The sequence below is a fragment of the Somniosus microcephalus genome, chromosome 4, assembly GCF_052327205.1.
Source record: "Somniosus microcephalus isolate GS21.2 chromosome 4, FLI_Smic_1.0, whole genome shotgun sequence".
Taxonomy (NCBI): Eukaryota; Metazoa; Chordata; class Chondrichthyes; order Squaliformes; family Somniosidae; genus Somniosus; species Somniosus microcephalus.
Window position 1 is genome coordinate 61,351,319 of NC_140990.1, and position 287,444 is coordinate 61,638,762.

General features: G+C 51.4%; 2 protein-coding genes and 2 pseudogenes across 2 annotated transcripts; 2 read left to right on the top strand and 2 right to left on the bottom strand.

The window, feature by feature from the left end:
* Nucleotides 1–5,470: 5,470 nt before the first annotated feature.
* Nucleotides 5,471–75,615, bottom strand: LOC147119027 (uncharacterized). Its single transcript, XM_085984014.1, has 4 exons — nucleotides 75,568–75,615; nucleotides 70,468–70,694; nucleotides 50,987–51,350; nucleotides 5,471–5,521 (listed from the first exon to the last, which is right to left on the bottom strand). The coding sequence occupies exons 1-4, from the start codon at nucleotides 75,613–75,615 to the stop codon at nucleotides 5,471–5,473; spliced, it is 690 nt and encodes a 229-aa protein (XP_085840140.1).
* A 19,601-nt stretch (nucleotides 75,616–95,216) lies between these two features.
* LOC147119028 (uncharacterized) lies at nucleotides 95,217–216,165 on the bottom strand (annotated as a pseudogene).
* Nucleotides 103,453–105,283, top strand: LOC147119029 (uncharacterized; annotated as a pseudogene).
* Nucleotides 148,960–150,000, top strand: LOC147119030 (uncharacterized). Its single transcript, XM_085984755.1, has 2 exons — nucleotides 148,960–149,060; nucleotides 149,206–150,000. Exon 2 carries the CDS (start codon nucleotides 149,326–149,328, stop codon nucleotides 149,998–150,000), a length of 675 nt encoding a protein of 224 aa, XP_085840881.1. The 5' UTR covers nucleotides 148,960–149,060; nucleotides 149,206–149,325.
* Nucleotides 216,166–287,444: the final 71,279 nt, after the last annotated feature.

Sequence of the window (287,444 nt, forward strand, 5' to 3'; positions counted from 1 at the left end):
GTCCAGATAACCGTCCCGAAAACATTCCAGGAATTCCTCCTCCTCAGAATTTTTACTAATTTGGGTAGTCCAATCAATATGTAAATTAAAGTCACCCATGATGACAGCTGTGCTCTTATCGCACGCTTCTCTAATTTCCCTTTTTATGCCTTCCCTCACCTCCATATTACTATTTGGAGGCCTATATATCACACCCACTAACGTTTTCCTCCCCTTGCTATTTCTCATTTCTACCCATACAGATTCCGTTTCATCCGAGTTAATATCCTTCCTTTCCATTGCATTAATCCCCTCCTTTACCAGCAATGCTACCCCACCTCCCCTACCTTTTTGCCGATCCTTCCTAAATATTGTATATCCCTGGATGTTAAGTTCCCAGCCTTGCCCACCCTGCAGCCACGTTTCTGTAATCCCAATCAAATCATACTTGTTTACCTCTATTTCCACAACTAATTCATCCACCTTGTTCCTAATGCTTCTAGCATTAAGATACAAAGCCTTCAGGCTTGCTTTTTTCACACTCTCATTATGAATTAGTTTGGCCCTTTGTGTTTCTCTCCTTTGCTTATTGCTTCTCACCTTTCTACCATCTATTTCTGACTTCATATGACTTCCCTCTTTTCCACTACCTAGGTTCCCATCCCCCTGCCAAATTAGTTTAAATCCTCCCGAACCACCCTAGAAAATATTACCCCGAGGACATCGGCTCCCTCACAGTTCAGGTGTAGACCGTCCCCTTGGTACAGGTCACTCCTCCCCAAGAACTGGTTCCAATGCTTCAAGAATTTAAATCCCTCTCCCTTGCACCACTGCTCAAGCCACGTATTTAGCTTACCTATCTTACTCTCTCTAAACTTATTAGCTCGTGGCACTGGTAGCAATCCAGAGATTACTACCTTAGATACTGTATACATCACCAGCCATGAATTCTGGGCTCCCTCGTGGTTGTGTTTTACTTTCACTTTCTCATCATGTCACATGACATAAATCAACAATAAGGAGGTAAGTAGTAAAACCGCTAGGGGGAGACAAAACACAATACTAAAAGTCTCATAGGGGACATAACAGTATCCACTCTATCAAAAAAATTTCATAATTTTAAGGACCTCTATTATGTCACCCCTCAGCCTTTTTTCAAGAGAAAAGAGACCCAGCCTATTCATCCTTTCCTGATATGTATACCCTTGCATTTCTGGTATCATCCTTCTCAATCTTCTCTGCACCCTCTCCAGTGCCTCTATATCCTATTTATAATATGGCGACCAGAACTGGACACAGTACTCTAAGGGCTGAATTTTGCCAGTGCTCAGAGTGCGGGTTTGGCGGCGAGTCCGCTGTCAAAACTACAAAAACTGACAGCGGGTCGGTATCCTGCTCTGAACCGCCCTCTTGTGAGTTTCCTAAGTGTCGGGTCTGTCATCCCTGAACAGACCCGACACCAAGCGGCCGATCAGCCAATTTAGATACTTAAAAACTTGATAAAAGGTAGTTAAGCACCATTTTCCCATGTACTTACCATTTTCCCAGGTTTTTAACGAGGTTCCCGGAGAGCGGCTATCAGGTCAGGTAAGTGTGTCGGGTTCTCATGACTTTGGATTGCTGTGAATAGGTGAAAGCTGCAGAAGTGGTCTAAAACCTACCATTTCACAGCTGTTCACTTCCCAATCTTAGAAGCTGGAGCATTAATGATTTGGAACCCACTTTTGAGCTTTATGCAAACATGATTTCATAAAACCATGTTGACTCTGCCTAATCATATAATCATTTTCTAAGTGCCCTGTTCCACTTCCTTAATAATGGATTCCAGCATTTTCCCGATGATTGATGTCAGGCTAACTGGCCTGTGGATCCCTGTTTTCTCTCTCCCTCCTTTCTTGAATAGTGGGGTTACATTTGCGACCTTCCAATCCATGAGGACATTTCCAGAATCTAGGGAATTTTGGAAGATCACGACCAATGCATCCACTATCTGCGCAGCCACCTCTTTTAGAACCCTAGGATGTAGGCCGTCAGGTCCAGGGGATTTGTCGGCTTTTAGTCCCGTTAGTTTCTCAAGTACTTTTTCTGGACTGATATGAATTACTTTAAGTTCCTCACTCTCATTAGCCCCTTGGTTCCCCACTATTTCTGGAATCTCAACCTTCTCCAGTGTAGCTCACGCGGCTCCAGCTCATGTAGCCTAAGCCCGGGCTGTCCGCAGTGCGGCCGCAACATGCCCATAGACTTGCACGAGTGGTCGGGACCTCTCGCCCTGACCGAGGTGGATGAGAAGCCTGCGCAGCCCCTCCATGTCAAGTATGACAACGTGGACATAGATGTGCTGGGTAAAGTGCTGAGCCCGGCCCAGGTACTGACTGCAGCTGAGAGCTGAACAGACAGGAACCGCTCCAGTGCCTGGAGCCAGCAATAAGAGGCAACAAAAGCAAGGAAGGCACAGAGTACAAAAGCAAGGAAGTTATGATGAATCTTTGTAAAACACTGGCTCGGCCTCAACTGGAGTATTGTGTCCAATTCTGGGCACCGCACTTTAGGAAGGATGTGAAGGCCTTAGAGATGGTGCAGAAAAGATTTACAAGAATGATTGCAGGGATGAGGGCCTTCAGTTACGTGGATAGACTGGAGAAGCTGGGTGGTTCTCCTTAGAGCAGAGAAGGTTGAGAGATCTGATGGCGGTGTTCAAAATCACGAGGGGTCTAGACAGAGTAGATAGAGAGAAACTGTTCCCATTGGCGGAAGGGTCGAGAACCAGAGGACACAGATGTAAGGTGATTGGCGGAGGAACCAAAGGCGACATGAGGAAAATCTTTTTTACACAGCGAGTAGTTAGGATCTGGAATGCACTGCCTGATAGGATGGTGGAGGAAGATTCAATCACGGCTTTCAAAAGGGAATTGGATAAGTACCTGAAAGAAAAACATTTGAAGGGTTACAGGGAAAGGGCGGGGGAGTGGGACTCGCTTAAGTGGTCTTGCAGAGAGCCGGCATGGGCTCGACAGGCTGAATGGCCTCCTTCTGTGCTGGAACCATTCTATGATTCTAAGCTTATATTGTGGTTAATAACAGACAAACTGTTCTTTCCCCTGATCTGATTACAGATTCCAACCAGTCGATTCAGTGAATGGAATGTCTTATCAGTGTTGCCATGGCGACCTGTCTGCAGTGAAATGCCTGTTTGAGTTTCTAACTCAGACTAAACTTCTCTTTCCCATAATACACATTATATCAGACATTTGATGTCAATGTATTTCAGCCATGTTATGTTAATATCTTTAAAATCTACAGGGAGATCAGACACACAAATCTGTAAAAGTTGGAGGACAAGTTTATAAAGTGGTTTAAAAATGTTACCCGAGGTTTTTTATAAATGGGGCGTAGAAAACAAAATCATCGGTTCGGCTGCAGTTAGAATAAGTTTTGGGCATCTTACACTAGGAAGGATGTCGGGGCCACAGAGAGGCTGCAGAATAAATTCACTGAGGTTATACCACGGATGAGAGGCTTTAGTTATCAGAGAATCAGAGAATGAAACAGCACAAAAGGCGGCCATTCGGCCCATCATGCTTGTGCCAGCTCTTTGGGAGAGCTATCCAATTAGTCCTGCTCCCTTGCTCTTTCCCCATATCCCGGTAAATGTTTTCCCTTCAAATATTTATCCAATTCCCTTTTGAAAGTTACTCTTGAATCTGCTTCCTCCACCCTTTCAGGCAGTGCATTTCAGATCATAATAACTCACTGGGTAAAGAAATGTTTCCTCATGATGGCCTGCCTGCAGTGAAGCGCCTGTTTGAGTTTCTAACTGAGGCGAACTTCTCTTTCCCAGGAGGAGAGATGAGAGAAACTGGGGCACTTCTCATTAGAACAAAGCAGGGTGAGAGGAGATGTGAGCGAGATGTTTAAACTTGATCAACGACACTGACCGAAATATCAGAGACACTCCCTGTCCTTCAGGACCTTTGTCCAGGGGAGAAGCTGATGGGTTTATCAGATCATCTTTGTGTTAAATGTTGTGCTCATGGACCTGAGCCCCTAGTGTCAGCATCACACACTCTCCAGTCGGTTACAGCACGGGTTAGATACAGAGTAAACCCATCAGCCGCTGCCCGACACAGATACCGAGGGACAGGGAGTGTCCGGGACAATGACATTTCTCACTCAATAAGGTATAAATTGATCCTGTACTGCTCCCCATTAATCCTGGGCTCCACACGGGGCGAATCCTGCTTCTGTTTCCCTTCCTGTAACAGCACTGAGCTAAACCCAGCCCATAATGAGCAGGGCTCAGGGAGGCTGGTTGCTAGGCACTGCAGTGATGTCATAAAGCAGGGCCATTCAGCCCAGCTGGTCGTCTCCTTGTCCCTTTAAAGGTGGAGAGCCGGGACACCCTGTCTCCAAACACATCCCACCTGTTCATACTGAGAATCCCCGGGGAAGGCCCAAGGCCCAGAGTGTGGAACACAACCAAGGGGGAAAGAGGAGGAGAGAAGGGGAGGTAAATCAAGGAGTCAGGACTGAGGGGCACCAAGCTTCAGTTTTAGAGCCTGTAGACTTCAGGAGGGGAAGAGTGAGTTCAGTAGTTTTAGGATCCCGGGAGAGAACAAGGAGCAGATGGGGAGACTGGTGTGGATTCCAGCACAGTGAGGATGTAGGGGGAGGGAGATTGTGTCGGGCCGTGTATTAGGGGTGTAGGAGGGACAAGAGAGGAAAGGTCAGAGGAGCAATTACTGCAGCAGTGCCCATAAATAGTGAGAGAGAGAGAAGGTGGGGGTTTGAGTGGACCAGGGACAGTCTGTTAAACTCACTGTTTGCTGTGAGCAGTTTTCCTTCAGTTAAAAATGGCCTCCTGTAGCCCAGTGACACAAACAGCCCATTAAACTCCACCAATGGCCTTTGGTCTGGTGAGGTCTCCCTTTGTGAAACATCGGCTGTTGTTAAAGCTTTTCATTCTGAGACGCTCACACTGAGAAATGAGCTGCAGAACTGCCGACACTGTCAGCTTTAAGGAGACGTTTTCCTTTGGAGATCGGATTGCCCATTGAGTTTGATTAAATGGATGTTAAAGTAACAAGGCTGCTTTGCCCCGTGACAATAACAGATTATCAGAATATTTCCCATAGGTTAAAATCCAATATTACAAGGACTCACTGCCCTGGAGGGTTGAAGTGGACCCTGTGATATAATAGAATATTCTGTCCTGTCAGACTTGGACATCTTGTAGATCCATCTTTTAACAAGTTGTGGGAACTCAGTTCTCAGATGATTCCACTGAGTTTGTAACAAGTCCTCAATCAGTTCATGTTATTGTCGACACACTGCGTGTGTGAGAAACAAAGCTCATTTATTTGACACTGATACAGATTAAACTCCAGCCCAGTTATAGGGGTTACTAACATCAGCTGAAACAAACCCCAACTGTCAGAATGAACATGGTTCAGTCCTGGATGTGATTAACATCAGAATCCAACCCCTGCAGTCACATGTGCACGCGTTGGTGTGTCCACAAGTTGGATGAACGAGTGAATCCCTTCCCACACACGGAGCAGGTGAACGGCCTCTCCCTAGTGTGAATTCATTGGTGTGTCAGCAGGTTGGATGTATCAAGTGAATCCCTTACCACACATGAAGCAGGTGAATGGCCTCTCCCCTGTGTGAAGGCGTCGATGAATCTCCAGTTAACAGGGGTAATTGAATCCCTTCCCACAGTCTCCACATTTCCACGGTTTCTCCATGGTGCGGGTGTCCTTGTGTCTCTCCAGGTTGGATGATCAGTTGAAGCCTCGTCCACACACACACACACACACACACACACACAACACGTGTCCGGTTTCTCCCCGCTGTGAACGGTGCGATGTTTTTTCAGGCTGTGTAACTGGTTAAAGCTCTTTCCACAGTGAAATAAAGAATAGATTTGCCTTTCTAATCTCGGCTTTATTAACTTAAAAAACCCAGCAGCACATCTTCCAACACCAGTCTCCCACAATGACTGGAGAGAACTGAATTTAAGATGGCCACCACAAATCACCTGACATCCACTACCAATGAGTTTACAGCATACATCTCAAGGTAGAAACAGACAACCAATTACAATACTTCTTACTAATACAGAGAACAACCACCCCATTCACCAATCACAATACTTCTTATTAAACATAGGAAATAATCACCACATTCACCCCTCCTTTTAAAACATGCTCCAACCTAAATAACCTTTACAATTTATAATTAATTTATTTACAACTAAAATACAAATATAATATTTCAACAATTTTAAAACATTACTATCAATTTATAAGTCCATTTTCAATCGGTCGACCGGATATCTTATTCGTGTTGACCTTCTTAACCTTGGTGAAATTCCTTGCCCTCCCACACTCGGAGACATCGAAGTATCTTCTGCAGGAAGGCTATCCATATCCCGATTATCAACGGTTTCCGGATTGGAAATCCCATCAGGAAGTAAACTAGGATGGTCATGAACATCCATCAAAGGCTGACTAATAGAAGTATAATTATCTGCAATAGGATTGGAAGCATTCGTAGTATCTATAACAACATCCACATTATCTGAATCATGACTATTATTAGTATCCTCGGAAGAGGGCTGGCCACCACAAGGAGCCAAGTCTTTAATTGAAACAGTACTTTCTTTCCCATCTTGGAATCAAATATGAGCATATTGGGAATTTGCCTCCAACAGCTCCACCTCCTCCACTAAAGGATCATATTTTGACAATCTAACATGGCGTCGAAGCAACACAGGTCCCTGCATAGTAAGCCATGAAGGTACCGAATATCCCGTAGTAGATCTCCGTGGGTAATTAAAGAGCCTTTCATGGGGGGTCACATTAGTAGCCGTTGAAAGCAATGATCTAATGGAATGCAGGGCATCAGGCAGTACCATTTCCCACTGTGTATTCTTAAGATTCCGGGATGTCAAAGCCAACATAACTGCCTTCCAGATCACCCCATTGTATCGTTCGCACCGTCCATTACCCTGGGGGTTATACGGGGTAGTTCTACTAGTAGAAATTCCCCGACTCTGAAGGTATTCCTTCAACTGGGAAGACATAAAAGAACTTCCTTGATCCGAATGGATATACGCAGGCATCCCAAAGATGACAAAAAGTTGAGTCAGACATTTGATAACTGTAGCAGCTGATACATCTGCACAAGGAAAAGCAAAAGGAAACCTTGAAAACTCATCCACAACAGTAAATATGTATCGATTTTGAGTCGTTGAAGGAAGAGGCCCCTTAAAATCAATGCTCAAACGTTCAAAAGGAGAAGTAGCCTTTATAAGATGAGCTCGTTGAGGCTTAAAGAAATTCGGTTTACACCGAGCACAGATAGAACATGATGAAGTCATCCGCTTGACGTCTTCAACTGAAAAGGGCAAATTCTTACTGCGTACGAAGTGTATCATCCTCGTAACCCCAGGATGACATAAGGCATTGTGAAGATTAATAAGCGTATCTCCGTGAATCACAGAACAATAAGCCCTCGACAGTGCATCAGCAGCAACATTATCCTTCCCCGGACGATAAACTATATCAAAATGGTAACATGCCAACTCAATCCTCCACCTCATTATTTTATCATTTTTGATCTTTCCAAAATGTTTAACATCAAACATAAAGGACACAGATTTTTGATCGGTTACCAACGTGAAATGTCGCCCCGATAAATAATGTCTCCATTTACGCAGTGCTTCTACTATTGCATATGCCTCTTTCTCTATTGAAGAAAGCCTTTTTTCACTATTGTTCAAAGTACGGGAGAAAAAGGCCACAGGTCTTCCATTTTGGAAGAGAGTAGCCCCAATTGCAAAATCAGAAGCATCCGTCTCAATCACAAAGGGAACCTGCTCATCAATAGAATGCACAACTGCTCCTAGGATATCCTTTTAAAATTTATCAAAACATGTCCTGGCCTCCCATGATAGAGGATATGTCGTAACCCATATAAGGGGCCGGATCTTCTGTGAAAAGTTTGCAATCCAATTAGAATAGTAAGAAAACAGTCCAACAACTCGTTGCAAAGCCTTAGAATTTGTAGGATAAGGTAAATCGATCAATGGTCGCAGACGTTCTGGATCTGGTTTAATCTTATTTCCCGAGATAATATACCCCAGTAGATTTACCTCAGTAGTCGAAAAGATACACTTCTCTTTATTAAAAGTTAAACCAACTTTTTCCACAGCTTGAAGGAATCTTTCTAAATTAGAATCATGCTCCACCCTTGATTTACCACACACCGTGATATCATCTAAATATGAAAAGGTGTCAGAGAGAGAGTTATCACTTATAAAAGCATCCATTGCCCGTTGAAAACAAGCAACACCATTAGTAACACCAAATAGTATTCAGCAAAACTGATACAGCTTTCCACCAGCCTCAAAGGCTGTATATGGTTGATCCCTCTTAACAATAGGAATCTGATGATAAGCACTCTTTAAATCAGAAGTGCTAAAAAACTTATACTGAGATACTTTGTTGATAAGCTCATCAATCTTAGGCAAAGGGTACGCATCTAATTGAGTATACCTATTAATAGTTTGAGAGTAGTCTATCACCATTCGTTTCTTATGCCTCTTGTTAGTGGTGACAACTACCTGAGCCCGCCAAGGCGAACAACTAGGTTCAGTGATTCCTTCCAATAAAAGACATTGGACTTCAGAATTAATAAATTCTCTATCCTGACTGCTATACCTTCTTGACTTGGTAGCAATTGGCTTACAATCCAGCATCAAATTGGAAAAAAGTGATAATGGAGAAATGGATAAAGAAGTTAATCCACAAATGGATAAGGGTGGCTTAGTCCCTCCAAACGAAAGACTGAGAGACTCGTGTAATTTAAGCACATCATGACCAATCAAAATATCCGCACAAAGATTAGGCAAAACAGTTAGGCGTATATCAGTATACGTATTACCTAGAAGAATCAATTTCACAAGGCAACAACCAGCTACTTGTGAAGTAAGGGTCGTCTGAGCCATACACACCTGATAAGTAACAGGCAAGATTTTCAAACACTTTTCCTTCGCAAACTGAAGACTTATAAAACTCTCGGTACTGCCCGTATCTATGAGAGCCTTCACTTCTAACCCATTAACTTGGGCCATAACTATAGCTTTGTTTAGGCCATGAGCAAATGCAGCAGAAATTGATGCAATAAACGCCCTCTCTACAGGTTGAATAGTCGCAGAAGAGGAGGTAATTGAACCTAATGATTTACAAACACGTGCATAATGACCTCTCTTGCCGCATTTACTACATACAGCCTCCCGGGCAGGACACTTCAAACGAGGATGCCGGACGTTCCCACAAAAATAACACTTCTGAATCCTAGAGGCAACAGCCGCCGAAGTAGAAGGTGGAGCTGTTGGAGTAGAAACTATTTCAGAATCTAGTAAACCACTCCCATTAAGTCCACCTAATTCCTTTTCGTCCGGAACTGCCGAAACCACAGTCACAGGCCGATTAGAAAGAGCATAAGAATCCGAACTTCTCTGAGCCATATCCAATGTAGAAGCTTGCTCAAAAGCACTCTTGAGATCCAAAGTCTTATTTTCTAACAACCGCTGACGAATTGATCTAGACAGTAGTCCATTAATAAAAGCATCCCGTATCGATTCTTCCTTATATTCTTCGGCCGTCACGGCTTTATAATTACAGTTAGCACTAAGGTGCCGAAGTGCTTGTAAATAAGTATCCAAAGATTCTCCCACCTGCTGCCTACGGGCAGATAGAAGGTAACGTGCAAATACCTCATTCTTTGGTTTAACAAAAATCTTCTCCCATGTAGAAATAGCCAATTCGTAAGTTTTACAGTCCAAAATATACTTATACACATCCGGAGCAATGTAGTTGATCAGCATATTCAGCTTATTCAGAGACTCTTGTTCCAACACACGCAAAAAGTTTGTAAATGTACAATACCAATGTTTCTATTTATCATCCACTCCTGCAGAATTAGGGTCAGCATTGAATCATTCCGGTTGAAGATATCGCTCCATTCTGATAAAAAGTTAATAAATTGAAATAAAAAATAGATTTGCCTTTCTAATCTAGGCTTTATTAACTTTAAAAACCCAGCAGCACATCTTCCAACACCAGTCTCCCACAATGACTGGAGAGAACTGAATTTAAGATGGCCACCACAAATCACCTGACATCCACTACCAATGAGTTTACAGCATATATCTCAAGGTAGAAACAAACAACCAATTACAATACTTCTTACTAATACAGAGAACAACCACCCCATTCACCAATCACAATACTTCTTATTAAACATAGGAAATAATCACCACACACAGTCAGTGCACTGGAACACTATCACTCGGGTGTGTGTGTCTCGGTGCTTTTCCAGTCACACTGATGTTTGAAATCTTTCCCCTCAGACAGAACAGACAAACATTTCTCCTTCCACATTCAAAGGCCGATGATATTCAGGTCCTGATGAATCGAGTGTATCTGTCAGATCTTGACGTGATGTTTGGTTTGAGTTTCCCGTCTGTAAATCCTCCCCTTCTAATACCCTGTAAAAGGAGTTTAGAAAAGACAACATTCTAAGTAGAATAGAAATTCAGGACAGACAATTCTAGTTTCTATGGAACATTCTTTCCTCTCTTGTTCCCCAAAAGCTGTAAATTCCCGTCCCACACACTCTCCCTCCTCCCTGTGCTGAAATTCAAACCCATCGCACCATCGCCAACATTTTTCCGTTCGGTCGACTTTTCTCCCTCCCCTGGAGGTGCTGACTCTGGCTGGGTTCAGTTCTACACTCACTGGTTCCCCTCCCTCTCCTCCCCTGAGGGTGCTGACTCTGGCTGGGTTCAGTTCTACACTCACTGGTTCCCCTCCCTCTCCTCCCCTGAAGGTGCTGACTCTGGCTGGGTTCAGTTCTACACTCAATGGTTCCCCTCCCTCTCCTCCCCTGAAGGTGCTGACTCTGGCTGGGTTCAGTTCTACACTCACTGGTTCCCCTTCCTCTCCTTCCCTGAAGGTGCTGACTCTGGCTGGGTTCAGTTCTACGCTCACTGGTTCCCCTCCTTCTCCTCCCCTAAAGGTGCTGACTCTGGCTGGGTTCAGTTCTACGCTCACTGGTTCCCCTCCTTCTCCTCCCCTGAAGGTGCTGACTCTGGCTGGGTTCAGTTCTACGCTCACTGGTTCCCCTCTCTCTCTCCTCCGTGAAGGTGCTGACTCTGGCTGGGTTCTGTTCTACACTCACTGCTTCCCCTCCCTCTCCTCCCTGAAGGTGCTGACTCTGGCTGGGTTCTGTTCTACACTCACTGCTTCCCCTCCCTCTCCTCCCTGAAGGTGCTGACTCTGGCTGGGTTCAGTTCTACATTCACTGGTTCCCCTCCCTCTCCTCCCGTGAAGGTGCTGACTCTGGCTGGGTTCAGTTCTACACTCACTGGTTCCCCTCCCTCTCCTCCCCTGAAGGTGCTGACTCTGGCTGGGTTCAGTTCTACACTCACTGTTTCCCCTCCCTCTCCTCCCCTGAAGGTACTGACTCTGGCTGGGTTCAGTTCTACACTCACTGGTTCCTCTCCCTCTCCTCCCCTGAAGGTGCTGACTCTGGCTCTAACCTTCTTTCCAATACTCTGTCCTTCCTTATAAGCTTTTCTTCTGTAATATTTCACAATTTTGGTGAGGGGCACTCCTTGGCCTGTCACAATTTCTCCTCCATTTACAGACACCCCCTGACCAATCTCCCTTTCCCCTTCATTTACAGACGCGCCCTGACCAGTCACCATTTATCCTCCATTTGCAGACGCTCCCTGACCAGTCACCATTTATCCTCTATTTGCAGACGCTCCCTGACCAGTCACCATTTCTCCTCCATTTACAGACGCTCCCTGACCAGTCCCCATTTCTCATAGAGTTATACAGCACAGAAAGAGGCCCTTCGGCTCATCGTGTCCACGCCGGCCATCAAGCCCTGTCTATTCTAGTCCCATTTTCCAGCACTTCGTCCGTAGCCTTGTATGTTATGGCGTTTCAAGTGCTCATCTAAATGCTTCTTGAATGTTGTGAGGGTTCCTGTCTCTACCTCCCTTTCAGGCAGTGAGTTCCAGATTCCAACCACCCTCTGGGCGAAAAAGTTTTTCCTCAAATCCCCACTAAACCTCCTGCCCCTTACCTTGAAACTATGCCGCCTGGTTATTGACCCCTCTACTAAGGGGAAAAGTTCCTTTCTATCTACCCTATCTATGCCCCTCATAATTTTGTACACCTCAATCAGGTCCCCCCTCAGCCTTCTCTGCTCTAAGGAAAACAACCCCAGCCTGTCCAGTCTCTCTTCATAGCTGAAGCGCTCCAGCCCAGGTAACATCCTGATGAATCTCCTCTGCACCCTCTCCAAAGCAATCACATCCTTCCTACAGTGTGGGGACCAGAACTGCACACACTATTCCAGCTGTGGCCTAACCAGGGTTTTGTACAGCTCCATCATAACCTCCCTGCTCTTATATTCTATGCCTCGGCTAATGAAGACAAGTATCCCAAATGCCTTTTTAACCACCTTATCTACCTGTCCTGCTGGCTTCAGGGATCTATGTACATGCACACCAAGGTTCCACTGATCCTCTGTCCTTCCTAGGGTCTTACCATTCATTGTGTATTCCCTTGCCTTGTTGGTCCTCCCAAAATGCATCACCTTATACTTTTCAGGGTTAAATTCCATTTGCCACTGTTCTGCCCATCTAATCATCTAAACAACCTGTTGTGTATGTACCTTTAAGAGAATAACTGGTCTCAGACTGCAGTACCGGCATGACCTCCCCTGTATAAAAGGCGCTAGAGAGCCTCTGTTTGTTAGTTTTTCACTATTGACTTCCACCAGTAAAGACTTGTTTGTTTTCACTCCTGCTGGTCCGTGTCTCAATCATTCACGGACTTAACACTGGCGACGAGTAAGAAACGAACTTACCTGCAACTCGGCAGCACCTCAGACGACGTTGTTGAAGGTCGGAGCCAGAAGAAAGAAAAAAAAAAAAAATAGAGCCCAAAGAAACTCGAGAAACGGGCGTCAACCGTCAATCATCGGATTTAAAACTTGCAGGAGAGACTGTCCAGAGCCAGGCTGGGTTCCTCGGTCTGTGGTTTCCCAGCTAATCGGGCTGGTGGCAGGTAGTGCTCTGATCCTTCCTGGGCTGCGGCGGGCTGAAGCTCGATCGGGTGGCTTTTCAACGGGGCCGGGCAGCGAGTCGGGAAGCAAAGAGAGAGAGAGAGGGTGGAGCACACAGGGTGCGGCCGGTGCTTCGAAGCCGGGCAGCGTTCGGACCTATGAAGAGGGAGGGAAGTGTCCCAGAGGGTCCGCTCCACGATGGGAAAATAATAAAAGAAAAAGAATCAATATTTAACGTGCAAGAAACCGTGGAAAGCAGCGCTAACAACAGCGGGGAAGAAGGCAAAGCGCGGGAGGTGCCATTTTGTTAAATCGGGGAAGAAGGCAAAGCGCGGGAGGCACCATTTTAGATTTGCAAGATGCCGAAGACTGGCTGTATCACTGCTTTTGATAATACATTAGAGGACTGGATCACGTATGTGGAAAGAGTCGAGGTATATTTCGAGGCAAACGAAATAGCGGAGGGGAAAAAGGCATCGATATTGCTAAACTTAATGGGCGCTAGAACGTACGGCCTATTGCGGGACCTGATTACTCCAGCCAAACCGAAGGCGAAGAGTTTTAACGAAATTGTTGCTGTCCTACAGGAACACTTAAACCCTGCACCGCTGTTGATAGCAGAAAGATTTAAATTCCACAGGAGAACTCAGCACAAAGATGAGAGCAATGCTGAGTATCTTACGGAACTATGCAAGCTATCAAAGCACTGCCAGTTCGGAGCAGGACTGGCAGATACCCTACGGGACAAATTTGTCTGTGGACTCCTGAGTGAAGGAACACAGAAGAAGTTCTTCTCAGAAAAAGAGCTGACGCTAGATAAGGCTTTCAGCGTGGCAGTATCGTATGAAGCAGCAGCCAGGGGAGCTGCAGAAATTCAACAAAAACCACAGGAATACGGCACCCACGAAATGACACGGGGATTTGCAAAATGTTATTGCTGCGGCAGAACTAACCATGACCAGAAGGACTGCTGGTCCAAAGACAAAATATGCAGACAATGCGGGAAGATTGGACACATTGCACGAGTTTGCAGGTCTGGGAAGAAGACCAGCGACAACAAAAAGGCTACTAAGGAACCGTACAAGAAAGTACAAAAGATGACAGACAGTAGTTCCGAAGACCAGATGAGCGATAGTGAATCCGGAAACAGGAGACTAAGCTGTCTCAAACTTCACAATGTAATTGCAAAAGAGGATCACCGAACCATTTGGGTCACCCTCACGATAGCAGGGTCCCAAGTTAAAATGTAATTGGATACAGGATCAGCGCTAACCGTCATGAATCGACGAGACTACGAGCGGCTATTTTCACACATACCCTTGAGAGAGACATCCATCATCTTGACGACGTATACGGGGCAAAAAGTATACCCCAGAGGAAAAATAAGGGTGCCTGTCGAATACAATGGCAAGAAAATACAGAAATTGTATCTCTACATACTGCCAAATGGTGGACCACCGTTATTGGGACGGGAATGGATCAGGAAGATAAACTTAGATTGGCATTCCATTCATGCAATGACGGTGGATGGTAAAAAAGATGAAGACGTCACTCCTGGACGATTGTCAACAATCTTAGCTAACGCCAAAGAGGTATTTCAACAAGAACTGGGCACGCTTAAAGGCGTAACCGCCTCGATAAAAATAGAAGAGAATGCAGTTCCCAAGTTTTTCAAAGCAAGACTGGTACCATATGCAATTCGCCCAGCCGTCGAGGCAGAGCTGGAGAATCTGGAGAAGGCGGGCGTGTTGCCTAAGGTCGACTGGAGCGAGTGGGCGACACCCATCGTTCCTGTCATGAAGAAAACGTTAAGCAATAAGTCCGGAGAGCCAAGGAAGATTCGCATCTGTAGGGATTTCAAGGTGACGGTGAACCCTGTCCTTCACACAGTACAATATCCTCTTCCAAGGATAGAAGACATCTTTGCCTCACTGTCTGGAGGGAAGTGTTTTACAAAAATTGACCTAGCACAAGCATATTTGCAGATGGAGGTTGAAGAGTCCTCTAGGAAGTATCTCACGATAAACACTCACAAAGGTCTTTACCAGTATCATCGATTGGTATTCGGAGTAGCATCGGCTCCGGCGATATGGCAAAGAGCGATGGAACAAGTCCTGCAAGGGATTCCGGGGACTCAGTGTTACTTGGACGACATCCTTGTAACAGGTGAAGATGACAGTGAACACCTTAACAACCTAGAACAGGTGCTCACTAGACTACGGGAACATGGGCTGCGAGCCAACCGCCCCAAGTGTGAATTTTTAAAGAAACAGATATCGTATTGTGGCCACGTGATTGATGAAGAGGGGTTACATAAGTCCCCTGACAAAATTGAAGCGGTTGTTAAGGCCCCAGCACCTGAAAATGTGTCGCAACTGAGGTCATTCCTCGGGTTGGTGAATTACTATCATAAGTTTTTGCTGAATTTGTCGACAATTCTGCACCCACTGAACGCCCTGCTATGAACGGGGGTAGCATGGAAATGGAACGATGATTGTAAGCGTGCTTTTCAGAAGAGTAAGGACTTAATCACTTCAAGGGAAGTATTGGCTCACTACAACCCAGCACTGCCAATCAGGCTGGCGTGTGATGTGTCTCCCTACGGCATTGGGGCGGTTCTGTCACATAAATTCCTTGATGGTTTAGAGAGGCCGATAGCTTTTGCGTCACGCTCGTTAACTTCTGCCGAGTGTAACTACGCCCAGATTGACAGAGAGGCCCTCAGCCTAGTGTGGGGGGTGAAGAAGTTCAATCACTATCTGCACGGTCAAAAATTTACTCTACTAACCGATCATGAACCTCTTGTCTCCATTTTCAACCCTCAGAAGGGCGTACCGATAATGACGGCACAACGGCTGCAGAGATAGTCCCTTTTCTTAGGGGCACACCAATATGACATCGAGTACAAAGGAACTAAACAGCATGGAAATGCTGATGGATTGTCACGCCTACCGTTGCCGACGGTGGAAGAAGAAGACCTTGCAGTGGATCCAATGGAGTTATTCCACTCGACCATAGTCGAATGTCTCCCTGTGACGAATGCAAACATAGAAAAGGAAACACGGAATGACCCGACACTATCACGGGTCTATGATTTAACGGTGAAGGGATGGCCAGCACATGGCGAACCACTGCTGCCAGCATTCTTGCCGAGAAGAGAACAGCTGTCAGTGTGCAGAGGAACCTTGATATGTGGATCCAGAGTAATAATTCCACCTAAGTTGACGGATAGAGTACTCAATGAGCTTCATGAGGGTCATCTGGGTGGGGTAAAAATGAAGAACTTAGCCAGAGCATTTGTGTGGTGGCCGGGAATTGATAGAGAAATCGAAGAGATGACCAAGAGCTGTGCAGGATGCCAGAAGGTCCAAAACACCCCACCACAAGCTCCTCTGCATCCATGGGAGTGGCCCTCATCTCCATGGCAATGGGTGCACATTGATTTTGCTGGTCCCTTCATGGAGTCGATGTTTTTAATTGCAGTGGATGCACATTCAAAGTGGCCAGAGGTAATAAAAATGTCCTCAACCACCACGGAAAAAACTATCACAGTTTTGCGAACCATATTCGCCAGGAATGGGCTGCCTGAACAGATTTGCTCTGACAATGGACCACAGTTTGTGTCTGAAGAGTTCCGGAGGTTCTTAAAGAACAATGGCGTTAAGCATTACACATCTGCCCCATATCATCCAGCCACTAATGGATTGGCCGAGAGGTTTGTCCAAACATTCAAGAAGGCTATCAAGGCAATGTGTAATGAAGATATACCCCTACAACATAAGGTGGGCAACTTCTTGTTTGCCTACCGGAATGCGACACATGCGGTTACCAACCAAACTCCAGCCATGATGTTCTTCAATCGAAGACTACGATGCCGCTTGGATTTGGTTAAGCCAAACGTCCGAAGAGATGTGGAGAACAGGCAGTTTCAGAATATGAATGAAAGGCCAACCAGGAGTTTTAAGATAGGTCAACCAGTTTTGGCCCGGGACTACCGCACTGAGAAATGGCAGCCAGGAACGATTTGTACACGACAAGGACCTCTCATGTATACCATGGACGTTGGGGAGAGCATTGTAAGACGCCATGCTGACCAGATTCTAGAGTCACTGGAAAACGTCAACTCCACACCACGATCTGATACTCCTGGTAATGAAATTGACGTTCCAATTGCAGCTACCGCAGAACCGGTAATATTGGAAGCAGATGAACCAAACAAAGATATTGATCCCGACGCAACATTGCCAGAAGAACCTGATACCCCAAAGAGGCGTTATCCAGACAGAATCAGGAAGCCTCCTCAAAGACTGAACTTATAATTGCTTAAACTTAACCAATGTATCTAGCAACAGTAATTGTGATTGTAATTCGTTATCATTTAGTTGTTAAATGAATGTTATGTACTGTTTATCTAAAAGGGGAGGAATTCTTGTGTATGTACCTTTAAGAGAATAACTGGTCTCAGACTGCAGTACCGGCAGTGACCACCCCTGTATAAAAGGCGCTAGAGAGCCTCTGTTTGTTAGTTTTTCACTATTGACTTCCACCAGTAAAGACTTGTTTGTTTTCACTGCTGCTGGTCCATGTCTCAATCATTCACGGACTTAACACAACCCGTCTATATAGTCCTGTAGCCTGAGGCTTCCCTCCTCGCTATTTACCACTCCACCAATTTTTGTGTCATCTGCGAACTTACTGATCATACCTCCTACATTCATATCTAAATCATTAATATACACTACAAACAGCAAAGGACCCAGCACCGATCCCTGTGGTACACCACTGGACACAGGCTCCCAGTCACAAAAACAACCTTTGACAATCACCCTCTGCCTCCTGCCACTAAGCCAATTTTGGATCCAATGTGTCAAATTATCCTGGATCCCATGGGCTCTTACCTTCTTGACCAGTCTCCCATGCGGGACTTTGTCAAAAGCCTTACTGAAGTCCATGTAGACTACATCAACTGCACTACCCTCATCCACAATTTTAATTATAATCAAGGCCACTGATTACAGCTGCTATGCAAATCTGCACATGCTCATAGAATTTGAGCCCTATAATATTAACACTCCTATAATGGTGTATAATAAAATCACCATTTAACATTTTTCAATCACAGTAATCATTGACCCCCACCCCAGATTGTATTCACCCTGAGCAACGCCATGAGAGATACACTAGTTACCTGAAGATTACTCTCGATTGCATTGGGAAAATAATTTGACTTGCGAGAAGATTAAGATCCCTGTATAAACCTTCATATAAACTCAGATATATTTCACATATCCTGGACTATAGCAGTTGAAATACACGAGCATTCAGTCACCTGTTTGCCAATACAATAGTTTCAGTTGAATTTGCTGCCTGTCTGTGAGGTCATTGGCGGCAGCTTGGTGAAAGGAGCCCGTGGGCAGTTTCTGATTAGACCTTTCATTGGGTCCGATATAAATGTTGTGATCGTTTCTATAGCAACGAAGCCTGTGTGTGGACCTTGTGGGCAGACTGTGTTTCACTCAATGTAACTTCAGGTGCTGCTTCTGTCAGGAGATTTCTGTTTCTCTCTGCCCTGCTTGAGCAGTCTGAGGGAAGGGCCGATCAAGTAGAAGATCGGAATAGCAAAGATTTCACTATTTTACCATGAGCACTGGGCAGAGCCTGTCCACAGTGCGCTCCGACACTCACACTGCTTTCTCGGTGTAATAATTTAACCCGCTCCCTGAGCTCGGGGTGTGAGCGGCCCGCGTCCCCCCGGGGTTCATGAACCCGCTCCTTGAGCTCGGGGTGTGAGCGTCCCGCGTCCCCCCGGGGTTCATGAACCCGCTCCCTGAGCTCGGGGTGTGAGTGACCCGCGTCCCCCTGGGGTTCATGAACCCGCTCCCTGAGCTCGGGGTGTGAGTGACCCGCGTCCCCCTGGGGTTCATGAACCCGCTCCCTGAGCTCAGGGTGTGAGCGTCCCGCGTCCCCCTGGGGTTCATGAACCCGCTCCCTGAGCTCGGGGTGTGAGCGGCCCGCGTCCCCCCGGGGTTCATGAACCCGCTCCCTGAGCTCGGGGTGTGAGCGGCCCGCGTCCCCCCGGGGTTCATGAACCCGCTCCCTGAACTCGAGGTGTGAGCGGCTCGCGTCCCCCCGGGGTTCATGACCCCGCTCCCTGAACTCGAGGTGTGAGCGGCTCGCGTCCCCCCGGGGTTCATGACCCCGCTCCCCGAGCTCGGGGTGTGAGCGGCCCGTGTCCCCCCCCGGGGTTCATGAACCCGCTCCCTGAGCTCGGGGTGTGAGCGGCCCGCGTCCCCCCGGGGTTCATGAACCCGCTCCCCGAGCTCGGGGTGTGAGCGGCCCGCGTCCCCCCGGGGTTCATGAACCTGCTCCCTGCGCTCGGGGTGTGAGCGGCCCGCGTCCCCCCGGGGTTCATGAACCCGCTCCCTGCGCTCGGGGTGTGAGCAGCCCGCGTCCCCCCGGGGTTCATGAACCCGCTCCCCGAACTCGAGGTGTGAGCGGCTCGCGTCCCCCCGGGGTTCATGACCCCGCTCCCCGAGCTCGGGGTGTGAGCGGCCCGTGTCCCCCCCCGGGGTTCATGAACCCGCTCCCTGAGCTCGGGGTGTGAGCGGCCCGCGTCCCCCCGGGGTTCATGAACCCGCTCCCTGCGCTCGGGGTGTGAGCGGCCCGCGTCCCCCTGGGGTTCATGAACCCGCTCCCTGAGCTCGGGGTGTGAGCGGCCCGCGTCCCCCCGGGGTTCATGAACCCGCTCCCTGAGCTCGGGGTGTGAGCAGCCCGCGTCCCCCCGGGGTTCATGAACCCGCTCCCTGAGCTCGGGGTGTGAGCGGCCCGCGTCCCCCCGGGGTTCATGAACCCGCTCCCTGAGCTCGGGGTGTGAGCAGCCCGCGTCCCCCCGGGGTTCATGAACCCGCTACCTGAGCTCGGGGTGTGAGCGGCCCGCGTCCCCCCGGGGTTCATGAACCCGCTCCCTGAGCTCGGGGTGTGAGCGGCCCGCGTCCCCCCGGGGTTCATGAACCCGCTCCCTGAGCTCGGGGTGTGAGCGGCCCGCGTCCCCCCGGGGTTCATGAACCCGCTCCCTGAGCTCGGGGTGTGAGCGGCCCGCGTCCCCCCGGGGTTCATGAACCCGCTCCCTGAGCTCGGGGTGTGAGCGGCCCGCGTCCCCCCGGGGTTCATGAACCCGCTCCCTGAGCTCGGGGTGTGAGCAGCCCGCGTCCCCCCGGGGTTCATGAACCTGCTCCCTGCGCTCGGGGTGTGAGCGGCCCGCGGCCCCCCGGGGTTCATGAACCCGCTCCCTGAGCTCGGGGTGTGAGCAGCCCGCGTCCCCCCGGGGTTCATGAACCTGCTCCCTGCGCTCGGGGTGTGAGCGTCCCGCGTCCCCCCGGGGTTCATGAACCCGCTCCCTGAGCTCGGGCTGTGAGCGGCCCGCGTCCCCCCGGGGTTCATGAACCCGCTCCCTGAGCTCGGGGTGTGAGCAGCCCGCGTCCCCCCGGGGTTCATGAACCCGCTCCCTGAGCTCGGGGTGTGAGCGTCCCGCGTCCCCCCGGGGTTCATGAACCTGCTCCCTGCGCTCGGGGTGTGAGCGGCCCGCGGCCCCCCGGGGTTCATGAACCTGCTCCCTGCGCTCGGGGTGTGAGCGGCCCGCGTCCCCCCGGGGTTCATGAACCCGCTCCCTGAGCTCGGGCTGTGAGCGGCCCGCGTCCCCCCGGGGTTCATTAACCCGCTCCCTGAGCTCGGGGTGTGAGCGGCCCGCGTCCCCCCGGGGTTCATGAACCCGCTCCCTGAGCTCGGGGTGTGAGCGGCCCGCGGCCCCCCGGGGTTCATGAACCCGCTCCCTGAGCTCGGGGTGTGAGCGGCCCGCGGCCCCCCGGGATTCATGAACCCGCTCCCTGAGCTCGGGGTGTGAGCGGCCCGCGTCCCCCCGGGGTTCATGAACCCGCTCCCTGAGCTCGGGGTGTGAGCGGCCCGCGGCCCCCCGGGGTTCATGAACCCGCTCCCTGAGCTCGGGGTGTGAGCGGCCCGCGGCCCCCCGGGATTCATGAACCCGCTCCCTGAGCCCGGGGTGTGAGCGGCCCGCGTCCCCCCGGGATTCATGAACCCGCTCCCTGAGCTCGGGGTGTGAGCGGCCCGCGGCCCCCCGGGGTTCATGAACCCGCTCCCTGAGCTCGGGGTGTGAGCGGCCCGCGGCCCCCCGGGATTCATGAACCCGCTCCCTGAGCTCGGGGTGTGAGCGGCCCGCGGCCCCCCGGGGTTCATGAACCCGCTCCCTGAGCTCGGGGTGTGAGCGGCCCGCGTCCCCCCGGGGTTCAGGAACCCACTCCCTGAGCTCGGGGTGTGAGCATCCCGCGTCCCCCCGGGGTTCATGAACCCGCTCCCTGAGCTCGGGGTGTGAGCAGCCCGCGTCCCCCCCGGGGTTCATGAACCCGCTCCCTGAGCTCGGGGTGTGAGCAGCCCGCGTCCCCCCCGGGGTTCATGAACCCGCTCCCTGAGCTCGGGGTGTGAGCGGCCCGCGTCCCCCCGGGGTTCATGAACCTGCTCCCTGAGCTCAGGGTGTGAGCAGCCCGCGGCCCCCCGGGGTTCATGAACCTGCTCCCTGCGCTCGGGGTGTGAGCGGCCCGCGGCCCCCCGGGGTTCATGAACCCGCTCCCTGAGCTCGGGGTGTGAGCGTCCCGCGTCCCCCCGGGGTTCATGAACCCGCTCCCTGAGCTCGGGGTGTGAGCGGCCCGCGTCCCCCCGGGGTTCATGAACCCGCTCCCTGAGCTCGGGGTGTGAGCGGCCCCCGTCCCCCCGGGGTTCATGAACCCGCTCCCTGAGCTCTCTCACCTGATGTGTCAGCGGCTGCTGCTAATGCCCGCGCATGCTCAGCTCACACTGCCCAGGTGATTGACAGGAGCTCCCGACCAATAGGAAGAGCGGGGCGGGGCTGGAGGACCGAGCAAGCGGCGGGTCCTCCAACCAATTGGAGTGTGTGAGGGGCGGGGCTTGACCATTCAACCTGAACAATAGAAGGCGAGCTGAGCATGCGCGGCCCTTGCCAGCGGCCGCTGACACATCAGGTGAGAGAGCTCAGGGAGCGGGTCCATGAACCCCGGGGGGACGCGGGCTGCTCACACCCTGAGCTCAGGGAGCGGGTTCATGAACCCCGGGGGGGACGCGGGCCGCTCACACCCCGAGCTCAGGGAGCGGGTTCATGAACCCCGGGGGGACGCGGGCCGCTCACACCCCGAGCTCAGGGAGCGGGTTCATAAACCCTGGGGGGGACGCGGGCCGCTCACACCCCGAGCTCAGGGAGCGGGTTCATGAACCCCGGGGGGACGCGGGCCGCTCACACCCCGAGCTCAGGGAGCGGGTTCATAAACCCTGGGGGGACGGGGGCCGCTCACACCCCGAGCTCAGGGAGCGCGTTCATGAACCCCGGGGGGCCGCGGGCCGCTCACACCCCGAGCTCAGGGAGCGGGTTCATGAACCCCGGGGGGCCGCGGGCCGCTCACACCCCGAGCTCAGGGAGCAGGTTCATGAACCCCGGGGGGGACGCGGGACGCTCACACCCCGAGCTCAGGGAGCGGGTTCATGAACCCCGGGGGGACGCGGGCCGCTCACACCCCGAGCTCAGGGAGCGGGTTCATGAACCCCGGGGGGACGCGGGACGCTCACACCCCGAGCTCAGGGAGCGGGTTCATGAACCCCGGGTGGACGCGGGCTGCTCACACCCCGAGCTCAGGGAGCGGGTTCATGAACCCCGGGGGGGACGCGGGCTGCTCACACCCCGAGCTCAGGGAGCGGGTTCATGAACCCCGGGGGGACGCGGGACGCTCACACCCCGAGCTCAGGGAGCGGGTTCATGAACCCCGGGGGGACGCGGGCTGCTCACACCCCGAGCTCAGGGAGCGGGTTCATGAACCCCGGGGGGACGCGGGCTGCTCACACCATGAGCTCAGGGAGCGGGTTCATGAACCCCGGGGGGACGCGGGCTGCTCACACCCCGAGCTCAGGGAGCGGGTTCATGAACCCCGGGGGGACGCGGGCTGCTCACACCCCGAGCTCAGGGAGCGGGTTCATGAACCCCGGGGGGACGCGGGCTGCACACACCCTGAGTGCGCCCCCAGGCCCCATTATTAAAACACTCAACATTATCTGCTTCACACACACCCGGGGTGGGCCTGAGGCCCCGAACAAGAGCCTCCGGGCCGGGCATTTGCCCCGAGCGGGGCGGCAGCTGCAGGGCTTTCTCCCGGCGACAGGCCCGGGGGAACGGCCACCATCTTGAGAGGCTCAGGGGGCAGCAGGGCGCATGCGTGGCCCCCTTGGCCAGGAACCAGGAGGAGAGAATCTTGTCAATTTCTATCCTGGACTCACAGTGATGGCTTTTGTAAACTCCTTTTACAGGCTGTGAGAAGGGCAGCATTTACACACCGCTAACTCAGACCAAACATCACATCAAGATCTGAGAGAGTCATCAGGACCTGAATATCACCGGTCTTTGAATGTGGAAGGAGAAATGTTTGTCTGTTCTGTCTGTGGGAAAAGATTTCAAACATCAGTGTGACTGGAAAAGCACCGAGACACCCACACCCGAGTGAGAGTGTTCCAGTGCACTGACTGTGGAAAGAGCCTTAACCAGTTACACAGCCTGAAAAAACATTGCACCGTTCACAGTGGAGAGAAACCGTACACGTGTTCTGTGTGTGGACGAGGCTTCAACCGATTGTCCAACCTGAAGAGACACAAGGACACCTGCACCATGGAGAATCCATGGAAATGTGGGGACTGCGGGAAGGGATTCCATTACCCGTCCCAGCTGGAAACTCATCAATGCAGTCACACTGGGGAGAGGCCGTTCACCTGTTCTGTGTGTGAAAAGGGATTCACTCGCTTGTGCATTCTCCAGACACATCAGCGCGTTCACACTGACGAGAGACCATTCAGCTGCACTCACTGTGGGAAGAGGTTCAAGCAGTCATTCAACCTCATTCTGCACCAGCGAGTTCATACTGGGGAGAGGCGGTTCACCTGCTCCGTGTGTGGAAAGGGGTTCACTCGGTCATCCCACCTGCTAACACACCAACAAGTTCACACCGTGGAGAGGTCGTTCACCTGCTCAATGTGTGGGAAGGGATATAATCGTTCATTCAACCTGCTGACACACCAGCGAGTTCACATGTGACTGCAGGGATTAGATTCTGCTGTTAATCACATCCAGGACTGAACCATGTTCATTCTGACAGTTGGGGTTTGTTTCTGCTGATAGTAATAACCCCTATAACTGGGCTGGAGTTTAATATTATGGATATATAGCTGATTGAGTTGTCAGGGCTGCAGTTTTTATTTAAGAACCGCTGTCTGATCTTTCCCCTTAATTTCTGATGAGAGTCCCTGAGTTATTTTACAATAAATTTATGAACTTTTACTTCAATCCTAACTTGATGTTTGGTACAAAATCCACAATTCAGCATCTGAAAGGTTCCACTGATTAACATCTCCAATTAGAAAGTGCTGATTAATCCTCGCTGACGATTCTTACTGACTTGCACATTACACACAGTGGCACCTCCATTATCCACCAGAAAGAAGGGGAATGGGAATTGGTGGAGAATCGAGAGTCCCCAAATGTTGCCCCTCCCGTCTGGTACAGCAATCCCCTCGGCACGGGAATGGAGACAAGTCCAGTTATAGTAACAGGATGAGTTAAAGGTATTTACTCAGACGGGCGGAAGGTGGGAAGTGGTGTTCCATAGGGATCAGTGCTGGGACCACTGTTGTTCACCATTTACATGAATGATTTGGACTCGGGAATCAGAAGTACAATTTCAAAATTTGCAGATGACACTAAATTGGGGGATGTAGTTAATACTGAGGAAGACTGCGATAACATCCTTGTCGAATTATTCAGTTGTGTTCAGTAAATAGCAGTATCTTTTAATTTGCTTTGACTGATCACATCACTATATAGTTATGTGAAAAACAGAAATCATTAACAACTCCCAATTTCAGAATTATTAGATTCAAATTCAACTTCTTCCAAGTACAATCCAACATTTCAAAAATTGTTATGGATGTAGGTGAGATATTAGGACTGTTGTCTAACACAATCCAAACACAGTGACACACAGGCAGATGGGCAGGTGTAGCTTCACAGTGAATCCTTTCAAGCCTCACTAAAAAGTGGCAGACTGGCAATCCATTGTTCATTAATGGAGTTGTGATCTTTGTAAATTAAGAAAGGAAATGCATGGAAATGTGTCAAAGAGTTGATTAACAGAGTGGGGCATCATCTCCCTTTGATTTCTATTTCTGACACGAGGCAACAGAAAAAGGTCATTACAACACGACATAAACAGACTCTTCAGGTGTGAGACATCAGACTTCAGAACAACACGTCTGCCAGCTCTGGCCACAAACCTCAGTACAGTCAACCTTTCAGCAGCTGCAGCCCTGATTAAATAACTAGTAGTTCAACATGTCTAGTAGAGCTTTTGTATTTCTATTCAAAATAGAAGAAATGTATTTGTGACACACACAAAATTAATAATTAAATCACAATGTGATTGTGAGGATCGATTATTGCCTCTTGATACCTTCCGTGCCCACTGGTCGAGGATGGTATCAAGTGAACCGGTGGACACCGCCTGCTCCCTCTCCAGGGCCACCCGGGCAGGGACAAGACCATGGGAGAGAGGCAGGCAGCCAGAGTGACCCCCCATGGGCCCCAGCCATCCTGATTTCTGTTTTGTAGCCAGCTTTCCATCCATTCTGCTGCCTGGCCCTTCACTCCACACGGCCTGACCTGGGTCAACTTCTAGATCTTACAAACTGTTATGGATAGCAAGCTGGTTACAAAACAGAAAACAGAGAGTAGGGGTTAAGAGTGACAAAAGGTGGGAAGTGGTGTTCCACAGGGATCGATGCTGGGACCACTGTTGTTCACCATTGACAGAAACTATTTGGACTCGGGAATTGGAAGTACAATTTCAATAATTTGTCAATGACACCAAATTGGGAGGTAGAGTTAATACTGAGGAAGACTGCGACAACATGCAAGAAGACATTAATAAACTTACAGAATGGGAGGGTAATTAGCAAATGAATTTTAAGATAGGTGGTGCATTTTGGTAGGTAGAATAAGGAGGCCACAAACTACTTGGAAAATAGGAATCTAAATGGGGTAGAGGAGCAAAGGGACCTCGGGGTCCAGATACACAAATCACTAAAAATAGCGACGCAGGTTAATGAGGCCATAACAGGAGCAAACAATGGACTGGGGATCATTTCTAGAGGGATAGAATTAAAAAGCAGAAAAGTTATTTTAAACTTGTATCGAACCTTGGTTGGACCACACTTGGTGTACAGTGAACAGTTCTGGTCACCATATTATAAAAAGGATATAGAGACACTGGAGAAGGTGGAAAAAGGCTTTGCAAGGATGATCCTAGAACTGAGAGGATATACTTATCAGGAAAGGCTGAACAGGCTGGGGCTCTTTTCTCTAGAATAAAGAGAAGGCCGATGGGTGACCTGATCGAGGTCTTTAAGATTATGAAAACGTTATAGCGGGCGGACCTGGAGAAAATGTTTCCACTTGTGGGAGAGTCCAAAACTACAGGTCATAAATATAACTCAGTCTCTAATAAATCCAATGGGGAATTCAGGGGAAACTTCTTTACCCAAAGAGAGGTCAGAATGTGGAACGTGCTACCACAAGGAGTAGTTGAGGCGAATCGCACAGATACATTCATGGGGAAGGTAGATAAGCACATGAGGGAGAAAGGAATAGAAGGATATGCTAATAGGGTTAGATGAAGAGTGGTGGGAGGAGACTCGTGTGGAGCAGAAACACCGGCATTGACCAGTTGGGCCGAATGGCCTGTTCCTGTGCTGTAGACTCTGTAATTCTATGTAACTCTGTGTAACTATGTCTTCTGACTCCTGACATAGCTGGAAAAGCTTTTACTATTATTACCACAATTGTACACCGTCTTCCAATAGATCTCTGAGCTTCTCTAATGGCTGCTTTTGACTTCCTCAATTGTGGGTGATATTTGTCCCTATTCTCCTGTAAACTGAACTCACCTTGATCTGAACTGGGTTCAATGTAAGACAGTTCGGGGAGTCAGACATCATTCACCCCTAGACCTACGCTGGCCGGTAAAACCCCAGACGGTTCCTCAGTAAGGTTTCCTCTGGTTCCTCGCCATATATTTGTCAGGATACTGAAACCCAGCTTTCTTACCGTCCACTCCTGGAGGCCCCATTCCTGGCGGCCCCACTCCCTGAGCCTACAACCTTCAGCAGGGTCAGTGGTGGAGTTACACAGCGGGAGTGATCCCAGAGTAACTGTCAGGATCACACTCCCATGGATGTTCCGGATCGTGTATTTTTAGTTATCCTGATGTCTAACACACACACATCAATAAAACAGGGAATTCCTGGAAACACGCTGCTGGTCCTTCTTTATCTGGAGATCAAATGTCTGTTGTATAATTGTACCAGCAGTTAACAGGCTCCTGTGAACTCCTCCATCTGCTATTTTAATGCAGACTTTAACCAATTTATATTTTAACCTGCCTTACAATGGTAGATTCAGGACTGTCACACAAACACTTTAAATCTTCATAGAATAATTGCCAGTCATTTTTACACTGGAAACTTAAACCTGTTTCACTTTCAGTCAGGAACAGATCGCAGTTTTACACCTCTCCTTCTTAGGCAGTCCCTCGGAGCCGAGGATGACGCTTCCACTAACAATGAGTTCTCAGGTGACTGATTAGTCCAGTGTGGGACCTACAGTCTCTGTCACAGGTGGGGCAGATGGTGGTTGAAGGGGCGGGTGGGTGGGGTGCTTGGGTTGACGTGCGCTGCTTGCGCTTGGCTTCCGCTTGCTCCCAGCGAAGAAAGTCGAGGTGTTCGGCGCCTTCCCGGATGCTTCTCCACTTTGTGCAGTCTTGGGCCAGGGATTCCCAGGTGTCGGTGGGGATGTTGCACTTTTTCAAGGAGGCTTTGAGGGCGTCCTTGAAGCGTTTCCTCTGCCCACCTGGGACTCTCTTGCCGCTTTGGAGCTCAGAGTAGAGCACTTGTTTTGGGAGTCTCGTATTGGGCATGCAGACGATGTGACCCATCCATCGGAGCTGATCAAACGTGGTCAAAGCTTCAATGCTGGGGATGTTGGCCTGAGCAAGAACACCGATGTTGGTGTGCCTATCCTGCCAATGGATTTGCAGGATCTTGCGGAGGCAGTGTTGGTGGTACCTCTCCAGTGCTTTGAGGTGCCTGCTGTACATGGTCCATGTCTATGAGGCATACAGGAGGGCGGTTATTACTACTGCTCTGTAGATCATGAGCTTGGTGCCGGGTTTGAGGTCCTGGTCTTCAACAACTCTCTTCCTCAGGCGACCGAAGGCTGCACTGGCACACTGAAGGCGGTGTTGGACTTCATCATCAATGTCTGCGCTTGTTGACAGTAGGCTCCCGAGGTATGGAAAGTGGTCCACCTTGTCCAAGGTCTTGTCGTGGATTTTGATAATCAGGGGGAATGCGGCGGGAGTCTCGGAGCGGCGGCGGTAATCTCGGCGGCGGTGGCGAGTATTTAAAGAGGCGCCACAGACCAGGTAAGCCTCAGTGTGGCGGGAGTCTTGGAGCGGCAGCGGAAATCTCGGTGGCGGCGGCGAGTATTTAAAGAGGCGCCAGAGACCAGGTAGGCCTCAGTGCGGCGGGAGTCTCGGAGTGGCGAGGTTCAAAAGTGGCAGCGAGGCTCAGATAGGCCTCAGTGCGGTGGGAGTTTCAGAGCGGCAGCGAGGCTCAGGTAGGCCTCAGTGCGGCGGGAGTTTCAGAGCGCAGCGAGGCTCAGGTAGGTTTACTAATCTCCAATCTCAGAGAGAAGGAGAGAAGTAAAATGTAATCGAACTGTGACGTCACCAGAAAGCAGGTAAGTGATTGGTTGGTGAGTATTTCTCTCTTTTTAAACTTTAACCCTGTGGTTTATACATTCTAAAGTCTCTGTGGTGTAGCGGGGACTGTTTGTAAACCAGGGCCCTTAAATATACCATTTAACTGTAGTGTAATTGGTGGGACTAATTTGATTTAATTTAATTGCAATTAATTAAAGGGTAAGTCATGGCAGGACAGCCCGGTGCTGTGGTATGCTCCTCCTGCCCTATGTGGGAACTCAGGGACACTTCCTGTGTCCCTGAAAACTATGTGTGCAGGAAGTGTGTCCAGCTGCAGCTACTGGCAGACCGCATTGCGGCGCTGGAGCTGCGATTGGATACATACTGGACCATTCGCGAGGCTGATGAAGTCGTGAAGAGCACGTTTGATCACTTGGTCACACTGCAGGCAAAGGTTGGACAGGCAGAAAGGGAACGGGTGACCAACAGACAGAATACTAGGCACAGGCAAGTAGTGCAGGGGTCCCCTGTGGACATCCCCCTCTCAAACAGATACACCACTTTGAGTACTGTTGGGGGGGATGGCTTATCAGAGGAAGGCAGTAGCAGCCAACTTCCTGGCACCAGGGGTGGCTCTGCTGCACAGGATGGGAGGAAAAAGAGGGGTAGAGCTATAGTAATAGGAGATTCTATTGTAAGGGGAATAGATAGGCGTTTCCGCGGCCGCAAACAAGACTCCAGGATGGTCTGTTGCCTCCCTGGTGCAAGGGTCAAGGATGTCTCAGAGCGGCTGCAGAACATCTTGGAAGGGGAGGGTGAACAGCCAGTTGTTGTGGTGCATATAGGTACCAACGATATAGGTAAAAAATGGGATGAGGTCCTAATAGCTGAATATAGGGAGTTAGGAGGTAAATTTAAAAATAGGACCTCAAAGGTAGTAATCTCAGGATTGCTACCAGTGCCACGTGCTAGTCAGAGTAGAAATAGAAGGATATTTCAGATGAATACGTGGCTAGAGGAATGGTGCGAGGGGGAGGGATTCAAATTCCTGGGACATTGGAACTGGTTCTGGGGGAGGTGGGACCAATTCAAACCGGACGGTTTGCACCTGGGCAGGGCCGGGACCGATGTCCTAGGGGGAGTGTTTGCTAGTGCTCTGGGGGAGGGTTTAAACTAAAATGGCAGGGGGTTGGGAACCTGAGCACGGGGACAGAGGAAAGGGAAACAAGGATAAAAGCAAAAGATAGGAAGGAGAAAAACAAAAGTGGCAGTCAGAGAAATCAACGGTTTACATCAAACATGGCCACAGTAAATAATAATTCTAATAGGTCTAAGAGCGTTAAAAAAAGCAAGCCTGAAGGCTTTGTGTCTTAATGCGGGGAGCATTCGTACTAAGGTGGATGAATTAGCTGTGCAAATAGAGGTAAATGAATGTGATTTGTTTGAGATTACGGAAACATGGCTCCAGGGTGGCCAAGGCTGTGAACTCAACATCCAGGGGTATTCAATATTCAGGAAAGATAGGCAAAAAGGAAAGGGAGGTGGGGTAGCATTGCTGGTTAAAGAAGGGATTAACACAATTGTAAGGAAGGATATTAGCTCTGATGATGTGGAATCTGTATGGGTAGAACTGAGAAATACCAAGGGGCAGAAAACATTAGTGGGAGTGGTATATAGACCACCAAACACCACAAAAGATTATTGCTCAAGATAAAAAATCACGGGATTGGGGGTAATATTCTGGCATGGGTGGAGGATTGGTTATCTAACAGAAAGCAGAGAGTTGGGATAAATGGTTCATTCTTAGATTGGCAATCAGTAACTAGTGGTGTTCTGCAGGGGTCAGTGCTGGGTCCCCAACTCTTTACAATCTATATTAACGATTTGGAGGAGGGGACCGAGTGTAGCATATCAAAGTTTGCAGATGATACAAAGATGGGAGGGAAAGTAGTGAGTGAGAAGGACATAAAAAAACCTGCAAAGGGAGATAGACAGGCTAAGTAAGTGGGCAGAGATTTGGCAGATGGAATACAATACTGGAAAGTGTGAGGTTATGCACTTTGGCAGGAAAAATCAGAGCAAGTTATTATCTTAATGGCAAGAAACTGGAAAGCACTGCAGTACAAAGAGATCTGGGGGTCCTGGTGCACGAAACTCAAAAGGTTAGTATGCAGGTGCAGCAGGTGATCAAGAAGGCCAATGGAATGTTGGCTTTTATTGCTAGGGGGATAGAATATAAAAACAGGGAGGTATTGCTGCAGTTATACAAGGTATTCGTGAGACCGCACCTGGAATACTGCATACAGTTTTGGTGTCCATACTTAAGAAAAGACATACTTGCTCTCGAGGCAGTACAAAGAAGGTTCACTCGGTTAATCCCGGGGATGAGGGGGTGGACATATGAGGCGAGGTTGAGTAGATTGGGACTCTACTCATTGGAGTTCAGAAGAATGAGAGGTGATCTTATTGAAACATATAAGATTGTGAAGGGGCTTGATAGGGTGGATGCGGTGAGGATGTTCCCAATGATGGGTGAAACTAGAACTAGGGGGCATAATCTTAGATTAAGGGGCTGCTCTTTCAAAACTGAGATGAGGAGAAACTTCTTCACTCAGAGGGTATTGGTCTGTGGAACTTGCTGCCCCAGAAAGCTGTGGAAGCTACATCATTAAATACATTTAAAACAGAAATAGACAGTTTCCTAGAAGTAAAGGGAATTAGGGGTTACGGGGAGCGGGCAGGAAATTAGACATAAGTCTAGGTTCGGATTGGTCATGGCCCTGTGGTGGCGAAGCGGGCCCAGGGGCCGTGTAGCCTGCTCCTGCTCCTAATTCTTGTGTTCTAATTCTGTGTTAGATTTCAGGAGTTGGTTCTATTCACAGGGATTAATGGAGACCTCGGGAACAGGCTGCCAGCTAGGAGTGCTTCAAGAGTAAATTGGGCCTGTTCCTGGCTGGGGTGGAGATCACCTTTTACAGAAGGTAAGTACAGCAGAAAATACAGGGACAGAGTGATCTCCTGGACGAGTTTCGACCACCTAGATGGGTTGGAGAGGAATTTCCCAGATTTTTTCTCCCAAATTTACCATTGGGTTTTTTACCTGATTTTTCGCCTCTCCCGGGAGATCACATGGATTCGGGTGGGATGGAGAGTGGAAGTAGATTTGAGATTAGGATCAGATCAGCCATGATCTTATTGAATGGCGGAGCAGGCTCGAGGGGCCGATTGGCCTACTCCTGCTCCTATTTCTTAAGTTTTATGTTCAAACAATAATGCGGAGGTTGGGGATGGCATTAAAAGGGAAATTAGAGAAGCATGCAGTAAGGGCACAGCAGTCATCATGGGTGACTTTAATCTACATATAGATTGGGCTAACCAAATTAGTAACAATACTGTGGAGGAGGAATTCCTGGAGTGTTTACGGGATGGTTTCCTGGACCAATATGTCAAGGAACCAACCAGAGATCAGGCCATCTTAGACTGGGTATTATGTAATGAGAAAGGATTAATTAGCAATCTTGTTGTACGAGGCCCCTTGGGTCGGAGCGATCATAATATGATCGAATTCTTCATTAAGATGGAGAATGAAGTAGTTGACTCAGAGACTAGGGTCCTGAATTTAAATAAAGGAATCTACGATGGTCTGAGGTGCGAGTTGGGTAAGATTGATTGGGGAATGTCACTCAAAGGGTTGACGGTGGATAGGCAATGGCAAACATTCAAAGACCGCATGGATGAACTACAGAATTTGTTCATTCCAGTTTGGCATAAAAATAAAACAAAAAAGGTGACTCAACCATGGCTAACAAGGGAAATTAGGGATAGCATAAGATCCAAGGACAGGACATATAAATTGGCCAGAAAAAGCAGTAAACCTGAGGATTGGGAGCAGTTTAGGATTCAACAAAGGAGGACAAACGGATTAATTAAGAAAGGGAAAATAGAATATGAGAGTAAGCTTGTAGGGAACATAAAAACTGACTGTAAAAGCTTTTATAGATATGTGAAGAGATAAAGATTGGTGAAGTCAAGCGTAGGTCCCTTGCAGTCAGAATCAGGGGAATTTATAATGGGGAACAAAGAAATAGCAGACCTATTAAATACATATTTTGGTTCTGTCTTCACAAAGGAGGACACAAATAACCATTTAAATACTGTGGCTACAAGAGCAGGCCAGAGGCTGGGAATTCTGTGGCGAGTGTCTCGCCTCCTGACTCCCCAAAGCCTTTCCACCATCTACAAGGCACAAGTCAGGAGTGTGATGGAATACTCTCCACTTGCCTGGATGAGTGCAGTTCCAACAACACTCAAGAAGCTCGACACCATTCAGGATAAAGCAGCCCGCTTGATTGGCACTCCATCCACCACCTTCAACATTCACTACCTCCACCAGCGGCGCACTGCGGCTGCAGTGTGTACCATCTACAAGATGCACTGCAGCAACTCGCCAAAGCTCCTTCAACAGCACCTTCCAAACCCGTGACCTCTACCACTTAGAAGGACAAGGGCAGCAGACACATGGGAACATCACCACCTACAAGTTCCCCTCCAAGCCACACACCATCCTGACTTGGACCTGCATCGCCGTTCCTTCACTGTCACTGGGCCAAAATCCTGGAACTCCCTAACAGCATTGTGGGTGTACCTACACCATATGGACTGCAGCGGTTCAAGAAGGCGGCTCACCACCATCTTCTCAAGGGCAATTAGGGATGGGCACTAAATGCAGGCCTAGCCAGCCAGCGACGCCCACATCCCATCAATGAATAAAAAAAGAAACCTCCCAGAGATGTCGGGGAACATAGGGTCTGATGAAAGGGAGGAACTGAAAGAAATCAGTATTTGTAGGGAAATGGTGTTAGGGAAATTGATGGGATTGAAGGCCGATAAATCCCCAGGGCCTGATAACCTACATCCTAGGGTACTTAAGGCAGTGGCCCTAGAAATAGTTGATGCTTTGCTGATCATCTTCCAACATTCGATGGAATCTGGAACAGTACCCATGGATTGGAGGGTAGCTAATGTTAACGCACTATTCAAAAAAGGTGGTAGGGAGAAAATGGGGAATTACAGACCGGTAAGCCTGACATCGGTAGTGGGGAAAATGCTAGAATTCATTATAAAAGATGTAATAGCAGAGCACTTGGAAAACAGTGACAGGATCGGACAAAGTCAACATGGATTTACAAAAGGTAAATCGTGCTTGACTAATCTACTGGAAATTTTTGAGGATGTAACTAGTAAAATAGATAAGGGAGAACCAGTGGATGTGGTGTATTTGGACTTTCAGAAGGCTTTCGATAAGGTCCCACATAAGAGATTAGCGTGTAAAGTTAAGGCACATGGGATTGGGGGCAAGGTATTGACTTGGATAGAGAACTGGTTGGCAGACAGAAAGCAAAGAGTTGGAATAAACGGGTCTTTTTCCGAGTGGCAGGCAGTGACTAGTGGGGTACCGCAGGGATCGGTCCTTGGACCCCAGCTATTCACAATATATATTAATGATCTAGACATGGGAACTAGATGTAATATCTCCAAAATTGCAGACGACACAAAGCTGGGTGGGCATGTGTGCTGTGAGGAGGGTGCCGAGAAACTCCAGGATGATTTGGACAGGTTGGGTGATTGGGCAGAAGCATGGCAGATGCAATATAACGTGGATAAATGTGAGGTTATCCATTTTGGTGGCAAAAACAGGAAGGCAGATTATTATCTGAATGGCAATTGATTGGGAGAAGGGGAAGTGCAACGAGACCTGGGTGTCCTTGTACACCAGTCGCTGAAGGTAAGCATGCAGGTGCAGCAGGTGGTTAAGAAGGCAAATGGTATGTTGGCCTTCGTAGCGAGAGGGTTTGAGTACAGGAACAAGGATGTCTTGCTGCAGTTGTACAGGGCCTTGGTGAGACCACATCTTGAGTATTGTGTGCAGTTTTGGTAGCCTTATCTGAGGAAGGATGTTCTTGCCATGGAGGAAGTGCAGCGAAGATTCACCAGACTGATACCTGGGATGGCAGGAATGATGTATGAGGAGAGATTGGGTCGATTGGGCTTATACTCACTGGAGTTTAGAAGAATGAGAGGGGATCTCATTGAAATTTATAAAATTCTGACAGGACTGGACAGACTAGATGCAGGAAGGATGTTCCCGATGGTCGGAGAGTCCAGAACCAGGGGTCACAGTCTAAGGATAAGGGGTGTGCCATTTACGACAGAAATGAGGAGGAATTTCTTCACCCAGATAGTGGTGAACCTGTGGAATTCTCTACCACAGAAGGCAGTGGAGGCCAATACATTAAATATATTCAAGAAGGAGCTGGATCTCTTTCCTAAGGCTAAAGGGATCAAGGGGGATGGGGAGAAAGCAGGGAGCGGGTACTGAATTTGGATGATCAGCCATGATTGCATTGAATGGTGGAACAGGCTCGAGGGGCCGAATGGCCTACTCCTGCTCCAATCTTCTACGTTTCTATGTACTGTGTGGCGTGGGCAGGTTGGTAGAGGACCTTTGTCTTACGGCTGTTTAGTGTATGGCCCATGCCCTCATATGCTTCGGTGAAGGTGTTAACAATGGTTTGGAGTTCGACCTCCGAGTGTGCACAGACACAAGTGTTGTCTGCATACTGTAATTCAACAACAGAGGATGGGACGACCTTGGATCTGGACTGGAGGTGACGGAGGTTGAACAGTTTCCCGTTTGTTCTGTAAATTAGCTCCACTCCAGTGGGGAGCTTACTGAGGGTGAGATGGAGCATTGCCACAAGGAAGATTGAGAAGAACGTTGGTGCGATGACACAGCCTTGCTTGACCCCGGTCCATACATGAATTGGGTCTGTGGTGGAACCGTTGGTCAGGATCATGGCTTGCATGTCGTTGTGAAGCAGGCGGAGGATGGTGACAAACTTTAGAGGGCAGCCGAATTTGAGGAGGACACTCCATAATCCCTCATGCTTGACAGTGTCAAAGGTCTTTGTGAGGTCAAAGAAGGCCATGTGCAGTGGTTGGTGCTGTTCCCTGTATTTCCCTTGTAATTGGCGCGCGGTGAAGATCATGTCCATTGTGCCCCTTAGTGGGCGGAATCCGCATTCGACTGGGAGGAGCTGTTCAGCCACTGGGAGAAGGCGATTGAGGAGGATTCTTGCGATGACTTTCCCTGTGGCAGACAGCAGGGAAACCCTCTGTAATTACCGCAATCAGACTTGTCACCTTTCTTGAAGATGGTCACAATTACGGCATCTCTGAGATCCCCTGTCATGCTCTCCTCCTTCCACATAAGAGAAATGAGTTCATGAATTCACGCCAGTAGTGCTTCTCCACCATGCTTTAGTGCTTCGGCAGGGATTCCATCTGCTCCTGAGGTCTTGTCCTTCAGTTGTCGGATGGCCTTTTCAACCTCATGCTGGGCTGGGGTTGTGCTGAGATGGTGGCGGGTAGCATGCTGCGGGATGGAGTTGAAGACACTCTCATCGAAAACAGAGTCTCGATTAAGGATATCTTCAAAGTGCTCCTTCCAGTGGGCACTGACTGCGCACCCTGTCCTTGATGAGTACCCCTCCGTTCTTGGCCCGAAGTGGGGTAGGACCTTGGGTGCTTGGGTTGTAGGCGGTCTTGACTGCGCTAAAGAATCCACGCACGTCGTGGTTGTTGTCCAGCTGCTGGATCTCCTGCGCTTTCTCCACCAACCTGTTCTTTAGGTCGCGAGTTTTTTTATTGGACCACAGCCTTCAGGTGTCTGTAGAGCTGCTTTCTTACTCTCGAGTTGTGTTGCTGTTTCCAGATCAGGAATTCCTTGCACTTGCGGCTTATTAGCTCCTAGATCTCCTGGCCATTCTTGTCAAACCAGTATTGGTGTTGCCTGGTCGAGTGACCAAGCATCTCTTCACAGGTGCTGATTATGGAGGCCTTGAGTGCAGACCAGGCGCTGTGGGTACTCTGTGTCTCTGCATCACTGGGAGTCGTCAGGTTGGGTGTGAGGTGCAGGCTGAATGGGGCTTTCTTAGCAGGGCCTTTGAGTGCTCCAGCGTTGATTTTCCTGCGGCATTGTTTCTGTTGCCGCTGCTGTTTTGGGGCTACATTGATGGAGATGACAGAGCAGATTAGGTGGTGGTCTGTCCAGCAGTCGTCAGCTCCTGTCATGGTGCGGGTGATGCGGATGTCCTTGCGGTCCCTCGCTCGGATGATGACGTAGTCCAGCAGATGCCAGTGTGTGGAGCGAGGGTGCTGCCATGAAGCCTTGTACTTGTCTCTCTGCCAGAACAAGGTGTTGGTTATGACAAGGCCATGTTCTAAGCATTTCGTCAGGAGGAGGGTACCATTGGAGTTGGCTTTCCCTACCCCCTCTCTGCCGGTCACACCTCCCAGGAGGTCTGTGTACTTTCCAACTCTGACGTTAAAGTCGCCCAGGAGGATCAGCTTGTCGCCCGTTGGGACTCAGGATTGTTCGAGGCTGGAGTAGAATTCCTCTTTGGTCTCGTCTGTGGATTCCAGTGTTGGGGTGTACACACTGATGACCGTAGCACACTGGTTCCGGGCTAGGGTGTCAGTGTTGGGGTGTACGCACTGATGACCGAAGCACACTGGTTCTGGGCTAGGGTGTCAGTGTTGGGGTGTACACACTGATGACCGAAGCACACTGGTTCCGGGCTAGGGTGTCAGTGTTGGGGTGTACGCACTGATGACCGAAGCACACTGGTTCCGGGCTAGGGTGTCAGTGTTGGGGTGTACACACTGATGACTGTAGCACACTGGTTCCGGGCTAGGGTGTCAGTGTTGGGGTGTACACACTAATGACTGAAGCACACTGGTTCCGGGCTAGGGTGTCAGTGTTGGGGTGTACACACTAATGACTGAAGCACACTGGTTCCGGGCTAGGGTGTCAGTGTTGGGGTGTACACACTGATGACCAAAGCACACTGGTTCCGGGCTAGGGTGTCAGTGTTGGGGCGTACGCACTGATGACCGTAGCACACTGGTTCCGGGCTAGGGTGTCAGTGTTGGGGTGTACGCACTGATGACCGAAGCACACTGGTTCCGGGCTAGGGTGTCAGTGTTGGGGTGTACACACTGATGACCGAAGCACACTGGTTCCGGGCTAGGGTGTCAGTGTTGGGGTGTACGCACTGATGACCGAAGCACACTGGTTCTGGGCTAGGGTGTCAGTGTTGGGGTGTACACACTGATGACCGAAGCACACTGGTTCCGGGCTTGGGTGTCAGTGTTGGGGTGTACGCACTGATGACCGTAGCACACTGGTTCCGGGCTAGGGTGTCAGTGTTGGGGTGTACACACTAATGACTGAAGCACACTGGTTCCGGGCTAGGGTGTCAGTGTTGGGGTGTACACACTAATGACTGAAGCACACTGGTTCCGGGCTAGGGTGTCAGTGTTGGGGTGTACACACTGATGACCGAAGCACACTGGTTCCGGGCTAGGGTGTCAGTGTTGGGGCGTACGCACTGATGACCGTAGCACACTGGTTCTGGGCTAGGGTGTCAGTGTTGGGGTGTACGCACTGATGACCGAAGCACACTGGTTCCGGGCTAGGGTGTCAGTGTTGGGGTGTACACACTGATGACCGAAGCACACTGGTTCTGGGCTAGGGTGTCAGTGTTGGGGTGTATGCACTGATGACCGAAGCACACTCGTTCCGGGCTGTGGTGTCAATGTTGGGGTGTACACACTGATGACCAAAGCACACTGGTTCCGGGCTAGGGTGTCAGTGTTGGTGTGTACGCACTGATGACCGAAGCACACTGGTTCCGGGCTAGGGTGTCAGTGTTGGGGTGTACGCACTGATGACCGAAGCACACTGGTTCCGGGCTAGGGTGTCAGTGTTGGGGTGTACACACTGATGACCGTAGCACACTGGTTCCGGGCTAGGGTGTAAGTGTTGGGGTGTACGCACTGATGACCGTAGCACACTGGTTCTGGGCTAGGGTGTCAGTGTTGGGGTGTACACACTGATGACCGAAGCACACTGGTTCTGGGCTAGGGTGTCAGTGTTGGGGTGTACACACTGATGACCGAAGCACACTGGTTCTGGGCTAGGGTGTCAGTGTTGGGGCGTACGCACTGATGACCGTAGCACACTGGTTCCGGGCTAGGGTGTCAGTGTTGGGGTGTACACACTGATGACCGAAGCACACTGGTTCCGGGCTAGGGTGTCAGTGTTGGGGTGTGCGCACTGATGACCGAAGCACACTGGTCCCGGGCTAGGGTGTCAGTGTTGGGGTGTACACACTGATGACCGAAGCACACTGGTTCTGGGCTAGGGTGTCAGTGTTGGGGTGTACGCACTGATGACCGTAGCACACTGGTTCTGGGCTAGGGTGTCAGTGTTGGGGTGTACACACTGATGACCGAAGCACACTGGTTCTGGGCTAGGGTGTCAGTGTTGGGGTGTACGCACTGATGACCGTAGCACACTGGTTCCGGGCTAGGGTGCCAGTGTTGGGGTGTACGCACTGATGACCGAAGCACACTGGTTCCGGGCTAGGGTGTCAGTGTTGGGGTATACACACTGATGACCGTAGCACACTGGTTCCGGGCTAGGGTGTCAGTGTTGGGGTGTACGCACTGATGACCGAAGCACACTGGTTCCGGGCTAGGGTGTCAGTGTTGGGGTATACACACTGATGACCGTAGCACACTGGTTCTGGGCTAGGGTGTCAGTGTTGGGGTGTACGCACTGATGACCGAAGCACACTGGTTCCGGGCTAGGGTGTCAGTGTTGGGGTGTACGCACTGATGACCGAAGCACACTGGTTCCGGGCTAGGGTGTCAGTGTTGGGGTGTACACACTGATGACCGAAGCACACTGGTTCCGGGCTAGGGTGTCAGTGTTGGGGTGTACGCACTGATGACCGAAGCACACTGGTTCTGGGCTAGGGTGTCAGTGTTGGGGTGTACACACTGATGACCGAAGCACACTGGTTCCGGGCTAGGGTGTCAGTGTTGGGGTGTACGCACTGATGACCGTAGCACACTGGTTCCGGGCTAGGGTGTCAGTGTTGGGGTGTACACACTAATGACTGAAGCACACTGGTTCCGGGCTAGGGTGTCAGTGTTGGGGTGTACACACTAATGACTGAAGCACACTGGTTCCGGGCTAGGGTGTCAGTGTTGGGGTGTACACACTGATGACCGAAGCACACTGGTTCCGGGCTAGGGTGTCAGTGTTGGGGCGTACGCACTGATGACCGTAGCACACTGGTTCAGGGCTAGGGTGTCAGTGTTGGGGTGTACGCACTGATGACCGAAGCACACTGGTTCCGGGCTAGGGTGTCAGTGTTGGGGTGTACACACTGATGACCGAAGCACACTGGTTCTGGGCTAGGGTGTCAGTGTTGGGGTGTATGCACTGATGACCGAAGCACACTCGTTCCGGGCTGTGGTGTCAATGTTGGGGTGTACACACTGATGACCAAAGCACACTGGTTCCGGGCTAGGGTGTCAGTGTTGGTGTGTAGGCACTGATGACCGAAGCACACTGGTTCCGGGCTAGGGTGTCAGTGTTGGGGTGTACGCACTGATGACCGAAGCACACTGGTTCCGGGCTAGGGTGTCAGTGTTGGGGTGTACACACTGATGACCGTAGCACACTGGTTCTGGGCTAGGGTGTAAGTGTTGGGGTGTACGCACTGATGACCGTAGCACACTGGTTCTGGGCTAGGGTGTCAGTGTTGGGGTGTACACACTGATGACCGAAGCACACTGGTTCTGGGCTAGGGTGTCAGTGTTGGGGTGTACACACTGATGACCGAAGCACACTGGTTCTGGGCTAGGGTGTCAGTGTTGGGGCGTACGCACTGATGACCGTAGCACACTGGTTCCGGGCTAGGGTGTCAGTGTTGGGGTGTACACACTGATGACCGAAGCACACTGGTTCCGGGCTAGGGTGTCAGTGTTGGGGTGTGCGCACTGATGACCGAAGCACACTGGTCCCGGGCTAGGGTGTCAGTGTTGGGGTGTACACACTGATGACCGAAGCACACTGGTTCTGGGCTAGGGTGTCAGTGTTGGGGTGTACGCACTGATGACCGTAGCACACTGGTTCTGGGCTAGGGTGTCAGTGTTGGGGTGTACGCACTGATGACTGTAGCACACTGGTTCTGGGCTAGGGTGTCAGTGTTGGGGTGTACACACTGATGACCGTAGCACACTGGTTCTGGGCTACGGTGTCAGTGTTGGGGTGTACGCACTGATGACCGTAGCACACTGGTTCCGGGCTAGGGTGTCAGTGTTGGGGTGTACGCACTGATGACCGTAGCACACTGGTTCTGGGCTAGGGTGTCAGTGTTGGGGTGTACGCACTGATGACCGAAGCACACTGGTTCCGGGCTAGGGTGCCAGTGTTGGGGTGTACGCACTGATGACCGAAGCACACTGGTTCCGGGCTAGGGTGTCAGTGTTGGGGCGTACGCACTGATGACCGAAGCACACTGGTTCTGGGCTAGGGTGTTAGTGTTGGGGTGTACGCACTGATGACCGAAGCACACTGGTTCCGGGCTAGGGTGTCAGTGTTGGGGTGTACACACTGATGACCGTAGCACACTGGTTCTGGGCTAGGGTGTCAGTGTTGGGGTGTACGCACTGATGACCGAAGCACACTGGTTCTGGGCTAGGGTGTCAGTGTTGGGGTGTACGCACTGATGACCGAAGCACACTGGTTCCGGGCTAGGGTGTCAGTGTTGGGGTATACACACTGATGACCGTAGCACACTGGTTCTGGGCTAGGGTGTCAGTGTTGGGGTGTACGCACTGATGACCGAAGCACACTGGTTCCGGGCTAGGGTGTCAGTGTTGGGGTGTACGCACTGATGACCGTAGCACACTGGTTCCGGGCTAGGGTGTCAGTGTTGGGGTGTACACACTGATGACCGTAGCACACTGGTTCTGGGCTAGGGTGTCAGTGTTGGGGTGTACACACTGATGACCGAAGCACACTGGTTCCGGGCTGGGGTGTCAGTGTTGGGGTGTACGCACTGATGACCGTAGCACACTGGTTCCGGGCTAGGGTGTCAGTGTTGGGGTGTACGCACTGATGACCGAAGCACACTGGTTCCGGGCTGGGGTGTCAGTGTTGGGGTGTACGCACTGATGACCGTAGCACACTGGTTCCGGGCAAGGGTGTCAGTGTTGGGGTGTACGCACTGATGACCGAAGCACACTGGTTCCGGGCTGGGGTGTCAGTGTTGGGGTGTACGCACTGATGACCGTAGCACACTGGTTCCGGGCTAGGGTGTCAGTGTTGGGGTGTACGCACTGATGACCGTAGCACACTGGTTCCGGGCTAGGGTGTCAGTGTTGGGGCGTACGCACTGATGACCGAAGTACACTGGTTCTGGGCTAGGGTGTCAGTGTTGGGGTGTACGCACTGATGACCGAAGCACACTGGTTCTGGGCTAGGGTGTCAGTGTTGGGGCGTACACACTGATGACCGAAGCACACTGGTTCCGGGCTAGGGTGTCAGTGTTGGGGCGTACGCACTGATGACCGAAGCACACTGGTTCCGGGCTAGGGTGTCAGTGTTGGGGCGTACGCACTGATGACCGAAGCACACTGGTTCCGGGCTAGGGTGTCAGTGTTGGGGCGTACGCACTGATGACCGAAGCACACTGGTTCCGGGCTAGGGTGTCAGTGTTGGGGTGTACGCACTGATGACCGAAGCACACTGGTTCCGGGCTAGGGTGTCAGTGTTGGGGTGTACGCACTGATGACCGAAGCACACTGGTTCTGGGCTAGGGTGTCAGTGTTGGGGCGTACACACTGATGACCGAAGCACACTGGTTCCGGGCTAGGGTGTCAGTGTTGGGGTGTACGCACTGATGACCGAAGCACACTGGTTCCGGGCTAGGGTGTCAGTGTTGGGGCGTACGCACTGATGACCGAAGCACACTGGTTCCGGGCTAGGGTGTCAGTGTTGGGGTGTACGCACTGATGACCGAAGCACACTGGTTCCGGGCTAGGGTGTCAGTGTTGGGGTGTACACACTGATGACCGTAGCACACTGGTTCTGGGCTAGGGTGTCAGTGTTGGGGTGTACGCACTGATGACCGAAGCACACTGGTTCCGGGCTAGGGTGTCAGTGTTGGGGTGTACGCACTGATGACCGAAGCACACTGGTTCCGGGCTAGGGTGTCAGTGTTGGGGTGTACACACTGATGACCGAAGCACACTGGTTCTGGGCTAGGGTGTCAGTGTTGGGGTGTACACACTGATGACCGTAGCACACTGGTTCTGGGCTAGGGTGTCAGTGTTGGGGTGTACACACTGATGACTGTAGCACACTGGTTCTGGGCTAGGGTGTCAGTGTTGGGGCGTACGCACTGATGACCGAAGCACACTGGTTCTGGGCTAGGGTGTCAGTGTTGGGGTGTACGCACTGATGACCGTAGCACACTGGTTCCGGGCTAGGGTGTCAGTGTTGGGGCGTACGCACTGATGACCGAAGTACACTGGTTCTGGGCTAGGGTGTCAGTGTTGGGGTGTACGCACTGATGACCGAAGCACACTGGTTCCGGGCTAGGGTGTCAGTGTTGGGGTGTACACACTGATGACCGAAGCACACTGGTTCCGGGCTCGGGTGTCAGTGTTGGGGTGTACGCACTGATGACCGAAGCACACTGGTTCTGGGCTAGGGTGTCAGTGTTGGGGCGTACACACTGATGACCGAAGCACACTGGTTCTGGGCTAGGGTGTCAGTGTTGGGGTATACGCACTGATGACCGAAGCACACTGGTTCTGGGCTAGGGTGTCAGTGTTGGGGTGTACGCACTGATGACCGAAGCACACTGGTTCTGGGCTAGGGTGTCAGTGTTGGGGCGTACACACTGATGACCGAAGCACACTGGTTCTGGGCTAGGGTGTCAGTGTTGGGGTATACGCACTGATGACCGAAGCACACTGGTTCCGGGCTAGGGTGCCAGTGTTGGGGTGTACGCACTGATGACCGAAGCACACTGGTTCTGGGCTAGGGTGTCAGTGTTGGGGTGTACACACTGATGACCGAAGCACACTGGTTCCGGGCTAGGGTGTCAGTGTTGGGGTGTACACACTGATGACCGAAGCACACTGGTTCCGGGCTAGGGTGTCAGTGTTGGGGTATACGCACTGATGACCGAAGCACACTGGTTCCGGGCTAGGGTGTCAGTGTTGGGGCGTACACACTGATGACCGAAGCACACTGGTTCCGGGATAGGGTGTCAGTGTTGGGGTGTACACACTGATGACCGAAGCACACTGGTTCCGGGCTAGGGTGTCAGTGTTGGGGTGTACGCACTGATGACCGAAGCACACTGGTTCCGGGCTAGGGTGTCAGTGTTGGGGTATACGCACTGATGACCGAAGCACACTGGTTCCGGGCTAGGGTGTCAGTGTTGGGGCGTACACACTGATGACCGAAGCACACTGGTTCCGGGATAGGGTGTCAGTGTTGGGGTGTACACACTGATGACCGAAGTGCACTGGTTCCGGGCTAGGGTGTCAGTGTTGGGGTGTACGCACTGATGACCGAAGCACACTGGTTCCGGGCTAGGGTGTCAGTGTTGGGGTATACGCACTGATGACCGAAGCACACTGGTTCCGGGCTAGGGTGTCCGTGTTGGGGCGTACGCACTGATGACCGAAGCACACACTGGTTCTGGGCTAGGGTGTCAGTGTTGGGGTGTACGCACTGATGACCGAAGCACACTGGTTCCGGGCTAGGGTGTCAGTGTTGGGGTATACGCACTGATGACCGAAGCACACTGGTTCCGGGCTAGGGTGTCAGTGTTGGGGCGTACGCACTGATGACCGAAGCACACACTGGTTCCGGGCTAGGGTGTCAGTGTTGGGGTGTACGCACTGATGACCGAAGCACACTGGTTCTGGGCTAGGGTGTCAGTGTTGGGGTGTACGCACTGATGACCGAAGCACACTGGTTCCGGGATAGGGTGTCAGTGTTGGGGTGTACACACTGATGACCGAAGCACACTGGTTCCGGGCTAGGGTGTCAGTGTTGGGGTGTACGCACTGATGACCGAAGCACACTGGTTCCGGGCTAGGGTGTCAGTGTTGGGGTGTACGCACTGATGACCGAAGCACACTGGTTCCGGGCTAGGGTGTCAGTGTTGGGGTATACGCACTGATGACCGTAGCACACTGGTTCTGGGCTAGGGTGTCAGTGTTGGGGCGTACGCACTGATGACCGAAGCACACTGGTTCCGGGCTAGGGTGTCAGTGTTGGGGTGTACGCACTGATGACCGAAGCACACTGGTTCCGGGCTAGGGTGTCAGTGTTGGGGTGTACACACTGATGACCGAAGCACACTGGTTCCGGGCTACGGTGTCAGTGTTGGGGTGTACGCACTGATGACCGAAGCACACTGGTTCCGGGCTAGGGTGTCAGTGTTGGGGTATACGCACTGATGACCGAAGCACACTGGTTCCGGGCTAGGGTGTCAGTGTTGGGGTATACGCACTGATGACCGAAGCACACTGGTTCCGGGCTAGGGTGTCAGTGTTGGGGTGTACACACTGATGACCGAAGCACACTGGTTCCGGGCTACGGTGTCAGTGTTGGGGTGTACGCACTGATGACCGAAGCACACTGGTTCCGGGCTAGGGTGTCAGTGTTGGGGTGTACACACTGATGACCATAGCACACTGGTTCCGGGCTAGGGTGTCAGTGTTGGGGTGTACACACTGATGACCGTAGCACACTGGTTCCGGGCTAGGGTGTCAGTGTTGGGGTGTACGCACTGATGACCGAAGCACACTGGTTCCGGGCTACGGTGTCAGTGTTGGGGTGTACGCACTGATGACCGAAGCACACTGGTTCCGGGCTGGGGTGTCAGTGTTGGGGTGTACACACTGATGACCGAAGCACACTGGTTCCGGGCTAGGGTGTCAGTGTTGGGGTGTACGCACTGATGACCGAAGTACACTGGTTCCGGGCTAGGGTGTCAGTGTTGGGGTGTACGCACTGATGACCGAAGCACACTGGTTCCGGGCTAGGGTGTCAGTGTTGGGGTGTACGCACTGATGACCGAAGCACACTGGTTCTGGGCTAGGGTGTCAGTGTTGGGGTGTACGCACTGATGACCGAAGCACACTGGTTCCGGGCTAGGGTGTCAGTGTTGGGGTGTACGCACTGATGACTGTAGCACACTGGTTCCGGGCTAGGGTGTCAGTGTTGGGGTGTACGCACTGATGACTGTAGCACACTGGTTCCGGGCTAGGGTGTCAGTGTTGGGGTGTACGCACTGATGACCGAAGCACACTGGTTCTGGGCTAGGGTGTCAGTGTTGGGGCGTACACACTGATGACCGAAGCACACTGGTTCCGGGCTAGGGTGTCAGTGTTGGGGTGTATGCACTGATGACCGAAGCACACTGGTTCTGGGCTAGGGTGTCAGTGTTGGGGCGTACACACTGATGACCGAAGCACACTGGTTCCGGGCTAGGGTGTCAGTGTTGGGGTGTACACACTGATGACCGAAGTACACTGGTTCCGGGCTAGGGTGTCAGTGTTGGGGTGTACGCACTGATGACCGAAGCACACTGGTTCCGGGCTAGGGTGTCAGTGTTGGGGTGTACGCACTGATGACCGAAGCACACTGGTTCTGGGCTAGGGTGTCAGTGTTGGGGTGTACACACTGATGACCGAAGCACACTGGTTCCGGGCTAGGGTGTCAGTGTTGGGGTGTACGCACTGATGACCGAAGCACACTGGTTCTGGGCTAGGGTGTCAGTGTTGGGGTGTACACACTGATGACCGAAGCACACTGGTTCCGGGCTAGGGTGTCAGTGTTGGGGTGTACACACTGATGACCGTAGCACACTGGTTCCGGGCTAGGGTGTCAGTGTTGGGGTGTACACACTGATGACCGAAGCACACTGGTTCCGGGCTAGGGTGTCAGTGTTGGGGTGTACGCACTGATGACCGAAGCACACTGGTTCTGGGCTAGGGTGTCAGTGTTGGGGTGTACACACTGATGACCGAAGCACACTGGTTCCGGGCTAGGGTGTCAGTGTTGGGGTGTACACACTGATGACCGTAGCACACTGGTTCCGGGCTAGGGTGTCAGTGTTGGGGTGTACACACTGATGACCGAAGCACACTGGTTCCGGGCTAGGGTGTCAGTGTTGGGGTTTACGCACTGATGACCGAAGCACACTGGTTCTGGGCTAGGGTGCCAGTGTTGGGGTGTACACACTGATGACCGAAGCACACTGGTTCCGGGCTAGGGTGTCAGTGTTGGGGTGTACGCACTGATGACCGTAGCACACTGGTTCTGGGCTGGGGTGCCAGTGTTGGGGTGTACACACTGATGACCGAAGCACACTGGTTCTGGGCTAGGGTGCCAGTGTTGGGGTGTACACACTGATGACCGAAGCACACTGGTTCTGGGCTAGGGTGCCAGTGTTGGGGTGTACACACTGATGACCGAAGCACACTGGTTCTGGGCTAGGGTGCCAGTGTTGGGGTGTACACACTGATGACCGAAGCACACTGGTTCTGGGCTAGGGTGCCAGTGTTGGGGTGTACACACTGATGACCGAAGCACACTGGTTCTGGGCTAGGGTGCCACTGTTGGGGTGTACGCACTGATGACCGAAGCACACTGGTTCTGGGCTAGGGTGTCAGTGTTGGGGTGTACGCACTGATGAACGAAGCACACTGGTTCTGGGCTGGGGTGCCAGTGTTGGGGTGTACGCACTGATGACCGAAGCACACTGGTTCTGGGCTAGGGTGCCAGTGTTGGGGTGTACACACTGATGACCGAAGCACACTGGTTCTGGGCTAGGGTGTCAGTGTTGGGGTGTACGCACTGACGACCGAAGCACACTGGTTCCGGGCTAGGGTGTCAGTGTTGGGGTGTACGCACTGACGACCGTAGCACACTGGTTCTGGGCTAGGGTGTCAGTGTTGGGGTGTACACACTGATGACCATAGCACACTGGTTCCGGGCTAGGGTGTCAGTGTTGGGGTGTACGCACTGATGACCGAAGCACACTGGTTCCGGGCTAGGGTGTCAGTGTTGGGGTGTACGCACTGATGACCGAAGCACACTGGTTCCGGGCTAGGGTGTCAGTGTTGGGGTGTACGCACTGATGACCGAAGCCCACTGGTTCTGGGCTAGGGTGTCAGTGTTGGGGTGTACACACTGATGACCGAAGCACACTGGTTCTGGGCTAGGGTGTCAGTGTTGGGGTGTACGCACTGATGATCGAAGCACACTGGTTCCGGGCGAGGGTGTCAGTGTTGGGGTGTACGCACTGATGACCGTAGCACACTGGTTCCGGGCTAGGGTGTCAGTGTTGGGGCGTACGCACTGATGACCGAAGCACACTGGTTCCGGGCTAGAGTGTCAGTGTTGGGGTGTACACACTGATGACCGAAGCACACTGGTTCCGGGCTAGGGTGTCAGTGTTGGGGTGTACGCACTGATGACCGCACACTGGTTCCGGGCTAGAGTGTCAGTGTTGGGGTGTACACACTGATGACCGAAGCACACTGGTTCCGGGCTAGGGTGCCAATGTTGGGGTGTACGCACTGATGACCGTAGCACACTGGTTCCGGGCTAGGGTGTCAGTGTTGGGGTGTACGCACTGATGACCGTAGCACACTGGTTCCGGGCTAGGGTGTCAGTGTTGGGGTGTACACACTGATGACCGTAGCACACTGGTTCTGGGCTAGGGTGTCAGTGTTGGGGTGTACGCACTGATGACCGAAGCACACTGGTTCCGGGCTAGGGTGTCAGTGTTGGGGTGTACGCACTGATGACCGAAGCACACTGGTTCCGGGCTAGGGTGTCAGTGTTGGGGCGTACACACTGATGACCGAAGCACACTGGTTCTGGGCTAGGGTGTCAGTGTTGGGGTGTACACACTGATGACCGTAGCACACTGGTTCTGGGCTAGGGTGTCAGTGTTGGGGTGTACACACTGATGACCGAAGCACACTGGTTCCGGGCTAGGGTGCCAGTGTTGGGGTGTACGCACTGATGACCGAAGCACACTGGTTCCGGGCTAGGGTGTCAGTGTTGGGGTGTACGCACTGATGACCGAAGCACACTGGTTCCGGGCTAAGGTGTCAGTGTTGGGGTGTACGCACTGATGACCGTAGTACACTGGTTCCGGGCTAGAGTGTCAGTGTTGGGGTGTACACACTGATGACCGAAGCACACTGGTTCCGGGCTAGGGTGTCAGTGTTGGGGTGTACGCACTGATGACCGAAGCACACTGGTTCTGGGCTAGGGTGTCAGTGTTGGGGTGCACGCACTGATGACCGAAGCACACTGGTTCCGGGCTAGGGTGTCAGTGTTGGGGTGTACGCACTGATGACCGAAGCACACTGGTTCCGGGCTAGGGTGCCAATGTTGGGGTGTACGCACTGATGACCGTAGCACACTGGTTCTGGGCTAGGGTGTCAGTGTTGGGGCGTACGCACTGATGACCGAAGCACACTGGTTCCGGGCTAGGGTGTCAGTGTTGGGGTGTACGCACTGATGACCGTAGCACACTGGTTCCGGGCTAGGGTGTCAGTGTTGGGGTGTACACACTGATGACCGAAGCACACTGGTTCCGGGCTAGGGTGTCAGTGTTGGGGCGTACACACTGATGACCGAAGCACACTGGTTCTGGGCTAGGGTGTCAGTGTTGGGGTGTACACACTGATGACCGTAGCACACTGGTTCTGGGCTAGGGTGTCAGTGTTGGGGTGTACACACTGATGACCGAAGCACACTGGTTCCGGGCTAGGGTGTCAGTGTTGGGGTGTACGCACTGATGACCGAAGCACACTGGTTCCGGGCTAGTGTGTCAGTGTTGGGGTGTACGCACTGATGACCGAAGCACACTGGTTCCGGGCTAGGGTGTCAGTGTTGGGGTGTACACACTGATGACCGTAGCACACTGGTTCTGGGCTAGGGTGTCAGTGTTGGGGTGTACACACTGATGACCGAAGCACACTGGTTCCGGGCTAGGGTGTCAGTGTTGGGGTGTGCGCACTGATGACCGTAGCACACTGGTTCTGGGCTAGGGTGTCAGTGTTGGGGTGTACGCACTGATGACCGAAGCACACTGGTTCCGGGCTAGGGTGTCAGTGTTGGGGTGTACACACTGATGACCGAAGCACACTGGTTCCGGGCTAGGGTGAGCCGAAGAGGCATGAGGCGCTCATATGTTTCACTTTCAGTCAGGAACTGATTGCACTTTGACCCCAATCTCTGATTTGACAGCACAGTTCCAGCATTCGCCGTTCTTCCTGACTCTAAACACAGTTGTAAAGGAGCCTTCTGTTCCATGCCTAGGAGCTCTGAACCATGGTAGAGAGCGGCTGGGACACATTTCTCACAGGCCTCAAGATTAACCCACATGGAGCCTTTGCTGTCAGTGAAGAGAGATGAGAAAGACCAAAGTGCATTTGCCCCTCTCAGTGTGGCCCTGAAGGACTGTGCCCAGGCTGAAGTTCTGTTCCCGCCGCACGATCCTCCCCCAGATTGCCCTTTCTGAGCTCCAGCCAGGTGATGCTAAACACTCAGATGAGAAGACAAAAATTTACAAAAATGCTTTGAAAACAAAGCTGATTTATTTGACACATATCCAGAATATTAAACTCCAGCCCAGTTATAGGGGTCATTAACCTCATCAGAAATAAACCCCAACTGTCAGAATGAACATGGTTCAGTCCTGGATGTGATTAACAGCAGCAATAACAGCAGAATCCAACCCTGCAGACTTGTGAACTCACTGGTGTCTCAGCAGGTGCGATGAACGGGTGAATCCCTCCCCGCACACGGAGCAGGTGAACGGCCTCTCCCCAGTGTGAAGTCGCTGGTGTCTCAGCAGGGTGGATGACTGAGCGAATCTCTTCGCACACACGGAGCAGGTGAACGGCCAATCCCCAGTGTGAGTGCGTTCATATTGTATCAGTTTCCTTTTGCTTTTAAAGCTCTTCTCACAGTCAGAACATTTAAAAGGTCTCTTATCAGAGTGAACAAGTTGGTGTTTCAGCAGGTTGGATGACTGAGTGAATCTCTTCCTACACACGGAGCAGGTGAATGGCCTCTCCCCAGTGTGAGTGCACTGGTGTACAGTGAGTTCAGATGACCGCCTGAACCCAGTCCCGCAGTGAGAGCACCTGAACGGTCTCTCCCCAGTGTGAACACTTTGATGGCGCATCAGTTCCCCAGAACTGTTATAGCACTTCCCACAGTCAGAGCATTTAAAAGGTCTCGCGTCAGTGTGAACTCGCTGGTGTGTCAGCAGGTGGGATGAACGAGTGAATCCCTTCCCACACTCGGAACAGTTGAACGGCCTCTCCCCGGTGTGAGTGCTTTGGTGTCTCAGCAGAACACTTGCACTTTTAAAGCTCAGCTCACACTTAGGACATTTAAAGGTCGCTTATCAGAGTGAACAAGTTGGCGTTTCAGCAGGTTGAATGACTGAGTGAATCTCTTCCCACACACGGAGCAGGTGAACGGTCTCTCCCCAGTGTGAGCTCGCTGGTGTATCAGCAGTGTGGTTGAATGAGTGACTCTCTTCCCACACACGGAGCAGGAGAATGGTGTCTCTCCAGTGTGAACACGCTGGTGTCTGATAAGGTAGGATGAGTGAGTGAAGGCGGTTAAGGCAGCAAATGGTATGTTGGCCTTCGTAGCAAGAGGGTTCGCGTACAGGAACAAGGATGTCTTGCTACAGTTGTACAGGGCCTTGGTGAGACCGCACCTTGAGTATTGTGTGCAGTTTTGGTCACCTTACCTGAGGAAGGATGTTCTTTCCGTGGAGGGAGTGCAGCGAAGATTCACCAGGCTGATACCTGGGATGGCAGGAATGACGTATGAGGAGAGATTGTGTCGATTGGGCTTATACTCACTGGAGTTTAGAAGATTGAGAGGGGATCTCATCGAAACCTATAAAATTCTGTCAGGTCTGGACAGACTAGATGCAGGAGGGACGTTTTTGATGGCCAGGGAGTCCAGAACCAGGGGTCATAGTCTAAGGATAAGGGGTAAGCCATTTAGGACTGAAATGAGGAGGAATTTCTTCACCCAGAGAGTGGTGAACCTGTGCAATTCTCTGCCACAGAGGGCGGTGGAGGCCAGTTCATTTAATATATTCAAGAAAGAGTTAGATATATTTCTTGAGGCTAAAGGGATCAAGGGATATGGGGAGAAGGCAGGGACAGGGTACTGAATTTGAATGATCAGCCATGATCTCACTGAATGGCGGAGCAGGCTCGAAGGGCCGAATGGCCTACTCCTGCTCCTATCTTCTATGTTTCCCACACACGGAGCAGGTGAACGGCCTCTCCCCGGTGTGACTGCATCGATGAGTTTCCAGGTGGGACGGGCAACTGAGTCCCTTCCCACAGTCCCCACATTTCCACGGTTTCTTCGTGGTGCAGGTGTCCTTGTGTCTCTCCAGGTTGGACAATCAGTTGAAGCCTCATCCACACACAGAACACGTGTACGGTTTTTCCCCGCTGTGAATGGTGCGATGATTTTTCAGGCTGTGTAACTGGTTAAAGCTCTTTCCACAGTCAGTGCACTGGAACACTCTCACTCGGGTCTGTGTGCCTCAGTGCTTTACCAGTCACACTGATGTTTGAAATCTTTTCCCACAGACAGAACAGAGAAAAAGGCCGATGATATTCAGGTCCTGATGAATTGAGTGACTCTGTCAGATCTTGTTGTGATGTTTGGTTTGAGTTTCCCGTCTGTAAATCCTCCCCTTCTAATACCCTGTAAAAGGGGTTTACAAAAGTCACCACTGTAAATACAGGATAGAAATTCAAAACTAGTTTCTATGGAACATTCTTTCCTCTCTTGTTCCCCCAAAGCCATCCCACACACTCTCCCTCTTCCCTGTGCTGAAATCCAAACCCATCTCCAATATTTATTTCCTCCACTTCCAGTTTTCCCCCTCCCTGTACTCTGGCTGGGTTCAGTTCCACACCCGCTGTGTACAGAGTGAGAATAAAATCAATGAGTCAATGATTGTCTCTCCTGGTCACTGGGACCCTGAAGCCCCGCCCACACCCTGTTCCTGTACCAAGTTGGCCGCGCATGTGCCCTGCTGCACGTAGAACTGGTCTGTCTTTCCTCCACCAAGTTGGCGGCGCATAACCCGGGCCTGTCACCGAGAAAAAGCCTCACAGCTGCCGTCCGGCGGAACACAGACCGGGCCGCTGGATCTCATTCAGGCCTGAGGCCGTTCTCCAACTTTATAAACCCAGCGGCACGGCCTACCCGCAGTTTATTAATCTCCCGACCCCGCTCCCGCCGACCTGCAACTCCGCCCGGCGACCGCGCGAGGCTTTCTTTGTAGTCAGCGAGGGACACGTGACCCGGGCCCAGGGCCTGATTGATGGGAGCTTCCGACCAATAGGGAGTGAACGGGGCAGGGCTGGAGGAGCGAGCCAGCGGCAGGTCCTCCAACCAATCGGGGAGCCCGAGGGGCGGGACTAGCGCCGGCTAATTGTCTGATCCGCAGGGCAGCGAGTTTCTCCAGTCCCTTGTTCAGGGCCCGGGGCCAGGGGAGGCTGTGGGCCTTTATTCCTCTTATTGGACACAAGGCTCTTTGTCTCACAACACACTGGCTCAGGTGTTAATAGAGACTTTTTAAATTCATCAATAAAAGCAGATAAACCTCGTGCTTCTGAAGAATTAACTTTATAATATTTGGGAGTAAAAGTACAAGTTTTTTTCCCTCTGGGGAATTTGTTATTAGTTTCAGGAAACAACAATAACCACTTGTATTTATAAAGCGCCTTTAATGTAGTAAAACATCCCAAGGCTCTTCACAGGATCGTTATAAAACAAAAATTGACACCGAGCCACATAAGGAGATATTCGGGCAGATGACCAAAAGCTTGGTCAAAGAGGTAGGTTTTAAGGAGCATCTTAAAGAAGGAGAGAGAGGTAGAGAAATGGAGAGGTTTAGGGAAGGAATTCCAGAGCTCAGGGCCCAGGCAACTGAAGGCACAGCTGCCAATGGTGGAGCGATTAAAATCGGGGATGCTCAAGAGGCCGGAATTAGAGGAGTGCAGGTATCTCGGGGGGTTGTGTGGCTGGAGGAGATTACAGAGATAGGGAGGGGCGAGGCCACGGAGGAAATTGAAAACAAGGATGAGAATTTTAAGGATGAGACACTTGAGGGAAAGCAGGGAGTGGGGGAGGATGAAGCCCTTATGGGACAGGGTCATTAATTCTGTTCTGCGACAGTTACTGGGACAGACTGTATCTCCCCCTCTCCTCCACACAGGGATTTGTAGTAGTTAAAGGGACAGTGATTCTCCTTGTTTTGTGAGATTGTAATTAAAAGGACACTACTCTGAGATGGCTGCGAACTATTAGTGTCATCAGCCTTTCTAAAACATCTTCCTTTCTTTGAGGATCTGTGTGAACTCGCTGGTGACTCAGCAGGTTGGATGAACTCTGAAACCTCTTTACACAGTCAAAACATTTAAAGGGTCTCTCATTGGTTCTGGGGCAGGAGGGATCTGGTTAACAGTGATCACAATATCATTAGGTTTAAAGTAGTTAAGGAAAGGGACAAAGAAAAATCAATGGTGAAAATACCCAGCTGGAAGAGAGCCAATTTCAGTGATTTGAGAAGGGATCGAGCACAGGTGGACTGGAAACAAAGATTGTCCAGGAAAACAGTGAATGACCAATGGCAGGCCTTCAAGGCTGAGATAGTTTGGGTACAAACCAAGCATATTCCCATAAGGAGGAAAGATGGGGCATCCAAAGCTAGAGCTCCCGATGACAAAGGATATCGAGGTTAGAATAAAACAGAAAAAGGAGGTTTACAATAAATGTCAGGTACAGAATACAGTCAAAAACCAGGAGAATACAGAGAGTGCGGGGAAAATGTAACAGGATATAAGATGGGCCACGAGACATTATGAAAAAAGATTTGCGGGTAACATAAAAGAGAACCTAAAAATCTTCTATAAACATATCAAAAGTAAAAGGATAGTTAAAGGAATGGTGGGGCCGATTAGGGACCAAATAGGAGCCCATCATATGGAGGCAGAGGGCGTGGCTGAGGTACTGAATGAGTACTTAGCATCTGTCCTCACAAAAGAAGAGGATGAAGTTAATGTCGCAGTAGAGGAGGGGAGAGTAGAGAAATTGGATAAAAATAGATAGAAAGGAGGTGCTCAATAGGTTGTCATCACTCAAAGTTAACAAGTCACCCGGTCCAGATGGGATGCATCCTAGGTTGCTGAGGGAGGCTAGGGTGGAGATAGCAGAAGTTCTGAACACAATCTTACAATCTCCCTCAGATATATGGGAGTGGTGCCAGAGGACTGGAGGATTGCAGATGTTACACCCTGTTCAAAAAAGGGGAGAGGGATAAACCTGGCAACTATAGGCCAATCAGTCTAATGTCAGTGTGGGTGAACGACTAGAGACCACTGTCAAGGACAAAATTAATTCTCACTTGGAGAAGCATGGTTTAATAAGGTGCAGCCAGTATGGATTTGTTAAAGGTAAATCGTCTCTGACAAAACTGATTGGCCTAGAAATTCAGTTGGGCGCGCCAGCCGTTAGCGCCTTAGGAGGAGTAGATCTCGAGCGCTAGGCGCTTAGCGCCCGGGCACAGCGCGATCTGCGCCTCGCCCCAACTTCAGTACACATTTAGCGCCGGCGCAAAGTCTTAGCGCGTGCCCTGCTGCGCGCACAGATCATGATGTCATTTGCTAGTGCAACGCCCTTTGTGCGCCCCAAACCGGAACTTCACTCGCGCCGGCCCATTGTGCGCCGGGCGGCCCTAACGACTGTGAAGTGGAATGGTACACAGCCGAGCCGGTCCGCGGGGAGCACTAATTAAAGGGCACTTACCCTGCACTATAAAGGGCCGCCATTTTGCAGCATTCACTCTTGTGCAACGGTTTTTTGGACAGAGACCAAGGAGGAGAGCTTACTGGTTTGGACCAACACTAGGACAGGTATTTTTGGCTCAGGCCAGAGCTTAGCAATTATCTTTGCCTTCATTGAGAGCTCAGTGTTTGCCAGCATATAATGGGGGCTGCATTGGGTGGCAACGCTGACTTTCAGCCTTATGCTAGAAGGGCTTACAGACGCCGTGAGAGAGTGGCAGCCCTGGCTAGATGCAGAGGGGGCAACAGGCGTCGCCAACTGAGGCCTTACCCACCCAGGGTATACCGCCAGCAGACCTCCTATCTGACCATGTCTGCCGCGATGTGTGTTAGGAGGCTGCGATTCAGAAGGGAGGTGGTTGCAGATATCTGCCGGCTGCTTCAGAGAGATCTGCAGCCACAGCTGATGCACAGGACGTCTCTGTCGGTGGCAGTGAAGGTGACGGTGGCTCTCAACTTCTATGCCACCAGCTCCTTCCAATCCGCTACTGGGGACATCGCTAACATCTCCCAGTTCGCCGTGCATTGCTGCATCCGCCAGGTGACTGAAGCCCTTTTCACAAGGAGACATCAATTCATCTCCTTCCCCATGACCCTGAACAAGCAGCAGCAGCGTGCAGTGGGATTTGCAAGAATAGCGGGCTTCCCCATGGTGCAGGGCGTCATTGACTGCACGCATGTGGCTTTGCGGGCACCTCTTGAGCATGCCGAGGATTACCGCAACCGGAAGGGCTACCATTCCCTCAATGTACAGCTGGTGTGTGACCACAGGCAGTGCATCCTAGCTGCCAATGCCCGCTTTCCAGGCAGCAGCCACGATGCCTTTATCCTGCGACAGACAACTGTGGCTGACATGTTCCAGGCACAGCCTCTCCCAAGAGGATGGCTTATCGGGGACAAAGGCTATCCTTTGTGTACCTGGCTCATGACCCCGCTCCGCGCGCCCACGACCCCTGCTGAAGAGGCATACAACGAGAGCCATCAAGCGACTAGGAACATCATAGAACAAACAATCGGCGTCCTCAAGCAACGGTTCCGCTGTCTCGATCACTCCGGGGGAGCCCTCCAGTATTCGCAGGATCGAGTCTCCCAATTCGTCGTCGTTTGCTGCATGCTGCACAACCTGGCTATCCGCAGGACTCAGGCACTGCCACCTCACGTTGGACCACCACCTCAGGAGGAGGAGCAGGAGGAGCATGAGGAGGAGGAGTACGAGGAGTACCAGCCCAGGAGGGAGGCACAAGGTCCAAGGGCCGCCCGTCGGCGGCTTATTGAACGTCACTTCTAGGCCCCCTGTCAGGGAATGGCTTGTGCCAATGAAAGAACATGATTGCAGCCGCTCCGCAAGCCCTCAGCCGGTTAAGGCAACAAACACTTCAAAGATCAAACATGGACAATGTTAATAAATAAAATGCTTTATTGTTCAAACTCAGGTCCCTTCCCACATGAAAACCAAAAACAGACGAAACCCCCAAAAAACACTCAAACACATTACTCGCTCCCACAACCTGGAGAGGATTAACAAAATAGTGCAACTAAAATGGCCGTCATTCTCGGCCTTCGTAAAAAACAAACATCACATCATCAGCCTTCAAAAAACAAACATCCAATTCTCGGCCTCAAAAAACAAACACAACTGGCCACACATTCGACTATTTGGCCCGCTAGGGCGATGCCTTGGCCATCTTTGTGTGGCCTCTGCCCGCCCTGCTGCTCCTCCTCAAAGTAAGGCCATTGGCTGCTGCAAGGCTGGGGGCAGGCTGCTGAGGGGCACATGTCGTGACGGCAGATGCCCTTGGGGGTCGGCCTAGTCGAGGTCTGGCCGTCGAGCGGGCGGCTGTTGAATGCTGCAGCTGTGGCTGGCCAGCATCAGTCGCTGCAGCAGCTCCTGGCAGCTCCACTGGGGGAGTGGCAGTGGCGGCTGGAGGAATGGGGGCAAGCTGGTGGATGGCAGGCGCTCGCTGGTCGCCTGAGACACTGGCACTCGCCCGGGCCAGCACTGCAGCATGCGCACCAATCTGCCGAGGGACAGACCGCTGTGCTGCTGCAGCGCGCCGGGTGCCCTGCGATGCCTGGCTCACACAGCGAGTGTGGCAGCAGTGAGTGCCCGTGTTGACCTGTTCACTGACCGCATCAGAGCAGCCAGTGACTGGACGGCACCACTGATCACCTGGCCAGTCGCTGCCAGAGCTGCCCCGAATTCCGCCCGACTCGCTGCCTGATCTGCCCCGAATTCCACCTGACTCGCTGCCAGAGCTGCCCCGAATTCCGCCCGACTCGCTGCCTGATCTGCCCAGAATTCCGCCCGACTGGTGGCCTCTGAGGGTCCGAATTCGGTCACACTCCGAGAGAGGGACTCGATGGCCTCAGGCAACCGTGCCACTGCCGCCATGAGCTCCGTGTGCCGGCGCTCCGAGTCCGCGGACAAGTCCTCGAGGCGTTCCATCTCCTCGGCGAAGACCATCTCCGGACTGGAGGCCGGACTCTCCCTCTGGGGAGAAGGCCGCCGAGCTGGCCGACCCTTCCTGAGTTGCTGGACACCGCTGGGCCCAGCAATTGGACTCCCCTCCGACGCATCCCCCCTCTGGGGAGAAGGCCGCCGAGCTTCCACCCCCCTCCCACATTTCTGCAGGCCGCAGGTCCCATGAGCTCCCCTCCCCTTCGACACTTCCGCCACACTCCCCTCCAGGGAAGACGTGTCCCCTACATTGGCCTGGGTGGCCGCGGCTGAGGGTTCCCCTGATGGGCCGCCTTCCTCTTGCTCCTCCTCCTGCTCCTCTTCTGAGGGGCTGTCACTGGCAAGTTCAGGGACCTCCTCCTCACCATCTGAAAGCAGGAAGGCACAAGAGTAGCTTTAGAGTGAGGAGAGGGCGTCAGCGAGGGATGCATGAGTGGTGGCATTCAGCGCATTGGTCGGACAGTGGCAAAGGATGTAGATCTGATGCGCAAGTGGGACGAGAGAGGTCCAAACGTGGATGTCCTTACCATTGGTGCCCAGAACAGGGTCGGCATCTCCACATGCAACGGGGCCAATCACCCGGGCACCCATGATGCGCTCCACGTGATGTTGAAGCTCGGTGAGCGGCTGGATCTGGGGTCGGCCTCCCCCGGTCGCAGTCCGGCTCTTCCTATTATTAGCCAGCTTGGCCTGCAAGAGAAAGGACGGCCTCTAAGTACAGTGTGTCGCCCTGATCTTGTGTGCACTGCCTCCCATGGTGGAATAGCCTGACCAGTGTGTCGCCCTGATCTTGTGTGCACTGCCTCCCATGGTGGAATAGTTTGGCCAGTGTGTTAAGTGCAGAATGTGCAATTGATGTTCATGCCTGTCCCATCGCTGCTGGATGAGGGCTGGCCATTAGGACTTTCAGGTCCCTTTGCCCATAATGTGAGGTGCACATGCAAGGATGAGGAGGTCACTGGAAAGGGTAATCACCCTGACAATGCGAGTGAGGTCATTAAACTTTTTGCAGCATTGGACACCGCTCCTGGGGACCTCGCTGTTGGCTGACAGCTTGCTGGCGACATGCCTCCAGGCGCTCCTGTAGACGCGGAACGGCGCCTTCTTGCCATTGTCCGGGTACAAAACATGGTGCCTCTTCTCCACAGCACCAACCAGCACACTCAGATCACGCTCTGAGAAGCGCTGCGCACGTTCACGGGCCTTCTGCATGGCTTCAGGCGCTATTTGGGTCCAGCAGCAGTGTTCAGGCCTAGCTGGAGGGCTCCACTATCCAGGGCGTGGCAGCAGACACAGTCGACCCTTCCCCCTTAAGAGCTGGCTGGCGCCAGGGTGTCTGCTGTCAATCACGAGATGGCTGCACCTGCGCTGCGCCCGGCCTCGGCGCTATCGATCAGCACCTCCGGCTTAGCACCCAAAGAGAGGCGTCCAGCAGCAGTTTTAGCGCTCGACCGAACTCTTAGGGCGAAGCTAATGAATATCGGAGAAGTGGCCTCGATTTGGCGGTGGGCGCAAACTTTAGCGGCCACCCCACTTTACCGCCCCAAAAGTGGCTACAATGAATTTCTAGGCCATTGAGTTCTTTGATGAAGCAACAGAGGGTTGATGAAGGTAGTGCAGTAAACATAGAAACAGAGAACATAGAAGATAGGAGCAGGAGTAGGCCATTCGGCCCCTCGAGCCTGCTCCGCCATTCAATTTGATCATCCAAATTCAGTACCCGGTCCCTGCTTTCTCCCCATACCCCTTGATCCATTTAGCCTTAAGAAATATATCCAACTCCTTCTTGAATATATTTAATGAATTGGCCTCAACTGCCTTCTGTGGTAGAGAATTCCATAGGTTCACCACTCTCTGGGTGAAGAAATTCCTCCTCATTTCTGTCCTAAATGGCATACACTTTATCCTTAGACTGTGACCCCTGGTTCTGGACTCCCCGACCATTGGGAACATCCTTCCTGCATCTAGTCTGTCCAGTCCTGTCAGAATTTTATAAGTTTCAGCGAGATCCCCTCTCATTCTTCTAAACTCCAGCGAGTATAAGCCCAATTGACCCAATCTCTCCTCATACGTCATTCCTGCCATCCCAGGTATCAGCCTGGTGAATCTTTGCTGAACTCCTTCCATGGCAAGAACATCCTTCCTCAGTTAAGGCGACCAAAACTGCACACAATACTCAAGATGTGGTTTCACCAAGGCCCTGTACAACTGCAGCAAGACATCCTTGTTCCTGTACTCAAAGCCTCTTGCTACAAAGGCCAACATACCATTTGCCTTCTTAACCGCCTGCTGCACCTGCATGCTTACTTTCAGCGACAGGTGCACAAGGACACCCAGGTCTCGTTGCACTTCCCCTTCGCCCAATCTATTGCCATTCAGATAATAATCTGCCTTCCTGTTTTTGACACCAAAGTGGATAACCTCACATTTATCCATGTTATATTGCATCTGCCATGCTTCTGCCCAATCACACAACCTGTCCAAATCATCCTGGAGTTTCTCGGCATCCTCCTCACAGCACACATGCCCACCCAGCTTTGTGTCATCAGCAAATTTGGAGATATTACATTTAGTTCCCTTGTCTAGATCATTAATATATATTGTGAATAGCTGGAGTCCAAGGACTGATCCCTGCGGTACCCCATTCGTCACTGCCTGCCACTCGGAAAAAGACCCGTTTATTCCAAATCTTTGCTTTCTGTCTGCCAACCAGTTTTCTATCCAAGTCGATACCTTGCCCCCAATCCCATGTGCCTTAACTTTACACGCTAATCTCTTAAGCGGGACCTTATCAAAAGCCTTTTGAAAGTCCAAATATACCACATCCACTGGTTCTCCCTTATCTATTTTACCAGTTACATCCTCAAAAAATTCCAGATTAGTCAAGCACGATTTACCTTTTGTAAATCCATGTTGACTTTGTCCGATCCTGCACTGTTTTCCAAGTGCTCAGCTATTACATCCTTTATAATGGACTCTAGCATTTTCCCCACTACCGATGTCAGGCTTCTGTAATTCCCCGTTTTCTCCCTACCACCTTTTTTGAATAGTGGGGTAACGTTAGCTACCCTCCAATCCATGGGTACTGTTACAGATTCCATTGAGTTTTGGAAAATGATAAGCAATGCATCTATTTCTAGGGCCACTTCCTTAAGTACCCTAGGATGTAGATTATCAGGCCCTAGGGATTTAATCGGCCTTCAGTCCCATCAATTTCCTTAACACCATTTCCTTACAAATACTGATTTCTTTCAGTTCCTCCCCTTCATCAGACCCTATGTTCCCTGACATCTCTGGGAGGTTATTTGTGTCCTCCTTTGTGAAGACAGAACCAAAATATGTATTTAATTGGTCGGCCATTTCTTTGTTCCCTATTATAAATTCCCCTGATTCTGACTGCAAGGGACCTATGCTTGACTTCACCAATCTTTTTCTCTTCACATATCTATAAAAGCTTTTACAGTCCGTTTTTATGTTTCCCGCAAGCTTACTCTCATATTCTATTTTCCCCTTCTTAATTAATCCCTTTGTCCTCCTTTGTTGAATCCTAAACTGCTCCCAATCCTCAGGTTTACTGCTTTTTCTGGCCAATTTATATGTCCTCTCCTTGGATCTTATGCTATCCCTAATTTCCCTTGTTAGCCACGGTTGAGTCACCTTTTTTGTTTTATTTTTATGCCAAACTGGGATGAACAAATTCTGTAGTTCATCCATGCTGTCTTTGAATGTTTGTCATTGCCTATCCACCGTCAACCCTTTGAGTGACATTCCCCAATCAATCCTACCCAACTCGCGCCTCAGACCATCATAGTTTCCTTTATTTAAATTCAGGACCCTAGTCTCTGAGTCAACTACTTCATTCTCCATCTTAATGAAGAATTCAATCATGTTATGATCGCTCTGACCCAAGGGGCCTCGTACAACAAGATTGCTAATTAAATCTTTCTCATTACCTGTCGGTGCAGGCTCGATGGGCCGAAATGGCCTCTATCTGCACTGTGGGGTTTCTGTGATTCTGAATACCCAATCTAAGATGGCCTGATCTCTGGTTGGTTCCTCGACATATTGGTCCAGGAAACCATCCCATAAACACTGCAGGAATTCCTCCTCCACAGTATTGTTACTAATTTGGTTAGCCCAATCTATATGTAGATTAAAGTCACCCATGATGACTGCTGTGCCCTTATTGCACGCTTCTCTAATTTCCCTTTTAACGCCATCCCCAACCTCCACATTACTGTTTGGAGGTCTATATACCACTCCCACTAACGTTTTCTGCCCCTTGGTATTTCTCAGTTCTACCCATACAGATTCCACATCATCAGAGCTAATATCCTTCCTTACAATTGTGTTAATCCTTTCTTTAACCAGCAATGCTACCCCACCTCCCTTTCCTTTTTGCCTATCTTTCCTGAATATTGAATACCCCTGGATGTTGAGTTCCCAGCCTTGGCCACCCTGGAGCCATGTTTCCGTAATCCCAATCAAATCATATTCGTTTACCTCTACTTGTGCAGCTAATTCATCCAACTTATTCCAAATGCTCCTCGCATTAAGACACACAGGCCTAGAAATTCAGTATAGCCACTTTTGGGGCGGTAAAGTCCGGCGGGCGCTAAAGTTTGCGCCCGCCGGAAAGTGGAGGCCACTTCGCCGATATTCAGTAGCTTTGGCCAAGGAGTTTGCTCGAGCGCTAAAACTGGCGTTGCACCCCTATCTTTAGGCGCTAAGCCGGCGGTGCAGACTGATACCGCCGAGGCCGGGCGCAGCGCAGGTGCGGTCATGTTTTGATTGACAGCAGACACCCTGGCGCCGGCCAGCTCTTAAAGGGGGAAGGGTCAACTTGGTCTGCTGCCACGCCCTGGATACTGCAGCCCTCCAGCTAGGCCTAAACACTGCTGCTGGAGAGAAATAGCGCCAGCAACGATGCAAAGGGCCCGTGAGCGAGTGCAGCGCTTCTCTGCCCATGATTTGAAGGTGCTGCTTAGGGGTTTGGAGAAGAGAAGAGCTATCTTGTGCCCGGACAGTGGCAAGAAGGCTCCCAAGAGGCTGTACAGGAGAGCCTGGAGGGAAATCGCCCAAAGGGTCACAGCCAACAGCGATGTGCCCAGGACTGGTGACCAATGCCGGAAAAAGTTTAACGACCTCACTCGGTTGGTCAGGGTGAGTACCCTTTCCATTGTCCTCCTCATCCTTGCATGTGCACCTCACATTATGGGCAAAGGGACCTCAAAGGCCTAATGGCCAGACCTCCTCCAGCAGCTATGGCACTGGCATGATCATCAATAGCACTTTCTGCACTTTACACACTGGCCAAGCTATTCGACCATGGGAGGCAGTGCACACAACAACAGGGCACCACACTGGCCAAGCTATTCCACCATGGGAGGCAGTGCACACAACAACAGGGCACCACACTGTACTTAGAGGCCGTCCTTTCTTTTGCAGGCCAAGCTGGCCCAGAATCTGAAGAGCCGGACTGTCACCGGGGGAGGCCGTGCCCAGTTCCAGGAGCTCAGTGACCTGGAGGAGCGCATGGGTCGACTCATGGGTGCCCGGGTGATTGGCCCCGTTGCAATTGGAGATGCCGACCCTGTGCTGGGCCTCAATGGTAAGGACATGAGCGTTTGGACCTCTCTCGTTCCCCTTGCGCTTCAGATCTACATCCTTTGCCACTGTCCGACCAATGCGCATAATGCCACCACTCATGCCTCCCTCGCTGATGCCCTGTCCTCACTCTAAAGCTACTCTTGTGCCTTCCTGCTTTCAGCTGGTGAGGAGGAGGTCCCTGAGGCTGCGAGTGTCAGTCCCTCAGAAGAGGAGGACGACGAGGAGCAAGAGGAAGGCGGCACATCGGGGGAACCCTCATCCGCGCCAGGGGATGGCAATGGAGGGGACACGTCTTGCCTGGAGGAGAGCCAGGGGAAGTGCTGCAGGGGGGTGTAGCTCCTGTGCCCAGTGGCGTCCAGCCACGCGGGAAGGGTCGGGCAGCACGGCTGCCTTCTCCCCAGAGGGGGGAAGTGTTGCAGGGGAGTGTAGCTCCTGTGCCCAGTGGCATCCTGCCACGCGGGAAGGGTCGGGCAGCACGGCTGCCTTCTCCCCAGAGGGGGGAAGTGTTGCAGGGGAGTGTAGCTCCTGTGCCCAGTGGCATCCTGCCACGCGGGAAGGGTCGGCCAGCTCGGCGGCCTTCTCCCCAGAGGGGGGAAGTGTTGCAGGGGAGTGCAGTTGCTGGGCCCAGTGGCGTCCAGCCACGCGGGAAGGGTCGGGCAGCTCGGCGGCCTTCTCCCCAGAGGGAGAGTCCGGCCTCCAGTCCGGAGACGGTCCTCGCCCAGGAGGTGCGCCTCCTTGATCAAATGTCCGCGGACTCGGATCGTCGGCACACCGAGTTCATGGGGGTTGTGGGACGGTTGCCTGAGGCCATTGAGTCCCTGGCTCATAGTGTGGCCGATTTTGGGGCCTCACAGGCCAGGGGTTTAGAAGAACTTGTGGCAGCACAGGCCAGGGGTCACGAAAAATTTGGGGCAGCACAGGCCAGGGGTCACAAAGAATTCAGGGCATCACAGGACGCGAGTCGGGCCGATTTCAGGGCAGCACAGGCAGCGAGTGCAGAGTTGATGAGTGGTGCCGTGCAGTCACTGGCTGGTCTGATGCGGGCACAGACCAGGGCAGTACGGGCACTCACTGCTGCCACACTCGCTGTGTCATGCATGCATCGCCAGGGCACCCGCCGCGCTGCTGCAGCACAGTGGTCTGGCCTTCACCAGATTGCTGCGCTTGCTGCAGTGCCAGCCCGGCCGACTGCCAGTGTCTCTGGCGACCAGCGAGCGCCTGGCATCAGCCAGCTTGCCCCCATTGCTGCAGCCGCCACTGCCACTCCCCCAGCAAAGCTGCGACGAGCTGCTGGAGAGACTGATGCTGCCCAGCCACAGCTGCAGCAGTCAGCAGCCGGCCCCTCCAGGGCCGGAGCTCGCCTAGGCCGACCCCCAAGGGCATCTGCCGTCACGCATTGTGCCCCTCAGGAGCCTTCCCCCAGCCTTGCAACACCCACAGGGCCCAGGTTGAGGCGGAGCAGCAGGTCAGCCAGGGGCCGGAAAAGCCTGGACTAGGACTCGCCCTCTCGGCACACAAAGTAGAGTGTGTTGCCAAATGTTTTTTTATATGGGGGTGTTTGTGTTCTCTATGGGGGGGTTTATTTTGGTAAGGCCGAAGATGAAGGCAAATGTTTTTTTATATGGGGGTGTTTGTGTTCTGTATGGGGGGGTTTGTCTTGGTAAGGCCGAGGATGAAGGCCATTTGGATGGACAAGTTTTGTTATTCCTCCCCAGGTTGTGGGAGTGAGATATGTTTTTGACTGTTTTTTGGGGGTCTTGTCTGTTTTTGGGTTTCATGTGGGAAGGGCCCTGAGTTTGTTCAATAAAGCTTTTTATTTATTCAGCTTGTCCATGTGTGATGTTTCAAGTGGTTGTTGCGTTAACCGGCTGAGGGCTTGTGGAGCGGCTGCATTCAGGTGCGTTCATTGCCACAAGCCATTCCCTGACAGGGGGCCTAGAAGTGTCATTCAATAAGCCGCCGACGGACGGCCCTTGGACCTTGTGGCTCCCTCCTGGGCTGGTACTCCTCCTCCTCCTCCTCCTCCTCCTCATGGTCCTCCTGCTCGTCCTCCTGAGGTGGTGGTCCAACGTGAGGTGGCAGTGCCTGAGTCCTGCGGATAGCCAGGTTGTGCAGCATGCAGCAAACGACGACGAACTGGGAGACTGTATCCGGCGAATACTGTAGAGATCCGCCAGAACGATCCAGGCAGCGGAACCGTTGCTTGAGGACACCAATCGTTTGCTCTGTGATGTTCCTTGTGGCTTGATGGCTTTCGTTGTATGCCTCCTCAGCAGGGGTCCTGGGCGCGCTGAGCGGGGTCATGAGCCATGTACACAAAGGATAGCCTTTGTCCCCGATAAGCCATCCTCTTGGGGGAGGCTGTGCCTGGAACATGTCAGCCACAGTAGTCTGGCGCAGGATAAATGCATCGTGGCTGCTTCCTGGAAAGCGGGCATTGACAGCTAGGATGCGCTGCCTGTGGTCACACACCAGCTGTACATTGAGGGAATGGTAGCCCTTCCGGTTGCGGTAATCCTCGGCATTGTCGATAGGTGCCCGCATAGCCACATGCGTGCAGTCAATGGCGCCCTGCACCATGGGGAAGTCGGCGATCCTGGCAAATCCGACTGCACGCTGCTCCTGCCTCTCTAGGGTCATGGGGAAGGAGATGAATTGGTGTCTCCTTGCGAAAAGGGCATCGGTGACCTGCCGGATGCAGCGATGCACGGCGAACTGGGAAATGTTCGCTATGTCCCCAGCAGCGGCTTGGAAGGAGCCGCTTGCATAAAAGTTCAGAGCCACCGTGACCTTCACTTCCACCGACAGAGACATCCTGCACATCAGCTGTGGACGCAGATCTCTGTGAAGCAGCTGGCAGATCTCTGCAACCACCTCCCTTCTGAAGCGCAGCCTCTTAACACACTGCGCGGCAGTCATGGTGAGATAGGACACCTGCTGGCGGTATTCCCTGAGTGGGTAAGGCCTACGTTGCCGACGCCTGATGGCCCCTCTGCGTCTAGGCATGGCTGCCCCTCTCACACAGCGTCTGCGAGCCCTTCACACATAATGCTGGAACTGAGGGTTGGAACCCCATGCAGCCCCCATAATATACTTGCAAACAGTGAAATCATAATGAGACAAATTTGCAAGCTCTGGCCAGAAGCCAAAAATACCTCTCCTATGTTGGCCGAATTCAGTAAGGTCTCTTCCTTGGTCTCTGTCCAGAAATCCGTAGCACTAAAGTCATTGCAGCAAAATGGCTGGCCTTTATAGTTCAGTCTAAGTGCCCTTTAATTAGCGCTCCCCGAGGCCCGCAGGGCCTCTGCTGCATTCCACTTCACAGTTCTTAACAGCGCCATGCCCACATTGGGCGGGCGCCACTGAAGTTCCGGTTTGGGGCGCACAAACGGCGTTGCACGACGAAATGACGTCATAAGCTGCGCGCGCAGCTGAGCGCGCGCAAACACTTTGCGCCGGCGCTAAATGTCAACTGAAGTTGGGCATAGGCACAGATCGGTCTGCGCCCAGGCGCTAAGTGCCTAGCGCTCAAAATCTACCCCTCTTATGGCGCTAACGGCTGGCGAACGCAACTGAATTTCTAGGCCACAGTCTTCAGGCATTTTTTTTAACGCTCTTAGACCTATTAGAATTATTATTTAGTGTGGCCATGTTTGATTTGATTGAGTCAAGATGGCGGCCGTGACGGTCCGGTGCTGAGAGCGCTCTCCCTACTTCGGGCGGCCAGCTCTCGCCACTCGCTCCCGCAATCAGAGCGAGGTGCTTGGCGAGTCGGGCAGAGCCAGTGCAGCGCGGTGAGCAGCAGCAGCAGCCACGTCGACCCGCTGGAGCACGTCGGCCGGCAGCTCCATGGCGGGAAGCTCGCAGTCCGACTGGGAGGAGGGGAGCCGGGCATGGCGGCCAGAGGTCGGATCGTGAGTGGGAAAGCAGGTCACCACTTGGAGCCGGCAACAGTGAGAAAGTTGCAGTGATGAGGAGGATGGAGCGGCTGAGGGACATCATGCTCCCACTACCACGGGAAGCCATTGTATTGACTCTCTGAACGTGGCGCTGTATGAATAGCTGATGCGTCCCTACGGGGAGTAAGCATTCCATTGTAATTGTACTTGTACTGGATATATATGGCAAATAAAATTGAATTGAAAATTGAATTGATTTAAACCGTTGATTTCTCTGACTGCCACTTTTGTTTTTCTTCTTCCTATCTTTTGCTTTGTAGATGTTGTATACATGGACTTTCAAAAGGCATTTGATAAAGTACCACATAAGAAACTTACTCGGAAAATAGAAGCACAGGGAATTAAAGGGCTGATGGTAATTTGGGTATATAATTGGCTAAGGGAGAGGAGACAGTGGGCAGTGCTGAGGGATGTTTTTCTGACTGGAGGGAAGCATGCAGTGGGTTCCCCCAGGGGTCGGGATTAGGACCATTGCTTTTCTTGTTATATATAACTGACCTGGACTTGGGTATAGGTGTACAAGTTTAAAGTTTACAGATGATACAAAACTTGGCAACGTAGTAAATAGTGAGCATAGTAGTAGCAGACTTCAGACAGACAGACTGTGAAATGAGCAGACACAAGGCAGATGAAATTAAATGAGGATAAGTGTGAATTGATGCACTTTGGGAGAAACAACAGGGAGAGGCCGTATAATCTAAATGGGACTATTTTGAGGGGGTGCAAGAGCAGAGGGACCTGGGAGTCCATATTCACAAATCTTTGAAAGTGCCACGGCAAGTTGGTGAGGCGGTTCAGAAAGCGTATGGGATACTTGGCTTTGTAAATAGGGCCATTGAATACAAAAACAAGGAAGTTACACTAAACCTTTACAAATCACTAGTTAGGAACATAGGACAGGAGGAGGCCATTCAGCCCCTCAAGCCTGTTCTGTCGTTCAATGAGATCATGGCTGATCTGCAACCTAACTCCATACACCCGCCTTTGCCCATATCCCTTAATACCTTTGGGTAACAAAAACCTATCAATCTCAGATTTAAAATTAATTGATCTCGCATCAATTGCCATTTGCAGAAGAGAGTTCCAAATTTCTACCACCCTTTGTGTGTAGAAGTGTTTCCTAATTTCACTCCTGAAAGGTCTGGCTCTAATTTTTAGACTGTGCCCCCGTCCTAGAATCCCCAACCAGCGGAAATAGTTTCTCTCTATCTACCCTATCTGTTCCCCTTAATATCCTGAAAACTTCGATTAGATCACACCTTAACCTTCTAAATTCTAGGGAATACAACCCTAATTTGTGTAATCTCTCCCCGTAACTTAACCCTTGAAGTCCGGGTACCATTCTGGTAAACCTACGCTGCACTCCCTCCAAGGCCAATATATCCTTCCTAAGGTGTGGTGCCCAGAACTGCTCACAGTACTCCAGGTGTGGTCTAACCAGGGTTTTGTACAGCTGCAGGGTTTTGGCCTCAGCTGGAGTCTTGTGTACATTTCTGGGCATCACACTTTAGGAAGGATGTCAAGGCCTTGGAGAGGGTGCAGAGGAGGTTGACCAGGATGGTACCAGGGATGAGGGACTTCAGTTATGTGGAGAGATTGGAGAAGCTGGGATTGTTCCCCTTAGAGCAGAGAAGGTTAAGAGGAGACCTAATAGAGGTGTTCAAAATGATGAGGGGTTTTGATCGAGCAAGTAGGGAGAAACTGTTCACTCTAGCAAGTGGGTCGGTAACCAAAGGTCACAGATTTAAAATAGTTGCTAAAAGAACTAGAGGGGAATGAGGAGAATTGTTTTCACACAGAGGGTTGTTATGATCTGGAACGCACCATCTGAAAGGATGCTGGAATCAGGTTCCACAGGAACTTTCAAACGGTAATTGGACATGTCCTTGAAGAGGACTAGTTTGCAGAGTTCTGGGGATAAAGCCGGGGTTTGGGACTAAATTGGGCAGCTCTTTCAAAGAGCCGGCACAGACACGATGGGCTGAATCACCTCCTTCTGTGCTGTTAGATTCTATGATCAGTGTGAACTCGCTGGTGTCTCTTAAGGCTCTTAGAGCTTTTAAAGCTATTCCCACAGTCAGAACATTTAAAGGGTCTCTCATCAGTGTGAACAAGCTGGTGTGACAGGAGGCTGGATGACCCAGTGAATTCCTTCCCACACACGGAGCAGGGGAACGGCCTCTCACAAGTGTGGAGGAGCCAATGTCTCTTCAGCTCCCTGGAGCTTTTAAATCTCTTCCCACAGTCAGAACATTTAAAGGGGTTCTCTCCAGTGTGAACTCGCTGATGTGCCAGCAGGTTGGAGGACCGAGCGAATCCCTTCCCACACACAGAGCAGGTGAACGGTCTCTTTCCAGTGTGTAGGTGTTGGTGTTGCTTCAGCTCCCTGGAGCTTTTAAAGCTCTTCGCACAGTCAGCACATTTAAAGGGTCTCTCGTCAGTGTGAACAAGCTGGTGTGCCTGCAGTTGGGATGATTCAGTGAATCCCTTCCCACATGCGGAGCAGATGAACGGCCTCTCCCCAGCGTGGAAGCGCTGGTGTCTCTGCAGGTGGGATGACTGAGTGAATCCCTTCCCACACACGAAGCAGGTGAACGGCCTCTCTCCAGTGTGAACTCGCTGGTGTTGCTTGAGCTCCTGGGGGCTTTTAAAGCTCTTCCCACAGTCAGAACATGTAAGCGGTCGCTCATCAGTGTGAACTCGCTGGTGTCCCTTCAGATCCTGGGGGCTTTTAAAGCTCTTCCCACAGTCAGGACAATTAAATGGTCTCTCATCAGTGTGAACAAGCTGGTGTCGCTTCAGATCCTGGGGGCTTTTAAAGCTCTTCCCACAGTCAGGACAATTAAATGGTCTCTCATCAGTGTGAACAAGCTGGTGTCCCTTCAGTTCCCCGGGGCATTTAAAGCTCTTCCCACAGTCAGAGCAGTTAAATGGTCTCTCATCAGTGTGGACAAGCTGGTGTCTCAGTAGGGTGGCTGACTCAGTGAATCCCTTCCCACACACGGAGCAGGTGAACAGCCTTTCCGCAGTGTGAACAAGCTGGTGTCCCTTCAGATCCCCGGGGCTTTTAACACTCTTCACACAGTCAGAACACTGAAATGGTCTCTCGTCAGTGTCAACTCGCTGGTGTGTTTGCAGGTGGCATAAACAAACAAATCCCTTTCCATACACGGAGCAGGTGAACGGACTGTCCCTGGTGTGACTGCGCCTTTGAACTTCCAATGCAGACGCGGAACTGAATCCCTTCCCACCATCCCCACCTTTACCCGGTTTCTCCCCGGTGTGATGGTGTATGCGTCTCGCCAGGTCAGGCGATCGGCTGAATCCGCGTCCACACACTGAACACGTGTGCGGTTCGTCATCGCTGCGATCACTGCTTTCTCCTTCCATGTGCAAAGGCCGATGATATTTAGGTCCTGATGAATCGAGCGACTCTGTCAGATCTTGACGTGATGTTTGGTCTGAGCTTCGTGCCTGTAACTGCTCCACTTCTATAACCCTGTAAATTGAGATCAGAAAAGGATCAGAGGCAAACTGTTGTTTAATTTTCCCCTTTCCGACCCTAGGGGCAGTGAAGCTGATTTTCAGGCTCCAGCTGCTGCACAGGTTGGTTGAAAGGATCAGCAGTAATGGTGGCTGTAATACCCACAAGCCCCCATGCTCCAGAAAGTGCTCTGTTGACTCTGAGTCCCGTGCATGTGCTCATGGCGCCCGCGCTCTCCCTCCTGCTCCACAATCGCCCATCCCGATTGGTCCAAAATGCGCAAGCTCAGCGCACAAAACCCCGCGGTTGGAACATCGGGTGCGCATGCGGAGCCGCAACATCTGGTACGTGTGCGCGGCTCAGGTGGGGGCGAGTCGGTGTTTCGACTCAGCCGTCAGGGAGGTGCGCATGCGCAGGACGACCCAACATTCTTCCTGTCAGCAATCACTCCCTCGTTTCTTTAATAAAAACAGAAACTGCTGGAAATACTCAGCAGGTTAGGCAGCATCTGTGGAGAGAGAAACAGGAGTTAATGTTTCAGGTCGATGACTCTTCGTCATAAACATAGAAGATAGGAGCAGGAGTAGGCCATTCGGCCCCTCGAGCCTGCTCCACCATCCAATGTGATCATGGCTAATCATCCAAAATCAGTACCATGTCCCTGCTTTCTCTCCATATCCCTTGATCCCTTTAGCCTTACGAAATATATCTAACTCCTTCTTGAATATATTTAATGAATTGGCCTCCACTGCCTTCTGTGGTAGAGAATTCCACAGGTTCACCACTCTCTGGGTGAAGAAATTCCTCCTCATCTCTGTCCTAAATGGCTTACCCCTTATCCTTTAACTGTGACCCCTGGTTCTGGACTCCCCAGCCATCGGGAACATCCTTCCTGCATCTAGTCTGTCAAGTCCTGTTAGAATTTTATAAGTTTCAATGAGATCCCCTCTCATTCTTCTAAACTCCAGCGAGTATAAGCCCAATCGACCCAATCTCTTCTCATACGTCATTCCTGCAATCCCAGGTATCAGGCTGGTGAATCTTCGCTGCACTCCCTCCATGGCAAGAACATCCTTCCTCTGATAAGGCGACCAAAACTGCACACAATACTCAAGATGTGGTCTCACCAAGGCCCTGTACAACTGCAGCAAGACATCCTTGTTCCTGTACTCGAACCCTCTCGCTACGAAGGCCAACATACCATTTGCCTTCTTAACCGCCTGCTGCACCTGCATGCTTACCTTCAGCAACTGGTGCACAAGGACACCCAGGTCTCGTTGCACTTCCCCTTCTCCCAATCTATTGCCATTCAGATAATAATCTGCCTTCCTGTTTTTGACACCAAAGTGGATAACCTTGCATTTAGCCACATTATATTGCATCTGCCATGTTTCTGCCCAATCACCCAACCTGTCCAAATCATACTGGAGTTTCTCGGCATCCTCCTCACAGCACACACGCCCACCCAGCTTTGTGTCATCTGCAAACCTGGAGATATTACATATAGTTCCCTCGTCTAGATAATTAATATATATTGTGAATAGCTGGGGTCCTAGGACCGATCCCTGCAGTACCCCACTAGTCACTGCCTGCCATTTGGAAAAAGACCCGTTTATTCCAACTCTTTGCTTTCTGTCTGCCAACCAGTTCTCTATCCAAGTCAATACCTTGCCCCCAATCCCATGTGCCTTAACTTTACACGCTAATCTCTTATGCGGGAGCTTATCGAAAGCCTTCTGAAAATCCAAATACACCAGATCCACTGGTTCTCCCTTATCTATTTTACCAGTTACATCCTCAAAAAATTCCAGTAGATTAGTCAAGCATGATTTACCTTTTGTAAATCCATGTTGACTTTGTCCGATCCTGTCACTGTTTTCCAAGCCCTCTGCTATTACATCTTTTATAATGGACTCTAGCATTTTCCCCACTACCGATGTCAGGCTTACTGGTCTATAATTCCCCGTTTCCTATCTACCACCTTTTTTGAATAGTGGGGTAACATTAGCTACCCTCCAATCCATGGGTACTGTTCCAGAGTCTATCGAATTTTGGAAGATGACCAGCAATGCATCTACTATTTCTAGGGCCACTTCCTTAAGTTCCCTGTATGTAGATTATCTGGCCCATGGGATTTATCGGCCTTCAATCCCGTCAATTTCCCGAACAGCATTTCCCTACAAATACTGATTTCATTCAGTTCCTCCCTCTCATCAGACCCTATGTTCCCCGACCTCTCTGGGAGGTTATGTGTCCTCCTTTGTGAAGACAGAACCAAGGTATGTATTTAATTGGTCAGCCATTTCTTTGTTTCCCATTATAAATTCCCCTGATTCTGACTGCAAAGGACCTACACTTGACTTCACCAATCTTTTTCTCTTCACATATCTATAAAAGCTTTTACAGTCAGTTTTTATGTTCCCTGCAAGCTTACTCTCATACTCTATTTCCCCCCTCTTAATTAATCCCTTTGTCCTCCTTTGCTGAAGCTTAAACTGCTCCCAATCCTCAGGTTTACTGCTTTTTCTGGCAATTTATGTGTCCTCTCCTTGGATCTTATGCTATCCCTAATTTCCCTTGTTAGCCACAGTTGAGTCACCTTCTTTGTTTTATTTTTATGCCAAACAGGGATGAACAAATTCTGTAGTTCATCCATGCGATCTTTGAATGTTTGCCATTGCCTATCCACCGTCAACCCTTTGAGTGACATTCCCCAATCAATCCTACCCAACTCGCGCCTCATATCGTCGTAGTTTCCTTTATTTAAATTCAGGACCCTAGGGCTAAAAATTCGGTATCGCCGCGCCAGGTCTTTAGCACCCGAAATTTAGCGCTCGCCCGGATTCCCGTAGCGCCCGCCTGAAATTCAGTTGCGGCGGCCCAAGACGGAGGCGGGCGCTATTGCAGGGTTTGGCCGCCTCGCTTGGGACAATGAAAGTCAGTTTCAGGCGTCCAGCTGCCGCTGCGGCACCCGATGCGGTGCGGCAGGCTGGGGTACTGCAGGCCTCCTCCTTCTCTTAAGGAGGAGCTGCCTGCAGCCGTGAGATCGCCGCTGGATTCCCCCGGCAAATGAGCCCGGCACCACGGAGAAGTGCCGGGCTCGCGGGAGTCAGACACCAATGCCGCGGGGGGGTGTGGTGCAGGAGTCCGGGGAGGGAGGTGCGGCCAGGCGGCCACTGGGAAAGCGGCCTGCCGCCCCTCCACCTTTATGCGCCGGCCTCTCGGAGCTGCAAGGCACCGTTTTTCAAACGCTGTTTGCGGCCGGCGCGGGCGAGGCGGCCGCAACTGAATTTGGCGGTCGGCACGGAATCGCATTGGAGCCGGGGCGCTGCGCACACCGATGACATCATCGGTGCCGGCGCAGCGCTACCGGCTAACGCCGATGTTAGGGACCAACTGAATTTCGGGCGCTAAAAAACTTCCGGCGCAAACCACTCTATAGCCAATAAGTGGGTGCAAACGCGACTGAATTTCTAGGCCCTAGTCTCTGATTCAACTACTTCATTCTCCATCTTAATGAAGAATTCTATCATGTTATGATCACTCTGACCCGTCAGAACTGCTTGTTCTTTAGTGTCAGCCAGTGGCTCAGTTGGTAGCCCTCTTGCCTCTGAGTCAGAAAGTTGTGGGTTCAAGTCCTACTCCAGAGGCTTGAGCACAAAAATCTAGGCTGACACTCCAGTGCAGTGCTGAGGGAGAGCTGCACTGTCAGAGGTGCCGATTTTTGGAGTAGACGTTAAACCGAGGCCCCATCTGCTCTCTCAGGTGGACATCAAGATCCTATGGCACTATTTCAATGAAAAGCAAAGAGAGGGCATGAAAAATATTGGCAAGGAAAACAAGTGGAGCCTATTAGCGACTATAAAGGTAACCTGTGTGTGGAAGTGGAAGACATGAATATGGTTCTTAATGAATACTTTGCGCCTGTTTTCACAAAAGAGAGGGATGATGTAGACATTGCAATCAAGGAGGAGGAGTGTTGCAGTGGGGACAGAGTTAAACGGACATCGCTGGCAGTTTCACTGAATGGTCTAATAAAGACCATATTTTGCAGTAATAAGCTTTTTCTAAGTTGCTGAATTGGCAGTGGAGATAACATAGCCAGACATGGAACCAACAGAGGCCAGAGGTGCAACAACAGCTTGACATATACTTTTCCGATAATAAAGGCGGTACTTTAATGTAACGCAGCACAGGCAACCAGTGAAGAGGCATGCGGGCCATGGTCCAATCGGGTGGCAGGAATGAATTGTGCATGAGATGGCCATGTGTACTGTAATGTATAAAAATGTAGTGTTTGCTGTACCAATTTGGAAAGGTCTGGCTAAGACAGAGCAGACTGTTTCCCCACCGGTGCAATAAAGACAACTTGACGATCGATCTAAAACTTTGTGTTGAGTGTTGGTTTAAAATACTCCACAACAATTGACGTCACAAACAGGATTCGAACCTGTGCGGGGATAGACAGTACACATGGACCAGGGTCCCGCAGGGGTTCCACAACAGTCCAAATATATTCCACCGTGTACTGAGTCAAGCTTTAGACGGGTTAGACCTATCAAAGTACCAGAGCGCCCTACTCCAATATGTCGATGACATAATGATTGCATCAGAGGATGCCAAAGGACACATTACTAGCCACCCTCCAGACACTTAAGAAAGCTGGCTGTAAATTGAACCCCAAAAAGGCACAGGTTGGACTGTCCAAAGTAAAGTATCTAGGGCACGAAATGAGCCAGGGGTATAAGGCCCTCCCGCAGGAACGAAAGGCAGCCATAAAAGACATGCCAAGGCCAGTGACCGTCCGGGGAGTGAGGAAAGTGTTGGGACTGTTTAACTACTGCAGGAATTTTATATCAGACTTTGCAGGGAAAGCAGAGCCGATTCAACGGTTAGTTAAAGGGGGAGACCCGCCACTGATAAGATAGAATGGGAATCGGAGCAGGACGAGGCTTATGCAAAATTAAAAGCAGCCCCAATGTCCACACCCGCACTAGGATTGCCAAATATAGTCAAACCATTCCATATATACTATAGTATAGACGGGAACTTCTATAACGCTGTAGTCACCCAAGTGTAGGGGGAGATATGAGGCCAATTGCCTATTACTCCACCCAACACACCCCCGTGGCTAAAGGAATAGCAAGATGTGTGGCGGCACTCGACTGCGCCGCATGGGCGGTGCGGATATGCGAGCCCATCACTATGTCAGGACAGCTGATATTACACACGCAACACACAGTGTGGACCTGCTAAACACAGGCAAAATGAAGGCTGTATCAGACAGAAGGAGGGTGGCTTGGGAAGCAGTATTGATACCCAAGGACAGATCAGTCCAGATTATAAGGGAACATAGAGTCAACCCTGCAGAGTGAATGCTAGCAGAGGGTGAGGCACATGAGTGTCAGTTAGTAATCGAAGAAGAGGTCAGAGGAACCGTTTCAGAATCGCCCCTTGAAAATCCCGAAAACACCTTTTATGCAGACGGATCTCGCCGAGATATAAATGGGGAGCCACACACGGTTGGGCAGTAGTATCCAAGAACGGAGAAACAGTCGCAAAGGGAGGGCTTGAAGGAGGAACCTCAGCGCAGGTAGCAGAACTAGTGGCTCTCACGGAAACATTGAAATTGGCAAAGGGAAAATGAGTAAATATATACACAGATAGTGGGTGTGCTTTTGGGGTAGTGTATGATTATATGATAGCGTGGAATAGGAGAGGATATGTAACCTCCGGAGGAGGACAAATACAGCATGAGGAGGCAGTGAGAGACCTAGTAGAAGCGGTAAAAGGAGCAGAAGAGGGAGCAGTGATTAAAATAAAGGCACACCACAAGATAGTGAGCAAGCAACAAAAAGGAAATATGCTAGCTGATCAGGCAGAAAGAGCAGCAGGTAGAATAACAGCAGAGGAAGTGAACATTAAAAGAATCCAAGAGGAGACCGAAATGGAGGAGCAGGAGCAGTGGACAAAGAGAGGCGCAGCCAAAGGTAGAGATGGAATATGGAAAAAGGATCACAGGGTGACCGGACTGACACCATATGAACTCAGGACTGGACGAGCAATGTGTCTGCCGGAAGGAGCAGCATCTGGTAGCGAGGGACTAGGATCCTTAAAAGATAAAATGAGGAAATACGTACAAACATTGGATAATCAATTGAAGGAGCTCAAACAAGAAGTTAAAGAACAACAAGACATCAGAGATAAAAATACACAAAAGCAGGGGGCCTCGGAGCCCCTACCCAAGGTGGGCGAGCAGGTATTTGTTAAAATATTGTGAGAGAGATCGGGATTCTCACCTAGATGGACTGGACCATTTGAGGTTATCATGACCAGCGATACGTGCGCATGTATAGATATGAGGGGAAAGGGTAGATAGAAACATTGGACTCAACTAAAACGGTACAACAATAACCCATCTGATCTTAAATCCCACAGGAACAATGGAGTAAACACCGGAGATAAACTAACCTCTGGTGATGACCAGGCTTCTGCTTAATTTACAGGGAAACTTCACCATGAAGGTGGGATTACTGCTGGGACATGAAATAAGAAAAGGGACATCCCACATTACAAGACAAGCACATGAAGAAGAAGCACCATGTTTTAATGGAACAATCACATTCGGAGTCTCATCCATGGCTCCCAATACACAGAAAGAAGAGACAAGTGAACCGAGGATGCGACAATGTCCAGATATGAAATCTGGACCCATGAATGCACTAGTATTATTTACCGAGGGAGAACAATTGTATGATAATGTGAGACACGAAACTGTACCGGTACTAATGAACTTAACCATGTTACAATGGCCAGGATATTGTGAAAGGTTTACTAAAACTAGAGAATTGTATGCAAATATGATAAAGAATGTAATTAACCAAGCTGCTGATGTGACAGGGGCTACTAATTTTAGGGGACATGCTGCATTCCACCAAAGGATTAAGAGGAGCTTAGGAACTGATATACTCACGGGAATAAACACGGGGACATCATTCATTAATGCCCTAGATATACAAGGAGTCCAGAGTCATGTGGAACGACTATAAAGGGTAATACAACAGATTTTAGAGAAGGAAACTGGTTTGGTTCGACAAGGATCAGAGTTGGGAGGACATATGATAAGGAAATTACTCGAGGGAATCAAGGTTATAGCGGACCATGCCAGCATTATCAACAAACTAAACCACAGCGATGAGGAACAGGCAAAAGACAGGGTAGTGAGAGGCTTGTGTCATGCCTATGGCCAATGGATCACCGGACAGTTAAAACACAATCTGGCACAGATACAGCAAGGCAAGGTACTAGACTGGATTAACAGCACACAGCTCTATGGACTGAGCCAGAATCCAGGCCCTCTGAGTGCTTGTACCCTCAAAGGGATGACCAGAGTATATCCAGTACTACAAAAATGTAAAGCAGAAGTGACAGCAATGCTAGGCATGATACTCCTGATACCAGTGGTGGGACTAGACACGACTCCATACCCACAGTACCAGGTAACAAACATAGGCATAGTGAGGGGTGAGACATACCTCCAATACTATCCAATTGATACCTATGCCATCAGGAAGAATGGTACTATGAGAGGAGTCTCCCTAAACGGATGCCACGGGAAAGGCACGCTTACGATATACCCACATCCGGTAGGAGAAGGCCCTAAGGATGAGTGCGGCTATAATAAGACAGAGGGGTGTGTGTTGGAATTATCACATGTTGATCACCATCACACCCGCTCGGGATATAGAGGCGAAGGGGAGTATTGTATAGCCACCACAGAGACTGAGTACCAATATAGAAATCTTGTATGTGCAATCACAATGCCTAACTTTTGCTTTACACCAAGGATCCCTGTGACAATTGGACACACCAGATTGGTGTATGTACATTCAAGGGACGAGATAAAACTAAATGTGCCAGATAGTCTAAAGGACGAGTTGGTTAATTATGAAGATCCGGTAGGGGCCCCAATACCCCGCCTGCAAGAGGATCTGCAAGAAATGAAAGAGGATTTAAGTAAGATGGTGAAACAATACATAGTTTTGCAAAGGAATCTTGGGGAATTAGGAAGGGACATAGAGGTAGAGCTACAGGAAGTCCCGTGGTATGAGAAGCTGTGGGATTGGGGAATGAATGTCAACATACACCCATGGATCCGCATCATTTCTCATATATTAGTGATAGTACAGTTAGTCATGGCTGTAGGATGGGGAATAGCAGCATGCACCACTTGTAAAAAGAAACGGACCAAACAAAGAGCTAAAGCGAGACGGAAAACACAAGATTGCTCTAAACATGATGGGTATGCAGGGTCTCCCGAACCAGCGCCTGATCACCGCATGGGGCAGGAGGCACAGCGATGTTTATACATGTGGTTTAACTTGGGCAAGGGCCAAGTACCAAAAGGGGGGATTGCAGTGGGGAAAGAGTTAAACTGACATCGCTGGCAGTTTCACTGAATGGTGTAATAAAGACAATAATCTCAGTAGTAAACTTTTTCTAAGTGGATAACATAGTCGGATGTGGAAACAATAAGAGACCTAAGAAGATGTAAGTTCTGTTCTGGCAGGAAAGTAAAACAATGAAAGAGGCCGAGAGAGGCAGGAAAGGAGGACAACGAGTCAGAAGTACAATGTTGATGAGACCCATCTGGCATAAACAGAGGTCAGAGGTGCAACAACAGCTTGTGGGATAACGGACATATACTTTTCCAATAATAAAGGCGGTACTTTAATGTAACGCGGCATAGGCAACCAATCAGTGAAGATGCATATGGGCCGGGCTCCAATCGGGTGGCAGGAATGAATTGTGCATGAGATGGCCATGTGTATTGTAATGTATAAAAATGTAGTGTTTGCTGTACCAATTTGGAAAGGTCTGGCTAAGACAGAGCAGACTGTTTCCCCACCGGTGCAATAAAGACAACTTGACTATCGATCTAAAACCTTGTGTCGAGTGTTGGTTTAAAATACTCCACAACAGTGTAGTCACGGACAAATTATTCTAAAGAGCTTTTAAAAGCTACAAGATACGGGACTGAAGACGTTCCTCAAACGGAGGGGGGACAAATCCCAGGGACATGATGGTTTCCATCCAAGGATTCTGAGGGAAGCCAGGGGAAGGAATATCGGAGGGTCCCAGAGTATAAATTGGCTGGTGCCTTTCCCTACATTATAACAGTGACAGCAATTCAAAATCAATTAATTGGCCGTGAAGTGCTTTGGGCATCCTGGGGTCGTGAAGGGCGGCGAATAAATGCACCCTTGCCTCTGAGTCAGAGGTTGTGGGTTCAAGTCCCACTCCAGAGACTTGAGCCCAAAAATCCAGGCTGACACTCCAGTGCAGTGCTGAGGGAGTGCTGCATTGTCGGAGGTGCCGTCTTTCAGGTGAGACGTTAAACCGACGCCTCGTCTGCTCTCTCGGGTGGATGTAAATGATCCCATGGCACTATTTTGAAGAAGATTAGGGGAATTAGCCCCGGTGTCCTGGCCAATATCTATCCCTCAATCAACATCACTAAAAAAAACAGATTATCTAGTCATTATCACATTGCATAGAAACATAGAAAACAGAAAAATAGGAGTAGGAGTTGGCCATTCAGCCCTGCTCCGCCATTCAGTATGATCATGGTTGATCCTCTATCTCAATACCATATTCCCACTCTCTTCCATACCCCTTGATGCCTTTTGTGTCTAGAAATCTATCTATCTCCTTCTGTGGTAGAGAATTCCACAGGTTCACCACCCTCTGAGTGAAGAAATTTCTCATCTCAGTCCTAAATGTCCTAAATATCCTGGGACTGTGACCCCTCGTTCTAGACCCCCAGCCAGGGGAAACATCCTCCAGTCCGTCTAGCCCTGTCAGAATTTTATACGTTTCAATGAGATCCCCTCTCATTCTTCTAAACTCTAGTGAATACAGGCCTAGTCGACCCAATCTCTCCTCATACGGCAGTCCTGCCATCCCAGGAATCAGTCTGGTGAACCTTCGCTGCACTCCCTCTATGGCAAGTACATCCTTTCTTAGGTAAGGAGACCAAAACTGCACACAGTACTCCAGGTGTGGTCTCACCAAGGCCCTGTATAACTGTAGTAAGACATCCTTGCTCCTGTACTCAAATCCTCTTGCAATGAAGGCCAACATACCATTTGCCTTCCTAACTGCCTGCTGCACCTGCATGTTTGCTTTCAGTGACTGGTGTACAAGGACACCCAGGTCCTTTTGTACATCAACATTTCCCAATCTATCACCATTTAAATAATACTCTGCCTTTCTGTTTTTTCTACCGAAGTGGATAACTTCACATTTATCCACGTTATACTGCATCTGCCATGTATTTGCCCACTCACTCAACTTGTCTAAATCGCCTTGAAGCCTCTTTGCATCCTCCTCACAACTCACAATCCCACCTAATTTCGTGTCGTCAGCAAACTTGGAAACATTACATTTGGTTCCCTCATCCAAATCATTGATATATATTGTGAATAGCTGGGGCCCAAGCACTGATCCTTGCGGTATCCCACTAGTCACCGCCTGCCACCCCGAAAAAGAACCATTTATTCCTACTCTCTGTTTCCTGTCTGTTAACCAATTTTTAATCCATGCCAGTATATTACCCCCAATCCCATGAGCTTTAATTATGCACACTAACCTCATATGTGGGACTTTAATCAAAAGCCTTCTGAAAATCCAAATACACCACATCCACTGGTTCTCCCTTATCTATTCTACCAGTTACATCCTCAAAAAACTCCAATAGGTTTGTCAAACACGATATCCCTTTCATAAATCCATGCTGACTTTGTCTAATCCCGTTGATATTTTCTAAGTGTCCTGTTATCACATCCTTTATAATAGACTCTAGCATTTTCCCTACTACTGATGTTAGGCTAATAGCGGGGTTACATTTGCCACCCTCCAATCTGCAGGAACTATTCCATAATCTATAGAATTTTGGAATTGCTGTTTGTGGGAGCTTGCTGAGCACAAATTGGCTGCCGCTTTTCCTACATTACAACAGTGACTACACTTCATTGGCTGTAAAGCTTTGGGATGTCCGATGGTCGTGAAAGGCGCTATATAAATGCAAGTCTTTCTTTTCTTTCTTTAAGTTCTTTGTTTCTCTTTTTCACTCCATTTTGACCCAGACTGTCTAGCAATAGAGGGGTTATCATAGAATCACAGAAATTTAGGGCACAGAAGGAGGCCATTTGGCCCATCATGCCTGAGCCAGCCGAAAAACAGCTTTCCAGCCTAATCTCACTTTCCAGCTCTTGGTCCGTAGCCCTGCAGGTTACAGCACTTCATGTGCATATCCAAGTCCTTTTCAACTGAGATAAGGGTTTCTGCCTCTACCACCCTTTCAGGCAGAAAGCTCCAGACCCCGACCACCCTCTGAGTGAAAAAAGTTCTCCTCCCTCCCCTGTAATCCTTCTACCAATTACTTTAAATCTATGGTCCCTGGTTATTGACCTCGCTGCTAAGGAAAATAGGTTCTTCCTACCCACTCTATCCAGGCCCTTCATAATTATATACACCTCAATCAAGTCTCCCTCAGTCTCCTCTGTTCCAAAGAGCAGTTAGTAACAGAGATTGGAGAAGTTTGGGGCTTTTATTTTGTTGCACTGAAGCAGTGAAGGATGAGGGCCAGCCTGATGGAGGTCCTCAAGACCATGAGGGTTATTGATCAAAGGCAAATGACAGATTCCTCTCTGGGCTCCTCAAAGTCCACATGCGCCGCTCTTGTTGGGGTTTAGAACGCCCATGCTCAGCGGCAGAGTCCCAGGACCAGCTGCTAGAGGGCATGCTCAGGGGCAGCTGAGTCCCAGGACCAGCTGCTAGTGGGCATGCTCAGGGGCAGAGTCCCAGGACCAGCTGCTAGTGCGCATGCTCAGGGGCAGAGTCCCAGAACCAGCTGCTAGTGCGCATGCTCAGGGGCAGCGCAGTCCTAGGACCAGCTGCTAGTGGGCATGCTCAGGGGCCCAGAGTCCCAGGACCAGCTGTTAGTGCGCATGCTCAGGGGCAGAGTCCCAGGACCAGCTGCTAGTAGGCATGCTCAGGGGGCCCAGAGTCCCAGGACCAGCTACTAGTGCGCATGCTCAGGGGCCCAGAGTCCCAGGACCAGCTGCTAGTGCGCATGCTCAGGGGCAGTGTCCCAGGACCAGCGGCTAGTGGGCATGCTCAGGGGCAGCAGAGACCCAGGACCAGCTGCTAGTGGGCATGCTCAGGGTTAGTAGAGTCCCAGGACAAGCAGCTAGTGGGCATGCTCAGGGGCAGAGTCCCAGGACAAGCAGCTAGTGGGCATGCTCAGGGGGCCCAGAGTCCCAGGACCAGCTGCTAGTGCGCATGCTCAGGGGCTGCAGATTCCCAGGACCAGCTGCTAGTGGGCATGCTCAGGGGCAGATTCCCAGAACCAGCTGCTAGTGGGCATGCTCAGGGGCCCAGAGTCCCAGGACCAGCTGCTAGTGCACATGCTCAGGGGCAGCTGAGTCCCAGGACCAGCTGCTAGTGGGCATGCTCAGGGGTAGCAGAGTCCCAGGACCAGCTGCGAGTGGGCATGCTCTGGGGAAGCAGAGTCCCAGGACCAGCTGCTAGTGGGCATGCTCAGGGGCCCAGAGTCCCAGGACCAGCTGCTAGTGCACATGCTCAGGGGCAGCTGAGTCCCAGGACCAGCTGCTAGTGGGCATGCTCAGGGGTAGCAGAGTCCCAGGACCAGCTGCGAGTGGGCATGCTCTGGGGAAGCAGAGTCCCAGGACCAGCTGCTAGTGGGCATGCTAAGGGGCAGCAGAGTCCCAGAACCAGCTGCTAATGCGCATGCTCAGGGGAAGCAGAGTCCCAGGACCAGCTGCTAGTGCGCATGCTCAGGGGAAGCAGAGTCCCAGGACCAGCTGCTAGTGCGCATGCTCGGGGGCGACACTCTGGGTAACGGTTGTAGAGTCGGAATTACCGGCGGAAAGCAAGTTTTTTCAGCTAGACGGACGAGCGGAGAGAGACGGGGAAATAAAAGATGGTAAACAGAAACCTGGGAGTCCGAGGGTCCCGGGAAGCAAACGAGGGCCTCAGAGACGTCATCGCCTCATGGGCACGTGACCCGGGCCCAGGCCTGATTGACGGGAGCTTCCAACCAATAGGGAGCGAGCAGGGCGGAGCTGGAGGAGCGAGCCGGTGGCGGGTCCTCCAACCAATCGGGGAGCCCGAGGGGCGGGACTAGCACCGGCTGATTGTCTGATCCGCAGGGCAGCGAGTTTCTCCAGTCCCTTGTTCAGGGCCCGGGGCCAGGGGAAGCTGTGGGCCTTTATTCCCCTTGTTGGACACAAGGCTCTTTGTCTCACAACACACTGGCTCAGGTTTTAATAGAGACTTTTTAAATTCATCAATAAAAGCAGATAAACCTCGTGCTTCTGTGGAGCAAACTTTCTAATATTTGGGAGTAAAAGGACAAGTTTTTTTTCCTCTGGGGAATTTGTTATTAGTTTCAGGAAACAACAACAACCACTTGTATTTATAAAGCGCCTTTAATGTAGTAAAATGTCCCAAGGTTCTTCACAGGAGTGATAGAAAACAAAATTTGACACCGAGCCACATAAGGAGATATTCGGGCAGATGACCAAAAGCTTGGTCAAAGAAGTAGGTTTTAAGGAGCATCTTAAAGAAGGAGAGAGAGGTAGAGAGATGGAAAGGTTTAGGGAAGGAATTCCAGAGCTTAGGGCCCAGGCAACTGAAGGCATGGCCACCAATGCTGGAGTGATTAAAATCGGGGATGCTCAAGAGGCCAGAATTAGAGAAGCGCTAATATCTCGGAAGGTTGTAGGGGCTGAAAGAAATTACAGGGATAGGGAGGGGCGAGGCCACGGAGGGATTTGAAAACAAGGATGAGAATTTTAAGGATGAGACACTTGAGGAAAAGCAGGGGGTGGGGGAGGGTCAAGCCCCTATGGGACAGGGTCGTTAATTGTGTTCTGCGACAGTTACTGGGACAGACTATCTCCCCCTCTCCTCCACACAGGGAGTTGTGGTAGTTAAAGGGACAGTGATTCTCCTTGTTCTGCGAGATTGTAATTAAAGGGTCACTACTCTGAGATGGCTGCGAACTTTTAGTGTTGCCAGCCTTTCTAAAACATCTTCCTGTCTTTGAGGATCTGTGTGAACTCGCTGGTGAGTCAGCAGGTTGGATGAACTCTGAAACCTCTTTACACAGTCAGAACATTTAAAGGGTCTCTCATCAGTTCTGGGGCAGGAGGGATCTGGTTAACAGAGATCACAATATCATTAGGTTTAAAGTAGTTATGGAAAGGGACAAAATAAAATCAACGGTGAAAATACCCAGCTGGAAGAGAGCCAGTTTCAGTGATGTGAGAAGGGATCGAGCACAGGTGGACTAGAAACAAAGATTGTCCAGGAAAACAGTGAATGACCAATGGCAGGCCTTCAGGGCTGAGATAGTTCGGGTACAAACCAAACATATTCCCATAAGGAGGAAAGATGGGGCATCCAAAGCTAGAGCTCCCTGGATGAGAAAGGATATCGAGGTTAGAATAAAACAGAGAAAGGAGGTTTACCACAAATGTCAGGTACAGAATACAGTCAAAAACCAGGCAGAATACAGAGAGTGTGGGGGAAATTGAAACAGGATATAAGAAGGGCAAAGAGACAATATGAGAAAAGATTAGCAGGTAACATAAAAGAGAACCCAAAAATCTTCTATAAACATATGAAAAGTAAAAGGATAGTTAAAGGAATGGTGGGGCTGATTAGGGACCAAATAGGAGCTCATCATACGGAGGCAGAGGGCGTGGCTGAGGTACTGAATGAGTACTTAGCATCTGTCTTCACAAGAGGATGAAGTTAATGTCGCAGTAGAGGAGGGGGGAGTAGAGAAATGAGATAAAAATGGATAGAAAGGAGGGGCTAAATAGGTTGCCATCACTCAAAGTTAACAAGTCATCCAGTCCAGATGCGATGCATCCTAGATTGCTGATGGAAGCTAGGGTGGAGATAGCAGAAGCTCCGACCACAATCTGTCAATCTCCCTCAGACATATGGGAGTGGTGCCAGAGGACTGGAGGATTGCAAATGTTACACCCTGTTTACAAAAGGGGAGCGATAAACCTGGTAACTGCAGGCCAATCAGTCTAATGTCAGTGGTGGGTGAACGACTAGAGACCATTGTCAAGGACAAAATTAATTCTCACTTGGAGAAGCATGGGTTAATAAAGGGCAGCCAGTATGGATTTGGTAGAAGTAAATTGTTTCTGACTAAACTGATTAAGTTCTTTGATGAAGTAACAGAAGGTTGATGAAGGTAGTGCAGTAGATGTTGTATATATGGACTTTCAAAAGGCATTTGATAAAGTACCACATAAGAGATTGACTCAGAAAATAGAAGCACAGGGAATTAAAGGGATGATGGTAATTTGGGTATATAATTAGCTAAGGGAGAGGAGACAGTGAGCAGTGCTGAGCGATGTTTTTCTGACTGGAGGGAAGTATGCAGTGGGTTCCCCCAGGGGTCGGTATTAGGACCATTGCTTTTCTTGTTATATATAACTGACCTGGACTTGGGTATAGGTGTACAATTTCAAAGTTTACGGATGATACAAAACTTGGCAACGTAGTAAATAGTGAGCATAGTAGTAGCAGTCTTCAGAAGGACAGAGACAGACTGTGAAATGAGCAGACACAAGGCAGATGAAATTAAATGAGGATAAGTAAGAAGTGATGCAGTTTGGGAGAAACAACAGGGAGAGGCCGTAAAATCTAAATGGGACTATTTTGAGGGGGTGCAAGAGCAGAGGGACCTGGGGGTCCATATTCACAAATCTTTGAAAGTGCCACGGCAAGTTGGTGAGGCAGTTCAGAAAGCGTATGGGATACTTGGCTTTGCTAAAACGGCCATTGAATACAAAAACAAGGAAGTTACACTAAACCTTTATAAATCACTAGGAACATACAACAGGAGGAGGCCATTCAGCCCTTCGAGCCTGTTCCGCCATTCAATGAGATCATGGCTGATCTGTGACCTAACTCCATACACCTGCCTTTGGCCCATATCCCTTAATACCTTTGGGTAACAAAAACCTATCAATCTCAGATTTAAAATTAACAATTCATCTTAACATCAATTGCCGTTTGCAGAAGATAGTTCCAAACTTCTACCACCCTTTGTGTGTAGAAGTGTTTCCTAATTTCACTCCTGAAAGGTCTGGATCTAATTTTTAGAGTATGCCCCCAGTCCTAGAATCCCCAACCAGCGGAAATAGTTTCTCTCTATCTACCCTAACTGTTCCCCTTAATATCCTGAAAACTTTGATCAGATCACCCCTTAACCTTCTAAATTCCAGGGAATTCAACCCTAATTTGTGTAATCTGCAGGGGGTTTTGGTTTGGGGTTTTTGTCTGGTCAGTCAGTCGTGTGCCTGAGCTGCCCCAGCCCCATGCAGTTTGAACTGCTTCCCCCTTTTTAGTTCTGAGCACCGGACTTATTTATGAGTAGCGACATAGACAAACGAGACCAGTGGTTTGGTGCAAAGAAAACCAATGTTTATTAAAATAGAGAAATAATTACTATACAGAGAAAATCACTATGGATGCAACACAATTACACTTAGCGGGGGAGGAGAAACAGACACATCGAGGGAAAATGACTAAAATGACAATTTTAGCAATCCCCTTAACTCCCACCCTTTACACCTATCTAGGTTATCTTGTGATGGGCCAGAAAATTGATGCTCACCAGTCTAGGATGTTGAAACGCCTGCTCCGTGCCCTGTCAGTGTTTTTAGGTTTTCACCGCCCCAGAGCAGAGATACCCCAGTAATTCAAATGTAACTGCGGGTGTCCTACTTCCCTGGACGGGCTCTTCGTCGACGATCCCCTCGCTGGGTTGTTGATACGGCAGGGCATTGAAGGCGAGGCGAGAGAGAGATGGCTTCCCGAGGGACTAGTTATACCCTTCCTGGGAGTCCTTATCTCCCGCCAGATCAGCTTGTTCCTTTGTCTGACCTGGACGTGTTGAAGCTTATACAAAGGAATCCGATCTGGGCCCATCGACCTGGATGGCCGGTTAATCGGTTTTTGAACGTCTCATAAGTGTTTCCCTTTGTCCCACTGGTTTCGTGATGGGGCCACTCCAGCTTGAATGCCCCGTTGATCGTTTGCAAACAGTGCTGATGTCCTCTGACAAAGGTCTGAACGCAGCTATTACATATTGATTGACTGTGCAAACGGCCTTGATGGGTTTTAATCAGAGGCCCGAATGCCACTGGTTTGCTTCTCATGCATAAATGCAGAAGGTTTGTCTGCCTTCTAATTTCTGGAAAGTTCCTTCTTTGTCAGCCCAAACTGAAACTTACAGGCCTTGGCCATGAGGTTGGCCGCAGCCATCTTGTTGAGCCCTGGAGCCCTGGAGTTTAAACTCAGTCCAGCCAGGTTTTCTCCAATAAGCCAAAAGTAAATCTTCAGGGGAGACATGAAATTTGCAAATCCTTTCAGTCCCCCCTAGGATACTGAAACTTGCTTGAAGTGTCCAATCAAGGTAAGCAAATTTCTGACCCCTCACAAACAACCTTCCCCTATATTTATCTATTCACGATCCCCCGACACATACATTCCCCTTACTTAGAGAAAACCGCAGTGCACGACAGGCATCTATTGATAGAAACAATTACTATCTGTTACAATAGTCCAAGCACGGAGGGGTCCAACACCCCTGCACTACTTGGGACATCATAAAACTTCATTACAACACACAACCTTTAATAAAAATAAACATCAGGCCAAAAAAACATATTTATTAAAAATAACAAGCGGAAGGAACGAGCATTATTAAAAATAGCAAATGGAAAGAACGAGCTTTATTAAAAATAGCAAACGGAAGGAACGAGCTTTATTAAAAATAGCAAACGGATCTGCCATCACTCGGCAGTGATAGGACACAAAACTCACACGGGTGTTTCTTCTTCCATCCAGGCATAGTGGTCCTTCCACAACCCTTTTACTTTAAATTCTACCCCGGGACCCTTTCTCCTACACTGGACACAAACCAGGTAGAGGACGATCCCTAGCTGACAGACGACTAAGATGTGGGACGCCATTCAAATCCAGGAGGGGACCTCTATACTCTCAAAAACGTCCCACCATGGCAGGGTCGTAATAGCTAAAATGTCGGCCCCTATCTGTACAGTCTTCTGTTCCAAAGTGTAGAAGTGCTTTTGTGATACTAGAACGGCTTTTAATAATTTGGTAAGGTGCTCTGGGAGAGGGGGAATCGGGTAACCGAAGTGGGCGACATATTTCTGGAGGTGGGTAAAATTCTCCTCCACAGTGAGGTGAACAGTGGACGGTTCAGGAATGGGGACAATTCGTATCTGTGCCACTTGAACTTCTGCCTCGGGTTTGAAACAGAAGCTGCTGTCACTCACCGCGCACCAGCTATGCTGTCCGTGCTGGTAGTGAGACGCTCCTGTGGTGACGCAACATGTCCCACCTCCTATATATGCTACCTGTGGGGGAACATGGCCTTGTGCCATGGCTTCCATGGTCCAATTTATAGGCTTCGCGTCAGCAGCTCTGAACCCGCATTGTGGTTTCGAATAGGCATTCAAGTGCTGGGGACACAGGATGATGTGTGCTCCCCGGCTACGGCACCCCGAGAGGTCAGTACCTGTAATAGCGTGCTCCCACTTTATGACATAGGGCGGGACCACTGGAAAACGAATGTGTGCACCCCCTTGAATGATTCCAATGTTCTCCACCCTGTATACTGGTGCGGGTCGGGCTGTCCTACCCATAACCGGCATTCTGACGACTATTCCCATAATTGGTAAAATTCTCCTCTATTCTCGTTCGCCGCTCCCATCGATCGCTATCGGCGCTGTGTCTCCGGAGCACCCTTATAGGTGGGAATCCTCCACGTCACCTCTCCTTCCGAAGCTCAGTCCTATCAGGGCGAGTAGGATTACGCCCCCCTTCATTCCGTAAATTTTCCTGTAACAGATATAGAAGCACACAGCCAGGTTCCCTAGAGATTCGCTGGCTTGGGTGAAGCATGGTCGGGTCTTGTGACCTCGACTCAAATGTACACACTCTGAGCAGATTACTTAAAACTAACCATCACCTTAATTAGAATTAAATTAAACACCCTAAACTTAACATTTTATAAACTTAAAAGTTATACTACCTAAACTATACATCCGCCGTCCGTCTCTGGGCGGCCAGCCTAATCCCTGTTTGGGCTGCTGCAGGCTGCACTGACCTGCACTTCCGGTCCCTTGCAGTCTGTAGCTGCTAGCTGGGGACCTTTGTCTTCCGACTTCTCTTTAACTCGGGAGGTTGTCGTTTTAAGCTGGGGAGTCGGTGGCCATACCTTTCTGGGCTGGGGTGTCCGAGGGGACCTTCTAGGGAGGGCTACGGGTGGGGTTTTCTTGGCGGGTGGACCTTTGGCTCGGACCGCAGCCTTTGCTAGCGCGGTCTGTGGGTTTTCCACGCCTGCTGGCTGGGGGTCCTCTCCCTCAGGTTTCACCTCTCCCAAACTTGGGCTGAGGGCAGGTAACCTTTCGCCGCCTGTTGCAGCAGGCTGCGAGTCTCCGCCCCCAGGTTCCAAACCTGGGTCGGGGGCGGGATTCTCGTGCTCGGACTCCTCCCCATCTGAATCCCAGAGGATTGAGGGAGTGTCCTGAATGGTGGGCGGAATGGCTCCTCCCCTGACACAAGCCACAGCGCCTGCCTGTGCAGCCTGTGAGCTTGTACCCGCTGCGGGCTGAGGATCTCTATCCTCAGACCTTGTCCCAACTGGCTGCTCTTTCTTTTCGGGTTTAAACAACTTACATCGTTTAATAAAACTAGCAGCCTGCCAGTAACCCTGTTCTAAATTCTTTCTCCTTACCAGGGCGGCCTTAAAGGCGGAATCTTGGGCTTGGACCTGCTTTTGGTCCGGGGCCAAAGCTACCCCGTGTGCCTCCCTTGTCCCGGATTGCTGCTACCGGGCCTGCTCTACAGGGGTCCCAGAACTCTCCTTCCCTGTCCCCCTGCTTGGCCACCTCGTCGGTCTTTTGGTTACCCTCCCACGTGTTATGGAGGGATCCTAAATCTATGGCCAAAGGTTTTGACCTTTCCCCAGCCTACTCGTTCCCTGTGGATCCCATTAAGCTAAATGGGACCTTGTTAGACCGGGGTGAATTGGTCAGGTCTTCCGAATGGACCACCATGCTGGAAGCTCCAGTGTCCACTGAATATCTCCCCTGCACTGTCTTCACCCCCATCTTAACATAGGGCCTGCTCCCCTCAGCATTTTCACGGGGACACAGGTCGACAGGCTGCGCTGGTTCTAGTCATTGCTGGGAGTGGTATGGGGCAGACGGGGTCAAAGCACTGGTGGTGGCTGCTATTTTCCCCTGGCTGGTCAGGAGGAGAGATCGTATCGACTCCAAGAGTGGCTCGATCGCAGCGGGAGGGATACCTGGCTCTGCCTTTTGGGCTGGGGCTGATGAATTCTTCCCCTTATTCTCCTTCCAGGGATTCTTACAATCCTTGCACCAGTGGCCCTCCTTCCCACACCTGTAACAATTTAACTTAGCCTGGGATGGATGGTTCCCCTCCTGGTGCCACTCTTTCTTATTCTGGCCCCCAGGTTTAACCTCATGGACTTTCCCTTGGGTTGGGGCGTCTCGATACTCCTTGTATTTTTAAATGCTATCGTGAGCTGGTGGATCACCATTTCCTCGATGGTCTGGGGGCTACTGGGGTCAAACTAGGCCGCAGCCTGGGCTCGGATTTGGGGCAGGCAGTTTGTCATTAGACAACGGAGCCTATGGGTCAATTGGACTTGGTTCAGTAATGTCCGCACTGGCATTCCCGGGCATGTGCCCCGGTAGACTGGCCACAGCCTGTCTGCGAACGCCTGCGGGGACTCTCCTGGGAGCTGTACCGTTTTTTCCACCCGGGCGAACGGACTACCATCATTGAGTCCCATGGCCTCCAATATCTCGTTCCTCAAATCCTCATAATTTTTCTGCCCCTTTTTACATTCATCAGATAGGGTCTGGAGGAGATCACTCCCCAGAGAAAACAGCAGCATCTTAGCTTGCTCTGCGTCATCGCAGTCATTGACGCACGCTGCCTGTTCTATCTCCCTGAAGTGCAGAGGGGGTCTCCCTTTTCGGTGAGCTTGGGGATGTGACTAACCATGGCCCTGAGCTGTTGGGTGCCACACGGCACCACAAACTGATTTTGGATGGCCCCTGGGTCCTCGTCATCAACGGGCGGGCCGTACGTCCGTTGTCGGAGGGGGTACACCGGTCCCGGTCCCGGCCTATCTAGCGGGGCCTGCTGCGCTTCCCCTACCACTTCATCCTCCACCTACCTTTGCTGCCAGCACTCCTGAAAATTCGGAGCTATGGGTGGCGGCCGTGGGACCTCTGATTCCCTAGCCAACTTTGTTCTGGGTGCTGCCTGTGGGATGGTTCTGTTTGGGTTGCCGGTAAAGTCCGACTGGCCCGCCTTCGGGCTGATAAGGCATATCATCCCCTTAGCCCTCGCTGAAGCCATACTCAAGGTTTCTATCTCTTCCCTACAGGGGCCATGATCTGCTTCCTCGAACCCCCGGTCGCAGGCTGGCTTGTATGCTGCCTTTACCTCCCTTACTTTCTCCTCCTGCTCCTTTAATTTTGGGTGAGGTCGCAAATTGTGTCCTGCAGCTTTATCTCACTGCCCCTCCCCTCTCTGACCTGGTATTCTAAGTGCTCCATCTTGCGCCTAGCGCTGGCCTTACTTTCAGCGGTCTGGTATTCCAGGCGCTCTACCCTTGCCTGGTGTTCCCGTTGCACCTCGACGACCCAGGTCTCCAGGCGCTCTACCCTTGCCTGGTGTTCCCGTTGCACTCCGAGGGTCTGGGCCTCCAGGCGCTCTACCCTTGCCTGGTGTTCCCGTTGCACTCCGAGGGTCTGGGCCTCCAGGCGCTCTACCCTTGCCTGGTGTTCCTGTTGCACCTCGACGGCCCGGGCCTCCAGGCGCTCTACCCTTGCCTGATGTTCCCTTTGCACCTCGAAGGCCCGGGCCTCCAGGCGCTCTACCGTTGCCTGGTCTTCCTTGGCCGTCTGCTCTCTTTCTTGGCTTAACGCCTGACGCGCCACTAGCACCTTCTCTTCCGCTAAAACCTTATCCTGCATTTCTAGGGCCAATTTCTTGAGCTTGGCAGCCTGTGCTGCGACAACCCTGTCCAGCACTAGGACCTGTTTCTTATAACACATTAATCAGACTGCCTTTTCAATTGCCCTCTTATGCTGTTTACTCGCCATCCACTGGATGGCGGTGTCTATGGGACGCTCGGCCTTTAACAAAGCGCCCACCCATTTCTTGGCGATATTAACCTTTCTACACACATAAGTGGACAACCTCTCTTCCATTGCGGTTTCTCCCTCCGCACCACTGTCTGTCATATCGCATACCATCACCGATGCTCCTACCTGGCTCGCCATTTCTGTAGGGGGTTTTGGTTTGGGGTTTTTGTCTGGTCAGTCAGTCGTGTGCCTGAGCTGCCCCAGCCCCATGCGGTTCGAACCGCTTCCCCCTTTTTAGTTCTGAGCACCGGACTTATTTACGAGTAGCGACATAGACAAACGAGACCAGTGGTTCGGTGCAAAGAAAACCAATGTTTATTAAAATAGAGAAATAATTACTATACAGAGAAAATCACTATGGATGCAACACAATTACACTTAGCGGGGGAGGAGAAATGGACACATCGAGGGAAAATGACTAAAATAACACTTTAGCAATTCCCCTTAACACCCACCCTTTACACCTATCTAGGTTGTCTTGTGATGGGCCAGAAAATTGATGCTCACCAGTCTAGGATGTTGAAACGCCTGTTCCGTGCCCTGTTGCCTGTCGATATTTTTAGGTTTTCACCGCCCCAGAGCAGAGATACCCCGGTAATCCAAACGTAACTGCAGGTGTCCTACTTCCCTGGACGGGCTCTTCGTCGACGATCCTCTCGCTGGGTTGATGATACGGCAGGGCACTGGAGGCGAGGCGAGAGAGAGAGAGAGAGATGGCTTCCCGAGGGACTAGTTATACCCTTCCTGGTAGCCCTTATGTCTCGCCAGATCAGCTTACTTCTTTGTCTGACCTGGACGTGTTGAAGTTTATACAAAGGATACCGATCTGGGCCCATCGACCTGGATGGCCGGTTAATCGGTTTTAAATGTCCCCTTTGTCCAACTGGTTTCGTGATGGGGCCATTCCAGCTTGAATGCCCCGTTGATCGTTTGCAAACAGTGCTGATGTCCTCTAACAAAGGTCTGAACACAACTATTACATATTGATTGACTGTGCAAACAGCCTTGATGGGTTTTAATCAGAGGCCCGAATGCCACTGGTTTGCTTCTCATGCATAAATGCAGAAGGTTTGCTTGCCTTCTAATTTCTGGAAAGTTCCTTCTTTGTCAGCCCAAACTGAAACTTACAGGCCTTGGTCATGAGGTTGACCACAGCCATCTTGTTGAGCCCTAGAGCCCTGGATTTTAAACTCAGTCCAGCCAGGGTTTCTCCAATAAGCCAAAAGTAAATCTTCGGGGAAGACATGAAATTTGCGAATCCTTTCAAATCTCTCCTCGTAACTTAACCCTTGAAGTCCGGGTACCATTCTGGTAAACCTACGCTGCACTCCCTCCAAGGCCAATATATCCTTCCTAAGGTGTGGTGCCCAGAACTGCTCACAGTACTCCAGGTGTGGTCTCACCAGGGTTTTGTTCAGCTGCAGGGTTTTGGCCTCAGCTGGAGTCTTGTGTACAGTTCTGGGCACCACACTTTAGGAAGGATGTCAAGGCTTTGGAGAGGGTGCAGAGGAGGTTGACCAGGATGGTACCAGGGATGAGGGACTTCAGTTATGTGGAGAGATTGGAGAAGCTGGGATTGTTCCCCTTAGAGCAGAGAAGGTTAAGAGGAGACCTAAGAGAGGTGTTCAAAATGATGAGGGGTTTTGATCGAGCAAGTAGGGAGAAACTGTTCACTCTGGCAAGTGGGTCGGTAACCAAAGGTCACAGATTTAAAATAGTTGCTAAAAGAACTAGAGGGGAATGAGGAGAATTGTTTTCACACAGAGGTTTGTTAAGATCTGGAACGCACCATCTGAAAGGATGCTGGAATCAGGTTCCACAGGAACTTTCAAACAGTAATTGGACATGTCCTTGAAGAGGACTAGTTTGCAGAGTTCTGGGGATAAAGCTGGGGTTTGGGACTAAATTGGACAGCTCTTTCAAAGAGCCAGCACAGACACGATGGGCCGAATCACCTCCTTCTGTGCTGTTAGATTCGATGATCAGTGTGAAGACCCTGGTGACTCTTAAGGGTCTTCAAGCTTTTAAAGCTCTTCCCACAGTCAGAACATTTAAAGGGTCTCTTGTCAGTGTGAACAAGCTGGTGTGTCAGCAGGTGGGATGACTGAGTGAATCCCGTCCCACACACGGAGCAGGTGAACGGTCTCTCACCAGTGTGGAGGTGCTGGTGTCTCTTCAGCTTCCCGGAGCTTTTAAAGCTCTTCCCACAGTCAGAACACTGAAAGGGTCTCTCGTCAGTGTGAACAAGCTGGTGTTCAATCAGTTCCCTTGGGCTTTTAAAGCTCTTCCCACAGTTAGGACACTGAAATGGTCTCTCCCCAGTGTGAACAAGCTGGTGTCGCTTTAGATCCCCGGGGCTTTGAAAACTCTTCCCACACTCGGAACATTTAAAGGGTCTCTCGTTAGTGTGAACGCGCTGGTGCCCCTTCAGCTCCCAGGGGCTTTTAAAGCTCTTCCCACAGTCAGAACAGTTAAATGATCTCTCCCCAGTGTGAAGAAGCTGGTGTTTCTTCAGATCCTCGGGACGTTTAAAACGCTTCCCACAGTCAGGACAGTTAAACGGCCTCTCATCAGTGTGAACTCGCTGGTGTGCCAGCAGGTTGGAGGACCGAGCGAATCCCTTCCCACACATGGAGCAGGTGAACGGTCTCTCCCCAGTGTGTAGGAACCAGTGTCCCTTCAGCTCCTGGGGGCTTTTAAAGCTCTTCCCACAGTCAGAACATTTAAAGTGTCTCTCGTCAGTGTGAACTCGCTGGTGTGCCAGCAGGTTGGAGGGCCGAGCGAATCCCTTCCCACACACGGAGCAGGGGAATGGCCTCTCATCAGTGTGAGCTCGCTGGTGTTCAATCAGGTTGGATGACTCAGTGAATCCCTTCCCACACATGGAGCAGATGAATGGTCCCTCATCAGTGTGAGCTCGCTGGTGGTGCTTCAGTTCCCCGGGGCTTTTAAAGCTCTTCCCACAGTCAGGACAGTTAAAGGGTCTCACACCAGTGTGAACTCGCTGGTGTTTCTTCAGTTCCCCAGGGATTTTAAAGCTCTTCCCACAGTCAGAACACTGAAATGGTCTCTCATCAGTGTGAACAAGCTGGTGTTGCTTCAGACCCCAGGGGCTTTTAAAGCTCTTCCCACAGTTAGGACACTGAAATGGTCTCTCATCAGTGTGAACAAGCTGGTGTACCTTCAGCTCCCCGGGACTTTTAAAGCTCTTCCCACAGTCAGAACACTGAAATGGTCTCTCGTTAGTGTGAGCTAGCTGGTGTTGCTTCAGATGTTCGGGCCTTTTAAAGCTCTTCCCGCAGTCAGAACACTGAAATGGTCTCTCATCAGTGTGAACTCGCTGGTGTGTTTGCAGGTGGGATGAACGAACAAATCCCTTTCCACACACGGAGCAGGTGAACGGGCTGTCCCTGGTGTGACTGTGCCGTTGAACTTCCAATGCAGACGGGGAACTGAATCCCTTCCCGCCGTCCCCACCTTTACCCGGTTTCTCCCCGGTGTGACGGTGCACGTGTCTCACCAGGTCAGGCGATCGGTTGAATCCGCGTCCACACACCGAACACGTGTGCGGTTTGTCATCGCTGCGATTGCTGCTTTCTCCTTCCATGTGCAAAGGCCGATGATATTCAGGTCCGGATGAATCGAGCGACTCTGTCAGATCTTGACGTGATGTTTGGTCTGAGCTTCCCGCCTGTAACTGCTCCACTTCTATAACCCTGTAAATTGAGATCAGAAAAGGATCAGAGGCAAACTGTTGTTTAATTTTCCTCTTTCCGATAATAGGGGCAGTGAAGCTGATTTTCAGGCCCCAGCTGCTGCACAGGTTGGTTGAAAGGATCAGCAGTAATGGCGGCTGTAATACCCACAACCCCCGCACTCCAGAAAGCGCTCTGTTGATGCTGAGTCCCGCGCATGTGCTCATGGCCCCCACGCTCTCCCTCCTGCTCCACAATCGCCCGTCCCGATCGGTCCACAACGCGCATGCTCAGTGCACAAAACCCCGCGGTTGGAACATCGGGCGCACATGCGAAGCCGCAACATCTGGTACGCGTGCGCGGCTCAGGTGGGGGCAAGTCGGGGTTTCGCCTCAGCCGCCAGGGAGGTGCGCATACGCAGAACGACCCAACATTCTTCCTGTCAGCAATCACTCCCTCGTTTCTTTAATAAAAACAGAAAATGCTGGAAATACTCAGCAGGTCAGGCAGCATCTGTGGAGACAGAAACAGAGTTAACGTTTCAGGTCGATGACCTTTCGTCAGAACTGCTTGTTCGTTAGTGTCAGCCAGTGACTCAGTTGGTAGCACTCTCGCCTCTGAGTCAGAAAGTTGTGGGTTCAAGTTCCACTCCAGAAACTTGAACATAGAAATCTAGGCTGACACTCCAGTGCAGTGCTGAGGGAGTGCTGCATTGTCGGAGGTGCCGTCTTTCGGATGAGACATTAAACTGAGGCCCTATCTGCTCTCTCAGGTGGATGTAAAAGATCCCATGGCACTATTTCGAGAAAGATAGGCTTGCATTTATACAGTGCTTTCATGACCACCAGATGTGTTGAAGTGCTTTACAACCAACGAGGTATTTTTGGAGTGCAGTCACTGTTATAATGTGGGAAAGAGCAGGGGAGTTATCCCCGGTGTCCTAGCCAATGTGTATCCCTCAATTAACATAACAAAAAGGTAGATTATTTAAAAAAAAATCAAATCAACTTTTATTGTCATTGTTAGCGCACAAGTGCAGTACAATGAAATGTAGGCTTGCGGCTCCCGAGAGTGTACATTTAGATTAAGACATTTAAACATTCAACATACATTTGGCTTGTAATACATTAACATTATCACATTGCTGTTTGTGGGAGCTTGCTGTGCGATTATTGACTTCCACGTTTCCTACATTACAACAGTGAATACATTTCAAAAGTACTTCATTGACTGTAAAGCGCTTTGGGACGTCCGGTGGTGGTGAAAGGCGCTATATAAATGCAAGTCTTTCTTCCTTCACTGGCCTCATCAGCGACCTCTTCTGGCTGTTGGTTAATTGACAACCGAGAGTCCGCGCATGCGTACGCGGGACGGCGGTTTGGGCCGAGTCCGGCTCAGCGACCCCTCCCGGTCACCAAGGGTAATAACCGCGCATGCCCAGAGGACACCAACCCCCCTCCCCCACTCGAAGCTGCGCCTGCGCATTCGGATCCTGTCGGACGGAGTCGGCGCGGGGCATTCCGGGAAAGGCCTTGGTGTCGGTTACAGAATCGCGATCGGTGACGCAAAGTGAGTTTTCTCCGCTCCGATTGGGTGGAGAATCGCGCGGGGTGGGGGGAGGGCTGGATCGGGAGACAATAAAGAGAAATAGAAAAACCTGAGAGACCGCGAGGCCCCGGTACGAACGTCATCAGTTGGACTGGGCACGCGATCTCATCGGGGACACGTGACCTGGACCAGCCGCCTGATTGACGGGATCTTCTGACCAATAGGGAGCGAGCTGGGTGGGGCTGGAGGAGCGAGCCGGCGGCGGGTCCTCCAACCAATCGGGGAGCCCGAGGGGCGGGACTAGCGCCGGCTGATTGTCTGATCCGCAGGGCAGCGAGTTTCTCCAGTCCCTTGTTCAGGGCCCGGGGCCAGGGGAGGCTGTGGGCCTTTATTCCCCTTATTGGACACAAGGCTCTTTGTCTCACAACACACTGGCTCAGGTTTTAATAGAGACTTTTAAAATTCATCAATAAAAGCAGATAAACTTCGTGCTTCTGTGGAACAAACTTTGTAATATTTTATAGAATCATAGAATGGTTACAGCACAGAAGGAGGCCATTCGGCCCATCGAGCCCATGCCGGCTCTCTGCAAGACCACTTCAGCTAGTCCCACTCCCCGCCCTTTCCCCGTAACCCTGCACATTTCTTTACTTCAGGTACTTCTAAGGATAAGGGGTAGGCCTATTAGGACAGAAATTAGGAGGAATTTCTTCACCCAGAGAGTGGTGAACCTGTGGAATTCTCTACCACAGAAGGCAGTAGAGGCCAATTCATTAAATATATTCAAGAAGGAGTTGGATATATTTCTTAAGGCTAAAGGGATCAAGGGGTATGGGGAGAAAGCAGGGACCGGGTACTGAACTTGGATGATCAGCCATGATCACATTGAATGGCGGAGCAGGCTTGAGGGGCCGAATGGCCTGCTCCTGCTCCTATCTTCTATGTTTACTTATCCAATTCCCTTTTGAAAGCCGTGATTGAATCTGCCTCCACCACCCTTTCAGGCAGTGAATTCCAAATCCTAACCACTCGCTGCATAAAAAAGTTTTCCCTCACGACACTAATCTAGTCTCATACTCTCTCTTTGCCCCTCTTATTCCCTTTTAAATCTCCTCTGTACTTTCTATATTCAGCTTGGTTCTCTACTGTATTCTGTCATAAGTTTCATTTTCGGTCTCATTTTAATCTCTTTATACCTTTTGTCATCGAGGGAGATCTAACTTTGGATGCCCCTCCTTTCCCCCTTGTGTGAATGTGTCTACTCTGTACTTGAACTACATCCTGGTTGAATGCCTCCCATTGTTCAATTACTGTTTTGCCTACCAATTTTTGATTCCAACCCACCTGGGCCAAATCCCTTTTCAACTTGTTTAAGTTAGCCCTCCTCTGGTTAAGTATTTTTATGCTTGATTGTTCCTTGTTCTTTTCTGTAACTCTTCTAAACCTGATGACATTGTGATCACTGTTCCTCAAATGCTCCCCCACTGAAACATGCTCCACTTGCCCCATTTCATTCCCCAGAACTAGATCCAGCACTAGCTTCTTTCCTCGTTGGGCTGGAAACAGTGTTTAAGAAAGTGCTCTTGTACACATTTCAGGAATTTCTCCCCCTCTGTGCCCTTTACACTGTTACTATCCCAGTCTATATTAAGAAAACTGAAGTCCTCCATTATTACTACACCATTGTTCCTGTATCTTTCTGTAATTTGCCTGCAAACTTGCTTCACTATCTCCTTCCCACTGTTTGGTGGCTTATAGTATACACCCAGTAGCATAATAACTCCTCTATTGTTCCTTAAATCTAACCAAATAGATTCAGTTTTGACCTCTCACATAGAATCATAGAATGGTTACAGCACAGAAGGAGACCATTTGGCCCGTCGAGCCCGTGCCGGCTCTCTGCAAGAGCACTTTAGTTAATCACCCCCCCCCCGCCCTTTCCCCGTAGCTCTGGAAAAAAAATTCCTTCTGGTACTTATCCAATTCCCTTTTGAAAGCTGTGATTGAATCTGCCTCCACCACCCTTTCAGGCAGTGCATTCCAGATCCTAACCACTCGCTGAGTAAAAAAGTTTTTCTTCATGTCGCCTTTGGTTCTTCTGCCAATCACCTTAAATCTGTGTCCTCTGGTTCTTGACACTTCCGCCATAGGGAACAGTTTCTCTCTATCTACTCTGTCTAGACTCCTCATGATTTTGAATACCTCTCTCAAATCTCCTCTCAACCTTCTCTGCTCTAAGGAGAACAACCCCAGCTTCTCCAGTCTATCCACGTAACTGAAGTCCCTCATCCCTGGAACCATTCTTGTAAATCTTTTCTGCACCCTCTCTAAGTCCTTCACATCCTTCCTAAAGTGCAGTGCCCAGAATTGGACACAATACTCCAGTTGAGGCCGAACCGATGTTTTATAAAGGATCATCATAACTTCCTTCCTTTTGTACTCTATGCCTCTATTTATGAAGCCCAGGATCCTGTATGCTTTTTTAACTGCTTTCCCAATCTGCCCTGCCGCCTTTAATGATTTGTGCACATATACCCCCAGGTCTCTCTGTTCATGCACCCCCTTTAGAAATGTACCCTTTAGTTTATATTGCCTCTCCTCTTTCTTTCTACCAAAATGTATCAATTCGCATCTTTCTGCATTAAATTTCATCTGCCACGTGTCTGCCCATTCCACCAGCCTGTCTATGTCCTCTTGAAGTCTATCACTATCCTCCTCACTGTTACCTACACTTCCAAGTTTTGTGTCATCTGCAAAATTTGAAATCATGCCCTGTACAGCCAAGTGGAAGTCATTAATATATATCAAGAAAAGCAGTGGTCCTCGTCCCTCTCCAGTGCTACAATAGTTTATTTGATTAATACTGCACCCCTCCTTTTTTTCCTTTCCTATCTTTCCTGAATACCTTGTAGCCAGGAATATCGAGTTCCCAATCCTCCCCTTGTTTGAGCCAGCTCTCTGCTATTGTCACTATATCATAGTCCCATGTGGCTACTTGAGCCTGCAGTTCACCAATGTTATTTATCACACTCCATGCATTTACACACATGCACTCCAACTCCATCTCAGAATGCCTCAAATCTGGCCCCTGTCTGATCCCTCCTATGTTGGAATTAAAAAAATTCTTTATATATTAATTTTGTTTATTGCTCCTCCGGCCCCAACTTCAATGGGATAACAATAAATGTGTCCACCAATTGGGGCTTTAAATGGTGGCAAATTAACCCAGACGTCCCCGCGCGGGGGAAAGTGCCCTATCAATGACGACAGGAGCCCAGTGCGCCGGCGCAGTAACTGGGTGCTCTGAGCATGCGCAGTGCGAGTGGTCGCGATGGATTGAGCGGAACAGGTGGGTCAGCGGCCGGGAGGCGGGAGTAGATTGTGGGAGCAGGGGATGGATTGGGCCCGCGGGTCAGTTTAAAAGCTTTGTAAACACCTGTTGTAGGCCTGTGGTCCCGAATAAGAGCCACAGGCCCCGTGTTTCCCTGGTTACAGGCCGGTCAGTGACCGCCCGGGTCAGCGAGGTCACCGGCCGTCATCTTCGACAGGGCGGGTCTCACGGCGCATGCGCAGCCATCTTGTGCAGGAACAGAGAGTGGGCGGGGCTTCAGGGTCCCAGTGACCAGGAGAGACAATCATTGACTCATTGATTTTATTCTCACTCTGCACACAGCGGGTGGAGAACTGAATCCAACCAGAGTAGAGGGAGGGGGAAAACTGGGAGTGGAGGAAAGAAATGTTGGAGATGATGCGATGGGTTTGGATTTCAGCACAGGGAGGAGGGAGAGTGTGTGGGACGGGGATTTACAGAAAGAATGTTCCATAGAAACTAGAATTGTCTGTTCTGAATTTATATCCTGTACTTGCAGTGATGTCTTTTGTAAATTCCTTTTACAGGGTATTAGAAGGGGAAAATATGCAAATGGAAACTCAAACCAAACATCATGTGAAGAGCTGACAAATTCACTCAGGGCCTGAATATCATCGGTCTTTGAATGTGGAAGGAGAAATGTTTGTTTGTTCTGTCTGTGGGAAAAGATTTCAAACATCAGTGTGACTGGAAAAGCACCGAGACACACACATCCGAGTGAGAGTGTTCCAGTGCACTGACTGTGGAAAGAGCTTTAACCAGTTACACAGCCTGAAAAAACATCGCACCATTCACATTGGGGAGAAACCATACACATGTTCTGTGTGTGGACGAGGCTTCAACTGATCGCCCAACCTGGAGGGACACAAGTACACCCGCACCATGGAGAAACTATGGAAATGTGGGGACTGTGGGAAGGATTCAATTAACTGGCCCAGCTGGAGACTGGGGAGAGGCTGTTCACCTGCTCTCTCTCGGAAGGGATTTACTCAGTTGTCTAGCATGCTGACACGCCAGCGAGCTCGCAATAGGGAGAGGCTATTCACCTGCTCCGTGTGTGGGAAGGGATTGACTTGTTCATCCCACCTCACTGCACACCAACTTGATCACGCTGATGAGAGACCTTTTAAATGCTCTGACTGTGGGAACAGCTTTAAAACCTCTGAGGAGCTGATTCAACACCAGCGAGTTCACACTGACGAGTGACCGTTCTGTTGCTCTCACTGCGGGAAGAGGTTCCGGCAGTCATTCCGTCTGGCTGAACAGCAGCGAGTTCACACTCATGAGAGTCCATTCAGTTGCTCTCACAGTGGGCAGAGATTCAGCCAGTCATTGCAACTCGCTGAACACCAGCAAGTTCACATCAAGGAGAGACCGTTCAACTGCTTCGTGTGTGAGAAGGGATTCACTCGTTTAGCCCACCTTATGACACATGAGGACATTCACACAGGGGATTTGCCCTTCTACTGCTCCGTGTGTGGGAAGGGATTCACTTGCTCAGTCCAACTTTTGACGCACAAGCGAGTTCACACCGGGGAGAAGCCGTTCCCATGTTTAGTGTGTGGGAAGGGATTCACTAGTTCAAGCCACCTTTTGGCACACAAGCGAGTTCACACTGGGGAGAGACCGTTCACCTGCTCCGTGTGTGGGAAGGGATTCACTTGATCATCGAACCTCACTACGCACCAGCGAGTTCACACTGGGGAGAGGCCGTTCACCTGCTCCGTGTGTGGGAAGAGTTTCCCTCGTTCATCCCACCTGTTGATACACCAGCGAGTTCACACCGGTGAGCGGCGGTTCACCTGCTCCGTGTGTGGGAAGAGATTCACTTGTTTACCCCACCTTTTGAAACACCAGCCTGTTCACACTGGGGAGAGACCGTTCACCTGCTCCGTGTGTGGGAAGGGATTCACTTGATCATCGAACCTCACTACGCACCTGCGAGTTCACACTGGGGAGAGGCCGTTCACCTGCTCCGTGTGTGGGAAGAGTTTCCCTCGTTCATCCCACCTGTTGATACACCAGCGAGTTCACACCGGTGAGCGGCGGTTCACCTGCTCCGTGTGTGGGAAGAGATTCACTTGTTTACCCCACCTTTTGAAACACCAGCCTGTTCACACTGGGGAGAGGCCGTTCACCTGTTCTGTGTGTGGGAAGAGATTCACTCAGTCATCCAGCCTCCAGAGACACCAACTCACCCACACCAGGGAGAGGCCGTTCACCTGCTCCGTGTGTGGGAAGAGATTCGTTCAGTCATCCACCCTGCTGACACACCAGCGAGTTCACACTGACAAGAGACCTTTTAAATGTTCTGATTGTGAGAAGACCTTTAAAAGAAGTAATGATCTGCTGACACACCAACGTACTCACACTGGGGAGAAACCGTTCACCTGCTCCGTGTGTGAGAAAGGATTTGTTACATCATCCCAGCTGCTGAGACACCAGCGAGTTCACACTGGGGAGAGGCCGTTCACCTGCTCCGTGTTTGGGAAGGGATACACTCAGTCCTCCCACCTGCTGAAACACCGGCGAGTTCACACGTTACTGCCAAAGTTGGATTCTGCTGTTATTGCTGCTGTTAATCACATCCAGGACTGAACCATGTTCATTCTGAGAGTTGGGGTTTGTTTCTGTTGATGTTAATGACCCCTATAACTGGGCTGGAGATTAATATTCTGGATCAATGCAAAATAAATCAGCTTTGTTTTAAACACATGGGGGGGGGAGAAATTCCCCTCCTTTGCGCCTTCCGTGGCCAAATTCCCTGGGAGGTTAGCGGCGGTGCTACCGGGTTGCGCACCGATCTCGTGCGCCGGGAGATCGTGACATCATCTCTGGACGTATCGGCCCGGCACAAAAATTGCCCTTCGCCCCCTGCAGCAGCGCCGGGCGATGGCAGTGACTGCTGCAGGGGATATGAGCAGGGCTGCTGGGGGCAAGTTAAAGGTGAGGCGGCCGGCCGCTGGGTGGGGGGGGCGCGAGTTAAAGGTGAGGTGGCCGGCCGCTGGGGGGGAGCGAGTTAGAGGTGAGGTGGCCAGCCACTGGGGGGGAAGGGGGCGCGAGTTAAAGGTGAGGTGGCCGGCCGCTGGTGGGGGCGAGTTAAAGGTGAGGTGGCCAGCCACTGGGGGGGGAGGGGGCGCGAGTTAAAGGTGAGGTGGCCGGCCGCTGGGGGGTGGGGGGGGGAGGGGCGTAAGTTAAAGGTGAGGTGGCCGGCCGCTGCCGGGGGGTGGTGGGGAGCGCGAGTTAAAGGTGAGGTGGCTAGCCACTGGGGGTGGAGGGGGCGCGAGTTAAAGGTGAGGTGGCCGGCCGCGGGGGGCGTGTTAAAGATGAGGTGGCCGGCCGCTGGGGGGGCAGTTAAAGGTGTGGTGGCTGCGGGGGGGTGCGTAAGTTAAAGGTGAGGTGGCCAGCCGCTGGCGGGGTGGGGGGGGGGGGCGCAAGTTAAAGGTGAGGTGGCCGGCTGCCCTGAAAAAAAGTCAAATTTTTAAAAACTTTTTTTTTGCGCCTCCGGACGCGGGGTCCGTGCCGTGATTGGTCAGCCCGGCTCTCTGCTCGAATGCCAGGCTGATTGCATGGCACCCCACCTCGGTGGTCCAGGTAAGTTTAAGAAAATCTGCCGAGTTCGCAGCGTGGGGCCCTTCCCTTTAATTCAGGGAACAGCCCCTGCAAGGTGGCAGTGCCACACTTGGCCACTGGTGGCGCTACTGAGCACATCGCCCCAAGTCATGAACTCCCCTCCTGCGCCCCAAGGAGGATGTGCAGAGCTTGGTTTAGCGCTCCACTTCCCTCTTGGAGCAAAAAATGGGAATTTCAGAGAGGCTGGAAGAGGTTATTATCTAAATGGAGAGAAACTGCAAAGTGCTACAGTACAAAGGGATCTGGGGTCCTGGTGCATGAAACACAAAAAGTTAGTATGCAGGTGCAGCAGGTGATCAGGAAGGCCAATGGAATCTTGGCTTTTATTGCAAGGGGGATGAAGTATAAAAACAGGGAAGTCTTGCTGCAGTTATACAGGGTATTGGTGAGGCCACACCTGGAATAATGGTTTCCATTTTTAAGAAAAGATATACTTGCTCTCGAGGCGGTTCAGAGAAGGTTCACTCGGTTGACTCCGGAGATGAGGGGGTTGACGTATGAGGAAAGGTTGAGTAGGTTGGGACTCTACTCATTGGAGTTCAGAAGAATGAGAGGCGATCTTATCGAAACATATAAGATTGTGAGGGGACTTGATCGGGTGGATGCGGGGAGGATGTTTCCACTGATCTGTGAGACTAGAACTAGGGGGCATAATCTAAGAATAAGGGGCTGCCCTTTCAAAACTGAGATGAGGAGAAACTTCTTCACTCAGAGGGTAGTAAATTAGAGCAGGAGTGGCCATACGGCCCCTCGAGCCTGCTCCACCATTCAATAAGATCATGGCTGATCATCGACCTCAACTCCACTTTCCTGCCCAATCTCCATATCCCTTGATTCCCCTAGAGTCCAAAAATCTATCTCTCAGCCCTAAATATACTCAAAGACTCAGCATTCACAGCCCTCTGGGGCAGAGAATTCCAAAGATTCACAACCCTCTGAGTGAAGAAATTCCTCCTCATCTCAGTCTTAACTGGCCGACCCCTTATCCTGAGACTATGCTCCCTAGTTCTAGACTCTCCAGCCAGGGAAAACAACCTCTCAGCATCTACCCTGTTAATCCCCATCAGAATGTTTGAATGAGATCACCTCTCATTCTTCTAAACTCCAGAGAGTATCGGCCCAATCAACACAATCTCTCATCATAGGACAGCCCTCTCATCCCAGGAATCAATCTAGTGAACCTTCGTTGCACCGCCTCCAAGGCAAGTATATCCTTCCTTAGATAAGGAGACCAAAACTGTGCCCAGTACTCCAGGTGTGGTTTCACCAAAGTCCTGTACAATTGTAGCAAGACTTCCTTACTATTATACTCCAACCCCCTTGCAATAAAGGCCAACATGCCATTTCCTTCCTAACTGCTTGCTGTACCTGCATGCTATCTTTCTGTGTTTCCTGTACAAGGCCACCTAAATCTCTGAACACGAACATTTAATAGTTACTTACCATTTAAATAATATTCTGTTTTTCTATTCTTCTTACCTCACATTTCCCTACATTATACTCCATCTGCCACCTTACTGCCCACTCACTTAGTCTATCTATATCCCTTTGCAGACTCTGTGTTCTCCTCACAGCTCACTGTCCCACCTAGCTTTGTATCATCAGCAAACTTGGATACATTACACTCGGTCCCTTCATCTAGGTCATTAATATAGATTGTAAATAGCTGAGGCCCCAACACTGATCCTTGCGGCACCCCACTAGTTACAGACTGCCAACCTGAAAATGACCCATTTATCCCTACTCTCTGTTTTCTGTCCGTTAACCAATTCTCTATGCATGCCAATACATTACCCCAACCACATGAGCCCTTACTTTGCATAATAACCTTTTATGTGGCACCTTATCGAATGTCGATTGGAAATCCAAATATACCACATCCACTGGCTCCCCTTTATTGACCCTGCTAGATACTCCTCAAAAAACTCTAATAAATTTATTAAACATAATTTTCCATGTTGACTCTGCCTAATCATGTTATGATTTTCTAAGTGCCCTGATACCACTTCCGTAATAATGCATTTCAGCATTTTCCCAACAACTGATGTCAGGGTAACTGGTCTGCTGTTCCCTGTTTTCTCTCTCCCACCTTTCTGGAATAGCGGGTTACATTTGCTGCCTTCCAATCCGCTGTGACTGTTCTAGAATCTGGTGAATTTTGGAAGATCACGACCAATGCATCCACTATCTCTGCAGCCACCTGTTTTAGAACCCTAGGATGCAGGCCATCAGGTCCAGGAGATTTATCGCCTTTTAGTCCCATTAGTTGTTCAAGTACTTTTTCTTCGACTGATTACTCTTCGGTTACTCTCATGGACAAGTCCCAGCTCCCCTTACCTCCCAGAGTGCCTCTCCTAGCCTTGGCATCCAGGGAAGGTATCGGTAACACGCCCGGGATCACTAAACACAAAACCCAGTCTGCTAGTGTCCTCCTTGGAAGGGAACCAGGAAAAGAGGACGAGTGTCCTCCTTGGAGAGGAACCAGGTAAAGAGGGCGTGTGTCCTCCTTGGAGGGGAACCAGGTAAAGAGGGCGAGTGTCCTCCTTGGAGGGCAACCAGGTAAAGAGGGTGAGTGTCCTCCTTGGAGGGGATCCAGGTAAAGAGGGCGAGTGTCCTCCTTGGAGGGGAACCAGGTAAAGAGGGCATGTGTCCTCCTTGGAGGGGAACCAGGTAAAGAGGGCAAGTGTCCTCCTTGGAGGGGAACCAGGTAAAGAGGGCAAGTGTCCTCCTTGGAGGGGAACCAGGTAAAGAGGCCGAGTGTCCTCCTTGGAGAGGAACTAGGTAAAGAGGGCGAGTGTCCTCCTTGGAGGGGAACCAGGTAAAGAGGGCGAGTGTCCTCCTTGGAGGGGAACCAGGTAAAGAGGCCGAGTGTCCTCCTTGGAGAGGGACTAGGTAAAGAGGGCGAGTGTCCTCCTTGGAGGGGAACCAGGCAAAGAGGGCGAGTGTCCTCCTTGGAGAGGAACCAGGTAAAGAGGGCGAGTGTCCTCCTTGGAGGGGAACAAGGTAAAGAGGGCGTGTGTCCTCCTTGGAGGGGAACCAGGTAAAGAGGGCGAGTGTCCTCCTTGGAGATGTACCAGGTAAAGAGGGCGAGTGTCCACCTTGGAGGGGAACCAGGTAAAGAGGGCGAGTGTCCTCATTGGAGGGGAACCAAGTAAAGAGGGCGAGTGTCCTCCTTAGCGGGAGCCAGGTAAAGAGGGCGAGTGTCCTCCTTGGAGGGGGACCAGGTAAAGAGGGCGAATGTCCTCCTTGGAGGGGAACCAGGCAAAGAGTGCGAGTGTCCTCCTTGGAGGGGCACCAGACAAAGAGGGCGAGAGTCCTCCTTGGAAGGAAACCAGGCAAAGAGGGCGAGTGTCCTCCTTGGAGGGGAACAAGGCAAAGAGGGCGAGTGTCCTCCTTGGAGGGGAAACAGGTAAAGAGGGCGAGAGTCCTTGGAGGGGAACCAGGTAAAGAGGGCGAGTGTCCTCCTTGTGGGGGAACCAGGGAAAGAGGGTGAGTGTCCTCCTTCGAGGGGAACCAGGTAAAGAAGGCGAGTGTCCCCCTTGAAGAGGTAACCAGGTAATGAGGGCGAGTGTCCTGCTTGGAGGGGAACAAGGTAAAGAGGGTGAGTTTCCTCCTTGGATGGGAACCAGTTAAAGAGGGCGAGTGTCCTCCTTGGAGGGGAACCAGGTAAAGAGGGCGAGTGTCCTCCTTGGAGGGGAAACAGTCAAAGAGGGTGAGTGTCCTCCTTGGAGGTGAAACAGACAAAGAGGGGGAGTGTCCTCCTTGGAGGGGAACCAAGCTAAGAGGGTGTGTGTCCTCCTTGGAGAGGAACCAGGTAAAGTGGGCGAGTGTCCTCCTTGGAGGGGAACCAGGCTAAGAGGGTGTGTGTCCTCCTTGGAGAGGAACCAGGTAAAGACGACGAGTGTCCTCCTTGGAGGGGAACCAGGCTAAGAGGGTGTGTGTCCTCCTTGGAGAGGAACCAGGTAAAGAGGGCGAGTGTCTTCCTTGGAGGGGAACTGGGCAAAGAGGGCGAGTGTCCTCCTTGGAGGAGAATCAGGTCAAGAGGGTGAGTGTCCTCCTTGGAGGGTAACCAGATAAAGAGGGCGAGTGTCCTCCTTGGAGAGGAACCAGGTAAAGAGGGCGTGTGTCCTCCTTGGAGAGGAACCAGGTAAAGAGGGCGAGTGTCCTCCTTGGAGAGGAACCAGGTAAAGAGGGCGAGTGTCCTCCTTGGAGAGGAACCAGGCAAAGAGGGCGTGTGTCCTCCTTGGAGGGGAACCAGGTAAAGAGGGCGAGTGTCCTCCTTGGAGGGGAACCAGGTAAAGAGGGCAAGTGTCCTCATTGGAGAAGAACTAGGCAAAGAGGGTGAGTATCCTCATTGGAGTTGAACCAGGCAAAGAGGGCGTGTGTCCTCCTTGGAGGGGAACCAGGTAAAGCGGGCGAGTGTTGTCATTGGAGAAGAACCAGGCAAAGAGGGTGAGTGTCCTCATTGGAGAAGAACCAGGCAAAGAGGGCGAGTGTCCTCCTTCGAGGGATACCAGGTAAAGAGTGTGAGTGTCCTCCTTGGAGGGGAACCAGGTAAAGAGGGCGAGTGTCCTTCTTGGAGGGGAACCAGATAAAGAGGGCGAGTGTCCTCCTTGGAGAGGAACCAGGTAAAGAGGGTTTCTGTCCTCCTTGGAGGGGAACCAGGCAAAGAGGGCGAGTGTCCTCCTCAGAAAGGAACCAGGTAAAGAGGGCAAGTGTTCTCCTTGGAGGGGAACCAGGCAAAGATGGCGAGTGTCCTCCTTGGAGGGGAACCAGGTAAAGAGGGTGAGTGTCCTCCTTGGAGGGGAACCAGGCAAAGAGGGCGAGTGTCCTCCTTGGAGGGGTACCAGGTAAAGAGAGCGTGTGTCCTCCTTGGAGGGGAACCAGGTAAAGAGGGCGAGTGTCCTCCTTGGAGAGGAAACATGTAAAGATGGCGACTGTATTCCTTGGAGGGGAACCAGGTAAAGAGGGTGAGTGTCCTCCTTGGAGAGGATACCGGTAAAGAGGGCGACTGTCCTCCTTGGAGGGGAACCAGGTAAAGAGGGCGAGTATCCTCCTTGGAGGGGAACCAGGTAAAGAGGGCGAGTGTCTTCCTTGGAGAGGAATCAGGTAAAGAGGGCGAGTGTCCTCCTTGGAGGGGAACCAGGAATGGAGGGCGAGTGTCCTCCTTGGAGAGGAACTAGGTAAAGAGGGCGAGTGTCCTCCTTGGAGGTGAACCAGGTAAAGAGGACGAGTGTCCTTGAAGAGGAACCAGGCAAAGAGGGCGAGTGTCCTCCTTGGAGTTGAAACAGGCAAAGAGGGCGAGTGTCCTCCTTGGAGGGGAATCAGGTAAATAGGGCGAGTGTCCTCCTTGGAGTGGAACAAGGTATAGAGGGCGAGTGTTCTCCTTGGAGGGATACCGGGTAAAGAGGATGAGTGTCCTCCTTGGAGAGGAACTAGGTAAAGAGGGTGAGTGTCCTCCTTGGAGGGGAACCAGGCAAAGAGGGCGAGTGTCCTCCTTGGAGCGGAAACAGGTAAAGAGGGCGAGTGTCCTCCTTGGAGGGGAAAAATATAAAGGGGGTGAGTGTCCCCCTTGGAGAGGTAACCAGGTAATGAGGGCGAGTGTCCTCCTTGGAGGGGAAGCAGACTAAGAGGGTGTGTGTCCTCCTTGGAGAGGAACCAGTTAAAGAGGGCGAGTGTCCTCCTTGGAGGGTAACCAAGCTAAGAGGGTGTGTGTCCTCCTTGGAGAGGAACCAGGTAAAGTGGGCGAGTGCCCTCCTTGGAGGGGAACCAGGCTAAGAGGGCGTGTGTCCTCCTTGGAGAGGAACCGGGTAAAGAGGATGAGTGTCCTCCTTGGAGGGGAACCAGGCTAAGAGGGTGTGTGTCCTCCTTGGAGAGGAACCAGGTAAAGAGGGCGAGTGTCTTCCTTGGAGGGGAACTAGGCAAAGAGGGCGAATGTCCTCCTTGGAGGAGAATCAGGTCAAGAGGCCGAGTGTCCTCCTTGGAGGGTAACCAGATACAGAGGGCGAGTGTCCTCCTTGGAGGGGAACCAGGTAAAGAGGGCAAGTGTCCTCCTTGGAGGGGAACCAGGTAAAGAGGGCAAGTGTCCTCATTGGAGAAGAACTAGGCAAAGAGGGTGAGTGTCCTCATTGGAGTAGAACCAGGCAAAGAGGGCGTGTGTCCTCCTTGGAGGGGAACCAGGTAAAGAGGGCGAGTGTTGTCATTGGAGAAGAACCAGGCAAAGAGGGTGAGTGTCCTCATTGGAGAAGAACCAGGCAAAGAGGGCGAGTGTCCTCTTTGGAGGGAAACCAGGTAAAGAGTGTGAGTGTCCTCCTTGGAGGGGAACCAGGTAAAGAGGGCGAGTGTCCTCCTTGGAGGGGAACCAGATAAAGAGGGCGAGTGTCCTCCTTGGAGAGGAACCAGGTAAAGAGTGTGTGTGTCCTCCTTGGAGGGGAACCAGGCAAAGAGGGCGAGTGTCCTCCTCAGAAAGTAACCAGGTAATGAGGGCGAGTGTCCTCCTGGGAGGGGAACCAGGTAAAGATGGCGATTGTCCTCCTTGGAGGGGAACCAGGTAAAGAGGGCGAGTGTCCTCCTTGGATGGGAACCAGGTAAAGAGGGTGAGTGTCCTCCTTGGAGGGGTACCAGGTAAAGAGAGCGTGTGTCCTCCTTTGAGGGGAACCAGGTAAAGAGGGCGAGTGTCCTCCTTGGAGAGGAAACAGGTAAAGAGGGCGACTGTCCTCCTTGGAGGGGAACCAGGTAAAGTGGGTGAGTGTCCTCCTTGGAGAGGAAACTGGTAAAGAGGGCGACTGTCCTCCTTGGAGGGGAACCAGGTAAAGAGGGCGAGTATCCTCCTTGGAGTAGAACCAGGTAAAGAGGGCGAGTGTCTTCCTTGGAGGGGAACCAGGTAAAGAGGGCGAGTGTCCTCCTTGGAGGGGAACCAGGTAAAGAGGGCGAGTGTCCTCCTTGGAGAGGAACTAGGTAAAGAGGGCGAGTGTCCTCCTTGGAGGTGAACCAGGTAAAGAGGGCGAGTGTCCTTGCAGAGGAACCAGGCAAAGAGGGCGAGTGTCCTCCTTGGAGTTGAAACAGGCAAGGAGGGCGAGTGTCCTCATTGGAGGGGAATCAGGTAAATAGGGCGAGTGTCCTCCTTGGAGTGGAACATGGTATAGAGGGCGAGTGTCCTCCTTGGAGGGGAACCAGGTAAAGAGGGTTAGTGTCCTCCTTGGAGAGGAACCAGGTAAAGAGGGCGTGTGTCCTCCTTGGAGAGGAACCAGGTAAAGAGGGCGAGTGTCCTCCTTGGAGAGGAACCAGGTAAAGAGGGCGAGTGTCCTCCTTGGAGAGGAACCAGGCAAAGAGTACGTGTGTCCTCCTTGGAGGGGAACCAGGTAAAGAGGGCGAGTGTCCTCCTTGGAGGGGAACCAGGTAAAGAGGGCAAGTGTCCTCATTGGAGAAGAACTAGGCAAAGAGGGTGAGTATCCTCATTGGAGTTGAACCAGGCAAAGAGGGCGTGTGTCCTCCTTGGAGGGGAACCAGGTAAAGCGGGCGAGTGTCGTCATTGGAGAAGAACCAGGCAAAGAGGGTGAGTGTCCTCATTGGAGAAGAACCAGGCAAAGAGGGCGAGTGTCCTCCTTGGAGGGATACCAGGTAAAGAGTGTGAGTGTCCTCCTTGGAGGGGAACCAGGTAAAGAGGGCGAGTGTCCTTCTTGGAGGGGAACCAGATAAAGAGGGTTTCTGTCCTCCTTGGAGGGGAACCAGGCAAAGAGGGCGAGTGTCCTCCTCAGAAAGGAACCAGGTAAAGAGGGCAAGTGTTCTCCTTGGAGGGGAACCAGGCAAAGATGGTGAGTGTCCTCCTTGGAGGGGAACCAGGTAAAGAGGGTGAGTGTCCTCCTTGGAGGGGAACCAGGCAAAGAGGGCGAGTGCCCTCCTTGGAGGGGTACCAGGTAAAGAGAGCGTGTGTCCTCCTTGGAGGGGAACCAGGTAAAGAGGGCGAGTGTCCTCCTTGGAGAGGAAACATGTAAAGATGGCGACTGTATTCCTTGGAGGGGAACCAGGTAAAGAGGGTGAGTGTCCTCCTTGGAGAGGATACCCGTAAAGAGGGCGACTGTCCTCCATGGAGGGGAACCAGGTAAAGAGGGCGAGTATCCTCCTTGGAGGGGAACCAGGTAAAGAGGGCGAGTGTCTTCCTTGGAGAGGAATCAGGTAAAGAGGGCGAGTATCCTCCTTGGAGGGGAACCAGGAATGGAGGGCGAGTGTCCTCCTTGGAGAGGAACTAGGTAAAGAGGGCGAGTGTCCTCCTTGGAGGTGAACCAGGTAAAGAGGACGAGTGTCCTTGAAGAGGAACCAGGCAAAGAGGGCGAGTGTCCTCCTTGGAGTTGAAGCAGGCAAAGAGGGCGAGTGTCCTCCTTGGAGGGGAATCAGGTAAATAGGGCGAGTGTCCTCCTTGGAGTGGAACAAGGTATAGAGGGCGAGTGTTCTCCTTGGAGGGATACCAGGTAAAGAGGATGAGTGTCCTCCTTGGAGAGGAACTAGGTAAAGAGGGTGAGTGTCCTCCTTGGAGGGGAACCAGGCAAAGAGGGCGAGTGTCCTCCTTGGAGCGGAAACAGGTAAAGAGGGCGAGTGTCCTCCTTGGAGGGGAAAAATATAAAGGGGGTGAGTGTCCCCCTTGGAGAGGTAACCAGGTAATGAGGACGAGTGTCCTGCTTGGAGGGGAACCAGGTAAACAGGGTGAGTTTCCTCCTTGGATGGGAACCAGTTAAAGAGGGCGAGTGTCCTCCTTGGAGGGGAAGCAGACTAAGAGGGTGTGTGTCCTCCTTGGAGAGGAACCAGTTAAAGAGGGCGAGTGTCCTCCTTGGAGGGTAACCAAGCTAAGAGGGTGTGTGTCCTCCTTGGAGAGGAACCAGGTAAAGTGGGCGAGTGTCCTCCTTGGAGGGGAACCAGGCTAAGAGGGCGTGTGTCCTCCTTGGAGAGGAACCGGGTAAAGAGGATGAGTGTCCTCCTTGGAGGGGAACCAGGCTAAGAGGGTGTGTGTCCTCCTTGGAGAGGAACCAGGTAAAGAGGGCGAGTGTCTTCCTTGGAGGGGAACTAGGCAAAGAGGGCGAATGTCCTCCTTGGAGGAGAATCAGGTCAAGAGGCCGAGTGTCCTCCTTGGAGGGTAACCAGATACAGAGGGCGAGTGTCCTCCTTGGAGGGGAACCAGGTAAAGAGGGCAAGTGTCCTCCTTGGAGGGGAACCAGGTAAAGAGGGCAAGTGTCCTCATTGGAGAAGAACTAGGCAAAGAGGGTGAGTGTCCTCATTGGAGTAGAACCAGGCAAAGAGGGCGTGTGTCCTCCTTGGAGGGGAACCAGGTAAAGAGGGTGAGTGTTGTCATTGGAGAAGAACCAGGCAAAGAGGGTGAGTGTCCTCATTGGAGAAGAACCAGGCAAAGAGGGCGAGTGTCCTCTTTGGAGGGGAACCAGATAATGAGGGCGAGTGTCCTCCTTGGAGAGGAACCAGGTAAAGAGGGTGTGTGTCCTCCTTGGAGGGGAACCAGGCAAAGAGGGCGAGTGTCCTCCTCGGAGAGGAACCAGGTAAAGAGGGCGAGTATCCTCCTGGGAGGGGAACAAGGTAAAGATGGCGATTGTCCTCCTTGGAGGGGAACCAGGTAAAGAGGGCGAGTGTCCTCCTTGGATGGGAACCAGGTAAAGAGGGCGAGTATCCTCCTTGGAGGGGAACCAGGTAAAGAGGGCGAGTGTCTTCCTTAGAGGGGAACCAGGTAAAGAGGGCGAGTGTCCTCCTTGGAGGGGAACAAGGTAAAGAGGGCGACTGTCCTCCTTGGAGAGGAACCAGGTAAAGAGGGCGAGTCCCTGGAGAGGAACCAGGCAAAGAGGGCGAGTGTCCTCCTTGGAGTTGAAACAGGCAAAGAGGGCGAGTGTCCTCCTTGGAGGGGAATCAGGTAAATAGGGCGAGTGTCCTCCTTGGAGGGGAACCAGGCAAAGAGTGCGAGTGTCCTCCTTGGAGGGGCACCAGGCAAAGGTGGCGAGAGGCCTCCTTGGAGAGAAACCAGGTAAGGAGGGCGAGTGTCCTCCTTGGAGGGGAAACAGGTAAAGAGGGCGAGTGTCCTCCTTGGAGGGGAACCAGGTAAAGAGGTTTAAGTGTCCTCCTTGTAGGGGAACCAGGTAAAGAGGGTGAGTGTCCTCATTGGAGGGGAAACAGGTAAAGAGGGCGAGTGTCCTCCTTGGAGGGGAACCAGGTAAAGAGGGTTAAGTGTCCACCTTGTAGGGGAACCAGGTAAAGAGGGTGAGTGTCCTCCTTGGAGGGGAAACAGGTAAAGAGGGCGAGTGTCCTCCTTGAAGAGGTAACCAGGTAATCAGGGCGAGTGTCCTCCTTGGAGGGGAACCATGTAAAGAGGGTGAGTTTCCTCCTTGGATGGGAACCAGGTAAAGAGGGCGAGTGTCCTCCTTGGAGTGGAATGAGATAAAGAGGGTGAGTGTCCTCCTTGGAGAGGAACCAGGTAAAGGGGGCAAGTGTCCTCCTTGGAGCGGAACCAGGTAAAGACGGCAAGTGTCCTCCTTGAAGGGGAACCAGGTAAAGAGGGCGAGTGTCCTCCTTGGAGAGGAACCAGGTAAAGGGGGCGAGTGTCCTCCTTGGAGAGGAACCAGATAAAGAGGGTGATCGTCCTCCTTGGAGGGGAACCAGGTAAAGAGGGCGAGTGTCCTCCTTGAAGAGGTAACCATGTAAGGAGGGCGAGTGTCCTCCTTGGAGGGAAACCAGGCAAAGAGGGCGAGTGTCCTCCTTGGAGTGGAACCAAATAAAGAGGGCGAGTGTCCTCCTTGGAGAGGAACCAGGTAAAGGGGGCGAGTGTCCTCCTTGGAGAGGAACCAGGTAAAGGGGGCGAGTGTCCTCCTTGGAGGGAAACCAGGTAAAGAGGGTGATCGTCCTCCTTGGAGGGGAACCAGGTAAAGAGGGCGAGTGTCCTCCTTGAAGAGGTAACCATGTAAGGAGGGCGAGTGTCCTCCTTGGAGGGAAACCAGGCAAAGAGGGCGAGTGTCCTCCTTGGAGGGGGACCAGGCAAAGAGGGCGAGTGTCCTCCTTGGAGCGGAAACAGGTAAAGAGGGCGAGTGTCCTCCTTGGAGGGGAAAAAGGTAAAGGGGGCGAGTGTCCTCCTTGGAGAGGAACCAGGTCAAGGGGGCGAGTGTCCTCCTTGGAGGGGAAGCAGGTAAAGAGGTTGAGTTTCCTCCTTGGATGGGAACCAGGTAAAGAGGGCGAGTGTCCTCCTTGGGGGGGAAGCAGGTAAAGAGGGCAAGTGTCCTCCTTGGAGAGGAACTAGGTAAAGAGGGCGAGTGTCCTTCTTGGAGGGGAACCAAATTAAGTGGGCGAGTGTCCTCCTTGGAGAGGAACCAGGCAAAGAGGGCGAGTGTCCTCCTTGGAGTTGAAACAGGCAAAGAGGGCGAGTGTCCTGCTTGGAGGGGAATCAGGTAAAGAGGCCGAGTGTCCTCTATGGAGAGGAACTAGGTAAAGAGGGCGAGTGTCCTCCTTGGAGGGGAACCAGTCAAAGAGGGTGAGTGTCCTCCTTGGTGAGGAACCAGGTAAAGAGGGCGAGTGTCCTCCTTGGAGAGGAATCAGGTAAAGAGGGCGAGTGTCCTCCTTGGAGGGGAACTAGGTAAAGAGGGCGAGTGTCCTCATTGGAGGGGAACCAGGTAAAGAGGGCGAGTGTCCTCCTAGGCGGGAACCAGGTTATGCGGGGGAGTGTACTCCTTGGAGGGGATCCAGGTAAAGAGGGCGAGTGTCCTACTTGGAGGGGAACCAGGCAAAGAGTGCGAGTGTCCTCCTTGGAGGGGCACCAGGCAAAGGTGGCGAGAGGCCTCCTTGGAGAGAAACCAGGTAAGGAGGGCGAGTGTCCTCCTTGGAGGGAAACCAGGCAAGGAGGGTGAGTGTCCTCCTTGGAGGGGGACATGGGAAAGAGCGCGAGTGTCCTCCTTGGAGGGTAAACACGTAAAGAGGGCGAGTGTCCTCCTTGGAGGGGAACCAGGTAAAGAGGGTGAGTGTCCTCCTTGTAGGGGAACCAGGTAAAGAGGGTGTGTGTCCTCCTTGGAGAGGAACCAGGCTAAGAGGTTGTGTGTCCTCCTTGGAGAGGAACCAGATAAAGAGGACGAGTGTCCTCCTTGGAGGGGAAGAAGGCTAAGAGGGTGTGTGTCCTCCTTGGAGAGGAACCAGGTAATGAGGGCGAGTGTCCTCCTTGGAGGGGAACCAGGCAAAGAGGGCGAGAGTCCTCCTTGGAGGGGAACCAGGCAAAGAGGGCGAGAGTCCTCCTTGGAGGGGAATCAGGTCAAGAGGGCGAGTGCCCTCCTTGGAGAGGAACCAGGTAAAGAGGGCGAGTGTCCTCCTTGGAGAGGAACAAGGCAAAGAGGGCGAGTGTCCTCCTTGGAGGGGAACCAGGTAAAGAGGGCGAGTGCCCTCATTGGAGAAGAAGCAGGCAAAGAGGGTGAGTGTCCTCATTGGAGAAGAACCAGGCAAAGAGGGCGTGTGTCCTCCTTGGAGGGGAACCAGGTAAAGAGGGTGAGTGTCCTCCTTGGAGGGGAAAAAGGTAAAGGGGGCGAGTGTCCTCCTTGGAGAGGAACCAGGTAAAGAGGGCGAGTGTCCTTGGAGGGGAACCAGGTAAAGAGGGCGAGTTTCCTCCTTGTGGAGGAACCAGGTAAAGAGGGTGAGTGTCCTCCATGGAGGGGAACCAGGTAAAGAAGGCGAGTGTCCTCCTTGAAGAGGTAACCAGGTAATGAGGGCGAGTGTCCTGCTTGGAGGGGAACCAGGTAAAGAGGGTGAGTTTCCTCCTTGGATGGGAACCATTTAAAGAGGGTGAGTGTCCTCCTTGGAGGGGAACCAGGTAAAGAGGGCGAGTGTCCTCCTTGGAGGGGAAACAGATAAAGAGGGCGAGTGTCCTCCTTGGAGGGGAACCAAGCTAAGAGGGCGTGTGTCCTCCTTGGAGAGGAACCAGGTAAAGTGGGCGAGTGTCCTCCTTGGAGGGGAACCAGGCTAAGAGGGTGTGTGTCCTCCTTGGAGAGGAACAAGATAAAGAGGATGAGTGTCCTCCTTGGAGAGGAACCAGGCTAAGAGGATGTGTGTCCTCCTTGGAGAGGAACCATGTAAAGAGGGCGAGTGTCTTCCTTGGAGGGGAACTAGGCAAAGAGGGCGAGTGTCCTCCTTGGAGGAGAATCAGGTCAAGAGCGCGAGTGTCCTCCTTGGAGGGTAACCAGATACAGAGGGCGAGTGTCCTCCTTGGAGAGGAACCAGGTAAAGAGGGCGTGTGTGCTCCTTGGAGAGGAACCAGGTAAAGAGTGCAAGTGTCCTACTTGGAGAGGAACCAGGTAAAGAGGGCGAGTGTCCTCCTTGGAGAGGAACCAGGCAAAGAGGGCGTGTGTCCTCCTTGGAGGGGAGCCAGGTAAAGAGGGCGAGTGTCCTCCTTGGAGGGGAACCAGGTAAAGAGGGCAAGTGTCCTCATTGGAGAAGAACTAGGCAAAGAGGGTGAATGTCCTCATTGGAGTAGAACCAGGCAAAGAGGGCGTGTGTCCTCCTTGGAGGGGAACCAGGTAAAGAGGGCGAGTGTTGTCATTGGAGAAGAACCAGGCAAAGAGGGTGAGTGTCCTCATTGGAGAAGAACCAGGCAAAGAGGGCGAGTGTCCTCGTTGGAGAGGAACCATGTAAAGAGGGTGTGTGTCCTCCTTGGAGGGGAACCAGGCAAAGAGGACGAGTGTCCTCCTCGGAGAGGAACCAGGTAAAGAGGGCAAGTGTCCTCCTTGGAGGGGAACCAGGTAAAGATGGCGAGTGTCCTCCTTGGAGGGGAACCAGGTAAAGAGGGCGAGTGTCCTCCTTGGAGGGGAACCAGGTAAAGAGGGCGAGTGTCCTCCTTGCAGTGGTAACAGGTAAAGAGAGCGTGTGTCCCCCTTGGAGGGGAACCAGGTAAAGAGGGCAAGTGTCCTCCTTGGAGAGGAAACAGGTAAAGAGGGTGACTATCCTCCTTGGAGGGGAACCAGGTAAAGAGGGTGAGTGTCGTCCTTGGAGAGGAAACCGGTAAAGAGGGCGACTGTCCTCCTTAGAGGGGAACCAGGTAAAGAGGGCGAGTGTCCTCCTTGGAGGGGAATCAGGTAAAGAGGGCGAGTGCCCTCCTTGGAGAGGAACTAGGTAAAGAGGGCGAGTGTCGTCCTTGGAGGTGAACCAGGTAAAGAGGGCGAGTGTCCTTGGAGAGGAACCAGGCAAAGAGGGCGAGTGTCCTCCTTGGAGTTGAAACAGGCAAAGAGGGCGAGTGTCCTCCTTGGAGTGGAATCAGGTAAATAAGGCGAGTGCCTCCTTGGAGTGGAACAAGGTATAGAGGGCGAGTGTTCTCCTTGGAGGGAAACCAGGTAAAGAGGACGAGTGTCCTCCTTGGAGAGGAACTAGGTAAAGAGGGTAAGTGTCCTCCTTGGTGAGGAGCCAGGTAAAGAGGTCGAGTGTCCTCCTTGGAGTGGAACCAGGTAAAGAGGGCGAGTGTCCTCCTTGCAGGGGTACCAGGTAAAGAGGGCGTGTGTCCTCCTTGGAGGGGAACCAGGTAAAGAAGGCGAGTGTCCACCTTGGAGGGGAACCAGGTAAAGAGGGCGAGTGCCCTCATTGGAGGGGAACCAGGTAAAGAGGACGAGTGTCCTCCTTGGTGGGAACCAGGTAAAGAGGGGGAGTGTCCTCCTTGGAGGGGAAACAGGTAAAGAGGGCGAGTGTCCTCCTTGGAGGGGACCCAGGCAAAGAGTGCGAGTGTCCTTGGAGGGGCACCAGGCAAAGCTGGCGAGAGTCCTCCTCGGAGAGAAACCAGGTAAAGAGGGCGAGTGTCCTCCTTGGCGGGAACCAGGTAAAAAGGGCGAGTGTACTCCTTGGAGGGGAACCAGGTAAAGAGGGCGAGTGTCCTCCTTGGAGGGGAACCAGGCAAAGAGTGCGCGTGTCCTCCTTGGAGGGGCACCAGGCAAAGGTGGCGAGAGGCCTCCTTGGAGAGAAACCAGGTAAGGAGGGTGAGTGCCCTCCTTGGAGGGAAACCAGGCAAAGAGGGCGAGTGTCCTCCTTGGAGGGTGACCAGGCAAAGAGGGCGAGTGTCCTCCTTGGAGAGGAACCAGGTAAAGAGGGCGAGTGTCCTCCTTGGAGAGGAACCAGGCAAAGAGGGCGTGTGTCCTCCTTGGAGGGGAGCCAGGTAAAGAGGGTGAGTGCCCTCCTTGGAGGGGAACCAGGTAATGAGGGCAAGTGTCCTCATTGGAGAAGAACTAGGCAAAAAGGGTGAATGTCCTCATTGGAGTAGAACCAGGCAAAGAGGGCGTGTGTCCTCCTTGGAGGGGAACCAGGTAAAGAGGGCGAGTGTTGTCATTGGAGAAGAACCAGGCAAAGAGGGTGAGTGTCCTCATTGGAGAAGAACCAGGCAAAGAGGGCGAGGGTCCTCCTTGGAGGGAAACCAGGTAAAGAGTGTGAGAGTCCTCCTTGGAGGGGAACCAGGTAAAGAGGGCGAGTGTCCTCCTTGGAGGGGAACCAGATAAAGAGGGCGAGTGTCCTCCTTGGAGAGGAACCATGTAAAGAGGGTGTGTGTCCTCCTTGGAGGGGATCCAGGCAAAGAGGGCGCGGGTCCTCCTCGGAGAGGGACCAGGTAAAGAGGGTGAGTGTCCTGCTTGGAGGGGAACCAGGTAAAGATAGCGAGTGTCCTCCTTGGAGGGAAACCAGGTAAAGAGGGCGAGTGTCCTCCTTGGAGGGGAACCAGGTAAAGAGGGCGACTGTCCTCCTTGGAGAGGAAACAGGTAAAGAGGCCGACTGTCCTCCTTGGAGGGGAACCAGGTAAAGAGGGTGAGTGCCTTCCTTGGAGAGGAAACCGGTAAAGAGGGCGACTGTCCTCCTTGGAGGAGAACCAGGTAAAGAGGGCGAGTATCCTCCTTGGAGGGGAACCAGGTAAAGAGAGCGAGTGTCTTCCTTGGAGGGGAACCAGGTAAAGAGGGCGAGTGTCCTCCTTGGAGCGGAAAAAGGTAAAGGGGGCGAGTTTCCTCCTTGGAGGGGAACCAGGTGAAGAGGGCGAGTGTCCTCCTTGTAGGGGAACCAGGTAAAGAGGGTGAGTGTCCTCCTTGGAGGGGAACCAGGTAAAGAGGGCGAGTGTCCTCCTTGGCGGGAACCAGGTAAAGAGGGGGAGTGTACTCCTTGGAGGGGAACCAGGTAAAGAGGGTGAGTGTCCTCCTTGGAGGGGAACCAGGCAAAGATTGCGTGTGTCCTCCTTGGAGGGGCACCAGGCAAAGGTGGCAAGAGGCCTCCTTGGAGAAAAACCAGGTAAGGAGGGCGAGTGTCCTCCTTGGAGGGGAACCAGGTAAAGAGGGTGAGTGTCCTCCTTGGAGGGGAAACAGGTAAAGAGGGCTAGTGTCCTCCTTGAAGAGGTAACCAGGTAATGAGGGCGAGTGTCCTCCTTGGATGGGAACCAGGTAAAGAGGGCGAGTGTCCTCCTTGGAGCAGAACCAGGTAAAGAGGGCGAGTGTCCTCCTTGGAGGGGAACCAGGTAAAGAGGGCGAGTGTCCTCCTTGGAGGGGAAACAGGTAAAGAGGGCGAGTGTCCTCCTTGGAGGGGAACCAGGCAAAGAGTGCGCGTGTCCTCCTTGGAGGGGCACCAGGCAAAGGTGGCGAGAGGCCTCCTTGGAGAAAAACCAGGTAAGGAGGGCGAGTGTCCTCCTTGGAGGGAAACCAGGCAAAGAGGGCGAGTGTCCTCCTTGGAGGGGGACCAGGCAAAGAGGGCGAGTGTCCTCCTTGGAGGGGAACCAGGTAAAGAGGGTGAGTGTCCTCCTTGGAGGGGAAACAGGTAAAGAGGGCTAGTGTCCTCCTTGAAGAGGTAACCAGGTAATGAGGGCGGGTGTACTCCTTGGAGGGGAACCATGTAAAGAGGGTGAGTTTCCTCCTTGGATGGGAACCAGGTAAAGAGGGCGAGTGTCCTCCTTGGAGCAGAACCAGGTAAAGAGGGCGAGTGTCCTCCTTGGAGGGGAACCAGGTAAAGAGGGCGAGTGTCCTCCTTGGAGGGGAAACAGGTAAAGAGGGCGAGTGTCCTCCTTGGAGGGGAACCAGGCAAAGAGGGCGAGTGTCCTTGGAGGGGCACCAGGCAAAGCTGGCGATAGTCCTCCTCGGAGAGAAACCAGGTAAGGAGGGTGAGTGTCCTCCTTGGAGGGAAACCAGGCAAAGAGGGCGAGTGTCCTCCTTGGAGGGGGCCCAGGCAAAGAGGGCGAGTGTCTTCCTTGGAGCGGAAACAGGTAAAGAGGGCGTGTGTCCTCCTTGGAAGGGAAAAAGGTAAAGGGGGCGAGTGTCCTCCTTGGAGGGGAACCAGGTAAACAGGGCGAGTGTCCTCCTTGTAGGGGAACCAGGTAAAGAGGGTGAGTGTCCTCCTTGGAGGGGAACCAGGTAAAGAGGGCGAGTGTCCTCCTTGGGGGGAACCAGGTAAAGAGGGCGAGTGTCATCCTTGGAGAGGAACCAGGAAATGGGGGCGAGTGTCCTCCTTGGACGGGAACCAGGTAAACAGGGCGAGTGTCCTCCTTGTAGGGGAACCAGGTGAAGAGGGTGAGTGTCCTCCTTGGAGGGGAACCAGGTAAAGAGGGCGAGTGTCCTCCTTGAAGAGGTAACCAGGTAAGGAGGGCGAGTGTCCTCCTTGGAGGGAAACCAGGCAAAGAGGGCGAGTGTCCTCCTTGGAGGGGGACCAGGCAAAGAGGGCGAGTGTCCTCCTTCGAGCAGAAACATGTAAAGAGGGCGAGTGTCCTCCTTGGAGGGGAAAAAGGTAAAGGGGGCGAGTGTCCTCCTTGGAGAGGAACCAGGTAAATGGAGCGAGTGTCCTCTTTGGAGGGGAACCAGGTAAAGAGGTTGAGTTTCCTCCTTGGATGGGAACCAGGTAAAGAGGGCGAGTGTCCTCCTTGGAGGGGAACCAGGTAAAGAGGGCAAGTGTCCTCCTTGGAGAGGAACGAGGTAAAGAGGGCGAGTGTCCTCCTTGGAGGGGAACCAGGTAAAGTGGGCGAGTGTCCTCCTTGGAGAGGAACCAGGCAAAGAGGGCGAGTGTCCTCCTTGGAGTTGAAACAGACAAAGAGGGTGAGTGTCCTCCTTGGAGGGGAATCAGGTAAAGAGGGCGAGTGTCCTCCTTGGAGGGGAACAAGGTATAGAGGGCGAGTGTTCTCCTTGGAGGGAAGCCAGGTAAAGAGGATGAGTGTCCTCCTTGGAGAGGAACTAGGTAAAGAGGGCGAGTGTTCTCCTTGGAGGGAAGCCAGGTAAAGAGGACGAGTGTCCTCCTTGGAGAGGAACTAGGTAAAGAGGGCGAGTGTCCTCTTGGAGGGGAACCAGTCAAAGAGGGTGAGTATCCTCCTTGGTGAGGAACCAGGTAAAGAGGGCGAGTGTCCTCCTTGGAGGGGAACCAGGTAAAGAGGGCGAGTGTCCTCCTTGGCGGGAACCAGGTAAAGAGGGGGAGTGTACTCCTTGGAGGGGAACCAGGTAAAGAGGGCAAGTGTCCTCCTTGGAGGGGAACCAGGCAAAGAGTGCGAGTGTCCTCCTTGGAGGGGCACCAGGCAAAGGTGGCGAGAGGCCTCCTTGGAGAGAAACCAGGTAAGGAGGGTGAGTGTCCTCCTTGGAGGGGGACAAGGCAAAGAGCGCGAGTGTCCTCCTTGGAGGGGAAACACGTAAAGAGGGCGAGTGTCCTCCTTGGAGGGGAACCAGGTAAAGAGGGTTAGTGTCCTCCTTGTAGGGGAACCAGGTAAAGAGGGTGTGTGTCCTCCTTGGAGAGGAACCAGGTAAAGAGGGCGAGTGTCCTCCTTGGAGGGGAAGAAGGCTAAGAGGGTGTGTGTCCTCCTTGGAGAGGAACCAGGTAAAGCGGACGAGTGTCCTCCTTGGAGGGGAAGAAGGCTAAGAGGGTGTGTGTCCTCCTTGGAGAGGAACCAGGTAATGAGGGCGAGTGTCCTCCTTGGAGGGGAACCAGGCAAAGAGGGCGAGAGTCCTCCTTGGAGGGGAACCAGGCAAAGAGGGCGACAGTCCTCCTTGGAGGGGAATCAGGTAAAGAGGGCGAGTGTCCTCCTTGGAGACGAACAAGGCAAAGAGGGCGAGTGTCCTCCTTGGAGGGGAACCAGGTTAAGAGAGCGAGTGCCCTCATTGGAGAAGAACCAGGCAAAGAGGGCGTGTGTCCTCCTTGGAGGGGAACCAGGTAAAGAGGGTGAGTGTCCTCCTTGGAGAGGAAAAAGGTAAAGGGGGCGAGTGTCCTCCTTGGAGAGGAACCAGGTAAAGAGGGCGAGTGTCCTTGGAGGGGAACCAGGTAAAGAGGGCGAGTTTCCTCCTTGTGGAGGAACCAGGTAAAGAGGGTGAGTGTCCTCCTTGGAGGGGAACCATGTAAAGAGGGTGAGTTTCCTCCTTGGAGCGGAACCAGGTAAAGAGGGCGAGTGTCCTCCTTGGAGGGGAACCAGGTAAAGAGGGAGAGTGTCCTCCTTGGAGGGGAAACAGGTAAAGAGGGCAAGTGTCCTCCTTGGAGGGGAACCAGGCAAAGAGTGCGAGTGTCCTTGGAGGGACACCAGGCAAAGCTGGCGATAGTCCTCCTCGGAGAGAAACCAGGTAAGGAGGGTGAGTGTCCTCCTTGGAGGGAAACCAGGCAAAGAGGGCGTGTGTCCTCCTTGGAGGGGGACCAGGCAAAGAGGGCGAGTGTCTTCCTTGGAGCGGAAACAGGTAAAGAGGGCGAGTGTCCTCCTTGGAGAGGAACCAGGTAAAGGGGGTGAGTGTCCTCCTTGGAGGGGAACCAGGTAAAGAGGGTGAGTGTCCTCCTTGGAAGGGAAAAAGGTAAAGGGGGCGAGTGTCCTCCTTGGAGAGGAACCAGGTAAAGGGGGTGAATGTCCTCCTTGGAGGGGAACCAGGTAAAGAGGGCGAGTGTCCTCCTTGTAGGGGAACCAGGTAAAGAGGGTGAGTGTCCTCCTTGGAGGGGAACCAGGTGAAGAGGGCGAGTGTCCTCCTTGGAGGGGAACCAGGTAAAGAGGGCGAGTGTCCTCCTTGGCGGGAACCAGGTAAAGAGGGGGAGTGTCCTCCTTGGAGCGGAACCAGGTAAAGAGGGGGAGTGTCCTCCTTGGAGGGGAAAAAGATAAAGGGGACGGGTGTCCTCCTTGGAGAGGAACCAGGTAAAGGGGGCGAGTGTCCTCCTTGGAGGGGAACCAGGTAAACAGGGCGAGTGTCCTCCTTCTAGGGGAACCAGGTAAAGAGGGTGAGTGTCCTCCTTGGAGGGGAACCAGGTAAAGAGGGCGAGTGTCCTCCTTGAAGAGGTAACCAGGTAAAGAGGGTGAGTGTCCTCCTTGGAGGGGGACCAGGCAAAGAGGGCGAGTGTCCTCCTTCGAGCAGAAACAGGTAAAGAGGGCGAGTGTCCTCGGAGGGGAAAAAGGTAAAGGGGGCGAGCGTCCTCCTTGGAGAGGAACCAGGTAAATGGGGCGAGTGTCCTCCTTGGAGGGGAACCAGGTAAAGAGGTTGAGTTTCCTCCTTGGAGGGGAACCAGGTAAAGTGGGCGAGTGTCCTCCTTGGAGAGGAACCAGGCAAAGAGGGCGAGTGTCCTCCTTGGAGTTGAAACAGGGAAAGAGGGCGAGTGTCCTCCTTGGAGGGGAATCAGGCAAAGAGGGCGAGTGTCCTCCTTGGAGGGGAACAAGGTATAGAGGGCGAGTGTTCTCCTTAGAGGGAAGCTAGGTAAAGAGGATGAGTGTCCTCCTTGGAGAGGAACTAGGTAAAGAGGGCGAGTGTTCTCCTTGGAGGGAAGCCAGGTAAAGAGGACGAGTGTCCTCCTTGGAGAGGAACTAGGTAAAGAGGGCGAGTGTCCTCCTTGGAGGGGAACCAGTCAAAGAGGGTGAGTATCCTCCTTGGTGAGGAACCAGGTAAAGAGGGCGAGTGTCCTCCTTGGAGGGGAACCAGGTAAAGAGGGTGAGTGTCCTCCTTGGAGAGGAACCAGGTAAAGAGGGCGAGTGTCCTCATTGGAGGGGAACCAGGTAAAGAGGGCGAGTGTCCTCATTGGAGGGGAACCAGGTAAAGAGGGCGAGTGTCCTCCTTGGCGGGAACCAGGTAAAGAGGGGGAGTGTACTCCTTGGAGGGGAACCAGGTAAAGAGGGCAAGTGTCCTCCTTGGAGGGGAACCAGGCAAAGAATGCGAGTGTCGTCCTTGGAGGGGCACCAGGCAAAGTTGGCGAGAGGCCTCCTTGGAGAGAAACCAGGTAAGGAGGGCGAGTGTCCTCCTTGGAGGGAAACCAGGCAAAGATGGCGAGTGTCCTCCTTGGAGGGGAAACAGGTATAGAGGGCGAGTGTCCTCCTTGGAGGGTGAACCAAGTAAAGAGGGTGAGTGTCCTCCTTGTAGGGGAACCAGGTAAACAGGGTGAGTGTCATCCTTGGAGGGGAACCAGGTAAAGAGGGCGAGTGTCCTCCTTGAAGAGGTAACCAGGTAATGAGGGCGAGTGTCCTCCTTGGAGGGGTACCATGTAAAGAGGGCGAGTGTCCTCCTTGGAGCGGAACCAGGTAAAGAGGGCGAGTGTCCTCCTTGGAGCGGAACCAGGTAAAGAGGGCGAGTGTCCTCCTTGGAGCGGAAACAGTCAAAGAGGGCGAGTGTCCTCCTTGGAGGGGAAACAGACAAAGAGGGCAAGTGCCCTCCTTGGAGGGGGACCATGCTAAGAGGGTGTGTGTCCTCCTTGGAGAGGCACCAGGTAAAGAGGGCGAGTGTCCTCCTTGGAGGGGAACCAGCCTAAGAGGGTGTGTGTCCTCCTTGGAGGGGAACCAGGCAAAGAGGGCGAGAGTCCTCCTTGGAGGGGAACCAGATACAGAGGGCGAGTGTCCCCCTTGGAGAGGAATCAGATAAAGAGGGCGTGTGTCCTCCTTGGAGAGAAACCGGGTAAAGAGGGCGAGTGTCCTCCTTGGAGAGGAACCAGGTAAAGAGGGCGAGTGTCCTACTTGGAGAGGAACAAGGCAAAGAGGGTGTGTATCCTCCTTGGAGGGGAACCAGGTAAAGAGGGCGAGTGTCCTCCTTGGAGAGGAACAAGGCAAAGAGGGTGTGTATCCTCCTTGGAGGGGAACCAGGTAAAGAGGGCGAGTGTCCTCCTTGGAGGGGAACCAGGTAAAGAGGGCAAGTGTCCTCATTGGAGAAGAACCAGGCAAAGAGGGTGAGTGTCCTCATTGGAGAAGAACCAGGCAAAGAGGGCGAGTGTCCTCCTTGGAGGGGAACCAGGCAAAGAGTGCGAGTGTCCTTGGAGGGGCACCAGGCAAAGCTGGCGAGAGTCCTCCTCAGAGAGAAACCAGGTAAGGAGGGGGAGTGTCCTCCTTGGAGGGTAACCAGGCAAAGAGGGCGAGTGTCCTCCTTGGAGTGGGACCAGGCAAAGAGGGCGAGTGTCCTCCTTGGAGCGGAAACAGGTAAAGAGGCCGAGTGTCCTCCTTGGAGGGGAAAAAGGTAAAGGGGGCGAGTGTCCTCCTTGGAGAGGAACAAGGTATAGGGGGAGAGTGTCCTCCTTGGAGGGGAACCAGGTAAAGAGGGCGAGTGTCCTCCTTGTAGGGGAACCAGCTAAAGAGGGTGAGTGTCCTCCTTGGAGGGGAACAAGGTAAAGAGGGCGAGTGTCCTCCTTGGAGGGGAAACAGGTAAAGAGGGCGAGTGTCCTCCTTGGAGGGGAACCAGGCAAAGAGTGCGAGTGTCCTTGGAGGGGCACCAGACAAAGCTGGCGATAGTCCTCCTCGGAGAGAAACCAGGTAAGGAGGGTGAGTGTCCTCCTTGGAGGGAAAAAGGTAAAGGGGGCGAGTGTCCTCGTTGGAGAGGAACCAGGTAAAGGGGGGGAGTGTCCTCCTTGGAGGGGAACCAGGCAAAGGTGGCGAGAAGCCTCCTTGGAGAGAAACCAAGTAAAGAGGGCGAGTGTCCTCCTTTGAGGGAAACCAGGCAAAGAGGGCGAGTGTCCTCCTTGGAGGGGGACCAGGCAAAGAGGGCGAGTGTCCTCCTTGGAGGGGAAACAGGTAAAGAGGGTGAGTGTCCTCCTTGGAGGGGAAACAGGTAAAGAGGGTGAGTGTCCTCCTTGGAGGGGAAAAAGGTAAAGGGGGCGAGTGTCCTCCTTGGAGAGGAACCAGGTAAATGGAGCGAGTGTCCTCTTTGGAGGGGAACCAGGTAAAGAGGTTGAGTTTCCTCCTTGGATGGGAACCAGGTAAAGAGGGCGAGTGTCCTCCTTGGAGGGGAACCAGGTAAAGAGGGCAAGTGTCCTCCTTGGAGAGGAACGAGGTAAAGAGGGCGAGTGTCCTCCTTGGAGGGGAACCAGGTAAAGTGGGCGAGTGTCCTCCTTGGAGAGGAACCAGGCAAAGAGGGCGAGTGTCCTCCTTGGAGTTGAAACAGACAAAGAGGGCGAGTGTCCTCCTTGGAGGGGAATCAGGTAAAGAGGGCGAGTGTCCTCCTTGGAGGGGAACAAGGTATAGAGGGCGAGTGTTCTCCTTGGAGGGAAGCCAGGTAAAGAGGATGAGTGTCCTCCTTGGAGAGGAACTAGGTAAAGAGGGCGAGTGTTCTCCTTGGAGGGAAGCCAGGTAAAGAGGACGAGTGTCCTCCTTGGAGAGGAACTAGGTAAAGAGGGCGAGTGTCCTCTTGGAGGGGAACCAGTCAAAGAGGGTGAGTATCCTCCTTGGTGAGGAACCAGGTAAAGAGGGCGAGTGTCCTCCTTGGAGGGGAACCAGGTAAAGAGGGCGAGTGTCCTCCTTGGCGGGAACCAGGTAAAGAGGGGGAGTGTACTCCTTGGAGGGGAACCAGGTAAAGAGGGCAAGTGTCCTCCTTGGAGGGGAACCAGGCAAAGAGTGCGAGTGTCCTCCTTGGAGGGGCACCAGGCAAAGGTGGCGAGAGGCCTCCTTGGAGAGAAACCAGGTAAGGAGGGTGAGTGTCCTCCTTGGAGGGGGACAAGGCAAAGAGCGCGAGTGTCCTCCTTGGAGGGGAAACACGTAAAGAGGGCGAGTGTCCTCCTTGGAGGGGAACCAGGTAAAGAGGGTTAGTGTCCTCCTTGTAGGGGAACCAGGTAAAGAGGGTGTGTGTCCTCCTTGGAGAGGAACCAGGTAAAGAGGGCGAGTGTCCTCCTTGGAGGGGAAGAAGGCTAAGAGGGTGTGTGTCCTCCTTGGAGAGGAACCAGGTAAAGCGGACGAGTGTCCTCCTTGGAGGGGAAGAAGGCTAAGAGGGTGTGTGTCCTCCTTGGAGAGGAACCAGGTAATGAGGGCGAGTGTCCTCCTTGGAGGGGAACCAGGCAAAGAGGGCGAGAGTCCTCCTTGGAGGGGAACCAGGTAATGAGGGCGAGTGTCCTCCTTGGAGGGGAATCAGGTAAAGGGGGCGAGTGTCCTCCTTGGAGAGGAACCAGGTAAAGAGGGCGAGTGTCCTTGGAGGGGAACCAGGTAAAGAGGGCGAGTTTCCTCCTTGTGGAGGAACCAGGTAAAGAGGGTGAGTGTCCTCCTTGGAGGGGAACCATGTAAAGAGGGTGAGTTTCCTCCTTGGAGCGGAACCAGGTAAAGAGGGTGAGTGTCCTCCTTGGAGGGGAACCAGGTAAAGAGGGAGAGTGTCCTCCTTGGAGGGGAAACAGGTAAAGAGGGCAAGTGTCCTCCTTGGAGGGGAACCAGGCAAAGAGTGCGAGTGTCCTTGGAGGGACACCAGGCAAAGCTGGCGATAGTCCTCCTCGGAGAGAAACCAGGTAAGGAGGGTGAGTGTCCTCCTTGGAGGGAAACCAGGCAAAGAGGGCGTGTGTCCTCCTTGGAGGGGGACCAGGCAAAGAGGGCGAGTGTCTTCCTTGGAGCGGAAACAGGTAAAGAGGGCGAGTGTCCTCCTTGGAGAGGAACCAGGTAAAGGGGGTGAGTGTCCTCCTTGGAGGGGAACCAGGTAAAGAGGGTGAGTGTCCTCCTTGGAAGGGAAAAAGGTAAAGGGGGCGAGTGTCCTCCTTGGAGAGGAACCAGGTAAAGGGGGTGAATGTCCTCCTTGGAGGGGAACCAGGTAAAGAGGGCGAGTGTCCTCCTTGTAGGGGAACCAGGTAAAGAGGGTGAGTGTCCTCCTTGGAGGGGAACCAGGTGAAGAGGGCGAGTGTCCTCCTTGGAGGGGAACCAGGTAAAGAGGGCGAGTGTCCTCCTTGGCGGGAACCAGGTAAAGAGGGGGAGTGTCCTCCTTGGAGCAGAACCAGGTAAAGAGGGGGAGTGTCCTCCTTGGAGGGGAAAAAGATAAAGGGGACGGGTGTCCTCCTTGGAGAGGAACCAGGTAAAGGGGGCGAGTGTCCTCCTTGGAGGGGAACCAGGTAAACAGGGCGAGTGTCCTCCTTCTAGGGGAACCAGGTAAAGAGGGTGAGTGTCCTCCTTGGAGGGGAACCAGGTAAAGAGGGCGAGTGTCCTCCTTGAAGAGGTAACCAGGTAAAGAGGGTGAGTGTCCTCCTTGGAGGGGGACCAGGCAAAGAGGGCGAGTGTCCTCCTTCGAGCAGAAACAGGTAAAGAGGGCGAGTGTCCTCGGAGGGGAAAAAGGTAAAGGGGGCGAGCGTCCTCCTTGGAGAGGAACCAGGTAAATGGGGCGAGTGTCCTCCTTGGAGGGGAACCAGGTAAAGAGGTTGAGTTTCCTCCTTGGAGGGGAACCAGGTAAAGTGGGCGAGTGTCCTCCTTGGAGAGGAACCAGGCAAAGAGGGCGAGTGTCCTCCTTGGAGTTGAAACAGGGAAAGAGGGCGAGTGTCCTCCTTGGAGGGGAATCAGGCAAAGAGGGCGAGTGTCCTCCTTGGAGGGGAACAAGGTATAGAGGGCGAGTGTTCTCCTTAGAGGGAAGCTAGATAAAGAGGATGAGTGTCCTCCTTGGAGAGGAACTAGGTAAAGAGGGCGAGTGTTCTCCTTGGAGGGAAGCCAGGTAAAGAGGACGAGTGTCCTCCTTGGAGAGGAACTAGGTAAAGAGGGCGAGTGTCCTCCTTGGAGGGGAACCAGTCAAAGAGGGTGAGTATCCTCCTTGGTGAGGAACCAGGTAAAGAGGGCGAGTGTCCTCCTTGGAGGGGAACCAGGTAAAGAGGGTGAGTGTCCTCCTTGGAGAGGAACCAGGTAAAGAGGGCGAGTGTCCTCATTGGAGGGGAACCAGGTAAAGAGGGCGAGTGTCCTCATTGGAGGGGAACCAGGTAAAGAGGGCGAGTGTCCTCCTTGGCGGGAACCAGGTAAAGAGGGGGAGTGTACTCCTTGGAGGGGAACCAGGTAAAGAGGGCAAGTGTCCTCCTTGGAGGGGAACCAGGCAAAGAATGCGAGTGTCGTCCTTGGAGGGGCACCAGGCAAAGTTGGCGAGAGGCCTCCTTGGAGAGAAACCAGGTAAGGAGGGCGAGTGTCCTCCTTGGAGGGAAACCAGGCAAAGATGGCGAGTGTCCTCCTTGGAGGGGAAACAGGTATAGAGGGCGAGTGTCCTCCTTGGAGGGTGAACCAAGTAAAGAGGGTGAGTGTCCTCCTTGTAGGGGAACCAGGTAAACAGGGTGAGTGTCATCCTTGGAGGGGAACCAGGTAAAGAGGGCGAGTGTCCTCCTTGAAGAGGTAACCAGGTAATGAGGGCGAGTGTCCTCCTTGGAGGGGTACCATGTAAAGAGGGCGAGTGTCCTCCTTGGAGCGGAACCAGGTAAAGAGGGCGAGTGTCCTCCTTGGAGCGGAACCAGGTAAAGAGGGCGAGTGTCCTCCTTGGAGCGGAAACAGTCAAAGAGGGCGAGTGTCCTCCTTGGAGGGGAAACAGACAAAGAGGGCGAGTGCCCTCCTTGGAGGGGGACCATGCTAAGAGGGTGTGTGTCCTCCTTGGAGAGGCACCAGGTAAAGAGGGCGAGTGTCCTCCTTGGAGGGGAACCAGCCTAAGAGGGTGTGTGTCCTCCTTGGAGGGGAACCAGGCAAAGAGGGCGAGAGTCCTCCTTGGAGGGGAACCAGGCAAAGAGGGTGAGTGCCCTCCTTGGAGGGGAACCAGATACAGAGGGCGAGTGTCCCCCTTGGAGAGGAATCAGATAAAGAGGGCGTGTGTCCTCCTCGGAGAGAAACCGGGTAAAGAGGGCGAGTGTCCTCCTTGGAGAGGAACCAGGTAAAGAGGGCGAGTGTCCTACTTGGAGAGGAACAAGGCAAAGAGGGTGTGTATCCTCCTTGGAGGGGAACCAGGTAAAGAGGGCGAGTGTCCTCCTTGGAGAGGAACAAGGCAAAGAGGGTGTGTATCCTCCTTGGAGGGGAACCAGGTAAAGAGGGCGAGTGTCCTCCTTGGAGGGGAACCAGGTAAAGTGGGCAAGTGTCCTCATTGGAGAAGAACCAGGCAAAGAGGGTGAGTGTCCTCATTGGAGAAGAACCAGGCAAAGAGGGCGAGTGTCCTCCTTGGAGGGGAACCAGGCAAAGAGTGCGAGTGTCCTTGGAGGGGCACCAGGCAAAGCTGGCGAGAGTCCTCCTCGGAGAGAAACCAGGTAAGGAGGGGGAGTGTCCTCCTTGGAGGGAAACCAGGCAAAGAGGGCGAGTGTCCTCCTTGGAGTGGGACCAGGCAAAGAGGGCGAGTGTCCTCCTTGGAGCGGAAACAGGTAAAGAGGCCGAGTGTCCTCCTTGGAGGGGAAAAAGGTAAAGGGGGCGAGTGTCCTCCTTGGAGAGGAACCAGGTATAGGGGGAGAGTGTCCTCCTTGGAGGGGAACCAGGTAAAGAGGGCGAGTGTCCTCCTTGTAGGGGAACCAGCTAAAGAGGGTGAGTGTCCTCCTTGGAGGGGAACAAGGTAAAGAGGGCGAGTGTCCTCCTTGGAGGGGAAACAGGTAAAGAGGGCGAGTGTCCTCCTTGGAGGGGAACCAGGCAAAGAGTGCGAGTGTCCTTGGAGGGGCACCAGGCAAAGCTGGCGATAGTCCTCCTCGGAGAGAAACCAGGTAAGGAGGGTGAGTGTCCTCCTTGGAGGGAAAAAGGTAAAGGGGGCGAGTGTCCTCGTTGGAGAGGAACCAGGTAAAGGGGGGGAGTGTCCTCCTTGGAGGGGAAACAGGTAAAGGTGGCGAGAAGCCTCCTTGGAGAGAAACCAAGTAAAGAGGGCGAGTGTCCTCCTTTGAGGGAAACCAGGCAAAGAGGGCGAGTGTCCTCCTTGGAGGGGGACCAGGCAAAGAGGGCGAGTGTCCTCCTTGGAGGGGAAACAGGTAAAGAGGGCGAGTGTCCTCCTTGGAGGGGAACCAGGTAAAGAGGGTGAGTTTCCTCCTTGTAGGGGAACCAGGTAAAGAGGGTGAGTGTACTCCTTGGAGGGGAAACAGGTAAAGAGGGCGAGTGTCCTCCTTGAAGAGGTAACCGGGTAATGAGGGCGAGTGTACTCCTTGGAGGGGAAGCACGTAAAGAGGGTGAGTTTCCTCCTTGGATGGGAACCAGGTAAAGAGGGCGAGTGTCCTCCTTGGAGCGGAACCAGTTAAAGAGGGCGAGTGTCATCCTTGGAGGGGAACCAGGTAAAGTGGGTGAGTGTCCTCCTTGGAGAGGAACCAGGCAAAGAGGGCGAGTGTCCTCCTTGGAGTTGATTCAGGCAAAGAGGGCGAGTGTCCTCCTTGGAGGAGAATCAGGTAAGGAGGGCGAGTGTCCTCCTTGGAGGGGAACAAGGTATAGAGGGCGAGTGTCCTCCTTGGAGGGGAACCAGGTAAAGCGGGTGAGTGTCCTCCTTGGTGAGGAACCAGGTAAAGAGGGCGAGTGTCCTCATTGGAGGGGAACCAGGTAAAGAGGGCGAGTGTCCTCATTGGAGGGGAACCAGGTAAAGAGGGCGAGTGTCCTCATTGGAGGGGAACCAGGTAAAGAGGGCGAGTGTCCTCCTTGGCGGGAACCAGGTAAAGAGGGGGAGTGTACTCCTTGGAGGGGAACCAGGTAAAGAGGGCGAGTGTCCTCCTTGGAGGGGAACCAGGCAAAGAGTGCGAGTGTCCTCCTTGGAAGGGCACCTGGCAAAGGTGGCGAGAGGCCTCCTTGGAGAGAAACCAGGTAAGGAGGGCGAGTGTCCTCCTTGGAGGGAAACCAGGCAAAGAGGGCGAGTGTCCTCCTTGGAGGGGGACCAGCCAAAGAGGGTGAGTGTCCTCCTTGGAGGGGAAACAGGTATAGAGGGCGAGTGTCCTCCTTGGAGGGGAACCAAGTAAAGAGGGTGAGTGTCCTCCTTGTAGGGGTACCAGGTAAACAGGGTGAGTGTCCTCCTTGGAGGGGAACCAGGTAAAGAGGGCGAGTGTCTTCCTTGAAGAGGTAACCAGGTAATGGGGGCGAGTGTCCTCCTTGGAGGGGAACCATGTAAAGAGGGTGAGTTTACTCCTTGGATGGGAACCAGGTAAAGAGGGCGAGTGTCCTCCTTGGAGCGGAAACAGTCAAAGAGGGCGAGTGTCCTCCTTGGAGGGGAAACAGACAAAGAGGGCGAGTGCCCTCCTTGGAGGGGAACCATGCTAAGAGGGTGTGTGTCCTCTTTGGAGAGGAACCAGGTAAAGAGGGCGAGTGTCATCCTTGGAGGGGAATCAGGCTAAGAGGGTGTGTGTCCTCCTTGGAGAGGAACCAGGTAAAGAGGACGAGTGTATTCCTTGGAGGGGAACCAGGCTAAGCGGGTGTGTGTCCTCCTTGGAGAGGAACCAGGTAATGAGGGCGAGTGTCCTCCTTGGAGGGGAACCAGGCAAAGAGGGCGAGAGTCCTCCTTGGAGGGGAATCAGGTAAAGAGGGCGAGTGCCCTCCTTGGAGGGGAACAAGATACAGAGGGCGAGTATCCTCCTTGGAGAGGAACCAGATAAAGAGGGCGTGTGTCCTCCTTGGAGAGGAACCAGGTAAAGAGGGCAAGTGTCCTCCTTGGAGAGGAAACATGTAAAGAGGGCGAGTGTCCTCCTTGGAGAGGAACAAGGCAAAGAGGGCGAGTGTCCTCCTTGGAGGGGAACCAGGTAAGGAGGGCGAGTGTCCTCCTTGGAGGGGAACCAGGTAAAGAGGGCAAGTGTCCTCATTGGAGAAGAACCAGGCAAAGAGGGTGAGTGTCCTCATTGGAGAAGAACCAGGCAAAGAGGGCGAGTGTCCTCCTTGGAGGGGAACCAGGCAAAGAGTGCGAGTGTCCTTGGAGGGGCACCAGGCAAAGCTGGCGAGAGTCCTCCTCGGAGAGAAACCAGGTAAGGAGGGGGAGTGTCCTCCTTGGAGGGATACCTGGCAAAGAGGGCGAGTGTCCTCCTTGGAGTGGGACCAGGCAAAGAGGGCGAGTGTCCTCCTTGGAGCGGAAACAGGTAAAGGGGGCGAGTGTCCTCCTTGGAGAGGAACCAGGTAAAGGGGGCGAGTGTCCTCCTTGGAGGGGAACCAGGTAAAGAGGGCGAGTGTCCTCCTTGTAGGGGAACCAGGTAAAGAGGGTGAGTGTCCTCCTTGGAGGGGAACCAGGTAAAGAGGGCGAGTGTCCTCCTTGGCGGGAACCAGGTAAAGAGGGCGAGTGTCCTCCTTGGCGGGAACCAGGTAAAGAGGGTGAGTGTCCTCCTTGTAGGGGAACCAGGTAAAGAGGGTGAGTGTCCTCCTTGGCGGGAACCAGGTAAAGAGGGTGAGTGTCCTCCTTGTAGGGGAACCAGGTAAAGAGGGTGAGTGTCCTCCTTGGCGGGAACCAGGTAAAGAGGGTGAGTGTCCTCCTTGTAGGGGAACCAGGTAAAGAGGGCGAGTGTCCTCCTTGGCGGGAACCAGGTAATGAGGGCAAGTGTCCTCCTTGTAGGGGAACCAGGTAAAGAGGGTGAGTGTCCTCCTTGGAGGGGAACCAGGTAAAGAGGGCGAGTGTCCTCCTTGTAGGGGAACCAGGTAAAGAGGGCGAGTGTCCTCCTTGGCGGGAACCAGGTAAAGAGGGTGAGTGTCCTCCTTGTAGGGGAACCAGGTAAAGAGGGTGAGTGTCCTCCTTGGAGGGGAACCAGGTAAAGAGGGCGAGTGTACTCCTTGGAGGGGAACCAGGTAAAGAGGGCGAGTGTCCTCCTTGGAGGGGAACCAGGCAAAGAGTGCGAGTGTCCTCCTTGGAGGGGCACCAGGCAAAGGTGGCGAGAGGCCTCCTTGGAGTGAAACCAGGTAAGGAGGGCGAGTGTCCTCCTTGGCGGGATACCAGGCAAAGAGGGCGAGTGTCCTCCTTGGAGGGGGACCAGGCAAAGAGGGCGAGTGTCCTCCTTGGAGGGGAAAAAGGTAAAGAGGGCGAGTGTCCTCCTTGGAGGGGAACCAGGTAAAGAGGGTGAGTGTCCTCCTTGTAGGGGAACCAGGTAAAGAGGGTGAGTGTCCTCCTTGGAGGGGAAACAGGTAAAGAGGGCGAGTGTCCTCCTTGAAGAGGTAACCAGGTAATGAGGGCGAGTGTACTTCTTGGAGTGGAACCAGGTAAAGAGGGCGAGTGTCCTCCTTGTAGGGGAACCAGGTAAAGAGGGCGAGTGCCCTCCTTGGAGCGGAAAAAAGTAAAGGGGGCGACGGTCCTCCTTGGAGAGGAAGCAGGTAAAGGGGGCGAGTGTCCTCCTTGGAGGGGAACCAGGTAAAGAGGGCGAGTGTCCTCCTTGTAGGGGATCCAGGTAAAGAGGGTGAGTGTCCTCCTTTGAGGGGAACCAGGTAAAGAGGGCGAGTGTCCTCCTTGAAGAGATAACCAGGTAAGGAGGGCGAGTGTCCTCCTTGGAGTGAAACAAGGCAAAGAGGGCGAGTGTCCTCCTTGGAGGGGGACCAGGCAAAGAGGGCGAGTGTCCTCCTTGGAGCGGAAACAGGTAAAGAGGGCGAGTGTCCTCCTTGGAGGGGAAATAGGTAAAGAGGGCAAGTGTCCTCCTTGGAGAGGAACCAGGTAAAGTGGGTGAGTGTCCTCCTTGGAGAGGAACCAGGTAAAGTGGGCGAGTGTCCTCCTTGGAGGGGAACCAGGTAAAGAGGTTGAGTTTCCTCCTTGGATGGGAACCAGGTAAAGAGGGCGAGTGTCCTCCTTGGAGGGGAACCAGGTAAAGAGGGCGAGTGTCCTCCTTGAAGAGGTAACCAGGCAATGAGGGCGAGTGTCCTCCTTGGAGGGGTACCATGTAAAGAGAGTGAGTTTACTCCTTGGATGGGAACCAGGTAAAGAGGGCGAGTGTCCTCCTTGGAGCGGAACCAGGTAAAGAGGGCGAGTGTCCTCCTTGGAGCGGAAACAGTCAAAGAGGGCAAGTGTCCTCCTTGGAGGGGAAACAGTCAAAGACGGCGAGTGCCCTCCTTGGAGGGGAAACATGCTAAGAGGGTGTGTGTCCTCCTTGGAGAGGAACCAGGTAAAGAGGGCGAGTGTCCTCCTTGGAGGGGAACCAGGCTAAGAGGGTGTGTGTCCTCCTTGGAGAGGAACCAGGTAATGAGGGCGAGTGTCCTCCTTGGAGGGGAACCAGGCAAAGAGGGCGAGAGTCCTCCTTGGAGGGGAATCAGGTAAAGAGGGTGAGTGTCCTCCTTGGAGGGGAACCAGATACAGAGGGCGAGTGTCCTCCTTGGAAAGGAACAAGGCAAAGAGGGCGTGTATCCTCCTTGGAGGGGAACCAGGCAAAGAGGGCGAGTGTCCTCCTTGGAGGGGAACCAGGTAAAGAGGGCAAGTGTCCTCATTGGAGAAGAACCAGGCAAAGAGGGTGAGTGTCCTCATTAAAGAAGAACCAGGCAAAGAGGGCGAGTGTCCTCCTTCGAGGGGAACCAGGCAAAGAGTGCGAGTGTCCTTGGAGGGGCACCAGGCAAAGCTGGCGAGAGTCCTCCTCGGAGAGAAACCAGGTAAGGAGGGGGAGTGTCCTCCTTGGAGGGAAACCAGGCAAAGAGGGCGAGTGTCCTCCTTGGAGGGGAAACAGTCAAAGAGGGCGAGTGTCCTCCTTGGAGGGGAAACAGACAAAGAGGGCGAGTGCCCTCCTTGGAGGGGAACCATGCTAAGAGGGTGTGTGTCCTCCTTGGAGAGGAACCAGGTAAAGAGGGCGAGTGTCATCCTTGGAGGGGAATCAGGCTAAGAGGGTGTGTGTCCTCCTTGGAGAGGAACCAGCTAAAGAGGACGAGTGTCCTCCTTGGAGGGGAACCAGGCAAAGCGGGCAAGAGTCCTCCTTGGAGGGGAACCAGGTAAAGAGGGCGAATGCCCTCCTTGGACGGGAACAAGATAAAGAGTGCGTGTGTCCTCCTTGGAGAGGAACCGGGTAAAGAGGGCGAGTGTCCTCCTTGGAGAGGAACCATGTAAAGAGGGCGAGTGTCCTCCTTGGAGAGGAACAAGGCAAAGAGGGCCTGTATCCTCCTTGGAGGGGAACCAGGTAAGGAGGGCGAGTGTCCTCCTTGGAGGGGAACCAGGTAAAGAGGGCAAGTGTCCTCATTGGAGAAGAACCAGGCAAAGAGGGTGAGTGTCCCCATTGGAGAAGAACCAGGCAAAGAGGGCGAGTGTCCTCCTTGGAGGGGAACCAGGCAAAGAGTGCGAGTGTCCTTGGAGGGGCACCAGGCAAAGCTGGCGAGAGTCCTCCTCGGAGAGAAACCAGGTAAGGAGGGCGAGTGTCCTCCTTGGAGGGATACCAGGCAAAGAGGGCGAGTGTCCTCCTTGGAGTGGGACCAGGCAAAGAGGGCGAGTGTCCTCCTTGGAGCGGAAACAGGTAAAGAGGGCGTGTGTCCTCCTTGGAGGGGAAAAAGGTAAAGGGGGCGAGTGTCCTCCTTGGAGAGGAACCAGGTAAAGGGGGCGAGTGTCCTCCTTGGAGGGGAACCAGGTAAAGAGGGCGAGTGTCCTCCTTGTAGGGGAACCAGGTAAAGAGGGTGAGTGTCCTCCTTGGAGGGGAACCAGGTAAAGGGGGCGAGTGTCCTCCTTGGCGGGAACCAGGTAAAGAGGGCGAGTGTACTCCTTGGAGGGGAACCAGGTAAAGAGGGCGAGTGTCCTCCTTGGAGGGGAACCAGGCAAAGAGTGCGAGTGTCCTCCTTGGAGGGGCACCAGGCAAAGGTGGCGAGAGGCCTCCTTGGAGTGAAACCAGGTAAGGAGGGCGAGTGTCCTCCTTGGCGGGATACAAGGCAAAGAGGGCGAGTGTCCTCCTTGGAGGGGAAACAGGTAAAGAGGGTGAGTGTTCTCCTTGGAGGGGAACCAGGTAAAGAGGGTGAGTGCCCTCCTTGTAGGGGAACCAGGTAAAGAGGGTGAGTGTCCTCCTTGAAGAGGTAACCAGGTAATGAGGGCGAGTGTCCTCCTTGGAGTGGAACCATGTAAAGAGGGTGAGTTTCCTCCTTGGATGGGAACCAGGTAAAGAGGGTGATTGTCCTCCTTGGAGCGGAAACAGGTAAAGAGGGTGAGTGTCCTCCTTGGAGCGGAAAAAGGTAAAGGGGGCGACGGTCCTCCTTGGAGAGGAACCAGGTAAAGGGGGCGAGTGTCCTCCTTGGAGGGGAACCAGGTAAAGAGGGCGAGTGTCCTCCTTGTAGGGGATCCAGGTAAAGAGGGTGAGTGTCCTCCTTTGAGGGGAACCAGGTAAAGAGGGCGAGTGTCCTCCTTGAAGAGGTAACCAGGTAAGGAGGGCAAGTGTCCTCCTTGGAGGGAAACAAGGCAAAGAGGGCGAGTGTCCTCCTTGGAGGGGGACCAGGCAAAGAGGGCGAGTGTCCTCCTTGGAGCGGAAACAGGTAAAGAGGGCGAGTGTCCTCCTTGGAGGGGAAATAGGTAAAGAGGGCAAGTGTCCTCCTTGGAGAGGAACCAGGTAAAGTGGGCGAGTGTCCTCCTTGGAGGGGAACCAGGTAAAGAGATTGAGTTTCCTCCTTGGATGGGAACCAGGTAAAGAGGGCGAGTGTCCTCCTTGAAGAGGTAACCAGGCAATGAGGGCGAGTGTCCTCCTTGGAGGGGAACCATGTAAAGAGGGTGAGTTTACTCCTTGGATGGGAACCAGGTAAAGAGGGCGAGTGGCCTCCTTGGAGAGGAACCAGGTAAAGAGGGCGAGTCTCCTCCTTGGAGAGGAACCAGGCTAAGAGGGCATGTGTCCTCCTTGGAGGGGAACCAGGCAAAGAGGGTGAGTGTGCTCCTTGGATGGGAACCAGGTAAAGAGGACATGTGTCCTCCTTGGAGGGGTACTAGGCAAAGAGGGATTGTGCCCTCCTTGGAGTGGAACCATTTAAAGAGGGCGAGTGTCCTCCTTGGAGGGGAACCAGGTAAAGATGGCGAGTGTCCTCCTTGGAGGGGAACCAGGCAAAGAGGACGAGTGTCCTCCTTGGAGGTGAACCAGGCAAAGAGGTTGAGTGTGTTAGCAGTATGTTACTGAACCAACCAGGGGACAGGCAATCTTAGATCTGGTCCTGTGTAATGAGACAGGATTAATAAAAAATGTCCTAGTAAAGGATCCCCTTGGTATGAGTGACCTAGAAAAATATATTCCACTGAGGAAAAAGGGGCGTATAAGAAAAGACAGCCATCCGTGGCTAATAAAGTAATAAAGGATAGTATCCGACTGAAAACTAGGGCATATAAAGTAGCCAAATCTAGTGGGAGGATAGAAGATTGGGAAGCATTTAAAAGCCAGCAAAGAATAACTAAAAGATTAATTAAGAAAGGGAAGATAGATTTTGAAAGTAAACTGGCAAAAAATATAAAAACAGATAGCAAGAGTTTCTACAGTTATATAAAAAGAAAAAGGGTGGCTAAAGTGAATGTTGCTCCCTTAGAGGACGAGACCGGGAAATTAGTAGTAGGGAACATGGAGATGGCAAATACGCTGAACAAATATTTTGTATCAGTCTTTACAGTAGAGGATACTAAAAATATCCCAACACTGGACAAACAGGGGGCTATAGAGTGGGGGGGAGGAGCTAAACACGATTAAAATCACGAAGGAGATGGTACTTGGTAAGTTAATGGGACTTTTGGCGGATAAATCCCCTGGACCTGATGGCTTACATCCTAGGGTCTTGTGAGAAGTAGTGGTGGGGATTGCGGATGCATTGGTGGTAATTTTCCAAAACTCCCTTGATTCAGGAAAGGTCCCAGCAGATTGGAAAACTGCTAATGTAATGCCCTTATTTAAAAAGGGAGGTAGACAAAAAGCTGGAAACTTTAGACCAGTTAGCCTAACATCTGTGGTTGGTAAAATGTTGGAGTCCATTATTAAGGAAGCAGTAACAGGACATTTGGATAAGCATAAGTTAATCGGACAGAGTCAGCATAGTTTTATGAAGGGGAAGTCATGTTTGACAAATTTGCTCGAATTCTTTGAGGACGTAACAAACAGGGTGGATAAAGGGGAACCAGTGGATGTGGTGTATTTGGACTTCCAAAAGGCATTTGACAAGGTGCCACACAAAAGATTACTGCTCGAGATAAAAAATCACCAGATTGGGGGTAATATACTGGCATGGGTGGAAGATTGTCTATCTAACAGAAAACAGAGAGTTGGGATAAATGGTTCATTCTCGGGTTGGCAATCAGTGACTAGTGGTGTTCCGCAGGGGTCAGTGCTGGGACCCCAACTCTTTACAATCTATATTAATGATTTGGAGGAGGGGACCAAGTGCAACGTATCCAAGTTTGCTGACAATCCAAAGATGGGAGGGAAAGCAGTGAGTGAGGAGGACATAAAAACCTGCAAAAGGATATAGATAGGCTAAGTGAGTGGGCAGAAATTTGGCAGATGGAATATAATGTTGGAAAGTGTGAGGTTATGCACTTTGGCAGAAAAAATCAAAGAGCAAGTTATTATTTAAATGGGAAGAAACTGCAAAGTGCTACAGTACAAAGGGATCTGGGGGTCCTGGTGCATGAGACACAGTAGGTTAGTATGCAGGTACAGCAGGTGATTAGGAAGGCCAATGGAATCTTGGCTTTTATTGCAAGGGGGATGGAGTATAAAAGCAGGGAAGTCTTGCTTCAGTTCTACAGGGTACTGGTGAGGCCACACCTGGAATATTGTGTACAGTTTTGGTTTCCATATTTAAGAAAAGATATACTTGCTCTCGAGGCAGTTCAGAGAAGGTTCACTCGATTGATTCCGGAGATGAGGGGGTTGACTTATGAGGAAAGGTTGAGTAGGTTGGGCCTCTACTCATTGGAATTCAGAAGAATGAGATGCGATCTTATCGAAACATATAAGATAGTGAGGGGGCTTGATCGGTTGGAGGAGGGGAGGATGTTTCCACTGATGGGTGAGACTAGAACTAGGGGGTATAATCTTAGAATAAGGGGCTGGCGTTTCAAAACTGAGATGAGGAGAAACTTCTTCACTCAGAGGGTAGTAAATCTATGGAATTTGCTACCTCAGAGAGCTGTGGAAGCTGCGACATTAAATAAATTTAAAACAGGAAATAGACAGTTTCCTAGCAGATAAGGGAATTAAGAGTTACGGGGAGCGGGCAGGGAAGTGGACGTGAGTCTAGGTTTGGATCAGCCACGATTCTGTTGAATGGCGGAGCAGGCCCGAGGGGCCGTATGGCCTACTCCCGCTCCTACTTCTTATGTTCTTATGTCCTCCTTGGAGGGGAACCAAGCAAAGAGGGCGAGTGTCCTCCTTGGAGGGGAACCAGGTAAAGAGGGCATGTGTCCTCCTTGGAGGGGAATCAGGCAAAGAGGGCGAGTGTCCTTCTTGGAGGGGAACCAGGAAAAGAGGGTGAGTGTCCTCCTTGGAGGGGAACCAGGTAAAGAGGGCGAGTGTCCTCCTTGGAGGGGAACCAGGTAAAGAGGACGAGTGTCCTTCTTGGAGGGGAACCAGGAAAAGAGGGTGAGTGTCCTCCTTGGAGGGGAACCAGGTAAAGAGGATGTGTGTCCTCCTTAGAGGGGAACCAGGTAAAGAGGGTGTGTGTCCTCCTTGGAGGGGAACCAGGTAAAGAGGGCGTGTGTCCTCCTTGGAGGGGAACCCGGCAAAGAGGACGAGTGTCCTCTTTGGAGAGGAACCTACCCTCAAAAACAGTGAAATATCTTGGAATTTAAATGTGCCCATTCCCATTGTTTCAATATTGATGAGCAGCAATGAGCAGTTTCATTTTCTATTTTGAATATAAATACAAAAGCTCTACTAGACATGTTAAACTACTAGTTATTTAATCCGGGCTGCAGCTGCTGAAAGGTTGACTGTACTGAGGTTTGTGGCCAGAGCTGGCAGACATGTTGTTCTGAAGTCTGATGTCTCACGCCTGAAGAGTCTGTTTATGTTGTGTTGTAATGACCTATTTCTGTTGTCTGGTGTCAGAAATAGAAATCAAAGGGAGATGATTCCCCACTCTGTTATTCAACTCGTTGACATATTATATAATATATATCTCCAACTTTGACTGGTTTATCCTGTCTGATATAAACCAACCCCACAGTCACTGACACCAATCTCCTCCTGTCTGATATAAACCAACCCCACAGTCACTGACACCAATCTTCTCCTGTCTGATATAAACCAGCCCCACAGTCACTGACACCAATCTCCTCCTGTCTGATATAAACCAGCCCCACAGTCACTGACACCAATCTCCTCCTGTCTGATATAAACCAACCCCAGTCACTGACACCAATCTCCTCCTGACTGATACAAACCAACCCCACAGTCACTGACACCAATCTCCTCCTGTCTGATATAAACCAACCCCACAGTCACTGACACCAATCCCCTCCTGTCTGATCTAAACCAACCACACAGTCACTGACACCAATCTCCCCCTGTCTGATATAAACCAACCCCACAGTGACTGACACCAATCTCCTCCTGTCTGATATAAACCAACCCCAGTCACTGACACCAATCTCCTCCTAACTGATACAAACCAACCCCACAGTCACTGACACCAATCTCCTCCTGTCTGATATAAAGCAACCCCACAGTCACTGGCACCAATCCCCTCCTGTCTGATCTAAACCAACCCCACAGTCACTGACACCAATCTCCTACTGTCTGATATAAACCAGCCCCAGTCACTGACACCAATCTCCTCCTGTCTGATATAAACCAGCCCCACAGTCACTGACACCAATCTCTTCCTGTCTGATATAAACCAACCCCACAGTCACTGACACCAATCTCCTCCAGTCTGATATAAACCAACCCCACAATCACTGACACCAATCTCCTCCTATCTGATCTAAACCAACCCCAGTCACTGACACCAATCTGCTCCTGTCTGATCTAAACCAACCCCACAGTCACTGACACCAATCTCCTCCTGTCTGATATAAACCAACACCAATCTCCTCCTGTCTGATATAAACCAGCCCCACAGTCACTGACACCAATCTCCTCCTGTCTGATATAAACCAACCCCACAGTCACTGACACCAATCTCCTCCTGTCTGATATAAACCAACCCCACAGTCACTGACACCAATCTCCTCCTGTCTGATATAAACCAGCCCCACAGTCACTGACACCAGTCTCCTCCTGTCTGATAAAAACCAACCCCACAGTCACTGACACCAATCTCCTCCCGTCTGATATAAACCAACCCCACAGTCACTGACACCAATCTCCTCCCGTCTGATATAAACCAGCCCTAAAGTCACTGACACCAATCTCCTCCTGTCTGATATAACCTAGCCCTACAGTCACTGACACCAATCTCCTCCTGTCTGTTATAAACCAAACCCAGAGGCCCAGAAAGGTTAAACTGATCCTGTTACTTGGATTGGACTTGTCTCCATTCCCGTGCCGAGGGGATTGCTGTACCAGACGGGAGGGGCAACATTTGGGGACTCTCGATTCTCCACCAATTCCCATTCCCCTTCTTTGTGGTGGGTTATGGAGGTGCCACTGTGTGTAATGTGCAGGTCAGTAAGAATTGTCAGCAAGGATTAATGAGCACTTTCTGGTTAGAGATGTAAATCAGTGGAAACTTTCAGACACTGAATTGTAAATTTTGTACCAAAGGTTAATTTAGGATTGAAGTAAAATTAATATTTTTTTTTGTAAACTAATTTTTGTAAATTAATCCCTGAATTAAGGGGAAAAGATCACAGACAGCGGTTCTCAAAGGGACACTGCACCCCTGAGAAGTCAATCAGCTATATATCCAGAATATTAAACTCCAGCCCAGTTATAGGGATATTAACATCAGCAGAAACAAACCCCAACTCTGAGAATGAACATGGTTCAGTCCTGGATGTGATTAACAGCAGAATCCAACCCCTGCAGTCACATGTGAACTCGCTGGTGTGTCAGCAGGTTGGATGACTGATTGAATCTCTTCCCACACACGGAGCAGGTGAACGGCCTCTCCCCGGTGTGAACTCGCTGGTGTTTCAGCAGGGTGGATGAACAAGTGAATCCCTTCCCACACACGGAGCAGGTGAACGGCCTCTCCCCGGTGTGAATTCATTGGTGTGTCAGCAGGGTGGATGAACAAGTGAATCCCTTCCCACACATGGAGCAGGTGAATGGCCTCTCCCCAGTGTGAGTGCGCTGGTGTACAATGAGATTGGATGACTGCCTGAATCTCTTCCCACAGTGAGAGCAATTGAATGGTTTATCGTCAATGTGAACTCACTGGTGTTGAATCAGTTCCTCAGAGCTTTTAAAGCAGTTCGCACAGTTGGAGCATTTAAAAGGTCTCTCCCCAGTGTGAACTCGCTGGTGTCTCAGAAGGTGGGATGAATTAGTGAATCCCCTCCCACACACGGAGCAGGTGAACGGCCTCTCCCCGGTGTGCCGGTAGTGATGAGTTTTCAGCTCAGACGGGTAAGTGAATCCCTTCCCACAGTCGCCAGATTTCCACGGTTTCTCCATGGTGCGGATGTCCTTGTGACTCTCCAGGATGGATGATCAGTTGAAGCCTCGTCCACACAGAACACGTGTACGGTTTCTCCTCGCTGTGAAAGGTGCGATGATTTTTCAGGCTGTGTAATTGGTTAAAACATTTCCCCTTCCACATTCAAAGGCCGATGTTATTCACGTCCAAATGTATCGAGCGCTCCTGTCAGAAGTTGACGTGATGTTTGGTTTGAGTTTCCCCTTCTAATATCCTGTAAAAGGAGTTTACAAAAGACATGACTGAGAGTACAGGATAGAAATTCAGAACAGACAATTCTAGGTACTGACTCTGGCTGGGTTCAGTTCTACATTCACTGGTTCCCCTCCCTCTCCCCCCCTGACGGTGCTGACTCTGGCTGGGTTCAGTTCTACATTCACTGGTTCCCCTCCCTCTCCTCCCCTGAAGGTGCTGACTCTGGTTGGGTTCAGTTCTACACTCACTGGTTCCCCTCCCTCTCCCCCCCTGACGGTGCTGACTCTGGCTGGGTTCAGTTCTACACTCACTGGTTCCCCTCCCTCTCCTCCCCTGAAGGTGCTGACTCTGGTTGGGTTCAGTTCTACACTCACTGGTTCCCCTCCCTCTCCTCCCCTGAAGGTGCTGACTCTGGCTGGGTTCAGTTCTACATTCACTGGTTCCCCTCCCTCTCCCCCCCTGAAGGTGCTGACTCTGGCTGGGTTCAGTTCTACACTCACTGGTTCCCCTCCCTCTCCTCCCCTGAAGGTGCTGACTCTGGTTGGGTTCAGTTCTACAATCACTGGTTCCCCTCCCTCTCCTCCCCTGAAGGTGCTGACTCTGGCTGGGTTCAGTTCTACACTCACTGGTTCCCCTCCCTCTCCTCCCCTGAAGGTGCTGACTCTGGCTGGGTTCAGTTCTACACTCACTGGTTCCCCTCTCTCTCCTCCCCTGAAGGTGCTGACACTGGCTGGGTTCAGTACGACACTCACTGGTTCCTCGCCCTCTCCTCCCCTGAAGGTGCTGAATCTGAATGGGTTCAGTTCTACACTCACTGGTTCCCCACCTTATGAACTGCTTCGGGCACTTTGTTAAACACACACACAGCAGAAGCACATTAATCTGATGGGAGATCACTGACACCGGTAGTGGGGAAAATGCTAGAATCCATTATAAAAGATGTAATAGCAGAGCACTTGGAAAACAGTGACAGGATCAGACAAAAGGTAAATCGTGCTTGACTACTGGAATTTTTTGAGGATGTAACTGGTGGAATAGATAAGGGAGAAACAGTGGATGTGTTGTATTTGGACTTTCAGAAGGCTTTCGATAAGGTCCCACATAAGAGATTAGCGTGCAAAGTTAAAGCACATGGGATTGGGGGTAAGGTACTGACTTGGATAGAGAACTGGTTGGCAGACAGAAAGCAAAGAGTTGGAATAAACGGGTCTTTTTCCGAGTGGCAGGCAGTGACGCAGGGATCAGTGCTAGGACCCCAGCTATTCACAATATATATTAATGATCTAGACGAGGGAACTAGATGTAATATCTCCAAGTTTGCAGATGACACAAAGCTGGGTGGGCATGTGTGCTGTGAGGAGGATGCAGAGAAACTCCAGTATGATTTGGACAGGTTGGGTGATTGGGCAGATGCAGTATAATGTGGATAAATGCGTGGTTATCCACTTTGGTGGCAAAAACAAGAAGGCAGATTATTATCTGAACGGCAATGGATTGGGAGAAGGGGGAGTGCAATGAGGCCTGGGTGTCCTTGTGCACCCGCGCATGTTCAGCTCACCTTCTGTTGTTCAGGTTTAAAGGTCAAGCCCCGCCCTCACACAGTCTGATTGGTTGGAGGACCCGCCGCCCACTCGGTCCTCCAGCCCCGCCCCGATCTTCTTATTGGTCCGGAGCTCCCGTCAATCACCCGGGCAGTGTGAGCTGAGCATGCACGGACCTTGGCAGTAGCCACTGCCACATCAGGTGAGAGAGCTCAGGGAGTGGGTTCATGAACCCCGGGGGGACACGGGCCGCTCACACCCCGAGCTCAGGGAGCGGGTTCATGAACCCGGGGGGACGCGGGCTGCTCAAACCCCGAGCTCAGGGAGCGGGTTCATGAACCCCGGGGGGACGCGGGCCACTCACACCCCGAGCTCAGGGAGCGGGTTCATGAACCCTGGGGGGACGCGGGCTGCACACACCCCGAGTGTGGCCCCAGGCCCCATTATTAAAACACTCAACATTATCTGCTTCACAAACACCCGGGGTGGGCCTCAGGCCCCGAACAAGAGCCTCCGGGCTGGGCGTTTGCCCCGAGCGGGGCGGCAGCTGCAGGGCTTTCTCCCGGTGACAGGCCCGGGGTAACGGCCGCCATCTTGAGAGGCTCAGAGTGCAGCAGGGTGCATGCGCGGCCCCCTTGGCCAGGAATCAGGAGGAGAGAATCTTGTCAATTTCTATCCTGGACTCACAGTGATGGCTTTTGTAAACTCCTTTTACAGGCTGTGAGAAGGGCAGCATTTACACACCGCAAACTCAAACCAAACATCACATCAAGATCTGACAGAGTCACTCCATTCATCAGGACCCGAATATCATCGGCCTCTGAATGTGGAAAGAGAAATGTTTGTCCCTTCTGTCTGTGGGAAAAGATTTCAAACATCAGTGTGACTGGAAAAGCACCGAGACACACACACCCGAGTGAGAGTGTTCCAGTGCACTGACTGTGGAAAGAGCTTTAACCAGATATACAGCCTGAAAAAACATCGCACCATTCATAGTGGAGAGCATCCGTACACGTGTTCTGTGTGTGAACGAGGCTTCAACTGATCATGCAACCTGGAGAGACACAAGGACTCCCACACCATGGTGAAACCGTGGAAATGGGGGGACTGTGGGAAGGGATTCCATTACCCATCTCAGCTGGAAACTCATCAATGCAGTCACACTGGGGAGAGTCCGTTCACCTGCTCCGTGTGTGGGAAGGGATTCACTCGCTTGTCCATTCTCCAGACACATCAGCGAGTTCACACTGACGAGAGACCATTCAGCTGCACTCGGTGTGGGAAGAGGTTCAAGCAGTCATCCAACCTCATTCTGCATCAGCGCGTTCATACTTGGGAGAGGCCGTTCACCTGCTCCGTGTGTGGGAAGGGATTCACTCGGTCATCCCACCTGTTAACACACCAGCGAGTTCACACCGTGGAGCAGCTATTCACCTGCTCAGTGTGTGGGAAGGGATTTAATCAGTCATCCAAACTGCTGACACACCAGAGAGTTCACACTGGGGAGAGGCCGTTCACCTGCTCCGTGTGTGAGAAGGGATTTAATCGATCATCTAACCTACTGACACACCAGCGAATTCACACTGAGGAGAGGCCATTCACCTGCTCTGTGTGTGGGAAGGGATTTAATCAATCATCCAACCTGCTGACACACCAGCGAATTCACACTGGGGAGAGGCCGTTCACCTGCTCCGTGTGTGAGAAGGGATTTAATCATTCATGCAACTTGCTGACACACCAGCGAGTTCACATGTGACTGCAGGGGTTGGATTCTGCTGTTAATCACATCCAGGACTGAACCATGTTCATTCTGACAGTTGGGGTTTGTTTCTGCTGATATTAATAACCCCTATAACTGGGCTGCAGTTTAATATTCTGGATATATAGCTGATTGACTTGTCGGGGCTGCAGTGTTCATTTAAGAACCACTGTCTGATCTTTCCCCTTAATTTCTGATGAGAGTCCCTGAATTATTTTACAATAACATTATGAACTTTTACTTCAATCCTAAATTGATTTTTGGTACAAAATCTACAATTCAGTGTCTGAAAAGTTCCACTGATTAACATCTCCAATTAGAAAGTGCTGATTAATACTTGCGGACAATTCTTACTGACTTGCACGTTACACACAGTGGCACCTCCATTATCCACCAGAAAGAAGGGGAATGGGAATTGGTGGAGAATCGAGACTCCCCAAATGTTTCCCCTCCCGTCTGGTACAGCAATCCCCTCAGCACGGGAATGGAGACAAGTCCAGTTATAGTAACGGGATGAGTTAAAGGTATTTACTCAGACGGGTGGGAGGTGGGAAGTGGTGTTCCACGGGCATCGGTGCTGGGACCACTGTTGCTCACCGTTTACATGAATAATTTGGACTTGGGAATCAGAAGTACAATTTCAAAATTTGCTAATGACGCAAAATTGAGGGGTGTAGCTAATACTGAGGAAGACTGCGATAGCATCCTTGTAGAATTATTCAGTTGTGTTCAGTAAATAGCAACATCTTTTACTTTGCTTTGACTGATCACATCACTATATAGTTACGTGAAAAACAGAAATCATTAACAGCTCCCAATTTCAGAATTGTCAGATTCAAACTCAACTTCTTCCTAGTACAATCTAACATTTCAAAAATTGTAATGGATGTAGGCAAGATATTAGGACTGTTGTCTAACACAATCCAAACACAGTGACACATAGTTGGTCAGGTGTAGCTTTGGAGCGAATCCTTTCAAGCCTCACTAAAAAGTGGCAGACTGGCAATCCATTGTTCACTAATGGAGTTGTGATCTTTGTAAATTAAGAAAGGAAATGCATGGAAATGTGTCAAAGAGTTGATTAACAGAGTGGGGCATCATCTCCCTTTGATTTCTATTTCTGACACCAGGCAACAGAAAAAGGTCATTACAACACAACATAAACAGACTCTTCAGGTGTGAGACATCAGACTTCAGAACAACACGTCTGCCAGCTCTGGCCACAAACCTCAGTACAGTTGTAGGAGTCTACGTACTCCTAGCAAAAAATACTGAACTCGGAGAGGTTCAACAGAAAAGGTTTAATTGTTGAGGCTGCATGCTGAACACAAAATGGAGTCAGAGACTACACAAAGTGCGACTGCCTTTCATCAGTGCACAGCTTCGACTGCTCCTCCCCCGCTCTGGCCTTAACTATGTTGCAGATCAAGTTTCTTAAAGGTGTGATCCTTCTTAAAGGCCATGGTGTGGAGATGCCGGAGTTGGACTGGGGTGGACAAATGTAAGAAGTCACACAACACCAGGTTATAGTCCAACAGCTTTATTTGAAATCACAAGCTTTCGGACACCGAAGAAGGAGCAGCGCTCCGAAAGCTTGTGATTTCAAATAAAGCTGTTGGACTATAACCTGGTGTTGTGTGACTTCTTACTTCTTAAAGGCATGACGCCTGATTTATAGTCTACGGACCGGAAAGCAGATTGTGTCTGTTCTGTGATCGGTACGCCACACAGCTCCCCCCAGAATCCGCTAGTAGGGAGTGTACGAACCAGCGAGCTGGCGTTGTTGCCTGGCTGACCACGGGTTCGCAGATTTCGCCATCGCGAATGTCAGGGGTTTGTGGTCGACAAACGCGGTGAAGGGGCGGCCCTCCAGAAGAAATCTAAAATGGCGGACTGCCAGGTACAGTGCGAGGAGCTCGCGGTCAAAGGCGCTGTGGGGCGGTCGGACGCGTCGGGCTCTTAGGCGGTCTGCCCTGCGGTGGGGGTTGGCCCACTTGAACGGGTTCGTCGGGCTCTAGGTGTGCCAGCTTGAGCCGGTCGATCGACACCTTGTCTGTTCTGCTGCCCACTTCGAGGAGGAAGAACTTGTTCCCCGTCTGGAGTACCTTGTAGGGTCCATCGTATGGGGGCCGTAGAGGTCCTCGGTAGGCATTATGGTGCACGAAAACAAATTTGGCCATGTGCAGGCTAGGTGCTACGCGGGTTGCTGGTTCGCCGTGCCGGCCGGTGGGTACCGGAGCGAACTGTTGTGCTCGGTTGGCGAAAGTGCGGCGTTGCTGGTCAGCCAACCAGGGGGTCGTGGCGGTGGGCAGGAACTCTCCGGGTACGCGCAGTGGCTGGCCGTACACGAGTTCGCCGCCGAGGCTTGCAGGTCTTCCTTGACCGCGGAGCGTAGGCCGAGTAGTACCCACGGGAGGCGGTCAATCCAAGCCTCGTCCTTGAGGCTGGCGCGGAGGGATGCCTTCATGGACCTGTGGAATCACTCGCACAGTCCATTGGCTTGGGGGTGGTAAGCCGTGGTGTGGTGAACGGCCACCCTGAGGTCTTGGGCGATGGTGGCCCACAGATCAGAGGTGAACTGCGGGCCTCTATCCGACGTCATGTCAGAGGGGACGCCGAACCGAGCGACCCAGGTACCGATGAATGCCCTCGCGATGTCGGCGGTGGTGGTGGACATCAGTGGAATGGCCTCGGGCCAGCGGGTGGTACGGTCCACGATTGTCAGCAGGTGCGTGTGACCTTGTGGTGGCGGCAGGGGGCCGACGAGGTCGATGTGGACGTGGTCGAACCTTCTTTCTGGCACGGTGAACTCCTCGAGTGGGGCTTTGATGTGCTGGTGGATTTTGGCACGCTGGCAAGCTATGCAGGATCTGGACCAGACGCGCACATCTTTGCGCAGGCCGCGCCAGACAAATCGGTTGACCACCAGTCTAATGGACGCGCGGGTGCCGGGGTGTGAGAGGCCGTGGATGATGTCGAACACCCGTTTTCGCCAGGACGCCGGGACTACGGGGCGGGGTTGCGCCAAGGAGGTGTCGCATTTGACTGTGACGGCGGACGGGCCGCAGGCGACGTCGGTCAGTCGCAGCCCTGGGAGGGTTGTGGGCGCGGAGAGCAGATCGGGGTCGGTGCGTTGCTCTGCTGCCAGTTGAGCATAGTCCACTGCCAGGTGGGCACCGTGGACGGCGGGGCGGGATGGGCAGTCGGCCACCACATTGTCTCGACCGGAGACGTGCCGGATGTCCGTGGTGAATTCGAACACCGCGGCGAGCTGGCGTTGTTGCCTGGCTGACCACGGGTCTACAGATTTCGCCATCGCGAATGTCAGGGGTCACCAATGTAGGAGTCTACGTACTCCTAGCAAAAAATACTGAACTCGGAGAGGTTCAACAGAAAAGGTTTAATTGTTGAGGCTGCATGCTGAACACAAAATGGAGTCAGAGACTACACAAAGTACGACTGCCTTTCATCAGTGCACAGCTTCGACTGCTCCTCCCCCGCTCTGGGCTTAACTATGTTGCAGATCGAGTTTCTTAAAGGTGTGATCCTTCTTAAAGGCATGACGCCTGATTTATAGTCTACAGACCGGAAAGCGGATTGTGTCCGTTCTGTGATCGGTACGCCACACAGTCAACCTTTCAGTAGCTGCAGCCCTGATTAAATAACTAGTAGTTTAACATGTCTAGTAGAGCTTTTGTATTAGAATAGAAGAAATGTATTTGTGACACACACACAATTAATAATTAAATCACAATGTGATTGTGAGGATCGATTATCACCTCTTGATACCTTCTGTGCCCACCGGTCGAGGAAGGTATCAAGTGAACCAGTGGACACCGCCTGCTCCCTCTCCAGGGCCACTTGGGCAGGGACAAGACCACGGGAGAGAGGCAGGCAGCCAGAGTGACCCCCCATGAGCCCCGCCCATCCTGGGCCTACAAATTGCTGTTTTCGCCAGGCCCAAGAGCAGGTCCAGGAGAAGATTCTCCAACTTACCCACCCCACTCCGCACCGGGCGGGCAAAGATTAGGAGCGTGGGGCTAAAGTGTAACCAAGAGATGAGGAGCAGCCCCTTCAGGTAACTATACAGGGGCTGCAACCTCTCACATTGAATATATACACGGCCCATGGGCTCCTCTAGGCCGCAAAAACCACATCTGGCCTTGGAGTCCGGAAAGGAGCTTAAAAACTGTTGCACACGACAGCTCCTTGTAACAGTCTCCACCCCAGATCCCCAATGGTGCAGGGAAGGACCCCCGCGTGGAGAGCCCTCCACTGGGGAACCTCGTCTCCTCCGGACAGCAAGATGTCCCGCCAGTCTGATTGAGATTGGGCAATAAACAAAATTAATAAATAAATGATACAGAAACCCGAGTCCCCGGGTCCTCAGCCCTGGTGTGAAATACGCTGGCCACCAATTTTCCATTACTGACTCGCACCTCAGGCCCCGCCCAGTCTGGTTTAATTACTAAATGTTTTCTAACTCGGGTTCAGGCCTGTCATTCTGAGTGAAACAAGGTCTCATTTATTGGTCTGTCCCACCCGAGCAGCTGTTAATGGCTTTAATAAACTGGCAGCAAGGTTGTTTTTAAAGGTGGAAAGTGGTGAAAAACGCCACTAGCGATGCCTCAAAACTCACGGACAGAGAAATCCACTTCATCAGCGCCCCTGCCACAGGACTCAATATCCACCCCCTCCACCACTGGTGCACTGTGTCTGCAGTATGTACGGTCTACAAGATGACCACGGTCAGGCCCTGTGGAGTCAAAGGTCAGGTAAGAGAATGGATGGAAAGATCGCAACAAACTTCCCTTAACTCCAACCCTCTGATTTCTGTTTTGTAGCCATCTTTCCATCCATTCTGCTGCCTGGCCCTTCACTCCACACGGCCTGACCTGGGTCATCTTGTCGATCTTACAAACTGTTTATGGATAACAAGCTGGTTACAGAAAACAGAGAGTAGGGGTTGGGAGCAGCTACTCAGACTGGCAAAAGGTGGGAAGTGGTGTTCCACAGGGATCGGTGCTGGGACCACTGTTGTTCACCATTTACAGAAATGGTTTGGACTCGGGAATCAAAGGTACAATTCCAAAATTTGTCAATGACACCAAATTGGGAGGTAGAGTTAATACTGAGGAAGACTGTGACAAAATCATGGGTTAAACTCCCTCTCTAACAGCACTGTGGGAACAACTTCACCATATGGACTGCAGCGGTTCAAGAAGGCGGCTCACCACCACCTTCTCGAGGGCAACTAGGGATGGGCAATAAATGCTGGCCTTGCCAGCGAAGCCCACGTCCCATGAACAAATATTTAAAAAATGCAAGACTTCCAGAATGGGAGGGCAATTAGCCAATGAATTTTAAGAAAGGTGGTGCATTTTGGTAGGAAGAATAAGGAGGCCACAAACTACTTGGAAAATAAGAATCTAAATGGGGTAGAAGAGCAAAGGGATCTCGGGGTCCAGATACACAAATCACTAAAAGTAGCGACGCAGGTTAATGAGGCCATAACAGGAGCAAACAATGGACTGGGGCTCATTTCTAGAGGGATAGAATTAAAAAGCAGAAAAGTTATTTTAAACTTGTATAGGACATTGGTTAGACCACACTTGGCGTACAGTGAACACTTCTGGTCACCATATTATAAAAAGGATATAGAGGCACTGGAGAGGGTGGAAAAAGGTTTTGCAAGGATGATCCTAGGACTGAGAGGATATATTTATCAGGAAAGGCTGAACAGGCTGGGGCTCTTTTGTCCAGAATAAAGAGAAGGCCGATGGGTGACCTGATCGAGGTGTTTAAGATGATGAAAAGGTTATATTGGGTGGACCTGGAGAAAATGTTTCCACTTGTGGGGGAGTCCAAAACTACAGGTCATAAATATAACACAGTCTCTAATAAATCCAATGGGGAATTCAGGAGAAACTTCTTTACCCAAAGAGAGGTCAGAATGTGGAACGTGCTACCACAAGGAGTAGTTGAGGTGAATAGCACAGATGCATTCATGGGGAAGGTAGATAAGCCCATGAGGGAGAAAGGAATAGAAGGATATGCTAATAGGGTTAGATGAAGAGTGGTGGGAGGAGACTCGTGTGGAGCAGAAACACCGGCATTGACCAGTTGGGCCGAATGGCCTGTTCCTGTGCTGTAGACTCTGTAATTCTGTGTAACTCTGTGTAACTATGTCTTCTGACTCCTGACGTAGCTGGAAAAGCTTTTACTATTATTACCACAATTGTGCACCATCTTCCAAAAGATCTCTGAGCTTCTCTAATGGCTGCTTTTGACTCCCTCAATTGTGGGCGATATTTGTCCCTATTCTCCTGTAAACTGAACTCACCTTGATCTGAACTGGGTTCAATGTAAGACAGTTCGGGGAGTCAGGCATCATTCACCCCGAGACTTACGCTGGCCGGTAAAACCCCAGACTGTTCCTCAGTAAGGATTCCTCTGGTTCCTCGCCATATATTTGTCAGGATACTGAAACCCAGCTTTCTTACCGTCCACTCCTGGAGGCCCCACTCCCTGAGCCTACAACCTTCAGCAGGGTCAGTGGTGGAGTTCCACAGCGGGAGTGATCCCAGAGTAACTGTCGGGATCGTACCCCCGTGGATGTTCCGGGTCGTGTATTTTTAGTTATCCTGGTATCTAACACACACACACATCAATAAAACAGGGAATTCCTGGAAACACGCTGCAGGTCCTTCTTTATCTGGGGATCAAATGTCTGTTGTATAATTGTACCAGCAGTTAACAGGCTCCTGTGAACTCCTCCCTCTGCTTGTTAATGCAGACTTTAACCAATTTATTTTAACCTGCCTTAAAATGGTAGATTCAGGACTGTCACACAAACATGTTAAACCTTGATAGAATAAACCACAGTCATTTTTAGACTGGAAACTTAAACCTGCCGTGTCACTTTCAGTCAGGAACAGATCGCAGTTTTACACCAATCTCTGATTTGACAGCACGTTTCCAGCATTCAACGTTGTTCTTCCTGACTCTAAACACAGTTGTAAAGGAGCCTTCTGTTCTGTGCCTAGGAGCTCTGAACCACGGCAGAGAGCGGCTGGGACACATTTCTCACACGCCTCGAGATTAACCAACATGGAGCCTTTGCTGTCAGTGAAGCGAGATGAGAAAGACCAAAGTGCCGTTTACCCTCTCAGTGTGGCCCTGAAGGACTGTGTCCAGGCTGAAGTTCTGTTCCCGCCGTACGATCCTCCCCCAGATTGTCCTTTCTGAGTTCCAGCCAGGTGATGCTGAACACCCAGGTGGGAAAGACAAAAATCTACAACAATGTGTTTAAAACAAGATTTATTTGACATCTAACCAGAATATTAAACTCCAGCCCAGTTACAGGAGTTATTAACATCAGCAGAAACAAACCCCAACTGTCAGAATGAACATGGTTCAGTCCTGGATGTGATTAACAGCAGCAATAACAGCAGAATTCAACCCCTGCAGTGAATTGTGAACTCGCTGGTGTCTCAGCAGGTGGGATGAACGAGTGAATCTCTTCCTGCACACGGAGCAGGTGAACACCCTTTCCCCAGTGTGAACTCGCTGGTGTGTCAGGAGGTTGGATGACTGAGTGAATCCCTTCCCACACACGGAGCAGGTGAATGGCCTCTCCCCAGTGTGAACTCACTGGTGTGTCAGTAGGTGGGAAGACTGAGTTAATCCCTTTCCACACAACAAGCAGGTGAACGGCATCTTCCCAGTGTGAACTTGCTGATGTGTCAGGAGGTTGGATGACTGAATGAATCCCTTCCCACACACGGAGCAAGTGAATGGCCTCTCCTCACTGTGAACTCGCTGGTGTGTCAGTAGATGGGAAGACTGAATGAATCCCTTCCCACACAACAAGCAGGTGAACGGTCTCTCCCCAGTGTGAACTTGCTGGTGTCTCAGCAAGTATGATGAACAAGTGAATCCCTTCCCACACACAGAGCAGGTGAATGGAATCTCCCCAGTGTGTGTGCGTTGGTGTGTCAGCAGAGTGCATGACTGAGTGAACCCTTGCCCACACACGGAGCAGGTAAATGGCCTCTCCCTAGTGTGAACTTGCTGGTGACTCAGCAGATCCTTTTTGCTTTTAAAGCTCTTCTCACAGTCAGAACATGTAAAGGGTCTCATATCAGTGTGAACATGCTGGTGTGTCTGCAGGTTGGATGAACAAGTGAACCTCTTCTCACACACAGGGCAGGTGAACGGCTTCTCCCCAGTGTGAACTCGCTGGTGTCTCAGTAGGTGAGATGAATTAGTGAATCCCTTCCCACACTCAGAGCAGGTGAACGGCTTCTCCCCGGTGTGAATGCGCTTGTGTCTCGATAGGCCGGAGTATCGGCTGAAGCCTCATCCACACACAGAACACGTGTATGGTTTCTCCCCACTGTGAACGGTACTTTTTGCTTCCATGTGCAAAGGCCGATGATATTCAGGTCCTGATGAAGCAAGTTGCTCTTGATGTGATGTTTAGTTTGAGCTTCCTGTATGCAAATCCTCCCCTTCTAATACCCTGTAAAATGAATTCAAAACAGGAAAAAGGATGCGTGAGAGAGAACCCACAAAACAGGAAAGGCAGTTTGTGAAATTGTGCTCAATGAATCTGGTCATTTGTGGGGCCAGCACCAGAAACAAGTGACCATGAAAGCTGCCAGATTGTCATAAAAACCCAACTGGTTCACTAATAAGAACATAAGAAATAGGAGCAGGAGTCGGCCACTTGGCCCCTCGAGCCTGCTCCGCCATTCAATGAGATCATGGCTGATCTGATCTTGGGCTCAGCTCCATTTCCCTGCCTGCTCCCCATAACCCTTCACTCCCTTATTGTTCAAAAATCTATCTATCTCCACCTTAAATGTATTCAATGACCCAGCCTCCATGGCTCTCTGGGGCAGAGAACTCCACAGATTTACCTCTGAGAGAAGAAATTCCTCCTCATCTCAGTTTTAAATGGGTGACCCCTTATTCTGAAACTATGCCCCCGAGTTCTAGATTTCCCCACGAGGGGAAACATCCTCTCTGCATCTACCTTGTCGAGCCCCCTCAGTATCTTATATGTTTCAATAAGATCACCTCTCATTCTTCTAAACTCCAATGAGTATAGCCACAATCTGCTCAACCTTTCCTCATAAGTCAACCCCTTCATCTCAGGAATCAACCGTGTGAATCGTCTCTGAACTGCCTCCAATGCAAGTATATCCTTCCTTAAATAAGGAGACCAAAACTGTACGCAGTACTCCAGGTGTGGTCTCACCAATACCCTGTACAGTTGTAGCAGGACTTCCCTGCTTTTATACTCCAGCCCCCTTTGCAATAAAGGCCAACATTCCATTTGCCTTCCTGATTACTTGCTGTACCTACATGCTAACTTTTTGTGTTTCATGCACAAGGACCCCCAGGTCCCTCTGTACTGCAGCATTTTGTAATCTCTCTCCATTTAAATAATAATTTGCTTTTTTATTTTTCCTACCAAAGTGGATAACCTCACACTTTCCCACATTATACTCCATCTGCCAAATGTTTGCCCACTCACTTAGCCTGTCTCTATCCCTTTGCAGATTCTTTGTGCCCTCTTCACAACTTGCTTTCCCACCTATCTTTGTATCATCAGCAAATTTGGCTACATTACACTCAGTCCCTTCATCCAAGTCATTAATATAGATTGTAAATAGTTGAGGCCCCAGCACTGATCCCTGTGGTGCCCCACTAGTTACTGTTTGCCAATCGGAAAATGACCCATTTATCCCGACTCTCTCTTTTCTGTTAGTTAGCCAATCCTCTATCCATGCTAATATATTACCCCCAACCACGTGAGCTCTTGTGCAGTAACCTTTTATGTGGCACCTTATCGAATGCCTTCTGAAAATCCAAATGTCCTTCAGGGAAGGGAACCTGCCTACACAAGACTCTGGCCTCTATGGGAGGAGAGAGAGAGAGGTGGGGGAGAAGGAGAGGGGCTTTATACATCTGCAACTTTGACAGAACCTCCCAAGCCCACGACCTCCACCACCTAGAAGGACAAGGGAAATCGGTGCATGGGAGCACCATCACCTCCAAGTTTACCAGCAAGCCACACACCATCCTGACTTGGACATATATCGCCGTTCCTTCACCAATCCTGGTTGGGAATCATGTAACTCCTTACCTAACAGCATTGTGGGAGTACTTTCACCACACGGACTGCAGTGGTTGAAGAAGGCCCATCATCACCTTCTCAACGGGAAACTGAGGATTGGCAATATATGATGGGTAGTGGTGTTCCACAAGGATCAGTGCTGAGACCACTGCTGTTCACAATTTACATTAACAATTTAGAATTTGGAATCAAAAACTCAATTTCTAAATTTGCGCATGACACCAAATTGGGGCGGGGGGGCTAGTCAATACTGAGGAGGCCTGCAACACATTACAGGAGGACATTAATAAACTTGCAGAATGAGCATATAATTGGCAAATGAAGTTCAACACAGATAAATGTGAGGTATTACATTTTGGTAGGAAGAATGGGGAGGTCACTTATCACCTGGAGGTTGCGAGTCTAGTGGGGTAGAGGAACAAAGGGATCTAGGAGTACAAATACACAAATCACTAAACGTTGCGACACAGGTTTGCAAGGCCATAAAAAAAGCAAACCAAGCACTAGGGTTTATTTCTAGAGGTATTGAATTGAAAAGCAGCTAAGTTATGCTAAACCTGTATCAAACCTTGGCTAGACCACACTTGGAGTACTGCGTACAGTTCTGGTCACCATATTATAAAAAGGATATAGAGGCACTGGAGAGGCTGCAATGAAAATTTACAAGGATGATACCAGAAATGCGAGGGTATACAGATCAGGAAAGGATGAACAGGCTGGGTCTCTTCTCTTGTAAAAAGGCTGAGGGGTGACCAAATAGAGGTCTTTAAAATTATGAAAGGTTTTGATAGAGTGGGTACAGAGAGAATGTTTCCACTTGTGGGGAAGGGCATAACTCGAGGCCATCAATATAAGATAGTCACCAAGAAATCCAATAGGGAATTCAGAAGAAACTACTTTACCCAGAGAGTGGTGAGAATGTGGAACTCGCTACCACAGGGAGTGGTTGAAGCGAACAGTATCGATGCATTTAAGGGGCAGTTAGATAAGCATATGAGGGAGAAGGGAATAGAGGGTTATGGTGATAGATTTAGATGAGGAAAGACGGGAGGAGGCTCGAGTGCAGCATAAACGCTGGCATGGACTGGTTGGCCAAATGGCCTGGTTCTGTGCCGTACATCCTACATATGTATGTAATATACGTTGGCCTTGCTAGTGATGCCCACATCCCAAAAATGAATTAAAATAAATCTGCAGATGCAAAATGGATTAAAAGCCTCTACAGAAATACTTCTTTCTAAAACAATATTATTATACATTGTAGGGACAGTGTCTGTTTAACAACCTAATCTCCCCCAGAATCCACCTCCCCTGACAGTCTCACATTGGAAATCCAGCATCTGCAGTATTATCTTTTCACATTGGAAATTGTTGCGTCCTCCTGGGCTCAGAAGTACTGGGGGTTAAAGACACCAGCTTCAAACACTCCCAGGGCAGGTACAGCATGGGTTAGATACAGAGTAAAGCTCCCTCTACACTGTCCCATCAAACACTCCCAAGGCAGGTACAGCACGGGTTAGATACAGAGTAAAGCTCCCTCTACATTGTCCCATCAAACACTCCCAGGGCAGGTACAGCACAGGTTAGATACAGAGTAAAGCTCCCTCTACACTGTCCCATCAAACACTCCCAAGGCAGGTACAGCACGGGTTAGATACAGAGTAAAGCTCCCTCTACACTGTCCCATCAAACACTCCCAGGGCAGGTACAGCATGGGTAAGATACAGAGTAAAGCTCCCTCTACATTGTCCCATCAAACACTCCCAGGGCAGGTACAGCATGGGTAAGATACAGAGTAAAGCTCCCTCTACATTGTCCCATCAAACACTCCCAGGGCAGGTACAGAACGGGTTAGATACAGAGTAAAGCTCCCTCTACACTGTCCCATCAAAATCTCCCAGGGCAGGTACAGCACGGGTTAGATACAAAGTAAAGCTCTCTCTACACTGTCCCATCAAACACTCCCAGGGAAGGTACAGCACGGGTTAGATACAGAGTAAAGCTCCCTCTACACTGTCCCATCAAACACTCCCAGGGCAGATACAGCACAGGTTAGATACAGAGTAAAGCTCCCTCTACACTGTCCCATCAAACAATCCCAGGGCAGGTACAGCACGGGTTAGATACAGAGTAAAGCTCCCTCTACAATGTCCCATCAAACACTCCCAGGGCATGTACAGCACGGGTTAGATACAGAGTAAAGCTCCCTCTACAATGTCCCATCAAACACTCCCAGGCAGGTACAGCACGGGTTGGATACAGAGTAAAGTTTCCTCGACACTGTCCCATCAAACACTCCCAGGGCAGGTAGGGCACGGGTTAGATACAGAGTAAAGCTCCCTCTACACTGTCCCAACAAACACTCCCAGGGCAGGTACAGCACGGGTTAGATACAGAGTAAAGCCCCCTCTACACTGTCCCATCAAACACTCCCAGGGCAGGTACAGCACGGGTTAGCTATAGAGTAAAGCTCTCTCTACACTGTCCCATCAAACACTCCCAGGGTAGGTACAGCATGGGTTACATACAGAGTAAAGCTCCCTCTACACTGTCCCATCAAACACTCCCAGGGTAGGTACAGCACGGGTTACATACAGAGTAAAGCTCCATCTACACTGTCCCATCAAACACTCCCAGGGCAGGTACAGCACGGGTTAGATACAGAGTAAAGCTCCTTCAACACTGTCCCATCAAACACTCCCAGGGCAGGTACAGCACGGGTTAAATCCAGAGTAAAGCTCCCTCTACACTGTCACATCAACCACTCCCACGGCAGGTACAGCATGGGTTAGATACAGAGTAAGCCTCCCTCTACACTGTCCCATCAAATACTCCCAGGGCAGGTACAGCACGGGTTAGATACAGAGTAAAGCTCCCTCTACACTGTCCCATCAAACACTCCCAGGGCAGGTACAGCACGGGTTAGATAAAGAGTAAAGCTCCCTCTACACAGTCCCATCAAACACTCCCATGGCAGGTACAGCACGGGTTAGATACAGATTAAAGCTACCTCTACACAGTCCCATCAAACACTCCCAGCGCAGGTTCAGCACGGGTTAGATATGGAGTAAAGCTCTCTCTACACTGTCCCATCAAACACTCCCATGGCAGGTACAGCACGCGTTAGATACAGAGCAAAGCTCCCTCTACACTGTACCATCAAACACTCCCATGGCAGGTACAGCACGGGTTAGATACAGATTAAAGCTACCTCTGCACTGTCCCATCAAACACTCCGAGGGCAGGTACAACACCGGTTACCTACGGAGTAAAGCTCCCTCTACACTGCCCATCAAACACTCCCAGGACAGGTACAGGACGGGTTAGATACAGAGTAAAGCTGCCTCTACACTGTCCCATCAAACACTCCCAGGGCAGGTACAGCACGGGTTAGATGCAGAGAAAAGCTCCCTCTACACTGTCCCATGAAACACTCCCAGGGCAGGTACAGCACGGGTTAGGTACAGAGTAAAGCTCCCTCTACACAGTCCCATCAAACACTCCCAGCGCAGGTTCAGCACGGGTTAGATACAGAGTAATGCTCCCTCTACACATTCCCATCAAACACTCCCAGGGCAGGTACAGCACGGGTTAGATACAGAGTAAAGCTCCCTCTACACTGTCCCATCAAACACTCCCAGGGCAGGTACAGCATGGGTTAGATAAAGAGTAAAGCTCCCTCTACACAGTCCCATCAAACACTCCCAGCGCAGGTTCAGCACGGGTTAGATACAGAGTAAAGCTTTCTCTACACTGTCCCATCAAACACTCCCAGGGCAGGTACAGCACGGATTAGATACAGAGTAAAACTCCCTCTAGACTGTCCCATCAAAAACTCCCAGGGCAGGTACAGCACGGGTTCGATACAGAGTAAAGCTCCATCTACACAGTCCCATCAAACACTCCCAGGACTGTTATAGCATGGGTTAGATACAGTGTAAAGCTCACTCTACACTGTGCCATCAAACACTCCCAGGGCAGGTACAGCACGGGTTAGATACAGAGTAAAGCTCTCTCTACACTGTCCCATCAAACACTCCTAGGGGAGATACAGCACGGGTTAGATAGAGAATACAGCTCCCTCTACACTGTCCCATCAAACACTCCCAGGGCAGGTATAGTACCCGTTAGATACAGAGAAAAGCTCTTTCTACACTTTCCCATCAAACACTCCGAGGGCTGGTACAGCATGGGTTAGATACAGAGTAAAGCTCCCTCTACACTGTCCCATCAAACACTCCCACGGCAGGTACAGCACGGGTTAAATACAGAGTAATGCTCCATCTACACTGTCCCATCTACACTGTCCCATCAAACACTCCCAGGGCAGGTACAGCACGGGTTAGATACAGAGTAAACCTCCGTCTACATTGTCCCATCAAACACTCCCAGGACAGGTACAGCATGGGATAAATACAGAGTAAACCTCTCTCGAAACTGTCCCATCAAACACTCGCTGGACAGGTACAGCACGGGTTAGATACAGAGTAAACCTCCGTCTACATTGTCCCATCAAACACTCCCAGGACAGGTACAGCATGGGTTAAATACAGAGTAAACCTCTCTCTACACTGTCCCATCAAACACTCCCAGGGCAGGTACAGCACGGGTTAGATACAGAGTAAACCTCCGTCTACATTGTCCCATCAAACACTCCCAGGACAGGAACAGCACGGGTTAGATACAGAGTAAAGCTCCCTCTACACTGTCCCATCAAACACTACTAGGGCAGGTACAGCACGGGTTAGATACAGAATAAAGCTCCCTCTACACTGTCCCATCAAACACGTCCAGGGCAGGTACAGCATGGGTTAGATGCAGAGAAAAGCACCCTCTACACTGTCCCATCAAACACTCCCAGGACAGGAACAGCACGGGTTAGATACAGAGTAAAGCTCTCTCTACACTGTCCCATCAAACACTTCCAGGGCAGGTACAGCACGGGTTAGATACAGAGTAAAGCTCTCTCGACACTGTCCCATGAAACACTCGCAGGGCAGGTGCAGCACGGGTTAGATACAGAGTAAAGCTACCTCTACACTGTCACATCAAACACTCCCAGGGCAGGTACAGCACGGGTTAGATACAGAGTATAAGCTCCCTCTACACTGTGCCATCAAACACTCCCAGGACAGGTACAGCACGGGTTAGATACAGAGTAAAGCTCCCTCTACACTAGCCCATCAAACACTCCCAGGACAGGAACAGCACGGGTTAGATACAGAGTAAAGCTCTCTCTACACTGTCCCATCAAACACTTCCAGGGCAGGTACAGCACGGGTCAGATACAGAGTAAAGCTCCCTCTGCACTGTCACATGAAACACTCCCATGGCAGGTCCAGCACGGGTAAGATACAGAGTAAAGCTCTCTCTATAGTGTCCCATCAAACACTCCTAGGGCAGGTACAGCACAGATTAGATACAGAGTAAAGCTCCCTCTACACTGTCCCATCAAAAACTCCCAGGGCAGGTACAGCACGGGTTAGATAAAGAGTGAAGCTGTCTCTACACTGTCCCATCAAACACTCCCAGGGCAGGTACAGCATGGGTTAGATACAGAGTAAGGCTCCCTCTACACTGTCCCATCAAACACTCCCAGGGCAGGTACAGCACGGGTTAGATACAAAGTAAAGCTCCCTCTAATCTGTCCCATCAAACACCCCAACGGCAGGTACAGCACGGGTTAGATACAGAGTAAAGCTCCCTCTATACTGTCCCATCAAACACTCCCACGGCAGGTACAGCACGGGTTAGATACAGAGTAAAGCTCCACATACACTGTCCCATCAAACACTCCCAGGTCAGGTACAGCACGGGTTAGATACAGAGTAAAGCTCCCTCTACACTGTCCCATCAAACACTCCCAGGGCAGGTACAGCACGGGTTAGATAAAGAGTAAAGCTCCCTCTACACAGTCCCATCAAACACTCCCAGCGCAGGTTCAGCACGGGTTAGATATGGAGTAAAGCTCTCTCTACACTGTCCCATCAAACACTCCCATGGCAGGTACAGCACGCGTTAGATACAGAGCAAAGCTCCCTCTACACTGTACCATCAAACACTCCCATGGCAGGTACAGCACGGGTTAGATACAGATTAAAGCTACCTCTACACTGTCCCATCAAACACTCCTAGGGCAGGTACAACACCGGTTACCGACGGAGTAAAGCTCCCTCTACACTGCCCATCAAACACTCCCAGGACAGGTACAGGACGGGTTAGATACAGAGTAAAGCTCCCTCTACACTTTCCCATCAAACACTCCCAGGGCAGGTACAGCACGGGTTAGATGCAGAGAAAAGCTCCCTCTGCACTGTCCCATCAAACACTCCCAGGGCAGGTACAGCACGGGTTAGGTACAGAGTAAAGCTCCCTCTACACACTCCCATCAAACACTCCCAGCGCAGGTTCAGCACGGGTTAGATACAGAGTAATGCTCCCTCTACACATTCCCATCAAACACTCCCGGGGCAGGTACAGCATGGGTTAGATACAGAGTAAAGCTCCCTCTACACTGTCCCATCAAACACTCCCACGGCAGGTACAGCACGGGTTAAATACAGAGTAATGCTCCATCTACACTGTCCCATCTACACTGTCCCATCAAATACTCCCAGGGCAGGTACAGCACGGGTTAGATACAGAGTAAACCTCCGTCTACATTGTCCCATCAAACACTCCCAGGACAGGTACAGCATGGGTTAAATACAGAGTAAACCTCTCTCTAAACTGTCCCATCAAACACTCGCTGGACAGGTACAGCACGGGTTAGATACAGAGTAAACCTCCGTCTACATTGTCCCATCAAACACTCCCAGGACAGGTACAGCATGGGTTAAATACAGAGTAAACCTCTCTCTACACTGTCCCATCAAAAACTCCCAGGGCAGGTACAGCACGGGTTAGATACAGAGTAAACCTCCGTCTACATTGTCCCATCAAACACTCCCAGGACAGGTACAGCATGGGTAAATACAGAGTAAACCTCTCTCTACACTGTCCCATCAAACACTCCCAGGGCAGGTACAGCACGGGTTAGATACAGAGTAAACCTCCGTCTACATTGTCCCATCAAACCCTCCCAGGACAGGAACAGCACGGGTTAGATACAGAGTACAGCTCTCTCTACACTTTCCCATCAAACACTCCCATGGCAGGTGCAGCCCGGGTTAGATAGAGAGTAAAGCTCCCTCTACACTGTCCCATCAAACACTACGAGGACAGGTACAGCACGGGTTAGATACAGAGTAAAGCTCCCTCTACACTGTCCCATCAAACACGTCCAGGGCAGGTACAGCATGGGTTAGATGCAGAGAAAAGCACCCTCTACACTGTCCCATCAAACACTCCCAGGACAGGAACAGCACGGGTTAGATACAGAGTAAAGCTCTCTCTACATTGTCCCATCAAACACTTCCAGGGCAGGTACAGCACGGGTTTGATACAGAGTAAAGCTCTCTCGACACTGTCCCATGAAACACTCGCAGGGCAGGTGCAGCACGGGTTAGATACACAGTAAAGCTACCTCTACACTGTCACATCAAACACTCCCAGGGCAGGTACAGCACGGGTTAGATACAGAGTAAAGCTCCCTCTACACTGTCCCATCAAACACTCCCAGGACAGGTACAGCACGGGTTAGATACAGAGCAAAGCTCCCTCTACACTATCCCATCAACCACTCCCAGGACAGGAACAGCATGGGTTAGATACAGAGTAAAGCTCTCTCTACACTGTCCCATCAAACACTTCCAGGGCAGGTACAGCACGGGTCAGATACAGAGTAAAGCTCCCTCTACACTGTCACATGAAACACTCCCATGGCAGGTACAGCACGGGTAAGATACAGAGTAAAGCTCTCTCTATAGTGTCCCATCAAACACTCCTCGGGCAGGTACAGCACAGGTTAGATACAGAGTAAAGCTCCCTCTACACTGTCGCATCAAAAACTCCCAGGGCAGGTACAGCACGGGTTAGATAAAGAGTGAAGCTGTCTCTACACTGTCCCATCAAACACTCCCAGGGCAGGTACAGCATGGGTTAGATACAGAGTAAGGCTCCCTCTACACTGTCCCATCAAACACTCCCAGGGCAGGTACAGCACGGGTTAGATACAAAGTAAAGCTCCCTCTAATCTGTCCCATCAAACACCCCAACGGCAGGTACAGCACGGGTTAGATACAGAGTAAAGCTCCCTCTACACTGTCCCATCAAACACTCCCACGGCAGGTACAGCACGGGTTAGATCCAGAGTAAAGCTCCACATACACTGTCCCATCAAACACTCCCAGGTCAGGTACAGCACGGGTTAGATACAGAGTAAAGCTCCCTCTACACTGTCCCATCAAACACTCCCAGGGCAGGTACAGCACGGGTTAGATAAAGAGTAAAGCTCCCTCTACACAGTCCCATCAAACACTCCCAGCGCAGGTTCAGCACGGGTTAGATACGGAGTAAAGCTCTCTCTACGCTGTCCCATCAAACACTCCCATGGCAGGTACAGCACGCGTTAGATACAGAGCAAAGCTCCCTCTACACTGTACCATCAAACACTCCCATGGCAGGTACAGCACGGGTTAGGTACAGATTAAAGCTACCTCTACACTGTCCCATCAAACACTCCCAGGGCAGGTACAACACCGGTTACCTACGGAGTAAAGCTCCCTCTGCACTGACCATCAAACACTCCCAGGACAGGTACAGCACGGGTTAGATACAGAGTAAAGCTCCCTCAACACTGTCCCATCAAACACTCCCAGGGCAGGTACAGCACAGGTTAGATGCAGAGAAAAGCTCCCTCTACACTGTCCCATCAAACACTCCCAGGGCAGGTACAGCACGGGTTAGGTACAGAGTAAAGCTCCCTCTGCACAGTCCCATCAAACACTCCCAGCGCAGGTTCAGCACGGGTTAGAGACAGAGTAATGCTCCCTCTACACATTCCCATCAAACACTCCCGGGGCAGGTACAGCACGGGTTAGATACAGAGTAAAGCTCCCTCTACACAGTCCCATCAAACACTCCCAGCGCAGGTTCAGCACGGGTAAGATACAGAGTAATGCTCCCTCTACACATTCCCATCAAACACTCCCGGGGCAGGTACAGCACGGGTTAGATACAAAGTAAACCTTCCTCTACACTGTCCCATCACACACTCCCAGGACAGGTACAGCACGAGTTAGATACAGAGTAAACCTCCATCTACATTGTCCCATCAAACACACCGAGGACAGGTACAGCATGGGTTAGATACAGAGTAAAGCTCCCTCTACACTGTCCCATCAAACACTCCCAGGACAGGTACAGCACGGATTAGATACAGATTAAAGCTCCCTCTACACTGTCCCATCAAACAATCCCATGGCAGTTACAGCACGGGTTAGATACAGAGTAAAGCTTCCTCTACACTGTCCCATCAGAAACTCCCAGGGCAGGTACAGCATGGGTTAGATAGAGAGTAAACCTCTCTCTACACTGTCCCATCAAACACTCCCTGGACAGGTACAGCACGGATTAGATACAGAGTAAACCTCCCTCTACACTGTCCCATCAAACACTCCCAGGACAGGTACAGCATGGGTTAGATACAGAGTAAAGCTCCCTCTACACTGTCCCATCAAACACTTCCAGGGCAGGTACAGCACGGGTTAGATACAGAGTAAAGCTACCTCTACACTGTCCCATCAAACACTCGCAGGGCCGGTACAGCACGGGTTAGATACAGAGTAAAGATCTCTCTACACTGTCCCATCAAACACTCCCATGGCAGGTACAGCATGGGTTAGATACAGAGCAAAGCTCCCTCTACACTGTCTCATCAAACACTCCCATGGCAGGTACAGCATGGGTTAGATACAGAGTAAAGCTACCTCTACACTGTCGTATCAAACACTCCTAGGGCAGGTACAGCACAGGTTAGATACAGAGTAAAGCTACCTCTACACTGTCGCATCAAACACTCCCAGGGCAGGTACAGCACGGGTTAGATATGGAGTAAAGCTCCCTCTACACTGCCCATCAAACACTCCCACGGCAGGTACAGCATGGGTTAGATAGAGAGTAAACCTCACTGTACACTGTCCCATCAAACACTCCCAGGGCAGGTACAGCACGGGTTAGATACAGAATAAAGCTCTCTCTACACTGTCCCATCAAACACTCCCAGGACTGTTATAGCCTGGGTTAGATACAGTGTAAAGCTCCCTCTATACTGTCCCATCAAACACTCCCTGGACAGGTACAGCACGGATTAGATACAGATTAAAGCTCCCTCTACACTGTCCCATCAAACACACCCAGGACAGGTACAGCATGGGTTAGATAGAGAGTAAACCTCTCTCTACACTGTCCCATCAAACACTCCCTGGACAGGTACAGCACGGATTAGATACAGAGTAAACCTCCCTCTACACTGTCCCATCAAACACTCCCAGGACAGGTACAGCATGGGTTAGATACAGAGTAAACCTCTCTCTATACTGTCCCTTCAAACACTTCCTGGACAGGTACAGCACGGATTAGATACAGAGTAAAGCTCCCTCTACACTGTCCCATCAACACTCCCATGACAGGTACAGCACGGGTTAGCTACAGAGTAATGCTCCCTCTACACTGTCCCATCAAACACTACTAGGGCAGGTACAGCACGGGTTAGATACAGAGTAAAGCTCCCTCTACACTGTCCCATCAAACACTACCAGGACAGGTACAGCGTGGGTTAGATACAGAGTACATCTCTCTCTACACTTTCCCATCAAACACTCCCATGGCAGGTACAGCCCGGGTTAGATGCAGAGTAAAACTCCCTCTACACTGTCCCATCAAACACTACTAGGGCAGGTACAGCACGGGTTAGATACAGAGTAAAGCTCCCTCTACATTGTCCCATCAAACACTTCCAGGGCAGGTATAGCATGGGTTAGATGCAGAGAAAAGCTCTCTCTACACTGTCCCATCAAACACTCCCAGGCCAGGTACAGCACGGGTTAGATACAGAGTATAGCTCCCTCTACACTGTCCCATCAAACACTTCCAGGGCAGGTACAGCACGGGTTAGATATGAAGTAAAGCTCTCTCGACACTGTCCCATCAAACACTCGTAGGGCAGGTACAGCACGGGTTAGATACAGAGTAAAGCTACCTCTACACTGTCCCATCAAACACTCCCAGGGCAGGTACAGCACGGGGCAGATAGAGAGTAAAGCTCTCTCTATACTGTTCCATCAAACACTCCTAGGGCAGGTACAGCACGGGTTAGATACAGAGTAAAGCTCCTTCTGCACTGTCCCATCAAAAACTCCCAGGGCAGGTACAGTACGGGTTAGATACAGAGTAAAGCTGTCTTTACACTATCCCATCAAACACTCCCAGGGCAGGTTTAGCATGGGTTAGATACAGAGTAAGGCTCTCTCTACACTGTCCCATCAAATACTCCCAGGACAGGTACAGCAAGGATTAGATACAGAGTAAAACTTCCTCTACACTGTCCCATCAAACACTCCCATGGCAGGTACAGCACGGGTTAGATACAGAGTAAAGCTCCCTCTACACTGTCCCATCAAACACTCCCAGGACAGGTGCAGCACGGGTTAGATACAGAGTAAAGCTCCCTCTACACTGTCCCATCAAACACTCCCAGGGCAGGTACAGCACGGGTTAGATACAAAGTAAAGCTCCCTCTACACTGTCCCATCAAACACCCCAACGGCAGGTACAGCATGGGTTAGATACAGAGTAAGCTCCCTCTACACTGTCTCATCAAACACTCCCACGGCAGGTACAGCACGGGTTAGATACAGAGTAAAGCTCCACATACACTGTCCCATCAAACACTCCCAAGGCAGGTACAGCACGGGTTAGATACAGAGTAAATCTCACTCTACACTGTCCCACCAAACACTCCGAGGGCAGGTACAGCACGGGTTAGATGCAGAGTAAAGCTCCACATACACTGTCCCATCAAACACTCCCAGCGCAGGTTCAGCATGGGTTAGATACAGAGTAATGCTCCCTCTACACTGTCCCATCAAACACTCCCGGGGCAGGAACAGCACGGGTTAGATACAAAGTAAAGCTCCCTCTACACTGTCCCATCACACACTCCCAGGACAGGTACAGCACGGATTAGATACAGAGTAAAGCTGCCTCTACACTGTCCCATCAAACAATCCCATGGCAGTTACAGCATGGGATAGATACAGAGTAAATCTTCCTCTACACTGTCCCATCAAACACTCCCAGGGCAGGTACAGCACGGGTTAGATACAGAGTAAACCTCACTCTACACTCTCCCATCATACACTCCCAGGACAGGTACAGCATGGGTTGATACAGCGTAAAGCTCTCTCTACACTTTCCCATCAAACACTCCCATGGCAGGTACAGCCCGGGTTAGATACAGAGTAAAGCTCCCTCTACACTATCCCATCAAACACTTCCAGGGCAGGTACAGCACGGGTTAGCTACAGAGTAAAGCTCCCTCTACACTGTCCCATCAAACACTCCCAGGGCAGGTACAGCACGCGGTAGATGCAGAGAAAAGCTCCCTCTACACTGTCCCATCAAACACTCCCAGGACAGGAACAGCACGGGTTAGTTACAGAGTAAAGCTCCCTCTAGACTGTCCCATCAAACACTCCCAGGACAGGAACAGCACGGGTTAGTTACAGAGTAAAGCTCTCTCTGCACTGTCCCATCAAACACTCCCAGGACAGGAACAGCACGGGTTAGTTACAGAGTAAAGCTCCCTCTACACTGTCCCATCAAACACTCCCAGGACAGGAACAGCACGGGTTAGTTGCAGAGTAAAGCTCTCTCTACACTGTCCCATCAACACTCCCATGACAGGTACAGCACGGGTTAGCTACAGAGTAAAGCTCCCTCTACACCGTCCCATCAAACACTCCCAGGGCAGGTACAGCACAGGTTAGATACAGAGTAAAGCTCCCTCTACACTGTACCATCAAACACTCCCAGGGCAGGTACAGCACGGGTTAGATACAGAGTAAACCTCCCTCTACACTGTCCCATCAAACACTCCCAGGACAGGTACAGCACGGGTTAGATACAGAGTAAAGCTCCCTCTACACTTTCCCATCAAACGCTTCCAGGGCAGGTATAGCATGGTTTAGATGTAGAGAAAAGCTCCCTCTACACTGTCCCATCAAACACTCCCAGGACAGGTACAGCACGGGTTAGATACAGAGTAAAGCTCTCTCTACACTGTCCCATCAAACACTCCCAGGCCAGGTACAGCATGGGTTAGATACAGAGTATAGCTCCCTCTACACTGTCCCATCAAACACTCCCAGGACAGGTACTGCACGGATTAGATACAGAGTAAAGCTCCCTCTACACTGTCCCATCAAACACTTCCAGGGCAGGTACAGCACGGGTTAGATGCAGAATAAAGCTCTCTCGACACTGTCCCATCAAACACTCCCAGGGCAGGTATAGCATGGGTTAGATACAGAGTAAGGCTCTCTCTACACTGTCCCATCAAATACTCCCAGGACAGGTACAGCACGGATTAGATACCGAGTAAAACTTCCTCTACACTGTCCCATCAAACACTCCCATGGCAGGTACAGCACGGGTTAGATACAGAGTAAAGCTCCCTCTACACTGTCCCATCAAACACTCCCACGGCAGGTACAGCACGGGTTAGATACAGAGTAAAGCTCCACATACACTGTCCCATCAAACACTCCCATGGCAGGTACAGCACGGGTTAGATACAGAGTAAACCTCCCTCTACACTCTCCCATCATACACTCCCAGGACAGGTACAGCATGGGTTGATACAGAGTAAAGCTCTCTCTGCACTTTCCCATCAAACACTCCCATGGCAGGTACAGCCCGGGTTAGATACAGAGTAAAGCTCCCTCTACACTGTCCCATCAAACACTCCCAGGACAGGTACAGCACGGATTAGATACTGAGTAAAGCTGTCTCTCTACACTGTCCCATCAAACACTCCCAGGCCAGGTACAGCACGGGTTAGATACAGAGTATAGCTCCCTCTACACTGTCCCATCAAACACTCCCAGGACAGGTACTGCAGGGATTAGATACAGAGTAAAGCTCCCTCTACACTATCCCATCAAACACTTCCAGGGCAGGTACAGCACGGGTTAGCTACAGAGTAAAGCTACCTCTACACTGTCCCATCAAAAACTCCCACGGCAGGTACAGCACAGATTAGATACAGAGTAAAGCTCCCTCTACACTGTCCCATCAAACACTCCCAGGACAGGTACAGCACGGATTAGATATAGAGTAAAACTCCCTCTCGACTGTCCCATCAAAAACTCCCAGGGCAGGTACAGCACCGATTAGATACAGAGTAAAGCTCCCTCTACACTGTCCCATCAAACACTCCCAGGTCTGTTATAGCATGGGTTAGATACAGTGTAAAGCTCTCTCTACACTGTGCCATCAAACACTCCCAGGGCAGGGACAACACGGATTAGATACAGAGTAAAGCTTCCTCTACACTGTCCCATCAAACACTCCCATGGCAGGTACAGCACGGGTTAGATACAGAGCAATGCTCCCTCTACACTGTCCCATCAAACACTCCCAGGGCTGGTACAGCACGGGATAGATACTGAGTAATGCTCCCTCTACACTGCCCATCACATACTCCCAGGGCAGGTACAGCACGGGTTAGATACAGAGTAAACCTCACACTACACTGTCCCATCTAACACTCCCAGGAAAGGTACAGCACGGAATAGATACAGAGTAAAACTCCCTCTAGACTGTCCCATCAAAAACTCCCAGGGCAGGTACAGCACGGGTTAGATACAGAGTAAAGCTCCATCTACACTGTCCCATCAAACACTCCCAGGACTGTTATAGCATGGATTAGATACAGAGTAAACCTCCCTCTACACTGTCCCATCAAACACTCCCAGGACAGGTACTGCATGGGTTAGATACAGAGTAAACCTCTCTCTACACTGTCCCATCAAACACTCCCTGGACAGGTACAGCACGGATTAGATACAGAGTAAACCTCCCTCCACACTGTCCCATCAAACACTCCCAGGACAGGTACAGCATGGGTTAGATACAGAGTAAACCTCTCTCCACACTGTCCCATCAAACACTCCCTGGACAGGTACAGCACGGATTATACAGAGTAAAGCTCCCTCTGCACTGTCCCATCAACACTCTCATGACAGGTACAGCACGGGTTAGCTACAGAGTAATGCTCCCTCTACACTGTCCCATCAAACACTCCCAGGGCAGGTACAGCACGGGTTAGATACAGCGTTACCCTCCCTCTACACTGTCCCATCAAACACTCCCAGGACAGGTACAGCGTGGGTTAGATACAGAGTACAGCTCTCTCTACACTTTCCCATCAAACACTCCCATGGCAGGTACAGCCTGGGTTACATACAGAGTAAAGCTCACTCTACACTGTCCCATCAAACACTACTAGGGCAGGTACAGCACGGGTTAGATACAGAGTAAAGCTCCCTTTAAACTGTCAATCAAACACATCCAGGGCAGATACAGCATGGGTTAAATGCGGAGAAAAGCACCCTCTGCACTGTCCCATCAAACACTCCCAGGACAGGAACAGCACGGGTTAGATACAGAGTAAAGCTCTCTCTACATTGTCCCATCAAACACTTCCAGGGCAGGTAAAGCACGGGTTAGATACAGAGTAAAGCTCTCTCGACACTGTCCCATCAAACACTCGTAGGGCAGGTGCAGCACGGGTTAGATACAGAGTAAAGCTCCCTCTACACTGTCCCATCAAACACTCCCAGGACAGGTACAGCACGGGTTAGATACAGAGAAAAGCTCCCTCTACACTGTCCCATCAAACACTCCCAGGGCAGGTACAGCACGGCTTAGATGCAGAGAAAAGCTTCCTCTGCACTGTCTCATCAAACACCCCCTGGGCAGGTACAGCACGGGTTAGATACAGAGTAAAGCTCCCTCTACACTCTCCCATCAAACACTCCCAGGCCAGGTACAGCACGGGTTAGATACAGGGTATAGCTCCCTCTACACTGTCCCATCAAACACTTCCAGGGCAGGTACAGCACGGGTTAGATACAGAGTAAAGCTCTCTCGACACTGTCCCATCAAACACTCGGAGGGCAGGTACAGCACGGGTTAGATACCGAGTAAAGCTACCTCTACACTGTCCCATCAAATACTCCCATTGCAGGTACAGCACGGGGTAGATACAGAGTAAAGCTCTCTCTATACTGTTCCATCAAACACTCCTAGGGCAGTTACAGCACGGGTTAGATACAGAGTAAAGCTCGTTCAACACTGTCCCATCAAAAACTCCCAGGGCAGGTACAGTACAGGTTAGATACAGAGTAAAGCTGTCTTTACACTATCCCATCAAACACTCCCAGGGCAGGTTTAGCATGGGTTAGATACAGAGTAAGGCTCTCTCTACACTGTCCCATCAAATACTCCCAGGACAGGTACAGCAAGGATTAGATACAGAGTAAAGCTCACTCTACACTGTCCCATCAAACACTTTCAGGACAGGTACAGCACGGGTTAGATACAGAGTAAAGCTCCCTCTACACTGTCCCATCAAACACTCCCAGGGCAGCTACAGCACGGGTTAGATACAAAGTAAAGCTCCCTCTACACTGTCCCATCAAACACCCCAACGGCAGGTACAGCATGGGTTAGATACAGAGTAAAGCTCCCTCTACACTGTCTCATCAAACACTCCCACGGCAGGTACAGTATGGGTTAGATACAGAGTAAAGCTCCACATACACTGTCCCATCAAAGACTCCCAGGGCAGGTACAGCACGGGTTAGATACAGAGTAAAGCTCCCTCTACACTGTCCCATCAAACACTACCAGGACAGGTACAGCTTGGGTTAGATACAGAGTACATCTCTCTCTACATTTTCCCATCAAACACTCCCATGGCAGGTACAGCCCGGGTTGGATTCAGAGTAAAACTACCTCTACACTGTCCCATCAAACACTACTAGGGCAGGTACAGCACGGGTTAGATACAGAGTAAAGCTCCCTCTACATTGTCCCATCAAACACTTCCAGGGCAGGTAAAGCATGGGTTAGATGCAGAGAAAAGCTCTCTCCACACTGTCCCATCAAACACTTCCAGGGCAGGTACAGCACGGGTTAGATACAGAGTAAAGCTCACTCTACACTGTCCCACCAAACACTCCGAGGGCAGGTACAGCACGGGTTAGATTCAGAGAAAAGCTCCCTCTACATTGTCCCATCAAACACTCCCAGGGCAGGTACAGCATGGGTTAGATGCAGAGAAAAGCTCCCTCTACACTGTCTCATCAAACACCCCCAGGGCAGGTACAGCACGGGTTAGATACAGAGTAAAGCTGCCTCTACACTCTCCCATCAAACACTCCCAGGCCAGGTACAGCACGGGTTAGATACAGGGTATAGCTCCCTCTACACTGTCCCATCAAACACTTCCAGGGCAGGTACAGCACGGGTTAGATACAGAGTAAAGCTCTCTCGACACTGTCCCATCAAACACTCGTAGGGCAGGTACAGCACGGGTTAGATACAGAGTAAAGCTACCTCTACACTGTCCCATCAAACACTCCCAGGACAGGTACAGCACGGGGTAGATAGAGAGTAAAGCTCTCTCTATACTGTTCCATCAAACACTCCTCGGGCAGGTACAGCACGGGTTAGATACAGAGTAAAGCTCCTTCTACACTGTCCCATCAAAAACTCCCAGGGCAGGTACAGTACAGGTTAGATACAGAGTAAAGCTGTCTTTACACTATCCCATCAAACACTCCCAGGGCAGGTTTAGCATGGGTTAGATACAGAGTAAGGCTCTCTCTACACTGTCCCATCAAATACTCCCAGGACAGGTACAGCAAGGATTAGATACAGAGTAAAGCTCCCTCTACACTGTCCCATCAAACACTCCCAGGATAGGGACAGCACGGGTTAGATACAGAGTAAAGCTCCCTCTACACTGTCCCATCAAATAACCCCAACGGCAGGTACAGCATGGGTTAGATACAGAGTAAAGCTCCCTCTACACTGTCTCATCAAACACTTCCACGGCAGGTACAGCACGGGTTAGATTCAGAGTAAAGCTCCACATACACTGTCCCATCAAACACTCCCAGGGCAGGTACAGCACGGGTTAGATACAGAGCAAGGCTCACTCTACACTGTCCCACCAAACACTCCGAGGGCAGGTACAGCACGGGTTAGATGCAGAGTAAAGCTCCACATACACTGTCCCATCAAACACTCCCAGCGCAGGTTCAGCACGGGTTAGATACAGAGTAATGCTCCCTCTACACTGTCCCATCAAACACTCCCGGGGCAGGAACAGCACGGGTTAGATACAAAGTAAAGCTCCCTCTACTCTGTCCCATCACACACTCCCAGGACAGGTACAGCACGAGTTAGATGCAGAGTAAACCTCCCTCTACACTGTCCCATCAAACACTCCGAGGACAGGTACAGCATGGGTTAGATACAGAGTGAAGCTCCCTCTACACTGTCCCATCAAACACTCCGAGGACAGGTACAGCATGGGTTAGATACAGCGTCAAGCTCCCTCTACACTGTCCCATCAAACACTTCCAGGGCAGTTACAGCATGGGTTAGATGCAAAGAAAAGCTCCCTCTACACTGTCCCATCAAACACTCCCAGTACAGGTACAGCACGGGTTAGATACAGAGGAAAGTTCTCTCGACACTGTCCCATCAAACACTCCCATGCCAGGTACAGCATGGTTTAGATATAGAGTATAGCTCCCTCTACACTGTCCCATCAAACACTCCCAGGACAGGTACTGCACGGATTAGAAACAGAGTAAAGCTCCCTCTACACTGTCCCATCAAACACTCCCAGGGCAGGTACAGCACGGGGTAGATACAGAGTAAAGCTCTCTCTATACTGTTCCATCAAACACTCCTAGGGCAGGTACAGCACGGGTTAGATACAGAGTAAAGCTCCATCTACACTGTCCCATCAAAAACTCCCAGGGCAGGTACAGCACGGGTTAGATACAGAGTAAAGCTGTATCTACACTATCCCATCAAACATTCCCAGGGCAGGTCCAGCACGGGTTAGATGCAGAGTAAAGCTCCCTCTACACAGTCCCATCAAACACTCCCAGCACAGGTTCAGCACGGATTAAATACAGAGTAATGCTCCCTCTACACTGTCCCATCAAACACTTCCGGGGCAGGTACAGCACGGGTTAGATACAAAGTAAACCTCCCTCTACACTGTCCCATCACACACTCCCAGGACAGGTATAGCACGAATTAGATGCAGAGTAAACCTCCCTCTACATTGTCCCATCAAACACTCCGAGGACAGGTACAGCATGGGTTAGATACTGAGTAAAGCTCCCTCTACACTGTCCCATCAAACACTCCCAGGAGAGGTGCAGCACGGATTAGATACAGAGTAAAGCTCCCTCTACACTGTCCCACCAAACAATCCCATGGTAGTTACAGCACGGGTTAGATACAGAGTAAATCTTCCTCTACACAGTCCCATCAAACACTCCCAGGGCAGGTACAGCACGGGTTAGATACAGAGTGAGCGTCCCTCTACACTCTCCCATCATACTCTCCCAGGACAGGTACAGCATGGGTTAGATACTGAGTAAAGCTCTCTCTACACTTTCCCATCAAACACTCCCAGGACAGGTACAGCACGGATTAGATACTGAGTAAAGCTCTCTCTACACTGTCCCATCAAACACTCCCAGGACAGGTACAGCACGGATTAGATACTGAGTAAAGCTCTCTCTACAGTGTCCCATCAAACACTCCCAGGCCAGGAACAGCACGGGTTAGATACAGAGTATAGCACCCTCTACACTGTCCCATCAAACACTCCCAGGACAGGTACTTCACGGATTAGATACAGAGTAAAGCTCCCTTTACACTGTCCCATCAAACACTTCCAGGGCAGGTACAGCACGGGTTAGATACAGAGTAAAGCTCTCTTGACACTGACCAATCAAACACTCCGAGGGCAGGTACAGCACGGGTTAGATACATAGTAAAGCTGCCTCTACACGGTCCCATCAACCACCCCCACGGCAGGTACAGCACGGGTTAGATACAGAGTAAAGCTCCCTCTACACTCTCCCATCAAGCACTCCCACGGCAGGTACATCACGGGTTAGATGCAGAGTAAAGCTCCACATACACTGTCCCATCAAACTCTCCCAGTGCAGGTACAGCACGGGTTAGATACAGAGTAAAGCTCCCTCTACACTGTCCCATCAAACACTCCAAGGGCAGGTACAGCACGGGTTAGATGCAGAGTAAAGCTCCCTCTACACAGTCCCATCAAACACTCCCAGCGCCGGTTCAGCACGGGTTAGATACAGAGTAATGCTCCCTCTACACTGTCCCATCAAACACTCCCGGGGCAGGTACAGCACGGGTTAGATACAAAGTGAACCTCCCTCAACACTGTCCCATCACACACTCCCAGGACAGGTACAGCACGAGTTACATGCAGAGTAAACCTCCCTCTACATTGTCCCATCGAACACTCCAAAGACAGGTATAGCATGGGTTAGATACAGAGTAAAGCTCCCTCTACACTGTCCCATCATACACTCCCAGGACAGGTACAGCACGGATTTGATACAGAGTGAAGCTCCCTCTACACTGTCCCATCAAACACTCCCAGGGCAGGTACAGCACGGGTTAGATACAGAGTAGACCTCCCTCTACACTCTCCCATCATACACTCCCAGCACAGGTACAGCATGGGTTAGATACAGAGTAAAGCTCTCTCTACACTTTCCCGTCAAACACTCCCATGGCAGGTACAGCCCGGGTTAGATACAGAGTAAAGCTCTCTCTACACTGTCCCATCAAACACTCCCAGGACAGGTACAGCACGGATTAGACCCTGAGTAAAGCTCTCTCTACGCTGTCCCAACAAACGCTCCCAGGCCAGGTACAGCACGGGTTAGATACAGAGTATAGCTCCCTCTACACTGTCCCATCAAACACTCCCAGGACAGGTACTGCACGGATTAGATACAGAGTAAAGCTCCCTCTACACTGTCCCATCAAACACTTCCAGGGAAGGTACAGCACGGGTTAGATACAGAGTAAAGCTACCTCTACACTGTCACATTAAACACTCCCAGGGCAGGTACAGCACGGGTTAGATACAGAGTAAAGCTCGCTCTACACTGTCCCATCAAACACTCCCAGGACAGGTACAGCACGGGTTAGATACAGAGTAAAGCTCCCTCTACACTGTCCCATCACACACTCCCAGGACAGGTACAGCACGAGTTAGATACAGATTAAACCTCCATCTACATAGTCCCCTCAAACACTCCGAGGACAGGTACAGCATGGGTTAGATACAGAGTAAAGCTCTCTCTACACTGTCCCATCAAACACTCCCAGGACAGGTACAGCACGGATTAGATACAGAGTAAAGCTCCCTCTACACTGTCCTATCAAACAATCCCAGGTCAGGTACTGCACGGATTAGAAACAGAGTAAAGCTCCCTCTACACTGTCCCATCAAACACTCCCAGGGCAGGTACAGCACGGGGTACATACAGAGTAAAGCTCTCTCGATACTGTTCCATCAAACACTCCTAGGGCAGGTACAGCACGGGTTAGATACAGAGTAAAGCTCCTTCTACACTGTCCCATCAAAAACTCCCAGGGCAGGTACAGCACGGGTTAGATGCAGAGTAAAGCTGTATCTACACTATCCCATCAAACATTCCCAGGGCAGGTCCAGCACGGGTTAGATGCAGAGTAAAGCTCCCTCTACACAGTCCCATCAAACACTCCCAGCACAGGTTCAGCACGGATTAGATACAGAGTAATGCTCCCTCTACACTGTCCCATCAAACACTCCCGGGGCAGGTACAGCACGGGTTAGATACAAAGTAAACCTCCCTCTACACTGTCCCATCACACACTCCCAGGACAGGTATAGCACGAATTAGATGCAGAGTAAACCTCCCTCTACATTGTCCCATCAAACACTCCGAGGACAGGTACAGCATTGGTTAGATACTGAGTAAAGCTCCCTCTACACTGTCCCATCAAACACTCCCAGGAGAGGTGCAGCACGGATTAGATACAGAGTAAAGCTCCCTCTACACTGTCCCACCAAACAATCCCATGGTAGTTACAGCACGGGTTAGATACAGAGTAAATCTTCCTCTACACAGTCCCATCAAACACTCCCAGGGCAGGTACAGCACGGGTTAGATACAGAGTGAACGTCCCTCTACACTCTCCCATCATACTCTCCCAGGACAGGTGCAGCATGGGTTAGATACTGAGTAAAGCTCTCTCTACACTTTCCCATCAAACACTCCCATGGCAGGTACAGCCCGTGTTAGATACAGAGTAAAGCTCCCTCTACACTGTCCCATCAAACACTCCCAGGACAGGTACAGCACGGATTAGATACGGAGTAAAGCTCTCTCTACACTGTCCCATCAAACACTCCCAGGCCAGGAACAGCACGGGTTAGATACAGAGTATAGCACCCTCTACACTGTCCCATCAAACACTCCCAGGACAGGTACTTCACGGATTAGATACAGAGTAAAGCTCCCTTTACACTGTCCCATCAAACACTTCCAGGGCAGGTACAGCACGGGTTAGATACAGAGTAAAGCACTCTTGACACTGACCAATCAAACACTCCTAGGGCAGGTACAGCATGGGTTAGATACAGAGTAAAGCTCCCTCTACACTGTCCCATCAAACACTCCCAGGGCAGGTACAGCACGGGTTAGATACATAGTAAAGCTGCCTCTACACGGTCCCATCAACCACCCCCACGGCAGGTACATCACGGGTTAGATACAGAGTAAAGCTCCACATACACTGTCCCATCAAACTCTCCCAGTGCAGGTACAGCACGGGTTAGATACAGAGTAAAGCTCCCTCTACACTGTCCCATCAAACACTCCCAGGGCAGGTACAGCACGGGTTATATACAGAGTAAAGCTCCCTCTACACTGTCCCATCAAACACTCCAAGGACAGGTACAGCACGGGTTAGATGCAGAGTAAAGCTCCCTCTACACAGTCCCATCAAACACTCCCAGCGCCGGTTCAGCACGTGTTAGATACAGAGTAAAGCTCCCTCTCCACTGTCCCATCAAACACTCCCGGGGCAGGTACAGCACGGGTTAGATACAAAGTGAACCTCCCTCAACACTGTCCCATCACACACTCCCAGGACAGGTACAGCACGAGTTACATGCAGAGTAAACCTCCCTCTACATTGTCCCATCGAACACTCCAAGGACAGGTATAGCATGGGTTAGATACAGAGTAAAGCTCCCTCTACACTGTCCCATCAAATATTCCCAGGACAGGTACAGCATGGATTTGATGCAGAGTGAAGCTCCCTCTAAACTGTCCCATCAAACACTCCCAGGGCAGGTACAGCACGGGTTAGATACAGAGTAGACCTCCCTCTACACTCTCCCATCATACACTCCCAGCACAGGTACAGCATGGGTTAGATACAGAGTAAAGCTCTCTCTACACTTTCCCATCAAACACTCCCATGGCAGGTAGAGCCCGGGTTAGATACAGAGTAAACCTCTCTCTACACTGTCCCATCAAACACTCCCAGGACAGCTACTGCACGGATTAGATACAGAGTAAAGCTCCCTCTACACTGTCCCATCAAACACTTCCAGGGAAGGTACAGCACGGGTTAGATACAGAGTGAAGCTACCTCTACACTGTCACATTAAACACTCCCAGGGCAGGTACAGCACGGGTTAGATACAGAGTAAAGCTCGCTCTACACTGTCCCATCAAACACTCCCAGGACACGTACAGCATGGGTTAGATACAGAGTAAAGCTCCCTCTACACTGTCCCATCAAACACTTCCAGGGAAGGTACAGCACGGGTTAGATACAGAGTAAAGCTACCTCTACACTGTCACATTAAACACTCCCAGGGCAGGTACAGCACGGGTTAGATACAGAGTAAAGCTCGCTCTACACTGTCCCATCAAACACTCCCAGGACAGGTACAGCACGGGTTAGATACAGAGTAAAGCTCCCTCTACACTGTCCCATCAAACACTCCCACGGCAGGTACAGCACGGGTTAGATACAGAGTAAAGCTCCACATACACTGTCCCATCAAACACTCCCAGGGCAGGTACAGCACGGGTTAGATAAAGAGTAAAGCTCCCTCTACACAGTCCCATCAAACACTCCCAGCGCAGGTTCAGCACGGGTTAGATACAGAGTAATGCTCCCTCTACACAGTCCCATCAAACACTCCCGGGGCAGGTACAGCACGGGTTAGATACAAAGTAAAGTTCCCTCTACACTGTCCCATCACACACTCCCAGGACAGGTACAGCACGAGTTAGATACAGATTAAACCTCCATCTACATAGTCCCCTCAAACACTCCGAGGACAGGTACAGCATGGGTTAGATACAGAGTAAAGCTCTCTCTACACTGTCTCATCAAACACTCCCAGGACAGGTACAGCACGGATTAGATACAGAGTAAAGCTCCCTCTACACTGTCCCATCAAACAATCCCATGGCAGTTACAGCACGGGTTAGATACAGAGTAAAGCTTCCTCTACACTGTCCCATCAAAAACTCCAAGGGCAGGTACAGCACGGGTTAGATACAGAGTAAACCTCCCTCTACACTCTCCCATCAAACACTCCCAGGCCAGGTACTGCAAGGGTTAGGTACAGAGTATAGCTCCCTCTACACTGTCCCATTAAACACTCCCAGGACAGGTATAGCACGGGTTAGATACAGAGTAAAGCTTCCTCTACACTGTCCCATCAAACACTCCCAGGGCAGGTACAGCACGGGTTAGATACGGGGTAAAGCTCCCTCTACACTGCCCATCAAACACTCCCAGGGCAGTTACAGCACGGGTTAGATACAGAGTAAACCTCACTCTACACTGTCCCATCTAACACTCCCAGGACAGGTACAGCATGGATTAGATACAGAGTAAAGCTACATCTACACTGTCCCATCACACACACCCAGGGCAGGTACAGCACAGGTTAGATACAGAGTAAAGCTCTCTCTCCACTGCCCGATGAAACACTCCCAGGACTGTTATAGCATGGGTTAGATACAGTGTAAAGCTCCCTCTATACTGTCCCATCAAACACTCCCTGGACAGGTACAGCACGGATTAGATACAGAGTAAAGCTCCCTCTACACTGTCCCATCAACACTCCCATGACAGGTACAGCACGGGTTAGGTACAGAGTAAAGCTCCCTCTACACTGTCCCATCAAACACTCCCAGGACAGGTACACCATGGGTTAGATACAGAGTAAACCTCTCTCTACACTGTCCCATCAAACACTCCCAGGACAGGTACAGCGTGGGTTAGATACAGAGTACAGCTCTCTCTACACTTTCCCATCAAACACTCCCATGGCAGGTACAGCCCGGGTTAGATACAGAGTAAAGCTCCTTCTGCACTGTCCCATCAAACACTACAAGGGCAGGTACAGCACGGGTTAGATACAGAGTCAAGCTCCCTCTACACTGTCCCATCAAACACTTCCACGGCATTTACACCATGAGTTAGATGCAAAGAAAAGCTCCCTCTACACTGTCCCATCAAACACTCCAAGGGCAGATACAGCACGGGTTAGATACAGAGGAAAGTTCTCTCTACACTGTCCCATCAAACACTCCCATGCCAGGTACAGCATGGGTTAGATACAGAGTATAGATCCCTCTGCACTGTCCCATCAAACACTCCCAGGACAGGTACTGCACGGATTAGAAACAGAGTAAAGCTTCCTCTACACTGTCCCATCAAACACTCCCAGGGCAGGTACAGCACGGGGTAGATACAGAGTAAAGCTCTCTCTATACTGTTCCATCAAACACTCCTAGGGCAGGTACAGCACGGGTTAGATACAGAGTAAAGCTCCTTCTACACTGTCCCATCAAAAACTCCCAGGGCAGGTACAGCACGGGTTAGATACAGAGTAAAGCTGTATCTACACTATCCCATCAAACATTCCCAGGGCAGGTCCAGCACGGGTTAGATGCAGAGTAAAGCTCCCTCTACACAGTCCCATCAAACACTCCCAGCACAGGTTCAGCACGGATTAGATACAGAGTAATGCTCCCTCTACACTGTCCCATCAAACACTCCCGGGGCAGGTACAGCACGGGTTAGATACAAAGTAAACCTCCCGCTACACTGTCCCATCACACACTCCCAGGGCAGGTACAGCACGGGTTAGATACAGAGTAAAGCTCTCTTGACACTGACCAATCAAACACTCCTAGGGCAGGTACAGCATGGGTTAGATACAGAGTAAAGCTCCACATTCACTGTCCCATCAAACTCTCCCAGTGCAGGTACAGCACGGGTTAGATACAGAGTAAAGCTCCCTCTACACTGTCCCATCAAACACTCCAAGGGCAGGTACAGCACGGGTTAGATGCAGAGTAAAGCTCCCTCTACACAGTCCCATCAAACACTCCCAGTGCAGGTACAGCACGTGTTAGATACGGAGTAAAGCTCCCTCTACACTGTCCCATCAAACACTCCCGGGGCAGGTACAGCACGGCTTAGATACAAAGTGAACCTCCCTCAACACTGTCCCATCACACACTCCCAGGACAGGTACAGCACGAGTTACCTGCAGAGTAAACCTCCCTCTACATTGTCCCATCGAACACTCCAAGGACAGGTATAGCATGGGTTAGATACAGAGTAAAGCTCCCTCTACACTGTCCCATCAAACACTCCCAGGGCAGGTACAGCACGGGTTAGATACAGAGTAGACCTCCCTCTACACTCTCCCATCATACACTCCCAGCACAGGTACAGCATGGGTTAGATACAGAGTAAAGCTCTCTCTACACTTTCCCATCAAACACTCCCATGGCAGGTACAGCCCGGGTTAGATACAGAGTAAAGCTCTCTCTACGCTGTCCCAACAAACACTCCCAGGCCAGGTACAGCACGGGTTAGATACAGAGTATAGCTCCCTCTACACTGTCCCATCAAACACTCCCAGGACAGGTACTGCACGGATTAGATACAGAGTAAAGCTCCCTCTACACTGTCCCATCAAACACTTCCAGGGAAGGTACAGCACGGGTTAGATACAGAGTGAAGCTACCTCTACACTGTCACATTAAACACTCCCAGGGCAGGTACAGCACGGGTTAGATACAGAGTAAAGCTCGCTCTACACTGTCCCATCAAACACTCCCAGGACAGGTACAGCATGGGTTAGATACAGAGTAAAGCTCCCTCTACACTGTCCCATCAAACACTCCCACGGCAGGTACAGCATGGGTTAGATACAGAGTAAAGCTCCACATACACTGTCCCATCAAACACTCCCAGGGCAGGTACAGCACGGGTTAGATAAAGAGTAAAGCTCCCTCTACACAGTCCCATCAAACACTCCCAGCGCAGGTTCAGCACGGGTTAGATACAGAGTAATGCTCCCTCTACACAGTCCCATCAAACACTCCCGGGGCAGGTACAGCACGGGTTAGATACAAAGTAAAGCTCCCTCTACACTGTCCCATCACACACTCCCAGGACAGGTACAGCACGAGTTAGATACAGATTAAACCTCCATCTACATACTCCCCTCAAACACTCCGAGGACAGGTACAGCATGGGTTAGATACAGAGTAAAGCTCTCTCTACACTGTCCCATCAAACACTCCCAGGACAGGTACAGCACAGATTAGATACAGAGTAAAGCTCCCTCTACACTGTCCCATCAAACAATCCCATGGCAGTTACAGCACGGGTTAGATACAGAGTAAAGCTTCCTCTACACTGTCCCATCAAAAACTCCAAGGGCAGGTACAGCACGGGTTAGATACAGAGTAAACCTCCCTCTACACTCTCCCATCAAACACTCCCAGGCCAGGTACTGCAAGGGTTAGGTACAGAGTATAGCTCCCTCTACACTGTCCCATTAAACACTCCCAGGACAGGTACTGCACGGATTAGATACAGAGTAAAGCTCCCTCTACACTGTCCCATCAAACGCTTCCAGGGCAGGTACAGCACGGGTTAGATACAGAGTAAAGCTTCCTCTACACTGTCCCATCAAACACTCCCAGGGCAGGTACAGCACGGGTTAGATACGGGGTAAAGCTCCCTCTACACTGCCCATCAAACACTCCCAGGGCAGTTACAGCACGGGTTAGATACAGAGTAAACCTCACTCTACACTGTCCCATCTAACACTCCCAGGACAGGTGCAGCACGGATTAGATACAGAGTAAAGCCACATCTGCACTGTCCCATCAAACACTCCCAGGGCAGGTACAGCACGGGTTAGATACAGAGTAAAGCTCTCTCTACACTGCCCGATCAAACACTCCCAGGACTGTTATAGCATGGGTTAGATACAGTGTAAAGCTCCCTCTATACTGTCCCATCAAACACTCCCTGGACAGGTACAGCACGGATTAGATACAGAGTAAAGCTCCCTCTACACTGTCCCATCAACACTTCCATGACAGGTACGGCACGGGTTATGTACAGAGTCAAGCTCCCTCTACACTGTCCCATCAAACACTTCCAGGGCAGTTACAGCATGGGTTAGATGCAAAGAAAAGCTCCCTCTACACTGTCCCATCAAACACTCCCAGGGCAGGTACAGCACGGGTTAGATACAGAGTAGACCTCCCTCTACACTCTCCCATCATACACTCCCAGCACAGGTACTGCATGGGTTAGATACAGAGTAAAGCTCTCTCTACACTGTCCCATCAAACACTCCCTGGACAGGTACAGCACGGATTAGATACAGAGTAAAGCTCCCTCTACACTGTCCCATCAACACTCCCATGACAGGTACAGCACGGGTTAGCTACAGAGTAAAGCTCCCTCTACACTGTCCCATCAAACACTCCCAGGGCAGGTACAGCACGGTTTAGATACAGAGTAAACATCACTCTACACTGTCCCATCAAACACTCCCAGGAAAGGTACAGCGTGGGTTAGATACAGAGTACAGCTCTCTCTACACTTTCCCATCAAACACTCCCATGGCAGGTACAGCCCGGGTTAGATACAGAGTAAAGCTCCTTCTACACTGTCCCATCAAACACTACAAGGGCAGGTACAGCACGGGTTAGATACAGAGTCAAGCTCCCTCTACACTGTCCCATCAAACACTTCCAGGACAGGGACAGCACAGGTTAGAGACAGAGGAAAGTTCTCTGCACTGTCCCATCAAACACTCCCATGCCAGGTACAGCATGGGTTAGATACAGAGTATAGCTCCCTCTACACTGTCCCATCAAACACTCCCAGGACAGGTACTGCACGGATTAGAAACAGAGTAAAGCTCCCTCTACACTGTCCCATCAAACACTCCCAGGGCAGGTACAGCACGGGGTAGATACAGAGTAAAGCTCTCTCTATACTGTTCCATCAAACACTCCTAGGGCAGGTACAGCACGGGTTAGATACAGAGTAAAGCTCCTTCTACACTGTCCCATCAAAAACTCCCAGGGCAGGTACAGCACGGGTTAGATACAGAGTAAAGCTGTATCTACACTATCCCATCAAACATTCCCAGGGCAGGTCCAGCACGGGTTAGATGCAGAGTAAAGCTCCCTCTACACAGTCCCATCAAACACTCCCAGCACAGGTTCAGCACGGATTAGATACAGAGTAATGCTCCCTCTACACTGTCCCATCAAACACTCCCGGGGCAGGTACAGCACGGGTTAGATACAAAGTAAACCTCCCTCTACACTGTCCCATCACACACTCCCAGGACAGGTATAGCACGAATTAGATGCAGAGTAAACCTCCCTCTACATTGTCCCATCAAACACTCCGAGGACAGGTACAGCATTGGTTAGATACTGAGTAAAGCTCCCTCTACACTGTCCCATCAAACACTCCCAGGACAGGTGCGGCACGGATTAGATACAGAGTAAAGCTCCCTCTACACTGTCCCATCAAACAATCCCATGGTAGTTACAGCATGGGTTAGATACTGAGTAAAGCTCTCTCTACACTTTCCCATCAAACACTCCCATGACAGGTACAGCCCGTGTTAGATACAGAGTAAAGCTCCCTCTACACTGTCCCATCAAACACTCCCAGGACAGGTACAGCACGGATTAGATACTGAGTAAAGCTCTCTCTACACTGTCGCATCAAACACTCCCAGGCCAGGAACAGCACGGGTTAGATACAGAGTATAGCACCCTCTACACTGTCCCATCAAACACTCCCAGGACAGGTACTTCACGGATTAGATACAGAGTAAAGCTCCCTTTACACTGTCCCATCAAACACTTCCAGGGCAGGTACAGCACGGGTTAGATACAGAGTAATGCTCCCTCTACACTGTCCCATCACAGACTCCCAGGACAGGTACAGCACGAGTTAGATACAGATTAAACCTCCATCTACATACTCCCCTCAAACACTCCGAGGACAGGTACAGCATGGGTTAGATACAGAGTAAAGCTCTCTCTACACTGTCCCATCAAACACTCCCAGGACAGGTACAGCACAGATTAGATACAGAGTAAAGCTCCCTCTACACTGTCCCATCAAACAATCCCATGGCAGTTACAGCACGGGTTAGATACAGAGTAAAGCTTCCTCTACACTGTCCCATCAAAAACTCCAAGGGCAGGTACAGCACGGGTTAGATACAGAGTAAACCTCCCTCTACACTCTCCCATCAAACACTCCCAGGCCAGGTACTGCAAGGGTTAGGTACAGAGTATAGCTCCCTCTACACTGTCCCATTAAACACTCCCAGGACAGGTACTGCACGGATTAGATACAGAGTAAAGCTCCCTCTACACTGTCCCATCAAACGCTTCCAGGGCAGGTACAGCACGGGTTAGATACAGAGTAAAGCTTCCTCTACACTGTCCCATCAAACACTCCCAGGGCAGGTACAGCACGGGTTAGATACAGAGTAAACCTCACTCTACACTGTCCCATCTAACACTCCCAGGACAGGTACAGCACGGATTAGATACAGAGTAAAGCCACATCTACACTGTCCCATCAAACACTCCCAGGGCAGGTACAGCACGGGTTAGATACAGAGTAAAGCTCTCTCTACACTGCCCGATCAAACACTCCCAGGACTGTTATAGCATGGGTTAGATACAGTGTAAAGCTCCCTCTATACTGTCCCATCAAACACTCCCTGGACAGGTTCAGCACGGATTAGATACAGAGTAAAGCTCCCTCTACACTGTCCCATCAACACTTCCATGACAGGTACGGCACGGGTTAGGTACAGAGTAAAGCTCCCTCTACACTGTCCCATCAAACACTCCCAGGACAGGTACAGCATGGGTTAGATACAGAGTAAACCTCTCTCTACACTGTCCCATCAAACACTCCCTGGACAGGTACAGCACGGATTAGATACAGAGTAAAGCTCCCTCTACACTGTCCCATCAACACACCTATGACAGGTACAGCACGGGTTAGCTACAGAGTAAAGCTCCCTCTACACTGTCCCATCAAACACTCCCAGGGCAGGTACAGCACGGTTTAGATACAGAGTAAACCTCGCTCTACACTGTCCCATCAAACACTCCCAGGACAGGTACAGCGTGGGTTAGATACAGAGTACAGCTCTCTCTACACTTTCCCATCAAACACTCCCATGGCAGGTACAGCCCGGGTTAGATACAGAGTAAAGCTCCTTCTACACTGTCCCATCAAACACTACAAGGGCAGGTACAGCACGGGTTAGATACAGAGTCAAGCTCCCTCTACACTGTCCCATCAAACACTTCCAGGGCAGTTACAGCATGGGTTAGATGCAAAGAAAAGCTCCCTCTACACTGTCCCATCAAACACTCCCAGGACAGGTACAGCACAGGTTAGAGACAGAGGAAAGTTCTCTCTGCACTGTCCCATCAAACACTCCCATGCCAGGGACAGCATGGGTTAGAAACAGAGTAAAGCTCCCTCTACACTGTCCCATCAAACACTCCCAGGGCAGGTACAGCACGGGGTAGATACAGAGTAAAGCTCTCTCTATACTGTTCCATCAAACACTCCTAGGGCAGGTACAGCACGGGTTAGATGCAGAGTAAAGCTCCTTCTACACTGTCCCATCAAAAACTCCCAGGGCAGGTACAGCACGGGTTAGATACAGAGTAAAGCTGTATCTACACTATCCCATCAAACATTCCCAGGGCAGGTCCAGCACGGGTTAGATGCAGAGTAAAGCTCCCTCTACACAGTCCCATCAAACACTCCCAGCACAGGTTCAGCATGGATTAGATACAGAGTAATGCTCCCTCTACACTGTCCCATCAAACACTCCCGGGGCAGGTACAGCACGGGTTAGATACAAAGTAAACCTCCCTCTACACTGTCCCATCACACACTCCCAGGACAGGTATAGCACGAATTAGATGCAGAGTAAACCTCCCTCTACATTGTCCCATCAAACACTCCGAGGACAGGTACAGCATTGGTTAGATACTGAGTAAAGCTCCCTCTACACTGTCCCATCAAACACTCCCAGGACAGGTGCAGCACGGATTAGATACAGAGTAAAGCTCCCTCTACACTGTCCCATCAAACAATCCCATGGTAGCTACAGCACGGGTTAGATACAGAGTAAATCTTCCTCTACACAGTCCCATCAAACACTCCCAGGGCAGGTACAGCACGGGTTAGATACAGAGTGAACGTCCCTCTACAGTCTCCCATCATACTCTCCCAGGACAGGTACAGCATGGGTTAGATACTGAGTAAAGCTCTCTCTACACTTTCCCATCAAACACTCCCAGGCCAGGAACAGCACGGGTTAGATACAGAGTATAGCAGCCTCTACACTGTCCCATCAAACACTCCCAGGACAGGTACTTCACGGATTAGATACAGAGTAAAGCTCCCTTTACACTGTCCCATCAAACACTTCCAGGGCAGGTACAGCACGGGTTAGATACAGAGTAAAGCTCTCTTGACACTGACCAATCAAACACTCCTAGGGCAGGTACAGCATGGGTTAGATACAGAGTAAAGCTCCCTCTACACTGTCCCATCAAACACTCCCAGGGCAGGTACAGCACGGGTTAGATACATAGTAAAGCTGCCTCTACACGGTCCCATCAACCACCCCCACGGCAGGTACAGCACGGGTTAGATACAGAGTAAAGCTCCCTCTACACTGTCCCGTCAAGCACTCCCACGGCAGGTACATCACGGGTTAGATACAGAGTAAAGCTCCACATACACTGTCCCATCAAACTCTCCCAGGGCAGGTACAGCACGGGTTAGATACAGAGTAAAGCTCCCTCTACACTGTCCCATCAAACACTCCAAGGGCAGGTACAGCACGGGTTAGATGCAGAGTAAAGCTCCCTCTACACAGTCCCATCAAACACTCCCAGCGCCGGTTCAGCACGGGTTAGATACAGAGCAATGCTCCCTCTACACTGTCCCATCAAACACTCCCGGGGCAGGTACAGCACGGGTTAGATACAAAGTGAACCTCCCTCAACACTGTCCCATCACACACTCCCAGGACAGGTACAGCACGAGTTACATGCAGAGTAAACCTCCCTCTACATTGTCCCATCAAACACTCCCAGCACAGGTTCAGCACGGATTAGATACAGAGTAATGCTCCCTCTACACTGTCCCATCAAACACTCCCGGGGCAGGTACAGCACGGGTTAGATACAAAGTAAACCTCCCTCTACACTGTCCCATCAAACACTCCCAGGACAGGTATAGCACGAATTAGATGCAGAGTAAACCTCCCTCTACATTGTCCCATCAAGCACTCCGAGGACAGGTACAGCATTGGTTAGATACTGAGTAAAGCTCCCTCTACACTGTCCCATCAAACACTCCCAGGACAGGGGCAGCCCAGGTTAGATACAGAGTAAAGCTCCTCTACACTGTCCCATCAAACACTCCCAGGACAGGTACAGCACGGATTAGATCCTGAGTAAAGCTCTCTCTACGCTGTCCCAACAAACACTCCCAGGCCAGGTACAGCACGGGTTAGATACAGAGTATAGCTCCCTCTACACTGTCCCATCAAACACTCCCAGGACAGGTACTGCACGGATTAGATACAGAGTAAAGCTCCCTCTATACTGTCCCATCAAACACTTCCAGGGAAGGTACAGCACGGGTTAGATACAGAGTAAACCTCCCTCTACACTGTCCCATCACACACTCCCAGGACAGGTACAGCACGAATTAGATGCAGAGTAAACCTCCCTCTACATTGTCCCATCAAACACTCCCAGGACAGGTACAGCACGGATTAGATACAGAGTAAAGCTCCCTCTACACTGTCCCATCAAACAATCCCATGGCAGTTACAGCACGGGTTAGATACAGAGTAAATCTTCCTCTACACTGTCCCATCAAACACTCCCAGGGCAGGTACAGCATGGGTTAGATACAGAGTAAAGCTCTCTCTCTACACTTTCCCATCAAACACTCCCATGGCAGGTACAGCCCGGGTTAGATACAGAGTAAAGCTCCCTCTACACTGTCCCATCAAACACTCCCAGGACAGGTACAGCACGGATTAGATACTGAGTAAAGCTCTCGCTACACTGTCCCATCAAACACTCCCAGGCCAGGTACAGCACGGGTTAGATACAGAGTAAAGCTCCCTCTACACAGTCCCATCAAACACTTCCAGGGCAGGTATAGCACGGGTTAGATACAGAGTAAAGCTACCGGAAGACGGCCCGGAAATAAGGGTTCTAAATTGGGGAAAGGCCGATTTTAATATGATAAGACAGGATCTGGCCAAAGTGGACTGGGAGCAGCTACTTATAGGAAAATCCACATCAAAGCAGTGGGAGACTTTCAGAAGGGAAATAGAGAGATAACAACGCCAACATGTTCCTGTAAAGGTCAAGGGTGGGACCAACAAGCAAAGGGAACCTTGGATGACAAGGGATATACAAAAATGCATTAGAAATAAAAGGGGGGCTTGTGGCAGTTACAAAAGACTAAAGACGGAAGAAGCCCTAGAGGAGTATAAAAAGTGCAGGGGCATACTTAAAAAAGAAATTAGGAGGGTAAGGAGGGGCCATGAAATAACACTGGTGAGCAAAATAAAGGAAAATCCTAAGATGTTTATAAGTATATTAAGGGCAAGAGGATAACCAGGGAAAGGGTAGGGCCCATTAGGGACCAAAGTGGCAATCTGTGTGTCGAGCCAGATGATGTAGGCGGGGTTTTAAATGAATTTTTTGCATCTGTGTTCACTATGGAGAAAGACGATGTAGACATAGAAATCGGGCAAGGGGACTGTGACATACTTGAACATATTAGCATCGAGAGGGAGGAGGTGCTAGCGGTTTTAGCAGGCCAAAAAGTGGATAAATCCCCAGGCCCGGATGAGATGTATCCCAGGCTGCTGTGTGAGGCAAAGGAGGAGATTGCAGGGGCTCTGACACAAATTTTCAGAACCTCTCTGGCCACAGGGGATGTACCAGAGGACTGGAGAACAGCTAACGTAGTACCATTATTCAAGAAGGGTAGCAGGGATAAACCAGGGAATTACAGGCCAGTGAGTCTAACATCTGTGGTAGGGAAATTATTGGAAAAAATTCTGAGGGACAAAATTAGTCTCCACTTGGAGAGGCAAGGATTAATCGGGGATAGTCAGCATGGCTTTGTCAGGGGTAAATCATGTCTGGCCAATCTGATTGAATTTTTCGAGGGGGTGGCTAGGTGTGTGGATGAGGGAAATGCTGTGGATGTGGTTTACATGGATTTCAGTAAAGCTTTTGACAAAGTCCCGCATAGGAGACTGGTCAAGAAGGTAAGAGCCCATGGGATCCAGGGTGCCTTGGCGCATTGGATCCTAAACTGGCTGAGTGGCAGGAGGCAGAGGGTGATGGTCGAAGGTTGCTTTTATGACTGGGAGCCTGTGTCCAGTGGGGTACCTCAGGGATCGGTGCTGGGACCCTTGCTGTTTGTGATCTACATAAATGATTTGGATGAGAATGTAAAAGGTATGATCAGTAAGTTCGCAGATGACACGAAAATTGGTGGGGTGGTAAATTGCGAGGAGGAAAGCCTCAGGCAACAGGACGATATAAACGGGTTGGTCAGATGGGCGGAAAAGTGGCAAATGGAATTTAACCCTGAGAAGTGCGAGGTGATGCATTTTGGACGGACAAATAAGGCAAGGGAATACACAATGAGTGGTAGGACCCTAGGAAGTACAGAGGGTCAGAGGGACCTTGGTGTACATGTACATAGATCCCTGAAGGCAGCGGAACAGGTAGATAAGGTGGTTAAAAAGGCATATGGGATACTTGCCTTCATTAGCCGAGGCATAGAATATAAGAGCAGGGAGGTTATGATGGAGCTGTACAAAACGCTGGTGAGGCCACAGCTGGAGTACTGTGTGCAGTTCTGGTCGCCTCACTATAGGAAGGATGTGATTGCTCTGGAGAGGGTGCAGAGAAGATTCACCAGGGTGTTACCTGGGATGGAGCGCCTCAGCTATGAAGAAAGACTAAACAGGCTGGGGTTGTTTTCCTTGGAGCAAAGAAGGCTGAGGGGGGACCTGATTGAGGTGTACAAAATGATGAGGGGCATAGATAGGGTAGATAAAGAGGAACATTTCCCCTTAGTAGGGGGGTCAATAACAAGGGGGCATAGATTCAAGGTAAGGGGCAGGAGGTTTAGAGGGGATTTGAGGAGGAACTTTTTCACCCAGAGGGTGGTTGGAATCTGGAACTCACTGCCTGAAAGGGTGGTAGAGGCAGGAACCCTCATAACATTCAAGAAGCATTTGGATGAGCACTTGAAATGCCATTGCATACAAGGCTATAGACCAAATGCTGGAAAATGGGATTAGACTGGACAGGGATTGATGGTCGGCGCAGACACGATGGGTCGAAGGGCCTCTTTCTGTGCTGTATAACTCTATGACTCTATGACTCTATAACTCTGCACTGTCCCATCAAACACTCCCAGGGCAGGTACAGCACGGGTTAGATACAGAGTAAAGCTCTCTCTACACTGTCCCATCAAACACTCCCATGGCAGGTACAGCACGGGTTAGATACAGAGTAAACCTCACTCTACACTGTCCCATCATACACTCCCAGCGCAGGTACAGCAGGGGCTAGATACAGAGTAAAGCTCCCTCTACACTGTCCCATCAAACACTCCCAGGGCAGGTACAGCAGGGGCTAGATACAGAGTACAGCTCTCTCTACACTGTCCCACCAAACAATCCCAGGGCAGGTACAGCACGGGTTAGATACAGAGTAAACCTCACTCTACACTATCCCATCAAACACTCCCAGGACAGGTACAGCATTGGTTATATACAGAGTAAAGCTCTCTCTACACTGTCCCATCTAACACTCCCAGGACAGGTACAGCACGGATTTGATACAGAGTAAAGCTCCCTCTAGACTGTCCCGTCAAAAACTCCCAGGGCAGGTACAGCACGGTTTAGATACAGAGTAAAGCTCTCTCTACACTGTCCCATCCAACACTCCTAGGGCAGTTACAGCTTGGGTTAGATACAGACTACAGCTCCCTCGACACTGTTCCATCAAACACTCCCAGGGCAGGTATGGTACGGGTTGGATACTGAGTAAAGCTCTTTCTACACTTTGCCATCAAACACTCCTAGGGCTGGTACAGCACGGGTTAGATACAGAGTAAAGCTCCCTCTACACTGTCCCATCACACACTCCCAGGACAGGTACAGCACGGCTTAGATACAGAGTAAAGCTCCCTCTACACTGTCCCATCAAACACTCCCAGAGCAGGTACAGCATGGGTTAGATACAGAGTAAAGCTCCCTTTACACTCTCCCATCAAACACTCCCAGCGCAGGTTCAGCACGGGTTAGATACAGGTTAATGCTCCCTCTACACTGTCCTATCAAACACTGCCGGGGCAGGTACAGAACGAGTTAGATACAGGGCACACCTCCCTCTACACTGTCCCATCAAACACTCCGAGAACAGGTACAGCATAAGTTAGAAACAGAGTAAAGCTCTCTCTGCACTCTCCCATCAAACACTCCTAGGACAGGTGCAGCACGGATTAGATACAGAGTAAAGCTCCCTCTACACTGTCCCATCAAACAATCCCATGGCAGGTACAGCACGGATTAGATACAGAGTAAAGCTCCCTCTACACTGTCCCATCAAACACTTCCAGGACAGGTACAGCACGGGTTAGATACAGAGTAAAGCTCCCGCTACACTGTCCCATCAAACACTCCCAAGGCAGGTACAGCACGGGTTAGATACAGAGTAAACCTCCCTCTACACTGTCCCATCAAACACTCCCAGGACAGGTACAGCATGGGTTAGATACAGAGTAAAGCTCTCTCTACACTTTCCCATCAAACAGTCCCATGGCAGGTACAGCCCACGTTACATACAGAGTAAAGCTCCCTCTACACTGTCCCATCAAACACTCCCAGGACAGGTACAGCACAGATTACATACAGAGTAAAGCTCCCTCTGCACTCTCCCATCAAACACTCCCAGGACAGGTACAGCATGGGTTAGATACAGAGTAAAGCTCTCTCTACACTGTCCCATCAAACACTCCCAGGGCAGGTACAGCACGGGTTAGATACAGAGTATACCTCTCTCTACACTGTCCCATCAAACACTCCCAGGACAGGTACAGCATGGGTTAGATACAGAGTAAAGCTCCTTCTACACTGTCCCATCAAACACTCCCATGGCAGGTATAGCACGGTTTAGATACAGATTAAAGCTCCCGCTACACTGTCCCATCAAACACTCCCAGGGCAGGTATAGCACGGGGTAGATGCAGAGTAAACCTCCCTTTACACTGTCCCATCAAACACTCCCAGGACAGGTACAGCACGGGTTAGATACAGAGTAAAGCTCCCTGTACACTTTCCCATCAACACTCCCATGGCAGGTACAGCCCGGGTTAGATACAGAGTAAAGCTCCCTCTACACTGTCCCATCAAACACTCCCAGGGCAGGTACAGCACGGGCTAGATACAGAGTAAAGCTCCCTCTACACTGTCCCATCAAACACTCCCAGGACAGGTACAGCATGGGTTAGATACAGAGTAAAGCTCTCTCTACACTTTCCCATCAATCAGTCCCATGGCAGGTACAGCCCACGTTACATACAGAGTAAAGCTCCCTCTACACTGTCCCATCAAACATTACTAGGGCAGGTACAGCACGGGTTAGATACAGAGTAAAGCTCCCTCTACACTGTCCCATCAAACACTTCCAGGGCAGGTACAGCATGGGTTAGATGCAGAGAAAAGCTCCCTCTACACTGTCGCATCTAACACTCCCAGGACAGGTACAGCATGGGTTAGATACAGAGTAAAGCTCTCTCTACACTGTCCCATCAAACACTCCCAGGGCAGGTACAGCACGGGTTAGATACAGAGTATACCTCTCTCTACACTGTCCCATCAAACACTCCCAGGACAGGTACAGCATGGGTTAGATACAGAGTAAAGCTCCTTCTACACTGTCCCATCAAACACTCCCATGGCAGGTATAGCACGGTTTAGATACAGATTAAAGCTCCCGCTACACTGTCCCATCAAACACTCCCAGGGCAGGTATAGCACGGGGTAGATGCAGAGTAAACCTCCCTTTACACTGTCCCATCAAACACTCCCAGGACAGGTACAGCACGGGTTAGATACAGAGTAAAGCTCCCTGTACACTTTCCCATCAACACTCCCAGGGCAGGTACAGCACGGGTTAGATACAGAGTAAAGCTCCCTCTACACTGTCCCATCAAACACTCCCAGGGCAGGTACAGCACGGGTTAGATACAGAGTAAAGCTCCCTCTACACTGTCCCATCAAACACTTCCAGGGCAGGTACAGCATGGGTTAGATGCAGAGAAAAGCTCCCTCTACACTGTCGCATCTAACACTCCCAGGACAGGTACAGCACGGGTTAGATACAGAGTAAAGCTCGCTCCACACTTTCCCATGAAACACTCCCAGGACAGGTATAGCACGGGTTGATACAGAATATAGCTCCCTCTACACTGTCCCATCAAACACTCCCAGGACAGGTACGGCACTGATTAGATACAGAGTAAAGCTCCCTCTACACTGTCCCATCAAACGCTTCCAGGGCAGGTACAGCACTGGTTATATACAGAGTAAAGCTACCTCTACACTTTCCCATCAAACACTCCCAGGACAGGTACAGCATGGGTTAGATACAGAGTAAAGCTCTCTCTACACTGTCCCATCTAAATCGCCCAGGACAGGTACAGCACGGATTAGATACAGAGTAAAACTCCCTCTAGACTCTCCCATCAAAAACTCCCAGGGCTGGTACAGCACGGGTTAGATACAGAGTAAAGCTCCATCCACACTGTCCCATCAAACACTCCCAGGACTGTTATAGCATGGGTTAGATACAGTGTAAAGCTCTCTCTACACTGTCCCATCAAACACTCCCAGGAGAGGTACAGCACAGATTACATACAGAGTAAAGCTCCCTCTGCACTCTCCCATCAAACACTCCCATGGCAGGTACAGCACGGGTTAGATACAGAGTAAAGCTCTCTCTACACTGTACCATCAAACACTCCCATGGCAGGTACAGCACGGGTTAGATACAGAGTAAAGCTCTCTCTACACTGTACCATCAAACACTCCCATGGCAGGTACAGCACAGGTTAGATACAAAGTAATGCTCCCGCTACACTGTCCCATCAAACACTCCCAGGACAGGTACAGCATGGGTTAGATACAGAGTAAAGCTCTCTCTGCACTGTCCCATCAAACACTCCCAGGGCAGGTACAGCACGGGTTAGATACAGAGTATACCTCTCTCTACACTGTCCCATCAAACACTCCCAGGACAGGTACAGCATGGGTTAGATACAGAGTAAAGCTCCTTCTACACTGTCCCATCAAACACTCCCATGGCAGGTATAGCACGGTTTAGATACAGATTAAAGCTCCCGCTACACTGTCCCATCAAACACTCCCAGGGCAGGTATAGCACGGGGTAGATGCAGAGTAAACCTCCCTTTACACTGTCCCATCAAACACTCCCAGGACAGGTACAGCACGGGTTAGATACAGAGTAAAGCTCCCTGTACACTTTCCCATCAACACTCCCATGGCAGGTACAGCCCGGGTTAGATACAGAGTAAAGCTCCCTCTACACTGTCCCATCAAACACTCCCAGGGCAGGTACAGCACGGGCTAGATACAGAGTAAAGCTCCCTCTACACTGTCCCATCAAACACTTGTAAGGGATTTTCCTCGAGAGGTTTCCCTGAGGTTTCTCTCTCTTGCACAGTAAACCTTGAGTGGTTCAACCCACTCGCCCCTTAGATTCTAGAAATAAGGAAACACACGGAACATCGAGGGGCAACAACTCATGTTAATTGTACCCTTAAATCCACCCCCTTATTAAACCTATCTAGATCTGATTGTGAAGGGCCAGAAACATGCTCACCAATCCCACTAGGAAGTGCAAGGTTTTGAAATCGAGTCTGTGTTTGGTCCTTTCAGGTGTTCGTCTCCACGTGGATCGTGGAGCCCCTGCGAGCTGCGCCACACCTCTCTCCTGAGGTGGGGGTCGGGGGCGGCTGGACACTGGTGGGCCTGGATGTTGGCGGGGTCGAGGATCGTCAGCTCGACCCTGGTTAGAGGAGCCTTGGGCTGGCTCCCATCGCTTCTTCAGGTTCCTTTTCTCTCTTTTCCCGAGCCGGGGTGGCTGGAAGGTTTCTTCTTTTGGGACCTTTATTTTTTTGTCACTTCTCCCAAGTTGGTTCGATGGCCTCTCGTTCCGGCAACGGCCCGGGGATGGTCGATGATCTCCCAATGTGCTTCCCCGGGGCAGAACGCCGGTTTCGAGACGGCCTTCTCGATGTTGGCTTTCTTCTTCCTCCTGCGATTGCCTGCTTCTTCTTCTGGCTGTCCGGATTCAAACTCGACACAAGCTGCAACGGTCTCCAAGCTTGCAACTGTGTTCCAGCTCAACTCCGTAACCCGCTCCAACTGTGACTCCAGTTATACCCTTTATTCAGAGGCTTCTCTTCCCGCCCAAAATCAGGTTAGTCTTTGTTTTAATTTTGGCGGGCTGCGAGCGCAGTGGGGTAGCCATTATATTTTAAATGTCTTAAACGGCTGGTAAAAGGCCCATCTCTGGTCTGGAATTACCTTCATTGTTTTTAATGGCCTGCTGATCTCGTTATCTAGTCCTGGGTGCTGTTCTCATGAATATGAAATTGTCCCCTTTTGTCTGGGGCAGCAATTTGATGGCCTCTGTCTCCAGGCCGATCTTGACTAGATCTGCATCTAATCCATATGCATACCTGTGGGTCTGGTTTCGTTCTCTCAGAAACGGCTTCCAGAACTTACTGTGGGTTGAATCCACAAATCTGTCTGAGTTTGCGCAGAAACCATTTTAAAGTGTCCCAATAAGCTGGTCACATGGTATGGTGGCCATTTTGTATGCCCCTTTTTCTGGGCTTCTTTTAAAACAGTCTTTAAAATCATGGCCTCTTCTGCCATTTGACCCTTATCAATATAAAGTCCAATTTTGCAAATTCTACACACTCCCAGGACAGGTACAGCATGGGTTAGATACAGAGTAAAGCTCCCTCTACACTGTCCCATCAAACACTCCCAAGGCAGGTACAGCATGGGTTAGATACAGAGTAAAGCTCCCTCTACACTTGTTATGTTCATTAATAACGAGTCGTTTTTATTAAGAACAGCTAGCTTTTGCTAGACACTTTATTGAGCACATGTGGACTAGGTACAGTATCTGTAGAGGCCTCCATCTTGACTGCTGCCTTGTGGGTAGCCTAGTGCATCGTGGGTAGCCCACTCTTATATACATACAGCACCACCTAGTTTACCATTCCAGGATGACAGGTTACTGATCATTACATCCCCCTTTCTTTGAGGTTAAACAAAATCAGTATCAATCAATATCAATCAATAACAACATAAACATCTTCAACAGTCAATACATTTTCAATGTAGTTTTCTTTGTACTCAAAGATTAAGTCTATCAGGCTTTTTTACTTCACGTGTGGATCTTCTCAGCACAGGTACGTCTGATGTGTTTTCATGAGAGCCTGTATGTGTATTTGTGTTGGATTGTTCTGGTGGTGAGTGACAAGATTCAGTTGCGGCATTGTCATCGATTTGCTCTTCGATAGACTCTTGTGTTTTTAGGCGGGAACGGCGGTTCCTGCTGAGAATCTGTCCTTCCTCAGTTCTAACAGTGTATGACCTTGGTCCTACTTCCTCAAGAACTGTAGCTTTCCTGTTCAATGCGTCTGGATCCTCAATCCTGATAACATCATCCCTTGTCAATGGTTTCAGAGTTTTGGATGACTTGTCATAGTATGATTTCTGTTTCAGCTTTAACAGTTGAAGTCTCTGTCTCAGTTCCTTACTCTGCTTTTCTTTTGCACAGCAGGGTAGCGTGGTATGCAACTTGCGACCCATTAGGAGTTCAGCAGGTGAAGAACCAGAGTCTAAAGGTGAGGCTCGGTAGCTCAGCAGGGCGAGATAAGGATCAGACTTGCTTTCTGTCGCTTTCTTCAGTAGCTGCTTTCGAACTTGAACACCTTTCTCTGCCTTACCATTCGACTGAGCATACAAAGGACTGGATGTGATGTGTTGAAAGTCATAATGTGCTGCAAACTGTTGCCACTCCTTACAGTTGAAGCACGGACCATTGTCGCTAATGGCAATCCTGGGAATTCCATGTCTGGTGAAGATGGATTTCACATGCATTATGACACTGCTTGCTGTGGTGCTTGAGAGCAGCGACATCTCAGGATAATTAGAATAGTAGTCAATCACTATTAGATAGTCTTTACCGTTTAAATGAAAAAGGTCCATACCAACCTTTTGCCATGGTGCTGTTGGTATGTCAGCTACTATCATTGGTTCCTTTGCTTGTTTGTTTTGTTGTTTCTGACATGTCTCACATTTGCCTATCATGTTCTCAATGTCCTTATTTATGCCAGGCCAATAAACAGTGTCTCTTGCTCTCCTTTTGCATTTTTCAATTCTGAGGTGTCCCACATGAATCCTTTTGAGCATGTCTTGACGTAGAGCCTGTGGAATGACTATTCTGTTCTGTTTTAGTAATAGTCCACTTGCGATACTCAATTCTGACCTTATGTGAAAATATTTTGGACAGGAACCTTTTGGCCAACCATGATGAATGTTCTCTATTACTGTTTGTAATACTGTATCTTTTACTGTTTCTTCTGCTATTTGCTTTGATTTTGTGTCTGACACGGGCAGCGCAGCAGTGACCATACTCACATGAACATCCACGTCTTCTTCAGTAGAGCTCACATGACTCATTGTGGGTGCTCGGGATAGTGCATCTGCTAACACTATGTATTTCCCTGGTGTGTAGATCAGTTCAAAGTCATATCTTTGCAGCTTCATCATGAGTCGTTGAATCCTTGGAGACATCTCATTCAGGTTCTTTTTTATGATGGCAACCAGTGGGCTGTGGTCTGTCTCAACTGTGAAGGTGGGAAGTCCATATATGTAGCCATGAAACTTTTCTAGTCCAACTACCAAGCCTAGACATTCCTTTTCAATCTGGGCATATCGACACTCAGTATCAGTCATAGACCTGGAGGCATAGGCAACAGGCTTCCAATCTTCACCCTCTGCTTGTAGCAAGACCGCACCTAGGCCATCTTTTGATGCATCCGTTGACACTTTGATTATTTTTGTTGGGTCAAAGAGGGTGAGTACAGGTGTGGTTGTCAGCACTGTTTTGAGGTTTATCCACTCTTGTTCATGTCTTTCTGTCCATGCGAACTCATTTGTTTTACGTAGCAGGTCTCGCAGACAGGCTGTCTTGGCTGACAAGTTAGGAATGAACTTTCCAATGAAGCTTATCATCCCCATGATGCGTAGCACTCCTTTTTTGTCAGTGGGTCGGGGCATTTTGAGTATGGCATTTACTTTCTCCATATCTGGCTCTATTCCTTTACCAGATAGATTATCTCCTAGGAAAGTGACTTCCTGGACGCCAAACTGACACTTGGCTTTGTTGAGCTTCAGTCCATTCCGGCGTATGCTCTGTAGCACTTTAGTCAGTCTCTCATTGTGTTCTTTCAATCTGGAGCCCCAGATGATGATGTCATCAACATAGACCCGAACTCCTTCCAGACCTTCAATTATGTGTTCCATCGCTCTATGAAAGATTTCAGATGCAGATATTATCCCGAAAGGCATTCTGAGGAAACAATACCTGCCAAATGGTGTGTTGAAGGTACAGTATTTGGTGCTCTCTTCATCCAGTTTTAGTTGCCAAAATCCTTGTGAGGCATCGAGCTTTGTAAAGTATCTGGCACCTGACATTTCACTGGTGATTTCTTCTCGCTTGGGAATCTGGTAGTGTTCACGTTTTATGTTTGCATTTAAGTCCTTTGGATCCATGCATATTCTTAGATCATTGTTCTTTTTCTTTACACATACCATGGAGTTAACCCAGTCTGTTGGCTCTTCGACTTTCCTGATGACTCCTAGTGTAGTCATTCTGTCCAGTTCATTCTTGAGCCGGTCACGCAGGGGTGCTGAAACTCTTCGTGGAGCATGTACCACTGGCTGAGCATCCTCCTTTAGCTGGATCTTGTAAGTGAATGGTAGAACTCCAAATCCTTTGAACAAATCCTGGAAATTATTCACTACAGAATCCACCGAGTCATCTGGTCTGCTTATGGCACAGTTTATACGGTAGACTCTCTTGACCAGTTTTAAGTCCTCACAAGCTTTGTCACCCAGTAGTGAATCAAGTCCTTCAGCCACAACAGAAAACATGAGATGATGCACTTTGTCTTTGACTGTCACTTTAAGTCTGCATACACCTAAGCTATCTATTTTCTGTCCATTATAGTCCTTCAGTAGTACTGACTTTTTCTGTATTTTGGGCTTTTCTTTCATATTGTTAATGTCACTCATACTGATTAAGTTTGCTTTTGCCCCAGTGTCTAGTTTCAATGTAACTAATGCTCCATTTACCTGCAGTGGGATCATCCATTTGTCCTCTTTTACTGCATTAACTTTATGTTCAGCATTGTTAATTCCTGAGGGCTGCACATTTTCTGTATCCTTTTTGATATTGTCACATGACACCATTCCTACAAAACATGTCTCACTTAAATCAGTGTCCTCAATTACATTAACTCGTTGCCCTTTCTTAGTTTTTACTTTTGAAAAGCATTGTTTCGCAAAGTGATTCTTTCCATGACATTTTGTGCACATCTTTCCAAACGCTGGACATTGTTTTAACTGGTGTTTGTAACCACAGCGTTTACAATTAAAAATTCCTTCCTCCGATTGCTTTTCACTTCTGTTCTGCCCATGTTTCTTCCCCTTGTAGGACACAGCACCGACGGCAGCACTTACTGCAATCGCATCATCATTGATTTCACTGAAAGTCTTGGCATGCTTTTGAGCTAGCTCGCTAGCTTGGCATACTTTCACTGCAATTTCCAATGTTAGTTCGGTTTCTCTCAACAGATGTTCCCTGACTTTTTTTTATCATGAATACCAAACACAATCTGGTCACGAATCATGGATGCTTTCAGCTCAGAGAAATTACATGTCTGTGCTTTCAGTTTCAGATCAGTCAAAAAGCTATCAAAAGTCTCATTTTGCTGCTGTGTCTGAGAACAGAAGATGTACCTCTCATAGGTTTCATTCTTTTTGGGAGAACAATGTGTATCAAACTTCTTTAGCACATCGTCTAATTTTTCTCTGTTCTCCTCTGGATTAAATTCAAATGTACCTCTATCGCCTGTGGGCCTGCAACCATGAGCAGCAACGCTATTTTCCTTGCGTCTGGCATCATACCGTACCCGTTGGCAGCAATGTAGAGTTCAAATTTGTTATGTCCATGTATCTTAATGTTGTGTCCTTCAATAATCAGACAACAGACTGCAGGGAACAATTCAACAGGTGTTTACTGAATGAGGGTTATTCTAGAACTAACTATACAGGTCACCACTCAGGGTTTATATACAGGTGTGGTCACTGCCGGTACTACAGTATACAGGAGCTGTAAAATGTAGTTCTCTCCCTTAAGGTATATATACATTACAATTCCTCCCCTTTTAGATTAACAGTACCATAATACTCATTTAACAATTAACATTTTTAATATACAATGTTATATGAAAATAGTCCATTCATATATTCAGTCTCTGGGGAGGCTTCCTGACTCTTTCTGGATAACCCCTTACTCGAGTGTCTCGCTCTTGGTGCGGAGGCGATTCTAGCACCCGGTCGTCAGTTGATTCATCAGCTTCCAATGCTATTGTTTCTGAGGTAGATGCGACCTGTACGTCGGGTTCCTCACCAGGTACGTATGGCCGAGACATGGGGTTGACTCGTTCCTGTGACTCTAGGATCTGGTCAGCATGGCGTCTCACAATGTTCTCCCCAACATCCACTGTGTACATTAGTGGCCCCTGCCGTGTGCATATCGTTCCTGGTTGCCATTTCTCTGTTCGGTAGTCGCTGGCCAAGACTGGTTGCCCTACATTGAAGCTCCTTGTCGGCTTCTCATTGATGTGCTGGAATTGCTTACTCTCAACGTCTCTTCGTACATTTGGTCTGAGCAAATCCAGACGAGATCTCAACCTTCGGTTAAAGAACATCATGGCCAGGGCTTGGTTGGTGACTGCATGTGCCGCATTTCTGTAGGCTAACAGGAAATTGTCCACCTTATGCTGCAGTGGAATGTCGTCATCGCACATGGCCTTTACTGCTTTTTTAAAGGTTTGTACGAACCTCTCAGCCAATCCATTTGTGGCTGCATGATATGGGGCGGATGTGTAATGCCTTACCCCATTCCTTTTCATAAATCTTCGAAACTCTTCGGACACAAACTGTGGTCCGTTATCAGAGCAAATCTGCTCTGGCAAGCCGTTCCTGGCAAAAATGGTCCGTAGGACTGCAATAGTTTTCTCCGTGGTGGTGGACGACATTTTGGTTCACCTCAGGCCATTTTGAGTGCGCATCCACGGCTATTAAAAACATTGAGTCCATGAATGGACCAGCAAAATCAATATGCACCCGTTGCCATGGAGATGAGGGCCACTCCCATGGGTGTAGAGGGGCATGTGGTGGTGCATTTTGGACCTTCTGGCATCCTGAGCAGCTCTTTGTCAGGTCCTCGATTTGCTGATCAATCCCCGGCCACCACACATAAGCCCTAGCAAGGCTTTTCATTTTCACCCTTCCCAGATGACCTTCGTGAAGCTCATTGAGCACTCTCTCCCTTAACTTGGGTGGAATTACCACTCGGGATCCACACATCAAGGTCCCCTGGCATACTGACAGCTGTTCTCTTCTGGATGAGAATGCTGGCAACAGTGAGTCGCCATGTGCTGGCCATCCCTTCACCGTCAAATCATATACCTGAGACAGTGTCGGGTCATTTCGGGTCTCCTTCTCTATACCAGCGTTAATTACTGGCAAGCATTCAATTATAGTCGAATGAAATATTTTGACAGGATCCACTGCTGGTGCTTCCTCCGCAGTAGGCAGTGGCAGGCGTGATAGCCCATCAGCGTTTCCATGCTGTTTCGTGCCCTTATACTCGATTTCATATTGGTGCGCCCCTAGAAAAAGGGACCATCTTTGTAGCTGTTGCGCAGTCATCACCGGAACACCCTTCTTTAGATTAAAGATGGAGACAAGTGGTTGGTGGTCAGTCAGCAAGGTGAACTTCTGCCCGTGCAGATAGTGATTGAACTTTTTCACTCCCCACACTAGGCTGAGGGCCTCCCTGTTAATCTGGGCGTAGTTACGCTTGGCTGAGGTTAGTGACCGAGACGCAAAGGCTACTGGCCTCTCCGAGCCATCCGGGAATTTGTGCAACAGCACCGCTCCAATGCCATAGGATGATGCATCACACGCCAACAGAATTGGTAGTGCTGGGTTGAAATGAGCCAACACCTCTTTTGATGTGATCAATGCTTTGCTCTTCTGGAAAGCTCGTTTACATTCATCACTCCACTTCCATGGTACCCCCGTTTGCAGTAGGGTGTTCAGTGGGTGTAGTACGGTAGACAAATTCGGCAAGAACTTATGGTAGTAGTTCACCAGCCCGAGGAACGATCTCAGTTGTGACACATTTTCCGGTGCTGGAGCCTTGACTACTGCCTCAATCTTTTCAGGGGACTTATGTAACCCCTCTTTATCAATAACGTGGCCACAATACGAGATCTGCTTCTGGAAAAACTCGCATTTGTGGTGATTAGCTCGGAGCCCATATTCCTTCAATCTAGTGAGCACCTGCTCCAGGTTGGCGAGGTGATCACTGTCATTTTTGCCCGTGACCAGGATGTCGACCAAATAACACTGGGTCCCTGGAATCCCTTGCAGGACTTGTTCCATTGCCCTTTGCCAAATAGCCGGAGCTGATGCTACCCCAAACACCAGCCGGTTGTATTGGTAGAGACCTTTATGAGTGTTGATCGTGAGGTACTGTTTCGAGGCTTCTTCTACCTCCATTTGCAGGTACGCCTGGGCCAGATCAATCTTAGTGAAGCGTTTCCCTCCAGATAGCGAGGTGAAAATATCTTCAATCCGCGGAAGCGGATATTGTACAGTGTGAAGGACTGGGTTCACTGTCACCTTAAAGTCCCCACAGATGCGAACCTTCTTTGGTTCCCCAGGCGTATTACTCAACGACCTCTTCATTACAGGAACGATGGGTGTAGCCCACTCGCTCCAGTCCACTTTGGACAGTACTCCTGAACGTTCCAAACCTTCCAGCTCTGCTTCGATGGCTGGGCAGATCGCATAAGGTACCGGTCTGGCCTTAAAAAATTTTGGGCTTGCATTTTCCTCTATTTTGATCATCGCTGTTATGCCTTTTAGTGTTCCGAGTCCCTGCTGGAACACTTCTTGTGCGTCAGTTAGCATTTTTCACAGTCGTCCAGGTGTGACGTCGTCATCCTTTTTGGCATCTACAGTCAGTGCTTGTATGGAATGCCAATCTAGCTGTATCTTCTGGATCCATTCACGTCCTAGTAGTGGTGGTCCTCCATCTGGCAATACATATAGGTCCATTTTTGGTGTTTCCTTGCCGTTATATATAATGTTCACGCTTATTTTTCCTTTGGGGTAGACTTTTTGCCCCGTGTACGTCTTCAAGACAATCTTTGTATCTCTCAAGGGTATATGTGAGAATAGCCGCTTGTAGAGCCTTCAGTTTATGACTGTTAGCGCTGATCCTGTGTCCAATTCCATTTTCACTTGGACTCCTGCTATCTTGAGCGTGACCCAGATAGTTTGGTGATCCTCGTTTTGATCACATTATGTAGTTTCAGACAACCCAGCTCCTTGCTTCCAGAGTCTGTATCACTTTTCTGTTCGCCGTCACTACTCTCCGTCACCTTATGTACCTTCTTGTATTTCTCCTGTGGGGATTTCTTGCTGCTGGTTTTCTTTCCCGACCTGCAGACTCTTGCTATGTGTCCTACTTTTCCACACTGTCTGCACACTTTGTCCTTGAACCAGCAATCATTATGGTCGTGTGTTGTTCTGCCGCAGCGATAGCACTTCACTGTTCTGTATGACATTTCATTTGTGCCATATTCTTGTGGTCTCCGTTGTATCTCTGCAGCGCCCCGTGCTGCTGCTTCGTGTGATACTGCAATGCTGAAAGCCTTGTCCAGCGTAAGATCCTTTTCTGATAGAAGCCGTTTCTGGGTTCCTTCACTTTGAAGCCCACACACAAACTTGTCCCTTAAAGTATCTGCTAGTCCCGTTCCAAACTGGCAGTGTTTCGATAGCTTGCACAGTTCCGTTAAATACTCAGCATTACTTTCATCTTTATGCTGGTTCCTTTTGTGAAACTTAAATCTTTCTGCTATCAGCAGCGGTGTGGGGTTTAAGTGGTCCTGTAGGATTGACACTATGTTTTCAAAATCCTTTTCTACTGGCTTCTCTGGGGTTACTAGGTTTCGTAGTAAGCCATACATTTTTGCACCCATTGAATTCAACAATACCAGCGCTTTCTTGTCATCTGGCACTTCATTCGCCTTGCAGTATACTTCTATGCGTTCGACATATGTCGTCCAATCTTCGACTTCATTGTCGAACGCTGTGATACTGCCACTCTTTGGCATTTTTGGGTGTGGTTAGACTGGCTTAAAATGGCATCTCCCGCACTTTCCTTTCTTCCCCGCTGCGGCTTAAAATGGCGTCTCCCGCGCTTTCCTGTCTTCCCCGCTGCGGCTTAAAATGGCGTCTCCCGCGCTGCTGCCAACGCCGCTCTCGGCGGTCCTCGTGGCAAATGGCGACACCTGTGGGTTTCGTGCACTGCTCCTGCGCTGCTGCCAATGCCGCTCTCTGCGGTCCTCGTGGCAATGGCAGCGCCTTGCGTTTTCCTGTGCGCCTCTCTCCCCCGTTGACGCTGCTCGGCCCTTGACCACCGGCTGCGCTCTGCTCTCTCTCGTCTCTCTCCCCTGTTGACGCCGCTCAGTCCTGAACACCGGCTGCGCCCTGTGCGCTCTGCCCTCTCTCTCTCCCCCGTCGATGCTGCTCGGCCTTTTTCTGTGCTGCTCGGTTGGGCTCTAGCCCGCCGCTGTCCAGGAAGGGTCTGCGCAGTACCTGTTGCCAGCCCGTTTCGCTGGACCACCGTGACTGGAAAGCCAAGCCTGGCTCTCGACAGCCTCCCCTGCGATGCTGAAATCTCTGCTGGATGACTGGGCGGTTGCCCGTGGTCGACGCCCGTGCTTCTGGACTCGACCTCCTTCCACTGTTCTCCAGGAGCGAATCCCTGGGAGGTGACGCAGAGTTGCAGGTAGGTTCGAATCTGCGTCGTCGCCAATGTTATGTCCGTGTATCTTAATGTTGTGTCCTTCAATAATCAGACAACAGACTGCAGGGAACGATTCAACAGGTGTTTACTGAATGAGGGTTACTCTAGAACTAACTCTACAGATCACTACTCAGGGTTTATATACAGGTGTGGTCACTGCCGGTACTACAGTATACAGGAGCTGTAAAAAGTAGTCCTCTCCCTTAAGGTATATATACATTACATACACTACAGAATTGTTGTTTAAAAGTCTGCCAATTGTAGTCGACATTTCCTGTGAGTTTCAAACGCTCTGGTGGTTTCAAATTCTCCATGTCGTGTTGCACAATATTCAGCAGATCTTACCAATCCTGGTACCATGTTATGTTCATTAATAACTAGTCGTTTTTATTAAGAGCTAGCTTTTGCTAGACACTTTATTGAGCACGTGGGCTAGGTACAGTATTTGTAGAGGCCTCCATCTTGACTGCTGCCTTGTGGGTAGCCTAGTGCATCGTGGGTAGCCCACTCTTATATACATATAGCACCACCTAGTGTACCATTCCAGAATGACAGGTTACTGATCATTACAACACTGACCCATCAAACACTCCGAGGGCATGTACAGCATGGGTTAGATACAGAGTAAAGCTCCCTCTACACTGTCCCATCACACACTCCCAGGACAGGTACAGCATGAGTTAGATACAGAGTAAAGCTCCCTCTACACTGTCGCATCAAATACTCCCAGGACAGGTACAGCACGGGCTAGATACAGAGTAAAGCTCCCTCTACACTGTCCCATCAAACACTCCCAGGACAGGTACAGCACGGTTTAGATACAGAGTAAAGCTCCCTCTACACTGTCCCATCAAACACTGCCAGGGCAGGTACAGCACGGGTTAGATACAGAGTAAAGCTCCCTCTACACTGTCCCATCAAACACTTCCAGGCCAGGTACTGCACAGGTTAGATACAGAGTAAAGCCCCCTCTACACTGTCCCATCAAACACTCCCAGGGCAGGTACAGCACGGGTTAGATACAGAATAAAGCTCCCTCTACACTGTCCCATCAAACACTCCCAGGGCAGGTACAGCACGGGGTAGATACAGAGTAAAGCTATCTCTACACTGTCCCATCAAACACTCCGAGGGCATGTACAGCACGGGTTAGATACAGAGTGAAGCTCCCTCTACACTGTCCCATCACACACTCCCAGGGCAGGTACAGCACGGGTTAGATACAGAGTAAAGCTCCCTCTGCACTGCCCCATCAAACACTCCCAGGACAGGTACAGCACGGATTAGATACAGAGTAAAGCTCCCTCTACACTGTCCCATCAAACACTCCCGGGCAGGTACTTGGACATGTTACTGAGACCTTCCCTGGACACCCAGGCTAGGAGAAGCACTTTGGCAGGTCTGGAGATCTGCGGCTTGTCCATGAAAGTAACTGTCGGTATCAGACCTGAAATAATCGGGAATAATAATCAGGTGTCAGCTGTGGCTCAGTGGGTAGCACTCTCGCTTCTGAGTCAGAAGGTTGTGGGTTCAAGTCTCACTCCAGAAACCTCAGCACATAAAGCTAGGCTGACACTGCAGTGCAATGCTGAGGGAGTGTGGCACTGTCAGAGGTGCCGTCTTTCAGATGAGACATTACACCGAGGCAGAAAGATCCCATGATGCTATTTCAAAGAAGAGCAGGGGTGTTATCCCTGGTCAATATTTATCCCTCAATCAACATCACTAAAACAGAATATTCCAGAAATTCGGGTCCCAATGTGTGAGTACTCACGCGTGGACCCGACGGAAGTGCCGGTTTCTTGCATGCACGGGAAACCGGCACTTCCGATCCGCTGAACGAAGGGGTTCAGAGTTCGAACGAGTCTGCGCGTGCGCTTTGAACTTAAGTTTTTTTTACAGGTTTTTTCTTTAGATTTTAGAAATGTAAAAACCTAGGTGTAAGGACTGCATTTGAAAAGGTAAGTGGTCAATTAATTAAATTTAAAACATTTTTTCCAGAGGTTTATTATTTTTAAATACTTTAAAGCAAGGTAAGTTTATTTTTAGCCCCGTTTTTTTATAAAATTATTTTTTTCAAAAATTTAAATTGTTTAAAATAGTTATTTAATGTAATTTATAGTTTATTTAAAAAGTGTGATTTAAAAAAAAAAATTATTTGAAGTTTAACTACTGTTTTGGGCCCTCAGCATTCATACGTTTTGACAGGTCTTTCTGTCAATCTTATGAATGGGCTTTTCCCTGCTCCGATTGGCTGCCCATGGCTCACGTGATCCCAGGGGACGCATCGCACTAACTACGCCCCTGGGACACACAAGCACAGTGCGCCGGCAGCTGGGCCAGGCCCCGGAGCGGAATTCCACGGGGCCCTACAGCTCAACGGCCGGCGCGCAAGGTAAGTGCAGGTCGGGGGCTTGCACCCGCGGGAAGCCCCCGACACGAATTTCTGGGCCAATATCTGGTCATTATCACAGTGCTGTCTGTGGGACCTTGCTCTGAGCAAATTGGCTGCCGCGTTTCCTACATTACAACAGTAACTCCACTTCAGAAGTACCTGATTGGCTGTAAAGCGCTTTGAGACATCCGGTGGTCATGAAAGGTGTTATATAAATGCAAGTCTTCTTCTTCTCGAGTCAGAAGGTTGTGGGTTCAAGTCCCACTCCAGAGACCTGAGCCCACAAAGCTAGGCTGACACTACAGTGCAGTGCTGAGGGAGTGCGGCACTGTCGGAGGAGCTGCCTTTCAGATCAGTTGTTGAACTGAGGCCCCATCAGCCCTCAACCAACATCAATAAAACAGATTGTCTGGCCATTATCACATTGCTGCTCATGGCAGCTTGCTGTGCGCAAATTGGCTGCTGCATTTCCTACAACAGTGAATGTACTTTGATGTTGTTGTACTTCATTGGCTGTAAAGCACTTTGGGACGTCCTGAGGTCGAGTGAGGTGCTACATAAATACAAGTCTTTAATTAACAAAGGAGAAATGGCCCAAAAAAGGAACAGTTGGTAACAGGACAACAATTAGTCTCCTCTTATTATGGGAGAAATCAAGGTCTCGACACACTGTGTGTTTGAAACAAAGCTGATTTATTTGTCAGATATCCAGAAAATTAAACTCCAGCCCAGTTATAGGGGAAACAAAGCCCAGTTGTCAGAATGAACATGGTTCAGTCCTGGATGTGATTAACAGCGGCAATAACAGCAGAATCCAACCCCCGCAGTCAGTCGTGAACTCGCTGGTGTGTTAGCAGGGTGGCTGAACGACTGAATCCCTTCCCACACACGGAGCAGGTGAACAGCTTCTCCCTAGTGTGAACTCGCTGGTGTGTCAGCAGGCTGGATGACTGAGTGAATCCCTTCCCACACATGGAGCAGGTGAATGGCCTCTCCCCAGTGTGAACTCGCTGGTGTGTCAGCAGGCTGGATGACTGAGTGAATCCCTTCCCACACACGGAGCAGGTGAACGGCCTCTCCCCAGTGTGAATTCGCTGGTGTCTCAGCAGGCTGGATGACTGAGTGAATCCCTTCCCACACACGGAGCAGGTGAACGGCCTCTCCCCAGTGTGAATTCGCTGGTGTGTCAGCAGGCTGGATGATTTAGTGAATCTCTTCCCACACACGGAGCAGGTGAACGGCCTCTCCCCAGTGTGAACTCGCTGGTGTGTCAGCAGGGTGGCTGAACGAATGAATCCCTTCCCACACACGGAGCAGGTGAACGGCTTCTCCCCAGTGTGAATGCGTTGGTGTTTCATCAGATCTCTTCTGCTTTTAAAGCTCTTCTCACAGTCAGAGCATTTAAACGGTCTCCTGTTGGTGTGAACAAGTTGGTGTTCAGTGAGGTGGGATGAGCAAGTGAATCCCTTCCCACACACGGAGCAGGTGAACGGCCTCTCCCTGGTGTGACTGCGTCGATGAGTTTCCAGCTCGGACGGGCACCTGAATCCCTTCCCACAGTCCCCACATTTCCACGGTTTCTCCGTGGTGCGGGTGTCCTTGTGTCTCTCCAGGTTGGACAATCAGTTGAAGCCTCGTCCACACACAGAACACGTGTACGGTTTCTCCCCGCTGTGAACGGTGCGATGTTTTTTCAGGCTGTGTAACTGGTTAAAGCTCTTTCCACAGTCAGTGCACTGGAACACTCTCACTCGGGTGTGTGTGTCTCGGTGCTTTTCCCGTCACACTGATGTTTGAAATCTTTTCCCACAGACAGAACAGAGAAAGATTTCTCCTTCCACATTCAAAGGCCGATGATATCCAGGTCCTGATGAATTGAGTGACACTGTCAGATCTTGACGTGATGTTTGGTTTGAGTTTCCCATCTGCAAATCCTCCCCTTCTAAAACCCTGTAAAAGGAGTTTACAAAGTAATCACTGTAAGTACAGGTTAGAAATTCAGAACAGACAATTCTAGTTTCTATGGAACATTCTTTCATAAGAACATAAGAAATAGGAACAGGAGTGGGCCATTTGGCCCTTTGAGCCTGCTCCGACATTCAATAAGATCATGGCTGATCTTCTACCTCATCTCCACTTTCCTGCACTATCCCCATATCCCTTAATATTCAAAAATCTATTGCTCTCTAATTTCAATATACTCAACGACTGAGCCTCCACAGCCCTCTGGAATAGAGAATTTCCAAAGATTCACCAGCCTCTGAGTGAGGAAATTCTCCTCATCTTAGTCCTAAATGGCCGACCCCTTATTCTGAGACTGTGAGCCCTGGTTCTAGAGTCCCCAGCCAGGGGAAACATCCTCCCTGCATCTACCCTGTCAAGCCCTGTAAGAATTTTGTATGTTTTAATAAGATCACTTCTCATTCTTCTAAACTCTGGTGAATATAGGCCTAGCCTACTCAATCTCTCCTCATAGGACAATCCCCCCATCGCAGGAACCAGTCTGGTGAACCTTTGCTGCACTCCCTCTATGGCAAGTATATCCTTCCTTAGGTAAGGAGACCAAAACTGTGCACAATACTCCAGGTGTGGTCTCACCAGGGCCGCAGTAAGACATCTTTACTCTTATACTCAAATCCTCTTGTAACAAAGGCCAATATATCATTTGCCTTCCTAATTGCTTGCTGTGCCTGCATGTTAACTTTCAGTGATTCGTGTACAAGGACACCAAGGTCCCTCTGAACACCAACATTTCCCAATCTCTTACCATGTAAAAAATACTCTGCTTTTCTATTCTCCGACCAAAGTGGATAACTTCACATTTCTCCACATTATACTCCATTTGCCATGTTCTTGCCCACTCACTTAGCTTGTCTATATCCCCTTGAAGCGTCCTTGCATCCTCCTCACAACTTACATTCCCACCCAGTTTTGTATCATCAGCAAACTTGAAGATATTACATTTAGTCCCTGTTGTATCCGTGTGTTAATGGAGACACGGAATGCAGGAGTTGGTTTACAGGTGTTTATTGAACAAAGTCTGGAGGTGAACTAACAGATACAAGACAATATACAGGCTTATATAGCCCGAGTGGCCATTACCGGCATTACAGTACACAGGGGCTCTTAAAGGCACATACACCACAATTCCTCCCCTTTTAGATAACCAGTACATAACATTTTAAGTAATTGTTATTAACATGTTACAAGAACAAGAATCTACACATTTGCGGCAGTTACTCAATTATAATTCAGTCTCTCTGGAGGCTTCCTGACTCGGTCTGGATAACGCCTCGGTGGTGTAGTAGTTTTTGGTGGTGTAGTAGGTTCTTTTGGCAAGGTCGATTCGGCTTGAATGCCAGTGTCGGGTTCATCTGGTTCCAGTATCACCAGATCGGAGGTAGATACTATGGGTATCTCTGCTTCATCATTAGGCGTATAGAGTTGTGGTGTAGGGTGTCCCTTTTCGGATGACTCTATGATCTGGTCAGCATGGCGCCTTATTATGCTTTCTCCAATGTCCACGGTATACATCAGCGGTCCTAGTCGTGTGCAAATAGTTCCAGGCTGCCATTTCTTGGTACGGTAGTCCCGGGCCAAAACATGTTGACCTATCTGGAAGGTTCTAGTTGGCCTTTCATTGATGCTTTGAAATTGCCGGTTCTCCACGTCCCTTCTGATGTTTGGCTTGATCAAATCCAACCGACATCTTAGGCTTCTATTGAAGAACATCATGGCGGGAGTTTGGTTTGTAACCACGTGTTGCATTCCTGTATGCAAACAAGAAGTTATCTACCTTATGCTGTAGATTTATATCTTCATTACCCATGGCCTTTATGGCCTTCTTCAAGGTCTGGACAAACCTTTCAGCCAATCCATTGGTGGCGGAATGGTATGGGGCGGACGTGTAGTGCTTCACCCCATTTTTTTAAAGAACTTCCTGAATTCTTCGGACACAAATTGTGGTCCATTATCAGAACAGATCTGTTCAGGCAGCCTATTCCTGGCAAATATGGTCCTTAATACTGTGATGGTTTTTTCCGTGATGGTGGAGGACATCTTTATTACCTCCGGCCACTTGGAGTGTGCATCAACTGCGATTAAGAACATTGAGTCCATAAATGGACCAGCAAAGTCGATGTGTACCCTTTGCCATGGAGATGAGGGCCACTCCCATGGATGTAGAGGGGCTTGTGGTGGGGCGTTATGGACCTTCTGGCATCCTAGGCAGCTCTTGGTCATTCCTTCGATGTCTCCATCGATACCTGGCCACCACACAAACGCTCTGGCTAGGTTCTTCATTTTCACTCCACCCAGATGCCCCTCGTGAAGCTCCTTTAGCACTTTATCCTGGAGTTTGGGTGGAATCACCACTCTGGATCCACACATCAAGGTTCCTCGGCACACTGACAGCTGTTCTCTTCTTTGCGAGAATGCTGGCAACAGTGGTTCGCCACGTGCTGGCCATCCGTTCACCGTTAAATCGTAGACTCGTGAGAGAGTCGGGTCATTTCTCGTTTCCTTTTCAATGGCAGAATTTGTTACTGGTAGACATTCCACTATGGTTGAGTGGAACATCTCCACTGTAGGTGCCTCTTCTACCGTTGGCAACGGTAGACGCGATAACCTGTCAGGATTCCCATGCTGTTTTGATCCTTTGTATTCTATGTCATATTGGTGTGCCCCTAGGAAAAGGGACCACCTCTGTAGCCTTTGCGCTGTCATAATGGGAACACCCTTTTTAGGGTTGAATATGGAGACGAGGGGTTGATGGTCAGTCAACAAGGTAAATTTTTGTCCGTGTAGGTAATGGTTGAATTTCTTCACTCCCCATACCAGGCTGAGTGCTTCCCTGTCGATCTGGGCATAGTTACACTCAGCTGAGTTCAATGAGCGTGATGCAAAAGCTATCGGCCGCTCCGAGCCATCAGGGAATCTATGCGATAATACTGCTCCTACGCCGTAAGGGGATGCATCGCACGCCAGTCTGATTGGCAGTGATGGGTTGCAATGAGCCAAAACTTCCTTGGACGTGATCAAGCTTTTGCATTTATGGAAGGCACGTTTACAGTCTTCGCTCCATTTCCAAATTACTCCCGTTTGTAGCAGCTCGTTAAGAGGGTGCAGAGCAGTTGACAAGTTCGGTAAAAATTTATGATAGTAATTTATCAATCCCAGGAACGACCTTAATTGTGAGACATTTTCAGGTGCTGTGGCTTTTATGACCGCTTCAATTTTTTCAGGTGACTTATGCAACCCTTCCTCGTTAATTATGTGGCCACAATATGATATTTGTTTCTGGAAAAATTCGCACTTGGGGCGATTTGCTCGGAGGCCCCGTTCTCTCAGCCTAGTGAGCACCTTCTCCAAATTGGCAAGGTGCTCGTTGTCGTTTTCTCCTGTTACAAGGATGTCGTCTAGGTAGCATTGAGTCCCCAGAATCCCTTGGAGGACTTGCTCCATAGCTCTTTGCCAGATAGCTGGAGCTGATGCTACTCCGAAAACCAGTCGATTGTACTGGTACAGGCCTTTGTGTGTGTTTATCGTGAGATACTTTTTAGAGGCCTCTTCAACTTCCATCTGTAGATATGCCTGTGCCAAGTCAATTTTGGTGAAACGTTTCCCTCCGGATAGTGAGGCAAAAATATCTTCTATCCTCGGAAGAGGATACTGTACCGTGTGAAGGACCGGGTTTACAGTCACCTTGAAGTCCCCACAGATGCGAATTTTTCTCTGTTCTTCAGATTTATCATTATTCAATGTTTTCTTCATGACCGGGACGATGAGTGTTGCCCACTCGCTCCAATCTATCTTGGATAATACGCCTGCCTTTTCCAAATTCTCCAGCTCTGCCTCGACTGCTGGACAAATTGCATATGGCACCGGCCTTGCCTTAAAAGACTTGGGAATTGCCGCATCTTCCACTTTTATTGAGGCGGTGATGCCTTTCAAGGTTCCTAGTTCCTGTTGAAACACTTCCTTGGCGTTGGCCAAGATGTCTTTTAATCGTTCAGGTATGACGTCATCATCATTTTTTTTCTTACTGGTCACCGTCTGTGCCTGAATGGAGTGCCAGTCTAAACGTATCTTCCTGATCCATTCACGTCCCAACAGCGGTGGACCACCATCTTGCAGAACGTATAAATACAACTTCTGTATTTCCTTGCCGTTGTATACAACAGGCACCGTTATTTTCCCTTTTGGGTATACTTTCTGCCCCGTATATGTTTTCAAGATAATGGATGTGTCTTTCAAAGGTATATGCGGAAATAGCCGCTCGTAATCCCGTCGACTTATGAGGGTAACCCAAATGGTCTGGTAATCTTCTTTGGCAATTACATTATGTAATTTGAGAGAGCTTAGTCTCTTGTTTCCGGAGTCGCTATTGCTCTTCTGGTCTTTGGAGCTACTGTCCGTCATCATTTGTACCTTTCTGTACTTTTCCTTAATGATTTTTTTTCTGTCAGTGGATTTTTTGTTTCCAGATCGGCATACACGTGTAATGTGTCCCATCTTTCCGCATTGCCTGCATGCTTTGTCCTTGAACCAGCAGTCCCTCTGGTCATGGGTGGACCTGCCGCAGCGATAACATCTCTCGAAACCCCGTGTCATTTCATGGGTGCCGAAGTCCTGTGGCTTTTGCTGTATCTCTGCAGCTCCTCTTGCTGCTGCTTCGTATGATACAGTCACACTGAAAACCTTGTCCAGTGTCAAATCTTTCTCAGAAAGTAGCTTTTCTTGTGTTCCTTCACTTAGGAGACCGCAGACGAATTTGTCTCGTAGAGAATCTGCCAGTCCTGTCCCGAATTGGCAGTGTAGGGTATCAACAATCTCCTTAAAATTCTTGTCCATCGGTTTGGCTGGAGTGATTAAGTTTCGTAACAGCCCGTATGTCCTTGTGCCCATTAGATTTAGAAGTACCGATGCCTTTTTATCATCTTTTATTTCATTTGCTGTGCAATATTTCTCCACTCTTTCCACATATGTGGTCCAATTCTCTACATTACTATCGAAAGCAGTAATATTGCCAGTCTTAGGCATCCTGAAAAAAAAATGGCGCTTTCCTTTCTTCCCCACAGAAAAAAAAAGGGCGCCTCCCGCGCTTTCCCGCTACTGACAACGCTGTTCTCCGCGGTTTTTTTTTTTTTTACACAGGTATTTTTAATAGGTGGAGACTCGTTCCCGCCGGACTCTCTGGGACTTTTCCCTCCCTCTGCTTGGTCCGAATGCCGACCTGCTTTGCAGCGCCGGCCGTCTCCCGAGTGCTCCACCCTCCGTCTCTGTTTGCCTCCGCCTTCGCTGCTCGGCCCCGCTGCAGAGCCAGCCGATCGAGCCCCAGCCCGCCGCCCAGGAAGGATTATTGCAGTACCTGCCACCAGCTCGGCTAGCTGGTGAAACCACAGCTTTTCCCTTTCTTTCTTGTTTTTCTTCGACTTTCGTCTGAGGAATCGATCTCCTTGAGGTGCTGCCGAATTGCAGGTAAGTCCGTTTCCAATTCGTCGCCACTGTTGTATCCGTGTGTTAATGAAGACACGGAATGCAGGAGTTGGTTTACAGGTGTTTACTGAACAAAGTCTGGAGGTGAACTAACAGATACAAGACACGATACAGGCTTATATAGCCTGAGTGGCCATTACCGGCATTACAGTACACAGGGGCTCTTAAAGGCACATACACCACAGTCCCCTCATCCGAATCATTGATGTAGATTGTGAATAGCTGAGGCCCAAGCACTGATCCTTGCAGTACCCCACTAGCTACGGCCTGCCAACCCGAAAATGACCTGCTTATTCCTTCTCTCTGTTTTCTGTCCGTTAACCAATCCTCAATCCATGCTAGTATATTACCCCCAATCCCATGAGCCCTAATTTTCTTTAACAACCTCTTGTGTGGGACTTTATCAAAGGCCTTCTGAAAATCCAAATACACCACATCCACTGGTTCTCCCTTATCTATTCTGTTAGTTACAACCTCAAAAAATTCTAACAGATTTGTCAAACACGATTTCCCTTCCATAAATCCATGTTGACTCTGCCCAATCCTGTCATTATTTTCTAAGTGCCCTGTTACCATGTTCTTAATAATAGATTCTAGCATTTTCCCTACTACTGATGTCAGGCTAACTGATCTGTAGTTCCCCGGTTTCTCTTTCCCTCCTTTCTTAAATAGTGAGGTTACATTTGCTACCTTCCAATCCGCGGGAACCGTTCTAGAATCTATGGAATTTTGAAAAATGACAACCAATGCATCCACTATCTCTATAGCCACCTCTTTCAAAACCCATCAGGTCCAGGGGATTTACCGGCTTTCAGTCCCATTAATTTCTCCAGTACTACTTTTTTATTAATACTAATTTCTTTCAGTTCCTCATTCTCGTTAGACCCTTGGAACTTCATTATTTCCGGGAAGTTTTTTGTGTCTTCTTCTGTGAAGACAGACACAAAGTATTTGTTTAATTTCTCTGCCATTTCCTTATTCTCCATTATAATTTCTCCTGTCTCAGCCTGTAAGGGACCCACATTTTTACTAATCTTTTCCTTTTTACATACCTATAGAAACTTTTACAGTCTGTTTTTATGTCTCTCACTAGTTTACTCTCATATTCTATTTTCCCTTTCTTTATCAATTTCTTGGTCCTCCTTTGCTGAATTCTAGAATCCTCCCAATCCTCAGGCTTACAACGCCTCTTGGCAACATTATACGCCTCTTCCTTTGATCTAATACTATCTTTAACTGCTATTGTTAGCCACGGTTGGACCTCTTTCCTGTGGGGTTTTTGTGCCTTAAAGGTCTGATAATCTACATCCTAAGGTAATTAAGGAAGTGGCCCTAGAAATAGTAGATGCATTGCTGATCATCTTCCAACATTCGATGGAATCTAGAACAGTACCCATAGATTGGAGGGTAGCTAATGTTACCCCACTATTCAAAAAAGGTGGTAGGGAGAAAATGGGGAATTACAGACCGGTAAGCCTGACTTCGGTAGTGGGGAAAATGCTGGAGTCCATTATAAAAGATGTAATAGCAGAGCACTTGGAAAACAGTGACAGGGTCGGACAAAGTCAACATGGATTTACAAAGGGTAAATCGTGCTTGACTAATCTACTGGAATTTTTTGAGGTCCCGCATAAGAGATTAGCGTGTAAAGTTAAGGCACATGGGATTGGGGGCAAGGTACTGACTTGGATAGAGAACTGGTTGGCAAACAGAAAGCAAAGAGTTGGAATAAACGGGTCTTTTTCCGAGTGGCAGGCAGTGACTAGTGGGATACCGCAGGGATTGGTCCTTGGACCCCAGCTATTCACAATATATATTAATGATCTAGACAAGGGAACTAGATGTAATATCTCCAAGTTTGCAGACGACACAAAGTTGGGTGGGCGTGTGTGCTGTGAGGAGGGTGCCGAGAAACTCCAGGATGATTTGGACAGGTTGGGTGATTGGGCAGAAGCATGGCAGATGTAATATAACGTGGATAAATGTGAGGTTTCCACTTTGGTGGCAAAAACAGGAAGGCAGATTATTATCTGAATGGCAATAGATTGGGAGAAGGGGAAGTGCAACGAGACCTGGGTGTCCTTGTGCACCAGTCGTTGAAGGTAAGCATGCAGGTGCAGCAGGTGGTTAAGAAGGCAAATGGTATGTTGGCCTTCGTAGCGAGAGGGTTTGAGTACAGGAACAAGCATGTCTTGCTGCAGTTGTACAGGGCCTTGGTGACACCACACCTTGAGTATTGTGTGCAGTTTTGGTCGCCTTATCTGAGGATGTTCTTGCCATGGAGGGAGTTCAGCGAAGATTCACCAGGCTGATACCTGGGATGGCAGGAATGACGTATGAGGAGAGATTGGATCGATTGGGCTTGTACTCGCTGGAGTTTAGAAGAATGAGAGGGGATCTCATTGAAACTTATAAAATTCTGACAGGACTGGACAGACTAGATGCAGGAAGAATGTTCCCGATGGTCGGGGAGTCCAGAACCAGGGGTCACAGTCTAAGGATAAGGGGTAGGCCATTTAGGACAGAAATGAGGAGGAATTTCTTCACCCAGAGAGTGGTGAACCTGTGGAATTCTCTACCACAGAAGGCAGTAGAGGCCAATTCATTAAATATATTCAAGAAGGAGTTGGGTATATTTCTCAAGTCTAAAGGGATCAAGGGGTATGGGGAGAAAGCAATGACTGGGTACGGAATTTGGATGATCAGCCATGATCACATTGAATGGCAGAGCAGGCTCGAGGGGCCGAATGGCCTACTCCTGCTCCTATCTTCTATGTTTCTATGTATATTTGTTGTAACTTATGTATCAATTCTCTAACACTAGCCATTGCTCATCCACTGTCATACCTTTTAATGTAGTTTCCCAATCTACCTTAGCCAACTCGCCCCTCATACCTACGTAGTTTGCTTTGTTTAGATTTAAGACCCTAGTTTCGGATTTAACTAAGTCACTTTCAAACTCAATATAAAATTCTATCATATTATGGTCACTCTTCCCTAAAGGCCCCTTTACTACAAGGTTATTAATTAACCCTTTCTCGTTGCACAATACTAGATCTAAAATAGCGTGTTCCCTCGTTGGTTCCGCAACATACTGATCTAGTAATCTATCTTGCATACATTCCATGAATTCGTTCTCCACTCTATTACTGCAAATTTGGTTTGCCCAGTCTATATGTAGATTAAAGTCCCCCATGATTACTGTATTGTTACGTGCGCCTCTAATTTCCTGATTTATATTTCGGAGCTCAGATCCTTTCTCTCTCCTGTCTTTATCCCATCCTTTATTATCAGGGTTACCCCTCCTCCTTTTCCATTTTGCCTATCCCTTTGAAAAGTTATGTCTCCTGGAATATTTAGTTCCCAACCTTGGCCACTTTGCAACCACATCTCCGTTATGGCTATTAGATCAATCCTGTTCATTTCTAGCTGCATTATTAATTCATCTATTTTGTTCCGAAAGCTTCGCACATTCAGATATAGTGCCTTTAGCTTTGACTTATTTCTATTTTTTCCTGATGTCACCTTAATCATTGATGCCGTATTACTTTTGTGACTCTCTCTGTCCCTCTTTGCTTATTTTTACCCAAAACTCTACACTGCTCTAGAGCCATTACATTTCTCTTGTTGCTTTTAAATTTACTCTTTCCTGAATCCTCCCACCCCCCCTTCACTAGTTTAAAGTCCTGGCTACTGTCCTAGTTATTCGGTTCGCCAGGACACTGGTCCCAGCCCATGGAGCCTGTCCCAACGGAACAGCTTCCTCTTTCCCCAGTACTAGTGCCAGTGCCCCATGAACCAAAACCCCTTCCTCCCACACCACTCTTTGAGCCACGCATTTAAACCTCTAATCTGTTTGTCCCTACACCAATTTGCACGTGGCTCAGGTAACAATCCAGAGATTATTACCTTTGAGGTTCTGCTTTTTCATTTGGATCCTAGCTCCTCAAACTCCCTCAGCAGAACCTCATTCCTAGTTCTACCTATGTCGTTGGTTTCTACGTGGACCACGACAACTGGATCCTCCCCCTCCCACTTCTTCTCCAGCCGTGAGGAGATGTCTTTAACCCCGGCACCAGGCAGGCAAAGGCTGAGGCTTCTCCAGCACTGCACCTGGGGTCCCCTTACCTGCCTGAGTTGCAGTCACACCATCCTGTCCCTGGCCACTAACCAGGCCTGTATCACTACCTAACCTAAGGGGTGTGACTGCCTCCTGGATCAAAGGTAACTCTCCCCATCCCTGATGCCTCACAATGTCTGCACCTCAGACTCCAGCTCAAAAACTCTGAGCTGAAGTTCCTCAAAATGCAGGCACTTACTGTAAGCGTGGTTGTCTGGGATCACAATGCTCTCCACAAACTCCCACGTGCTGCAGTTGCGGCACAACACCTGCACTGCCAGCCCTATATGACCTTGATTTATTTAATTTAATTTGTAATTAGGTAACTTAGTTTAGTGTAGTTTCCTGACTACTTACTTGATCTAGATTAATTAAATATCTACATGTAACACAAAGCACTGCAAGTAGTTTAGGCAAAAAGCAACAACTCCTTCCCACTCTTTTCAAAATCCCAAACAAAGCACTCTGTTCAAGTCCACTGCGTTTAATCCCGCGCAGAGACTGTGCTTTCCTCTCTTGTTCCCCCAAAGTTTTAAATCCCCGTTCCACACACTCTCCCTCCTCCCTGTGCTGAAATCCAAACCCATCGCACCATCTCCAACATTTCTTTCCTCCACTCTCAGTTTTCCCCCTCCCTCTACTCTGGTTGAGTTCAGTTCTCCACCCGCTGTGTGCAGAGTGAGAATAAAATCAATGAGTCAATGATTGTCTCTTCTGGGCACTGGGACCCTGAAGCCCCGCCCACTCTCGGTTCCTGTACCAAGATGGCCGCGCATGCGCCATGCTGCAGATGGAACCGCTCTCTTTCCTCCACCAAGATGGCGGCGCGTAACGCGGGCCTATCACCGAGAAAAAGCCTCACCGCTGGTGTCCGGCAGAACACAGACCGGGCCGCGGGATCTCATTCGGGCCTGAGGCCGTTCTCCAACTTTATAAACCCTGCCGGGCGGCTTGGCCTGTCAACGCGGGGCAAACACGGGGCCTGTGGGCTCCTATTCGGGGCCTGAGGCCTACACCGGGTGTTTGTGAAGCTTCCCAGCCCAGCCGCGGGTCCAATTTCTCCCCGAGCTCTCAATCTCCTACCGCCACCCGGAGCGTCTCTTCCGCTTCACTCCGCCCCTACCACTCGCACTGCGCATGCTCAGAGCACAGCCCCGGCCTGCGCACCGCTCCTGTAGTCATTGATAGAGCACATTCTGCCTCGCGCGGGATTCTGGGTTACTCGACCGCCATTGAAAGCCCCAGATTGAGATGGGCATTTTTTGACTACCGGTAGGAGCGACACTAAGTAGTCCCACTGTCACCAGACAGGAACAAAACCGTTTAGGCAAGAGCCCCAGTGCACCACAAATATGAGACAAACAATAATAACTATGTAGTATACAACGACACACAAAAATACGATGGAAAAATGGCTACAAACTTCCCTTAACTCCAACCCTCTGGCTTCTGTTTTGTAACCATCTTTCCATCCATTCTGCTGCCTGGCCCTTCATTGCACAAGGCCTGACTTTGGTCATCTTCTAGATCTTACATACTGTTCTGGATAGCAAGCTGGTTACAAAACAGAAAACAGAGCTTCTAGGTCAGGAGTAGCTACTCAGGCTGGGAAAATGTGGAAAGTGGTTTTCCACAGGGATCGCTGCTGGGACCATTGTTTACATAAACGATTTGGACTCGGGAATCAAAAGTACAAATTCAAAATTTGTTGTTTGCACCACGTGGCACAGAATACAAGAGCAGGGGGTTTATGCTTCAACTGTATAAAACTACTTAGGCCACAGCTAGAGTACTGCATGCAGTTCTGATCACCACATTACAGGGAAGATGTGATTGCACCAGAGAGAGTACAGAGGAGATTTACAAGGATGTTGCTGGGAGTAGAGAATCTTAGCTATGAGGAAAGACTGGATAGGCCGGGTCTGTTTTCCTTGGAACAGAGGAGGCTGAGGGGAGACTTTATTGAGGTGTATAAAATTATGAGGGGCATAGATAAAGTGGGTAGAAAGGACCTATTTCCCTTAGCAGAGGGGGCAAAAATCAGGGAGCACAGATTTAAAGTAATTGGTGGAAGATTTAGAGGGGATTTGAAGGGAAATTTCTTCACCCAGAGGGTTGTGGGGGTCTGGAACTCACTGCCTGAAAGGGTGACAGAGGCAGAAACACTAACCACATTTAAAAAGTACTTGGATGTGCACTTGGGATGCTCTAACCTGCAGGGCTACGGACCAAGAGCTGGGAAGTGGGATTAGTCTGGATAGCTCTTTGTTGGCTGGCGCGGACAAAATGGGCTGAAATGGCCTCCTTCTGTGCTGTAACTTTCTATGATTCTATGAATTGGAGGGTTATTACTGAGGAAGACTGCAACAAAATACAAGAATATATCAATACCTTTGCAAAATGGACAATTGAATATCAATATAGAAAAGTGCGAGGTGGTGTATTTTGGAAGGAGGAATAAGGAGGCCACCTACTACTTGGAGAGTCAGAGTCCAAATAGGGGAGAGGAGCAAAGGGATCACGGGGTCCAGATACACAAATCACTAAAAGTACCAACGCAGGTTAATAAGGTGCTGACTCTGGTAGGGTTCAGTTCTACACTCACTGGTTCCTCTCCCTCTCCTCCCTGAAGGTACTGACTCTGGCTGGGTTCAGTTCTACACTCACTGGATCCTCTCCCTCTCCTCCCCTGAAGGTGCAGACTCTGGCTGGGTTCAGTTCTACACTCCCTGGTTCCTCTCCCTCTCCTCCCCTGAAGGTGCTGACTCTGGCTGGGTTCAGTTCTACACTCACTGGTTCTCTTCCCTCTCCTCCCCTGAAGGTGCTGACTCTGGCTGGGTTCAGTTTTACACTCACTGGTTCCCGTCCCTCTCCTCACCTGAAGGTGCTGACTCTGGCTGTGTTCCGCTCTACAGTCACTGGTTTCCCACCCTCTTCTTCCCTGAAGGTGCTGACTCTGGCTGTGTTCCGCTCTACACTCATTGGTTCCCCACCCTCTCCTTCCCTGAATGTGCTGACTCAGGCTGGGTTTAGTTCTACACTCATTGATTTCCATCGCTCTCCTCCCCTGAAGGTGCTGACTCTGGCTGGGTTCAGTTCTACACTCACTGGTTCCCCAAACTCTCCTCCCCTGAAGGTGCTGACTCTGGCTGGGTTCAGTTCTACACTCACTGGTTCACCTCCCTCTCCTCCCCTGAAGGTGCTGCCTCTGGCTGAGTTCAGTTCTACACTCATTGGTTCCCGTCGCTCTCCTCCCCTGAAGGTGCTGACTCTGGCTGGGTTCAGTTCTACACTCACTGATTCCCCTCTCTCTCCTCCCCTGAAGGTGCTGACTCTGGCTGGGTTCAGTTCTACACTCACGGGTTCCTGTCCCCCTCCTCCCTTGAAGGTGCTGACTCTGGCTGGGTTCAGTTCTACATTCACTGGTTCCCCTCCATCTGCTGCCCTGAAGGTGCTGACTCTGGCTGGGTCCAATTCTACACTCGCTGGTTCCCCTCCCTCTCCTCCCCTGAAGGCGCTGACTCTGGCTGGGTTCAGTTCTACACTCAGGGGTTCCCCTCCCTCTCCCTCGCTGAAGGTGTTGACTCTGGCTGGGCTCAGTTCGACACTCACAGGTTGTCCTCCCTCTCCCTCACTGAGGGAACTGACTCTGGCTGGGTTCAGTTCTACACTCACTGTTTCCATTCTCTCTCTTCCACTGAAGGTGCTGACTATGGCTGGGTTCAGTTCTACACTCACTGATTCCCCTCCCTCTCCTCTCCTGAATGTGCTGACTCTGGCTGGGTTCAGTTCTGCATTCATGCGTTGCCCTCCCTCTCCTTCCCTGAAGGTGCTGACTCTGGCCGGTTTCAGTTCAACACTTACTGGTTCCCCACCCTCTCCTCCCCTGAAGGTTCTGACTCTGGCCGGGTTCAGTTCTACACTCACTGATTACTCACTCTCTCCTCCCCTGAAGGTGCTGATTCTGGCTGGGTTCAGTTCCACACTCACTGGTTCCCCTCCCTCTCCTCCCCCGAAGGTTCTAACTCTGGCCGGGTTCAGTTTGACACTTACTTATTCCCCTCCCTCTCCTCCCCTGAAGGTGCTGACTCTGGCTGGGTTCAGTTCTACGCTCACTGGTTCCCCTCCCTCTCCTCCGCTGAAAGTGCTGACACTGGCTGGGTTCAGTTCTACACTCAGTGGTTCCCCTCCCTCTCCTCCCCTGAAAGTGCTGACTCTGGCTGCGTTTAGATCTACACACACTGGTTCCCAAACCTCTCCTCCCCTGAAGGTGCTGACTCTGGCCGGGTTCAGTTCTACACCTACTGGTTCCCCTCCCTCTCCTCCCCTGAATGTTCGGACTCTGGCCGGGTTCAGTTCTACATTCACTGGTTCCCCTCCCTCTCCTCCCCTGAAGCTGCTGACTCTGGCTGGGTTCAGTTCTACACTCACTGGTTCCCCTCCCTCTCCTCTCCTGAAGGCGCTGACTCTGGCTGGGTACAGTTCTACACTCACTGGTTCCCCTCCCTCTCCTCCCCTGAAAGTGCTGACACTGGCTGGGTTCAGTGCTACACTCACTGGTTCCGCTCCCTCTCCTCCCCTGAAAGTGCTGACTCTGGCTGGGTTCAGTTCTACACTCACTGGCTCCCCTCCCTCTCCTCCTCTGAAGGTGCTGACTCTGGCTGGGTTCAGTTCTACACTCACTGGCTCCCCTCCCTCTCCTCCCCTGAAAGTGCTGACTCTGGCTGGGTTCAGTCCTACACTCACTGGCTCCCCTCCCTCTCCTCCCCTGAAGGTGCTGACTCTGGCTGGGTTCAGTTCTACACTCACAGATTCCCCTCCCCCTCCTCCCCTGAAGGTGCTGACTCTGGCTGGGTTCAGCTCTAAACTCACTGGTTCCCCTCCCTCTCCTCCCCTAAAAGTGCTGACTCTGGTTGGGTTCAGTTCTACACTCACTGGTTCCTCTCCCTCTCCTCCACTAAAGGTGCTGACTCTGGCTGTGTTCAGTTCTACACTCAATGTTTCCCCTCCCTCTCCTGACCTAAAGGTGCTGACTCTGGCTGGATTCAGTTCTACACTCACTGGTTCCCCTCCCTCTCCTCCCCTAAAGGTACTGACTCTGGCTGAGTTCAGTTCTACATTCACTGGTTCCCCTCCCTCTCCTCCTCTGAACGTGCTGACTCTGGCTGGACTCAGTTCAACAGTCACTGGATCCCTGCCCTCTCCTCCACTGAAGGTGCTGACTGTGGCTGGGTTCAGTTCTACACTCACTGTTTCCACTTTCTCTCTTCCCCTGAAGGTGCTGACTCTGGCTGGGTTCAGTTCTACACTTACTGGTTCCCTCTCGCTAATCCCCTGAAGGTGCTCACTCTGGCTGGGTTCAGTTGTACACTTACAGGTTCCTCTCCCTCTCCTCTCCTGAAGGTGCTGACTCTGGCTGGGTTCAGTACTACACGCACTAGTTCCCCTCCCTCTCCTCCCCTGAATGTACTGACTCTGGCTGGGTTCAGTTCTACACTCACTGTTTCCCCTCCCTCTGCACCCCTGAAGGCACTGACTCTGGATGCGTTTAGATCTACACACACTGGTTCCCAAACCCCTCCTCCCCTGAAGGTGCTGACTCTGGCCGGGTTCAGTTCTACACTTACTGGTTCCCCTCCCTCTCCTCCCCTGAAAGGTCTGACTCTGGCCGTTTTCAGTTCTACACTCACTGGTTCACCTCCCTCTCCTCCCCTGAAGGTGCTGACTCTGGCTGAACTCAGTTCAACAGTCACTGGATCCCTTCCCTCTCCTCCACTGAAGTTGCTCACTCTGGCTGGGTTCAGTTCTACGCTCAGTGGTTCCCCTCCCTCTCCTTTCCTGAAGGTGCTGACTCTAGCTGGGTTCAGTTCTACACTCACTGGTTCCCCTCCCTCTCATCCCCTGAAGGTGCTGACTCTGAGTGGGTTCAGTTCTACACTCACTGGTTCCCCTCTCTCTCCTCCCCTGAAGGTGCTGACTCTGGCGGGGTTCAGTTCTACACTCACTGTTTCCCCTCCCTCTCCTCCCCTGAAGGTGCTGACTCTGGCTGGGTTCAGTTCTACACTCACTGGTTCCCCTTCCTCTCCTCCCCTGAAGGTGCTGACTCTGGCCGAGTTCAGTTCTACACTTACTTATTCCCCGCCCTCTCCTCCCCTGAAGGTGCTGACTCTGGCCGGGTTCAGTTCGACACTTACTGGTTCCCCGCCCTCTCCTCCCCTGCAGGTTCTGACACTGGCCGGGTTCAGTTCTACACTCACTGATTCCCCTCTCTCTCCTCCCCTGAAGGTGCTGACTCTTGGCGGGGTTCAGTTCTACACTCACTGGTTCCCCTCCCTCTCCTCCCCTGAAAGTGCTGACACTGGCTGGGTTCAGTTCTACACTCAATGGTTCCCCTCCCTCTCCTCCCCTGAAGGCGCTGACTCTGGCTGTGTTCAGTTCTACCCTCAGGCATTCCCCTCCCTCTCCCTCACTGAAGGTGTTGACTCTGGCTGGGCTCAGTTCTACACTCACTGGTTCCCCTGTCTCTCTTCCACTGAAGGTGCTGACTCTGGCTGGATTCAGTTCTACATTCACTGTTTCCCCTCGCTCTCCTCCTCTGAAGGTGCTGACTCTGGCTGGGCTCACTTCTACACTCACTGGTTCCTCTTCCTCTCCTCCACTGAACGCGCTGACTCTGGCTGGGTTCAGTTCTACACTCACTGGTTCCCCTCCATCTCCACCCCTGAAGGTGCTGATACTGGCTGGGTTCAGATCTACACTCATTGGTTCCTCTCCCTCTCCTCCCCTGAAAGTGCTGACTCTGGCTAGGTTCAGCTCTACACTCACTGGTTCTCTTCCCTCTCCTCCCCTGAAGGTGCTGACTCTGGCTTGGTTCAGTTCTACACATATTGGTTCCCCTCCCTCTCCTCCCCTGAAGGTGCTGACTCTGGATGCGTTTAGTTCTACACTCACTGCTGATGCGCTGTCGAGGGCTTATTGTTTTGTGATTCACGGAGATACTCTTATTAATCTTCACAATGCTTTATGCCATCCTGGGGTTACGAGGATGATACACTTTGTACGCAGTAAGAATTTGCCCTTTTCAGTTGAAGACGTCAAGTGGATGACTTCATCATGTTCTGTCTGTGCTCGGTGTAAACCGAATTTCTGTAAGCCTCAATGAGCTCATCTTATAAAGGCTACTTCTTCTTTTGAATGTTTGAGCTTCGATTTCAAGGGGCCTCTTCCTTCAACTACTCAAAACCGATATATATTTACTGTTGTGGATGAGTTTTCAAGGTTCCCTTTTGCTTTTCCTTGCGCAGATGTATCAGCTGCTACAGTTATCAAATGTCTGACTCAACTTTTTGTCATCTTTGGGATGCCTGCGTATATCCATTCGGATCAGGGAAGTTCCTTTTTGTCTTCCCAGTTGAAGGAATACCTTCAGAGCCGGGGAATTTCTACTAGCAGAACTACCCCGTATAATCCCCAGAGTAATGGACAGTGCGAACGATACAATGGGGTGATCTGGAAGGCAGTTATGTTGGCTTTGACATCCCGGAACCTTAAGAATACACAGTGGGAAATGGTACTGCCTGATGCCCTGCATTCCATTAGATCATTGCTTTCAACGGCTACTAATGTGACCACCCATGAAAGGCTCTTTAACTATCCGCGGAGATCTACTACGGGATATTCGGTACCTTCATGGCTTACTATGCAGGGACCTGTGCTGCTTCGACGCCATGTTAGATTGTCAAAATATGATCCTTTAGTGGAGGAGGTGGAGCTGTTGGAGGCAAATTCCCAATATGCTCATATTCGATTCCAAGATGGGAAAGAAAGTACCGTTTCAATTAAAGACTTGGCTCCTTGTGGTGGCCAGCCCTCTTCTGAGGATATTAACAATAGTCATGATTCAGATAATGTGGATGCTGTTACAGATACTACGAATATTTCCAATCCGACTGCAGATAATTATACTTCTATTAGTCAGCCCTCGATGGATGTTCATGACCGTCCCAGTTTACCTCCTGATGGGATTTCTAATCTGGAAACCGTTGAAAATCGGGATATGGTTAGCCTTCCTGCAGAAGATACTACTGTGTCTCCTGGCGTGGGAGGGCAAGGAATTTCACCAAGGTTAAGAAGGTCGACACGAACAAGATATCCGGTCGACCGATTGAAAATGGACTTTTAAATTGATAGTAATGTTTTAAAATTGTTGAAATATTATATTATATTGTTTTAGTTGAGAGATACTTAATACTTATGTGCAATGTTACTATTTGTTGTTGCTCACTTAGTATTGTGTCATGTTGAATAGTTTTATTTTGTCTGTGCATAGTTTTAGTTGTAAATAATTAATTATAAATTGTAAAGGTTATTTCGGTTGGAGTATATTTTAAAAGGAGGGGTAAATGTGGTGATTATTCTTTATGTTTAGTAAGAAGTATTGTGATTGGTTGTTTGTTTCCTGCCTTGGGATATATGCTGTAATCTCATTGGTAGTTGATGTCATGTGATTTGTGGTGGCCATCTTAAATTCAGTTCTTTCCAGCCTTTAGTTGGGACTGGGTGTTGAAGATGTGCTACCGGATTTTTAAGTTAATAAAGCCTAGATTAGAAAGGCAAATCTATTCTTTATTTCAATTTATTAACTTTATGTCAGAATGGAGCGATATCTTCAACCAGAACGATTCAATGCTGACCCTAATTCTGCAGGAGTGGATGATAAATGGAAACATTGGTATTGTACATTTAAAAACTTTTTGGGCATGTTGGATCAAGAGTCTCTAAATAAGCTGAATATGCTGATCAACTACATTGCTCCGGATGTGTATCAGTATATTTTGGACTGTAAAACTTACAAAGTGGCTATTTCTACATTGGAAAAGATTTTTGTTGAACCAAAGAATGAGGTATTTGCATGTCACCTTCTATCTGCCCATAGGCAGCAGGTGGGAGAATCTTTGGATACTTATTTACAAGCACTTCGGTGCCTTAGTGTTAACTGTAATTATAAGGCCGTGACGGCTGAAGAATATAAGGTAGAATCGGTACGGGATGCTTTTATTAATGGATTACTGTCTAGATCAATTCGTCAGCGGTTGTTAGAAAATAAGACTTTGGATCTTAAGAGTGCTTTTGAGCAAGCTTCTACATTGGATGTGGCTCAGAGAAGTTCGGATTCTTATGCTCTTTTTAATCAGCCTGTGACTGTGGTTTTGGCAGTTCCGGATGAAAAGAAATTATGTGGACTTAATAGGAGTGGTTTACTAGATTCTGAAACAGTTTCTACTTCAGCGGCTGTTGCCTCTAGGATTCAGAAGTGTTATTTTTGTGGGAACGTCCGGCTCCCTCGTCTGAAGTGTCCTGCTCGGGAGGCTGTGTGTAGTAAATGCGGCAAGAGAGGTCATTACGCACGTGTGTGTAAATCATCAGGTTCAATTACCTCCTCTGTGACTATTCAGCCTTTAGATAGGGCGCTTATTGCATCAATTTCTGCTGCATTTGCTCATGGCCTAAACAAAGCTATAGTTACGGCCCAAGTTAATGGGTTGGAAGTGAAGGCCCTTATAGATACGGGCAGTACCGAGAGTTTTATAAGTCTTCAGTTTGCAAAGGAGAAGCATTTGAAAATTTCGCCTGTTTCCTATCAGGTGTGTATGGCTCAGACGACTCTCACTTCACAAGTAGCTGGTTGTTGCCTTGTGAAATTGATTCTTCTAGGTAATACGTATACTGATATACGCCTATCTGTTTTGCCTAATCTCTGTGCGGATATTTTGATTGGTCATGATGTGCTTCAGTTACACGAGAGTCTCAGTCTTTCATTTGGAGGGACTAAGCCACCTTTATCTATTTGTGGATTAACCTCTTTATCCATTTCTCCATTATCACTTTTTTCCAATTTGATGCCGGATTGTAAGCCAATTGCTACCAAGTCAAGAAGGTATAGCAGTCAGGATAGAGAATGTATTAATTCTGAAGTTCAACGTCTCTTATTGGAAGGAATCATTGAACCTAGTTGTTCGCCTTGGCGGGCACAGGTAGTTGTCACGACTAACGAGAAACATAAGAAACGAATGGTGATAGACTATTCCCAAACTATTAATAGGTATACTCAATTAGATGCGTACCCTTTGCCTAAGATTGATGAGCTTATCAATAAAGTATCTCAGTATAAGGTTTTTAGCACTATTGACCTAAAGAGTGCTTATCATCAGATTCCTATTGTTAAGAAGGATCAACCATATACGGCCTTTGAGGCTGGTGGAAAGCTGTATCAGTTTTGCCGAATACCATTTGGTGTTACTAATGGTGTTGCTTGTTTTCAACGGGCAATGGATGCTTTTATAAGTGATAACTCTCTCTCTGACACCTTTTCATATTTAGATGACATCACGGTGTGTGGCAAATCAAGGGTGGAGCATGATTCTAATTTAGAAAGATTCCTTCAAGCTGCGGAAAAAGTTGGTTTAACTTTCAATAAAGAGAAGTGTACCTTTTCGACCACTGAGGTAAATCTACTGGGGTACATTATCTCGGGAAACAAGATTAAACCAGACCCAGAACGTCTGCGACCATTGATTGATTTACCTTGTCCTACTAATTCTAAGGCTTTGCAACGAGTTGTTGGACTGTTTTCTTACTATTCTAATTGGATTGCAAATTTTTCACAGAAGATCCGGCCTCTTATTCGGGTTACGACATATCCTCTATCATGGGAGGCCAGGACGTGTTTTGATAATTTTAAAAAGGATATACTTGGAGCAGTTGTGCATTCTATTGATGAGCAGGTTCCTTTTGTGATTGAGATGGACGCTTCTGATTTTGCAATTGGGGCTACTCTGAACCAATATGGAAGACCTGTGGCCTTTTTCTCACGTACATTGAACAGTAGTGAAAAAAGGCATTCTTCAATAGAGAACGAGGCGTATGCAATAGTAGAAGCACTGCGTAAATGGAGACATTATTTATCGGGGCGACATTTTACGTTGGTAACTGATCAAAAGTCTGTGTCCTTTATGTTTGATGTCAAACATTTTGGAAAGATTAAGAATGATAAAATAATGAGGTGGTGGATTGAGTTGGCATGTTACCATTTTGATATAGTTTATCGTCCGGGGAAGGATAATGTTGCTGCTGATGCGCTGTCGAGGGCTTATTGTTCTGTGATTCACGGAGATACGCTTATTAATCTTCACAATGCCTTATGCCATCCTGGGGTTACGAGGATGATACACTTCGTACGCAGTAAGAATTGCCCTTTTCAGTTGAAGACGTCAAGCAGATGACTTCATCATATTCTATCTGTGCTCGGTGTAAACCGAATTTCTTTAAGCCTCAACGAGCTCATCTTATAAAGGCTACTTCTCCTTTTGAACGTTTGAGCGTCGATTTCAAGGGGCCTCTTCCTTCAACTACTCAAAACCGATATATATTTACTGTTGTGGATGAGTTTTCAAGGTTCCCTTTTGCTTTTCCTTGCGCAGATGTATCAGCTGCTACAGTTATCAAATGTCTGACTCAACTTTTTGTCATCTTTGGGATGCCTGCGTATATCCATTCGGATCAGGGAAGTTCTTTTATGTCTTCCCAGTTGAAGGAATACCTTCAGAGTCGGGGAATTTCTACTAGCAGAACTGCCCCGTATAATCCCCAGGGTAATGGACAGTGAGAACGATACAATGGGGTGATCTGGAAGGCAGTTATGTTGGCTTTGACATCCCAGAACCTTAAGAATACACAGTGGGGAATGGTACTGCCTGATGCCCTGCATTCCATTAGATCATTGCTTTCAACGGCTACTAATGTAACCCCCCGTGAAAGGCTCTTTAACTATCCGCGGAGATCTACTACGGGATATTCGGTACCTTCATGGCTTACTATGCAGGGACCTGTGCTGCTTCGACGCCATGTTAGATTGTCAAAATATGATCCTTTAGTGGAGGAGGTGGAGCTGTTGGAGGCAAATTCCCAATATGCTCATATTCGATTCCAAGATGGGAAAGAAAGTACCGTTTCAATTAAAGACTTGGCTCCTTGTGGTGGCCAGCCCTCTTCTGAGGATATTAACAATAGCCATGATTCAGATAATGTGGATGCTGTTACAGATACTATGAATATTTCCAATCCGACTGCAGATAATTATACTTCTATTAGTCAGCCCTCGATGGATGTTCATGACCGTCCCAGTTTACCTCCTGATGGGATTTCTAATCCGGAAACCATTGAAAATCGGGATATGGATAGCATTCCTGCAGAAGATACTTCTGTGTCTCCTGGTGTGGGAGGGCAAGGAATTTCACCAAGGTTAAGAAGGTCGACACGAACAAGATATCCGGTCGACCGATTGAAAATGGACTTATAAATTGATAGTAATGTTTTAAAATTGTTGAAATATTATATTATATTGTTTTAGTTGAGAGATACTTAATACTTATGTGCAATGTTACTATTTGTTGTTGCTCACTTAGTATTGTGTCATGTTGAATAGTTTTATTTTGTCTGTGCATAGTTTAGTTGTAAATAATTAATTATAAATTGTAAAGGTTATTTAGGTTAGAGTATATTTTAAAAGGAGGGGTGAATGTGGTGATTATTCTTTATGTTTAGTAAGAAGTATTGTGATTGGCTGTTTGTTTCCTGCCTTGAGATATATGCTGTAATCTCATTGGTAGTTGATGTCATGTGATTTGTGGTGGTCATCTTAAATTCAGTTCTTTCCAGCCTTTAGTTGGGACTGGGTGTTGAAGAAGTGCTACCGGATTTTTAAGTGAATAAAGCCTAGGTTAGAAAGGCAAATCTATTCTTTATTTCACCCTCCCTCTCCTCCCCTGAAGGTGCTGACTCTGTCTGGGTTCAGATCTACACTCAATGGTTCCCAACCCTCTTCTCCCCTGAAGGTGCTGACTCTGGCTGGGTTCAGTTCTACACCCACTGGTTCTCCTCCCTCTCCTCCTCTGGAGGTGCTGACTCTGGCTGGGTTCAGTTCTAAACTCACTGGTTCCCCTCCCTCTCCTCCCCTGAAGGTGCTGCCTCTGGCTGGGTTCAGTTCGACACTCACAGGTTCCTCTCCCTCTCCTCCCCTGAAGGTGCTGACTCTGGCTGAGTTAAGTTCTACACTCACTGGTTCCCCTCCCTCTCATCCCCTGAAGGTGCTGACTCTCACTGGGTTCAGTTCTACACTCACTGGTTCCCCACCCTCTCCTTCCCTGAAGGTGCTGACTCTGGCTGGGTTCACTTCTACACTCACTGATTCCCGTCCCACTCCTCCCCTGAAGGTGCTGACTCTGGCTGGGTTCAGTTCTACACTCACTTGTTCCTCTCCCTCACCTCCCCTGAACCTGCTGACTCTGGCTGGGTTCAGTTCTACACTCACTGGTTCCCCTCTCTCTCCTTCACTGAAGGTGCTGACTCTCGCTGGGCTCAGTTCTACACTCACTGGTTCCCCTCTCTCCTCCCCTAAAGGTGCTGACTCTGGCTGGGTTCAGTTCTACTCTCATTGGTTCCCCTCTCTCTCCTCCCCTGAAGGTACTGACTCTGGCTGTGTTCAGTTCTACACTCACTGGTTCCCATCCCTCCCCTCCCCTGACTGTGCTGACTCTGGCTGGGTACAGTTCTACACTCAGTGGTTCCCCTCCCTCTCCTCCCCTGAAGCTGCTGACTCTGGCTGCGTTCAGTTCAACACTCACTGGTTCCCCACCCTCTCCTTCCCTGAAGGTATTGACTCTGGCTGGGTTCAGTTCTTCACTCACTGGCTCCCGTCTCTCTCCTCCCCTGAAGGTGCTGACTCTGGCTGCATTCAGTTCTACACTCACTGGTTCCCCTCCCTCTCCTCTCCTGAATGTGCTGACTCTGGCTGCGTTCAGTTCAACACTCACTGGTTCCCCACCCTCTCCTTCCCTGAAGGTATTGACTCTGGCTGGGTTCAGTTCTTCACTCACTGGCTCCCGTCTCTCTCCTCCCCTGAAGGTGCTGACTCTGGCTGCATTCAGTTCTACACTCACTGGTTCCCCTCCTTCTCCTCCGCTGAAGTTGCTGACTCTGGCTGGGTTGAGTTCTACACTCACTGGTTCCTTTCCCTCTCCTCCCCTGAAGGTGCTGACTCTGGCTGGGTTCAGTTCTACACTCACTGGTTCCCCTCCCTCTCCTCCCCTGAATGTACTGACTCTGGCTGGGTTCAGTTCTACATTCACTGGTTTCTCTCCCTCTCCTCCCCTGAAGGTGCTGACTCTGGCTGGGTTCAGTTCTACACTCACTGGTTCCCCTCCCTCTCTTCTCCTGAAGCTGCTGACTCTGGCTGGGTTCAGTTCTACACTCACTGGTTCTCCTCCCTCTCCTCCCCTGAAGGTGCTGAATCTGGCTGGGTTCAGTTCTACACTCACTGGTTCCCCTCCCTCTCCTCCCCTGAAAGTGCTGACTTTGGCGGGGTTCAGTTCTACACTCACTGGTTCTCCTCCCTCTCCTCCCCTGAAGGTGCTGACTCTGGCTGTGTTCAGTTCTACACTCACTGATTCCCCTCACTCTCCTCTCCTGAATGTGCTGACTCTGGCTGGGTTCAGTTCTGCATTCACTGCTTCCCCTCCCTCTGCTCCCCTGAAGGTGCTGACTCTGGCTGGTTTCAGTTCAACACTCACTGGTTCCCCACCCACTCCTCCCCTGAAGGTGCTGACTCTGGCTGGGCTCAGTTCTACACTCACTGGTTCCCCTCCCGCTCCTCCCCTGAAGGTACTGACTCTGGCTGTGTTCAGTTCTACACTCACTGGTTACCATCCCTCCCCGCCCCTGAATGTGCTGACTCTGGCTGCGTTCAGTTCTTCACTCAGTGGTTCCCCTCCCTCTCCTCCGCTGAAGATGCTGACTCTGTCCAGGTTCAGTTCTACACTCACTGGTACTCTTCCCTCTCCTCCCCTGAAGGTGCTGACACTGGCTGAGATCAGTTCTACACTCACTGGTTCCTCTCCCTCTCCTCCCCTGAAGGTGCTGACTCTGGCTGGGTTCAGTTCTACACTCAGTGGTTCTCCTCCCTCTCCTCCCCTGAAAGTGCTGACTCTGGCCGGGTTCAGTTCCACACATACTAGTCCCCCTCCCTCTCTTCCCCCGAAGGTTGTGTCTCTGGCCGGGTTCAGTTCCACACTCACTAGTTCGCCTCCCTCTCTTCCCCTGAAGGTGCTGACTCTTGCTGGGTTCAGTTCTACACTCACTGGTTCCCTTCCCTCTCCTCCCCTGAAGGTGCTGACTCTGGCTGGGTTCAGTTCTACACTCATGGGTTCCTGTCCCTCTCCTCCCTTGAAGGTGCTGACTCTGGCTGGGTTCAGTTCTACACTAACTGGTTCCTCTCTCTCTCCTTCCCTGAAGGTGCTGACTTTGGCTGGGTTCAGTTCTACACTAACTGGTTCCTCTCCCTCTCCTCCCCTGAAGGTGCTGACTCTGGCCAGGTTCAGTTCTACACTCACTGGTTCCTCTCTCTCTCCTTCCCTGAAGGTGCTGACTTTGGCTGGGTTCAGTTCTACACTCACAGATTCACCTCCTTCTCCTCCCCTGAATATACTGATTCTGGGTGGGTTCAGTTCTACACTCACTGGTTCCCATTCCTCTCCACCTCTGAAGGTGCTGACTCTGGCTGGGTTCAGTCCTACACTTACTGTTTCCTCTCCCTCTCCTCCCCTGAAGGTGCTGATAAAGGCTGGGTTCAGTTCTACACTCACTGGTTCCCCTCCCTCTCCTCCCGTGAAAGTGCTGACACTGGCTGGGTTCAGTTCTACACTCACTGGTTCCCGTCCCTCTCCTCCCCTGAAGGCGCTGACTCTGGCTGGGTTCAGTTCTACACTCACTGGTTACCATTCGCCTCCTCCCGTGAAAGTGCTGACACTGGCTGGGTTCAGTTCTACACTCACTTGTCCCCGTCGCTCTCCCTCCTGAAGGTGCTGACTCAGCTGGGTTCAGTTCTACACTCACTGGTTCCCCTCCCTCTACTCCCCTGAAGGTGCTGACTCTGGCTGGGTTCAGTTCTACACTCACTGGTCCCCCACCCTCTCCTTCCCTGAAGGTGCTGACTCTGGCTGGGTTCAGTTCTACACTCACTGGTTCCTCTCCCTCTCCTCCCCTGAAGGTGCTGACTCTGGCTGGGTTCTGTTCTACACTCACTGATTCCCGTCCCTCTCCTCCCCTGAAGGTGCTGACTCTGGCTGGGTTCAGTTCTACACTCACTGGTTCCCCTCTCTCTCCTCCCCTGAAGGTGCTGACTTTCGCTGGGTTCAGTTCTACATGCACTGGTACCCCTCCCTCTCCTCCCCTGAATGTACTGACTCTGACTGGGTACAGTTCTACACTCACTGGTTCCCGCCCCTCTCCTCCCCTGAATGTACTGACTCTGGCTGTGTTCAGTTCTACACTCACTGGTTCCCGCCCCTCTCCTCCCCTGAATGTACTGACTCTGACTGGGTACAGTTCTACACTCACTGGTTCCCCTCTCTCTCCTCTCCTGAAGGTGCTGACTCTGGCTGGGTTCAGTTCTGCATTCACTGGTTCCCCTCACTCTCCTCCACTGAAGGTGCTGACTCTGGCTGGGTTCAGTTCAACAGTCACTGGTTACCCTCCCTCTCCTCCCCTGAAGGTGCTCACTCTGGCTGGGTTCAGTTCTACACTCACTGGTTCCCCTCTCTCTCCCCCCCTGAAGTTGCTGACTCTGGCTGGGTTGAGTTCTACACTCACTGGTTCCACTCCCTCTCCTCCCCTGAAGGTGCTGACTCCGGCTGGGTTCAGTTCTACACTTACTGGTTCCCTCTCGCTAATCCCCTGAAGGTGCTGACGCTGGCTGTGTTCAGTTCTACACTCACTGGTTCCCCTCCTCTCCTCCCCTGAAGGTGCTGACTCTGGCTGGGTTCAGTTCTACACTCACTGGTTCCCCTCTCTCTCCTCCCCTGAAGGTGCTGACTCTGGCTGGGATCAGTTCTACATGCACTGGTTCCCCTCCCTCTCCTCCCCTGAAGGTGCTGACTCTGGCTGGGTTCAGTTCTACACTCACTGGTTCCCCTCTCTCTCCTCCCCTGAAGGTGCTGACTCTGGCTGGGATCAGTTCTACATGCACTGGTTCCCCTCCCTCTCCTCCCCTGAAGGTGCTGACTCTGGCTGTGTTCAGTTCTACACTCACTGGTTCCCATCCCTCCCCTCCCCTGAATGTGCTGACTCTGGCTGGGCTCAGTTCAACACTCACTGGTTCCCCACCCTCTCCTTCCCTGAAGGTACTGACTCTGGCTGGGTTCAGTTCTTCATTCACTGGTTCCCCTCTCTCTCCTCCCCAGAAGGTGCTGACTCTGGCTGCGTTCAGTTCTACACTCATTGGTTCCCCTCCCGCTCCTCTCCTGAATGTGCTGACTCTGGCTGGGTACAGTTCTACAGTCACTGGTTCCTCTCCCTCTCCTCTCCTGAAGGTGCTGACTCTGGCTGGGTACAGTTCTACACTCACTGGTTCCTCTCCCTCTCCTCCCCTGAAGGTGCTGACTCTGGCTGGGTTCAGTTCTACACTTACTGGTTCCCTCTCGCTAATCCCCTGAAGGTGCTGACTCTGGCTGGGTTCAGTTCTACACACACTGGTTCCCCTCCCTCGCCTCCCCTGAATGTACTGACTCTGGCTGGGTTCAGTTCTACACTCACTTGTTCCTCTCCCTCTCCTCCCCTGACGGTGCTGACTCTGGCTGGGTTCATTTCTACACTCACTGATTCCCCTCACTCTCCTCTCCTGAATGTGCTGACTCTGGCTGGGTTTAGTTCTGCATTCACGTCTTCCCCTCCCTCTGCTCCCCTGAAGGTGCTGAATCTGGCTGGGTTCAGTTCTACACTCACTGGTTCCCCTCCCACTCCTCCCCTGAAGGTGCTGAATCTGGCTGGGTTCAGTTCTACACTCACTGGTTCCCCTCCCTCTCCTCCCCTGAAGGTGCTGACTCCGGCTGGGTTCAGTTCTGCATTCACTGCATCCCCTCCCTCTGCTCCCCTGAAGGTGGTGACTCTGGCTGGGTTCAGTTCTACACTCACTGGTTCCTCTCCCTCTCCTCTCCTGAATGTGCTGACTCTGGCTGGGTTCAGTTCTGCATTCACTGCATCCCCTCCCTCTGCTCCCCTGAAGGTGGTGACTCTGGCTGGGTTCAGTTCTACACTCACTGTTTCCTCTCCGTCTCCTCCCCTGAAAGTGCTGACTCTAGCTGGGTTCAGTTCTACAAACACTGGTTCCTCTCCCTCTCCTCCCCTGAAGGTGCTGACTCTGGCTGGGTTCAGTTCTACACTCAGTGGTTCTCTTCCCTCTCTTCCCCTGAAGGTGCTGACTCTGGCTGAGATCAGTACTACACTCACTGGTTCCGCTCCCTGTACTCTGCTGAAGATGCTGACTCTGTCCAGGTTCAGTTCTACACTCACTGGTACTCTTCCCTCTCCTCCCCTGAAGGTGCTGACACTGGCTGAGATCATTTCTACACTCACTGGTTCCTCTCCCTCTCCTCCCCGGAAGGTGCTGACTCTGGCTGGGTTCAGTTCTACACTCACTGGTTCTCCTCCCTCTCCTCCCCTGAAGGTGCTGACTGTGGCCGGGTTCAGTTCCACACATACTAGTCCTCCTCCCTCTCTTCCCCTGAAGGTTGTGTCTCTGGCTGGGTTCAGTTCCACACTCACTAGTTCCCCTCCCTCTCTTCCCCTGAAGGTGCTGACTCTGGCTGGGTTCAGTTCTACACTCACTGGTTCTCTTCCCTCTCCTCCCCTGAAGGTGCTGACTCTGGCTGGATTCAGTTCTACACTCACTTGTTCCTCTCCCTCTCCTCCCCTGAAGGTGCTAACTCTGGCTGGGTACAGTTGTACACTCGCTGGTTCCCCTCTCTCTCCTCTCCTGAAGGTGCTGACTCTGGCTGCGTTCAGTTCTGCACTCACTGGTTCCCCACCCTCTCCTTCCCTGAAGGTACTGACTCTGGCTGGGTTCAGTTCTACACTCACTGGTTCCCCTCTCTCTCCTCCCCTGCAGGTGCTGACTCTGGCTGCGTTCAGTTCTACACTCACTGGTTCCCCTCCCTCTCCTCTCCTGAATGTGCTGACTGTGGCTGGGTTCAGTTCTGCATTCTCTGGTTCCCCACCCGCTCCTCCCCTGAAGGTGCTGACTCTGGCTGGGCTCAGTTCTACACTCACTGGTTCCCCTCCCTCTCCTCCCCTGAAGGTGCTGACTCTGGCTGGGTTCAGTTCTACATTCACTGGTTCCCCTCCCTCTCCTCCCCTGAAGGTGCTGACTCTGGCTGGGCTCAGTTCTACACTCACTGGTTCCCCTCCCTCTCCTCCCCTGAAGGTGCTGACTCTGGCTGGGTTCAGTTCTACATTCTCTGGTTCCCCACCCGCTCCTCCCCTGAAGGTGCTGACTCTGGCTGGGCTCAGTTCTACACTCACTGGTTCCCCACCCGCTCCTCCCCTGAAGGTGCTGACTCTGGCTGGGTTCAGTTCTACACTCACTGGTTCCCCTGCCTCTCCTCTCCTGAAGGTGCTTACTCTGGCTGGGTTCAGTTCTACACTCACTAATTCCCCTCACTCTCCTCCCCTGAAGGTGCTGACTCTGGCTGGGTTCAGTTCTACACTCACTGGTTCCCATCCCTCTCCTACCCAGAAGGTGCTGACTCCGGCTGGGTTCAGTTCTACACTCACTAATTCCCCTCACTCTCCTCTCCTGAAGGTGCTGACTCTGACTGGGTTCAGTTCTACACTCACTATTCCCCTCACTCTCCTCTCCTGAAGGTGCTGACTCTGACTGGGTTCAGTTCTACACTCACTAATTCCCCGTACCTCTCCTCGCCTGAAGGTGCTGACTCTGGCTGGGTTCAGTTCTGCATTCACTGCATCCCCTCCCTCTGCTCCCCTGAAGGTGGTGACTCTGGCTGGGTTCAGTTCTACAAACACTGGTTCCTCTCCCTCTCCTCCCCTGAAGGTGCTGACTCTGGCTGGGTTCAGTTCTACACTCACTGGTTCTCTTCCCTCTCCTCCCCTGAAGGTGCTGACACAGGCTGAGATCAGTTCTACACTCACTGGTTCCCCTCTCTCTCCTCCCCTGAAGGTGCTGACTCTGGCTGGGTTCAGTTCTGCGCTCACTGGTTCTCCTCCCTCTCCGCCCCTGAAGGTGCTGACTCTGGCCGGGTTCAGTTCCACACTTACTAGTTCCCCTCCCTCTCTTCCCCTGAAGGTTGTGTCTCTGGCCAGGTTCAGTTCTAGACTCACTAGTTCCCCTCCCTCTCTTCCCCTGAATGTGCTGACTCTGGCTGGGGTCAGTTCTACACTCACTGGTTCCCGTCTCTCTACTCCACTGAATGTGCTGACTCTGGCTGGGTTCAGTTCTACACTCACGGGTTCCTGTCCCTCTCCTCCCTTGAAGGTGCTGTCTCTGGCTGGGTTCAGTTCTACATGCACTGGTTCCCCTCGCTCTCCTTATCTGAAGGTACTGACTCTGGCTGTGTTCAGTTCTAGACTCACTAGTTCCCCTCCCTCTCTTCCCCTGAATGTGCTGACTCTGGCTGGGGTCAGTTCTACACTCACTGGTTCCCGTCTCTCTACTCCACTGAAGGTGCTGACTCTTGCTGGGTACAGTTATACACTCACTGGTTCCCCTCCCTCTCCTCACCTGAAAGTGCTGACTCTGGCTGGGTTCAGTTCAACACTCACTGCTTCCCAACACTCTCCTTCCCTGAAGGTACTGACTCTGGCTGGGTTCAGTTCTACACTCACTGGTTCCCCTCTCTCTCCTACCCTGAAGGTGCTGACTGTGGCTGGGTTCAGTTCTACACTCACTGATTCCCCTCCCTCTCCTCTCCTGAATGTGCTGACTCTGGCTGTGTTCAGTTCTGCATTCACTGGTTCCCCTCCCCTGAATGTGCTGCCTTGGCTGGGTTCAGTTCTACGCTTACTAGTTCCGTCTCGCTAATCCCCTGAAGGTGCTGATTCTGGCTCGGTTCAGTTCTACTCTCACTGGTTCCCCTCCCTCTCCTCCCCTGCAGGTGCTGACTCTGGCTGGGCTCAGTTCTACACTCACTGGATCCCCTCCCTCTCATCCCCTGAAGGTGCTGACTCTGACTGGGTTCAGTTCTACACTCACTGGATCCCCTCCCTCTCATCCCCTGAAGGTGCTGACTCTGGCTGGGTTCAGTTCTACACTCACTGGATCCCCTCCCTCTCCTCCCCTGAAGGTACTAACTCTGGCTGGGTTCAGTTCTACACTCACTAGTTCCCCTCTCTCTCCTCCCCTGAAAGTGCTGACTCTGGCTGGGTTCAGTTCTACACTCACTGGTTCCTCTCTCTCTCCTCCCCTGAAAGTGCTGACTCTGGCTGGGTTCAGTTCTACACTCACTGGATCCTCTCCCTCTCCTCTCCTGAAGGTGCTGACTCTGGCTGGGTTCAGTTCTACACTCACTGGTTCCTCTCTCTCTCCTCCCCTGAAAGTGCTGACTCTGGCTGGGTTCAGTTCTACACTCACTGGATCCTCTCCCTCTCCTCTCCTGAAGGTGCTGACTCTGGCTGGGTTCAGTTCTACACTCACTGGTTCCTCTCTCTCTCCTTCCCAGAAGGTGCTGACTCTGGCTGTGTTCAATTCTAAACTCACGGGTTCCTGTCCCTCTCCTCCCTTGAAGGAGCTGACTCTGGCTGTGTTCAGTTCTAAACTCACGGGTTCCTGTCCCTCTCCTCCCTTGAAGGAGCTGACTCTGGCTGGGTTCAGTTCTACACTCACTGGTTCCGCTCCATCTCCCCCGTTGAAGTTGCTGCCTCTGGCTGGGTTCAGTTCGACACTCACAGTTTCCTCTCCCTCTCCTCCCCAGAAGGTGCTGACTCTGGCTGGGTTCAGTTCTACACTGACTGGTTCCCCTCCCTCAACTCCCCGGAAGGTGCTGACTCTGGATGGTTTCAGTTCTACACTCACTGGTTCCCCTGCCTCTCCTCTCCTGAAGGTGCTGACTCTGGCTGGGTTCAGTTCTACACTCACTAATTCCCCTCACTCTCCTCCCCTGAAGGTGCTGACTCTGGCTGGGTTCAGTTCTACACTCACTGGTTCCCATCCCTCTCCTACCCAGAAGGTGCTGACTCCGGCTGGGTTCAGTTCTACACTCAGTGGTTCCCATTCCTCTCCTCCCCAGAAGGTGCTGACTCTGGCTGGGTTCAGTTCTACACTCCCTGGTTCCCATTCCTCTCCTCCCCAGAAGGTGCTGACTCCGGCTGGTTTCAGTTCTACACTCACCTGTTCCCCTCCCTCTCCTCCCTTGAATGTGCTGACTCTGGCTGGGTTCAGTTCTACACTCGCTTGTTCCACTCTCTCTCCTCCCCTGAAGGTGCTGACTCTGGCTGGGTTCAGTTCTACACTCACTGGTTCCCCTCTCTCTCCTTCCCTGAAGGAACTGACTCTGGCTGGGTTCAGTTCTACACTCACTGGTTCCCCTCTCTCTCCTCTCCTGAATGTGCTGACCCTGGCTGGGTTCAGTTCTGCATTCACTGGTTCCCCTCCCTCTCCTCCACTGAAGGTGCTGACTCTGGCTGGGTTGAGTTGTACACTCACTGGTTCCTCTCCCTCTCTTCCCCTGAAGGTGCTGACTCTGGCTGGGTTGAGTTCTACACTCACTGGTTCCTCTCCCTCTCTTCCCCTGAAGGTGCTGACTCTGGCTTGCTTCAGTTCTACACTCACTGGTTCCCCTCCCTCTCCTCCCCTGAAAGTGCTGACACTGGCTGGGTTCATTTCTACACTCACTAATTCCTCTCCCTATCCTCTCCTGAAGGTGCTGACTCTGGCTGGGTTCAGTTCTGCACACACTGGTTCCCCTTCCTCTCCAACCCTGAAGGCACTGACACTGACTGGGTTCAGTTCTACACCCACTGGTTCCCCTTCCTCTCCAACCCTGAAGGCACTGACACTGACTGGGTTCAGTTCTACACCCACTGGTTCCCCTTCCTCTCCAACCCTGAAGGCACTGACTCTGGCTGGGTTCAGTTCTGCACACACTGGTTCCCCTTCCTCTCCAACCCTGAAGGCACTGACACTGACTGGGTTCAGTTCTGCACACACTGGTTCCCCTTCCTCTCCAACCCTGAAGGCACTGACACTGACTGGGTTCAGTTCTACACCCACTGGTTCCCCTTCCTCTCCAACCCTGAAGGCACTGACTCTGGCTGGGTTCAGTTCTACACCCACTGGTTCCCCTCCCTCTCCTCCCCTGAAGGTGCTGACTCTGGCTGGGTTCAGTTCTATATTCACTGGCTCCCCTCCCTCTCCTCCCCTGAAGGTGCTGACTCTGCCTTCGTTTAATTCTACACTCGCTGGTTCTCCTCCCTCTCCCTCACTGATGGCACTGACACTGGCTGGGTTCAGTTCTACACTCACTGCTTCCATTCTGTCTCTTCCACTGAAGGTGCTGACTCTGGCTGGGTCCAGTTCTACACTCACTGGCTTCCCTACCTCTCCTCCCCTGAAAGTGCTGACTCTGGCTTTGTTCAGTTCTACACTCACTGGTTCCTCTCCCTCTCCACCCCTGAAGGTACTGACACTGGCTGGGTTCAGTTCTACACTCACTGGTTCCCCTCCCTCTCCAACCCTGAAGGTGCTGACTCTGGCTGGGTTCAGTTCTACACTCACTGGTTCCCCTCCCTCTCCAACCCTGAAGGTGCTGACTCTGGCTGGGTTCAGTTCTACACTCACTGGTTTCCCTCCCTCTCCACCCCTGAAGGCACTGACACTGGCTGGGTTCAGTTCTACACCCACTGGTTCCTCTCCCTCTCCTCCCCTGAAGAAGCTGACTCTGGCCAGGTTCAGTTTTACACTCACGGGTTCCTGTCCCCCTCCTCCCTTGAAGGTGCTGACTCTGGCTGGGTTCAGTTCTATATTCACTGGCTCCCCTCCCTCTCCTCCCCTGAAGGTGCTGACTCTGCCTGGGTTCAATTCTACACTCACAGGTTCTCCTCCCTCTCCCTCACTGATGGCACTGACTCTGGCTGGGTTCAGTTCTACACTCACTGTTTCCATTCTGTCTCTTCCACTGAAGGTGCTGACTCTGGCTGGGTTCAGTTCTACACTCACTGGCTTCCCTACCTCTCCTCCCATGAAGGTGCTGACTCTGGCTGGGTTCAGTTCTACACTCACTGGTTCCCATCCCTCTCCTCCCCTAAAGGTGCTGTCATTGGCTGGGTTCAGTTCTACACTCACAGGTTCCCCTCTCTCTCATCCCTGAAGGTGCTGACTCTGGCTGGGTTCAGTTTTACACTCACTCGTTCCCCTCTCACTCCTCCCGTGAAGGTGCTGATTCTGGCTGGCTTCAGTTCTGCATGCATTGGTTCCCCTCCCTCTCCTCCCCTGAAGGTACTGACTCTGGCTGTGTTCAGTTCTACAGCCGCTGGTTCCCATCCCTTCGCCTCCACTGAATGTGATGACTCTGGCTGGGTACAGTTCTACACTCACTGGTTCCCCTCCCTCTCCTCACCTTAAGGTGCTGACTCTGGCTGGGTTCAGTTCAACACTCACTGGTTCCCCACCCTCTCCTTCCCTGAAGGTACTGACTCTGGCTGGGTTCAGTTCTACACTCACTGGTTCCCCTCTCTCTCCTCCCTTGAAGGTGCTGACTCTGGCTGGGTTCAGCTCTACACTCACTGATTCCCCTCCCTCTCCTCTCCTGAATGTGCTGACTCTGGCTGGGTTCAGTTCTGCATTCACTGGTACCCCTCCCTCTCCTCCCCTGAAGGTGCTGACTCTGGCTGGGTTCAGTTCTACACTCACTGGTTCCCCTCCCTCTCCTCCCCTGAAGGTGCTGATATTGGCAGGGTTCAGTTCTACACTCACTGTTTCCCTTCCCTCTCCTCCCCTGAATGGGCTGACTCTGGCTGCGTTTAGATCTACACACAGTGGTTCCCAAACCTCTCCTCACCTGAAGGTGCTGACTTTGGCTGGGTTCAGATCTACATTCATGGGTTCCTGTCACTCTCCTCCCCTGAAGGTGCTGACTCTGGCTGGGTTCAGTTCTACACTCACTGGTTCCCCTCTGTCTCCTCCCCTGAAAGTGCTGACTCTGGCTGGGTTCAGTTCTACACTCACTGGTTCCCCTCCCTCACCTCCCCGGAAGGTGCTGAATCTGGCTGGGTTCAGTTCTACACTCACTGGTTCCCCTGCCTCTCCTCCCCTGAAGGTGCTTACTCTGGCTGGGTTCAGTTCTACAGTCACCAATTCCCCTCACTCTCCTCCCCTGAAGGTGCTGACTCTGGCTGGGTTCAGTTCTATACTCACTGGTTCCCCTCCCTCTCCTCCCCTGGAGGTGCTGACACTGGCTGGGTTCAGTTCTACACTCATTGGTTCCCCTCCCTCTCCTCCCCTGAAGGCGCTGACTCTGGCTAGGTTCAGTTCTGCACTCACTGGTTCCCATCCCTCTCCTCCCCAGAAGGTGCTGACTCTGGCTGGGTTCAGTTCTACACTCACTAATTCCCCTCACTCTCCTCCCCTGAAGGTGCTGACTCTGGCTGGGTTCAGTTCTACACTCACTTGTTCCCCTCCCTCTCCTCCCTTGAATGTGCTGACTCTGGCTGGCTTCAGTTCTACACTCACTTGTTCAACTCTCTCTCCTCCCCTGAATGTGCTGACTCTGGCTGGGTTCAGTTCTACACTCACTGGTTCCCCTCTCTGTCCTTCCCTGAAGGTGCTGATTCTGGCTGGCTTCAGTTCTGCATGCATTGGTTCCCCTCCCTCTCCTCCCCTGAAGGTACTGACTCTGGCTGTGTTCAGTTCTACAGCCACTGGTTCCCATCCCTTCGCCTCCACTGAATGTGATGACTCTGGCTGGGTACAGTTCTACACTCACTGGTTCCCCTCTCTCTCCTCCCTTGAAGGTGCTGACTCTGGCTGGGTTCAGCTCTACACTCACTGATTCCCCTCCCTCTCCTCCCCTGAAGGTGCTGACTCTGGCTGGGTTCAGCTCTACACTCACTGGTTCCCCTCCCTCTCCTCTCCTGAATGTGCTGACTCTGGCTGGGTTCAGTTCTACACTCACTTGTTCCCCTCCCTCTCCTCCCTTGAATGTGCTGACTCTGGCTGGGTTCAGTTCTACACTCACTGGTTCCCCTCTCTCTCCTCCCCTGAAGGTACTGACTCTGGCTGGGTTCAGTTCTACACTCATTGGTTCCCCTCCCTCTCCTTCCCTGAAGGTACTGACTCTGGCTGGGTTCAGTTCTGCACTCACTGGTTCCCATTCCTCTCTTCCCCTGAAGGCGCTGACTCTGGCTGGGTTCAGTTCTACACTCACTGGTTCCCCTCCCTCTCCTTCCCTGAAGGTACTGACTCTGGCTGGGTTCAGTTCTGCACTCACTGGTTCCCATTCCTCTCTTCCCCTGAAGGTGCTGACTCTGGCTGTGTTCAATTCTACACTCACGGGTTCCTGTCCCTCTCCTCCCTTGAAGGAGCTGACTCTGGCTGGGTTCAGTTCTACACTCACTGTTTCCGCTCCATCTCCCCCGTTGAAGTTGCTGCCTCTGGCTGGGTTCAGTTCAACACTCACAGTTTCCTCTCCCTCTCCTCCCCAGAAGGTGCTGGCTCTGGCTGGGTTCAGTTCTGCACTCACTGGTTCCCCTCCCTCACCTCCCCGGAAGGTGCTGACTCTGGCTGGGTTCCGTTCGACACTCACAGTTTCCTCTCCCTCTCCTCCCCAGAAGGTGCTGACTCTGGCTGGGTTCAGTTCTACACTGACTGGTTCCCCTCCCTCACCTCCCCGGAAGGTGCTTACTCTGGCTGGGTTCAGTTCTACACTCACTGGTTCCCCTGCCTCTCCTCCCCTGAAGGTGCTTACTCTGGCTGGGTTCAGTTCTACACTCACTAATTCCCCTCACTCTCCTCCCCTGAAGGTGCTGGCTCTGGCTGGGTTCAGTTCTACACTCACTGGCTTCCCTACCTTTCCTCCCCTGAAAGTGCTGACTCTGGCTGGGTTCAGTTCTACACTCACTGGTTCCTCTCCCTCTCCTCCCATGAAGGTGCTGACTCTGGGTGGGTTCAGTTCTACACTCACTGGTTCCCATCCCTCTCCTCCCCTAAAGGTGCTGTCATTGGCTGGGTTCAGTTCTACACTCACAGGTTCCCCTCTCTCTCATCCCTGAAGGCGCTGACTCTGGCTGGGTTCAGTTCTACACTCACTGGTTACCCTCCCTCTCCTCCCCTGAATGTGCTGACTGTGGCTGGGTTCAGTTCTGCACTCCCTGGTTCCCCTCCCTCTGCTCCCGTGGAGGTGTTGCCTCTGGCTGGGTTCAGTTCTACACTCACTGGTTCCCTCTCTCTAATCCCCTGAAGGTGCTGACTCTTGGTGGGTTCAGTTCTACACTTACTGATTCACCTCCCTCTCCTCCCCTGAAGGTGCTTACTCTGGCTGGGTTCAGTTCTACACTCACTGGTTCTCGTCCCTCTCCTCTCCTGAAGGTGCTGACTCTGTCTGTGTTCCGTTCTACACTCACTTGTTCCCCTCCCCCTCCTCCCCTGAATGTGCTCACTTTGGCTGGGTTCAGTTCTACACTCACTGGTTCCCCTCTCTCTCCTCCCCTGAAGGTGCTGACTCTGGCTGGGTTCAGTTCTATGCTCACTTGTTCCCCTCCCTCTCCTCCCCTGAATGTGCTCACTTTGGCTGTGTTCAGTTCTACACTCACTGGTTCCCCTCTCTCTCCTCCCCCGAAGGTGCTGACTTTGGCTGGGTTCAGTTTAACACTCACTGGTTCCCCTCCCTCTCCTCCCCTGAATGTTCTCACTTTGGCTGGGTTCAGTTCTACACTCAGTGATTCCCGTCCCTCTCCTCCCCTCAAGGTGCTGACTCTGGCTGGGTTCATTTCTACACTCACTTGTAACCCTCCCTCTCCTCCCCTGAATGTGCTCACTCTGGCTGGGTTCAGTTCTACACTCACTGGTTCCCCTCTCTCTCCTCCCCTGAAGGTGCTGACTCTGGCTGGGTTCAGTTCTACACTCACTTGTTCAACTCACTCTCCTCCCCTGAATGTGCTGACTCTGGCTGGGTTCAGTTCTACACTCACTGGTTCCCCTCTCTGTCCTTCCCTGAAGGTGCTGACTCTGGCTGGGTTCAGTTTTACACTCACTGGTTCCCCTCTCACTCCTCCCGTGATGGTGCTGATTCTGGCTGGCTTCAGTTCTACATGCATTGGTTCCCCTCCCTCTCCTCCCCTGAAGGTACTGACTCTGGCTGTGTTCAGTTCTACACTCACTGGTTCCCGTCCCTTCGCCTCCACTGAATGTGATGACTCTGGCTGGGTACAGTTCGACACTCACTGGTTCCCCTCCCTCTCCTCACCTTAAGGTGCTGACTCTGGCTGGGTTCAGTTCAACACTCACTGGTTCCCCACCCTTTCCTTCCCTGAAGGTACTGACTCTGGCTGGGTTCAGTTCTACACTCACTGGTTCGCCTCTCTCTCCTCCCTTGAAGGTGCTGACTCTGGCTGGGTTCAGCTCTACACTCACTGATTCCCCTCCCTCTCCTCTCCTGAATGTGCTGACTCTGGCTGTGTTCAGTTCTGCATTCACTGGTTCCCCTCCCTCTCCTCCCCTGAAGATGCTGACTCTGGCTGGGTTCAGTTCTACACTCACTGGTTCCCTTCCCTCTCCTCCCCTGAAGGGGCTGACTCTGGCTGCGTTTAGATCTACACACAGTGGTTCCCAAACCTCTCCTCCCCTGAAGGTGCTGACTTTGGCTGGGTTCAGTTCTACATTCATGGGTTCCTGCCCCTCTCCTCCCCTGAAGGTGCTGACTCTGGCTGGGTTCAGTTCTACACTCACTGGTTCCCCTCTGTCTCCTCCCCTGAAAGTGCTGACTCTGGCTGGGTTCAGTTCTACACTCACTGGTTCCCCTCCCTCACCTCCCGGGAAGGTGCTGACTCTGGCTGGGTTCAGTTCTACACTCACTGGTTCCCCTGCCTCTCCTCCCCTGAAGGTGCTTACTCTGGCTGGGTTCAGTTCTACACTCACCAATTCCCCTCACTCTCCTCCCCTGAAGGTGCTGACTCTGGCTGGGTTCAGTTCTACACTCACCAATTCCCCTCACTCTCCTCCCCTGAAGGTGCTGACACTGGCTGGGTTCAGTTCTACACTCACTGGTTCCCCTCCCTCTCCTCCCCTGAAGGTGCTGACACTGGCTGGGTTCAGTTCTACACTCACTAATTCCCCTCACTCTCCTCCCCTGAAGGTGCTGACACTGGCTGGGTTCAGTTCTACACTCACTGGTTCCCATCCCTCTCCTACCCAGAAGGTGCTGAGTCCGGCTGCGTTCAGTTCTACACTCACTAATTCCCCTCCCTCTCCTCCCCGGAAGGTGCTGACTCTGGCTGGGTTCAGTCCTACACTCAGTGGTTCCCCTGCCTCTCCTCCCCTGAAGGTGCTTACTCTGGCTGAGTTCAGTTCTACACTCACTAATTCCCCTCACTCTCCTCCCCTGAAAGTGCCGACACTGGCTGGGTTCAGTTCTACACTCACTGGTTCCCGTCCCTCGACTCCCCTGAAGGCGCTGACTCGGGCTAGGTTCAGTTCTACACTCACTGGTTCCCATCCCTCTCCTACCCAGAAGGTGCTGACTCCGGCTGGGTTCAGTTCTACACTCACTAAATACCCTCACTCTCCTCCCCTGAAGGTGCTGACTCTGGCTGGGTTCAGTTCTACACACAGTAGTCCCCGTACCTCTCCTCGCCTGAAGGTGCTGGCTCTGGCTGAGATCAGTACTACACACACTGGTTCCACTCCCTCTCCTCCCCATAGATGCTGACTCTGTCCGGGTTCAGTTCTACACTCACTGGCTCTCTTCCCTCTCCTCCCCTGAATGTGCTGACACAGGCTGAGATCAGTTCTACACTCACTGGTAACTCTCCCTCTCCTCCCCTGAAGGTGATGACTGTGGCTGGGTTCAGTTCTGCACTCACTGGTTCTCCTCCCTCTCCGCCCCTGAAGGTGCTGACTCTGGCCGGGTTCAGTTCCACACTTACTAGTTCCCCTCCCTCTCTTCCCCTGAAGGTTGTGTCTCTGGCCAGGTTCAGTTCTAGACTCACTAGTTCCCCTCCCTCTCTTCCCCTGAATGTGCTGACTCTGGCTGGGGTCAGTTCTACACTCACTGGTTCCCGTCTCTCTACTCCACTGAATGTGCTGACTCTGGCTGGGTTCAGTTCTACACTCACGGGTTCCTGTCCCTCTCCTCCCTTGAAGGTGCTGTCTCTGGCTGGGTTCAGTTCTACATGCACTGGTTCCCCTCGCTCTCCTTATCTGAAGGTACTGACTCTGGCTGTGTTCAGTTCTACACTCACTGGTTCCCCTCCCTCTCCTCCCCTGAAGGTGCTGACTCTTGCTGGGTACAGTTCTACACTCACTGGTTCCCCTCCCTCTCCTCACCTGAAAGTGCTGACTCTGGCTGGGTTCAGTTCAACACTCACTGCTTCCCAACACTCTCCTTCCCTGAAGGTACTGACTCTGGCTGGGTTCAGTTCTACACTCACTGGTTCCCCTCTCTCTCCTACCCTGAAGGTGCTGACTGTGGCTGGGTTCAGTTCTACACTCACTGATTCCCCTCCCTCTCCTCTCCTGAATGTGCTGACTCTGGCTGTGTTCAGTCCTGCATTCACTGGTTCCCCTCCCCTGAATGTGCTGCCTTGGCTGGGTTCAGTTCTACGCTTACTAGTTCCGTCTCGCTAATCCCCTGAAGGTGCTGATTCTGGCTCGGTTCAGTTCTACTCTCACTGGTTCCCCTCCCTCTCCTCCCCTGCAGGTGCTGACTCTGGCTGGGCTCAGTTCTACACTCACTGGTTCCCCTCCCTCTCATCCCCTGAAGGTGCTGACTCTGACTGGGTTCAGTTCTACACTCACTGGTTCCTCTCTCTCTCCTCCCCTGAAAGTGCTGACTCTGGCTGGGTTCAGTTCTTCACTCACTGGTTCCTCTCTCTCTCCTCCCCTGAAAGTGCTGACTCTGGCTGGGTTCAGTTCTACACTCACTGGATCCTCTCCCTCTCCTCTCCTGAAGGTGCTGACTCTGGCTGGGTTCAGTTCTGCACTCACTGGTTCCCATTCCTCTCTTCCCCTGAAGGCGCCGACTCTGGCTGGGTTCAGTTCTACACTCAGTGGTTCCCCTCCCTCTCATCCCCTGAAGGTGCTGACTCTGGCTGTGTTCAATTCTACACTCACGGGTTCCTGTCCCTCTCCTCCCTTGAAGGAGCTGACTCTGGCTGGGTTCAGTTCTACACTCACTGGTTCCGCTCCATCTCCCCCGTTGAAGTTGCTGCCTCTGGCTGGGTTCAGTTCGACACTCACAGTTTCCTCTCCCTCTCCTCCCCAGAAGGTGCTGGCTCTGGCTGGGTTCAGTTCTACACTCACTGGTTCCCCTCCCTCACCTCCCCGGAAGGTGCTGACTCTGGCTGGGTTCAGTTTGACACTCACAGTTTCCTCTCCCTCTCCTCCCCAGAAGGTGCTGACTCTGGCTGGGTTCAGTTCTACACTGACTGGTTCCCCTCCCTCAACTCCCCGGAAGGTGCTGACTCTGGCTGGTTTCAGTTCCACACTCACTGGTTCCCCTCACTCTCCTCCCCTGAAGGTGCTGACTCTGGCTGGGTTCAGTTCTACACTCACTAATTCCCCTCACTCTCCTCCCCTGAAGGTGCTGACTCTGGCTGGGTTCAGTTCTACACTCACTGGTTCCCCTGCCTCTCCTCTCCTGAAGGTGCTTACTCTGGCTGGGTTCAGTTCTACACTCACTAATTCCCCTCACTCTCCTCCCCTGAAAGTGCTGACACTGGCTGGGTTCAGTTCTACACTCACTGGTTCCCATCCCTCTCCTACCCAGAAGGTGCTGACTCCGGCTGGGTTCAGTTCTACACTCACTAAATACCCTCACTCTCCTCCCCTGAAGGTGCTGACTCTGGCTGGGTTCAGTTCTACACTCACCTGTTCCCCTCCCTCTCCTCCCTTGAATGTGCTGACTCCGGCTGGGTTCAGTTCTACACTCACTAAATACCCTCACTCTCCTCCCCTGAAGGTGCTGACTCTGGCTGGGTTCAGTTCTACACTCCCTGGTTCCCATCCCTCTCCTCCCCTGAAGGTGCTGACTCTGGCTGGCTTCAGTTCTACACTCACTGGTTCCTCTCCCTCTCCTCCCCTGAAGGTGCTGACTCTGGCTGGGTTCAGTTCTACACTCACTTGTTCCCTCTCTCTCCTCCCCTGAAGGTGCTGACTCTGGCTGGGTTCAGTTCTACACTCACTGGTTCCCCTCTCTCTCCTTCCCTGAAGATACTGACTCTGGCTGGGTTCAGTTCTACACTCACTGGTTCCCCTCTCTCTCCTCTCCTGAATGTGCTGACTCTGGCTGGGTTCAGTTCTGCATTCACTGGTTCCCCTCCCTCTCCTCCACTGAAGGTGCTGACTCTGGCTGTGTTGAGTTGTACACTCACTGGTTCCTCTCCCTCTCTTCCCCTGAAGGTGCTGACTCTGGCTGGGTTGAGTTCTACACTCACTGGTTCCTCTCCCTCTCTTCCCCTGAAGGTGCTGACTCTGGCTGGGTTGAGTTCTACACTCACTGGTTCCTCTCCCTCTCTTCCCCTGAAGGTGCTGACTCTGGCTTGCTTCAGTTCTACACTCACTGGTTCCCCTCCCTCTCATCCCCTGAAGGTGCTGACTCTGGCTGGGTTCAGTTCTACACTCACTAGTTCCTCTCTCTCTCCTCCCCTGAAAGTGCTGACACTGGCTGGGTTCATTTCTACACTCACTAATTCCTCTCTCTCTCCTCTCCTGAAGGTGCTGACTCTGGCTGGGTTCAGTTCTACACTCACTGGTTCTCCTCCCTCACCTCACCTGAAGGTGCTGACTCTGGCTGGGTTCAGTTCAACACTCACTGGTTCCTCTCCCTCTCCAACCCTGAAGGCACTGACACTGGCTGGGTTCAGTTCTACACCCACTGGTTCCTCTCCCTCTCCTCCCCTGAAGAAGCTGACTCTGGCCAGGTTCAGTTTTACACTCACGGGTTCCTGTCCCTCTCCTCCCTTGAAGGTGCTGACTCTGGCTGGGTTCAGTTCTATATTCACTGGATCCCCTCCCTCTCCTCCCCTGAAGGTGCTGACTCTGCCTTCGTTTAATTCTACACTCACAGGTTCTCCTCCCTCTCCCTCACTGATGGCACTGACTCTGGCTGGGTTCAGTTCTACACTCACTGCTTCCATTCTGTCTCTTCCACTGAAGGTGCTGACTCTGGCTGGGTCCAGTTCTACACTCACTGGCTTCCGTACCTCTCCTCCCCTGAAAGTGCTGACTCTGGCTGGGTTCAGTTCTACACTCACTGGTTCCTCTCCCTCTCCTCCCATGAAGGTGCTGACTCTGGCTGGGTTCAGTTCTACACTCACTGGTTCACATCCCTCTCCTCCCCTAAAGGTGCTGTCATTGGCTGGGTTCAGTTCTACACTCACAGGTTCCCCTCTCTCTCATCCCTGAAGGCGCTGACTCTGGCTGGGTTCAGTTCTACACTCACTGGTTACCCTCCCTCTCCTCCCCTGAATGTGCTGACTGTGGCTGGGTTCAGTTCTGCACTCCCTGGTTCCCCTCCCTCTCCTCCCGTGGAGGTGTTGCCTCTGGCTGGGTTCAGTTCTACACTTACTGGTTCCCTCTCTCTAATCCCCTGAAGGTGCTGACTCTGGCTGGGTTCAGTTCTACACTCACTGGTTCCCCTCCCTCTCCTCCCGTGAACGTGCTGACTCTTGGTGGGTTCAGTTCTACACTTACTGATTCACCTCCCTCTCCTCCCCTGAAGGTGCTTACTCTGGCTGGGTTCAGTTCTACACTCACTGGTTCTCGTCCCTCTCCTCCCCTGAAGGTGCTGACTCTGGCTGTGTTCAGTTCTACACTCACTTGTTCCCCTCCCCCTCCTCCCCTGAAGGTGCTGACTCTGGCTGGGTTCAGTTCTACACTCACTGGTTCCCCTCTCTCTCCTCCCCTGAAGGTGCTGACTCTGGCTGGGTTCAGTTCTATGCTCACTTGTTCCCCCCCCTCTCCTCCCCTGAATGTGCTCACTTTGGCTGTGTTCAGTTCTACACTCACTGGTTCCCCTCTCTCTCCTCCCCCGAAGGTGCTGACTCTGGCTGTGTTCAGTTTAACACTCACTGGTTCCCCTCCCTCTCCTCCCCTGAATGTTCTCACTTTGGCTGGGTTCAGTTCTACACTCACTGATTCCCGTCCCTCTCCTCCCCTCAAGGTGCTGACTCTGGCTGGGTTCATTTCTACACTCACTTGTAACCCTCCCTCTCCTCCCCTGAATGTGCTCACTCTGGCTGGGTTCAGTTCTACACTCACTGGTTCCCCTCTCTCTCCTCCCCTGAAGGTGCTGACTCTGGCTGTGTTCAGTTTAACACTCACTTGTTCAACTCTCTCTCCTCCCCTGAATGTGCTGGCTCTGGCTGGGTTCAGTTCTACACTCACTGATTCCCCTCCCTCTCCTCTCCTGAATGTGCTGACTCTGGCTGTGTTCAGTTCTGCATTCACTGGTTCCCCTCCCTCTCCTCCCCTGAAGGTGCTGACTCTGGCTGGTTCAGTTCTACACTCACTGGTTCCCCTCCCTCTCCTCCCCTGAAGGTGCTGATATTGGCAGGGTTCAGTTCTACACTCACTGTTTCCCTTCCCTCTCCTCCCCTGAAGGGGCTGACTCTGGCTGCGTTTAGATCTACACACAGTGGTTCCCAAACCTCTCCTCCCCTGAAGGTGCTGACTTTGGCTGGGTTCAGTTCTACATTCATGGGTTCCTGTCCCTCTCCTCCCCTGAAGGTGCTGACTCTGGCTGGGTTCAGTTCTACACTCACTGGTTCCCCTCTGTCTCCTCCCCGGAAGGTGCTGAATCTGGCTGGGTTCAGTTCTACACTCACTGGTTCCCCTGCCTCTCCTCCCCGGAAGGTGCTGAATCTGGCTGGGTTCAGTTCTACACTCACCAATTCCCCTCACTCTCCTCCCCTGAAGGTGCTGACTCTGGCTGGGTTCAGTTCTATACTCACTAATTCCCCTCACTCTCCTCCCCTGGAGGTGCTGACACTGGCTGGGTTCAGTTCTACACTCACTGGTTCCCATCCCTCGACTCCCCTGAAGGCGCTGACTCTGGCTAGGTTCAGTTCTACACTCAGTGGTTCCCATCCCTCTCTTCCCCTGAAGGTGCTGACTCTGGCTGGGTTCAGTTCTACACTCACTGGTTCCCCTCCCTCTCCTCCACTGAAGGTGCTGACTCTGGCTGTGTTCAATTCTACACTCACGGGTTCCTGTCCCCCTCCTCCCTTGAAGGAGCTGACTCTGGCTGGGTTCAGTTCTACACTCACTGGTTCCGCTCCATCTCCCCCGTTGAAGTTGCTGCCTCTGGCTGGGTTCAGTTCGACACTCACAGTTTCCTCTCCCTCTCCTCCCCAGAAGGTGCTGGCTCTGGCTGGGTTCAGTTCTACACTCACTGGTTCCCCTCCCTCAGCTCCCCAGAAGGTGCTGACTCTGGCTGGGTTCCGTTCGACACTCACAATTTCCTCTCCCTCTCCTCCCCAGAAGCTGCTGACTCTGGCTGGGTTCAGTTCTACACTGACTGGTTCCCCTCCCTCACCTCCCCGGAAGGTGCTTACTCTGGCTGGGTTCAGTTCTACACTCACTGGTTCCCCTGCCTCTCCTCCCCTGAAGGTGCTTACTCTGGCTGGGTTCAGTTCTACACTCACTAATTCCCCTCACTCTCCTCCCCTGAAGGTGCTGGCTCTGGCTGGGTTCAGTTCAACACTCACTGGCTTCCCTACCTCTCCTCCCCTGAAAGTGCTGACTCTGGGTGGGTTCAGTTCTACACTCACTGGTTCCCATCCCTCTCCTCCCCTAAAGGTGCTGTCATTGGCTGGGTTCAGTTCTACACTCACAGGTTCCCCTTTCTCTCATCCCTGAAGGCGCTGACTCTGGCTGGGTTCAGTTCTACACTCACTGGTTACCCTCCCTCTCCTCCCCTGAATGTGCTGACTGTGGCTGGGTTCAGTTCTGCACTCCCTGGTTCCCCTCCCTCTCCTCCCGTGGAGGTGTTGCCTCTGGCTGGGTTCAGTTCTACACTTACTGGTTCCCTCTCTCTAATCCCCTGAAGGTGCTGACTCTTGGTGGGTTCAGTTCTACACTCACTGATTCACCTCCCTCTCCTCCCCTGAAGGTGCTTACTCTGGCTGGGTTCAGTTCTACACTCACTGGTTTTCGTCCCTCTCCTCCCCTGAAGGTACTGACTCTGGCTGGGTTCAGTTCTATACTCACTGGTTCCTCTCTCTCTCCTCCCCTGAAGGTGCTGACACTGGCTGGGTTCAGTTCTACACTCACTGGTTCCCCTCCCCCTCCTCCCCTGAATGTGCTCACTTTGGCTGGGTTCAGTTCTATACTCACTGGTTCCCCTCCCTCTCCACCCCTGAAGGCACTGACACTGGCTGGGTTCAGTTCTACACTCACTGGTTCCCCTCCCTCTCCCCCCCTGAAGGTGCTGACTCTGGCTGGGTTCAGTTCTACACTCACTGGTTCCCCTCCCTCTCCACCCCTGAAGGTGCTGACTCTGGCTGGGTTCAGTTCTACATTCACTGGTTCCCCTTCCTCTCCACCCCTGAAGGCACTGACACTGGCTGGGTTCAGTTCTACACTCACTGGTTCCCCTCCCTCTCCAACCCTGATGGTGCTCACTCTGGCTGGGTTCAGCTCTACACCCACTGGTTCCTCTCCCTCTCCTCCCCTGAAGGTGCTGACTCTGGCCAGGTTCAGTTTTACACTCACGGGTTCCTGTCCCTCTCCTCCCTTGAAGGTGCTGACTCTGGCTGGGTTCAGTTCTATATTCACTGGCTCCCCTCCCTCTCCTCCCCTGAAGGTGCTGACTCTGCCTTCGTTCAATTCTGCAGTCACAGGTTCTCCTCCCTCTCCCTCACTGATGGCACTGACTCTGGCTGGGTTCAGTTCTACACTCACTGCTTCCATTCTGTCTCTTCCACTGAAGGTGCTGACTCTGGCTGGGTCCAGTTCTACACTCACTGGCTTCCCTACCTCTCCTCCCCTGAAAGTGCTGACTCTGGCTTTGTTCAGTTCTACACTCACTGGTTCCCCTCCCTCTCCACCCCTGAAGGCACTGACACTGGCTGGGTTCAGTTCTACACCCACTGGTTCCTCTCCCTCTCCTCCCCTGAAGGTGCTGACTCTGGCTGGGTTCAGTTCTATATTCACTGGCTCCCCTCCCTCTCCTCCCCTGAAGGTGCTGACTCTGCCTGGGTTCAATTCTACACTCACAGGTTCTCCTCCCTCTCCCTCACTGATGGCACTGACTCTGGCTGGGTTCAGTTCTACACTCACTGTTTCCATTCTGTCTCTTCCACTGAAGGTGCTGACTCTGGCTGGGTTCAGTTCTACACTCACTGGCTTCCCTACCTCTCCTCCCCTGAAAGTGCTGACTCTGTCTGGGTTCAGTTCTACACTCACTGGTTCCTCTCCCTCTCCTCCCATGAAGGTGCTGACTCTGGCTGGGTTCAGTTCTACACTCACTGGTTCTCATCCCTCTCCTCCCCGAAAGGTGCTGTCATTGGCTGGGTTCAGTTCTACACTCACAGGTTCCCCTCTCTCTCATCCCTGAAGGCGCTGACTCTGGCTGGGTTCAGTTCTACACTCACAGGTTCCCCTCTCTCTCATCCCTGAAGGCGCTGACTCTGGCTGGGTTCAGTTCTACACTCACTGGTTACCATCCCTCTCCTCCCCTGAATGTGCTGACTGTGGCTGGGTTCAGTTCTGCACTCCCTGGTTCCCCTCCCTCTCCTCCCGTGGAGGTGTTGCCTCTGGCTGGGTTCAGTTCTACACTTACTGGTTCCCTCTCTCTAATCCCCTGAAGGTGCTGACTCTGGCTGGGTTCAGTTCTACACTCACTGGTTCCTCTCCCTCTCCTCCCGTGAACGTGCTGACTCTTGGTGGGTTCAGTTCTACACTTACTGATTCACCTCCCTCTCCTCCCCTGAAGGTGCTTACTCTGGCTGGGTTCAGTTCTACACTCACTGGTTCTCGTCCCTCTCCTCCCCTGAAGGTGCTGACTCTGGCTGTGTTCCGTTCTACACTCACTTGTTCCCCTCCCCCTCCTCCCCTGAAGGTGCTGACTCTGGCTGGGTTCAGTTCTACACTCACTGGTTCCCCTCTCTCTCCTCCCCTGAAGGTGCTGACTCTGGCTGGGTTCAGTTCTATGCTCACTTGTTCCCCCCCCTCTCCTCCCCTGAATGTGCTCACTTTGGCTGTGATCAGTTCTACACTCACTGGTTCCCCTCTCTCTCCTCCCCCGAAGGTGCTGACTCTGGCTGTGTTCAGTTTAACACTCACTGGTTCCCCTCCCTCTCCTCCCCTGAATGTTCTCACTTTGGCTGGGTTCAGTTCTACACTCACTGATTCCCGTCCCTCTCCTGCCCTCAAGGTGCTGACTCTGGCTGGGTTCATTTCTACACTCACTTGTAACCCTCCCTCTCCTCCCCTGAATGTGCTCACTCTGGCTGGGTTCAGTTCGACACTCACTGGTTCCCCTCTCTCTCCTCCCCTGAAGGTGCTGACTCTGGCTGGGTTCAGTTCTACACTCACTTGTTCAACTCTCTCTCCTCCCCTGAATGTGCTGACTCTGGCTGGGTTCAGTTCTACACTCACTGGTTCCCCTCTCTGTCCTTCCCTGAAGGTGCTGACTCTGGCTGGGTTCAGTTTTACACTCACTGGTTCCCCTCTCACTCCTCCCGTGAAGGTGCTGATTCTGGCTGGCTTCAGTTCTGCATGCATTGGTTCCCCTCCCTCTCCTCCCCTGAAGGTACTGACTCTGGCTGTGTTCAGTTCTACAGCCATTGGTTCCCATCCCTTCGCCTCCACTGAATGTGATGACTCTGGCTGGGTACAGTTCTACACTCACTGGTTCCCCTCCCTCTCCTCACCTTAAGGTGCTGACTCTGGCTGGGTTCAGTTCAACACTCACTGGTTCCCCACCCTCTCCTTCCCTGAAGGTACTGACTCTGGCTGGTTTCAGTTCTACACTCACTGGTTCCCCTCTCTCTCCTCCCTTGAAGGTGCTGACTCTGGCTGGGTTCAGCTCTACACTCACTGATTCCCCTCCCTCTCCTCTCCTGAATGTGCTGACTCTGGCTGGGTTCAGTTCTGCATTCACTGGTTCCCCTCCCTCTCCTCCCCTGAAGGTGCTGACTCTGGCTGGGTTCAGTTCTACACTCACTGGTTCCCCTCCCTCTCCTCCCCTGAAGGTGCTGACTCTGGCTGGGTTCAGTTCTACACTCACTGGTTCCCAAACCTCTCCTCCCCTGAAGGTGCTGACTTTGGCTGGGTTCAGTTCTACACTCACTGGTTCCCCTCTCTCTCCTCCCCTGAAGGTGCTGACTCTGGCTGGGTTCAGTTCTACACTCACTGGTTCCCCTCTCTCTCCTCCCCTGAAGGTGCTGACTCTGGCTGGGTTCAGTTCTACACTCACTGGTTCCCCTCCCTCTCCTCCCCTGAAGGTGCTGACTCTGGCTGGGTTCAGTTCTACACTCACTGGTTCCCCTCTCTCTCCTTCCCTGAAGGTACTGACTCTGGCTGGGTTCAGTTCTGCACTCACTGGTTCCCATTCCTATCTTCCCCTGAAGGCGCTGACTCTGGCTGGGTTCAGTTCTACACTCAGTGGTTCCCCTCCCTCTCCTCCCCTGAAGGTGCTGACTCTGGCTGTGTTCAATTCTACACTCACGGGTTCCTGTCCCTCTCCTCCCTTGAAGGAGCTGACTCTGGCTGGGTTCAGTTCTACACTCACTGGTTCCGCTCCATCTCCCCCGTTGAAGTTGCTGCCTCTGGCTGGGTTCAGTTCGACACTCACAGTTTCCTCTCCCTCTCCTCCCCAGAAGGTGCTGGCTCTGGCTGGGTTCAGTTCTACACTCACTGGTTCCCCTCCCTCACCTCCCCGGAAGGTGCTGACTCTGGCTGGGTTCCGTTCGACACTCACAATTTCCTCTCCCTCTCCTCCCCAGAAGGTGCTGGCTCTGGCTGGGTTCAGTTCTACACTCACTGGTTCCCCTCCCTCACCTCCCCGGAAGGTGCTGACTCTGGCTGGGTTCCGTTCGACACTCACAATTTCCTCTCCCTCTCCTCCCCTGAAGGTGCTTACTCTGGCTGGGTTCAGTTCTACACTCACTAATTCCCCTCACTCTCCTCCCCTGAAGGTGCTGGCTCTGGCTGGGTTCAGTTCAACACTCACTGGCTTCCCTACCTCTCCTCCCCTGAAAGTGCTGACTCTGGCTGGGTTCAGTTCTACACTCACTGGTTCCTCTCCCTCTCCTCCCATGAAGGTGCTGACTCTGGCTGGGTTCAGTTCTACACTCACTGGTTCCCATCCCTCTCCTCCCCTAAAGGGGCTGTCATTGGCTGGGTTCAGTTCTACACTCACAGGTTCCCCTCTCTCTCATCCCTGAAGGCGCTGACTCTGGCTGGGTTCAGTTCTGCACTCCCTGGTTCCCCTCCCTCTCCTCCCGTGGAGGTGTTGCCTCTGGCTGGGTTCAGTTCTGCACTTACTGGTTCCCTCTCTCTAATCCCCTGAAGGTGCTGACTCTTGGTGGGTTCAGTTCTACACTTACTGATTCACCTCCCCCTCCTCCCCTGAAGGTGCTGACTCTGGCTGGGTTCAGTTCTACACTCACTGATTCACCTCCCTCTCCTCCCCTGAAGGTGCTTACTCTGGCTGGGTTCAGTTCTACACTCACTGGTTCTCGTCCCTCTCCTCCCCTGAAGGTGCTGACTCTGGCTGTGTTCGGTTCTACACTCACTTGTTCCCCTCCCCCTCCTCCCCTGAATGTGCTCACTTTGGCTGGGTTCAGTTCTACACTCACTGGTTCCCCTCTCTCTCCTCCCCTGAAGGTGCTGACTCTGGCTGGGTTCAGTTCTATGCTCACTTGTTCCCCTCCCTCTCCTCCCCTGAATGTGCTCACTTTGGCTGGGTTCAGTTCTACACTCACTGGTTCCCCTCTCTCTCCTCCCCCGAAGGTGCTGACTTTGGCTGGGTTCAGGTTAACACTCACTGGTTCCCCTCCCTCTCCTCCCCTGAATGTTCTCACTTTGGCTGGGTTCAGTTCTACACTCACTGATTCCCGTCCCTCTCCTCCCCTCAAGGTGCTGACTCTGGCTGGGTTCATTTCTACACTCACTTGTAACCCTCCCTCTCCTCCCCTGAATGTGCTCACTCTGACTGGGTTCAGTTCTACACTCACTGGTTCCCCTCTCTCTCCTCCCCTGAAGGTGCTGACTCTGGCTGGGTTCAGTTCTACACTCACTTGTTCAACTCTCTCTCCTCCCCTGAATGTGCTGACTCTGGCTGGGTTCAGTTCTACACTCACTGGTTCCCCTCTCTGTCCTTCCCTGAAGGTGCTGACTCTGGCTGGGTTCAGTTTTACACTCACTGGTTCCCCTCTCACTCCTCCCGTGATGGTGCTGATTCTGGCTGGCTTCAGTTCTACATGCATTGGTTCCCCTCCCTCTCCTCCCCTGAAGGTACTGACTCTGGCTGTGTTCAGTTCTACACTCACTGGTTCCCGTCCCTTCGCCTCCACTGAATGTGATGACTCTGGCTGGGTACAGTTCGACACTCACTGGTTCCCCTCCCTCTCCTCACCTTAAGGTGCTGACTCTGGCTGGGTTCAGTTCAACACTCACTGGTTCCCCACCCTTTCCTTCCCTGAAGGTACTGACTCTGGCTGGGTTCAGTTCTACACTCACTGGTTCGCCTCTCTCTCCTCCCTTGAAGGTGCTGACTCTGGCTGGGTTCAGCTCTACACTCACTGATTCCCCTCCCTCTCCTCTCCTGAATGTGCTGACTCTGGCTGTGTTCAGTTCTGCATTCACTGGTTCCCCTCCCTCTCCTCCCCTGAAGGTGCTGATATTGGCAGGGTTCAGTTCTACACTCACTGTTTCCCTTCCCTCTCCTCCCCTGAAGGGGCTGTCTCTGGCTGCGTTTAGATCTACACACAGTGGTTCCCAAACCTCTCCTCCCCTGAAGGTGCTGACTTTGGCTGGGTTCAGTTCTACATTCATGGGTTCCTGCCCCTCTCCTCCCCTGAAGGTGCTGACTCTGGCTGGGTTCAGTTCTACACTCACTGGTTCCCCTCTGTCTCCTCCCCTGAAAGTGCTGACTCTGGCTGGGTTCAGTTCTACACTCACTGGTTCCCCTCCCTCACCTCCCGGGAAGGTGCTGACTCTGGCTGGGTTCAGTTCTACACTCACTGGTTCCCCTCCCTCTCCTCCCCTGAAGGTGCTGACTCTGGCTGGGTTCAGTTCTACACTCACTGGTTCCCCTGCCTCTCCTCCCCTGAAGGTGCTTACTCTGGCTGGGTTCAGTTCTACACTCACCAATTCCCCTCACTCTCCTCCCCTGAAGGTGCTGACTCTGGCTGGGTTCAGTTCGACACTCACTGGTTCCCCTCTCTCTCCTCCCCTGAAGGTGCTGACTCTGGCTGGGTTCAGTTCTACACTCACTTGTTCAACTCTCTCTCCTCCCCTGAATGTGCTGACTCTGGCTGGGTTCAGTTCTACACTCACTGGTTCCCCTCTCTGTCCTTCCCTGAAGGTGCTGACTCTGGCTGGGTTCAGTTTTACACTCACTGGTTCCCCTCTCACTCCTCCCGTGAAGGTGCTGATTCTGGCTTGCTTCAGTTCTGCATGCATTGGTTCCCCTCCCTCTCCTCCCCTGAAGGTACTGACTCTGGCTGTGTTCAGTTCTACAGCCACTGGTTCCCATCCCTTCGCCTCCACTGAATGTGATGACTCTGGCTGGGTACAGTTCTACACTCACTGGTTCCCCTCCCTCTCCTCACCTTAAGGTGCTGACTCTGGCTGGGTTCAGTTCAACACTCACTGGTTCCCCACCCTCTCCTTCCCTGAAGGTACTGACTCTGGCTGGTTTCAGTTCTACACTCACTGGTTCCCCTCTCTCTCCTCCCTTGAAGGTGCTGACTCTGGCTGGGTTCAGCTCTACACTCACTGATTCCCCTCCCTCTCCTCTCCTGAATGTGCTGACTCTGGCTGGGTTCAGTTCTGCATTCACTGGTTCCCCTCCCTCTCCTCCCCTGAAGGTGCTGACTCTGGCTGGGTTCAGTTCTACACTCACTGGTTCCCCTCCCTCTCCTCCCCTGAAGGTGCTGATATTGGCAGGGTTCAGTTCTACACTCACTGTTTCCCTTCCCTCTCCTCCCCTGAAGGGGCTGACTCTGGCTGCGTTTAGATCTACACACACTGGTTCCCAAACCTCTCCTCCCCTGAAGGTGCTGCCTCTGGCTGGGTTCAGTTCTACACTCACTGGTTCCCCTCTGTTTCCTCCCCTGAAAGTGCTGACTCTGGCTGGGTTCAGTTCTACACTCACTGGTTCCCCTCCCTCACCTCCCCGGAAGGTGCTGAATCTGGCTGGGTTCAGTTCTACACTCACTGGTTCCCCTGCCTCTCCTCCCCTGAAGGTGCTTACTCTGGCTGGGTTCAGTTCTACACTCACCAATTCCCCTCACTCTCCTCCCCTGAAGGTGCTGACTCTGGCTGGGTTCAGTTCTATACTCACTGGTTCCCCTCCCTCTCCTCCCCTGAAGGTGCTGACTCTGGCTGGGTTCAGTTCTACACTCACTGGTTCCCGTCCCTCGACTCCCCTGAAGGCGCTGACTCTGGCTAGGTTCAGTTCTACACTCACTGGTTCCCATCCCTCTCCTCCCCAGAAGGTGCTGACTCTGGCTGGGTTCAGTTCTACACTCACTAATTCCCCTCACTCTCCTCCCCTGAAGGTGCTAACTCTGGCTGGGTTCAGTTCTACACTCACTGGTTCCCATCCCTCTCCTCCCCAGAAGGTGCTGACTCTGGCTGGGTTCAGTTCTACACTCACTAATTCCCCTCACTCTCCTCCCCTGAAGGTGCTAACTCTGGCTGGGTTCAGTTCTACACTCACTGGTTCCCATCCCTCTCCTCCCCAGAAGGTGCTGACTCTGGCTGGGTTCAGTTCTACACTCACTAATTCCCCTCCCTCTCCTCCCCCGAAGGTGCTGACTCTGGCGGGGTTCAGTTCTACACTCACTGGTTCCCATCCCTCTCCTCCCCTGAAGGTGCTGACTCTGGCTGGGTTCAGTTCTACACTCATTGGTTCCCATTCCTATCTTCCCCTGAAGGCGCTGACTCTGGCTGGGTTCAGTTCTACACTCACTGGTTCCGCTCCATCTCCCCCGTTGAAGTTGCTGCCTCTGGCTGGGTTCAGTTCGACACTCACAGTTTCCTCTCCCTCTCCTCCCCAGAAGGTGCTGGCTCTGGCTGGGTTCAGTTCTACACTCACTGGTTCCCCTCCCTCACCTCCCCGGAAGGTGCTGACTCTGGCTGGGTTCCGTTCGACACTCACAATTTCCTCTCCCTCTCCTCCCCAGAAGGTGCTGACTCTGGCTGGGTTCAGTTCTACACTCACTGGTTCCCCTCCCACACCTCCCCGGAAGGTGCTTACTCTGGCTGGGTTCAGTTCTACACTCACTGGTTCCCCTGCCTCTCCTCCCCTGAAGGTGCTTACTCTGGCTGGGTTCAGTTCTACACTCACTAATTCCCCTCACTCTCCTCCCCTGAAGGTGCTGGCTCTGGCTGGGTTCAGTTCAACACTCACTGGCTTCCCTACCTCTCCTCCCCTGAAAGTGCTGACTCTGGCTGGGTTCAGTTCTACACTCACTGGTTCCTCTCCCTCTCCTCCCATGAAGGTGCTGACTCTGGCTGGGTTCAGTTCTACACTCACTGGTTCCCATCCCTCTCCTCCCCTAAAGGGGCTGTCATTGGCTGCGTTCAGTTCTACACTCACAGGTTCCCCTCTCTCTCATCCCTGAAGGCGCTGACTCTGGCTGGGTTCAGTTCTGCACTCCCTGGTTCCCCTCCCTCTCCTCCCGTGGAGGTGTTGCCTCTGGCTGGGTTCAGTTCTGCACTTACTGGTTCCCTCTCTCTAATCCCCTGAAGGTGCTGACTCTTGGTGGGTTCAGTTCTACACTTACTGATTCACCTCCCTCTCCTCCCCTGAAGGTGCTGACTCTGGCTGGGTTCAGTTCTACACTCACTGATTCACCTCCCTCTCCTCCCCTGAAGGTGCTTACTCTGGCTGGGTTCAGTTCTACACTCACTGGTTCTCGTCCCTCTCCTCCCCTGAAGGTGCTGACTCTGGCTGTGTTCCGTTCTACACTCACTTGTTCCCCTCCCCCTCCTCCCCTGAATGTGCTCACTTTGGCTGGGTTCAGTTCTACACTCACTGGTTCCCCTCTCTCTCCTCCCCTGAAGGTGCTGACTCTGGCTGGGTTCAGTTCTATGCTCACTTGTTCCCCTCCCTCTCCTCCCCTGAATGTGCTCACTTTGGCTGGGTTCAGTTCTACACTCACTGGTTCCCCTCTCTCTCCTCCCCCGAAGGTGCTGACTTTGGCTGGGTTCAGTTTAACACTCACTGGTTCCCCTCCCTCTCCTCCCCTGAATGTTCTCACTTTGGCTGGGTTCAGTTCTACACTCACTGATTCCCATCCCTCTCCTCCCCTCAAGGTGCTGACTCTGGCTGGGTTCATTTCTACACTCACTTGTAACCCTCCCTCTCCTCCCCTGAATGTGCTCACTCTGACTGGGTTCAGTTCTACACTCACTGGTTCCCCTCTCTCTCCTCCCCTGAAGGTGCTGACTCTGGCTGGGTTCAGTTCTACACTCACTTGTTCAACTCTCTCTCCTCCCCTGAATGTGCTGACTCTGGCTGGGTTCAGTTCTACACTCACTGGTTCCCCTCTCTGTCCTTCCCTGAAGGTGCTGACTCTGGCTGGGTTCAGTTTTACACTCACTGGTTCCCCTCTCACTCCTCCCGTGATGGTGCTGATTCTGGCTGGCTTCAGTTCTACATGCATTGGTTCCCCTCCCTCTCCTCCCCTGAAGGTACTGACTCTGGCTGTGTTCAGTTCTACACTCACTGGTTCCCGTCCCTTCGCCTCCACTGAATGTGATGACTCTGGCTGGGTACAGTTCGACACTCACTGGTTCCCCTCCCTCTCCTCACCTTAAGGTGCTGACTCTGGCTGGGTTCAGTTCAACACTCACTGGTTCCCCACCCTTTCCTTCCCTGAAGGTACTGACTCTGGCTGGGTTCAGTTCTACACTCACTGGTTCGCCTCTCTCTCCTCCCTTGAAGGTGCTGACTCTGGCTGGGTTCAGCTCTACACTCACTGATTCCCCTCCCTCTCCTCTCCTGAATGTGCTGACTCTGGCTGTGTTCAGTTCTGCATTCACTGGTTCCCCTCCCTCTCCTCCCCTGAAGGTGCTGATATTGGCAGGGTTCAGTTCTACACTCACTGTTTCCCTTCCCTCTCCTCCCCTGAAGGGGCTGTCTCTGGCTGCGTTTAGATCTACACACAGTGGTTCCCAAACCTCTCCTCCCCTGAAGGTGCTGACTTTGGCTGGGTTCAGTTCTACATTCATGGGTTCCTGCCCCTCTCCTCCCCTGAAGGTGCTGACTCTGGCTGGGTTCAGTTCTACACTCACTGGTTCCCCTGCCTCTCCTCCCCTGAAGGTGCTTACTCTGGCTGGGTTCAGTTCTACACTCACCAATTCCCCTCACTCTCCTCCCCTGAAGGTGCTGACTCTGGCTGGGTTCAGTTCTATACTCACTGGTTCCCCTCCCTCTCCTCCCCTGGAGGTGCTGACACTGGCTGGGTTCAGTTCTATACTCACTGGTTCCCCTCCCTCTCCTCCCCTGGAGGTGCTGACACTGGCTGGGTTCAGTTCTACACTCACTGGTTCCCCTCCCTCTCCTCCCCTGGAGGTGCTGACTCTGGCTGGGTTCAGTTCTATACTCGCTGGTTCCCCTCCCTCTCCTCCCCTGAAAGTGCTGACACTGGCTGGGTTCAGTTCTACACTCACTGGTTCCCATCCCTCTCCTACCCAGAAGGTGCTGAGTCCGGCTGCGTTCAGTTCTACACTCACTAATTCCCCTCACTCTCCTCCGCTGAAGGTGCTAACTCTGGCCGGGTTCAGTTCTACACTCACTGGTTCCTCTCCCTCTCCTCCCCAGAAGGTGCTGACTCTGGCTGGGTTCAGTTCTACACTGACTGGTTCCCCTCCCTCACCTCCCCGGAAGGTGCTGACTCTGGCTGGGTTCAGTCCTACACTCAGTGGTTCCCCTGCCTCTCCTCCCCTGAAGGTGCTTACTCTGGCTGGGTTCAGTTCTGCACTCACTAATTCCCCTCACTCTCCTCCCCTGAAAGTGCTGACACTGGCTGGGTTCAGTTCTACACTCACTGGTTCCCGTCCCTCGACTCCCCTGAAGGCGCTGACTCTGGCTAGGTTCAGTTCTACACTCACTGGTTCCCATCCCTCTCCTACCCAGAAGGTGCTGACTCCGGCTGGGTTCAGTTCTACACTCACTAAATACCCTCACTCTCCTCCCCTGAAGGTGCTGACTCTGGCTGGGTTCAGTTCTACACTCACTGGTTCCCATTCCTCTCCTCCCCAGAAGGTGCTGACTCCGGCTGGGTTCAGTTCTACACTCACTTGTTCCCCTCCCTCTCCTTCCCTGAAGGTGCTGACTCTGGCTGGGTTCAGTTCGACAATCACTGGTTCCCCTCTCTCTCCTCCCCTGAAGGTGCTGACTCTGGCTGGGTTCAGTTCTACACTCACTGGTTCCCCTCTCTCTCCTTCCCTGAAGGTACTGACTCTGGCTGGGTTCAGTTCTACACTCACTGGTTCCCCTCTCTCTCCTCTCCTGAATGTGCTGACTCTGGCTGGGTTCAGTTCTGCATTCACTGGTTCCCCTCCCTCTCCTCCCCAGAAGGTGCTGACTCTGGCTGGGTTGAGTTGTACACTCACTGGTTCCTCTCCCTCTCTTCCCCTGAAGGTGCTGACTCTGGCTGGGTTGAGTTCTACACTCACTGGTTCCTCTCCCTCTCTTCCCCTGAAGGTGCTGACTCTGGCTGGGTTGAGTTCTACACTCACTGGTTCCTCTCCCTCTCTTCCCCTGAAGGTGCCGACTCTGGCCGGGTTCAGTTCTACACTCACTGGTTCCTCTCCCTCTCTTCCCCTGAAGGTGCTGACTCTGGCTTGCTTCAGTTCTACACTCACTGGTTCCCCTCCCTCTCCTCCCCTGAAAGTGCTGACACTGGCTGGGTTGAGTTCTACACTCACTGGTTCCTCTCCCTCTCTTCCCCTGAAGGTGCTGACTCTGGCTGGGTTGAGTTCTACACTCACTGGTTCCTCTCCCTCTCTTCCCCTGAAGGTGCTGACTCTGGCTGGGTTCAGTTGTACACTCACTGGTTCCTCTCTCTCTCCTCCCCTGAAAGTGCTGACACTGGCTGGGTTCATTTCTACACTCACTGGTTCCCCTCCCTCTCCTCCTCTGAAGGTGCTGACTCTGGCTGGGTTCAGTTCTACACTCACTGATTCCTCTCCCTATCCTCTCCTGAAGGTGCTGACTCTGGCTGGGTTCTGTTCTGCACACACTGGTTCTCCTCCCTCACCTCACCTGAAGGTGCTGACTCTGGCTGGGTTCAGTTCAACACTCACTGGTTTCCCTCCCTCTCCACCCCTGAAGGCACTGACACTGGCTGGGTTCAGTTCTACACTCACTGGTTCCTCTCCCTCTCCTCCCCTGAAGGTGCCGACTCTGGCCAGGTTCAGTTTTACACTCACGGGTTCCTGTCACTCTCCTCCCTTGAAGGTGCTGACTCTGGCTGGGTTCAGTTCTATATTCACTGGCTCCCCTCCCTCTCCTCCCCTGAAGGTGCTGACTCTGCCTGGGTTCAATTCTACACTCACAGGTTCTCCTCCCTCTCCCTCACTGATGGCACTGACTCTGGCTGGGTTCAGTTCTACACTCACTGCTTCCATTCTGTCTCTTCCACTGAAGGTGCTGACTCTGGCTGGGTTCAGTTCTACACTCACTGGCTTCCCTACCTCTCCTCCCCTGAAAGTGCTGACTCTGGCTGGGTTCAGTTCTACACTCACTGGTTCCCATCCCTCTCCTCCCCTAAAGGTGCTGTCATTGGCTGGGTTCAGTTCTACACTCACAGGTTCCCCTCTCTCTCTTCGCTGAAGGCGCTGACTCTGGCTGGGTTCAGTTCTGCACTCACTGGTTACCCTCCCTCTCCTCCCCTGAAGGTGCTGACTGTGGCTGGGTTCAGTTCTGCACTCCCTGGTTCCCCTCACTCTCCTCCCGTGGAGGTGCTGACTCTGGGTGGGTTCAGTTCTACACTCACTGGTTCCCATCCCTCTCCTCCCCTAAAGGTGCTGTCATTGGCTGGGTTCAGTTCTACACTCACAGGTTCCCCTCTCTCTCATCCCTGAAGGCGCTGACTCTGGCTGGGTTCAGTTCTGCACTCCCTGGTTCCCCTCCCTCTCCTCCCGTGGAGGTGTTGCCTCTGGCTGGGTTCAGTTCTGCACTTACTGGTTCCCTCTCTCTAATCCCCTGAAGGTGCTGACTCTTGGTGGGTTCAGTTCTACACTTACTGATTCACCTCCCTCTCCTCCCCTGAAGGTGCTGACTCTAGCTGGGTTCAGTTCTACACTCACTGATTCACCTCCCTCTCCTCCCCTGAAGGTGCTTACTCTGGCTGGGTTCAGTTCTACACTCACTGGTTCTCGTCCCTCTCCTCCCCTGAAGGTGCTGACTCTGGCTGTGTTCCGTTCTACACTCACTTGTTCCCCTCCCCCTCCTCCCCTGAATGTGCTCACTTTGGCTGGGTTCAGTTCTACACTCACTGGTTCCCCTCTCTCTCCTCCCCTGAAGGTGCTGACTCTGGCTGGGTTCAGTTCTATGCTCACTTGTTCCCCTCCCTCTCCTCCCCTGAATGTGCTCACTTTGGCTGGGTTCAGTTCTACACTCACTGGTTCCCCTCTCTCTCCTCCCCCGAAGGTGCTGACTTTGGCTGGGTTCAGTTTAACACTCACTGGTTCCCCTCCCTCTCCTCCCCTGAATGTTCTCACTTTGGCTGGGTTCAGTTCTACACTCACTGATTCCCGTCCCTCTCCTCCCCTCAAGGTGCTGACTCTGGCTGGGTTCATTTCTACACTCACTTGTAACCCTCCCTCTCCTCCCCTGAATGTGCTCACTCTGACTGGGTTCAGTTCTACACTCACTGGTTCCCCTCTCTCTCCTCCCCTGAAGGTGCTGACTCTGGCTGGGTTCAGTTCTACACTCACTTGTTCAACTCTCTCTCCTCCCCTGAATGTGCTGACTCTGGCTGGGTTCAGTTCTACACTCACTGGTTCCCCTCTCTGTCCTTCCCTGAAGGTGCTGACTCTGGCTGGGTTCAGTTTTACACTCACTGGTTCCCCTCTCACTCCTCCCGTGATGGTGCTGATTATGGCTGGCTTCAGTTCTACATGCATTGGTTCCCCTCCCTCTCCTCCCCTGAAGGTACTGACTCTGGCTGTGTTCAGTTCTACACTCACTGGTTCCCGTCCCTTCGCCTCCACTGAATGTGATGACTCTGGCTGGGTACAGTTCGACACTCACTGGTTCCCCTCCCTCTCCTCACCTTAAGGTGCTGACTCTGGCTGGGTTCAGTTCAACACTCACTGGTTCCCCACCCTTTCCTTCCCTGAAGGTACTGACTCTGGCTGGGTTCAGTTCTACACTCACTGGTTCGCCTCTCTCTCCTCCCTTGAAGGTGCTGACTCTGGCTGGGTTCAGCTCTACACTCACTGATTCCCCTCCCTCTCCTCTCCTGAATGTGCTGACTCTGGCTGTGTTCAGTTCTGCATTCACTGGTTCCCCTCCCTCTCCTCCCCTGAAGGTGCTGATATTGGCAGGGTTCAGTTCTACACTCACTGTTTCCCTTCCCTCTCCTCCCCTGAAGGGGCTGACTCTGGCTGCGTTTAGATCTACACACAGTGGTTCCCAAACCTCTCCTCCCCTGAAGGTGCTGACTTTGGCTGGGTTCAGTTCTACATTCATGGGTTCCTGCCCCTCTCCTCCCCTGAAGGTGCTGACTCTGGCTGGGTTCAGTTCTACACTCACTGGTTCCCCTCTGTCTCCTCCCCTGAAGGTGCTGACTCTGGCTGGGTTCAGTTCTACACTCACTGGTTCCCCTGCCTCTCCTCCCCTGAAGGTGCTTACTCTGGCTGGGTTCAGTTCTACACTCACCAATTCCCCTCACTCTCCTCCCCTGAAGGTGCTGACTCTGGCTGGGTTCAGTTCTATACTCACTGGTTCCCCTCCCTCTCCTCCCCTGGAGGTGCTGACACTGGCTGGGTTCAGTTCTATACTCACTGGTTCCCCTCCCTCTCCTCCCCTGGAGGTGCTGACTCTGGCTGGGTTCAGTTCTACACTCACTGGTTCCCCTCCCTCTCCTCCCCTGGAGGTGCTGACTCTGGCTGGGTTCAGTTCTATACTCGCTGGTTCCCCTCCCTCTCCTCCCCTGAAAGTGCTGACACTGGCTGGGTTCAGTTCTACACTCACTGGTTCCCATCCCTCTCCTACCCAGAAGGTGCTGAGTCCGGCTGCTTTCAGTTCTACACTCACTAATTCCCCTCACTCTCCTCCGCTGAAGGTGCTAACTCTGGCCGGGTTCAGTTCTACACTCACTGGTTCCTCTCCCTCTCCTCCCCAGAAGGTGCTGACTCTGGCTGGGTTCAGTTCTACACTGACTGGTTCCCCTCCCTCACCTCCCCGGAAGGTGCTTACTCTGGCTGGGTTCAGTTCTGCACTCACTAATTCCCCTCACTCTCCTCCCCTGAAAGTGCTGACACTGGCTGGGTTCAGTTCTACACTCACTGGTTCCCGTCCCTCGACTCCCCTGAAGGCGCTCACTCTGGCTAGGTTCAGTTCTACACTCACTGGTTCCCATCCCTCTCCTACCCAGAAGGTGCTGACTCCGGCTGGGTTCAGTTCTACACTCACTAAATACCCTCACTCTCCTCCCCTGAAGGTGCTGACTCTGGCTGGGTTCAGTTCTACACTCACTGGTTCCCATTCCTCTCCTCCCCAGAAGGTGCTGACTCCGGCTGGGTTCAGTTCTACACTCACTTGTTCCCCTCCCTCTCCTCCCTTGAATGTGCTGACTCTGGCTGGCTTCAGTTCGACAATCACTGGTTCCCCTCTCTCTCCTCCCCTGAAGGTGCTGACTCTGGCTGGGTTCAGTTCTACACTCACTGGTTCCCCTCTCTCTCCTTCCCTGAAGGTACTGACTCTGGCTGGGTTCAGTTCTACACTCACTGGTTCCCCTCTCTCTCCTCTCCTGAATGTGCTGACTCTGGCTGGGTTCAGTTCTGCATTCACTGGTTCCCCTCCCTCTCCTCCCCAGAAGGTGCTGACTCTGGCTGGGTTGAGTTGTACACTCACTGGTTCCTCTCCCTCTCTTCCCCTGAAGGTGCTGACTCTGGCTGGGTTGAGTTCTACACTCACTGGTTCCTCTCCCTCTCTTCCCCTGAAGGTGCTGACTCTGGCTGGGTTGAGTTCTACACTCACTGGTTCCTCTCCCTCTCTTCCCCTGAAGGTGCCGACTCTGGCCGGGTTCAGTTCTACACTCACTGGTTCCTCTCCCTCTCTTCCCCTGAAGGTGCTGACTCTGGCTTGCTTCAGTTCTACACTCACTGGTTCCCCTCCCTCTCCTCCCCTGAAAGTGCTGACACTGGCTGGGTTGAGTTCTACACTCACTGGTTCCTCTCCCTCTCTTCCCCTGAAGGTGCTGACTCTGGCTAGGTTGAGTTCTACACTCACTGGTTCCTCTCCCTCTCTTCCCCTGAAGGTGCTGACTCTGGCTGGGTTGAGTTCTACACTCACTGGTTCCTCTCCCTCTCTTCCCCTGAAGGTGCTGACTCTGGCTGGGTTCAGTTCTACACTCACTGGTTCCTCTCTCTCTCCTCCCCTGAAAGTGCTGACACTGGCTGGGTTCATTTCTACACTCACTGGTTCCCCTCCCTCTCCTCCTCTGAAGGTGCTGACTCTGGCTGGGTTCAGTTCTACACTCACTGATTCCTCTCCCTATCCTCTCCTGAAGGTGCTGACTCTGGCTGGGTTCTGTTCTGCACACACTGGTTCTCCTCCCTCACCTCACCTGAAGGTGCTGACTCTGGCTGGGTTCAGTTCAACACTCACTGGTTTCCCTCCCTCTCCACCCCTGAAGGCACTGACACTGGCTGGGTTCAGTTCTACACCCACTGGTTCCTCTCCCTCTCCTCCCCTGAAGGTGCTGACTCTGGCTGGGTTCAGTTCTATATTCACTGGCTCCCCTCCCTCTCCTCCCCTGAAGGTGCTGACTCTGCCTGGGTTCAATTCTACACTCACAGGTTCTCCTCCCTCTCCCTCACTGATGGCACTGACTCTGGCTGGGTTCAGTTCTACACTCACTGCTTCCATTCTGTCTCTTCCACTGAAGGTGCTGACTCTGGCTGGGTTCAGTTCTACACTCACTGGCTTCCCTACCTCTCCTCCCCTGAAAGTGCTGACTCTGGCTGGGTTCAGTTCTACACTCACTGGTTCCCATCCCTCTCCTCCCCTAAAGGTGCTGTCATTGGCTGGGTTCAGTTCTACACTCACAGGTTCCCCTCTCTCTCTTCGCTGAAGGCGCTGACTCTGGCTGGGTTCAGTTCTGCACTCACTGGTTACCCTCCCTCTCCTCCCCTGAAGGTGCTGACTGTGGCTGGGTTCAGTTCTGCACTCCCTGGTTCCCCTCACTCTCCTCCCGTGGAGGTGTTGACTCTGGCTGGGTTCAGTTCTACACTTACTGGTTCCCTCTCTCTAATCCCCTGAAGGTGCTGACTCTGGCTGGGTTCAGTTCTACACTCACTGGTTCCCCTCCCTCTCCTCCCGTGAACGTGCTGACTCTGGCTGGGTTCAGTTCCACACTCACTGGTTCCCCTCCCTCTCCTCCCCTGAAGGTGCTGACTCTTGGTGGGTTCAGTTCTACACTTACTGATTCACCTCCCTCTCCTCCCCTGAAGGTGCTTACTCTGGCTGAGTTCAGTTCTACACTCACTGGTTCCCCTCTCTCTCCTCCCCGGAAGGTGCTGACTCTGGCTGGGTTCAGTTCTACACTCACTGGTTCCCCTCTCTCTCCTTCCCTGAAGGTACTGACTCTGGCTGGGTTCAGTTCTGCACTCACTGGTTCCCATTCCTCTCTTCCCCTGAAGGCGCTGACTCTGGCTGGGTTCAGTTCTACACTCAGTGGATCCCCTCCCTCTCATCCCCTGAAGGTGCTGACTCTGGCTGTGTTCAATTCTACACTCACGGGTTCCTGTCCCTCTCCTCCCTTGAAGGAGCTGACTCTGGCTGGGTTCAGTTCTACACTCACTGGTTCCGCTCCATCTCCCCCGTTGAAGTTGCTGCCTCTGGCTGGGTTCAGTTCGACACTCACAGTTTCCTCTCCCTCTCCTCCCCAGAAGGTGCTGGCTCTGGCTGGGTTCAGTTCTACACTCACTGGTTCCCCTCCCTCATCTCCCCGGAAGGTGCTGACTCTGGCTGGGTTCAGTTCTACACTCACTGGTTCCGCTGCCTCTCCTCCCCTGAAGGTGCTTACTCTGGCTGGGTTCAGTTCTACACTCATTAATTCCCCTCACTCTCCTCCCCTGAAGGTGCTGGCTCTGGCTGGGTTCAGTTCTACACTCACTGGTTCCCATCCCTCTCCTACCCAGAAGGTGCTGACTCCGGCTGGGTTCAGTTCTACACTCACTGGTTCCCCTCCCTCTCCTCCCCTGAAGGTGCTAACTCTGGCTGGGTTCAGTTCTACACTCACTGGTTCCCCTCACTCTCCTCCCCTGAAGGTGCTGACTCTGGCTGGGTTCAGCTCTACACTCACTGGTTCCCCTCCCTCTCCTCCCCTGAAGGTGCTAACTCTGGCTGGGTTGAGTTCTACACTCACTGGTTCCCCTCCCTCTCCTCCCCTGAAGGTGCTGACTCTGGCTGGGTTGAGTTGCACACTCACTGGTTCCTCTCCCTCTCTTCCCCTGAAGGTGCTGACTCTGGCTGGGTTGAGTTCTGCACTCACTGGTTCCTCTCCCTCTCTTCCCCTGAAGGTGCTGACTCTGGCTGGGTTGAGTTCTACACTCACTGGTTCCCCTCCCTCTCTTCCCCTGAAGGTGCTGACTCTGGCTGGGTTGAGTTCTGCACTCACTGGTTCCTCTCCCTCTCTTCCCCTGAAGGTGCTGACTCTGGCTGGGTTGAGTTCTGCACTCACTGGTTCCTCTCCCTCTCTTCCCCTGAAGGTGCTGACTCTGGCTGGGTTGAGTTCTACACTCACTGGTTCCTCTCCCTCTCTTCCCCTGAAGGTGCTGACTCTGGCTTGCTTCAGTTCTACACTCACTGGTTCCCCTCCCTCTCATCCACTGAAGGTGCTGACACTGGCTGGGTTCATTTCTACACTCACTGATTCCTCTCCCTATCCTCTCCTGAAGGTGCTGACTCTGGCTGGGTTCAGTTCTGCACACACTGGTTCTCCTGCCTCACCTCACCTGAAGGTGCTGACTCTGGCTGGGTTCAGTTCTGCACACACTGGTTCTCCTGCCTCACCTCACCTGAAGGTGCTGACTCTGGCCAGGTTCAGTTCTACACTCACGGGCTCCTGTCCCTCTCCTCCCTTGAAGGTGCTGACTCTGGCTGGTTTCAGTTCTATATTCACTGGCTCCCCTCCCTCTCCTCCCCTGAAGGTGCTGACTCTGCCTGGGTTCAATTCTACACTCACAGGTTCTCCTCCCTTTCCCTCACTGATGGCACTGACTCTGGCTGGGTTCAGTTCTACACTCACTGCTTCCATTTTGTCTCTTCCACTGAAGGTGCTGACTCTGGCTGGGTTCAGTTCTGCACTCCCTGGTTCCCCTCCCTCTCCTCCCATGGAGGTGTTGCCTCTGGCTGCGTTCAGTTCTACACTCACTGGTTCTCGTCCCTCTCCTCCCCTGAAGGTGCTGACTCTGGCTGTGTCCCGTTCTACACTCACTTGTTCCCCTCCCCCTCCTCCCCTGAATGTGCTCACTTTGGCTGGGTTCAATTCCAGACTCACTGGTTCCCCTCTCTCTCCTCCCCTGAAGGTGCTGACTCTGGCTGGGTTCAGTTCTATGCTCACTTGTTCCCCTCACTCTCCTCCCCTGAATGTGCTCACTTTGGCTGTGTCCAGTTCTACACTCACTGGTTCCCCTCCCTCTCCTCCCCTGAAGGTGCTGACTCTGGCTGGGTTCAGTTCTACAGTCTCTCGTTCCCGTCCCTCTCCTCCCCTGAAGGTGCTGACTCTGGCTGAGTTCAGTTCTGCACTCACTGCTTCCCCTCCATCTCCTCCCCTGAAGGTACTGACTCTGGCTGGGTTCAGTTCTACACTCACTGGTTCCCCTCCATCTCCTCCCCTGAAGTAACTGACTCTGGCTGGGTTCAGTTCTACACTCACTGGTTCCCCTCCTTCTCATCCCCTGAAGGTGCTGACTCCGGCTGGGTTCAGTTCTACACTCACTGGTTCCTCTCCCTCTCCTCCACTGAAGGTACTGACTCTGGCTGTGTTCAGTTCTACACTCACTGGTTCCCGTCCCTCTCCTCCCCTGAAGGTGCTGACTCTGGCTCGGTTCATTTCTGCAATCACTGGTTCCTCTCCCTCTCCTCCCCTGAAGGTGCTGACTCTGGTTGGGTTCAGTTCTACACTCACTGGTTCCCGTCCCTCTCCTCCCCTGAAGGTGCTGACTCTGGCTCGGTTCATTTCTGCAATCACTGGTTCCTCTCCCTCTCCTCCCCAAAGGTGCTGACTCTGGCTGGGTTCAGTTCTACACTCACTGGTTCTCCTCCCTCTCCTCCCCTGAAGGTGCTGACTCTGGCTGGATTCAGTTCTACAGTCACCAGTTCCCCTACATCTCCTCCCCTGAAGGTGTTGACTCTGGCTGTGTTCGGTTCTACACTCACTGGTTCCTCTCCCTCTCCTCTCCTGAAGGTGCTGACTCTGGCTGGGTTCAGTTCTACTCTCATTGGTTCCCCTCCTTCTCCTCCCCTGAAGGTGCTGACTCTGGCTGGATTCAGTTCTACAGTCACCAGTTCCCCTACATCTCCTCCCCTGAAGGTGTTGACTCTGGCTGTGTTCGGTTCTACACTCACTGGTTCCTCTCCCTCTCCTCTCCTGAAGGTGCTGACTCTGGCTGGGTTCAGTTCTACTCTCATTGGTTCCCCTCCTTCTCCTCCCCTGAAGGTGCTGACTCTGGCTGGATTCAGTTCTACAGTCACTAGTTCCCCTACATCTCCTCCCCTGAAGGTGTTGACTCTGGCTGTGTTCGGTTCTACACTCACTGGTTCCTCTGCCTCTCCTCTCCTGAAGGTGCTGACTCTGGCTTGGTTCAGTTCTACACGCACTGGTTCCCCTCCCTCTCCTCCCCTGAAGGTGCTGACTCTGGCTGGGTTCAGTTCCACACTGACTCGTTCCCCTCCCTATCCTCCTCTGAAGGTGCTGACTCTGGCTGGGTTCAGTTTTACACTCACTGGTTCCCCTCTCACTCCTCCCGTGATGGTGCTGATTCTGGCTGGCTTCAGTTCTACATGCATTGGTTCCCCTCCCTCTCCTCCCCTGAAGGTACTGACTCTGGCTGTGTTCAGTTCTACACTCACTGGTTCCCGTCCCTTCGCCTCCACTGAATGTGATGACTCTGGCTGGGTACAGTTCGACACTCACTGGTTCCCCTCCCTCTCCTCACCTTAAGGTGCTGACTCTGGCTGGGTTCAGTTCAACACTCACTGGTTCCCCACCCTTTCCTTCCCTGAAGGTACTGACTCTGGCTGGGTTCAGTTCTACACTCACTGGTTCGCCTCTCTCTCCTCCCTTGAAGGTGCTGACTCTGGCTGGGTTCAGCTCTACACTCACTGATTCCCCTCCCTCTCCTCTCCTGAATGTGCTGACTCTGGCTGTGTTCAGTTCTGCATTCACTGGTTCCCCTCCCTCTCCTCCCCTGAAGGTGCTGATATTGGCAGGGTTCAGTTCTACACTCACTGTTTCCCTTCCCTCTCCTCCCCTGAAGGGGCTGACTCTGGCTGCGTTTAGATCTACACACAGTGGTTCCCAAACCTCTCCTCCCCTGAAGGTGCTGACTTTGGCTGGGTTCAGTTCTACATTCATGGGTTCCTGCCCCTCTCCTCCCCTGAAGGTGCTGACTCTGGCTGGGTTCAGTTCTACACTCACTGGTTCCCCTCTGTCTCCTCCCCTGAAGGTGCTGACTCTGGCTGGGTTCAGTTCTACACTCACTGGTTCCCCTCCCTCTCCTCCCCTGGAGGTGCTGACACTGGCTGGGTTCAGTTCTATACTCACTGGTTCCCCTCCCTCTCCTCCCCTGGAGGTGCTGACTCTGGCTGGGTTCAGTTCTACACTCACTGGTTCCCCTCCCTCTCCTCCCCTGGAGGTGCTGACTCTGGCTGGGTTCAGTTCTATACTCGCTGGTTCCCCTCCCTCTCCTCCCCTGAAAGTGCTGACACTGGCTGGGTTCAGTTCTACACTCACTGGTTCCCATCCCTCTCCTACCCAGAAGGTGCTGAGTCCGGCTGCTTTCAGTTCTACACTCACTAATTCCCCTCACTCTCCTCCGCTGAAGGTGCTAACTCTGGCCGGGTTCAGTTCTACACTCACTGGTTCCTCTCCCTCTCCTCCCCAGAAGGTGCTGACTCTGGCTGGGTTCAGTTCTACACTGACTGGTTCCCCTCCCTCACCTCCCCGGAAGGTGCTGACTCTGGCTGGGTTCAGTCCTACACTCAGTGGTTCCCCTGCCTCTCCTCCCCTGAAGGTGCTTACTCTGGCTGGGTTCAGTTCTGCACTCACTAATTCCCCTCACTCTCCTCCCCTGAAAGTGCTGACTCTGGCTAGGTTCAGTTCTACACTCACTGGTTCCCATCCCTCTCCTACCCAGAAGGTGCTGACTCCGGCTGGGTTCAGTTCTACACTCACTAAATACCCTCACTCTCCTCCCCTGAAGGTGCTGACTCTGGCTGGGTTCAGTTCTACACTCACTGGTTCCCATTCCTCTCCTCCCCAGAAGGTGCTGACTCCGGCTGGGTTCAGTTCTACACTCACTTGTTCCCCTCCCTCTCCTCCCTTGAATGTGCTGACTCTGGCTGGCTTCAGTTCGACAATCACTGGTTCCCCTCTCTCTCCTCCCCTGAAGGTGCTGACTCTGGCTGGGTTCAGTTCTACACTCACTGGTTCCCCTCTCTCTCCTTCCCTGAAGGTACTGACTCTGGCTGGGTTCAGTTCTACACTCACTGGTTCCCCTCTCTCTCCTCTCCTGAATGTGCTGACTCTGGCTGGGTTCAGTTCTGCATTCACTGGTTCCCCTCCCTCTCCTCCCCAGAAGGTGCTGACTCTGGCTGGGTTGAGTTGTACACTCACTGGTTCCTCTCCCTCTCTTCCCCTGAAGGTGCTGACTCTGGCTGGGTTGAGTTCTACACTCACTGGTTCCTCTCCCTCTCTTCCCCTGAAGGTGCTGACTCTGGCTGGGTTGAGTTCTACACTCACTGGTTCCTCTCCCTCTCTTCCCCTGAAGGTGCCGACTCTGGCCGGGTTCAGTTCTACACTCACTGGTTCCTCTCCCTCTCTTCCCCTGAAGGTGCTGACTCTGGCTTGCTTCAGTTCTACACTCACTGGTTCCCCTCCCTCTCCTCCCCTGAAAGTGCTGACACTGGCTGGGTTGAGTTCTACACTCACTGGTTCCTCTCCCTCTCTTCCCCTGAAGGTGCTGACTCTGGCTAGGTTGAGTTCTACACTCACTGGTTCCTCTCCCTCTCTTCCCCTGAAGGTGCTGACTCTGGCTGGGTTGAGTTCTACACTCACTGGTTCCCCTCCCTCTCTTCCCCTGAAGGTGCTGACTCTGGCTGGGTTCAGTTCTACACTCACTGGTTCCTCTCTCTCTCCTCCCCTGAAAGTGCTGACACTGGCTGGGTTCATTTCTACACTCACTGGTTCCCCTCCCTCTCCTCCTCTGAAGGTGCTGACTCTGGCTGGGTTCAGTTCTACACTCACTGATTCCTCTCCCTATCCTCTCCTGAAGGTGCTGACTCTGGCTGGGTTCTGTTCTGCACACACTGGTTCTCCTCCCTCACCTCACCTGAAGGTGCTGACTCTGGCTGGGTTCAGTTCAACACTCACTGGTTTCCCTCCCTCTCCACCCCTGAAGGCACTGACACTGGCTGGGTTCAGTTCTACACCCACTGGTTCCTCTCCCTCTCCTCCCCTGAAGGTGCTGACTCTGGCTGGGTTCAGTTCTATATTCACTGGCTCCCCTCCCTCTCCTCCCCTGAAGGTGCTGACTCTGCCTGGGTTCAATTCTACACTCACAGGTTCTCCTCCCTCTCCCTCACTGATGGCACTGACTCTGGCTGGGTTCAGTTCTACACTCACTGCTTCCATTCTGTCTCTTCCACTGAAGGTGCTGACTCTGGCTGGGTTCAGTTCTACACTCACTGGCTTCCCTACCTCTCCTCCCCTGAAAGTGCTGACTCTGGCTGGGTTCAGTTCTACACTCACTGGTTCCCATCCCTCTCCTCCCCTAAAGGTGCTGTCATTGGCTGGGTTCAGTTCTACACTCACAGGTTCCCCTCTCTCTCTTCGCTGAAGGCGCTGACTCTGGCTGGGTTCAGTTCTGCACTCACTGGTTACCCTCCCTCTCCTCCCCTGAAGGTGCTGACTGTGGCTGGGTTCAGTTCTGCACTCCCTGGTTCCCCTCACTCTCCTCCCGTGGAGGTGTTGACTCTGGCTGGGTTCAGTTCTACACTTACTGGTTCCCTCTCTCTAATCCCCTGAAGGTGCTGACTCTGGCTGGGTTCAGTTCTACACTCACTGGTTCCCCTCCCTCTCCTCCCGTGAACGTGCTGACTCTGGCTGGGTTCAGTTCCACACTCACTGGTTCCCCTCCCTCTCCTCCCCTGAAGGTGCTGACTCTTGGTGGGTTCAGTTCTACACTTACTGATTCACCTCCCTCTCCTCCCCTGAAGGTGCTTACTCTGGCTGAGTTCAGTTCTACACTCACTGGTTCCCCTCTCTCTCCTCCCCGGAAGGTGCTGACTCTGGCTGGGTTCAGTTCTACACTCACTGGTTCCCCTCTCTCTCCTTCCCTGAAGGTACTGACTCTGGCTGGGTTCAGTTCTGCACTCACTGGTTCCCATTCCTCTCTTCCCCTGAAGGCGCTGACTCTGGCTGGGTTCAGTTCTACACTCAGTGGATCCCCTCCCTCTCATCCCCTGAAGGTGCTGACTCTGGCTGTGTTCAATTCTACACTCACGGGTTCCTGTCCCTCTCCTCCCTTGAAGGAGCTGACTCTGGCTGGGTTCAGTTCTACACTCACTGGTTCCGCTCCATCTCCCCCGTTGAAGTTGCTGCCTCTGGCTGGGTTCAGTTCGACACTCACAGTTTCCTCTCCCTCTCCTCCCCAGAAGGTGCTGGCTCTGGCTGGGTTCAGTTCTACACTCACTGGTTCCCCTCCCTCATCTCCCCGGAAGGTGCTGACTCTGGCTGGGTTCA

Coding starts and splice junctions, on each gene's coding strand:
- LOC147119030 (XM_085984755.1), top strand. CDS start 149,326: ATGGTGAAACCGTGGAAATGGGGGGACTGTGGGAAGGGATTCCATTAC.
- LOC147119027 (XM_085984014.1), bottom strand. CDS start 75,615: ATGGCCCGCATGCCTCTTCACTGGTTGCCTGTGCTGCGTTACATTAAA. Junction 70,695..75,567: donor CTGTGCTGCGTTACATTAAA/GTACCGCCTTTA, acceptor AAGCGACACCAG/CTTGTTCACACTGATGAGAG. Junction 5,522..50,986: donor ACCTGCTGAAACACCAACTT/GTTCACTCTGAT, acceptor GTGTGTGGGAAG/GGATTCACTCGTTCATCCAA.